The following is a 288,358-nucleotide window of genomic DNA, read 5'->3' on the forward strand; positions in this document are numbered from 1 at the left end:
GCATGCTTAGCGCGAGCTAATAAGGAGAGGAAAGTTAGTGTGAATGTCACGGAGCAGCAGGAGGCCATAGGCAATCGATCACAGGGGTTCAGAGATGCTCAAAGCTGCGCAGGCAGGGTGGCACAGAGGATGCGCTTTATATTCGGGGGGGAAGAAGCCAGTGAAGTGAATGAATAGCTGACTGGAGGCACAATGCAAGAACTCCACATGGTCAGCGACTAGCTGCCGCCTCCCCCCCAATCCGGCACCCAATACCCAGGAATGTGGACACGAGACGTCTTTACTTTTTGGAAGGCGGGCGCTAGTCGCCCGGCCGTATTTATTAAAGTATGAAATTAAAAAAGGTTTTAATTGCATAATCAACAATTTATACAAAAATTCAGCAGGACATTTAGGTACATAATTCTTAGCAACAAGTTTGAGAGCCTGACTTTAACAAAACTCTAATACATGTTGTTTCCTAACTTAGACTAAACATCCTCATCTAGAATTTTTGTACATTTCTGGCCATATGGCAGGGTCACTACCGGTGTCAGGTCCTACAAGCTGCGCCTCCCCTCTGGATGTGCGCATGCGCAGTGTTACCCCGGGAATTGCCCGGTCTACGCCCTGAACTCCATTTACCCACTAAAGGAGGGCCCTTACTCTGCGCCGGTGGCGTCATGAGTCCACGCGCGCGGGGTGGCTACCAGCCTAAGGAAAGCGTGAACTACTCCTACCCGCGCTCCTTTGCCTATTACCTTGCCCCTGGAGTTCTGGGAGTGGCCCGCAGGCCCCTCCCCCTGGGCGGGAACCTCCATAGGATGATGCCCGCCCCCTCAGACCTCAAATATGTGCTCACCGATAATGACCTTACCGCATGCCCCATACCTAATAAATACGACGACCTGTGGGAAAAAATTCTAAAGGACAGCTACACTGGCTAATAAATAACAGTATCAACGTATAGCTACAAAGGGAAAAAAGGCCTAAAGACACTTAGCATCAAATACAATTCACTTCACACATGACTTGCTCAAAGGGGAAAAATTCCTAGACAAAAGCATCAACAAAATATACCAACAGTTCCATCTCTATTACCCTGTGAGACCCGTGGACCGTACCTTCAAAACTTACCATTCAACCAGACATAATAACTGCTACAAAACTTTTTGTTCCAAGGGATGGTGGGTGGGAAAACAAAGAAGCCCCGAGCGCGGGGCACACCGTTTCGGCGAGGGAGCGTCCAGGGACAAGGGGGTCTCCTGGGCGCTCCCTATCTCTTTATTCCCGAGGGGCCAGGTGGCCCCTCCTATAGCCCGCCCCCCCTGACCCGGACCCACTTCCCAGGATCCGGGTCAGGGAGGCCGCCAGCCAATCGGCGGTGGGCCGCGCCCCCCAGGGCACGCCCCCACCGCCGAGTGGCGACAAAGGAGACAGTGGGGGCGACGGTCGCCGCGCCGCCATGCGTGCGGGGGGGCCGAGGGCCCCCCCTTTTCACATGGTCAGCGACTAGCTGCCGCCTCCCCCCCAATCCGGCACCCAATACCCAGGAATGTGGACACGAGACGTCTTTACTTTTTGGAAGGCGGGCGCTAGTCGCCCGGCCGTATTTATTAAAGTATGAAATTAAAAAAGGTTTTAATTGCATAATCAACAATTTATACAAAAATTCAGCAGGACATTTAGGTACATAATTCTTAGCAACAAGTTTGAGAGCCTGACTTTAACAAAACTCTAATACATGTTGTTTCCTAACTTAGACTAAACATCCTCATCTAGAATTTTTGTACATTTCTGGCCATATGGCAGGGTCACTACCGGTGTCAGGTCCTACAAGCTGCGCCTCCCCTCTGGATGTGCGCATGCGCAGTGTTACCCCGGGAATTGCCCGGTCTACGCCCTGAACTCCATTTACCCACTAAAGGAGGGCCCTTACTCTGCGCCGGTGGCGTCATGAGTCCACGCGCGCGGGGTGGCTACCAGCCTAAGGAAAGCGTGAACTACTCCTACCCGCGCTCCTTTGCCTATTACCTTGCCCCTGGAGTTCTGGGAGTGGCCCGCAGGCCCCTCCCCCTGGGCGGGAACCTCCATAGGATGATGCCCGCCCCCTCAGACCTCAAATATGTGCTCACCGATAATGACCTTACCGCCACAGGCCAGCATTGTTAACCGACGATCTGGCCTCCCCCCTCTAGCCCCTACCTAAGGAAACCCTCCTACGTGCAAAACCCTCTAACCAGGCCCAGATATTATCAGACCACAAGACATTCCCCTCCCCTGTTAAATGAACTCCGTCCTTCAAGTAATACTTGTCGCCCCAGATGCACCCATGAGGTATTGACTGCAACAAGGGGGCTCGAAACAACCTATCCAACCGTGTGTTGATCCTCTTTACCGAGTGATTCAACGCCCTGACCGAATGTCCACCCCGCCACTGTAGTCGAGGTATGAGTTGTGACCATACTAGTGTGCAACCGGGGCAGGTTCTGGCCAACCAACCCGCCGTTGAGATAATCTCCTCAATCAGAATGCGCCTACCCAGTGTTGCCAAATCATTCTCCCCGAGGTGAAGTATCACCACTGACGGTGGAGATTGCTGGCGTGCTAAGAGCCCTTGGAAGAATCCCCTAAACTCGTGCAGACACAACCCCCCTCTGCCAAAGAACGCGATGTCCAACCCTAGTTGTGCCGCCCTTTTCCTCCTGTCAACTGACATAAAGACACATTCTGCTCGCTTCACATATGAATGACCCACAATCCAAACACTATTCTTCATTGTTTCCTGGTCGCCGCTCCGTGCTGATGTATGTTGCCGGTGCCCGACGACAAATTCCTCCCCTGCGTAACAGGTCTGAGAAACTGTAAGAGAGCGGAAAGAAACCAAGCGTGAGTGACATGTAATCATAGCATGTCAATCCGAACATAACGTTTATAGCATTCTGAAGACCATCTCCCAATTGTCTTCACTCTTTCCACTGGGAGGCCCCCCGCCACCGCCTCAGTTGCTGCCCCAATCCTGAAGGAATGAGAGCCAAACTCTTTAGGGTCAAGACCTGCTTTCCTAATCCCCATCTCTAATACTTTCCTGAATTGATACCTGGTCAAGGGGCTCCCATCGGCGTGACAGAGCAATGCCCTGCCCGCTGAGCCTACCAACAGTCCGTGGAATAATTCCACGTGCCTCACCGGGCAGCAAGGGTTGGCGGGGGCCCGATGCAGGACTATGGTGTGCCCCCTAGCCTCCTGGTCGGTCTTTGACTTCTGGATAATCACCCACATGGTGTCCTCCCTTATCGTCACACTAGCCTTTTGCAAGCCGCCCAGAAGGTCTGACTTAGAACCTGCCACAAGTTCGCTAATTCTCAGCGCCCCATAGAATGCCAAGGAGAAAGCCGCCCTAAAAAGAAGCACCTCCCACTCCGAGTTACAAACAGTCTCCAGCGTGCCCAGTAAGGCTGTCAGCCGGGCCAATCCAATGGGCTTTCTCTTATCCTTCTGATGTCCCTGAATACGGCGCCATCCCCTTAAAGCCTTACGTATCATAAAGGTATTAGTTGGATCCCGGAAGCCCCTAGCTTGAGCGAAGAATGACACCGCTGCCCTATGTCTGTTCGCAGCTGCCACCGAGCGCCCCTCCTTATGCATCCATTCTAAATAGGCTGCAAAGCCATCCTCTTCCGCCCACAGCGCTTCCCATTGTTGCCCCAAAAAAGAACAATAAGACAGAAACGCCCCTTCGTAAGCCGTCTTGGTCCTGGGGGCTAGGCTAGCGACCACGAGGTCCTGTAATCTGGGGCACCAATCTGCCAAAGTACTGCTGCGAAGTGTGCTGGCGAGGGATCTGCTGTGGGAAGATGCTCCCTGAAAACCTGCATTTTGAAGCGAGAGAGGGAGTCAGCTGCATTGTTTAGAACACCAGGGACATGTTTGGCCCTAAAATTAGCATTCAGTTTAAGGCACCGCAGAACAATTTCTTTGATCAGACGAACTATGAAAGGACACCGCGCCCCCTGCTGGTTGATACATTCTACCACCGTCATGTTATCCGACCAAAACACCACTGATTGGTTACATAGGTGTTCGGGCCAGATCATCAGTGCCACCCATATTGGGAAGAGTTCAAGGAAGCCAATGTTACTGGTCAGACCCCATGTCTTCCATTCTTCCGGCCACTGCTGCGCGACCCACCTGTTCCCCAGGATGGCGCCAAAGCCCACACTACCGGCCGCATCAGTCCATAGGCCCAACTCCGCTGATGTTGTGAGCGGGCCGGGCCAGACCACCCTACCGTTAAAATCCTCCAGGAATGCCATCCAAATAAGCATATCCTGGCGAATTTCAGACGACAGGCGAGTGTGGTGGTGCTTTTCCCTCAGCCCCTTCATCGCGTGAGCGATGGAGCGAGAGAAAGGGCGAGCCATGGGGATGATTCTCAGTGCGAAATTCAATTGACCTACCACCTCCTGTAGTTGCTGCAGAGTGACCTTCTCCTTGCGGAGGCATAAATGCAGCGCTGTCTTGAATTTGTCAACTTTGTCCCTAGGTAATCTAAAACACCCCTCTAGTGAGTCAATCTCAATGCCGAGGAATTCTAAGCAGGTGGTCGGGCCAACAGTCTTCCCGGGCGCAAGCGGGACCCCAAAAGCCCGCATGAGCACGCAAAATTCCTGCAATGCCAGTGCACACTCCTGAGATCCCGCTGTACCTAGGAAGAGGAAATCATCTAAATAATGCATGACCCGCTGATGGCCCGTCACTTGTCTCATGGCCCATTCAAGAAAAGAGCTAAACATCTCAAAGTAAGCGCAAGATATAGAACAACCCATAGGCATGCATTTGTCCATGTAGAACATATCCCCAAAGGTGAAACCTAAAAGATGCTGATCCGCTGGGTGGACCGGGAGGAGGCGAAAGGCTGATTCTATGTCTGATTTCGCCATCAGCGCCCCGGGTCCCGTGCCCTGTAATAAGTTGACAGCCTGATCAAAAGAGGCGTATTTAACACTACAGATACCCTCGTCAATGGCATCATTCAGTGACGTCCCCTTAGGTGCTGATAGGTTATGTATCAATCTAAATTGCCCTTTCTCCTTTTTGGGGACAACTCCTAGTGGGGAACACACAAAATTGGGTACTGGCACTCCGGTAAAAGGGCCAGCTATCCTACCTAACGATAGTTCCTTGTCAATTTTGGCGGCCACCACAGCCGGATTGTGCTTGACTGACAATTGGTTCCTACAGTGGGCGCTGCCTGTGTATCCCGCTGCCGGGATCCTGAAGCCTTTAGAAAAACCTTCTTGGAGTAGGGTGGCCGATGTGTGGTCCGGGTATCTGTTCAACCATGGAATCATTGCCACCACTTCCACTGGAGTGGGGGGGCCTACCCTGTTCGTCTCATAGTGGCTTTCCCCTACCCCTCTGACCCGTGTTTCCTTGTTTGGACCTACAGGCCGTTTCTGGATGAGAGGGGTGTCCACAGGAGGAACATGCATGTCTAAACTTACACGCGGCCCTTGTGCAGGTGCGCCTATTAAAATCCCAGCACACCCCTTTCTTCTCTGTCCCACTGGTCCTAAACTTCCCAGGTACCTCATTCGTTTGGGGGGGCCGAAAGGGCTGTTGGGGTCTAGAAAACACCTTGACCGAACCGAACTGGGGAGGAGGTGCAGTGTCTGAGAACTGTTTGTGCCAAGCCATGGAATCTACCGTGTCCCATGGCAATGTTCGATTAAATTCCAATGCCTTCCTGAAATTGACATCATACCCTTTCCATGCCTCCCCGGAATATTGTTCACTCCACCCCACAATCCTGCTCGAGTAGCATGCCAATGCTGCCTGCAAATCTGGAGGACGCTCAGCTTTAATAGCAGTGAATACAGCCCATGCTTTCATCCAATTGTTGAGAGTTTCTTGAACCCTGAATCTGGCACACTGCGCCCTCCATTCGCTTGGGAGCATCCACTCTTTCAGTGTTTTCGCCTGTTCCATTTCCCTATTATCTAGCAACAAAGAATAAATATACACGTATTTGTCTGCCCAAATCATCTCTTTCACAGCTAATGACACATGCTGAGCCAAATTCTCGCTCCTGGAAGGTAAAACACCATCCCCCAAGAGTGGCAATGCCACTTCCTTACCAATTGCGGGCACCGTGGGCAGCTGCCCTTTAGCTCCGTCCAGCTGAGGAACACTTGGACCTGCAAGGGGAGAAGATATTGGCAATACAACACTGTCGGCGACCGCTGCCGATCTGATTTTTTCCACAAACCTCGCCGCCTCTGCTGCATGGTCTGCAGAATTTCGGGAAAGCTCCCCCTTTTTGGAGCCATGGCATCAAGGCCGTTATCTGGGCTAACAGTTCAGGTGGCGTTGGATCTAAGTTACCTCCCGGAACCACCGGTACCACTGGGGTTATGCCCTGTGGTACTGGCGCGGCTGGCAAGGCGGGTGCCGGGTGTGGCAAGCCTGTGCCCGGGATTGTGGGCACCGGTGAGGGAGCAGACCCAGCGTCAACTGGTTGACCTGCCGGCACCGGCACCACGGGGGCAATGGGTGTAGGCACAGGTACATGCGGGGGTGGGACGACCGCCGGCGGCGCGGCAGGTACCGGCTCTACTGGACCTGGGGTGGGGGGCGCATCCCTGGGTCTTTTGGACCTAGACTTCCCGGATGGGTTGACAAAATCCCCCCTTGGCACTGGTGCCACCCTCTTGCGGATAGGCCTACCCGATGGACCCGGGGCATCCCCATCCCCCTCATTCATCCGCGCTTCCAGCTCATCTACTTTCCTTAACTGCTGTTTAATGTCACTCATGTCCCGCATCATGGCCCGCATCATAGCCTCCATGCTGGACCCCCTTTTCCCACCCCGCGGACCTGGCATGATACAACCCCAAAAAACAGCAAGCCTACTCTCCTAATAACACAACAAGCCGACCTTGTGTACCTTTCTGATGGAGGGTCACCAGGGGGCTTTCAGCACCATGCAACGGCGACCGCAACACTAGCGGCTTGTCCGCTTATGTAAGGGGGTGAGTAAACCTAATGTAGACCCACCCGGCGGCCACCAGGAGCGATGAATGCCAGCCCCCCGTATCCCTCTTACCGACCAGTCCTGCGCACCAGGTTGGGTGTTGACCGTCCGTACGTCCTTACGCCAAGTCAAATGGGTGAATCTGCACGAAATAACGTCGTTAGGTGCCTGAAATGGAGAGATGTATTAACACCGTGCGATAACACAGGAGCAGGCTTATACAAGCCCAATTTACATACAACGGAGGCTTGAACCCCCCCGTTAACTTTCTGGTGATGTGCACCACTAAACTTTCGATGTAGACAATAACCCAAAACTCTCTCTTTAGACCAGTGAAAAGGGGGCCTAAATATTTATTGAATTAACTTCTTACCAACCATTGCCCCCCTCTGTTACTTAATGAAACAACAGGCATGAAAAACAGTCATAAAAGCCAACTCACTGTTCTTAACAATTAAATTAATTAAATTGTCTCAGATCACTTTTAAGGGGAAAAAACAGTTGTGCAATGTCCCAACTAGCACGAAAATACACCTTCCAGGCAATAATAATTACCTATCCTTAATTGTACACTTTCTGTAAAGGGGGTCTCCCTTCCAGGGGCTGCCCTGGTCGACCCTGCTTCACTTTCCTTACAGCGTATCACTTTTAAAAACAAGGCTGTGGCCCCACACGCGAGCAATAAATTACACAAAACCAGACTTTTCGCCCAAACTGCTGTTGTGTCCCCTGCCTCTGATTACGCGCTACAAATCGTTTGTTTACTCTGTTTTACCGCCTCTGATTAGGCGCCCGTTTTTGAAATGCCCCCGAAGGCGGGAAATCCCTCGTACCGCCTAACAAAGAGGTCTCAGCCCCTTCGTTACTCTGCTGGTGCTGCCCGGGTCCGCAGAGTGTGCGTGTCCTTCTCGACGAACAAACAAAAACCTTTCGTCTGGCTCACCGCTCACCGCTCCCCGATGCAGCGCCCAACCCCGCCGAAATACCTTACTTCGCGCCGGTCCTTGCCGCGTATTACCGGCTTGCTCTACTGTCGCCTGGATCCCATGCGGCGCAGCTCCCCAGCCGCTTCAGGTCACGGTGCCTCGGAAGCACTCCGCCCGCGCGCCTCCCCTTCTCCACTGCTGGGCTCCGCTCGGGCAGGCAGGCAGGCAGGTGCTCGCTAGTTCGTCCTCGACCTGAAAAATAAAAAGGGAAAATTACAAAAACAAAGAAGCCCCGAGCGCGGGGCACACCGTTTCGGCGAGGGAGCGTCCAGGGACAAGGGGGTCTCCTGGGCGCTCCCTATCTCTTTATTCCCGAGGGGCCAGGTGGCCCCTCCTATAGCCCGCCCCCCCTGACCCGGACCCACTTCCCAGGATCCGGGTCAGGGAGGCCGCCAGCCAATCGGCGGTGGGCCGCGCCCCCCAGGGCACGCCCCCACCGCCGAGTGGCGACAAAGGAGACAGTGGGGGCGACGGTCGCCGCGCCGCCATGCGTGCGGGGGGGCCGAGGGCCCCCCCTTTTCAGACGCTACATGGTTTGTTTACAAAGATTTTTACACAGGGCATACAGATTTGTCAGTCGTATCCGTAGTGTCTCAAACTTATGATGAAGCTGAGTGATAAGTGAAAACCATAGTATTTTTACCGTTTTAGTCATATCTTTTATGTTTAAAACTATGGGCTAAATATGGGTGCTACGCCCTATATCAACGAGGGGCTGCAATTTGCATATAAGAGAAAGACAGCAAGGTGCTGCACTTGTTTGTAGGAGTGGGCGGAATTTGCATAGTCGTGTTACACAAAGCTCCGCGAAACAGTAAAAAATCTCTGCGTCCACGCAAATGTTCAGCGAACACGCGGAATTGCTTGTTCTGCCCATTCGTGATGCTTTTTTCCTGTTCGCGGATGTTTGCCTGCTCAGGGAGAAATATCTCGCAAACACGCACTTTGAGAGCGTGAACAAGCAAAAAGTTCAGCAAAACCGCAGATCGCAGAATTTTGGCCAATTCTGCGTTACCCGTTTTCCGCATTATCCAAATTCCGCGAGCGGAACGAAATTTACGGCCCAGGCCTACTTGTTTGAGGTTGCAAATGTTTACTGTATTAGGCGAACCGAAAACAAAGCAATGTTATCAAATGTCTTTCATGATCCGCTCCCAGGCCGCACCTACACATGTTATGCCTGTCTCACAAAAAAGTGTCAATTAATTTAGAGGTTGTGTGATTTTATAGACCTTCCACAGAGATAGATGCGTATATGTATAGAAATCGAACTTCTGCATTATACAGAAGTTAGTGCTTTTTGCGAAGTCATTCATGATTAAAATGTTGCTGAATAATAGATGCCCATGGTCCAGACTTCCTCCTATCAAAAACATCTACTTCTTTGACCACAATAGTCATCATCAATTTTTTTTCCTTTAAACTGGGGACCACAAAACTATCTTTGAATACAATATGAAATGATAAATGAAGCATGAAGCAGGCCCTATGGCAGACCAGTCGGACCCTGTAAATTGCACAGCATTGCTGCTTTTCACGGTTTTCATACTGTTTTTTATTTTATTTTGGACAGTCAATTAGCGCACTTAATCGAAAATCAGTTTTTGAGGCTTGGTTGAGATGTAAATATAGATCAGGACACAGACTGCCCAATTATTATTGCAATGGAATATTCGATTGATTACCTATGAATATTTAAATCATTGGGGTAGAAGGCTGATGACATTACTATCTTAAAAAGGCATGATGAGAACTACCAACTCCACCCATTAAAAATATTAAATGTATTATAAATCAGTGGGCGTGGTAATAATCAATGGCTATTGCGAGACACCGCAACACTTAGCTAACAACATCTGCGTCATATAAGCTTTAAAAACAGTATTTAAACATAGAAGACTGTCATCTAAATTAAACTACGCTTCAACTCAAATGTGTAACCCTCTACTGTAAAAATGCAAGTAGCCAGTGGCGTGCTTCTCTCAAGTAAGGGGCCTGTACTTACACCAGGGCTTAAAAATGCTACTTCCAAACTGTAAGTTTGTATGCACTAATGGTGCCAAAATGCACAAAGCTCTGTGGGCAACTGATCGCATTGGACTGGGACAAGGGTAATATTTAAGGCTGATCACAATGGATTGCAGGTCGGATATAAGGATCAAATTCATCCTAAATGCTAAGTTACCTTTTCACTTAAAAACGTTTATGGAGGTAGAAAGTCTTCAGTGGGACCAAGCAGTTGACTGGATCTGAAGAAGAATTTGCCGACAATGGGAAGCCGCTGCGCAACGTGTCTCAGTCATCCAACGGCGGCTTGGCTTTTGTCCCAGGTGAAGCTGATGACAAAGTTGGTCGGCTTTGCTCAGTGGCTGCTTAGTGTCAAGTCTGATAAAGCTGCCAAAACAGGAGCTGCTTCACGTTGAGTCTGAGGTAGATGTTGATTGGGTGCTGCTCGAAGTTGAATTCGATGAGGCCATCGACGAAGGTTGTTGGCTCTGAGCCCAATGAAGCTTTTAATTAGGCAGGGAGGAGTATACTGTAACCACAGCCAAAGGCTTTGTGGACTTCAAGAGTAGGATTCAGTCTCACAGCGCCCTGTAGTGGGGCCCCAGTCGGAATGGTCGACTGGAAATCAGGAGACGCACTCTGGAAGGTTATTGTAGCACTGTAGCTCAAACATAAGGTCATCCACCTGAAACTTTTTTTATTAAACAAAATGTTATTGTAATTTTCAAGATTACAAACATCACAGTCCGGGGCTCAATATCATAGGAATATTCAAATCAGTATTTGCTGCACATCAGTTGTTATACAATTGCAGTTGACACATCAACGGATAACAATAGAATGTACATAATACAATTTCAGGAGCAGCCCGTTCCTGTTCTAATGGTGTCTCCCACAGCCCGCTCCCTCCCACCTCCATCTTCTGCCCCAGGTGTCCTGTGAAACATAATGTGCCACCTGTCCCCGGTTTTTATATTCAAAGCTCCACATAACCCATAGTGTGTAAGATTCAGGTAGCTCTAAGTCTGCACCTCTTCTAGTTCATCTGCAGATAGTGGGGAAACATCAGGGGTTTCCAATTCAAGCTTTTTGAGAGAATCACCTAAGTGGTCCCATTACCCGGGCCTTATCAATCTAACCACGTCCCCGCCTCACCTTTTGAAATAATATGGCACTTTCGTATCTTACCCATGGATGAGGTCATTCCGTTTATTGACCAATCTAGGGCTCCAAGTGGCCTTCCACTGCATGGTAATTTCCCACTTTGTAAGGATCAAGACCAAGTCCACAAATCTAGCAGTGATTTTATGTTTATTAGGGAGCGGGAACCCGACCAGCAAGCAGGCCATAGGAGTGCAAGGGATTATCCGTTGAGTAGTCTCTTTAATACATTCTACTACCTCTCTCTAAAAGTCAACCAAAGTGAAGCATATCCTCACCATGTGGAGCAGTTCAGCACCATGTACTCCCCATCTGGAACAGGAAGCATCAACCACCCGGAAAATTATAATAATTTTGCCAGTGGTGAGATATGCCTTATGCAAAAAGTAAAAATGTATGTAGCGTTTCAAGACATTGTATACGTGTTGGTGAGTATTGTGGCCTATTCAGCCACTGTGATTTGGAGTGTAATGTCCCCTTCCCATTTCTCACGCAACTCTCCTAATGGCGTAAGAATATTACCCCCCAAGGCCTCATATAGACACGTAACTGCTTTGAGGCAGCCAGTGTTGGTGCATAGAACTTAGCAATATTTATGAGGAGGAGGAGGGTCAGCAGTGCTGGCCCTCTAGTGGCCATGCAGCATCATAACTACTGCCCGGTGTAACAGGAGTTGACCCCTAGGCAATTTGAGGGTGCTTCATAATTTGTCAAATGCTAGCTGCTCCCTTTCTCTGTAGTGGTCACCTACGCAGGCCACCCCATATGTAGACCATTCCACCTGTCCCCTCAATGCCCCACCCTGAGTCACCTGTTCAACTACCATAGAGGGTGATCTGTTTAGTAAGGTATATGATCTGCAAGTTGATGGGACACTCTCAGAATTGCTGATTAAGTTTCAGAAGAACTTTGAAATAGAATGCAGAAGCTCAGAATCATATGTTGGCGTCAACCCTAGGGTTGATCCCAGAATAAATCCACTAGTTGAACTCCTGGAGCTGTGCCAGCAAATAGTAGGCCTAAATATCCAACACCGCTAGTCCACCCTCCACTGTCAGGCACTGCAGAACTTGGTCAATGCTGCTCTGAGTCTTCGTGTCCCAAGGATAAGTTGAATCATTAGTGAATCCAGGTCCTGGAATATCAGACAGGGAATAATGTTAGGTAGTGTGGAAAAGAAATACAGCAGCTAGGGGAGGTTCAGCATTTTTGCCACTGTGATTCTTCCTGCCATGGATAGCGGTAAGTATTTCCAGAAGTTCTAACCAGTTCGGAGCGCTTGAGGACTGTTAACTAGTAGATCATGAAGGTCATGTTGAATCCTACCACCAAGGAATTTCAGGTAATTCTCTTCCTGGGCAAGCCCATGGATATCTTACGGTTGAGCTGCGTCACCACAAAGCAGGAATAAATTAGATCTTTGCCAATTAATGCTCAGGCCTGATGACCTTCCAAAGTGTTCCAGGAGTGATATCACATCAGGTAGTTGCTCGACCACCTCGCGCAGGAACAAGTGCATATCGTCCACACATAAGGTGATGTAGTATTAAATGCTCCTTTGTTCTATCCCGCGGTACAATACACCAGAGCGTGCAATGCTAGCAAATGGTTTGACGGCAATGGCAAGCATTAACAAGGAAAGTGGCCATCCCTGTTAGTTCCCTGCCCTACAACATAGGAGTTGGAAATACATTTACTGGTTCGAACTTATGCAGTAGGTGCAAAATAATAGAGGATAGTCCACTGGATGAACCCAGGTACCAAATCCATTTGAGACATCACCTGATATAAAAAGTCCCAAAGTAGGCAATTAAAGGCTTTTTCGATGTAAATTGGCACAATCGCTGCCCTGTGTTTATTTAGGACCTCCGCATCATGGATCGAAAGGAGCTTGTGAATATTGATTGCTGTGTTAGGATCCTTGAAGGAACCCTGCTTGGTTAGCATGGATCAACTTCTGCATGAGTGTGAAGAGGTGAGTGGTCAATATCAGGCAAATAATTTTATAGTCCATGTTAAGCATGGAAAAGGGGTGGTGTGCCCTAACATCATGAAGAGTGTGGCCTGGTTTTAGTGATGGGACTACCAAAGCTTTACTAGTGGAGTTGACCCTCTTCCTGGGCTGCAGCATGGAGGGCAACCTACGTCAGAGCCAGTTCCTCAGCCTATGTTGCCTATAATTCCAGTGGTATGCCATCAGTCCCAGGAACTTTACCTCCTGCCATAGCCTTGATTGCAAACTGCACCTCCTGAAGCAAGATGGCACCTCCTGTGTCATTCACCTCATCCCTCAAAAGCATCAGTAGCACCCCTAGGTCCAAGAATTAATCAAGAATATGGTGGGAGTGCAATATCAGAGGGGGGAGGCATACAGTATTTTACAATACTCCTTAAAACTAATATGTATGGTGTCCTGAGGGTAGAGACACTCACCTACTTCCGATTCTATTTTTTTGATCAAGGAGCTCCTGGACGTGGGGTTGGTGAGCCATGGCAGTATGGTACCAGCTTTATCACACTCATCATGGGCCATAATCATGCATTCAGGATAGTCAAAGCAGTGGAGCTTGTTAGTTTGGATCACCAGAAGCTCTTCAGCATCTAAGAGCTGTTGCTTTAAACCTGTCTAGTTCCAGGTCTCTTAACTCTCTCTCATGGGTTTCAACTTCACCCATTACTGTGAGCTGTCCTCCCAATATCTCAGCTATATGTTACACTCTAATGACTGCTATAAAAGCATCCCACGTGATCAGGGATGAAGTGTTTGTAGTCCCATTGTCTACAAAGTAGTTCTGTAGGGCTTCACCAATAGTATGTTGGCACACCGGGTCCTCTAAAGTTTTAACCCGCAGGTGCCAGTCAGGTGTTCATGAACTCAACCTGTGGCAGTATAGGAAGAATAATAGGATTGTGGGCCGAGAGCATCCAACAGAGATATTCTACATGTTGGACCTCAAACCCCGAAGGAACACAGAAAAGCATTTGGATGCACATGTACTCACGCTGCAGTGCCCCATGACAAAGGGCGGTCTGGGGTTACTGACCCTCAGATTTGACTTCCTGGCCTTTCAGTTACAGAACCAGGTGCAGTGGCTGGAAGGAATGGGACTGGAGGGAACGGATCTGATGGATTCCAGAGCCTGCCCCACTTTATTGCTAGCCTAACTGCTTGATCCTGCAGTGGTAATCCCTCAACAATCCCTGTTGCAGACCACATCCTTGCAGTATTGGAAACGCTGCGTCGGAGGTTCCTTTGTATGTCCCGGTCCTGTCCCTGATTGGCTCACCATATGGCAACCTCAGAACAATATTTGTACCCCTGGAGACAGTAGGGAATTGTTATCAGCAGTCTGTTCTTGCTCCCTTTGAGGATCTGGTTGAGGGCTTTGGCCTTCTGCCTGCTCAGTTCTTGCAGTACAAGGCTGTTATACCTGCTTCTCAGCCAGTGTAAGTAAGTAAGTAATTTTTATTGTTTTAGGTTAATTAAAACCATTACAAAAGTACATTGATAGGTCATATCTTCGGATAAAAGATTATAAGAAAAATATATTATTTTTAAAACATGAGAACTTTGATAAAAACAGTTTGGTGCGGGTGTGTGGTCGTAGTGTGGTGTCTTGGCCAATTTTCAACTAGTCCGGTCTGGTGCCATCTTCCAGATTTTTTAGTTTCAGTTCCAGACATTTCAGGAATTTTACCAGCTTCCCATTTAATGGGGGAAGGCCTGGGTCGAAACAAGTGAGAACCGCTTGTCTCCGTGTGCGGATTTTTTGTTCATTGAATGCAGTTTTTAACAGGGCTACTCTTTCCTCTTTCAGCCTTGGGCAGGTGCATAGTAGGTGTTCGAAGTCTTCATTCTCTTCCCCGCACAGCCTGCATTTTGTCCCACAGTCCCTTCTCAGCCATGGTTGCAGATGTGGAATAGAGGGTAGAATTCCTAGCCTATGTTTTAAGAAGGCTTCTTTTGATTTCCTGCCGTACCCCAGACCAAAGTATGCTTGTAACCCACGCGATTTGTATGTGGACAAAGTCATCCATGCGTGTCCCCTTTGTGAAAAGGTCGCTTTATCTTCCAAGTGCGATTGTCTTTTTATGCTCTTGTTTACAACACGCTTGAATTGCACATGCGGTAATGGAGTTTCCCATAGTTCTTTTAGACCTGTGACAGTCAGGGATTCCTCTAGGAAAGTTTTCGCCGGCAGTTGAAAAGAGCTGCTTAGGTCTAGCCATAGCAGATGGTTCAGTGAATTTTATGGCGTGTTCTTTATTTTCTGCCAGCACTTTATGTATGAACCTCTTCTTGCAAGGTTTTGGGAGGTCAGTCCAAACTCTAACCGTATCTGGGCTTGTGAGGTGTAGGTTGGCAGGTTAAAGAGAAGTTGGTAGGCCTTTGCAATGGTTGTGTCCAGCAGTTTTGCGTCTATGCCTTTTAGAGCCTCACTGCCGTATGTAATAGATGACTCTAGCTTAACTTGTACCACACGGAGCAGTGGGAGAAGAGTGGGACCATTCAGATTAGACTTTAGCTGTTTAAGCGTGGTAGCTATCAGCATCCCTTTCCTCTTGATTGCCTCTAGTTGGTTTGAGTAGCGACCTCCTTTATCGAACAATATTCCGATGTATTTATATTCTGAACAATTTGCGACAACCTTTGTTCCAAGGAACCAAGTGTGCAGCTTTTTGTTCCCATTTATAGACAGAACTTTGGTCTTGTCAATGTTTATTTCTAACAGGTTCGCTTCGGCATATCCATGCAGTGCATTGATGAGATTTTGGAGACCTACTTTAGTGTGGCTGATAGGTCCACGTCGTCTGCGTAGGATATGCTGGGCAGCGCTTTGCCCCCCAGGCGTGGAGCGTGCGCGTTACAGGTTTCTAGGGCAGGTGGTAAATCGGCTGTAAATAGGTTGAAAAGGGTCGGTGCTAAGACGCACCCTTGCTTTAGGCCGGTGGTGGTCGGAATGCGCCTGGAAAGGTGTGTGCCGTTGCCGAGCTTTACCTGGACCCACGTGTTGGTGTGCAGTTTGATCAGAAGGTGCAATAGGGGGTCGGGGATCCCCCAGGACTCCAATTTTCTCCAGAGGTAGCCCCGGTTGACGTTATCAAATGCCGCCTTGAAGTCGACAAAGCAAAGGTGGAGAGCCTGTTTAGTCACCCTTGCTTTGTCAATAAGTTGCGAAATTGCCAGCAAGTTTGACGTTGTTCCCGTTTCTCTGCTGAAACCAGTTTGGCTCGGCGGAATTATATTGTGGTGTGTTGCCCATTCACACAGGTGGGTCAGTAGGAGCCCCGCAAAGTATTTAGCCTCAATATCCAGGAGTGCTATCAGCCGCTAATTTTTTGGCAGCGTTCTATCCCCCGCCTTGTAAATTGGTGAAATGATTGAGCCCCTCCATGAGGCAGGAAGAATCCTGAATCGGCTCACAGACGTGTAAAGAGGGGTCAGCGTTTCTGCCCAGTATTCTGGCTCAAGTTTGAACAGGGCCGGAGGAATCCCGTTTGGCCCTGCTGCACCATCCTTCCTTCCCTTCGAAATGAGTTTAAGCAGAACCGCGGAGATTCCAGGTTCGATTCTAACCAAGTTGTTATTGTTTTGGCCGTTGGCCCTCTGAGGCTTCCCGGGGCTTACTTATTGTGGCGACCTGCTGGTTAAAGTGCGAATCTAAGTAGGATTCCCAAGAAGATTTGGTAATGTGAGATGTTATTCCGCAGTTTTTTTGATTTATGATTTTGTTTATTGTAGACCAAAACTGGGCGCTTTTGTTACCCTTTGAGTCATAATGAAGTTTTGCCCAGAGGTCGTCTTCATTGGATCTTTTGACTGTCCATTTCAGTTTTTTTAGGTCCGTCCGATCCTTCTGAAGTTTTGCAAGAAGGACCCTGTCCCCCGGGCTTTTTCTCAGCATTCTTAACAGTCTGTTGATCTCTTTTTTGTGGGTTTTTAGGGCTGATTTCTGGGAGCTTGAGATCTTCCTTAGGGCACCAGAGCCGGCAGAAGAACTGTGCCGTACGATAGATGAGTATTGATTTGCAAAATCAGCCGTAAATTGTTCCCAACCTGCTACTGGATTGCCTGAGGGATAGTTTAAGCTGTTTAGTTGGTGTTTTGCAGCTTGTAATACCTCCGGCGTGTTAGCGACTGAGGTTTTGATCCGTTTAAAGTCTATGGTGTGGCTAGCATGTGGACCTGTTGGATTTAAAAGTATTAGGTCCGGGAGGGCGCAAAAAGAGACTTCCTGAGGGCGATGGTCACTGTCTCCCTTGTCCCCTAGGTTAAAGCCCATGATGTTGTGAAAAAGAGGAAGAGAGACCAACGTATAATCTATTGTCGAGGTTACGTTGCCTGAGTTGAACGTGGCCATGGGTGGAGAGTCTTCAGGAAATCTTCCATTTAGGACTCTCAAGCCCATATGTTCCAAGTCTTCCAACAGGTCATTTGCCAACTTAGCGGTTTAACCTTGGCTGCTCCAAGTTTGATTTGGGATGTTCCAATAATAAGACTGGGCCTGAATATCACTGTTCAAGGATGACCCTAGAATACATTGTTTGAAGTCACCAGAAACACTTAAGTAGGGTGAGGTTTGCGTTGTCAAGACATGATGTAGATGGTCCGTTAAACGCTTTGTCTCTTGTTTTTTCTTTTTTGGGTTAATGTAGGTGTTGATCAGCTGGACCTCTTTCTTGTTTCCCCCAAGGTTTAATACCATCTCAACAGTGTTTATGGATGGAGAATTGGAAGTGAGCACCTGTACATTGCCGACAGTTGAGATTTTAATGTAAGTTGCTAGGCCGCCTGCCAACCGACCGAACTTGCTTCTCTTTGTGGCTGGGGAATGATGGCAGGTATAGCCCTCTAAGTGAACCGGCTCCTCCAGCCATGTCTCCTGGAGGAGAATGATGTCGAACGATTTCACGTATTGTAAGAAGTCGGTCTCTACTGCTTTGTTGTTAAGGCCGTTTAAGTTTCACGAACATAACTCCAAACGTGGTATAGCCGGGCACAGGCCTGACTCCGTTAAGTGTCCTTGTCATTGGCGGTTATATGATGTATTGCATATTCTGAAAAGTCGGTCTTCTACCGTGCTGTGAGGATTTACCGTCAATGAGCTGTTTTTAAACCCTGACGCCTGGCTGGTTGTTGGAGATCTACCCAATGCGCCTTTCAGCACCAACCTTGTTTTCGAAGTTGTTGTAGGTACTCCCTCCTTAGGTCTCTCAAGCAGGGGCAGCGGGTATCCGATGTTGTGATAAAAGGCAGATTTAATCCCCCATTTTTTAAGGAGAATTTTCTCTTCTAGGATTTTGCTCGCAATTTCGGATGAAATCTATGTTGCTTTTGTCGCTTCTTTACCATGTGGTCTGTCAGTTTTTATAAATTCTATAGAGAGAAGGTCGGCTGAGGATATGTTATTTACTGCTGGTATTGTGCTGAGTAATCGTAAGAGGTTGCCTCTATTCAGAATATCAAAAGAGCCTTTTGAATCGTACTCTGGGGTGAAGCGAACAATGGTAGACGTCTTGCTTGGATCATTCACCTGAACGGTTGGCAGGTGGGGATGGATTTAGGTCCCTAAGTCGCTATTGTCAGGCTGGGGTGAGTTTCCTGGGCGAGTACCCCCAAAGGAAAAATTCTTAAAAACGGGAGCAGATGGAGCTGAAAGGGCACTCGCTGTGGTGGAGTATAGCTGATTTTGGGGGCACGGGAGTGCTGTTATCCTCCGTTCTTGAGCACGGGGTCCTTCCCGGTAGGTGCTGGTGGGTCCTTCTTGTGCCGAGTCCGAGCTGTGCTTAGACTGTACCCCCCTAATTTCAGATGTTGAAGGTGGTATGATGGGACTTTTATCTTTTTCTTTATCCGGGCAGCGGTTTTCCGGCATGCATTGGTTGACTTTGTCGGTGCCAGGCGGGGCTGACCCCTCCTCCTGTGAAAGAACCCCGATGGGAGCTGCTGCGTGTGGTCCGTTTACGGAGGATCTAGGCCCCGTAGAGGTAGGTTTTCCGCTGGTGTCTGGTCCTGGCGTCGAGCCGGGGGCTTGCTGCTCCTGCTTTCTCCCTGGCTTAAAAAGCGGATACACTTCTGGCATGCTTGTTGTAGTCAGTTTGTTGCGGCCTTTCCTCCTTTGCTGCCGCCGCCCTTTCGCGTTCAGGGGCAGAGTGTTATTCTTTAGGGGAGGAGTGGTAGTTGTTGTCGGGTGGCCCTCTGGTAACACCTGGTCACCTGGTGGCGGTGTCAGTGCCCCCTTATCGGCAGAACTGGCTGATGTAGGCACTATGTTTAATTGTCTGGGGAAGGCTGTTTCACTGGTATTAGTGTGCTGGGGCCTTGAATTTTGCCCTTTTGGCAACCCTTCTATAAGAGATGATACTATTTCGGGAAGGGCTGACAGTTTGTCGATAATAGGCCCACAGCTGCACACTAGCTTTGCCTCTTGCTGGGCTCTGATGATTAGCGAATTGAGTTGGCCAAGTTTCTCATCTATTCGCCCAACAAAAACAGCCAGAGTGTCAATTAGGGTCAGCTGCAAGTCCATTTTGTCGGATTGAAAATGAAGAGTGTCTACAGTTCGTTGGAAGGTGTTTAGCAAAATGTCCCACGTATTTGCCATATCTGAAGCTTGAGTCCTTGGTAGAGGGCTTTTTTGGGTTGTCCTTTTGTTGGGGGTTGACGACAGAGAGGAATTCGGTAAGGTGGTTAGATCCGTGAAAACGCCCTCACATTCGTGACCCCTTTTTGTTTGCTGTTTTTTTTGATTGGTTCCTCTGTGGGCAAAGATGAGTTCGCCAATGTTGACGGAATATATGAGGCAACTAGTTCGGCCCACTCCTGAGAGCCCAGGTAGGTTAGGTTGGCGGGGCCGTCGCTCCCAGGATTTGTTGTGATAGCCCTGTCCTCTTTTAGGTGGTCTTCAGAGATCTGATCTTTTCCAGTGCCTTCCTTTGGCATTAAATGAGGTTTTGAGCTGGCCGGATGGACCAGTTGGTCCAGAAGACTTTTGTCGGTGATCAGAGAATTGTTTGGATTGTGTGGGTTGTCGCTGCTTAAGGCTTCTTGCCGTTGGGAGTGGTCCTTACCGCTACAAATTGTAAGGTTGTGCGGGACATAGTTTGAGTTCTGACTGGTTCCTAGTGCAGGTGAGGTAGCTGGTAGCGGACGGGAGTTGATACACATAAGAGATGAAGATAACTGTGGGTCAGACGTGACCCCGCTATCGTCCAACCGTGGGCCTGGTGGGCTGCAGATGGCCGTGTCTGTGAGATTGCCTTTACCTGTGGGACATAGTTTCCCCTCCGCAGAAGAGCGCGATGCCGGTTGTCCGCCAGCTCTTGAAGAGCTGTTCCTAATACCACTTCCATGGCCCGGGGGTTGGTCGTTTTGCGCTTCACAGGGAGATAGTGGAAGTAATGAGTCCTGGAGACCCAGGATTTTCCCACTGGACGCGAGAAGATGGAGAAGAGTGGATCTTTCAGAAAGTAGAATTTTGATGTGATTTTTGGTTGCCGAAGGTTGGGGCGAGAATTCGCGTCCAGTAGAACTTGATCGCAAGCCGCATCGCTTTCTCCTAGGGAAAGATCACAGCTACCACTGACTCCAGTTGCGTTGTCCTTTATGTTAGCAGTTGCTACAGTTGCTACAGCATTCTGCTTGGCTTTGGCTTTTGCCTTGCTCTGTGGCTTGTTCTCAATGTGAACCCTTTTTTTGCCTGACCTCATGCTGAGATTAAGCAGTAGTTTAAGCCAGTGGGTTCCAAAGCACGCTTAGCTTTGCTGACTGTTGCTGACTGTTGCTCCGAGGGGCTTGTTCAGAGGTTGTACTCGCAGGGGCGAGGGACAAGAGAACGGTTTCCAGAATCGCTCAGAGCCGGTCGCTGCTCCTCACGAGGCTGCACGAAAGGTGACGCAGCTGCGTCTGCAACTTGCTGCGTCAGTGACTCGATTGTTCGCTGCTGCGGTTGACTGACAGGGCCACCTGTTTATTTAATGTCTGGTGGGTATGTTGGATTTGTGGGTGCTGTGACAGTTCAACCGTCACATAAAGCCTTGTTGAGCATGTGAGCGAGCACACAGACGGACAAACACACAAGGGGCAGTGATGCGGCAGTGATGCGGCAGAGACAGCGATGAGTCCTCGGGCACGTGCGCTGACAGTACTGTCCGGGAGTTTTGGTACAACTGCTGACTCTGATTGCTCTAGTTGGGCGTTAGGGGGACGAGGAAAGGGGTACAGCAGCTCACCTTTCCACTGTGCCTGCGTCGCCGCTCCTCCTCCTCCACCTCCACCACTGCAGGTCCAGGTCCAGGTGCTGCACCGCTCTGTGGGTTCTTAGAGCGTCGATCAGCCGCTGGTGAGGCAGTTTGGGAGGGTCGACAGGTCGGGTCAGCTAAGGCTTCCACTTCCGCTGGTTGCTGCTTGCTGACTGCTTACTGCCAAGGATCACACAGGTGGCGGCTTTACTTTTGCCACTAGCACAGGTTAAAGAGCCCCCTGTCACTTTTTGCCGAGTCCTGCAGCTACCAGGTTATCAGCGTCACCGTCACCGCTCTTGATACTCTCGCCACACTTTTGCCACCAGCACGGGTTAAGGTTCCCGGGTAGCACAGGTGGCGCTGTGGATGCACCCCCCAGGCGGCGCCGAGGATGGGCGCCAGTAATGCCGGGGAGCAGGTCCCGGCGCTTTTGCCTCACTTATTTATTTATTTATTTATTTCGCGATTTATAGAGCGCCTGGTGACCCGGAGGCATCCCCGCGCTGTAGCATTTGTGGAGACCAGAGGGGAGAGGGGACTTTATTTTGGGAACAGCAGTGTTTTCAATTTTTTCCGGAAAAGGAGATGGCTGGGTTCCTCACTTATGCCTCACTTATGCCGCCAGCACGGGTTAGAATTCACCTCCGGAGCTTTTTTGCCGAGTCCTGTAGTCCTGCAGTCACCAGTTATCGGCGTCGCGGTATTCTCCCCGGGAGGGACCAGGAGAGGCCAGTGCAGAGTGTTGTTGTAAAGCTGACCAAACACCTGAGGCCGTAACTCCAGTGGGGGCAGGGGGCGGGAGGAGGAGCCGATTCCCAGGCACTCCCTTCCGACCTCCGCTCGAGCCTTGAGCTCTGCAGCAACACCGGCGGTGGCAGTGGCAATGGTGCCCACAACGCGCACGCCGCCCGTGCAACTGGCCCGCTGTGCCCTGCTGCAGCTTGCGGCTCCCGGCTCGTAACTTGAGGAGACGCCGAACAGACCGCTGCAACCTCCCCTCCACTCGTGGCTGGTGTCCACGCTCTGTGGCTTGTGTGGTTCTCTTGCTCACTGCTGCTCTCTGCTGGATAGGATGAACAGTGTGACTGTGGTGAGAGAACGTTGGTGAGTGAAATGTTGGTGAGTGTGTGAGTCAGTTGGTGGATGGGCTGAGCAGCAGGAAGGCTGCTCCTGGAGGGGCTATCTATGCTGTAACATCTTATCTTGAAAAAACTTACATGTAAACTACTTGGACTAGCCATACTTTTTTTCACTACATTTTGACAGACATACGTGTGCATGTGGACTGGAAGAAGACATTTAAATGAACTGAACCTACATGAAACAAAAGCTGAGGAATCTACTGAGATAAGAAAATAAATGTAAGAATCCTTTGAACTTGAAGTCCTGAGAAAGACAGTATGCCTTCTAGCCCCACCAGTGTCCTAACCCACCGGACAGCTTAACAGTCAGGGCATGCTGAAACTATTTACATCCTTACATGTGCAAAAAGTTGTGATGCTGCGTGTTCTGAGCTACTGAAAAAGTCTTCTACAAGTGGATGAAGCACACATGCCAGATTCTGCCATGTTTTCCTTCATTTCTTGAGTGAACCTGTGGTTTCCTCCTGTGACCTTTGGACCGGCCTGCCACAACTGCGGCGTGAGGACTTGCCAGCTGTCTGTGTGTCCCTTATTATTACCAGTTTTCTTTGCCAACTGTCTTGGAATGCTGCAACTAATTACAAAGATAGCTGCAATTATTATGCTTCCACATGCATCTCCTGGATAGCAGTATGATGCTGATTTGTTACCAACGTACTGGCATTGTCAGTGGTTTGGGTGACATTGATCTTTGAACTTGAGAAATATGATGACTGACGATTTAATCTGGGCTCCCATCACTTCATTTGTTTTTTAACTATGTGAGCAAGTTACCGGCAGCAAGAGGGGGACACTTGGTGAGTTAATTATGTATGTATCTTTCTCCTATTTGTTACCTTCACAAGGTATTCCTCAGTTAAACCGCTGCGTTAGCTGTCCCAAGAGCGCGCGGGCCTACCTGTTCCATGGCACCTGTACCATAGGCTTGCGTGGTGTTGCAGCAGGGACTTCTGCGTCACCATGGTTGCTAGGTGGCGAGTCGATTTGTTGTGGGATGTCTTCGTGCACATTTCCACCATCAGCCACCAGGTGCTACTCACATCGACGTGCCGCTATTTTACATTGCAGTGTACCAACTACAAGGAGCAATTTCAGTCTCCACTGCCTGAGAAATGTCCCCACAGCGTGTCTGTGTGCATAGACTGGGTGCTCCCTGTTGCAGCGCTTTATACAAGCTACAAGTGTTATTACCAGTCCTCACTACAGCTTGACCCTGGATATGAGGTGGGATTTTTGATTTTTGTTTGCCTGGCGTTTAAATCCTATCAAACTGGAACGTTTTTCTGCAAGTTCCGGTGGTGAGTCCTGCTTTCACCATTCGATGTCAAACATGGGGAAAAGAAAGTATAATAAACATGATAATAGAGGCAACATGAACTGGTGAGCCATACGAAACTCTGGCGAGCAGCCTCCATCATCGTTACATATTCAGAAATTTTACTTGACTTATACTGTTAGCTCAGGAAGCAATAACTGCTATCACTCTATTTTGGACATGGAAGATCTTGACTCATGGTGACTAGTGTTTTAATGCATGAGGAATTGATTATTTAAAAATATCTATGTAAAAACGGGGTGCACGTGCTGTGAGTGTTTCCAGACTATTATTTCTGGTCAGTGCTACATAATTCTTGTGTTCAAATGCCTTAATTTTCCCTGTAGAGCTTGTGTTCCTCTTACTGTTGATTCATGATTCTCTAAAGTACAATGATTTATTGTTGGTTTCTCTAATGTTTTGCAGAGGTTTGAAGTGTGCTTTGGGTGCATGGTTTCTGTGGCTTGCTTGCTTTATGCAGTCATGGCTTTGAGGTGTTTCTTCATGATTACTTGTATCATCTTTTCTTTTAACAGTGAGATTATTGTTTGGATGGCGCAGTATTACCATATACTTTTTTTGTTTGTGTTCGTGTCTCCCACTTTTACGTGGTTGTGGGTTGGTGCTGAGATACCACCCATTGTAGTGCATATTTTGAAGACTAAGGGGCAGATTTATAATAACTGGCGCATCCCCAGGGATGCACCAGTTATTGTGCGCCGCAGCTCCGCCACCCATGGTGGGTCGCATTTACAATTCGGCGCACCGTGGGGCAAAAACGGCACAGATGCGTGACGCATCTGTGCTGTAAAGGCGGCGCATTGCTGGTATGGGGCATCTCTGACAGTGAAGCTTAAAATCATTTCACCTGATGTTTCGCTGTGTCCAAGGTAAGCGAAGAGTACAGTACCGCATGTGTTGTTGGTTCCTCTCAGCCCCTACTCCACAGCTACTTGAATGTCCATGCCAAGGCCTCTGTAGTGAATAAAAGTAGGTCTGATCCAAGTAGTTTCAATGTAGGTTTATTCAAGATAAGATGTTACATTGTAGAGCCCTACCAGGAGCAGTCTTCCTGCTGCTCAGCCCATTCACCAACTGACTCACACACTCACCAACATTCCACTCACCAACATTCTCTCACCACAGTCACACGGGCTGTATAATACATACGCATGTATAATACATCTCCTTTCTTTATATTAAATACTGAAGAACTCTAAAAAGAATAAAAATGAAGTCTGATGCAAGCAAAAGATGACATAGAAACAATAGCATGCAACAGAATGATATCAGAATCATTGCCGCACAAAATGAACATAGCAACTATCTGAAATGTCGGCATGAAGAAAATAGGTGGAAAATATCATGCACACGAAATGGAAAAGAGAGAGAGCAAAAGGAAGACAAGAGATAAAATAAGAATACACTCATGCACCATCTCTCTTTCTACCCAAGAAAAATCCAAGCACTACCACACCACAAACTACATACGAACCCAGATACCTAAAACATGCAGGCTGGCCAGGCAAACATGAGAAAAGTAAATTGGCTGCCAACCACAAGGTGTAGAAGGAAATGAACCAGCAACAACACTAAAATTCACCCAAGCCGAAGCATGGGTGGAGTGTGTGAAAAATCACTAGACATGGAACCTGTAAAAGTGTACACTCTACACCAAACGAATGGGAAGATAAACGGCAATAACTAGAAACAAAACACTCACTCATGAAAAAATAGCTTCAAATCAGCCCTTCACACTAACCCAAAGTTAGAGTGGTACATGTGGAAGAACGCTCCACACGGAACATGTAAAGGTGCACAACTACTCTCAAACAAGTAAAAAAACAGCACTCACTAGGAACAATACTCAGTCTTCAACAATCTGGCTTCGACACAGCCCTTCACCCAAATCCGATGTACATGTGGAAATGCGCTCCACAACGAACATGTGAAAATGCACAAAACAACACCCAATAAAATGTAAGAACAGCAATCTGAAAGAAAACACTTAGGGGCAGATTTATGTCAGACTTGCGCCACGTTTACGCTGCCGTTGCGTCACGCAACAGCGGCATAAACGTGGCGCATCCCTGCGACCCATTTACAATGTGACGCATCTAGGCAGATGCGTCACGTTGTAAAGCCCTGCGTCACCTGTGGGCGTTCCGGTGCAGAGTGGGCGTTCCTGGGCTGGTGCGCCTTGCAAAAGTGCCTGCGTGAAATCTACAAGATTTCACGCAGGCACTTTTAGGCCAATGCTGCATCAAAACCCTGCGCCTGCTTGAAGCAGGCGTACGGCTTGACGCAGCATTGGACAGATAGGGCCCCCCAGAGCATTGCTGGAGCTGCCAGAAACCGGTCCTGGGAAGCTTGATTCTGGTCCTGGGAAGACATGGCTTGGCAGTTCGGGCTCGACTGTTCCCATGAGGCAGAGGGTCAAGACTGATTTGCATATGGCCATGTCTGAACTGGGGTGGCTTGGTGAGCAAAATAACAATGGATTAAACCCAGATCTGTGACTGGGGGTGAATGTTTTGCCATTGTGCAACATTCCGTCCATCATCTTGTGTGTTTTGCTGTTCACCCTATGTGGGAAGGGTATGCCCACACATGGATCCCGTGCTCACTAAGCCACTGGAGTCAAGCTATCCTGGCTGAAGACGGCTGATAGCCAGAAACCGGTCCTAGGATGCTTGATTCCGGTCCAGGGAAGACATGGCTTGGCAGTTCGGACTGGACTGTTCCCATGAGGCACAGGTTAAGACTGATTTGCATATGGCCATGTCTGAACTGGGGTGGCTTGGTGAGCAAAATAATGATGGATTAAACCCAGAGCTGTGACTAGGGGTGAATGTTTTGCCATTGTGCAACATTCCACAGGAGGCACCTCAGGCACATGCTCTTCAGCTTATAATACTTGACAGGTTATCAGTGGTTGCAGTATTTTTAGTGATATGGAGTGCTGCATAGGGGTACACTTTTATTGTAATGGTAAGCTGTACTTGAAACGGTATGCAAAGTTAAGAATTGGTATGTCTGAGTGGTGTTACACTAAATGCTAATACAAATATGTTTTTAAAAAAAAGAGATGCACATGTAGTTCATGCATTCCCGATTAGAATGAGTAATCCCTAACCCCAGGGTGCAGGTGCCTCAAAGAGTCCACCAACCCCAATCCCTGCTGCCAATTCAAAGAAAGTATGTAAATCGGAGAACTGGGGATCGTCAAGAAGCACGTCAGCAATGCTATTAAAATCTTCACTCATTAGAATGTTCTGAGTCATACATGGGCTAGGATTCTGGACTACTCGGCAACGAATGGACCTTAATCTATGTAAGGCACATAGAACCCAAAGATGGTTAATGTTCAGCCCGCTAGGCGACCTGTCACTATCACGTACCACCCGTCAGAATATTTCAATTCACTTGTTTTTCGGATTGGCACCCCCGATTGGATCCACAGCAGAACCCCTCTGGCAAAGGCTAAATGTGAAGTGACATATAAACAGTTTTGGTAACTGAGTATTGGAGGGTAGAACCAAATTTCCCCTAGGTTCAATTCTGCACTCGAGGTGCACCACCAGTGGCACTAGGGTGGCCGGTTGCAGAGTGAAGGTGTTCCAATGCTAGTCAATGGATACTATGGGCATATCGACGGGAGTCTGCTCATGGGGAGGTAAAGGGTCCTTGGAGGACAGTCTTCAGGACTTATGGTAAGTAAAAAGGGGGCCACCAGTGGTTCGTTTCAATCAGGGGTCCCCTCTAGAAGGGACCCTGGAGTGCATAGAATAATAAGTCCGACACTGGAATCAGTGTAGATTTATTATTCTGAGATGTTTGATACTAAACATCCCAGGATTCAGTAAATCTATTATGGCACTAGGAAACTCGTAATTACCAGTTTCTAGAAAATTAAATCAGGATGGCTTTACTGGGCACTTATAATATCTAAGAAAGGCCTTGGATATTACAGGGACCTGTCTGATAATGCAGACAGGTTCTCAAATGAGGTATAGGGAACCCTGCCTTAACGGTTACTTGCATAGGCCGCAAGTGGTGCTGGGCAGGCATGGCACACAGGATGTGTGCCATGTTGACTCTTCACTTTTAGTTGCACCACAACACAAAGTCAACAATGGCAGTGGCATCCGAAAATCCTGGCAGACTTACTTTGAAGACGCTCCTTTACCTCCAGTGCTATATATTACCTGGTTCATTGAAGCCATCAGTTTAAGTGGCACTCCACGGATGCAGTGCATTAACATTCTGGCCTTACACATATTAGGCTAAGGTTTTTGCACATCGTTTACTTCAGACATCCTTACTGATAACATGGCTCTTGCCCAATCCATTACGGTCCACAGACCCCCCTGAAGCTGCACGGCAGTGTAACTGCAGATGCGGTACACACCAATTCTCGTCTACGGCGGCATCCTTCACTCAGGCATGTAAACACAATGTCGTGATGATGATCCCAGTTTTGCTCAAACGGGATTGAAACGTTGTCGACTATATGCACTTCGTAAACACTTTACCACTGCATATTATTTGTGTGCAACAGTGTCTCACAGTATTGCTGCTTGCACCAAATCAAATGGATATCATGGAAGCTAACGGCTCTGTCTGAGCTTTGCTGTTTGGATTTTTTGTCTTCTTTTATATGTACACCAAGTAGGATGCAGGCTTGTGTCCCACTTCACGCTTACCCATCGTAGACTGCTGATAGTAGGAGATTTTAATCTTTGGCCTAACAATGCAGAAAGGGCACTTTCCTACTCATAGTGATTGACTATCCAGAGCCCGTGTTGAACCACATAGTCATTACCTGCCATCAGTTCCCTTAAAGCCATAACATGATTTTAAAACTGTGCTTGCCCCATGTACTCAAATTTGCTAGTGAGCCTGTCTCAAACTTCTCATCAAAAGATATGGGCACAAAGGCATTGGAATAACTAAGGGTAAGGTGTACTATTACATTGCATAAAGTAGTCTACATTTTTGACCAGTATATTTCCAACCTGTGTGGTCCCAAACTATATACAAATTTCAAATCTGCATGTGTCACAATTAATATTCGTGAGGCAGGTCTCAAATAGCTACTCAATTCGATTGGACTCAATCACAGGGATAATGATCTGCAGGGGACATCAGACCAACATGTCTCTGATAGCTGTTGAAATGTAGATTTTTATTATTACTATTTTTTTTTAATTGGCTCATTTTCCTTAAAGTAAATGGGGCTGAACTCATATCAATTGGGCTTTTGAAAGGGACACTCCCAATATGCCCTTCCAAGTACTTAATCAATATGGAGTCCAAACCTATTTTAGAAGCCGTAAAAATATTACTAATTCCTAAAATGGGTTTAGTAAATAGCAAAAGACATTTCTGTGGTCGTACACAGCTATTTGAACTGTTTGCGACCATAAAAACTTTTATACAACTTGCTTCATATCTGCACAAGATCAGACAGTGTGGCTTTCCCACTACATGAACAAAAAGACTGTGTTAACTCTTCAAAGACATAATTTACAATGAGCATTTGTTGGGTTCCAATACAGTTTTATTACAACACACTTCTACAAACTCTAAGACGAATTCTAAATACCTCTAATCTTGTAAAGTTAACCAAAGGCAGAAAATGAATATATAATGTTACATAACTTAGTCCCATTTGGATACCAGGATTAAAAACCATTCCCCCTGGTTCCCCAGCTTCCAAAATTCCCACTGGGTTACTGATTTGGTGGTGGTTCTGATAGCGAGATGCAAAGAAGGATGACCTAGGGGTATGACACTGTTGGGGGCCGAGTCCAGATTTTAATGCACCGTTTATTATCAGTATATTTTGTTAAAGAGGTAAAGGTATGGTTAGACATAAAATAAAACTTTCTAAACCCTTCCCTATTCTATCTCTCCGCTATCCTTTCCAATCCAAATAACAGACTTACATTCCCAATGCTTAAAATATTCTTATATTTCCACAGACTATTTCACCACTAATTCTTTTTTGGTTCTGAGGTAGCTTGCTACTCACCTAAAAGCGCTTCAACACCTCATCGGGGTAGCACGCGCTATATAAACGCGAACCTTTTCCTGCCTCTATCCCTCCACTATCCTTTTCAATCCAAATAACAGTCTAGCATATTCACCGCTCAAATTAATTTCATGTTTCACTATACTAATTCACCACTAATCTTTTATGGGTTCCGGACATGTTTCACTATACTAATTCTCCACTAATCCTTTATGGGTCCCATCTTAGCATGCTACTGACCGAAAAAGTGCTTTGTAACCTCATTGGTGGTAGTAAGCGCTATCTAAAAGAAATTGCAATACAATACAATACAATATAACTGACCCCCCTATCTCTTGCGTATCGCTTCCCTCTCAGTGGCAGTGACATAGGTCTCCTGTAGCTTGTCGATATGTGCTCCCCTTCTCTTTAGGTATGTGTGTATCTTATATCATTTGGACTTGTTGTTCACAACACTAACGTTCCTGCTGATAAAATTATAGGTCAAGATGGATGTCATTGCAGCACCTGAATTCCCTGAGCAGAGGACCCGACTGCTCACACTGGATTGAGACCCAGAGCCACTGTGGTAGGAATCTGCTGGGGCTGGCAGAGACAACCAAATATATAAATCCCAGAAAACAAAAATCAATTCCCAATCCCAGGACCAGAAGAAAATGACTCTCCATCCAAACCAATGTTTAGTCACATGCACAACTTCAGAATTGGGGGTGTGCCTGCCATGATGCCTCCCAGTTTTACATCACGCAATCCAAAAGGCAGGCAAAGTAGGTAGGCCCACAATTGTCCCAGATGTGGGTCCCTTGTTGTCCATGCTACTGGAGTCAAACTAGCCTGGCTAATGAGGTGTGAAACCCCAAAACAGGTCCCAGGATGCTTGTTTCTGGTCCAGAGAGGACCTGGCCTGGGAGTTCAGGCTGGACTGTTCCCATAGAGAGCTGGGTCTAGACTGATTTTCATGTGGCTGGGTTTAAACTGGAATGGCATGGGGAGCAACAAACTGATGGATTTAGGCCCAAACTTTATACTGGGGTGAATGTTTTATATTGTTCAACATTATGTCCATCAATTGTTCTTTTTGCATTTATCACCTCAAGTGGGAGTGGTATGCCCAGATGTGGGACCCATGCTCTCCATGCCACTGGAGTCAAGCCAGCCTGGCTGATGAGGAGTGAAACCCCAGACCCGGCCCGGGATGTTTGTTTTGGGTCCGGTGAGCTCCTGGCCTTGCAGTTCAGGCTGGACAGTTCCCATTGGAAGTAGGGTCAAGACTGATTTGCATCTGGACCTTAACGTATATATTTTGGAAGGCAGGTTGTGCACAAGGCCATATCGAAAATCTACGGCGGTCAATTCTATTTTGCAGGCCACAAGCAGCCACTCTAAAGAATTGATTAACAGCATTCCTTACGGTGAGCTGCTAAGATTAAAAAGAAATTGCTCAAGTGAAACTGAGTTTCACTTGGCCGCAAAAGCTAGTATAAGAAACTTCAACCAAAGAGGATATAGTAATTTGGTCCTGACTCAAGCACTTAAAAGAGCCAATATGAAGGCAAGATCTGACTTGCTGAATGGGACTTTTAAAGATAAGTCTACGAAAGCAAATGGGAAGCTTAGGGTGATTACTACCTTTTCTGAGGAAAAACTGGTATACTTTGTTGTCTGACACAGTTATAGGGAGTGATTTACCCCTAAAACCCCTAGTAACTTTTAGAAAGGCAAGGTTCCTCAGGAATGATCTGATCCACAGCCACCAGACAATGTTGGCCGCAAAATCAGGCTTAACAACCTTGAATTTGTTTTTCCCTTGTGGAAAATGCAAGGCCTGTAACAAAAGCCAACGAGTATGAGGGGTGAGGAAACTGAAAAACAGCAAGAAATTCCTAACTTGCCGCTCCCCGTGGCACGTTTAAAGTTGGGGAATTAAGACCCCTTGAATCCTGCGGTCCCCTGGCGGCCAACTAGCCCACCAGATACCTCCACTAAGCGCCAGGGAGCTGCGTTGCAGAGAGGTGTAAAAAGGGGCGTGGCCTCAGAACACCTCTCTGCAGCACAGGCCCCTGGCACATACTGGAGGTTCCTGGTGGGCTAATTGGTCCCCAGGAACCCCCATTATTAAAGGGGAATTAGTTGCCCATCTGCAAACGCGCCAGGGGGGCGCGTTTGCAGAGTGATGCTGATAGGGGGCGTGGCTTATGCCTCGATTCCGTTTTTTTTTTATTTTATTTTTTTAAAGAATGGAGGCTGTGCAGCCCCCATTCTTTTTCTAATTTATTGGCCCTGGGGACCCCATCCCCCAGGGCCTGCCCCCAATTTATTTATTTTTTTTAATCGGGAAGGGGGTTGCGTAGCTCCCCTCCAGAGGCCATAATTTGCCCCAGGGCATGGCCCTTTTTAAAAAAAAATATATTTTTGAGGGTGCTGCCTTTCCCCCCTCCTATAGCCAGTTCTGGCCTGGGGACCCCATCCCCGGGCCGTTTCTTTTTTAAAAATTGTATTATTTTACTTTTTTTAGAGGGGGGCCGCGTGCCCCCCTTACGGGGCCACTACTCGCCCCGGGGACCCCATCCCCCGGGACGGGCCCTCTTCGCTGGAGACCGTGGGGGGGTTCCCAATTCCCCCACAGTCACGCCGGTTCTCCGCCTCCTGCGGGAGCCAGCATTGCTTTTCCTTATGGGGAGCAGTTAACGTGCTGCTCCCCATATGGAAAAGCAATTTGCTTTACTTCATTGAAGCAAGATTAGGTTTCCCTGCTCTCGCTGTAATGAAGCAAAGCAGTTTGCAATGGCAGGGTGGGAGCCGCGAGGCTCCCGCTCTGCCATTGCAAACAGCAGTGTCCTGGGGGTGGGCATCCAGGGACGCTGCAGGAGCTGGCCCTGGGGAGTGGCGGTTCCCAGGGTCATCGAGGGCTCCAGGAGGGGGGCCACACGGCCCTCCTTCCACATTTTTCAGAAGCCCCGGGGGATGGCGGTCCCCAGGGCTGGGGGCGCCTGAGAGCCCCTTAACCCATTTGTTTAAAGCCCCAGGGGGCTGCGGTCCCCGGGGCTGCTGGGGATCCCTTGAGCCCCCGCATGCATTTAATTTTTGCCCCAGGGGGTGGCAGTCCCTTTGGCTGGGGGGCCTTAGAGCCCCCCACCCATTTGTTTAAAGCCCCGGGAGGTGGCAGTCCCCGGGGCCGCAGGGGGGCCCCATATGCCCCCCCATACATTTAATTCTTGCCTTGGGGGTTCCCAGGGTTGGGGGGGCCCCTGAGCCCCCACATATATTAAATTAGAGCCCCGGGGGTGGCGGTCCCTGGGGCAGTGTGGGAGGGATTGAGACCCCCACACTTTTTTTCAATAATGCCCCCAGGATTTGGCCCCCCGGGGGCAAATTTACATATTTTCCGTGGGCGACCGCGTTTATTTGTTTTTTAATAACGCTAGGATTTGTGGATCCTACGCCAATCCCGCGATTTAAAAAACAAAAATGTTGGGGCCCTGAGCAGGCCTAGGTGGTTAAGGTGTGTCTACCCTGTCCCCTTTTTGCGTTTTGCGGCATTTTGCGTAGTTTTGCGGCGTTTGTTTTTGTTTTCTTGTACCTCGGTTCTACCAAGGCACAAGTTGGCTGCCAACACTTCCTGATTTTGACAGTTGTCAGCCAATGAGCATTCAGCTTGTGCACAGCAGGATTCTTGTAGGCTGCGCGTCGGGTTCGCGGATACTACTCCGAATCCTCCGTGCCCATAGATATATAAATGACTTTAACTGTAATTTTCTCAAAACTCAAAAACTACTGAACAGATTGACACCAGGTAAGCGAAAGTCACAAGTCGGAACTGAGGACTACCTCTCTGCTAAATTTGGTGTAATTCCGTTCGGGCTGTAGCCATCGCTAAAGGTCCTTTGGGAAATTGCATCAGTGATGTAATTTGAGATGTCATCAGTGATGTCACTGACCATGTCATGAATGATGTAATATGTGACATCAGCAGCAGTGCATTGTGGGCGCGTAGGTTATAGTTAGCACAACTAACTATAATGGAGGAATTTCTATGGTTTTGTATGAGTGAAATGTCCAGCTAACTATAACACTCCTTAAACCTATGGTTTTTTCAGTGAATTTCAAAGGTTTTTTAAATGCTAATTCCTAACTATAACGTGTCTGAAACTTATGGTCTTTTCAGTAAATTTCAAAAGGTTTTTAAATCCTAATTTCTAACTATAACGTCTCTGAAACCTGGGGATTTTTCAGTGAATTTCAAAGGTTTTTTAAATGCTAATTTTTAAGTGCAAGAGTATTTTTTGTACTAAATTTCTACCGTTTTTAACTGTTTATTTATAAATATTTTATTTATTAAACATTAAATATTTTTCTGAAAATTGCAAAAAAAGTATATTTAAAACTTAAATATTTTTAATTTTTTAATGTATTTTAATATATTTATATAATTTCCTTTTTTGATATTTTTTCAAAATTTTGGGGGGAGTTGCGCGCAGAAAGCGTAACTACCGCAGCGGGTCCGCGTATTCTAGCTGCCATTTTGGAAAATTCATGAAGGATCCACGTATCATGAGTGACGTTTTTTTTTCAGTTACGTCATATACGTACAATGTTACGTGGTGTGCACGACTGGTATGCGACTGGTCCATGACTCCTGCTCTCGCACATTCGTAACATATGGTTATAACGGTACGTGAAGCTTGCTCGGTGGCTGGGGCTGGGGCGCACTGGGTGCGTGACTCCCCTGAAATTGAATGTTCTAAAATGATATGTATGTGTCATTAATGTACATATTGGGCAAACGATTATCTAATGTATTCATACAAATAATATATTTCTACTTGTATTAAACTTATATTATAAATATATTTTTGTGAAGGTATGTTGGGTGAGCACCTTTGTGAGCACACGGTGCGCGGATCTCTTGTGACCTCAAAAAAAGATTTGATTGGTTGTAACTATTGAAGGACCCCACCCATTTAAATTATTCTGGTTGGAGCAGTTGATGAGAGACATCTCTTCTTCTTCCACAGCTGGTTTTGGAATTTTTTTGGTGTTTTTTAAAAATTGCATTGGAGAAACAGCATCTGGTTTGCAAGCTAGTCATCATTCTTCAGATGAAGATATCTTGGAGGAAGATCCACCCAAGCAGAGGCCTGAATCAGTGGTATGGAAATTTTTCACCTTTCCTGCCAGAGAAAAAAAGGTCAACACAAGAAAAGTCACATTCTTGCTGTGTGACTGGGTTCTGTCACAAGACAGTGACAAGAAAGATTCCTGTGGAACAGCGAGTATGTTTAAACATCTGCGGACCATTCAACTGTAGAATCTGGCACGAGAAGAAATGAGGCGTGCAGCAAAAAATCCACCACCAGGCATTGCTAGTCCCTCCGGAGCGTCCACCTCAGCACCACCAGTAGACATTCACCCAGAATTTGATTTTCTGCAGCAAAACCATCATCTGTTATGGTGAACAGTCAGTGGAAGCTATTTGTGCAGCTCAACGGAACCAGAAATGCATTGTTTTTTGTTTGTTTTTGGAATGATGTTGAATTCCAAAAGCTACCTGTTTACTTAGTTCCTTTTTTGCTCATTTTTTAAAAAACACCCAGAAAAGTACAAAATTGTTAAAAAACAAAAAAAAATAGAAAACAAAAAACAGAAGAAAAAAAGTTGAGAACTTCCTTATCTGGTTTAAAAAAAGAACAATAATTGCATGGTAATGTCAAAGTTTGGTTGAATGTATGCATAGAGCATGATTGACTGAAACAATGCATTAGTACTGTATGGTGTATTTATAGGGGCAGATCTATGTGGAAGTGCTGCAGCGTGACACTGCAAGCCCTTTAGCTGCACTGCACTGCGGCACTTCTGAAGCACAGGGATGTGACATATTTACATGAATATGTCGCAATTTGTGTTTCCTCTGCACAAGCACACAAACTGCAGCCATGCAGTGACGCAGGCACCCTTGCACCATGGTGCAAGGATATCTGTGTTGTGGAGAGATTGTTTTTGTGCAGGAAGGGAATACTTCCTGCACAAAAACAATCACTACAGGCATTTTCCTCCTTCAATATGTGCTGTGGAATGCAGCATGCATTGAAAGAGGAAAAAACGAGGAGAAATGAAAACATTTCTCCTTGTTGTGCCTCGCTACACCACCTCTAGGGTGGCGCTGCATTCACATGTATCTACAGATTTACACTTTCTCTTAAGTCTTGAGATGTGTTATTCCATGGGTATTGTGTGGGAACAAACACAGCAACACCCATGGAATGCCCCTTAAATGCAAAGTGCTGCGTTTGAATGGGTCGTGTTTTCAATTAGAGGAAAAGACATGCAGGGTAGCTTTTCCTCTACTTGTAAATATGGAGGAGTCCCAGCACCATCACTATGTTACAATAAGTGACATACTGGTGGCGCAGGGGGCTTGTAAATCTGCTCCATAAGTGCTTAGGTATTGGCAGAGTGATACAATAAGAACATAGTGCTGTATGGCTGATTGACAAACTGCATGAGACTGACAGGAGGTATCCTATGCTGCATGAGTACTACTTCAGTATTTATTGGAGTGTCCCTATAGAATGTATCTGCTTAGAGCATTGTAGGGATTGTGCACAGAATATTGTATGTGTACTTGTGTTGATGCCTAGGTCATTCTATAAGAACATCACTAGTAATTAGAATGATGACAGTGCTGCAAACAGAGTGCTCAGTTAATTTATAAGTGCTTAGGTACTGTTTCAATGCCTGAGTCATTCTGCAAGTGCATAGACAGTGACTGGGTTCCTAGAGTGCCAGTAGTTGACAGCAGGATAGGTTTATAAGCGCTTATGTTTCAGCAGAGTGATTAGATAAGGACATGCTTCTGTCAGGATGATTGTAGGAGTGGACACAGACTCACAGTGTAATTCCAGACAAGCATGACTATTACCTGGACTTTTACAGGACTGACTCAGTAGACTGCAAGGTGTTAAGAGACTGCATTCATTGTGCACATTTGACTGTAACACTGCTTGTCTCAATGCCTGAGTCATTCTGCAAGTGCATAGACAGTGAATAAGTTCCTAGTGTGCTAGTAGTTGACAGCAGGATATGTTTATAAGGACTTATGTTTCAGCAGAGGGATTAGATACAGACATACTTCTGTCAGGATGATTGTAGGAGTGGACACAGACTCACAGTGTGATTCCAGACAAGCATGACTATTACCTGGACGTTTGCAGGACTGACTTAGTAGTCTGCAAGGGGTTAAGGGACCGCATATATTGTGCACATTTGACTGTACCACTGCTTGCCTCAATGCCTGAGTCATTCTGCAAGTGCATAGACAGTGACTGGGTTCCTTGAGTGCTAGTAGTTGACAGCAGGATAGGTTTATAAGCGCTTATGTTTCAGCAGAGTGATTAGATAAGGACATGCTTCTGTCAGGATGATTGTGGGAGTGGACACAGACTCACAGTGTGATTCCAGACAAGCATGACTATTACCTGGACTTTTACAGGACTGACTCAGTAGACTGCAAGGTGTTAAGAGACTGCATTCATTGTGCACATTTGACTGTAACACTGCTTGTCTCAATGCCTGAGTCATTCTGCAAGTGCATAGACAGTGACTGGGTTCCTAGAGTGCTAGTAGTTGACAGCAGGATTCGTTTATAAGCACTTATAATTCATCAGAGTGATTAGATAAGGGCATGCTTCTGTCAGGATGATTGTAGGAGTGGACCAGGTCGGCAGAGCTGTTGTAGAGGCAGAGAACCAGATCAGCAGAGCTGTTCTATAGCCTAAGAACTAGGTCAGCAGAGCTGCTCTAGACCCAGAGAGCCAGGCCCGCAGACCTGTTGTAGAGCAGGAGAAACTAGGTCAGCAGAGCTGCTTTAGAGGGAGAGAAGCAGGTCAGCAGAGCTGCTTTAGAGCCAGAGTACCAGGTCAGCAGAACTGCTCTAGCTGGCACTGACTGACTGACACTGACTGACACTGATCGACTGACACTGACTGGCACTGATTGACTGACACTGACTGACTTATACTGACTGACTGACACTGACTGACTGACACTGACTGACTACTCCCTACTACTCTACTACTCACTCTATACTACTCTCTGCTACTCTCTCTCTACTACTCACTCTCTACTACTCACTCTCCACTACTCTCTACTACTCACTCTCTACTACTCTACTACTCTCTACTACACACTCCCTACTACTCACTCTCTATTTCTCTACTACTCTCTACTACTGACTCTATACTAACAATCTCTACTACTTTCTCTCTACTACTCACATTCTACTACTTACTCTCAATGACTCTCAACTACTACTCTCCACTACTCACTCTCTACTACTCACTCTACAACTCTCTACTACTCTCTCTTCTCTCTACCACTCACTCTCCACTAATCTACTACTCACTCTCATCTACTCTCTACTACTCTCTCTCTCTACTACTCACTCTCCACTACTCTCTCTACTACTCTCTACTACTCACTCTCTACTACTCTCTCTATACTACTCACTCTCTACTACTCACTCTCTACTACTCTCTCTCTATTACTCTCTACTACTCACTCTACTACTCTCTACCACTCACTCCCCACTACTCTACTACTCACTCTCTAATACTCTCTCTCTCTACTACTTACTCTCTACTACTCTCTCTCTACTAACTACTACTCTCTACTGCTCACTCTCTACTATGATCTCTTTACTACTCACTCTCTACTATTCACTCTACTACTAACTCTCTACTACTCACTCTCTACTACTCACTCTCTACTACTCACGCTTCACTACTCACTCTCTACTACTCTCCACTACTCACTCTCCACTACTCACTCTCTACTACTTGCTCTCTACTACTCTCTACTACTCACTATACCACTCACTGTCTACTACTCTACTACTCTCTACTCACTCTCTACTACTCTCTACTACTTATTCTCTACTACTCTCTACTACTCACTCTCTCTCTACTACTCACTCTATACTACTCTCTACTACTTACTCTCTACTACTCTCTACTACTCACTCTCTACTACTCTCTACTACTCACTCTCTACTACTCACTCTCTACTATTCACTCTACTACTCTCTACTACTCACTCTCTGCTACTCTCTCTACTACTCACTCTCTATTCTCTACTCTCTACTCTCTATCACTCCTTCTCCACTCTCTACCTCTCTCTACCTCTCTACCTCTCTCTACCTCTCTCTACCTCTCTATCTCTCTACCTCTTCCTCTCTACCTCTACACCTCTACCTCTACACCTCTAGCCTCTCTACCCCTCTCTACCTCTCTCTACACACGCACATATGCACATATATTTATGCATATCTATGCATTTATATATATGTATGTGTTTATATATCTACATATACATATATAAACATATATAATCTGCATATCTATATAAATACAAACATATATGCATGCATACATATACATATATGCATACATATGCATGTTATGTACATGAAAGTTTGAAAAACACTAATAAAAGCAAAGCTAAAGAGCAACCTAATTACAAACAGAATTCCTTTAACTTAAATGAGGGCGAGACCTATTGCATTTTCAATGCTTGTTTACTTCGGTTCCATCAAGAAGGCATTCAGATGTGTCACACATTTGCCATGAATTCTGAATGTTAGCACTCTAGTTGCTCATTAGATCACTGTAGTAAAGCTACTGCTCACCAGGAAGTCTGCTGCTGGTATTCAAAGTGCATTTTTAGTTTGCTTATTAGAATTTTTTAATGAAATAAAAGAGGATTTGAACCTGCTTCCAGCGCATTCAGCTGCCGCGCTTTTATCTTGCTGCATTTTTAAAGCGTCAATTGCATTTGTATTTTAATTCCCGCGGCGCCCTGACATTGCGCTTACCTTGTCGGCGCTCACCCTCTTGGCCTGAAATTTCCTTTCTACTACTCTTGTCGGCGTTCATAGGCCGGGGAAACTTGTGAGGCATACCTGCATCATAATTGCTCACTTCCTCGCACTCGGCGGGGATCAGTAAGATTTAGTCGGGTCCGACATCTTGGGTTGGGTAGTGAGGCGAGGTACTCCGCGGCCATCTTGCGTAAGGCAAGAGGCTAGTAGGCGGTCCTCCGCACTCTGGGGTGCTACTAAAGGAACTTCGAGGCAAGGTCAGTCAGAACCTGCTTCCAGCGCATTCAGCTGCGGCGCTTTTATCTTGCTGCATTTTTAAAGCGTCAATTGCATTTGTATATTAATTCCCGCGGCGCCCTGACATTGCGCTTACCTTGTCGGCGCTCACCCTCTTGGCCGGAAATTTCCTTTCTACTACTCTTGTCGGCGTTCATAGGCCGGGGAAACTTGTGAGGCATACCTGCATCATAATTGCTCACTTCCTCGCACTCGGCGGGGATCAGTAAGATTTAGTCGGGTCCGACATCTTGGGTTGGGTAGTGAGGCGAGGTACTCCGCGGCCATCTTGCGTAAGGCAAGAGGCTAGTAGGCGGTCCTCCGCTCAGCGTAATACTATTTAAGATGGACAGACAGACGCGCAGCGCTCGCGCGCAGCGGGTGCGTCGTAGGCGCGCCGGAGGTGCGCCAGAGGTAAGGCCGTTTGCGCCCGTTCGCGCAACGGACGCGCTTAGGGCCGCTACCTCTGGCCCCTCTGGCTCACTTCGTATAGCCTATTCCCGAGCTGAGCTTTTTAGACTTAGACCCAGCCAGAACCTGGCAAGGCAAACAGCCAGTGCCCATGTCTCAACTACTAGGCAAATCTCCTGTGGGTTGCTTAATGTCAGATCCCTTTGCAAGCACCACACGGAAATTGCCTTCCTCATTGACTCAGAAAATCTCGATGTCCTCTTCCTCACAGAAATGTGGACTCGGGAAGACTGCGAGGTTGAATTGGGCCTAGCCTGCCCTGCAGGCTATAAAATTAGTCACACTCCGCGCACACTTAACCGAGGAGGGTTATCGGGTTCATTTATAAAGACTCGTTGACCCTTTCCCAGTTGAAGATCCGAGAGGTGCCAGGCTTTGAACTAATGGGATTTTCGGTCAAAAAACAGGAGCTGATACTTTGTTCAGGCGTCCTATGTTATCGACCTCCAGGACCGGCCTCTTCAGTATCGCTACTTATTGACCTGATCTATGAGCTCTCCAGCTCCCACTCCAAGTTATTGATTCTTGGAGATTTTAATCTGTGGGCTGGCAGCCCTTTGGACAAGGCATTCTCCTCCCTTAGTCAAGCCTGTAAAGATATTAGTCTGGAACAGCTGGTGAATGCCACCACGCATCGGAAGGGTCATATCCTGGACCTAATATTTGCTGACCCACTATGGGTATCTATGGATGAGATTAAGCGCCAGTTTTGGACAGACCGCTTCCTGATTACGTTCTCTCTTTGTTTAGAGGACCACTCCTTGCGGGAAGCTGGACTGTCCCAAGCTAAGTTAGGGAGACCTTGGTCCCGAATACTTAACATCTCTCCACTTCCGAGTATTTTAGGGAAGGATTTTAAGCTTGGCAGTTCAGCTGAAGAGAGCTATACTCTCTTCAGCCAGTCCATCACGAGCTCGCTGGATAAGTTGGCACCCCTCCGGAAGTCCCGAGGGAGGGTGAATCGAACTAGCCCTTGGTATACGAGCGAACTACGCCAGCTTAAACTTGGCTGTAAACGCGCTGGAAGAGCGTGGAGGAAACAGTATTTAGACTCGGAGAAAGCTGTGTTCCGGTCCGCCTTACAAAAATATAAGGCACAGATCAAGATAGCTAAAGCGGCTTATTTTGAATCCTTTTTGAACCAGGCCCCAAACAAGGCACAGGCCCTCTTTAAGATTGTTAGAGACCTCGCTCACCCTGTGTGTGCGGCTAATACCGTACCTACATCGCAAGCTTTGAGTGAGTCGCTTGCTGATGCCTTCGAGGAGAAAATCTGCAAAATTTTGGAGGGTCTGCAGGATTCAGTTAATCCCACCACTGGTTCGGGAACTCCGGAGGCGATGGCCAGTCGACCCCTGCAGAGGGGTCCTGACCTGTGTTTGGAAGCTCCGGCCTCGCCTTCCAGTCGACCCCGACCAGAGGCCCACGCACTCAGCTCGGGAGCTCCGGCGATAGAGTCCAGTCGACCCCAGCTGAACAGCGTTCCCCTCCCCACTGGTTCGGGAACTCCGGAGGCGATGGCCAGTCGACCCCTGCAGAGGGGTCCTGACCTCTGTTTGGAAGCTCCGGCCTCGCCTTCCAGTCGACCCCGACCAGAGGCCTACGCACTCAGCTCGGGAGCTCCGGCGATAGAGTCCAGTCGACCCCAGCTGAACAGCTTTCCCCTCCCCTCCTTGGAGGAGTTTGGCAGCCTGGCTCTTACGATTTCATCCGGCTCGCCTCTCGATCCTCTCCCTCCAAAATTTTGGAGGGTGTTTCAGGAGGAACTCTTCCAGCCTCTGCACTCCATTTGCTGCCAGTCGTTTGGATCAGGGATTGTACCGGACTGTTGGAAGAAGGCAGTGGTCTCTCCGCTCCTAAAAAAATCTACGCTCGACCCTGCCTGTCTCTCCAACTATCGGCCAATTTCCCTGCTTCCTTTTCCAGTCAAAATCATGGAAAAACTGGTCACCCGCACTCTGTCCGGCTTCTTAGAAGGGAACACCTGGCTGAATGAAACGCAATTCGGTTTCCGCCCAGCTCATGGGACGGAATCCGCGTTAGTGACCGTGCTAGACAATCTCCGGACGCGAGTCGACAGTGGTCGGGCAGCCTTTCTGGTGCTGCTTGACATGTCGGCCGCGTTCGACACGGTCAGCCATCCTATCTTGATCATGAGGTTGGAAGAATGCGGGGTTAAAGACAAGGCCAGGGATTGGCTGATCTCCTATCTGGACAACCGTCAGCAACGGGTATCGCTCCCTCCCTTCAGCTCAGAGGAGCGGAGAGTAGGACAAGGAGTACCTCAGGGCTCAGCCATCAGCCCTATACTCTTTAATATCTACCTCCGCCCCCTGGTCCAGCTTATTAAATCATTTGGGATTTCCGCATTTAATTATGCGGATGACACCCAGCTGGTCTTTTCACTGGAGGGACAGGACGCAGTCCCTTTGGAAACTTTCCATCGATGCATGCAGGCTACAGCGGAATGGCTCCGGTTGAACTCGTTGCAGTTCAATGGGACTAAGACAGAGGTCCTGTATTGTTCTAATGATCGAGTTCCTCGGACTCTTCAAGACGACTTCTGGCCTTCGTCATTTTCAGAGACGGTGTCAGCCGCACAATCAGCGCGCAACTTGGGTGTTAGTTTTGGGCCCAACTTGCAGTTAGATCTGCACGTAAATAAGGTCACCTCGAAGTGCATGATGCTGATCCGCATGCTGCGCAAAGTCCTGCCCCTCCTCCCTGAGCAAGCCAGACCAGAAGTAGTACGGAGTACCATCTTAAGTCGACTTGACTATTGTAACGGACTACTTCTGGAGGCCCCGGTGACACTACTGGGTAAGCTACAAAGGGTGCAAAACATGGCTGCCAAACTCGCCCTTTCTCGCCCCTACCACAGTTCATCCACGGCAGCGCTACAGGAACTTCACTGGCTGCCGGTCCATTTACGCGTGCATTACAAAGCAGCTTGTATCGTGTTCAGGGCTATTCATGGCCTTGGCCCGGTCTCTTTGCGGAAGATGTTCGCTTGGTACATTCCACCTCGAGCCTTACGCTCCTCCTCATCCAGGTCACTCATAGTTCCGCGCTTCCAGAGAGTGAGGATGGGCGGCCGATCCTTTAGAGTAGTGGCGGCTAAACTCTGGAACTCCTTCCCGATATCTCTAAGGAGTCTTGAGGATCTCTCAACCTTTAGGAAGGCGCTAAAAACCTATCTCTTCCCCAGGATAGGCTAAGTTGCTGCATATTTGTTGGTTCATGGTTCAAAGCGCCAGGATGCCCTTGGGGTGACAGGTCTGCGCTCTACAAATATACCACAAATACAAATACAAATACAAATAAGTCAAAATGTCCCCTAATTTTTCTTTCTGCAGCACTAATCATAATTTCTATGGCAAAATGAAGCCCCTCATTTTGTTCCTTTGCAAATTAAATGTTTTAAGTGTTACCACTTTATTCCAATCAAGATGGCTTCAGGTGTTTCATACTTTCGTCATAAATAAGACTGTTAGTGCTCTAGTTGTTCTTTAGAACACTCTGGGACATTCTGGGTGACATTTGTGCTACATTTGGGCTCTTTTGTCTCTGGTGGCCATCTTGGGAGACTTATTTGTTATGAAGTTTCCTAATGTCCTTATTTACTAGTCTCCTCAGTCAGTAGAAAATACTTTCAGTGTTTTACTTTGGTTCCATCAAGAAGGCATTCAGATGTGTCACACATTTGCCATGAATTCTGAATGTTAGCACTCTAGTTGCTCATTAGTTCACTGTAGTAAAGCTACTGCTCACCAGGGAAGTCTGCTGCTGGTATTGAAAGTACCAGTTTCAGTCTCCATGTCAGATTTTTTTTTAAAGAAATAGAAAAGGATTTGAGAAGTCACTCAAAATGTGCCCTCATTTTTCTTTCTGCAGCACTAATCTTACTTTCTATGGCAAAATGAACACCCTCATTTTGTTCCTTTTTAAATTAAATGTTTTAAGAGTTACCACTTTATTCCAATCAAGATGGCTTCAGGTGTGCTATACTTGTGTCATAAGTAGGGCTGTTATCACTCTAGTTGTTCTTTAGAACACTCTGGGAAGCTGCAGTAGAAGACAAAGGAATAAACTGACAGTCTCTTCCCTTGTTGGATATACATTTTTTACTGAGAGTGTCAGACATAATTCTCACATGACTGAGAAAGATAATGTGAATTTACAGAAAATATGCTCTCAGTTTAGCTTATAGATCACCTTCCAAACCTCTGTGGAAAAAGCATGAGAAAATAGTTTTCTCTCAAACATGATTCATGATATCCCAGCAGAAGGCTTTTTCATACGGTAAAATCCCCTTAGAACACAACACAAATCTTAAAATGAGCATGGTGCCATCAACAAATGATTTATAATGTAATTCAGAGTCTTAAAACCTTCTATTAATTGCAATGCTTTTTAATGAGGTGCTAGTATGTATATTGGTCCCAAGTGCTGACAGCCAATCAGATCTCACGATGAGATGTGTTGTTAGGCTCCGCCCAGATCTATATGTATTTTTTTCCATTAATATCTATAAAACTACTGAACAGATTTACACCATTTAACTAACAGGCACAAGTGTGAACTAAGGACTACCTCTTTGTCAAATTTGGTATAATTCCGTTCAGCAGTTCGGGCTGTAGCTGTGATGAAAAGTTCCTATGTAAAATTGCATGGGGAAAACACGTTTTGGGACCCCCTTTTTTCTCGGCCCTTGCTTGACGAATCGTCCAGAGACTTCAAGGATAGGAGCGGACCGGAGTGGGCAATACGTTTTGAAAATTTTGCGAAGATTCTTTAACCAGCGCCAACGTTATTCCAAATAGAATGTTGCGGATTTCCTATGGAAAATAGGTCCTAACTATACCGAGAAAAAAAAATAATATATATATATATTGCACAACAGAATAGCCTCCTTAATGCACCAGATCCCGTGATCTTCTGCGAACTCAATGTCCCAGAGGAGAATAACCTTTCATCTGTACAGCAGACCTGTACCTGGGATCTCCTTACCACCTCCACACTTCACGATATCATCAGTAATATTAAATCGGGTTCCCCACTGGATCCACTTCCCCCTCAAATTCTAAAAATCCTGGACTTCTCCTCTTTTAATCTTATTTTGGATTTACTTAATTCTTCCCTCAGAGAATCCAAGGTACCCTCTACATGGAAACATGCAACGATTGTACCTATACTAAAAAAGGCAAATGCTGATCCCAATAATCCATCTAATTTCCGCCCCATCTCTCTCCTCCCTATTCTTTCAAAAATACTGGAAAAACACATTAATACACAACTCACCCGGTTTATTGAATCTAGAAATATTCTTCATCCATCACAATCAGGTTTTAGGTCCGGTTTCTCGACTGAATCTACTCTGTTGGGGGTCTCAGAAACCATCCGTTGCCGAGTGGATGGGGGGGAAACCGTGGCACTCCTTCTGCTCAACTTTAGTGCCGCATTTGACACGGTTTCCCACCCCATCCTTATTAATACCCTCAAATCATCTGGCATCACCAGCTCCGCCCTCAACTGGTTGGTCAGTTTATTCTCAGACCGTACTTTTCAAGTATTTTCCCCTTCCTCAGCCTCTCAAACTTATAAATCGGCATATGGTGTCCCCCAGGGCTCCATTTTGAGCCCTCTACTTTTTAACTTATATGTCAGATCCTTGGCCACGATTGCGGAAAAAGCTGGGCTAACTATTTACTCATATGCCGATGACACGCAGATCATCTATTCTCTCTTGACGGGATCTCACTCCACCCCCTCCTCCCTCTGCGTAGGGCTTAATATTATCGCCACGTGGATGCACGCAAATAAACTAAAGTTGAACGGGGGGAAAACTGAGCTCCTCCTGTTTGGCCAGAACACTACTCTGTGGGGGCCCCAACATTGGCCCACCCAAATGGGCACCCTCCCTGTTCCCTCTAAAACAGCTCGTAATCTTGGCGGATCACTGAAAGAATATCGACTGAAAGAATATCGACTACCCAAAATATCGTTGAGAAAATATCGACAGTCAAAATATCGAGTTTCTATCTACAAACAGGTAAGTACAAAAATATCGAGTACAAAATATCGTTTACAAAAATATCGTTGTAAAAAATATCAACTTTACTAAAAACAATGTTTAATTGCATTAATATAAAAAAATAATTACTAAAATATAATTAACAATACTTAAAATAACTTTTAATAATTAAATAATTAATGAAAGTAAAAAAATAATATTTTTTTAATCATATTTCTTAAAACATATATATATATATTAACAAAATTTAATTAAATAATAGCCAATATTGTATATGTACCCCAAAAACCCAAAACTGACCTTGAACCCTAAAAATACCCCTTTACCCAAAAACTAAAAACTGACCCTGAATCCTAAAAATACCCCTTTACCCAAAAATCCAAAACTGACCCTGAACCCTAAAAATACCCCTTTACCCAAAAACTAAAAACTGACCCTGAACCCTAAAAATACCCCTTTACCCAAAAACTAAAAACTGACCCTGAACCCTAATAATACCCCTTTACCCAAAAACTAAAAACTGACCCTGAACCCTAAAAATACCCCTTTACCCAAAAACTAAAAACTGACCCTGAACCCTAAAAATACCCCTTTACCCAAAAACTAAAAACTGACCCTGAACCCTAATAATACCCCTTTACCCAAAAACTAAAAACTGACCCTGAACCCTAAAAATACCCCTTTACCCAAAAACTAAAAACTGACCCTGAACCCTAAAAATACCCCTTTACACAAAAACTAAAAACTGACCCTGAACCCTAAAAATACCCCTTTACCCAAAAACCCCAAACTGACCCTGAACCCTAAAAATACCCCTTTAATTTAACATAATTAGCAATTAATCAATTAAATTAAATTAATTACCAATTACATTTTAATTAATTAACAAATATTTTTTAATTAACAATTAATTAAATATTACTACCAATTATTAAATTTACATATTTAATTAATTATAATTAAATTACTTCCCACCCTATTCCCCTATAAACCCACAACTCGCTACAGAAAATACATTATTTTAATTTACATAATTAGCAATTAATCAATTAAATTAAATTAATTACCAATTAAATTTTAAATAATTATCATATATTATTTAATTACCAATTAATTAATTATTACTACCAATTCATAAATTTACATATTTAATTAATTATAATTAAATTACTTCCCACCCTATTCCCCTATAAACCCACAACCCGCTACAGAATAAAATTACACAATAATTAAAAAAAATCATTAATTAAAAATTATTATAACATAAAATGACACTTTTCAAACATATTATAACTTAAAAACACTATAAATAATTAAATATTATTTAAAAAATGATATTTTTTACTATCTAGATTATATACTTGGATATTTTCACTGTCTATATTATTTACAGTCGATATTACTTCACTTACCTTAAAAACGATATTTTGGCTGTCGATATTCTGTCTAGTCGATATTTTGTCCAAACGATATTTAAAACTCGATATTCTGTCCAAACGATATTTTGGAGTCGATATTATGTCTGTGCACCAATCTTGGCATCATCTTTGATGACCAACTCTCCATGAGGCACCACGTGGTCAAAACTTCCTCTACTTGCATTACTATCATCAAATGGCTCCGAAAGATCATCTGGATGCTTCCCCTAGAGACACAGAAGACCGTAGTCCAGGCCTTAATCACCTCTAGACTGGACTACGGCAACATTCTTCTCCTGGGGGCAAGCAAAGAGGTGACCCAGAAACTACAGAGAGTGCAGAACATGGCGGCTCGGCTGCTCTGTAATCTTCCCAACAAATACCCCACTTCTAACTCCCTCCGTAACTTGCATTGGCTCCGTATTGAAAGCCATACGAAATTCAAGGCTATTTGCCTTATGCACAAAATCAATGCAGGCCGGGCCCCACCCTATCTTAGTACGTTGGTTCATCACTACTGCCCTGCCCGTACCCTTCGTTCTTCCAACCAGCATAGGTTTCAGGTTCCCAGATTAAAAAGAGCCAGAATGGGCGGCCGCTTGTTCTCCTATCTGGCCCCCTCCCTCTGGAACTCTCTTCCTCAGGCCCTGCGTACTGAATCTTGCTACCTCAAGTTCCGCCGAAAGGTAAAAACCTAGTTATTTAACCAATAGTCGGCCCCTCTATTTCTCAGTTTCTCTTCTCCTTAATCTAGTTTTTAGCGCCAGGAAACCTCCCGGTAGCTGCGCGCTTTATAAACTTAAATATAATAATAATAATAATAATAATAATAATAATAATAATAATAATAATAATAATAATAATAATAATAATAATAATAATACAAAGTGATCCTTCAGACCCTGTTTGCACTCGACTACTGGTGCTCAGCATAGGTGCCGGATCATGGCCCAAAACAACTATTTTACTCCAATAATGCGGCACTTCAGACTTGGGTGATTTCAGCTTGATTTATTTTAGCAACAACTCAAACCAACGCGTTTCAGCCTAACCTCGGCTTTGTTCACAGTAAGTGAGTAATCATTAGTTTTTACTTTTATATCCTGTCTGCCATTTTGGGGCAATATTGATTATACTCATGGATATAGTAATTACAATGTCTGTTGGATGTAATGCTGCGTTTTTGTCACCGCCAATGCATGTTTTTGTCTTGTTTACAGCTCTTTTCACCTCTTCTTTGTTCTTGGTATTTGATTGATTCTGTGATATTTTGATTTATTGCTTCCTATTTTAATTTTTCATGGGTTTCTTAAGGGTATAGTACCTTATCACTCTACCAAGAATCTTGTCATTGGATGTTGTTGCTGTTCTTTAATTACTCGAGATGCACATAAAGTTCTACGTCATTCTTCATGCCTCTTGGCACCTTGGTTTTTAATCTGATGATGAGGCGTGACTCCGCCTGTCTCAGCTTTTTCCGTCTATCGCCTCCTCTTTCATTTGGTTTTATCATGAGAATTCCATAATATGTCATGGCTTTCCAATTGCTGTTTTGACAGGATGGTACAAAAGGGGGTGGTGATGGACGGCGCATCTGAACCAATCAAACACTCACACCCAGTCAAAATATCTGGGTTTGATCCATCACCGTTCTTTATCCCACTCTGTCACCCCAGTTCAGACATGGCTATATGCAAATCAGTCTGACCCTGTGCCTCATGGGAACAGTCCAGCCCGAACTGCCAAGCCATGCATTCCCTGGACCGGAAATAAGCTTCAGAGGACCGGTTTCTGGCATTACAGCCGTCTTTAGCCCGGCTTGCTTGAATCCAGTGGCAAAGTGAGCAAGGGACTCACGTTTGAGCATACCCTGGCACACATATGGCGGCCAAAGCGGTACAAAAGGGGGTGGTGATGGACGGAGCATCTGAACCAATCAAACACTCACACCCAGTCAAAAGACCTGGGTTTGATCCATCACCGTTCTTTAGCCCACTCTGCCACCCCAGTTCAGACATGGCTATATGCAAATCAGTCTGACCCTGTGCCTCATGGGAACAGTCCAGCCCGAACTGCCAAGCCATGCCTTCTCTGGGCCGGAAACAAGCTTCCGAGGACCGGTTTCTGGCATTACAGCCGTCTTCAGCCCGGCTTGCTTGAAACCAGTGGCAAAGTGAGCAAGGGATTCACGTCTGAGCATGCCCTGCCACACTTATGGCGGCCAAAGCGGTACAAAAGGGGGTGGTGATGGATGGAACATCTGAACCAATCAAACACTCACACCCAGTCAAAAGATCTGGGTTTGATCCATCACCGTTCTTTAGCCCACTCTGCCACCTCAGTTCAGACATGGCTATATGCAAATCAATCTGACCCTGTGCCTCATGGGAACAGTCCAGCACGAACTGCCAAGCCATGCCTTCCCTGGACCAGAAACAAGCTTCCCAGGACCGGTTTCTGGCATTACAGCCGTCTTCAGCCCGGCTTGCTTGAATCCAGTGGCAAAGTGAGCAAGGGACTCACGTCTGAGCATACCCTGCCACACTTATGGCGGCCAAAGCGGTACAAAAGAGGTGGTGTAAACGGAGCATCTGAACCAATCAAACACTCACACTCAGTCAAAAGATCTGTGTTTGATCCATCACCGTTCTTTAGCCCACTCTGCCACCCCAGTTCAGACATGGCTATATGCAAATCAGTCTGACCCTGTGCCTCATGGGAACAGTCCAGCCCGTACTGCCAAGCCATGCCTTCCCTGGACCGAAAACAAGCTTCCGAGGACCGGTTTCTGGCATTACAGCCGTCTTCATCCCGGCTTACTTGAATCCAGTGGCAAAGTGAGCAAGGGACTCACGTCTGAGCATACCCTGCCACACTTATGGCGGCCAAAGCAGTACAAAAGGGGGTGGTGATGGACGGAGCATCTGAACCAATCAAACACTCACACCCAGTCAAAAGATCTGGGTTTGATCCATCATCGTTCTTTAGCCCACTCTGTCACCCCAGTTCACACATGGCTATATGCAATTCAGTCTGACCCTGTGCCTCATGGGAACATTCCAGCCCGAACTGCCAAGCCATGCCTTCCCTGGACCGGAAACAAGCTTCCCAGGACCGGTTTCTGGCTTTAAAGCCGTCTTCAGCCGGGCTTGCTTGACTCCAGTGGCAAAGTGAGCAAGGGACTCACGTCTGAGCATACCCTGCCACACTTATGGCGGCCAAAGCGGTACAAAAGGGGGTGGTGATGGATGGAACATCTGAACCATTCAAACACTCCCACCCAGTCAAAAGATCTGGGTTTGATCCATCACCGTTCTTTAGCCCACTCTGCCACCCCAGTTCAGACATGGCTATATGCAAATCAGTCTGACCCTGTGCCTTATGGGAACAGTCCAGCCCGAACTGCCAAGCCATGCCTTCCCTGGACCGGAAACAAGCTTCCGAGGACCGGTTTCTGGCATTACAGCCGTCTTTAGCCCGGCTTGCTTGAATCCAGTGGCAAAGTGAGCAAGGGACTCACGTTTGAGCATACCCTGGCACACATATGGCGGCCAAAGCGGTACAAAAGGGGGTGGTGATGGACGGAGCATCTGAACAAATCAAACACTCACACCCAGTCAAAAGACCTGGGTTTGATCCATCACCGTTCTTTAGCCCACTCTGCCACCCCAGTTCAGACATGGCTATATGCAAATCAGTCTGACCCTGTGCCTCATGGGAACAGTCCAGCCCGCACTGCCAAGCCATGCCTTCTCTGGGCCGGAAACAAGCTTCCGAGGACCGGTTTCTGGCATTACAGCCGTCTTCAGCCCGGCTTGCTTGAAACCAGTGGCAAAGTGAGCAAGGGATTCACGTCTGAGCATGCCCTGCCACACTTATGGCGGCCAAAGCGGTACAAAAGGGGGTGGTGATGGATGGAACATCTGAACCAATCAAACACTCACACCCAGTCAAAAGATCTGGGTTTGATCCATCACCGTTCTTTAGCCCACTCTGCCACCTCAGTTCAGACATGGCTATATGCAAATCAATCTGACCCTGTGCCTCATGGGAACAGTCCAGCCCGAACTGCCAAGCCATGCCTTCCCTGGACCGGAAACAAGCTTCCCAGGACCGGTTTCTGGCATTACAGCCGTCTTCAGCCCGGCTTGCTTGAATCCAGTGGCAAAGTGAGCAAGGGACTCACGTCTGAGCATACCCTGCCACACTTATGGCGGCCAAAGCGGTACAAAAGAGGTGGTGTAAACGGAGCATCTGAACCAATCAAACACTCACACTCAGTCAAAAGATCTGTGTTTGATCCATCACCGTTCTTTAGCCCACTCTGCCACCCCAGTTCAGACATGGCTATATGCAAATCAGTCTGACCCTGTGCCTCATGGGAACAGTCCAGCCCGTACTGCCAAGCCATGCCTTCCCTGGACCGAAAACAAGCTTCCGAGGACCGGTTTCTGGCATTACAGCCGTCTTCATCCCGGCTTACTTGAATCCAGTGGCAAAGTGAGCAAGGGACTCACGTCTGAGCATACCCTACCACACTTATGGCGGCCAAAGCAGTACAAAAGGGGGTGGTGATGGACGGAGCATCTGAACCAATCAAACACTCACACCCAGTCAAAAGATCTGGGTTTGATCCATCATCGTTCTTTAGCCCACTCTGCCACCCCAGTTCACACATGGCTATATGCAATTCAGTCTGACCCTGTGCCTCATGGGAACAGTCCAGCCCGAACTGCCAAGCCATGCCTTCCCTGGACCGGAAACAAGCTTCCCAGGACCGGTTTCTGGCTTTAAAGCCGTCTTCAGCCGCGCTTGCTTGACTCCAGTGGCAAAGTGAGCAAGGGACTCACGTCTGAGCATACCCTGCCACACTTATGGCGGCCAAAGCGGTACAAAAGGGGGTGGTGATGGATGGAACATCTGAACCATTCAAACACTCACACCCAGTCAAAAGATCTGGGTTTGATCCATCACCGTTCTTTAGCCCACTCTGCCACCCCAGTTCAGACATGGCTATATGCAAATCAGTCTGACCCTGTGCCTTATGGGAACAGTCCAGCCCGAACTGCCAAGCCATGCCTTCCCTGGACCGGAAACAAGCTTCCGAGGACCGGTTTCTGGCATTACAGCCGTCTTCAGCCCGGCTTGGTTGAATCCAGTCGCAAAGTGAGCAAGGGACTCACGTCTGAGCATACCCTGCCACACTTATGGCGGCCAAAGCGGTTCAAAAGGGTGTGGTGATGGACGGAGCATCTGAACCAATCAAACACTCACACCCAGTCAAAAGATCTGGGTTTGATCCATCACCGTACTTTAGCCCACTCTGCCACCCCAGTTCACACATGGCTATATGCAATTCAGTCTGACCCTGTGCCTCATGGGAACAGTCCAGCCCGAACTGCCAAGCCATGCCTTCCCTGGACCGGAAACAAGCTTCCCAGGACCAATTTCTGGCTTTACAGCCGTCTTCAGCCGGGCTTGCTTGACTCCAGTGGCAAAGTGAGCAAGGGACTCACGTATGAGCATACCCTGCCACACTTATCACGGCCAAAGCGGTACAAAAGGAGGTGGTGATGGACGGAGCATCTGAACCAATCAAACACTCACAGCCAGTCAAAAGATCTGGGTTTGATCCATCAACGTTCTTTAGCCCACTCTGCCACCCCAGTTCAGACATGGCCATATGCAAATCAGTCTGACCCTGTGCCTCATGGGAACAGTCCAGCCCGAACTGCCAAGCCATGCCTTCCCTGGACCGGAAACAAGCTTCCGAGGACCGGTTTCTGGCATTACAGCCGTCTTCAGCCCGGCTTGCTTGAATCCAGTGGCAAAGTGAGCAAGGGACTCACATCTGAGCTTACCCTGCCACACTTATGGTGGCCAAAGCGGTACAAAAGGGGGTGGTGATGGACGGAGCATCTGAACCAATCAAACACTCACACCCAGTCAAAAGATCTGGGTTTGATCCATCACCGTTCTTTAGCCCGCTCTGCCACCCCAGTTCAGACATGGCTATATGCAAATCAGTCTGACCCTGTGCCTCATGGGAACAGTCCAGCCCGAACTGCCAAGCCATGCCTTCCCTGGACCGGAAACAAGCTTCCGAGGACCGGTTTCAGGCATTACAGCCGTCTTCAGCCCGGCTTGCTTGAATCCAGTGGAAAAGTGAGCAAGGGACTCACGTCTGAGCATACCCTGCCACACTTATGGTGGCCAAAGCGGTAGAAAAGGGAGTGGTGATGGACGGAGCATCTGAACCAATCAAGCACTCACACCCAGTCAAAAGATCTGGGTTTGATCCATCACCGTTCTTTAGCCCAGTCTGCATCCCCAGTTCAGACATGGCTGTATGTAAATCAGTCTGACCCTGTTCCTCATGGAAACAGTCCAGCCCGAACTGCCAAGCCATGCCTTCCCTGGACCCGAAACAAGCTTCCGAGGACCGGTTTCTGGCATTACAGCCGTCTTTAGCCCGGCTTGCTTGAATCCAGTGGCAAAGTGAGCAAGGCACTCACGTCTGAGCATACCCTGCCACACTTATGGCAGCCAAAGGGGTACAAAAGGGGGTGGTGATAGACGGAGCATCTGAACCAATCAAACACTCACACCCATTCAAAAGATCTGGGTTTGATCCATCACCGTTCTTTAGCCCACTCTGCCACCCCAGTTCAGACATGGCTATATGCAAATCAGTCTGACCCTGGGCCTCATGGGAACAGTCCAGCCCGAACTGCCAAGCCATGCCTTCCCTGGACCGGAAATAAGCTTCTGAGGACCGGTTTCTGGCATTACAGCCATCTTCAGCCCGGCTTGCTTGAATCCAGTGGCAAAGTGAGCAAGGGACTCATGTCTGAGCATACCCTGCCACACTTATGGCGGACAAAGTGGTACAAAAGGGGGTGGTGATGGACGGAGCATCTGAACCAATCAAACACTCACACCCAGTCAAAAGATCTGGGTTTGATCCATCACCGTTCTTTAGCCCACTCTGCCACCCCAGTTCTGACATGGCTATATGCAAATCAGTCTGACCCTGTGCCTCATGGGAACAGTCCAGCCCGAACTGCCAAGCCATGTCTTCCCTGGACTGGAATCAAGCTTCCCAGGACCGGTTTCTGGCATTACAGCCGTCTTCAGCCGTACATGCTTGACTCCAGTGGCAAAGTGAGCAAGGGACTCACGTCTGAGCATACCCTGCCAACTTAGGGGAAACAAAGAAAAACCAAAGGTGGTGATGGACGGAGCGTTGACAATACAAACTCTCACCCCAGTCAACTGATCTGGGTTTAATCCATCACCGTTCTTTAGCTCACTCCGCCACCCCAGTTCAGACATAGCCATATGCAAATAAGTCCGACCCTGTGCCTCATGGGAAAAGTCCAGCCCGAACTGCCAAGCCATGTCTTCCCTGGACCGGAACCAAGCTACCCAAGACCGGTTTCTGGCATTACAGCCGTCTTCAGCCAGGCTTGCTTAACTCCAGTGGCAAAGTGAGCAAGAGACTCACGTCTGAGCATACCCTGCCAACTTAGAGCGAACAAAGAAAAACCAAAGGTGGTGATGGACGGAGCGTTGACAATAAAAACACTCACCCCCAGTCAACTCATCTGAGTTTAATCCATCACCGTTCTTTAGCTCACTCCGCCACCCCAGTTCAGACATGGCCATATGCAAATCAGTCTGACCCTGAGCCTCATGTGAACAGTCCAGCCCGAACTACCAAACCATGTCTTCCCTGGACCGGAATCAACCTTCCCAGTGCAACATTCCTTCCATCATCTTGTGTGTTTTGCTGTTCACCCTATGTGGGAAGGGTATGCCCAGACGTGGGTCCAGTGCTCACTAAGCCACTGGAGTCAAGCTATCCTGGCTAAAGACGGCTGAAAGCCTGAAACTGGTCCTAGGATGCTTGATTCCGGTCCAGGGAAGACAGGGCTTGGCAGTTCGGGCTGGACTGTTCCCATGAGGCACAGGTCAAGACTGATTTGCATATGGCCATGTCTGAACTGGGGTGGCTTGGTGAGCAAAATAACGATGGATTAAACCCAGATCTGTGACTGGGGGTGAATGATTTGCCATTGTGAAACATTCCGTCCATCATCTTTTGTATTTTGCTGTTCACCCTATGTGGGAAGGGTATGCCCAGATGTGGGTCCTGTGCTCACTAAGCCACTGGAGTCAAGCTATACTGGCTGTAGACGGCTGATAGAAACTGGTCCTAGGATGCTTGTTTCTGGTCCTGGGAAGACATGGCTTGGCAGTTCGGGCTGGACTGTTCCCATGAGGCACAGGGGCAAGACTTATTTGCATGTGGCCATGTCTGAACTAGGGTGGCTTGGTGAGCAAAATAACGATGGATTAAACCCAGATCTGTGGCTGGGGGTGAATGTTTTGCCATTGTGCAACATTCCGTCCATCATCTTGTGTGTTTTTGCTGTTCACCCTATGTGGGAAGGGTATGCCCAGACCTGGGTCCCGTGCTCACTAAGCCACTGGAGTCAAGCTATCCTGGCTGAAGATGGCTGATAGCCTGAAACTGGTCCTAGGATGCTTGATTCCGGTCCAGGGAAGACATGGCTTGGCAGTTCGGGCTGGACTGTTCCCATGAGGCACGGGGTCAAGACTTATTTGCATGTGGCCATGTCTTAACTAGGGTGGCTTGGTGAGCAAAATAACGATGGATTAAACCCAGATCTGTGGCTGGGGGTGAATGTTTTGCCATTGTGCAACATTCCGTCCATCATCTTGTGTGTTTTTGCTGTTCACCCTATGTGGGAAGGGTATGCCCAGACGTGGGTCCCGTGCTCACTAAGCCACTGGAGTCAAGCGATCCTGGCTAAAGACGGGTGATAGCCTGAAACTGGTCCTAGGATGCTTGATTCCGGTCAAGGGAAGACATGGCTTGGCAGTTCGGACTGGAATGTTCCCATGAGGCACAGGGTCAAGACTGATTTGCATATGGCCATGTCTGAACTGGGGTGGCTCGGTGAGCAAAATAACGATGGATTAAACCCAGATCTGTGACTGGGGGTGAATGTTTTGCCATTGTGCAACATTCCGTCCATCATCAGGTGTGTTTTTGCTGTTCACCCCATGTGGGAAGGGTATGCCCAGACGTGGGTCACGTCCTCACTAAGCCACTGGAGTCAAGCTATACTGGCTGAAGACGGCTGATAGCCAGAAACCGGTCCTAGGATGCTTGATTCCGGTCCAGGGAAGACATGGCTTGGCAGTTCGGGTTGGACTGTTCCCATGAGGCAAAGGGTCAAGACTGATTTGCATATGGCCATGTCTGAACTGGGGTGGCTTGGTGAGCAAAATAACGATGGATTAAACCCAGATCTGTGACTGGGGGGTGAATGTTTTGCCATTGTGGCCCAAAGTCCCTGGTGGGGTGGGCACCTGCTAGGGATATAGAAAGCTGCACAAGGTCCCTGGCGAGGTGAGCACCCAATAGGGATATTAAAAATGGCAAGTAGGCGGGGTAGGCTCTTGCCTTGAGAATGCAGAGGTATAGGAAACTCCACGGTGGAGCTCCTCGCTGCTGTCCCCACTACCGTCCTCCTGAGAGGCAGAAACACAGCACTTCCAAACACCAAGGTCTAGCGCTTTCTCAGAGGGAAAAATAAAGCGCTCCCAGGCGCTACAAGTCCCCAGCGGCGATTCCTCCTGGCGCCCAGCAGCAGCAGATGGCCCCCCCTCAAGTCAGGAACAAGAGAGAACCTTTTTCATGGGGTCACAGCCCCTTCTTATACACAGTTTTCCTTTGTCTCAAAGGTGCAGGTCAAGGTGAAAACCAGATGCAACTGGTTCTGGAGCACTTTGTTTTGCTCAGCCCCTCTCCCTATTCACAGGACAGGCCAGGGACATCAGACGCATATGCAGATCTCCCTATTCATCACCGGGCAGACTCATCCTGGCTCTTGAAGCCAACCACACCAGCCAGCCCCTGTCACTCACAAGCCAGTCAGGCAATTCACATCTCACAGCACACAGAATTGCCAACTTCTAAAAGTGGCACTTCTCCACTAGACACAATAAATCTGCGCACACCATTGCGCAGCTTTTATTCTCACGAGTTTGCACATACCAAACTCGCCCCTGCACTCCTCTCACCCCAGGAATTACCATGGACACACATATCCCCCATGCATTCCTATGGGAGGGCAGGCCACTCTCACCACACTCACTCAGATTGCGCACGCACTTTACACTGGGACACCGTGCTAAAGTGCGCAGAAGCCAAAAACCACTAGTTTCAGGTCACACTTAAAAGCAAAAAATGTATGGGTGAACCTGCCAAAAGGGCCAAGTCCAACACTGCCCATCCGAGGGACATGTCATTGTGTTGGGGAACCTGCCGTAATATGTAACAGCATTTTTACTGCAATATTTTAGTAATTGAATACATTAAGGATTAGATGTCGAGTCCCTGAACTGGTAGCTCAAACCTACCACCTGAAGTACATCAAGTGGGGAGGTAGTGGTGTGTACCCACCCCAGTGTGATTCATACCTTCTGAGGATTCGGACATGTATTGGAAAATGCACTAACTGAACCAAGCCTGTTTCAAAGCTTTCCAATGTTTACTGGTTGTTTATCTATAGTAGAAAACTTTTTTTCCATTGATGTACCCAAATTGTAGTTAATTCCAATTAATTAACTAAGTTAGTTCCCTCGTACACTTGATTCTCCAAGCAGTTAAGCTCCATCTTGCAAGTATAGTACTCTCTCTGATGTCTAATCTAAGCTACATCTTTGCTCGAGACAATGGGCTTAATTCAGAGGCGTGTGCTATGGGACTTTGCTTATGTTGCTCACACTACCCAACTTAAGTGTTTCTAGGGACAGAATCAAAGAGAGGAATACATAAGGGGTCAAAGGAATGTCACTTCCGTGATGTAAGTTGATATGCAGGTTCAATGGGATCACACTCGCTGTATGGGACCCCAAAAATACTTAGTCGGCCCAAGATCAAATGAATGAAACAAAACAAAAGCAGATATGCTAATAGCCTAGTCACTGTCATCTAGAAGAGACCAAATGATAGCTACTAAATGTTTGATGAAGGGTGTACAAATATCTCAGAATATGACTGCATGGCTATTCGAAGTATTATTTTGACATTTTTCCAAAAGCCTGCAGAGGCTCCCAATAAGGACGAAAGTGAATGCAAAAAATCGCCTGCGTTTACCGAGAGAAAACGAATAAATCAAATGTATGTTCTACCAAAATGGTTATACTAATACCTAGGTTCCCAGGTACCACAGTCAAGAACCAACCTAATAATACTTAAAAGAACATAATTCAGCAGAATACAAGCGAGTGGGAGCAAGTACTTGATATTTTCTCCAAAATTAGAGCGTGCCCTAGCCCACTACTACTAATTAATTCTGTTCATTTAATTTTGCGTAATTTCACTACCATTGCATTATGCCTGTTATGTAAAGCTCCCAAAATTATGCTGTGATGGCATTTCGCATAATCACGCACCGTTGGTGCCAGAAATATAGCGCCAGCACCCAGAAAACGAGCCGCTGCTATTTGCATAGATGGCATACAAAGTGCACTCTCCACCCCCCCCCCATGGCATGCATTAAAGAGAGGCCCCCCTTCAACAATTAAACTCGGGAGTCTTGCTTGATTTTCTGCAGTGTGTATGTTTATTAAAACAAGTTCACAGGTCAATTACTTCATTGACCCCCAGTTCTTTATTTATAGTCCAAATTATTTTTACATCACAGTATTAAGAAACTCACACTTATATACGTAAACACTCTTTTACCGCCCATTCTCCAATGGGCATTTGCTTTAAACTTCGGGTGGCGCCAGCAGGCCACAACCCAGATAGCCTGCTCTCTTTACGTTAACCCCCTTCCGGTCAACAGAGCCGCAGGTGAATAATGTGCCACCACTTGGGGCAACCAGCGGCTTCCGGGGTAGGGCTGGAGAAGCCAAGGCCACCAGCAGGTCAGCCCCAACTCTCCCGCCAGCCCGAAGTCCATGATGATTTAGAAAACCTGTTCAGAGGTAAAACTGTCACTGGACAAGAAGTTCCCGTGGTATTCTTGTCCGGAACCCCGCTATTGCCCTGCCTGAAGTCCTAATTTTAGGGATGAGTGGGTGGGTGCCTTCTTCACATGACGTCCAACTCCTGGCGGTCAGCGAACAAAAGAGGGGGTCCCTAAGATGGACGCAGGCTTTTAAGCCTCGCGCCCTTCAACTACTTCCAGGGCGTCATTAAGCCTTCATTCCATTGGTCCTCACCAATTCCACTTCCGGGTCGGCTGCCCCGGAAGTGACCCTCTGCTGGGTCGGCCCTTTGGTTGCCACTAACGACGCCACTCCCCGAAGGGGGGTGGCGCCTTGCAGTGGTTGTGTACTTGTGCTTTTTTTTAACGAGAAATGCATTCAATGTGGGATCTATGATGCATTTTGGGTTAAAATACAGCTCCAGATTCTGCTTTAGTATTTTGCCTAATTACACATAGTTTTTTCATCAAGATTTCACATAATTGCCAAAATGCAAGTTAAACAAACTTCACACACCACTATTACGAATCTTAAGTCCGGGTTACTTTTGTTCCAAAGGTACTTTCGAAGATCTGATTTAAGTGTACCTCATGACCTTTACTTGAAAAGACCACGTTTGCACTTACTTGTAGGTACAGTGTCACATAAGCGAGGATTATTAGGCAATATTAATGGCTGGCATCTGTTCCATTGCCTATTTGAAATGACATGACGTTAAGAGTTCTGAATAAGGTGATGTCTACTTGACAAACTACCATCATCACAACTATACTTATTAAACATTTTGCCGGCGGTCTCATCAGCGAAGAAATGGGCAGTGAAATTAAAGTGCACACTTGCTCCACGGGTTGTCCAACCGGAGGACATTTAAAGCACATTGGCCAAATAGTGTAGGGGGTTTTGTTTTGTCTGTGGCTGTGATACGGCTTTTCTGTTGGTAAAAAGAATATTTCACTAAACAGCTACACAGGTTTTATAACTGTTCACGTCCTTCTGAGAAAGACATACTCCTAAAGTTTTAAAGGGGCAGACAGGTTAGGAGCCTTTTGAGGAGCATTCAGTTAAACCGTGTCATCCCATGTTTTTTTTTTTATAACTAAGTTGCTCTCCTCTTTAATTTACCTTAAATGGTAACATACATTGTTTCATCATATAGACATCTCAGAACGGGGAAGTATATTTCAGAAACAAAAATCCAGCACAATTTTAATGTTTTAAATCTCTTTCATATCTCTTAGGGTCCATTTATTTCTTTGTTTATCTTGAACTTGATGTAATACTATAGGTTACTCTTTGGCTCCTTCAGAGCAAATCGTCAATGTACAATTAAAGAAAGGACCGTAAACTAGGGAGACAGGGATTCTATTGGCTGGATGCTACCTTAATTCATTGTTTGTTCAATGCACTGGCTTTAGAAAACAAGCATTTGCTATGCAATCAGTCTCACCTTTGGGACCTTATATGTATTTAGCTATGCAGCACATTAGCCCTGGGTGCTAAAACATCTACTGTTCTTTCACATGTAGGGAAAGTAAGCACCAAACTCCATGACATCCCAGGTATGGGAACACATGGAGAGAAATATTGCCTTTTAGCTGGAAATGGTATAGTCCAAAGCCCTGTTTTAATATAAAATCAGGGCCTTCAGTGGCCATAGCACTGAAAAACCAAGATTTGAAAAAAATATTATTGTATATAGGTGCTGTGGAAGACATTTTCTATGGACTGGAATCTAGAGAAACCTAAAGTGATTCTGGTATTTTACTGACCTTTGCTGGTCGTTTTCTATCAAGACAGTTACATAGAGGCAGTTGAACAAGCAGAAAGCAATTTTGGTATTTTACTGAGCTCTTCTAGTCGTTTTCCATCGAAAAAGGTAACTAGAGGCTATTGAAAAGAAAAAAGTCCCTGAGCAGAAGCATACAAGTCCTAGGGCTGATCTCCAGAGCACACAATGTACATACACATATAAGTATATCCTAAAGTATATACAAGAGGTCTTGAATGCTTGACCCAGAAAAGAAGTCTGAGTGGTTCAATAGTCAACGAACAAAGATATGCACAAATATTGGATGTACAAATTTGGGCATATCTAAAAAAATATCATTTGTGTACAGAAAATATACCCTAAAGGGGCATTGGAGCTACATAATATTTGGAAGCCTGCTCCCTAGGAATGTGCATTAGACTGGCACATGCGTGATTCTTGGTTGTAAATGTTCTCCTGTACTGGACTTCACTGCTTTATATTTGTGATGCTAAAAATAAAGCAGGTGCACATATATACATCTGTAGCTCACATTCAAATGACAAAAATGCACTTCCCACGTACCAGAGACATACATAATGTAATATAATATAAGAGTGAGGATCAGAGACAGAGGACTGGTGGGGACAGAAAGTAAGAGCATCCTCAAAGGTCAAATCAAATGATGATATACGGAGAATTGGTCATATAATGTGCAGTCTGAATATTTTTCTTAGCCTAACTATATTTTATGTTCCTTTTTTGAACAGTTTGGTTGGTAGTTATACTGAGGCACACATGGCTATTGGAAGCTTTTACAGGACTCATAAAGTGCCTTCAATGTGAATGGCGGGCAGTAGGAATTTGGGAGAATGGAAAGGTAGAGCATCCACACAGGTCACCATACCTGGGGTCATGCTTACCAAAGATTGTAAATAAATATGTACAGCAATCTAACATTTGTCAACAAATTACATATTTATTTTCTCTATTGTTCAAAACCAATCAGTCCTATCTAAATCAGAACTTTTGTGAAATGGACCATTTTTCTTTCATTGTAAGTGGCCAAGTAAAATGTTACAGCACTACCACACTGTGTATTATCAGAATCATATGTTGTCATCATAACTTTTAAAGTACAATTTGAGCTTTTGGGACTGGAAGTAATATGGGAAATCAGTGTACCTGGACCTTTTTCTGTGCTCGTTTTCTCCTTAAACTGATGGATCTAATTACTTTAGCTGATGTAGTATTTGTGCAGCCAGTAACATTCCATGTGATAATGGTTTTAACTCATAATCCTGAATTGTGTGAAAACACATTTCCTCTCAATTTGGAATTAAGAAGCTATTCATAACGAAGACCTGAGCGCCTAATATGACAGTGAGTGATGCAGAAACCAGCTCTGTTATTCTCTTTTCAAATGTTGTGTTTGGGCTTCTGTTTTGGTGTATCTCAACCGCATGCAGTAACTGGGTCAGTGTTTTAAACGAGAACCATAGATTAGGCGAAGCAACATTAAAAAGAGAGGTGGGACAAAGAATTAGCTCTGTATGTAATTCTTTTATGTAGTGAAACCTCCGTTTAGGCTCAATCAATACCCATCAAGGCCTTGAAGCTTAGGGTGCCGATCTAAAAAGAAAAAACAGCAAAATAGCATTTTTAAATGTACAAAACACTAATTGGGATTTGGTACATAATCGAATCGTAATTTGGGCTTGTGCATTGGTAATTGAAAGGGACGTGGAAATGACATCCCATCCAAATACCAGTTTCTTAAGTTATGTCATAATGTTTTGCAACCAAAATCCGTTTGCAAAAAATATTATTTTACCACAAAGTTAAAGGAGATGGTAACCATGTGCAAATTGGAAGGCGTCCGTAAAGAACGCTTCTCCTTTGTGAATCAGGACAAAATTTTTTTTTAGGAGAAGACAGTGGTCCAAGGGATGCCCTTAAGGCATACCCTTGCCTACTGCTGCAAATACATTCAGTTTATATAGATTGAGGCCTGGAGTAATCGTGTGTAATTTCACAACATTTCTATTACTCTTTTTACGTGAAGTCCCCTAGATAAGTGGTCCCTGGAACTACTGAATGCTCCTCAACAATGGTTGTAAAATGTTTCATTTTTTTAACACACCCCATTTTGCTTTAAGAAACTAGGTTGCATTAAAAAAAATGGCTTTATTGATTAGTCATTATAGAGATCATGATCTGCTGAACCCGGAAGACCACTATGCCTTTGACCTCTCTCAATGTATTGAGACTGCACTATTTTGTCTGATGCCCGATGGAGCTACCTGGTTTAGCTGTAAGGGAGATGCGCCGTGGATTCCCTCCTTGGTCGTCACCTACCCAGTCGATCTTTAGACAGACTTCCTTCCGTATCTCCTTGTTTTCTCTTCCATTATCGTCCCTTTCTCACCTCCCCTGCCCCCTCCACTACTTTTCTCTCTCCTTTCTCTCCTCTCCTAATTGCATTGCCTATTTTTTGATGTATTGTGTAATTGTTGATCTTTTTCTGTTACATTGTTGATTCTCATGTAAAGCGCTCTGATACCTTCGTGTCTAGCCAGCGTTATATAAAACTCTTTAATTAAAAAAAATAAAAATATGATCTACCTCTTGAAAATTAATGAGGTAGGTCAAATTGGGACCACTATGATTCTCTATTTTGTGAAGCAACCTATTAAAACACAGGCTAACACATTTTAATGCATTCAGTAGAGGTCAGTGCACAAATTATGACCACTTCCACCCAATGCATTTTAGTACATTCCAAAATTCGCCCCACAAATTATGAAATGTTATTTTTCGCAACTTACGATTTCCTATTTGACATGTTTGTACATCTAGCCCTAAGTGTGATATCATAGCAATTTTAGACAAGTTTCCGGATCAAGGTGGTTCAAAATGCTGACAGATCAGAAAAAACTCAGGAATTTTTAAAATATACATGGAACATTCCACAAACTCAAATCTTTATATCCATACATGAGTTAGAACAGCTCTGCACAGCCTGCGGTAGGTACTAAACAAAATATTGAATGGCTTGCAGTCTGGTGTAAAGAATTTTTGAAGACTGAAGCTTCAATGTTCAAGGTACAGACACCAAAGTTTTGAGTGATTCCAATACACAGATAGAAGAAATACATGCATTTTTACTTGCTTTTCAGATTGCTGATCTGTCAGTTCCCATACTTATTGTTTTCAACTTTGCATACGGGTTTACAATGTAGACTTGCTACATTGGTGCCTAAATGGATTCATATGTTCTAATTGCTAATTGTTGAAAGCAAAGATTTTGGGAAAGGCTGCTTTTGTATTGGGCAGGCTGTCTTTGGTCCATGTACAGCACACCATAGGCCATAAAAGGGAAGGAATTGATTCTGCAGGGAACTGTGCTGCTAACTAAGGTTGGTGGAGGTATTACTGGTGGCAATACAAGCAATATTGAAAGCAGAAAATCCTTGTTACATTTTCCCTTCAAATATTCTTAATGCCTCACCAAAAACTAAATCCCTATGGTTTTCATATCTTGGACAAGCATTTTTTTAATGAGCAAGCTAAATTACTTTATTTAGCGGAGCACTTGAAGGCAAAGCTTCTACTCATGCTGGCATAGGTTATTCTGTACCAGTGCTATAGCAACAATACTGGAGACCATTTTTATAGAAAACACACAGGTAGTAGTGTTCCCTGACAGGGAAATGTCCGCATATTCAATAGAAAGATAGTTTGTTATTTGTACAAAAATATGGCGGCATGGAAATCAACAGACAGAGCTAAACAAATTGTAAATTTGGATGCCTTAGTTAACCCTAAACACCTACTACCTAGAGGTGTAACTGACACACCTGTGCCAAAAATGCAATGAAGAAAACTAGGGTTTTGTTTCTCACAGCACACAATTAGTCATCATTTAGTCATTTGCACGTATATCTCATCTATGGGTATGAATAACCCCAATACTGTTTACTCAGAGACACTGTCAACAATATCAATCCGGAAATTGGAATCCAAAACAATTAGTCTTCTTGAGTCTCAATAATCTTTATTGTCAAATTTCAATTGATTCATATAAAACTCCCAGCACACGACTTGCCGACACGTGTTTTGTCTTGTTCAAAGACTTTCAATGCATACACGTCAAAGTCATCAATTTCGTAGTCCCGTACTGGAGACCATACTTACTAACAAATGCAAAGAAATGTGTACAGCAAGGCAATATTTGTCAACAAATTACGCATTCAACTGTTGCAAGACCTGCACCTACTCCCCTAATATTAAACAACAGACCAGGTTTGTATCGGGCCGTTTCCAGTAGTCAAACAATCAAAGAACATACTGATTCCTGCTCTCGATTCCTTTCGGTGTGGCCAAAAATGACTGCCCCTATTTGAGCAGCCATAAATAAAAGACTTCACACTTTTCATTTAAACAATGTTGTGTTCTTTTTTAAAAACATTTTTTTTATTGAAGTTGTATTCAGATTTATGCAGCACAAATCATAAAGTAAAAATATCGCAACAAAGTATAATTACATTCATTTTCAATTTAGCGTAATATCAAGCCAATTTACTCAAAATAACACCCCCAAATTTGATCGAATTTTCTAATACACCCAACTCTTTGAGCGTACAACAGTTCGCTTTTCCTAACCCTTTTCATTTTTTCCAACCATTCCTGCAACGTCGGGACATAGGTTGAAAGCCAATTCTGCAATAATAAAGATCTAGCAACGGCCATTATAATATAAATCAATTTTGCCAAGTAACTTGAAGATGTACATTCAGGATCATAACCGAACAATAACATTGTTGCATTGCATGGAACTGATAACATACAATAAGTTTTAAAAAAAACAATATTTTCTTCCCAAAAATGTTTACATTTAGGACAAAACGCCATAATATGAGACCAATTAGCTTGTTCGCAATTACAATGTCTAAAACAAATAGCAGACGCATTGTTATACATTTTAGCAATTATTACTGGTGTACGATATAATAGCCATTTGCTAAAATACAGCATCCGGCGCCAATTGGCACCACACAATACACAGAAATTAAACTGATTAATAGTTTTCCATATTTCCGATGACAATATTAAATTTTCCTGAGTGTACCATTTACAGATAGCTTTAGAAGTCAGCTCTACCTCCCGACTTTGTATCAGACACTGTTTCCATGCTCCAGGTTTCTTCTCCGAGTTATTAACAAAAAGATCTAATACAAGAGTAGAAGTATAATTCGAAATGGTGCCGGGATCTAATTGCACGAACATAGGATAAATTAAATGAGTATAGGAACCAATTAGCAAAAAATTGCCAAAAATTCGACCTGACATCTCATTGACAGTGAGCCAAGTCCCGCTGACCAAAAAATCAGCTAATGTTTTAAACCCTACCAGGCCCCAATTTTTTTCTATAACAATGGGATCGATTTTAATCCTTAAAAAGGAAAACACGTCAATTAAAGGAGTTAGTAAATGAAAGGGAGGAAGTGAATATCTCTTGAGCATCGCATCACGTCGTTTAAAAAAACAGTTTAGGGTCTTATACCGCACAAATTTGGGTGATTTTGGCACAGACAAAGGGGATGGAATTTGAATTTCTAAACATGTCAAATCAAAGAAAAAATTTATAAAACAACCAGTTGCTGCATTTATATTCTTAAATCTCTCTAAGTACTGCGCAAAATAAGCATAGTCTAATCTTTCAAATTTGGTAGGGAAAGACCGCCATATTCAGTTTCTGCAGTTAAAGTCCGTATGTCTAATCTGGGAGTTTTTTCGCCCAAATAAATTTGGAAAACATAGATTCTATTTTAGAAAAAAAAAGTACCAGGCAAATAGACTGCAATTGATGCGAACAAAAAGTTAAAAAGAGGAAGGATTGACATTTTAATTAAATTGATACGGCCAAGAATAGTTAAAGGCAGGGGGTCCCAATGAGCAAACATTGATTGAACTTTTTTTATTAACGGAACGAAGTTGAGTGTATATAAATCCAGAATATTGGTAGAGAACAGAATCCCCAAATATCTTTTTGGTTTTGAGTTAATACTACCTTGCAAATCTTTGTGTAAAACTGGGTCTGCACCCCCACAGACCAAAATTTCGGTCTTTTTTTTGTTAATTCGTTAACCTCCCAGAGATTCAAACTCTTCAAAAATTTGAAAAATATATGTCTGTGATTCCAAATCAGGTTTAATAAGTAACATAATATCATCTGCATAGAGTTTGATTTTGGCCATGGAGGTAACTGGTGATGTGATCTGAAAACAATTCCTGATAGCAATAGTTAACGGTTCGATAAAAAAAGCAAAAAGAATGGGTGATAAAGGGCAGCCTTGCCTAGTGCCGCTTTGTACTACGATTGAGCCTGCTGATGATTTAATAATAATTATATTTGCGCTAGCGCCCACGTACAAATTCTTTATCAGATTGATGATGCGTTGAGAAATGGCAAACTTAGAAAGAATAAGGTAAAGAGTGTCCCATATCACCAAATCAAAAGCTTTCTCTGCATCTAAAAGTAAAACCAAGGCCTGTATCCCACGTGCTTCAAAGTAATCTAATGCTTCAACTAAAAAGTGTGTATTAGTAAATAATTGTCTGCCTGTTATAAAACCGTTTTGATCGGGATGGATCAAATCCGCCGCATAATTATTAAGACGGAGTGAGAGCAGCTTAGTAGTTATTTTATAATCTGAGTTTAATAAAGTAATTGGCCTGTAAGAGTTCGGATCTTTGGATTCTTTCCCTTTTTTTAAGAAACTAATAACTGTACCTACATGGAAGGATTCCGGGACTTGCCCTCCTTCCAGCATTGAGTTCAATATTAACAAAAATAAATCACTGAAGGAACTAATTTTTTTTTTAAAGAATTCTGAAGGGAAGCCGTCGGGACCACAAGCCTTACCTAATGGAAGGTTTTTTACAACTTCATCCAATTCTGCTTTAGAAAAAGGTCTTTGCATATACCGCTGATCTTCGAGGGATAAACTTGGAATTTCATGTCGGTCTAAAAACTCTGATCATTTTTGATGATCGAAAATATGTTTTATAGAGTAAATACTATCATAATGTTTAAGCATAATAGTATTTATTTCAGCCTGGTCAAATATATCGATATAAGGAAGAGGGTCTTTTAAGGAATGAATCAGGTTTGAAGCCGCCTGCTCTTTTACTTGCCAGGCTAAAAATTTCCCTGAGAAGTTACTCTCTTCGTACACTTTTTGTGATTGTTTCCAAAAGACCATTTCACTTTGTTCATAGTAATGAGCGCTAAGCGCTTGTTTAGCTTCCACCAATTGATTTACAACTGCATAATTTGGTTGACGATGATGGCTTAATGTTAAATCCTGAATTTTTTGAAGCAAAGAGTTCCTTGTACTTTTCACAACGTACCACTCAGCCGCATCTTTACTAATAAGAATGCCCCGTATACAAGCCTTTAACAAATCCCAGATAACATGAAGAGGGGCCTTACCTATATTTCGGTTAATGTACTCCGCTATCTCCAACTTTAATGCCGATATCCAATTCATATCCTGTAAATAAATTTTATTAAACATCTATCTTTTCGAAACCTTAGTAATCTCCGCATAATCAAAATTGATGACCACCATGGCATGGTCTGAAAAGCCATTATGGTAAAATTTCTGAGAGCTAAATTTAAGCTGTCTAGAAGTTAGAAAAAAATCTAGGCGAGATGAAGATTTAAACCTTACTGACCAGCAGGTATACTCCAAAATCCGAGGGTTTTTCACACGCCATGGGTCACACAATCCAAGTAAAAATATATAATTTAGAATAGTCTTAAGAGATCTAGGCTTAGACTGTCTCTTAGGAGATGATGTGGAGTCTAAATTAGGGTTCATGAGTATATTGAAATCGCCACCTATAATGATATCTCCACCTACCAATAGCAGAGATTGAAACAGAGCATCATAAATCTGGGGATTGTCCTCTATAGGGGCATAGAAGCAAACAAAAGTGATTAAAGAATGATGGTTTTTAACTTTACATGAAACCCAGCACCAACGACCTGAAGAATCATTTTCAGTCTGGACTATCTCAATCTCTAAATTTTTATTCAAAAATAGAGCGACACCTCGTTGTGAACCCATAGCACACGAAAAGCCCCGGAAAAGGCCCACGTCTTAAACATCTTGAAATCCTCTTTTTTAGAAACAGCAATATGAGTCTCCTGTAACATAATCACTGTTGGATTTTCAGTTCTAATCCAGGACTCTATTGCACGCATTTTTCTAGCGTTATTCAGACCATTCACATTAAAGGATACCAATTTCAACCCCTTATTAAACGACATGGTGCATAATTAATTGCAGAAAGAAATACAAAAATCTTTATCTCAAAAAGACTTAATTTACGCATATAGATGCCATAGTATCTACCAGAGTACCAAAAATGTAAATTCTTATCACATACAGATCTACTGAAAACAACCTCAATTTTATCCATTTTTTTCCCCACCTCCCCTTCACCCATGGCCCTCCTTCTACTACTCTCCCCCACGCTTGCCACTGGGTCTTGCCCCCAACCATAGAGGTGTCTTGGAATAACACCCCGTATCCTGCCCAGCCCTCCCCCTCCCGCTCCCTCACCCCTCTACCAAATCCACCATATCTGTAGCCATTATATGACCGTCATCTGAAACAAAAAAACAACAGAGAAAATACAAGCAAGAAGTGTGCGAGGAAAACACAAAGTTAGCCTACAACATCTATCTAGGTGACATTTGGCTGAGCAAATCATTAGCTTCATCAATATCCGTTAACAAGTGGAATTTGCCTTTAATCAGCACCTTTAATTTCAACTGTTGTGCTATAGAGGCTTGTGCCCCTTTAGCTTAAACAGGTGCAAAATTTTCACAAACTCCTTTCTGCGCTTCGCAGCGGCAGCTGACATTTCGGAAAAGATCCGGCATTTTGTAGTAGCATTTGCTGCGAATTGACCCTGTTTTATGGCCCTTGACAGAATTGTCTCTTTAACCCGAAAGTCAGCGAAATTAACCAGAATAGTACGGGGAAAAGGGGAGTTCGGAAATGGCTGAGCGGGCACACGATGAGCTCGGGTGATTGTCAAATCACCTTTAAATTCCGGAATGACTTCGTGCGATATAAAAGAAGTGACCCATTGAACCATATCCGAACCCTCAATTTTCTCCGGGACCCCTACTATTCGCAGATTTGATCTACGATTGTAATTCTCCAACTCATCAAGCTTGGATTCCAAGGCCTTAGACGATTTATAAACATCTTTAACGTCCTTTTGAAGTTTGGGGATTTCATCCTCTAAACTTGAAATTCTGGCTTCAGCCTCCTGAAGACGAGGTGGGAAAGAAGTGACAATATCCTCAATTTTGTCCAGACGATTTTGAATCCCAGCAAGTTCTGCCTTCTGAGACTGTTTAACTTCACGAATCTCATCCAAAATTAGGTTAAGTATGTCTTTAACTGATAATTGCAATGTATCTAAACCCGTTGTCCGATTAGTCTCAGTATTCAAAGACAGGATGGGGCTCACCATATCTGCTTGTTCCTCCCCAACTTGCATTTCATAACTTGCGGCCTGATCCACCTGGCTATCAGCTCCATCATTTAAGTTAGTGACTACTATTGCAACAGGAGCCGTGCTGGGATCTTGGATGTGAACTAAACCAGGATTAGGCTGAACAGAACAGCTCAATGCGAACAAGTTATTTCTAGGCTCAAACAGTGGAAACTGTTTTAAAGGTTTATTAATAGACATCACCTTCAGCTGTGCGCCAGTATCCACTACAGGCACGGGATCTTGTTGAATAGAATCAACTTGAAGAGTCTCAAGTGGACGAGCGTTCCCCAAAGTATCAGGAGACTCTATAATTGCCTCAATCTCCCCCTCAGAGCGCACAAAAGAAATCTCCGCCCTGCCTTCCATCTGGCCTGTTAACTTTGCAAGTGCGGCCTCTTCTTTAACCTTAAGACGTCGGGCTCTCGCCTTAGCACGTGCGTTTGTTAGTTTGCCCATCAATGACTACAGTTATTAAGAAGTTTATAGAGATGGGGAGAGTCACACAATAGAAGCAACTGAAAATAAAAATACTAGTACCCACTCGTCGGCACACCTGTAACTCCCTTGGTTCGCCACACTCTTGCATTAAACAGAAAAACATGTATGACAATGAGACAGCAGGGCAGCAGGGCAATATGGGAGATGTAGTCCAATATGCAGTATTCAATCACTTCCAATGCGACTGCTGAAAAAAAGAAACGCTGTCAGAATAGCGTAAACAAAATCCAGGCGTACTGAGTACTCTGCTTTACTGCTTTACTGCTTTACAAGAAAACCCCGGTCTCTCGGGGGGTTGGAGAGTGCAGCGCCGTCATTATCGAAGTTAACGTCTTCTGGATTAAATGAAGAGACAATGCCTGCTAGTATCCACTCAGCATACCCAGCATACCACACCTTGCAGGATCCACATCGCACCGGGTACAGGTACAATAATGTCAGATAATGCCGAGGGAAACCCCCCCTGCGGCAGCCCAAATAGACTCCGGATCGCCCCTCACCAATGTCAGTCGAAGGTCGCCGGTACTGCTTCAGAGCATCCGGCAGTCACCTCGGACCCTTCACGGGAGAGTTAGCAGTGGTCCAGCGCCAGAACCGACATCAGGACGGCATCGGCTTCAGGTAAACGCCATCGGCACGACATCGGCCCTTCACAGTAGAGTTAGCAGCGGTCCAGCACCAGAACCGACATCAGGACGGCATCGGCTTCAGGTAAACGCCATCGGCACGGCATCTGCTTCAGATAGACGCCATCGTGCTCGTGCTCATGGTAGGGGGGAGGAGTGTGGAGGCAGGAGCGCTCAGGTGCTGCGTGGGGGCGTGGAGCTCCACCGTAGCGGCCCTCATCTGGCTTCAAACAATGTTGACTGATAAAGTGTTTATGGATTCTACATCTTCTTTGGGTGTAAGACCAATATATTTGTACCCTTTTTCTCCAAAATTGAGCAGCATGGTAGAGTGAGCCAACTGTACACTTAAGTAAACCTTAACCTCTAGGGTTTTGGATACAGGATTGTTATGGTATCACAACCATATAGTGCTGAGCGAACATTCAATGACTTGCCTAGAGGGGTATTAGGTAGTCGCACTCTGTACCAAAAGTTAGACTGAGTCCCAGAGTACATACCTGGCCTCTCTCTCCCTGGAAAGGAGGTGGTGTCAAATAGTAAGAAACATTATATAGCTGATTCTGTTCATCATCTGCAGCAAGGGAACCTACTCCTGTCATACTCCTCGAACTGCAATTACATGTGCACCACTTATAGATTCTACATCAATTCAAATGTTGTAGTGATTCATCATCTTCAGCAAGTGAAGCTAGTGATGTCACACTTCTGCAACTGCAATTTCATGTGTGCCACTGATATAATCAACATCAGTTCAAATGTTGCAGATCACAGAAATTGAATTGTCTTAAAACGACCCTGATCCAGGGCCTGAAAGTCCTCAAGAAGCATATAAACAAACCATCTCTCCAATTAGTTAATGCTCTAGAAGGAACCTTGCCTGTCGGTGTCTCCATGGCAGATATATCTACTCACAATGATCCTATATTTAGATCTCACTTGCAGTGATATCACTCATTTTGTCAATTAAATGTTGACTATATTTTATGCTTATGCAAGGCCACTCTCTTCCTGAAAGTCTGACACCGTCCCCTGTAGTCTAGCAGTTGTAGCCAAAATTTTATTCCCACAGAGCTAAAAAGGGATTTCCATGTTGTTAGGATCTGCGCATACCCTGTGCTTATTTGGGAAAAGGCTCCTTATCTTATCGCGGGCCCTAGACAAATGATTCAGATTCCTTATGTATTCAGGAATCTCTTTGGATGTCATCATCACTGCAAAACCTTTTGCAAGTTTGTTGGACATCAGTGCAGTCAACTGATGATTGACTACAGATTGTATCCTTCATTGTGCAATGAATATCTGTATCCTGACTAAGACATTTATTAGGATATGTTCTGCTTCCATCACTACATTCTTCGATCCAGCAACCTTAAGTAAGTATATAATTTTACAAAGCAGGTGCATTGCCTGTTTCCAGCTGTCAACGTCCTCTAAAAGTATTTAGAAAAGGTTTTCTTATTTTATCTGTGATGACAGATCTGACCAATCTGCATTTTATTATTTTCAAGAATCTGATAAGCTGAAAAAGAATTTGCTTGTTTATTAGATTTATTTATTCACCAAATTTATTCTAATCAAGTCATAAAACTGTGTTTAAAAAAAAGATCAATACATAAATAACATTTCAGGAACAACAATTGAAAACCAGAGTTTATTGAATGCATCTTTAATCTACTTATACTTACTTCCTTTATGTATCTATTTACCTTCAATGTACTTGGATCTATGTATGTATTACTTTCCTCCCAAACCCCCCCCCAAAAAATGCATATTCAATGTACTACCCTGTTGCTCAATCTAAACCTCTATCAATATCTTTAATGTACATTTACTTACTTCCTGCATGCATCTATAAACTTTCCATGTACTTATGGATCCATATATTTATTACTTTCTTCAAATTCAGCATATCCAATGCACTACACTATTTCTCACCCTATACCTCTCTCAATATATCTTCTACCTCAACTCTCTGACTCATCTCACATCTCTTTCTAGTACTCTTTCCAATGCACTAAACTGTTTCTCACCCTAGATATCAATATATCCTCTACATCCACTCTCTCATTCACCTCAAACCCCATACCACTACTATGACCCCCAAAATAGCTCTTTCTAGACTCTGCCCTACTCTACCCCTCCTTGCACCATCTGACACATTTTTACTCATCTCAAGCCTCCCACTACTGCTATGACGTCCCAATTTGTTTTCTCTAAATCCTCAACTCTTCTATCCCTCCACTATCCTTTTCAATTAAATTAACAGACTAACATGTCCACTTTCATATATCACTATACTTATTCCACACTAATCCTTCTTGGGTTCTAGGTAGCATGCTACTTGCCGAAAAAAGCACTTCAACACATCATTGGGGGTAGCAAGGACTATATAAATGCAACCCTTTTTTCCTATTCCATCCCTCCGCTACCCTTTTCAATCCAAATAACTGACTACCATATCATCCACCACTCAGACTACTTTCACATTTCACAATACTAATTCAATACTAGCGTGCTACTTGTCACAAAAAGCGCTTCAACACCCCATCAGGGGTAGCGAGAACTATATAAATGCAAACCTCTTTCCCTCCGCTATCTTTCTGAATCCAAATAATTGACAAACCTATCCACCACTCAAATTACTTTCATATTTCACTAAACTAATTCAACACTAATCCTTCTTGGATTCCGGAGTGGCGTGCTACTCGTAGAAAAAGCACTTTGACACCTCGTCAGTGGTGGTAAGCGCTATAAAAATGCAATTACAATACAATACAATATAGTTATTTGATTCATTTTTAGAGCAAGGTCATACTGGCATTATTCGCAGGATTTGGGGAATTTGTGTTATAAATGTTACATTAAAGTCCTAAAACTATCATCTGACTAACATATCATCCACCACTCAGATTACTTTCATATTTCACAATACTAATTCAATACTAATCCTTATGGGTTCTGGAGTAGCATGCTACTCACAAAGAAAGTACTTCAAGTACCGTTAGGGGTAATAAGCACCATCTTATTGCAAACCTTTTTTTCCCTCTTCTATCCCTCCACTATTCTTCTCAATCCAAATAACTGACTAATATCCACCACTCAAATTACTTTCATATCTCACTATACTAATTCAACACTAATCCTTCTTGGGTTCCGGAGTAGCATGCTACTTGCAGAAAAAGTGCGTTGACACCTTGTCGGGGTTAGTAAGGGCTATATACTCTGGGAAATCACACAGGGCCCCCTGTAAAAAGGATAATACCCTAACAGGGAACCAACTTATTTGGGAAACAAATTTGCACCGGGCATAGTGCACAATAATCAACTGTGCAGCAGTTGGACCATAGAACTTTGATCAAATTATGCAACCAATGCTGCTATGATACAAAAATATATCATTTTTATTTCTTTTCTTTTTACTTCCTATAAATTATTTCTGATATTGTAAAAAGACATACATACATATAATCAATGATCATTTCCATACAATACATATCCTACATCCTTCTCTATCCGTTTATAAACCACAATTTAATATTAAGTGTCTTTAGATTGTACACAAAAACAGTCACAGTTATTACAATATATCTAAATGATGTTCAATTGGATACACAATTTATGTCCATTTCAGATAGACTGATCACATTTGTTAATTATCAGACATTGTATCTATCCTGATTTTGAAAAGACACTGGTTACAGATCTTTGTTGCCACCTTTAGGGCTATATAAATGCAATTACTATACAACACAATACAGTTCATTGATTCATTTTAGAGCAAAGTCATGCTGGCATTATTCGCAGGATTTGGCAATGTTGTGTTATAAATGTTACATTAAAGTCTTAAAACTATAATTCGACTAACATATCATCCACCACTCATGCCACTTTTTTACTTTGCATATTTATGCAACAGTTATGGTAAAAAGTTACAGACAGTGGCATAATTTGTAATAAAAATGTCCAACAAACATACAGGAATAACAGACTGTGAGTGGCTGTTGCTTACAATGCTCTTGTTTAAAAGCTTTCCTGTGCCACAAACTGACACGAAAGAAGGATTCTGTGTTAAAATATAGCACACAGTTACGTAATTTCGTTTTGCATAATCGTGTGCAATTTAGTATAGTTTTGCTGTAATTTCACATAATCACATGAAAGCAAATACAAGTGTTTGAAGGGTTGCCATAGGTGCAGCACCATTCGAGAAGCTGTGCCCTAAAAGTAGCCCCAAGTCTCCCAGTAGGTTACATTTATGCCTCAGGGACTTTTCAGTCTTTTAAAGCATTCCTCACATGTACTTTTAGAGAGAGGTACTGGAGTGCAGGGCCTCTTTTGTTTGCACTAAAGCTGCAGTGGTATCAGTATAAATATAGAAAAAGGTTCACGTCAGCATGATATCAAACTTGAAACACTTTATTAATTATGCTTATATGAACAATGTTTCATAATACATATTAATCAATGCAATTTTAAAATGATACCATCAGAGGATATTATTATGATGGTTTGCAATTAGTTTAAATGCTATGTGATGACAGCCTGAAAAAGCCAGTTCACCTGACCTTTTATAGTTTTACTGTGTTTTATGGGTATGGATTGCTGGGGTGCCACCTGTTCTGCAGGTGACACCAAAGGTATTTTAAACAGCATATTTGTAGATATTTGTAAATGAATGCCTTGTATTTCGTAGTGTGTGTTTAATAAAGTACTTTTGTTTTTTTATGACAAAAAGCACCTACAAAACAATGACATATTAAGTATTGGGGTTGCATACCGGTTAGCAGGGTGTTCAATCCCACACCTCCTCCACTGAGTAGGTCTTGGACTGCTCTGCTCCGCCAACCTCAGAGTGTGTCAAGTGCTACATTGGGTATGTGGATCCCAGTAATGAGAAAGCTGCAAACTTATTATTTGTTAAAAACTCACATCCTGTGCCACTGATAACCTAATTTTGTATACAATGTATAGCTGAAACTATAAAAATAAAGAAAATATTTAAAAGAATTGCAACTGTTTATTGGTAAATATGTTTCAGAATCTACTTGCATACATTGTGCAATCTGTCCCTGATCTCCAAGTCCTCCCATCTTGCCTCTAGCTCAGCTGTTTTAGCACTTAAAGATGCCTGCATGAGTTTCTAAGGTGGCCCTTTATCCGCATATCTCAGTTTGATCAGAAATCATGTTGTTTTGTATATATGGTTGAAGAGCAGCTGAGTTCTCAACAAGCCAAAAAGACTAAGCTGGCTCCAAGAAGACAGCATGTAGCGTTTACAAAAGATATTTGCAACTTCTGCTTTCATGCAGTGCAGTCTTAAAAACACTTTTTAAATTACTTTGAATAGTGCAGATCTCACAATGAATGATATCAAATGCAGCAATTTACATTAATCTTGCTTCAGCCTCACTTGTTTCTATTAAGCATATTATTACATGAATATGAATAACTGAAACACCTGTTCACACTAATGTAAAACAAATGTATATGTCATATATCTGAAGACAATAGTAAATGCAAAATGCATTTATAAATTGGAAAAATGCACTTATATAAATTAATATATAAAATACAATTGGGGGGTATAAAAGTAGGAAATGCAAATCATCCCTGAAATGAAAGTGATGCAATTCGAATAAACGTATGTGTATATATGATTGGGTATCAAACAATTTTTTACTACTTTGCAGGGAATGACTGAAATCTCAAAGTTTGAGCAAAGAACAATGGGCGTAAGCTTACTAAGGGATGAGAGTAACATTATTAAACCTTCTGACAAAGGGGGTAATGTTTTGGTGATGTCGAGGGCAGATTACGTGAATGAGGCATTAACACACTTTAACTAAACAAGAAGGCATATTATGTGAATTTACATCATAGATATTTTGAGCAGTTGAAAGAATAGTATAAGGGCCAGTTAGTAATTTGGGATGAAATGCAGTTTTTAAAAGATGGCATACCTGTTTTGCCCACACTGTGCTTGCTTCCCAAAATTCACAAAAGTGCCACTCACCCCACTGGACAACCCATAGTCTCCTTAAAAATAGTTTGTTGGAAAACACCTCGATCTTTGTTATTCACGTCCTCCTCCCTTTCATTTGAAATTTAGCATCTTCTGTCAGGGATACTAAACATTTCATAATGAAGACACAACATTTGAATTTGGATCATGATGTGGTTCAATGTGGAGAGCTTGTACACAAGTATACAACACAATGATGGCCTAGAGGCATGTAAATATTTCTTAGGAGCCGTGGCATTAATTTCTTAGCAACAATACACACTATTACATATGAATAACATCTGTCTTTTTGAGAATATAATCACTTTTGACAATGTATTGGGCAAACAAGTCCAACGTATGGCTATGGGCACCTACTTGACCCCCAGCTGTGCCAATTTGGTTGTTGGCTGCTGGGAGAAGCAGGTGTTCTGGGTTTCCAAGATGGCAAAGTGCATAGACCAGATAGTTACCTGGCAATGATACATCAATGATGTTTTTTGTATTTGGAGTGGTCAGGAGAATGAATTGAATCAATTTGCTGCAGCCTTAAGATCAATAATTTTAAACCTTAAATTAACTGTGAACTATATTGGGGAGGTCATTGAATTTTTAGATCTCAGATTGACTGTGAAAGATGATATTCTTGAGGTTGAACTATTTAAAAAAGGCACCACGGGTAATGTAATCCTGAATGCATGCAGTAACCGCTCGCCAAATTTGAGGTGGAGTATTCCCTCTAGTGAATTCCTCAGAGCGAAACAAAATTGCAGTTTGGAAGCTAGCTACCGACAGACCTGAGGTCAGAGGATCAAGAGATTTACATCAACAGGGTACTCAGATAAAGTGTTAAACATGGTATGTGATAGAGCAGACAGGCTGAGCAGAGATGTGATTTTATTTAGAACCAAGTCTCAGAAAAAGGATAGCAGACATCTCTAAATTCTCCCAAATACCACACAGGTTTAGGAGGATATTACAGAAGAGGTAGGACATCTTGGCACAGGACCCCATTTTGAAGGCTAAAGTTGGCACACATCCTTCCATTACTTACCAGAGAAGCACATCCCTTAAGCATATGTTGGTACACAGTTTCCTCAGACCCAAACTGATGCATTCACTCTAACAAAGTAGAGGGTTGAAAATGTGTGGTCATTGTAAGGCATGAAAAAATAGCAGCAATTTACAAGAGACGGTGTTAGTGTGCACCCACAGGAAGTGGAGAATAACCAAAGACATCAAAAGCAAATGGATCATGTGGTTTAAGTGATAGTGTGCCCTTGAGTGAAGTGGTACATTGATTCCACTATTTTTCTCATAATAAAACACACAATGGAACACAGGCGAGCAATGACGTACACTGATACCAGTTACACTACAGCCAAGCAATTCATTGAGGCAAATTCTGGGGATTGGAACTAGGCCAAGTAGCATTGACTCAGTACCGAAACACCAGAGAAGAGGCGACAGATTGGTATACCTCAAGAGGTTAGAATCCTGATTACTTTTGGAAGCATTGAATACGGCTCCCATGGGGATGAACATTGATGAGGGGTTAGTTGGATATTTATGAGAACAACAATTTAGTGAGGGATGAGTTCCACCTGGCCTGTGTCGCAGAATGAACAGTGATTCCTGTTACTGTAACTTTTCTAAATTGTAGACCATTGATGTGTGTTGTTGGTGGGTCTGAAGCATCACTGTGTCCATTATTACTTCGAATAATTGCCTTTCAGTTGAATCACCATGCAAGTTTAAGCTGTTTGATGAGTGTGGTATATGATAGGTGACTATCGAACATATTATCTTGATCAAGACCATAGGCTAATCATGGCTTGGCCATTGGCTAATGGTAGCCTTTATTGGCTACTTTATACACTTTTATTTACTTTATTGGTATAAGCATTGTTTTTCATTGAAAGAATAATAACAATTTGTATAGTTTGGGACCATAAGCCATGAGTGGTAAACAACTGTTTATTACAACCATGAAATTTAGCATTGGTTACTGCAGCTTTATATGGGATAAGTGTGAGAATATGTTGATACCTTGCGAACAACTTTTTAAATCTAGCATAACTAGGACTATCATGTTTACACAAGGTGATGAATGTTGCCATTTTAATTGTGCTTTCAAATCATGTGGTCACTACAAGTGTGTTACTTGAACATGAAGTACCTTGAAAAAAACCCAGTTTGTTTAATTAAACATACCGGCCAGGAGAACAGTTACAGGCACAGGGTCTGAGGACCGTTTCATTTACAATCAGTCTGTAGGATTCTTTTATACAGTTCATTGCAGGTAATAAAGGTTTCTGGTGATCCATATATGGTGAGGAATGTATGTTGCCCCCATCTTCTTCGAGAATTTCATGAAGATTTGTCAACCGGCGCCAAAGTTATTCCAAATAGAATGTTGCAGATTTCCTATGGAAACTAGGTCCTAACTATAACTACCTACTGGCGACCGCATTCGGCAACGCTGCGGAGGCAGCGTACGAGTGGGGTGGGGCCACGATTCCTGTCTGCAAATGAGCCGCTTGGGGGGTAGTAACCAAGGCGTGAGAGTTGAAGAGGTTTGTGAAAAAAGAACTTTATTGACAATCGTGAACACCGCAAACACTACATCGCGCTTAGGTCCTAAATCAGGCAAGCGCATTGGAGCGCGAGTAAAAATCCAAAATTTTTACTGGAAGAAGTGTCCCGTGAGGAAAATCGGGACTCAGGCATTTTCTTAAGGGGGCAGCGCAGCATTTCGTGAGCCGAAGGAACACAACGTGTTACCTAGGAGCAGCAGTTATATGGGGAAGTCCGTTAAGCCTGAGGAGCAGGAAACAGACAACCTACCGCAAAATCAAACGAACACACCCAGCAAATAAACGTTGCACTAAAACAGTTAAAATTTCAACCTTGATTACCGAAATATGGCGGATAAATCAAGAAATCGCCAGATAAGGGCGAGTCAATTGTTTAATGACGAGAACACCCCCACAACAAGCACAAATGCAAAAAGAAATGCGGGTGGAGTTGAGAAGGACAATAGAACAGTTTTGACCATATTGAGAGAGTTACAGCAACAAAAAATCATGGAGATCAATCAATGGTGGGAGAAAACAACCTTGGAGAAATACATAGAGTACAAGAGGGTCCCAAGGGGCCTAAGAATACTCATTATGCCCACCCTTAATGATCTGGACCCAGACTTAATTAAATTATGGCAAACAGACACCAATGAATGTTCTTTCAAGTTAATGAGAACCCTTATCATACATGCCGAAAGGAAATTGGAGAAGATAATAAGTGTGATTGAAGCGCTAGAATTAGAATTTGCTGACATACCTGAAACTGAGGTAAATAAGGAATCCATTGAGAACATAGTGAAAAAGGTGGCGAAACACGAAATAGAGGTAGAAAAACGCAAAGCCAACAAATTCACGAGAGACAGGCTGGATTACGCAAACAGGCGGATTTATACATTCACTCGCAAGTGCGATACTCTAAGAAGCTATGTAGTAATGGACAAAACTGCGGGAACAGAGTATACAGAGGTCGTAGATAGCTCGGAGATTAGCTCCGATGATGAAGAGACAGCTAGTATGCCACTGGATTTTCACGGGGAGATGCAGCTGGCTCAGATGGTCATGCGAAAGAGAGGAAGAGGAAGGGGAAATATGTGGGGAAAAGTGCAATCAAAACATCCGACAAAACCCCCAACAAAAGTACAATCAGAAGGGGCGGAAGGAGGAACAAAACCAAAGAGAGGCAAAGGAAGACACAAATAGCAATTAAGAAATCAACAACATCTGATAATCTGGTAATCAACTTGTCGAGTAAAGAATTATCAGACATACAAATGAGACTATTAAATAAAGGACTGTCCTATTGCCCAAACAAGAACATTGATGTACACAACATAAGAATTGACCTATATAAATGTTGTCGAAAAGTCAAACTAAGAAAGTACTTCTCTGAGAAAAAGGCCAAGAAACCTGTGAGCATAATACGAAATGTAGAAGTATCTCCCACGGTACAGAAGGACTTACCAGCAATAATAACATTGACATCGATTAAAGTGGTCCCATCATTGAGCCAAAAAGAGAACATAAGCTCATTTCAAACGGACATTGAATTTTGCAATCAAACAGGCATATCCACGAACATGGGTGGAGAAAGCGGGTTGAAAATCAGTCAAGATTCTGTCCACAACTCCCGCCTGGGAACAAAGTAAATCTCTTCCATGAAGTAATGGTGGAGGAAATAACAAAAATTTCAGGCAAATCGTTCAACCATAAAAAGGATGCAGGTAATTAGAATAATCTGTTGCCCAAGGAATATCAAGCAATATCAGAATTAAAAAATGATCCCACCATAATAATTAAATCATCAGACAAGGGCGGGAACATTGTCGTGCAGAATGTGACTGATTATGTTGCTGAGGCAAACAGACAATTAGACAACTTAGACCACTATGAGCCACTAAAGAGGAACCCACTGGAAGAATGGAGGGAGGAATATCACTCTTTATGGTTGGCATGGAAGAACAAAGGCCTGATTGACTTCGAAGAATATTCCTACTTGAAAACGGACCATCCTATCACAGCCACAATTAACTTTTTACCAAAAGTACATAAAGCCCTCGTAAAACCACCGGGAAGACCAATTGTGAGTTCCATAGGATCATTACTAGAGACTTATTGACGTATTTCTAATGAACTATGTAACCGCATTACCTTAGTTCCTGAGGGATACAATGGATTTCCTAAATGAAACCTCAGGAGTCAAGTGGAAAGCAAACTATTTAATGGCCACAATAGAAGTCACTTCACTATGCACTTCGATACGCCATGAGGATGGAATCAAAGCTATCAAGAAAGCTCTGGAAATATGATCTGTCAGTTATTTGGAACACACTGCAATGTTGGTGGAGATGCTCGCCTATTGCTTAACACACAATGCGTTTTTGTTTCTGGGGAACCTGTACCTGCAGAAACAAGGAACCGCAATGGGGAAATCATTTGCGCCCACATATGCGAACCTCCTGATGGCCATGTGGGAGACTGCAGTGATGGAAGAAGAAAAGAAGAATACATCAAGAATTAAACTCTGGTGTCGCTTCATCGACGATCTGTTCATCATCTGGGACGGAAGTAAAGACGAACTTCAAATATTTATTGATTCATTGGAAGAAAATGAACTCAACCTCCACTTCACTTCATCTATCAAAGCTACAAACTTGATCTTTCTAGATGTTGAAGTGTTTGTGAAAAGAGAAACCCTGTGCACTAAAATTCCCAGAAAACCCACATCGTGCAACAGCATACTTCATGCCAACAGTGGTCATCCAGTAAAGTTAAAATTGAGCATTCCATATGGACAAATGCTAAGAGCTAGAAGAAATTGCTCAGAATTGGATGACCTGGAACAAGAAATTGAGGATATGAGTAAACGATTCCGGGAAAGAGGTTACCCGATGAATTCATTGCAACAGCACGAAATAGGATGTATCTGAAGAAGAGAGCAGACCTCCTTGTGCCAGGAAACAGCAAAAGGGAAGGTACCAGAGACAAACCAGGAGATAAGAACAATGTGACACGTCTGACCATCGACTACAACAACCAGAGTGATGAACTTAAAAAGGCACTGCGGAGAAACTGGAAGATCCTACTCCTTAATGAAACTCTTAAAGAGAATTTGACCTCCTATCCAAGTATCACATACAGGAAAACTTCTTCTTTACGTGATATCCTTACACAGAGCCATCTACAACTGAAGCAGCCAAAAAAGTTTTCATGGCTGACCACACCAGGATTCTGGAAATATGCCAAATGTAAGGCCTGCGAACATGGCACAAACATTACAGAATACAAACTACAAAATGGACGGATTGAGAAAATAAGGGACCAGATAACATGTGAATCTAAGTGTGTGGTCTACAGGCTCTTGTGCCCTTGCGGGAAATCTTACATAGGAAGCACAATCAATAAGTTAAAACTAAGGATCCTCCAACATCTATGAGCGATCAAAAATGAGGACCCGAGCTATCTTATGGTTACACACTTTGCCAAATACCATCAGTGCAACCACAATTTGCTAAAGTACTCAGGAATCAAACTCAAACCATCTGAGAGAGGGGGGGGATCATACAAAACATCTATGCAAACTCGAGTCGAGAATGATCCTGGCAATGGGCACAGAATATCCGTTTGGACACAATTCAGATGCCGAATTGTTTGTACATCTGTAAATCTTTGAACTGACCAAGAATCGACTAAGTATCTGAGAATCCAATTGAGATCGGACAATGTAAATAGATGTAAATAGTGCAACAATCTTAAGAAGAGAATTAGGCATAAGTAGAACTTTAACTGAACTAATACATTTCAGAGAACAATCTTTTGGGTGAAATAGACTGATGATGATGCTAGTATGATAAGATGCAATACAGACCAGCACTTTGAACCAGGAAACTACAATGTATATAAATGTATTTTACAAATTGAAGATGCAAATTCTATGTTAATACCATTCTATGAATGCACTATGCAGACTACATAACCTTAGCATAGATAAGTGCGATCACAATATGAGCTAGGAGGTCCTGGGTATAGCTAGATATCCGTAATAATGTATATAGTAAATGAGCTGCATGAATCACTGGCATCAAAGTGAATCAATAACAGAAAAAGAATCCATACTGTATTGGGCTATAAATAACTAGTACTTCACTGTAACATAACAGCCATCAATTGGAAAGATACTATCACCCATCTTGTAGAAATGTAAATAGTTTGTAAATAAGTAGGTGTAGCATATATATATGTTATATGACTCACAATGAGTACTTTACTGTGAGATCAGTATACATATGCATACACATATATAATGAATCACATACACCTAGAAAATGGCGATTACTAATGAGCCATGAGTTGTAAACAAGGTTGACAGTCTAGATGGATAATGGAAATGGAAAAGGGTAAACTGCACTGAGCACTTTAAAAATGGTCTAGACACCAGGGACTCTATGGTCCAGTGGAATGCTAGCAGTAGCCGAAACCCGTAGGCCATCCGATTTAATGCACGTTATTTTGCACATGGTGTGTGAATAAAGAAATTTTTGAAAAATCCTACCTGCTTGCTGTGCCGTGACTTCTGCTGGGAGGGTCGAAGCAAGGAGAATCCAAGAAATATATATATATGAAATAGTAAAATAATAATTTAAAGTGCTTAGAGGTAGGGTAGCTCTGAATAGAGTTGTTGTGTTGTTTGGGTGTTTTAAGTACCAACATGTAGGTACCAATGCAGAGTTTTAAATTCAATGTAGACCGTCTCCTTTGTAGATAATTTGCATGTTGTTACAGAAGTTATTGTGGTATATGGAATCCATAGCATAGTCTGTCAGGAAAGTAGAAACAGATCCTTTAAGCACACTGTGAGGAAGTACTCACCGATGCGGTCCCGTGGGCCGATAATCTTCATGAACGGACTCCCGCAACTCCCAATCCGGATCCATGTCGTCTTTTCCTCTCCCTACAGAGAGCTGGAAGGCAGGACCCGGAAGAGGACGGCGGCAACCCCGGAAGCGGTCTAAGGAGGCCAACGAAAACAGCGGACTGTGAGGACCGGGGCGGGCATCCAGACGAAGCAGGAGAGCGGGAGAAGACGTCGGGAGGAGTGGCGCAAGGAAAGAAACCATACGGAGGACACTGCGTGGAGAGGTCCAGGAGCGGAGAGACCCAGGATGAGGAATCGGACGAGCCCTGGAGTGAGGAGTGGTGGATCCCACCGGAGGACGCTGAAGAGCGGCCGCGGACTCAGGAGAGTTTGCGGCAGGAGCCGGTGAGTGTGGGGTTACCACGTGGATTGGGCAGTGGGGGAAAATAACCGGAGGGTGGAGGGAAGGTACCGGAGGGTGGCGGGGGGAGTAACAAGTCCTGTTGATTGATTACCCCACTACTGTCGCTGTAAACTTGAATTCGACTCGTGATAGTGTTGATTGACCTCATGTGCCTAGTTAACCCGAATCGATGTTCCATGTTTTATAAGTTAAAGGCATCTATTGAAGGCGCGGGCTCCCCACTGAACTCTTAATTTTCCTTGACTTTCCTCCCATGATTCCTTACCCTCACTACTTCCTCCTAGCCTAATCACTGACTTCACGCCCAAATCTGCCTAATACTAAACACAACCGTGGTGCGGTGATGGGTTAAAACTTCCTTCATAAAAGGTAAACTAGTGTTCTGATGGCTCCCTCTCTTTCCTCTTTTATGAGCCTCCGGGGAACACCCTTCGATTCCAAAGACGAAGAGCCAGGACCATCGCCCTCTGCACCCGTATATACCGAAGAGGACTCACCGGAAGAGGACTATTGTGACGCCCGGACATCTGTGTTACCTGACCCTACTCTTGTTCAAAATAAACCTTTGCCTGTTCGCAAACTCATCCAGCCTCCTTGCCTGTATATTAGACCCGCACTCCCACACACACCCTGAGAAAGTCTAGGGGATCATTGGTAGTCTATCCTGCTCCCTTATGATGTTTTCCAGTATTACATTTAATCTCTTCTAAATCTATAGAAAATTGGCGGTGATATCGTGCATTAGAGACAGACAGTGAGAGAAAGGAGGCAGGAGATGAAAAACAGATGTCAAAAACACTTTGGAGATAATATAGTGGGAGAAAGGAAGTAACTATGAGCAAACTTACTATGTAACTCCAAAAAATTGCACAGTATAGTATAAGTCTCACTTTATAATATAATCTTTTTGGTACGACTTCAAGAATTACATAGGAATTACATATAAAAATGAATAATGTCTGAAACAATTTTTAATTATTAAATAAAAATTTATTGTTGAGATTTTTCATACTCTATTAAAACTTCTAACATCAGATTATCTGGAATCTCCTCCACAATTTCTTTGCATGATTCCATTGCTTCAAGACAGTTTACTAGTTCTTGATCCCCAGACTCATCCATGAAATCAAAGTCTTCGTTAAGAATGTTGGTATGCATAATTTCAAAAGAAATTGTATTGCTCTCCTCTTTACCTTCCATTTTTTGGCTGTAAATTGCATAAAAAATAACTATATTAGTAGAGTTAGGGCACTGTTGGGTTTAAGTTCAGACAGGTACTTCTGAGTTTTTACCAGTGAAGTTATCTTTGGGCAGTGTTACAGTATGTTATCAGGCAGGGAGTAGAAATATAAAAAAGGGCATGTGAAGAAGCCTAAGTAAATTCATAATTATACTAGAGAAGCCTAAATCAATCCATAATTACAACAGAGAAGCCTATCTGAATCTATAACTATAACAGAGGGACAGTAAAAAACTATCAGAAAACGTTTTTCCAATTTAACTTAAAGTGCAGAACATAGTTCCCCTTACAAATTAACAAATTACCTTTCAGAAAGGAGTTGATGTTTTCAGAGGAAATCCTTTATAAATGTACCTCAGGAAGTAGTACTCAAAATGGCTGTGTTTCCCTCTCATTTTTCATATATATTCATGTTCATAACCAATGAAATGTCAGCACATAAAAATACAAAATGAAAGTAACATTTTCATTGGTTGCAAATTCTAACACTTTCATGTGTGTTTTAGTCATGTAATTTACCTCAGGATATTTAGACAGGGCTACAGCCCAAATGGCTCAATGGAATTCCACCAAATGTGGGAAAATGGTAGGGACTGCTATGTAGTAGGGCCTATTCTATATATGGTGAAAGTCTCTCTAGTGGTTTTTAAGTAAATTGACTTCCAAACATTTTTAAGGGCGCTTACCGGTGCGCGCCCAGGTACGCATACCGGCAGCGCCACGGGAGTCCTCCATCTTGTGTTTTGGTAGATTTGAGACACAAGATGGAGGACAAACAACGTTGGGAATGGGTAAAAGGGGGCACGGTAGACACAACCTGACCCCCTAGGTTTTCTGAGGGGGGCTTAGGAGGCCCATATAGGTCGCGGGGTGAGCGCCCAGTACGCGCACCGGGAAGCGCACCGGGGAGCGCACCGGAAAGCGTACCTGGGAGCGTACTTTGGTGAAAAACAGTGAAAAAAGTTAGAGTAAAGTAATCATTTTGAGTGATCAGAGGTAGGGTAGCCCTGAAAAGAGCTTTTGGGTTCTGTGGATGATTTAGGTACCTACAAATAGGTTCCAATGCACAGTCTTAAATTCAGAAGGAATATTCTATTCCCCTCATCTGAGAAGTGCACACCATCTCCTCTGTAGATGTCTTGCATGTTGTAACGCAAGTTATTGTTGTATATTGAATCCATTCCATAGTCTCTCATGTTAGCAGAAACAGATTTATTCACATGTTTCCGTGCTTTCTCAAATTGTGGACAACATTGGTTGGACCACTTCCATTTCTGTCTTTGGCATATATTGGAATATACCAAGGCAGTTTGTGGAAAAAGTGTCATCAATTGCCCAAAGGTGTCCTTTAAAACCATTTCCAGACCTGCCACAGTCAAAGTGCCTAGGTCATTTCCACCACAGTGCAAAATTATACGGTCAGGGTGTGGCAGATGGTGAAAGGTTTCCACCAATGGTATCAATTGATGACATCTCAATCCTCGTTGGCCAATCCACTTGATGTCTACATTTGGTAAAACAAGGTTGTGAAAATTTCTGGTAGCTGCATACCTTTGAGCCCAGTGGATGTAGCTATGTCCAATTATCCAGACAGAATACAAGGTGAGAGGAAGTTCTGGTGCAGTCAGATGAAGTGTAGGAATAAAATGGCAGTTGGAACAGTAGGAGTTTGCACAAAAAAACTGTGGAGTTTCAGTGTTGTTGAATCACAAGCATTGTTTGGTGGATTCAGATAGTTGAACACTGAAAGTTAGGGTGCATGTTTCTGTTCTGTAAAATAAGTAATTTGAATGGTTAAGAAAAAGTCATTAAAAGAAAGATTGCACCTGATAAGCAGGTGTATTGAGAGGTCAAACATCCTTGCTGAGTTCATTTGCAACATTGTAGAATAAACCTTTAACCCTGAGAGCTCAGTGAGGAGGGAGTTGCTATGTTAACAGGTAGAAATTGCTGAGGGGGGGAAGGGTGTTGGTTTGAAAATAGAGAGGGAAGAGTTTTGATTGGTTTCCATGAGGAATATGTGTGTAGAATTAGAGGTTTTCTGTGCCATTCATGGTTGCAGTGCCTGCAGTACATACCTTTTGCTCTGCTAAAGAAATATTGGTGTGTGTATCTGAAACTGTTCTCAATCTCCCAAAGCATTTGTAAAGGTGAGTTATGATTCATTCAATATAGATAGAGAGTTTAGATTAGGAAGCACATTGAGCTTCTTTGCTGTTGGTTTGTGTGATGCTTTTTGAAAATGCAATATTTGAACCTTTCACAATCATGTCACCTGTGTTACCTCAGATTAGGAAGCAGACTGAGCTTCTTTGCTATTGGTTTTGTGTCATTGTTTTGGTAATGCTTGGTAGGAATGTTTGCAAGAGAGAGGAAATGTATTTTGTAAAATAGTGAGTTTTCAGTAATGAAATAGAATGCTTATACATAGGACATGCGTTCTGTTTCTAAAATGTTATTCAAAAAACGATTTTGGGGCAAATCAATGGCATTTACATTTTTGAGAAGGAATAAATAGTGTGTGCATGATTACATAAAAATATTTGAACCTTTCACAATCATGTCACCTGTGTTACCTCAGATTAGGAAGCAGACTGAGCTTATTTGCTGTTGGTTTGTGTCATTTTTTTGGTAATGCTTGGTAGGAATGTTTGCAAGAGAGAGGAAATGTATTTTGTAAAATAGTGAGTTTTCAGTACTGAAATGGAATGCTTGTACATAGGACCTGCGCTCTGTTTCTAAAATGTTATTGAAAAAACGATTTTTAGGCAAATTAATGGCTATTACATCTTTGAGAAGGAATAAATAGTGTGTGCATGATTACATAAAAATATTTGAACCTTTCACAATCATGTCACCTGTGTTACCTCAGATTAGGAAGCAGACTGAGCTTCTTTGCTGTTGGTTTGTGTCATTTTTTTGGTAATGCTTGGTAGGAATGTTTGCAAGAGAGAGGAAATGTATTTTGTAAAATAGTGAGTTTTCAGTACTGAAATGGAATGCTTGTACATAGGACCTGCGTTCTGTTTCTAAAATGTTATTCAAAAAACTATTTTGGGGCAAATCAATGGCTTTTACATTGTTGAGAAGGAATAAATAGTGTGTGCATGATTACATAAAAATATTTGAACCTTTCACAATCATGTCACCTATGTTACCTCACATTAGGAAGCAGACTGAGCTTCTTTGCTGTTGGTTTGTGTCATTTTTTCGGTAATGCTTGGTAGGAATGTTTGCAATAGAGTGGAAATGTATTTTGTAAAATAGTGAGTTTTCAGTACTGAAATGGCATGCTTGTACATAGGACCTGCGCTCTGTTTCTAAAATGTTATTGAAAAAACGATTTTTAGGCAAATTAATGGCTATTACATCTTTGAGAAGGAATAAATAGTGTGTGCATGATTACATAAAAATATTTGAACCTTTCACAATCATGTCACCTGTGTTACCTCAGATTAGGAAGCAGACTGAGCTTCTTTGCTGTTGATTTGTGTCATTTTTTGAGTAATGCTTGGTAGGAATGTTTGCAAGAGAGAGGAAATGTATTTTGTAAAATAGTGAGTTTTCAGTAGTGAAATGGAATGCTTGTACATAGGACCTGCGCTCTGTTTCTAAAATGATATTGAAAAAACGAATTTGGGGCAAATCAATGGCTTTTACATTTTTGAGAAGGAATAAATAGTGTCTGCATGATTAAAGAAATACATTTGAATCTTTTACAATGATGTCACCTGTGTTACCTCATACTAGGAAGCACATTGAGCTTCTTTGCTGTTGGTTTGTGTAATTTTTTTTGATAATGCCTGGTATCAACATTTGCAAGATAGAGGATTTGTATTTTGTGAAATAGTGAGGTTTCAGTAGTGAAATTGAATGCTTGTACATAGGACCTGTGCTGTGTTTTTTAAATTTGATTTGAAAAACGATTTTGAGGAAAATCAATGGCTTTTAGATTTTTGAGAAGGAATAAATAGTGTCTGCATGATTAAATAAATATATTTGAACCTTTCACAATGATGTCACCTGTGTTATAAGGGATTAGGAAGTAGATTGTGCAGATGAGGTGAGGCATGTCCAGAGGTACAGAGGAGATGAGGCCTGTGTTCAAGACTGTAGTGGGAGAGAGGCCTTTCCTGGGGAGCATAGGTGGTGAGGCCTGTGTCTAAGAGTGTAGTGGACTAGACTTCATGAAGCCTATCCCCCACTGTAGTCTTAGACACAGGCCTCACCTCCTTTGTACCCCTGGACAAACATCTCTTCCACTACACTCTTCCATACAGGCCTCACCTCCTCTGCACCCCTGGACAATCCTCACCTCATCTGCAACCCTGAATAGACCTCAACTCATCTGCATCCTTAGACAGGCCTCAGCTTATTTACACCCCTGGACACGCGTCACCTCATCTGCACCCAGTTACCATCAATTATACCCAATACATTGAGGCCTGTGCAGAGGACACAGATGAGGTAAGGCTTGTCCAAGGGTCATAGGAGGTCAGCCCTCTCCACTGTACTCATGGACACTGAATGCTTGTACATAGGACCTGCGCTCTGTGTCTAAAATGTTATTTAAAAAACGATTTTGGGGCAAATCAATGGCTTTTAGATTTTTGAGAAGGAATAAATGGTGTCTGCATGATTAGATACATATATTTCAACCTTTCACAATGATCTCACCTGTGTTATGTCAGATTAGGAAGTAGATTGTGCAGATGAGGTGAGGCATGTCCAGAGGTACAGAGGAGGTGAGGCCTGTGTTCAAGACTGTAGTGGGAGAGAGGCTTTTCCTGGGGAGCATAGGTGGTGAGGCCTGTGTCTAAGAGTGCAGTGGACTAGACTTCATGAAGCCTATCCCCCACTGCACTCTTAGATACAGGCCTCACCTCCTTTGTACCCCTAGACAGATCTCTGTTCCACTACACTTTTCAATACAGACCTCACCTCCTCTGCACCCCTGGACAATCCTCACCTCATGTGTAATCCTGAGTAGACCGTTTGCTTATTGTCATTGCTTTGTTGTTTGGTAATAGTGGTCTATAATGTGTTATTTTTTTCTTTACCACAGATTGAAATCAAGATTTCAATAGTAAGGAAATATGCCCTCAAGGCAGAGGAGAAGAAAAGATGTGAAGCGGAAAAAATCAAAAACAGCAACGGAATTACAGTACTCCTCTACAACAAATACTTCAAAAAACAGGAAAAAAGCTCCTGGTAAGACAACTAAGTCTTTCTTACGGAACATATGTAGATAAAATAAAAATGTTGGACAGAATGTAGAAAAAGAGAAGGAGAGAGCAAATTTGAACAGGAAGGAGAGGCCCCCAAAAATGTTAGTATTGGAGCAGGAGAGAATAATATGTATAGGAATAGAATGCAAAACCATTTTAGGGACATTCGTAAACGAATCTTTTGCAATAGGGTGGTTTTAAATTTGTTAAAAAATATTTAAAAAGGTAAACAGAGATCTGCTTTTTATAAGAAAAAGAAAAGTGTAGAGAAGATTGTTGATCAGGCTTTTAAAGTTAAGAAAAAAATATTTATTTTAATAATCAATAGAATTAGGACACTTAACAAGACAATTGATGTTTTCAAATCAAACAGTAGATGGAAAAGAGTAATTAATCGGACTAATTTTTGTAAAGTTTTTCTGGAGAATGGATGCACAGTTCAAGTTGTGAGTCATTTTTCAATGAGGAGAGTTACTTCCAGGAGAATGATTTAGTGAAATCAAGTGAAAGGCCGAATTTTACTTGTGTGTGTTGTCGACGAACTCATTATAAGCATCAAACTAGATTAGTTAATTTATACGTAAAAAGTGAAAAGAATATTAATTATGAGTGGAAGGATTTTGCAACTTATTTGTGGGTGGATAATTCATTTGATTTGAGTTCTGATCAGCGTATTTGTAAATATTGTTATGATAAATTAAATCAAAACAGAATGCCTGCTAGAGCTGTTCATAATAATCTGGAGTTGGTAGACATTCCTCCTGAATTGATGGATTTAAATACATATTAGTCTATTTTGATTCAATGTGTCCATCCTTTTCAGGCAATTGTTCGCATGGAGCCTAAGATAGGGAATTTGCCTCCTTCAGATTTACCGAGAGGATTAAAGGGAAGAGTTGTTTATTTGCCTCTAGATTTCAAGAAAAATATTGATACAATTGGTGTAGAGAAAGTGGAAGAGGAACCTCTGGTTATTCTAGTTAATGGGGTTCTGACAAAGAGTAAGAAAATCTGGCAAGATTTAGTGGATGTTAGAAAAGTCAAAAAGGCAACGTTGTATTTGGTCAAAAACAATGAGTACTACAAACATGTATGTGTTGGAGTAGAGGAAACAGCTGCAGATGAAGACAGTGATTGTTCAGCTGGCCAAATTGAAAAAGTTGATGTGTCTAGAAGTGAAGAAATATATGAACATTATACTGTTCATCCTTTGCATTCCAAAAAAGTGATGGTGAATGCAATTGACTTGTTTCAAATGAAAGCAGCAAAAGGAAGTCCCATTAGTGTATGGGAAGAAAGTTTGGAAGCTCATTGTTTTCCACATTTATTTCCAACAGGTCGAGGTGGACGATATGACGATCGACCACTTCAAATTTCTGCATCTGAATATCGAACTTTAAGATTATATGCTGAAGATCCAAGGTTTCGTCAATGCATTCCATATTTGTTTCATCTACTGTATGAACGTGACTTGTATGGGCTTTCTTATGCAGTAAACCATATACTGAAAAGTGGAGCACATCTGCAAAATGTTTCGGCGAGGGACTTTATGGAGAAAGTCAATCTGCAAGATAATATTTTGGAATCTCATCTAATCAATCTCATGGCATGTCAGCGTGGTACAAATGAGTATTGGTACCGTCGTCATGGGGAATTGAAATGTATGCTAAGAAACTTAGGAACTCCTACATGGTTCCTCACTCTTAGCTGTGCTGAGTATGCATGGGACGACTTACTTCAATTTCTACGAGAGGCAAATGCAAATATACAAAATATAGAATTCAAAACTGCTGGAGAACTGTGTTCTTTAGATACAGTGAATGTATGCAGATATTTCAATCATAGATTTGAAGCTATGATGTCTTTTATTACCAACAAAAAAAATCCTCCCCTTGGAGAGGTTTTGGATTTCTTTTGGAGAAAGGAGTATCAAGCGAGAGGTGCTCCTCATATACATATGTTGTTGTGGATTAAAGATGCACCCAAATTTGGAACAGATTCGGATGAGACAGTGATGAGCTTCATTGAAGAGTATTCAACATGTGCTGTTCCGAAAACTACCGAAGAAAACAGTTTAAGGCAACAAGTTTTATGCTTTCAATCCCATCATTGTGGAAAGTATTGTCATCGAAAATTCTGAAAAAAGGACATGTTCTACACAAAATGTCGTTTCGGGTTTCCACGACCAGTGATTTCTAAAGGAAGAGTAAATAATTTGATGTCTTCTCTGCGACATACTGTGACGAGTAAATCACCAAAAAATACATACAATTTAAAAAGAAACGAAGAGTCCAAGTACATCAACGACTACAACCCAGTGATTTTGTCCATTTGGAATGCTAACATGGATATTCAGTTTGTTGCTGACAACTCTATTGCTGTGGCTAGATATGTGACGTCTTACATCACAAAAAAAGAAAAGACAGAACTGAAGGAAATGTGGGAGGACATTTCACATGAAAAGAGTCTAAGCAAGAAATTATACAGTTACAGTCTGAAGATGTTGTCACATCAAGAAATTGGAGCATATGAATGTTCTGATCGATTGTCATCAGCAAGTCTATATGCCAAATCTAGAACCATCATTTGGGTGAGTCTAGGTCTTGCTGCAACACGAAACCGAGTTTTGAAATCTGTACAAGAAATAGAGTATTTGGCGGAGAAAGAACCAGAAAGTACAGATATTTTGAAGACAAACATGTTGAATACATACTATCCAAATAGAAGTCCTTACCTTGAGAACGCTTGTCTCTATGAAGTTCTGCAAAGATATATTTATAAGAGGAACATCAGAGAAGATATCAATAATGGAATATATGCTGTCATTGGGTGTGAAGGATGTCTATTGAAGCAGAGAAAAGGCCATTTGATTAATCATCGAAAATTGAGTTGCGAAAATCCAGAGAAAAGGGAATTTTACTATTTAGCTCTTTTGCAACTCTTTAAGCCATGGCGTAAAGAAGAGCAACTACTTGGAGATTTTCTCTGTTACGAAGATTCTTTTAATGCAACCAAGGATACCATGGAATGTCCTGTTTTTCCAAATTATCTGCAAATGTTGAACGAAGATATAGAGCAAGAAGCCACAATTGCTGTAGAGATTGCTAGAGACAGTTCTCAAGACAGTCAGAGTTCTACTTCATTGAGTCAGGATCCACTAGGAGGACCAATTATCCAAAATGAAGCTGCCACAGCCATGGATGAGGTGGAACGAGCTATGGAACAAGCTCAAGATGATGTAGTTAACTTAGAAGATTTGGTACAACAACTAAACCTTGAGCAGAAGCAGATATATGACGAAGTCACAGAACAGATTGAACATGGATTCAGTCATGAGAAAAAAGAGTGCTCATGTACATCATTTAAGCCTGTCCAACTGTACGTGAGTGGAGAAGCAGGAACTGGAAAAGTTTTCTGATTAAAGCAATTGCAACTTATCTGCAGAAAAGGACTGAATCACCGCTATCTTGTGTTGTTACCGCTCCAACTGGGCTGGCAGCACATAATATTAAAGGGATTACTTTACATCGTTTACTGATGCTGCCAGTGGAGCATGATAACAAATTGCAATACCACAAGCTATCTGGAGATGCGTGTTCCGAAGTTTCGAGAGTCCTGAAGAAAATGAAACTTCTTATCATTGATGAAGTAAGCATGGTCTCAAATCTAATGCTTGCTTTTGTGCATTTGAGAATGCAATACATTCTTAGAACAGAGTATGATGTGTTATTTGGAGGGAAACACATTATTGTTTTTGGAGATCTACTGCAGTTGACTCCAGTGAAAGGACAACCAGTGTTTAAAATGGTCACGCATGAAGATACCAGGAAGTGCCTAGGAAGCATTGGAAACGTTAATATATGGTTAAATTTCAAATATGCAGAACTACTCCAAAATATGCGGCAGGCAAAGGATGAAGATTATAAAAATATTCTACAAGATGTAAGAATCGGAAAAGTAAGTCAGCATGGGAAAGAAGCTTTACATGGACGATTAATTTCAAATTTGTACCCAAATGAAAACATTCTTCCAGAGAATAAACCTGGGATATGTTTGATGCCAACTCTGAAAGAATGTTCCATGTTCAACAACAAAATGTTAAAGTTAGAAAATGAAGAGATAGTGAAACTTGATCCTATAGATAAAATAGAGCATATGGGAGCAACAATTATTTTGTCTGAAAATTTGAAATCAAAATTGGATTCATTAGAGAAGACGATATCTAAAACTGATGGTTTTGAAGAGACTCTGAATGTGTGTTTAAATTGTCGTATCATTTTGAGAAGGAATTTAAATGTTGAAAGAGGTCTGGTAAATGGAGCAATGGGTCAAGTTGTTGATTTTGTGAATTACAAAAATAGAGATGGAATTGAAATTTAAAAAATAAAATTTGATGGCATTGACGAAATAGAACAAATTTGTTGTTGTTCAGCTGGATTTTTGCTTGTGAAAGACTTATATGTTCGCAGAAAACAGTTTCCTGTTTGTTTGGCATGTGCGGTGACAATCCATAAATCTCAAGGTTTAAGTGTAGATAGTGCTTTGGTGAACATTGGAAGTTCTGTGTTTAAAGAGGGTATGGCATATGGGGCATTATCACGAGTCAGAACTTTATCAGGATTGTACTTGATTGAGTGTGATGAAACAAAAATTTGTGCAGATCTAGATTGTGTTAAAGAATACAATAGGTTAAGAAGAGAGTATGCTCCACATTTGCCTCAATATCCTCTGTTTGAAAAACGTGTGGTAGGCCAAAAAAGAAGAAATGAGAATAATTGCAGTGAGATAGTAGCAAAAAGACAAAAAGTAGATGAAACTGTAATTGTAAGCAGAAGGAAAAAGGATTCTGTTGAAGATGTTATTGGATTTCAGTTTGAAAACAGTGCTGGTGTCAACTGCTATGCTAATGTAGTGGTTAATGCTGTTTTGTTTTCTTCAAAATTTACAAGAACAGATTGTTGAAAATCGGGATCAAACATTCTGCTGTTTATTGAATTCTGTGTTTGAGAAATGTAGCAGTGATAGAGCAAAAATGGAAAGTGTTTCAGAAATTCGAAATCTTCTAGACATATGTTCTGGTCAAAATCAATTTTCACAGAATATTCAGCAGGAATGTCAGGAATTTTTAATGTATATGTTTGATGTATTGGAAGATGAAGGTGTAGATATAAAAAATCTTTTTAGCCTTTCTTATCAATGGCAGCATGACTGCGACAACTGTAGTTTATCAAGTAGTACTACAATAGACACTGAAAGATTTATATATTTGACTTTACCAGACTGTAAATCAGTGTCTTTTAATAATCTAGTTAAAGCAGCTGATCACAATATGGTGTGTACCCAATGTAAGTCTGCAATGCTGTCCACATTATTTATACAAAATTATGCTCAGTATGTCATTTTAATGTTCCAACGATGTAGACCTGATGGAAGTAAATTGACAACTTCTATTAAACATTTCGTTGGTTCTCAGTTATCAATATCAGGAAGAACTTTTGCCACTGTAGCTATTATTTATCATGACGGTCCTTCAACAACATCAGGGCATTACACATGCTATTTAAAATCTCAAAAAGGTTGGACTATGTGTAATGACACTCATTTGACTTTCAAACAACGTTTGCCTTTTGACTTAAAAAATTCATACCTAGTGTTTTTAGAACCAAAATTTAAGTAAAGGTAATTGCCCTATGAAGACGGGAGCAGTTAATAAAAGTTAGTTTGCTGTTTAAAATTATATTGTGAGTAAAAGTGATGAAGATAATATAAAAATTATAGTTCTCATAAAGGTACGGTAAGTGGATTGCATAGTAAGTGATATCAGTATTATAGGAAATGTTCAACATGAGAGAGCCAGAGCTGGAATTATGAATATTTAAATATTGTGAAAATGTTGTTTGAGCCTTTCTTTCAGAACGTCGGGAAAACAGTAATTTAAGAGTTTGTTTTAAGTATTTTGAAAATATACTGATACATCTGACACTATTTGGCCTTAAGGAAAGGTGAAGGAATGAGCAAAGAGTCATGACTGAACAGAAGGAGTATATGCAAACATTGACACATATTTCAGATGTTCTTGGAGCTTTTTTTCTAGAGAGTCGATGAAATGGATTTTTTAGAGAACAGCAGAGTACCTTCCAACGAAAAGGACCTTCATGATGTACTATTTGGCCTAAAGGAAAAGTAAGTGAATCAAAGATTAGTGTACATATGTGATTTGTAAGTTTATATGTTTTTTTTAAACACAATCTTTTTGATTGTGTCTTTTTTCCCCGCTGTAATATGATGAATAGTTTGAACTCACTGATTTTAGTGAAATTCAATATGTTCTGAGAACAGCAAAAATAAACTATCTAACATGCTGTATAAATTATTCTATAGTTTGTATTGTGTAATTTATATTGTATTCCCATTGTCTCACACTCACTTTCCTTTTTCCTCTCTGTTTCAGCTCTCTTTACTCACTCACACTGCCTTTCTCTCACTTTATCTCAAATCCATTTGTTTACTGCACTTCTTTCACAACCCCTCATTTCCATTTCAAGTGTCTGCATCCCCTCTCTCCCTTGCATCACTTTTCAGCTTTCAGTCTCTCTGTTTTACTTCCCTTTTCCGTCTTTTCCTCTTTTACTCTTTTAGTAATTCCTCTTTACTCACTCACCAGTATTGTTGCACTTTATCACTATAACTAACCCACTCTCCCTCTGCTTCACTTACTCCCAGTTATCTTCCATTCCTCATTCTTCTAAATGCATCCTTAATTAGACTCCTTTCCCTCTCAGTCATTATCTTTTTACTTACTCCTGTTTCCGGATTTAGTTTTGCTAACTTACATTCTTTTAGTATCTTTCTTACCTTCAGTTCATTTCTCTCTTCTTCTCTTCCTCTCTGTCAGTGAATCTATATGCCTTACTCTTAGTAATTTGCTCTCCTTCTATTTCTTTTTCCCTCTTTTTCTCCTTCTACCTTACTTTATTTCCCTTTCTGTGTCCTTCACTCTTACTTTATTTCTTAATACACTGTTATGATTTTTAACCTCTTCATTTGTATCTTTTATTTTAAAATATATATTTTACTACTTATAACGTATTTTTTCTTCTCTCTTTCACAGATACAAAGTGTAGTAAAAAATGTAATTAAAGTTACATTAATTTTATGGTAAGTGTGACTAAAAAAATGTAGTTTGTCACCACCCTTTGCTTTAACTTCACTACTATTTTCTCACCCTACCTCACTCCTGTTTCTTTACTCTGCTTCCCTCACTTATTTTTATCCTCCATGTTTACTCCCCTTTCCCTAACTCCCCTCCCACGTTCCCTTTCTTTGCTCCCTCACTCATTCCCTTTCCCTTAATCATTTACTTTACTCCTGTCACTCCTTCTCTCAGTCCGTCTGTTCTGACAGTTCCTCACTTCCGTTCCCTCCCTCTGTCTCTCTTATCGTCGCTGTCTCTGTCCCCTCATTCTGTCAATACTCTCTCGTCATGCTCACTCCCTACAACTCACCCACAGTCCCTCCCTTACCTTTCTTTGCTGCTTCACTCACTACCTTTCAGTCACTCCTTCCTTTACTCTCTCTCTCTCTTTTCTCTCTGTCACTCCCCATGTCTTACCTTTATTCACTTTTATCCACCCTCTTTAACCCCTCTTTACTTAAGTCACTGCTCTTTTCTAACCCTCCATCACCGTTGTTCCTTTACTCCGGTTCCGTCACTACCCCTTATTCCCCATCCTTTACTGTCCTTCCCTTTACTTTCAACACCCACTCACATTCTCCCGGTACCTCTGCTTTAGTTTTCTTCCTCTCTCTTTACTTCTTTCACTCCCTTATTCATTTTCCTTTTCTCACTTACACCCTATTACACCTTCTCTCTGTCTTACTATGTAATACACAGTCCCTCTGTGTTGCTCCCTCTAGCTCTCTTTCTCTTAACATCACTCTCTCTGTCTCCTTTCCTCATGCTCACTCCTTCATTATTATGTTTTCTATTTTTTTTGGTGCGCGCCCTGTGCGCGTACTCTAAGGAAAAAAGAATGACAGAGTTTTTAAAAAATGTAGCATTTTTTTTATAAATTGGAGGTAGTTCTAAAAAGAACTGTTTTTTTATTCTTTTTGTTGTTTTATATTTTTTTATTGTTTTTTGGAAAATGTTTTACTTTTTGGGGTTTTCTGAACAGTTTTATATTTTGTTGTATTTTTTATGGGGAGAAACAAATAACAGGGAATAGTAAACGGCTCAACTGGAGCAAAGAAAAATCAGGAAAAAATGAGGGTTTTTTAGGGCAATTGTGGTTGTCACCAGCCAGGACGATGAGCTTTACGCTCTGCTCACCATAGCTGATGGTCTTACCACAAAAAATACATGTCACTCTGAATTCACCAAACCGTGGTTGTATAATTGGCATCATCTCTCTTGTCTCTGGTCCCGATGGAGTGGGTTGCTTTCTTTTGGAGGTGCTGGGTGAAGATTGGGGAGGGTTACTGGCCAGTTCTCTGATCTCTGCAGCAGAATAGTTGTTGGGATGCTTGCGCTGCATATGCAGAATCATGGTGTAATTACCAAATGAATATTTTTTATTAGGGTTCCCCCTTGAAAGTTCCGAGCCACAGATTCGGCAAGTCACCTTTGGCGCATTCACTTTCTTCTTGCCCTCTGGGATGGAAAAAAACTCCCATACAATGTGCTCCTTTGGCCTATATGGGGTATTGTCTTCTGGCAGGAATGTCCTTCTTTCCTCCTCCTCCTCCTCCTCCTCTTCTTCTTCTTGACCACCAATGTGATGTTGTGGTGGTCCTCTTGGTGGTGGTGGTGGTGGTGGTGGTGCAGATGCTCCAGCTGCTGCTGCTACTGTAGCCATTTTAAAGTACAAAAGATTAGAGACAGATCTCCAAACAGGTCTTCCTCAGTCAAAGGACAAAGTCAGTATTAGGAAAAAAGGTGGGGGCTTTCATCATTTGGAAAACAAAACTGTTCTGGACGAATGAAAAGTGTTATTTTCAAGTCACATGATCCGGGATTTCATCATTTGGAAACCAAAACTGTTCTGCACCAATGAAAAGTGTTATTTTCAGATCACATGACCCGACGCGCTTACGCTACGCGCCCCGGGGCGCGCCCGGCGGCGCTTACGTTCGCGCTCGGGTGCTTCCGGTTGCGCTTACGCAGTGCGTCATATGACGCATCACACGGCTACGAGATACGTCACGATGTAGAAAAACATCTAATCACCTATATACATACACATGTACCTACTCATCAACCCATGCAGCCACTTATACACAAAGTGAAACACTAATACATGTATTTAAATATTTAAGCATTACTCACTAATATATGTATTCACTAAGATATTCAATAATATATACATATATAACACATATTTATTTTTCAGAAAGATACACATTCACTGGATGGTGTCATCAGTGATGTCATGAGTGATGTAATATGTGACGTCATCAGCAGTGCATTACACGCGCAAGTTATAGTGAGTCCAACTAACTATAACATGGAATTTCATTGGTTTTATATCAGTAAAATTTCCAGCTAACTATAACTGGTGTCAAACCTATGGTTTTTTCAGTGAATTTCATAGGTTTTGTAAATGCTACTTCCTAACTATAACGTGTGTAAAACCTATGGTTTTTTCAGTGAATTTCATAGGTTTTTAAAATGCTAATTCAGAAATATCTCATGTATACAACCTATACTTTTGTCAATAAAGTTCTGGCAATATTTTTTTCAGAAACAAGCCGTTTTCTTCACTGTTCAAGTTGCATAGAGACTCCTTGTAAAGCGATACAGAATTAGAAAGTCTGTACCTTGCCTTTTTTTCAACGCATTAAAATTTGCCTGTAAATAAAAATAGCCTTTCTAAACTTTCGTGCACGACCCGGTGTGCGCACTCTCGGCAACAGTTCTCAATAAAATGGATAGCACATTTGCAGGCTTTCGTGCGCGACCGACTGCGCGCAACCGCCTATATATTTCGTGAAAACTTTGCAATCTGAACTTATTGAATTTCTTCATAGACCCATCAAAGAACTTATAATACGTCAAAGACACTAAACCTAGGCTTCTTTTTTAATATTATGAAAATTTTCATTAAATGGAGCCGAATGTCTTTTTAAACTTTGGTGTGTGACCGAATGTACACACCTTGGTATTTTAAAAAAATATATAAAAGGTTTTATACTTTAACAATTGTATGCTTGAATCGAGCTCAGAAGATATATTAAATCCGGATATGTTTGGATTTACTCCTTTTAACGTTTTGAAACTTCGCTGAATTAGACCGCTACTTCCAAATGGCGTACGTGACCAGATACTATCACCGCGTACACTTCCTGAGACGCGCATGTGAAGTCATGTGACTTGAAAACAACACTTCCAATTGGTTCTTAGTAGTTTCTATTCTGCAATTTACACGGAGGACTCCACCCACTCCTCTCACTATCTTTTCTACTCTCAAAAGAGAACAACGTTCAACACCCTTCGGAAGACTTTGCTGAAATGGCTGCCGCCCCGCATTCATCTTCCGAATCTGAAGGAAATGAGCGACTACCTTTAAAAAGAAAAAAGGAATCTTTTATTTGGCAATTTTTCACTTATCCTGAAGAACAAAAGAAAGTGAATGCGTCAAAAGTTACCTGCACGATATGCAATTCGGTTCTCTCAAGAGGAAATCCAAGAAAAAAATATTCCTTTTCCATACATACCATGGTGCGGCATGTCAAACAAGTGCACCCTGTGGAATTTGCACAGGCATCGACAAGAGCCCTGACCACGCTATTACCATCAGAGGTGGCCAGCACATCTTCTGGTGGACGACCTGTATCACCATCGAGTGCTGTGATGGACTTGAGACCATATCTTGCAAAGGTGCACATGAAATGCAACGAGTGTGGAGAAATTCTTCTGTACGGAGAGCAGAGCCTCATTCTTACTAAACTAAAAATTGAGAGTCATAAATGCCCCGAGGAAAGATACATTTCTTCATTTCATTTTGATCCTGTGTCACACATGAAAATGTTGTTGCAAGTTTAAAAAATCAAAAACAACATAACACTTGTTTAAAAAAAAAAAAAAAAAAAGTTCTTTTCAGAACTAACTCATTCTACCAAAAAGAGCTCCAGGAGCATATTATAAAGGGGGTTTATCTCCGCTTTTTTGGCTTTCGTTCGTGCGCGACCGTGTGCGCGCACCCGCCTATATATTTCGTGAAAACTTTGCAATCTGAACTTATTAAATTTCTTCATAGACCCATCAAAGAACTTATACTACGTCAAATACACTAAACCTAGGTTTCTTTTTTATTATTATGAAAATTTACATTAAATGGAGCCGAATGTCTTTTTAAACTTTCGTGCATGACCGAATGTACACACCTTGCTATTTTAAAAAAAAATATAAAAGGTTTTATACTTTAACAATTGTATGCTTGAATCGAGCTCAGAAGATATATTAAATCCGGATGTGTTTGGATTTACTCCTTTACACGTTTTGAAACTTAGCTGAATTAGACCGCTACTTCCAAATGGCGTACGTGACCAGATACTGTCACCGCCTACACGTCCCGAGACGCGCATGTGAAGTCATGTGACTTGAAAACAACACTTCCAATTGGTTCTTAGTAGTTTCTATTCTGCAATTTACACGGAGGACTCCACCCACTCCTCTCACTATCTTTTCTACTCTCAAAAGAGAACGACCTTCGGAAGACTTTGCTGAAATGGCTGCCGCCCCGCATTCATCTTCCGAATCTGAAGGAAATGAGCGACTACCTTTAAAAAGAAAAAAGGAATCTTTTATTTGGCAATTTTTCACTTATCCTGAAGAACAAAAGAAAGTGAATGCGTCAAAAGTTACCTGCACGATATGCAATTCGGTTCTCTCAAGAGGAAATCCAAGAAAAAATATTCCTTTTCCATACATACCATGGTGCGGCATGTCAAACAAGTGCACCCTGTGGAATTTGCACAGGCATCGACAAGAGCCCTGGCCACGCTATTACCATCAGAGGTGGTCCCTGAGATTCTTAGATGTCACTGCCTTCCACAAATGGCATAAGTCCTGGATGTTCGGTGCCATACTTGAGGGTTTGACCTAAAGACACGTCCTGCGGTGCCCTGGCCCAAAATCAAACAACATAACACTTGTTTTAAAAAAAATAAAAAAATAAAAAGTTATTTTCAGAACTAACTCATTGTACCAAAAACAGCTCCAGGAGCATATTATAAAGGGGGTTTATCTCCCCTTTTTTGGCTTTCGTTCGTGCGCGACCGTGTGCGCGCACCCGCCTATATATATTTCGGGAAAACTTCGCGATTGCAACTTATTAAATTTCTTCATAGACCCATCAAAGAACTTATACTACGTCAAAGACAGTAAACCTAGGCTTCTTTTTTATTATTATGAAAATTTTCATTAAATGGAGCCGAATGTCTTTTTAAACTTTCGTGTGTGACCGAATGTACACACCTTGATATTTTAAAAAAATATATAAAAGGTTTTATACTTTAACAATTGTATGCTTGATTCCAGCTCAGAAGATATATTAAATCCGGATATATTTGGATTTACTCCTTTTCACGTTTTGAAATTTCGCTGAATTAGACCGCTACTTCCAAGTGGCATACGTGACCAGATACTATCACCGCGTACACGTCCTGAGACGCGCATGTGAAATCATGTGACTTCACAACAACACTTCCAATTGGTTCTTAGTAGTTTCTATTCTGCAATTTACACGAAGCACTCCACCCACATCTCTACCCTGTTATCTGCAATTGTGAACATCAAAAGGAGCTGCGCTACGCCCCTGTAAGAGGCCTCACTCCCACTTCTGCAACGGCTTGGCAGTCCTCCAGATGCACAGGAACAGCCCCTCCGATCCATTGAAGTTCTCTGTCGTGAGAGGCCTCACTCCCACTGCTGCAACGGCTTGGCAGTTCTCCAGATGCACAGGAACAGCCCCTCCGATCCATTGAAGTTCTGTTTCGGTCTCAATACCACTTACGAAATGAAAATAAGCACTGAAGAATATTTATGCTGTAGCAGGACGAGTACTACATGCTTGCAGAATGCATTCTATTACCTATAAAAAAGTGAAACACCCACGCTACAATCATATAGAATACTTCCTCTAAAGAAGCCTGTGAATAACTTTCGAACATCAGGTTAACCTTTTTTTAACTCTGTCATCATTGTTAAAGATAAGTATTTACAATACTATATTAAACAATGCCATGATTTTTCCTTTTTAATTTTAAAAATCTTGCAATCTTTCACAAACCCAATACTCATGGCTTCTTTTTCGTGACAAAAATCTTGCAATATTACATACCTACATAGAATAACAGACAAAACATAAAACTACAAAGGCCAAACAGTCTACTAAACGCGGATTTGTAACCTATGGGGCAGATTCATGTTAACTACTTCATACCCAGATATGCACCAGTTAATGTGCACCACAGTATGGTAGTGCTCCGTTACCCATGGTGTGCCACATTTGAAATGTGGCGCACCATGGTACAAAAACACCATACATGCGTAACACATCTGTGCTCAAAAACTAATACATTGCTAGAGTTGCATCGCAACTGTGATGCAGCTCCAGCAAGGCTCACCAATGCACTATATTCACAATGCTACGTCAATACCTACGCCTGCTTCAAGCACATGCAGAGTTTTGAAACAGTGAAATATCATACATTACAGTCAGCCACTTTCAAGACGCATTCCTTCAGAGGAACACTTACCGGTTATTAGAGGTAGATCGTCCGACTCTACCGGAGGAGACCCCTAATAAAAAAGACATATATAAAATGCGGACTAGCCACTGTATCGTGCTAGCAAACTTTAACTTAAAAATCGTTAGAAAAAACAAAAGGAATCGAGCAAAATTAGTAGGCCACTGATAGGATCTCTTTTTCACCTCGCTAAAATAGAAACATTAGGAACAACCCCTCATGAGAAATATGAAACTAGTGAGAGAAACCGAGCTCGACGCCATGATGGCTGCAAGATAGCTCGGCTCCGCCGCCCACCCTGCCCAAAATAACGACAAACCCTATACAAATATTATAAATAAATACAACACACCAGCAAAGTAACAGGGTAAAACGTTTTATTAAATAACTATTTACATGGCAGCCTGCTGCAACATGAAAACAACACTTCCAATTGGTTCTTACTAGTTTCTATTCTGGAATTTACACGCAGCACTCCACCCACTTCTCTCACTATCTTTTCTACTCTCAAGAGAGAACAACGTCCTACATTTTTCGGAAGACTTTGGTGAAATGGCTACCGTATCTCATTCATCTTCCGAATCTGAACAAAATGATCGACTACCTTTAAGAAGAAAAAAAGAATCTTTCATCTGGCAATTTTTCACTTATCCTGAAGATCAAAAGAAACTAAATGCAACAAAACAAACCTGCACGATATGTGACTCGTTTCTCTCAAGAGGAAATCCAACAAAAAAATATTCCTTTTCCATACATACCATGGTGCGGCATGTCAATCAAGAGCACCCTGTGCAATTTACAGAGGGATTGACAAAAGCCCTGGCCACGCTATTACCATTAGAGGTGGCCAGCACATTTTTTGATCGACGACCTGTATCTCCATCGAGTGCAGAGATGGACTTGAGATATTTAACTATATATGGTCTATAACCTATAGTTTTTTCAGTGAATTTGCTCCGCCGCCCACCCCGCCCAAAATAACGAGAAACCCTATGCAAATATTATAAAAATATACAACACACCAACAAAGTAACAGGGTAAAACGTTTAATTAAATAACTATTTACATGGCAGCCTGCTGCAACATCGATCCAAATGCATGGTTTTTTCAGTGAAATTCCTCCGCCGCCCACCCCTGCCAAAATAACGAGAAACCCTATGCAAATATTATAAAAATATACACAACACACCAACAAAGTAACAGGGTAAAACGTTTAATTAATTAACTATTTACATGGCAGCCTGCTGCAACATCGATCCAAATGCATGACACTGTTCCTGTCAAGGTAGCATAGCTGGCGGCCTAGGGGTGGAGGACCGTTGTGCAAATACCCCGGGGAAGACTCTGCATATGCTTGGTCCCTGACATTCTTCGATGTCACTGCCTTCCATAAATGTCATAAGTCCTGGATGTTGGGTGCCATAGTTGAGGGTTTCACCTAAAGACACGTCCTGCGGTGCCCTGGTCCAACCATCACATATACCTGCACCAGGAGACGGCGTGGGGTGCACTGGAAGGGAGAGGCGGCGCGAACGAGCCTCCCCCACCTCCCCAGGTGAAGGTTTCTCAGCTACACCCCTAAAGACACGTCCTGCGGTGCCCTGGTCCAACCATCACATATACCTGCGCCAGGAGACGGCGTGGGGTGCACTGGAAGGGAGAGGCGGGGCAAACGAGCCTCCCCCACCTCCCCAGGTGGAGGTTTCTCAGCTGCACCCCAGCACTTCACTCGACATAGGCGGCCGGCTCCCAGGATCCGGCGGAACTTTTAGCCTTTTGGTGACTCTTCCATTCTGGACCTTGTCCCACAATCCGTTTGACCTGAAGACACGTCCTGCGGTGCCCTGGTCCAACCATCATATATACCTGCACCAGGAGACGGCGTGGGGTGCACTGGAAGGGAGAGGCGGCGCGAACGAGCCTCCCCCACCTCCCCAGGTGGAGGTTTCTCAGCTACACCCCTAAAGACACGTCCTGCGGTGCCCTGGTCCAACCATCACATATACCTGCGCCAGGAGACGGCGTGGGGTGCACTGGAAGGGAGAGGCGGCGCGAACGAGCCTCCCCCACCTCCCCAGGTGGAGGTTTCTCAGCTGCACCCCAGCACTTCACTCGACATAGGCGGCCGGCTCCCAGGGTCCGGCGGAACTTTGAGCCTTTTGGTGACTCTTCCATTCTGGACCTTGTCCCACAATCCGTTTGACCTGAAGACACGTCCTGCGGTGCCCTGGTCCAACCATCACATATACCTGCACCAGGAGACGGCGTGGGGTGCACTGGAAGGGAGAGGCGGCGCGAACGAGCCTCCCCCACCTCCCCAGATGGAGGTTTCTCAGCTGCACCCCAGCGCTTCACTGGACAAGATGAGTTGCGCCCGCTCCTGCGGCACAGTGCCTCGCTCGGCCAGCTGAATTACGCCTGCTCTTGCTATTACAGCGTCTCACCGCCATCCGGCTGAATTGCACCCACTCTTCCGGTACAGCGACAGGCGGCTGCCACGGAGCTCAGGAAATGGCGGTCGGCTCCACAGACTTGGGCCTGGCCTGCAAGGATGGCTCTGGACAACCCTGGAACTCGGGCGCTTGACTGCTACGGCATGGGCCCCATTCCCAAAAGCGTCCCCTCAGCCTTGAAGATACTACAAGAGTCACCGGGGCCCCAGACTCCCGCAGACTTCCGGTGGGCAGCTTCTGCCATGATTGCTCGCAGAATGGCCACGACGTAGCCACGAGGTGCTCTCATGCTGACGCCAGCTTCAGTCTGAAACATCCAGAAACACTGTAGTATCGCGTTGTCGCGTAATGCGTCATATGACGCGCCGCGTTAGCGCATCCGGTGCGCGAAGCGCAGCTTCCCGGAAGCGATCCGGGGCGCGGCGCGAAGCGCGTAACGTCAGCATAACAGGTCATGTGACTTTTCATTGGTTCATTTCACTTTTGGTTTCCTAATGATGTAAGGCTAGGTCATGTGACCTAAAAGTAACACTTTTCATTGGTTTAGAACTAAACCACACCTCTTCAGGTGGTGGTTGAGCAAGAGGTGCCCCCCCCTCCCCACCTTCATGTTGCCTGATTCGGCCAGCTCAATCGATCGAGCATGAGACTCTGTTGTGATCTGAAGAACCGCTGCCTGCGGTGCCTCACAGAACCGCTTAATGAAGGCCCCCGAGGGGCGGTGTGATGGCGCGGACTGGGAGGGGCCGCTTATCTCCTACCCCGTCCCCAAGTCTCGCTTGGCCAGCTGAGTTCCGATCACTCTTGCGGCCTACGACATGGAGAGGCCGAGGCGTTGACTAGGCGGGACATCCGACCGCAACCACAGCGCCAACGATCGCTGCTGACGGAGGGGAGCCTTGCCGGTGAGAGCCACTGATCTAAAGAACCGCTGCCTGCGATGCCTCCCTGAACAGCTTAACGGAGGCCCCCGAGGGACGGTGTGGTAGCGCGGACTGGGATGGGGCGCTTGGCTCCTACGCCCTCCCCAAGTCTCGCTCGGCCAGCTGAGTTTCGCCCACTCTTGCGGCCTATGACATGGAGAGGCCGGGGCGTTATGGATCAGTATGAGCAAATTGATCTCAGTCTTGTTGCCCTGGTGTGGCCTGAGATCGCCCCCGACATAAGCGGCCGGCTCCCGGGGTCCGGCGGAACTTTTAGCCTTTTGGTGACTCTTGTCTTCTGGACCTTGTCCCACAATCCGTTTGACCTGAAGACACGTCCTGCGGTGCCCTCGCAATGCGGCCTGGTCCCTGAATGTGTGCAGGGGGACGGTATTGATTGGATCAAGATGGCGGCTTCACACAAAGCTGACTCAAGTGTTGCTGCTGATGCTATGCAGACAAAAACTGGTTTTCAGTTTGTACATTCTTCAGGCTTTTTCTTCATAAATGTAACAATATGAGACTCACTAGGAGAACGGCCGTTTATCTTTCCTTTCAAAATGCTGCCAACAATATTTTCTGAATGGAAGACACCATCTTGTAGCATAAAGGGCTGCGTCAAGAGTGGTATTGCCCAGAATGTCTTGTTTTCTAGTGCTCGTAATGACAAAGCCAGAACTGCCGAAAGGGATTCTGGTCCTGCCGCTACTTATTGGACACATTGAACTATACTCTGGTCCTGCCTGACCTCGACCAAAATGGCGCCAGTATGGGAGCGAATTGCAACTCCTTATGACGTTCTAGTTACTTAGCCTTGACGTTATGGGGGGATGTATGCGGTCTTTATGCACATTGCGGGCGGGGAAGGGTACTGACTAGGAATACGGACAACCCTATTGATGTCGATTTTTCATTATTGATTATTGTATTAATAAAGCTTCAAAATAATGTTACCCATGATACTCGCCCATGGTATGCGTATTGACGATTTTATTGTAACTGATCCTGTTATACTTTCAATTAAAAAATCAACCTTCACTGATCCTGCAACCGTTTGTCACGTTTAGTTTTTTCAATTAAATGGCTCGCTTGTTACATACTCCTATACCCCTGGCTTTTGAAAGACACCATCTTGTAGAATAAAAGGCTGCGTCAAGGATGGTATTGCCCAGAATGTCTTGTTTTCTAGTGCTCGTAATAACGAAGCCAGAACTGCCTTGGTATATTCCAATATATGCCAAAGACAGAAATGGAATTAGTCCAATCAACATTGTGCACAAATTGAGAAAGCAAGGAGACATGTTAATAAATCTGTTTCTGCTTTCCTCAGAGATTATAGCATGGGTTCTATTTACCACAACAACTTGCGTTACCACATGCAAGACATCTATAGGACAGATGGTGTTCATTTCACGGATGAGGGAAACAGAATCTTCCTCTGCAACATCAGACTCTGCATCGGTACTTACTTATAAATGCAGAAAAAACTCAATTAACACAAGGGCTCTTTTCAGAGCCACCTTATATCAAAGCACTCAAACTTCTGATTTATCTCCATTTTCACACTCTTGTAAATAGGTGTGCGCGCCCGGGTGCGTGCACCCCGCAACTTTAAAAAAAAAATATATATATATATTTTCGCGTTTAAGGGCCTTACTGCACACCCTGAGAGAACCTACGCAGCAAAACAATCTCTACCTTCTCCCCTTTCCATGTTCCAAAGCTTTGAAAAGACAATATATTTACTCGCAGTGACAAAATGGCGGTCAACACTTCCTGATTTCCTTCGAATCGAACGTTAACAGACGTCACGCAGCAAAAAAAAAATTCCACTCGCGCGCAGCCGTTTGAGTGCGCGCACCCGTGCGCGCTTATAGATATATAATTGACTTTAAGTTTAATTTTCTCAGCAACTACTGAAAAGATTTACACCATTCCAAAAAAAGCGTAATCTGCGAGCCGGACTCTACAGTTTTCCCAAATTTCTTATAAATCCATTCAGCCGATCCACCTGTAGCCGTGTCTAAACGTCCTATGGAAAATAACATGGAGAAAACACGTTTTGGGACCCCCCTTTTATCTCAGCCCCCACTTCACCAATCCCCCCCAAACTTTCCGGGAAGGAGCGCAGCGGACCGAGCCATCTTCTTTGAGAAATTCGCAAAGATTCATCCACCAGGGCCAAAGTTAATCCAAATAGAATGTTGAGGATTTCCTATGATAACTAGGTCCTAACTATTTTGTATTCAAATTTACATTTTAGTTGCTTGTCCCTCACAATATTCTCAATGTCACATAAAAGTCACCCATCACCCACTGCCATCTCTGGCTGTTTCCATGGTAACACCTCATTCTGCACCTGGCTGAAGGCACAGGTCAAAAGTTCATATCTCAACGTTCTACAGCAAACTAACAACAGTGTTTTCCCTCCAGAAACACCTGCCTATCCACAGCTCTGTTACATGTCATTTTTTTCACACCCAATACTACTTTTTCTTTTACATAACATTAACATGCAACGTAGTCTTCAATCTTCACGTTTTAGAATCAACCAATCATTTTTCGTTTTTCAACCACACCAAGCTTCATCCATTTTTTTATCCTGACTTTCAGCTTCTAACTGCCATTCCACTTCCAGAACCCATCGGAGTACGAGTGCATCTGCTTTGAAAATGAAGGTTTGGCTTTTAGGACACAGCTATATTCACTGGAGTGGAAAATATGCAGCAAGCAGACGAATTTCCAACCTTGATTTACCAAATGTGCAGATAACGTGGATTGGGCAAAGAGGATTAAGATGTCACCAATTAATACCATTGGTGAAAACTTTTATGTATCTCCCAGAACCAGACCTTATAATTGTGCACTGTGGTGGGAACGAGCTTGGCACATTGACTGAGGTAGGTCTGGAAATGCTTCTAAAAGACACCTTTCGACAATTGATGACACTTTTTCCTCGAACTGCCTTGGTATATTCCAATATATGCCAAAGACAGAAATGGAATTGGTCCAATCAACATTGTGCACAAATTGAGAAAGCAAGGAGACATGTTAATAAATCTGTTTCTGCTTTCCTCAGAGATTATAGCATGGGTTCTATTTACCACAACAACTTGCGTTACCACATGTAAGACATCTATAGGACAGATGGTGTTCATTTCACGGATGAGGGAAACAGAATCTTCCTCTGCAACATCAGACTCTGCATCGGTACTTACTTATAAATGCAGAAAAAACTCAATTAACACAAGGGCTATTTTCAGAGCCACCTTATATCAAAGCACTCAAACTTCTGATTTATCTCCATTTTCACACTCTTGTAAATAGGTGTGCGCGCCCGGGTGCGTGCACCCCGCAACTTTAAAAAAAAATATATATATATATTTTCGCGTTTAAGGTCCTTACTGCACACCCTGAGAGAACCTACGCAGCAAAACAATCTCTACCTTCTCCCCTTTCCATCTTCCAACGCTTTGAAATGACAATATATTTACTCGCAGTGACAAAATGGCGGTCAACACTTCCTGATTTCCTTCTAATCGAACGTTAACAGACGTCACGCAGCAAAAAAAAAATTCCGCTCGCGCGCAGCCGCTTGAGTGCGCGCACCCGTACGCGCTTATAGATATATAATTGACTTTAAGTTTAATTTTCTCAGCAACTACTGAACAGATTTACACCATTCCAAAAAAAGCGTAATCTGCGAGCCGGACTCTACAGTTTTCCCAAATTTCTTATAAATCCATTCAGCCGTTCCACCTGTAGCCGTGTCTAAACGTCCTATGGAAAATAACATGGAGAAAACACGTTTTGGGACCCCCCTTTTATCTCAGCCCCCACTTCACCAATCCCCCCCAAACTTTCAGGGAAGGAGCGCAGCGGACCGAGCCATCTTCTTTGAGAAATTCGCAAAGATTCATCCACCAGGGCCAAAGTTAATCCAAATAGAATGTTGAGGATTTCCTATGGAAACTAGGTCCTAACTATAACTACCTACTGGCGACTGCCAGTAGGTAATATATATATATATATATATATATATATATATATATATATATATATATATATATATATATATATATATATATATATAGTTCATCAGTGAGAGTTAGTTTATTAATTTCCTCTTCTACAGTTTTCAGTTTGTTTTTAATTTTCTTCAAAGTCTTCTCAATATGTTTTATCAGAATGATCATTAATCCTGTGGAGGAATCCAGTAAGTGTTCACTGATGAACAACGGAAACTCAAATCAGATATTTTAAAAAATTTGGAAAACATGAAGCACGAGTAAAATCACGCAAACAATTCATATTCCAGAGGGACAAAGCCGACTTTGAAGAGGGACGCATCTTCACTTTTGGGAAACAATATGAGCACAGAAAGAACTAAACACAATCAAACAAAAGAGGAGAAGAAACCTCAAGTTCCGAATCCATATCTAGCATTGACTCAAGTGAAACAGATGATAACACCGCAAAAACACCAGAACAAACAAAAAAATCCAAGTTTTTAATGGAAATGCGGCTAGTATTACAGTAGCAAAACAAAGGAAACCAGCCCAAGAGGGGCAGAGGCAGGGGATGCCCCAGAGGAGGATTAAGAAAACCAGACGAGGCCAGAGAGGCCAGGGAAGAAACAAAGGAAGATACTTTGTCGAAAGACAGTCTGAGACAACCCCGGCGATAAGAGAATCACACCAAGATTCACAATAATTAAACATTATCAATCTTTCAACAAGAACTTTCACGACAACAGAAAATTACACACTGAAAATAGGCTTAAATTTCTGTCCCACATCCCACCTGAACATTGCAGAAACACGCATTGATCAATATAAATACACCCGCAAGCTAAAGCTAGCAAAAATCTATGCTGAAAAACCTTCTCAAAATAAAGAGGCCAGCAAAAGATCAACGAACATGCTCAATGTGGAAGACATGGAAAGTCTAATTTCCCTAATGACAATGGGCACAACATCCTTATCCCAAGAGGAACAAGCATTAATGGAAATTGAGGAAACACTCCAAATGGAGGGAGCAAGTGAAAGTGGTTTGAAGCAAAAATCAAGATTCAATCAAATATTACCACCAGGAAACAAGATTTACATATTTCAGGAGCTAGTAGTTGTACAAGATTACACCAAAGAAAGTACATAACAACTTAACAAAAAAGGAAAGAGAAATCCTAAAGAATTTGGCAGAAGACAAAACTATAGAAATAAAGCCGGCCGATAAAGGCGGCAACATAGTCATTATATACAAAATTGACTATGTTGCGGAAGCCGAGAGCCAGTTAATGGATGAAAGCTGTTACCAACTCCTAAAAAAAGATCCAACACAGGAGCTACCAACCAAAATTACAAACCACCTAATGGACTGGCATCAACAAGGCCTGATAAATGAAGATGAGTACAAATATTTGGGCAACAAACATCCGACACTACCTACCTGTTACTGTCTTCCGAAGTTCCATAAAAGCCAAGAAAAACCACCAGGCAGGCCTATAGTCTCCGCTAACAACTCACTACTAGAAGGAATTTCAAACTACATAGATTAATTCCTAGCTCCATTTGTTAAAGACCTCACATCCTATCTGAAGGATACTACAGACCTTCTGAGGTAGCTGGAAAATGTTGTCTGGCAACCGTCCTACAAATTGATCACCATGGACGATATCTCATTGTATACAAACATCGAACATCAGATCAGCATCAATGCTTGTAAATACTATCTGGGGAAAAGAAACATTAAATATAGAGAACAAAACAAAATGCTAAACGAAATGATCTCACTATGCCTCAATAATAATATCTTCTTATTTAATAAGCGGATCTACAAACAAATTCGAGGATGTGCGATGGGATTTTCATTTTCCCCAAACTATGTGAACCTTACAATGGGATGGTTCGAACAAAATGAGGCATGGAATACAGAAAACTACGAGTGGAAACAAAAAACCATACTTTGGCTAAGGTTTATAGACGATTTACTAATTATCTGGAATGGGACACAAGCAGAATTTGAACGATACTTTGTAAAATTAAATAACACCTCATCGAACCTCGAATTCAACTTTGAAATCAGCGCAGAAAGAGTTGTGTTGAGTTGAGTTGAGTTGTGTCTAACCTTAGTTGGGACAGGTTGGACAATTTGAGACCCATTTCTTTTCTCCCTTATATGGCCAAGGTGGCAGAAAAGGTGGTCAATTCCCAAATTATGACCTTTCTGGATGAATCCAATCTCCTCCACCCTACGCAGTTTGGATTCCGTCCTCGCCACTCTACGGAGACTGCGCTGCTTCTGGCCACCGAGACCGTCAGGCAAGGAGTTGATGAGGGTCAAACTATGGCAGTCATCTTGCTTGACCTGAGTGCCGCCTTTGACACTGTAGCACATTCCATCTTGCTACAGTGTCTCAATAAGGGAGGAATCAATGGGAGGGAACTTAGATGGCTACAATCCTTTCTGACGGAAAGAGGCTTCCAGGTTAGACAGGGTGAACACTATTCCAGTCTGTTCTATCTTGATCAAGGGGTTCCCCAGGGCTCTGCCCTAAGCCCACCCTGTTCAACCTGTATGCATCTCCTGTAGCCACTATTGTGGAGAGACATTGTATCCAACTTGTATCTTATGCGGACGACACGCAGCTGGCCATCTCCCTATCACGGGCGCCCGACACTGCGGCCGCCAACTTTAGTGCCTGCATGCAGGAGCTGTCCTCCTGGATGTCTAACAACTGCCTGAAGTTGAATGGCTCCAAGACTGAGGTGCTCGTGGTGGGGAGGGGTCCATCTGTGTGGTCCTCAGCATGGTGGCCAGACTGCCTGGGCCCTACACCTATGCCTGTTCAACAGGCTAAAAACCTAGGGGTACTATTTGACTCCGAACTATCGTTTACGCCCCAGATCACTCGGGTAGTGGGAATGTGTTTTGGAATACTCAAAACCTTGTGTAAGGTCCTTGACATGCTCCCTGTTGGAGACAGACAGACCCTTGTGCATGACCTGGTAAAATCAAGATTCGATTATGGTAATCTCCTTTACCTGGGCAGTACGGTCAGTAGTCTTAACCGTCTCCAGGTATTGCAGAACGCAACAGCCCGGTTGGTGCTAAGGCTCCAGAGGCGAACTTCCTCCAAAGCGGCCTTAAAGACCCTTCACTGGCTGCCAATCTGTGAAAGGATCAAATACAAGGCCCTCTGCGTATGCCAGCGTATTCTGGGAGGCAGAGCACCCGCCCCTCTTAATGGTCTTATTACCCCCTACAGACCAGAGCGGATGCTTAGATCTTCTGACACTGGCTTGGTCACAGTCCCCAAAATCCGCAGATCCCGCATGGGGGGCAGATCGTTCCGATTTCTTGCAGCCAAGAATTGGAACCTATTGCCTATTGATCTACGCCTTGAACCTTCTGAGGCCAAATTTCGCAGAGCCCTCAAAACACATCTGTTTCGTCTAGCTCTGCCCTAGCTCCTCCTCTCTTGCACTCAAGCAATCTCAGCGCAGGGACACGCCGGTAAGCGTAGCTAAGCGCTTTACAAAATTCCAAAATAGAAAAATAGAAATTTTTAAACACAGAAATTTACATTGACAAAAACTCTTTAGAAACCACACTGCATAAAAAAAACTGCAACCAATGCAACCCCACATGGGCAGAGTTTCCACAATGAACAACTCAAGTGGAGCATCCCCTATGGGCAGTTTTTGCGATTAAAAAGAAATTGCTCAAATGAGCAAGAATTTCAAAAACACAGCAAGAAAGCCACAGAGAGATACCTCAAAAGAAAATATCCCACAAAAGTTGTGGAAAAATGTCTCAAGAAAGTAATAGACAAAGAAATTCTGCATAGTAAAAAGGTTAACAAAAATGAAGATAACACAATCAGATTAATTACTACATATAATGCAGAAAAGTAATTCGGAAACATTGGGGAATCCTGAAATCGGATCAAACCTTGGCAAAACAAATTGGAGACCATCCTCAAATCGCCCATTGAAGAGCCAAAAATATTGGCGACCAGTTAGTGCATAGCCACTTCAAAGACAAACCAAAAACCACCTGGCTGCAAAAAGAGGGATTTTGGCCATGCAGACAGTGCAAAGTCTGCAGAATTGCAACTGCAACAAAGGAAATTGAGATACGCAAAAGCAAGAAATGGAAGATACGCCAACATCTCACATGCAAAAGTACGCACGTAGTCTACATGGTCACATGCCCCTGTGAAAAAAGATATATTGGCAGCACCATATTTGAGGTGAAAAAAAGAATTCTGGAACATGCAAGAGCTAACACCCACAAAGATCGAACAAACGCCATTGCTAAACATATTAACAAATGTCATGACAACAACTGGGAAACGTTACGATATTGTGCCATCGAACAAATACCTGAATCGGAAAGAGGAGGCAATCGAACCAAACTCTCAGGCAAAAGGAATCAAAACATATCATCACTTTCAGGACCTTAGACCCGCGAGGCCTAAACAAGAATGAAGAATTATATGTCCACTTATAAAAAACAAAACATCACAGATGGAGGACTGAATCGCAAAAGCAAAAATACTTATACTCACTAGAGAGTTAAAATGCTCACCATCACAAGAAGGTAGACAAAAACTGTGTTTTGATCCAAACAAACCATAAAAAGCTGAGATACAACTGTGACGGTAAACGATACATCTCACTAGAGAGACTGCAAAATAAGTGACAATGATAAATGACACTATAATGAAATTATTACTATCCGTGATAATGCATAAAATCTCCTTTCAAGTTGTTTGATCACACATGGAGCACCTTTTAATTTTGTTTAGAAATTGTAAAAAATTTGAAAAACTACATTTACCAGAATGCACTGGCATGTATATGGTTTAATCATTGTGCACAAACATAAAAGAAGGCTCAATGTTAAGGATCAACATCCCGTGATCAAGCCTTTTGTTTAAGGAGAAACGCGTTGGGCTTTGGGGAGAAGCTTGGTAAAATAAAGCCGCTGTAACCTTTGTAAATATTATCCGAGTGAGTGCGTTTTCATTTCCAACCTCGAGTTGGACTCTGTGGAATAATTATCGACTAGCCCTGTCGATTGGTAAACACACCGCGCTAGACCAAGAGCGCCAGTGTCACCGTGGGCCAAACTTGTTTGAATATATATATATATATATATATATATATATATATATACACACACATATATATATATATATATATATATATATATATATATATTACCTACTGGCGGTCGCCAGTAGGTATATATAGTTAGGATTTTTTCCCTATGGGATTTTTGAAAATTCTATGTCTAATAACTTTGGCGTTTGTGGACGGAATTGGCTGAAATTTTCAGCAAAATGGAACATTTTGTTTCTGAGCAGCCCCTGGAAATTTGGGGGGAGTTGGTCCAGGGGGGGCCGAGAAAAAAGGGGGGTCCCAAAATGTGTTTTTAACATTGAGTTTTCCATAGGGCGGTTAGCCTCACTTTTAGCCCGAACGGCTGAATGGATTTGCACGAAACTTGGCAAAATTGTAGGGACTGGTAGCCCGATGTGCCTTTTGTAGGTCTCAATATATGTGCTGCAGTGGATTTTGAGAAATTAACGTTCAAAAAAAGATATATATCTGTAAGCGCGGACCAGGCAGCGCCCCGGTTCGCGTACTTGACGCGTAACGGAACTTCGCGTAGCGAAGCTGATTGGCTCTCCGGTGTCTGTCAACATTCTAAACAGTCCGGAGCGGCCGCCATCTTGTCTCTCGGTAGGATCGAGAGACAAGAGGAGGCCAAAACAAAGGGGGAAATAACTATAAGGGGGCATAGTAGATCCTCGCTGACCCCCTAGGTTTAATGTGGAGGTTTTAAAGGGGCCCCGCGAAGCAAAAAAAAAAATCTTTTTTTTTGTTTTTTTTCGTGGTTAGCGCCCGGTACGCGAACCGGGAAGCGTTCTGGGGAGCGTACCACAATGAAAAATGAATGATAGACTTTTCAAATGCTGTATGTTAATTGATTGTTGGTTTTGTTGATTATTTTTTATTTTTTTTTATTTTTTAAGCTTTTTTTATTGTGTTTCATAATTTATTAAACTTTCTAACATTTCATTGTCAGAAATTTCATAATAATCATGGAATATAGATTGTAGTCTCTGAGGTTGTAAAATGTCCTCATTTGCAAGGAGGTTATCTACTGCTTGTACACATTGCAGTAGTTCTTGGTCCCAAGTTTCATCCATAAATTCAATCTCATTTGGATCAATGATTTCTGTGTTGGACTCTGGAAGGACAATTTCAAATGAAATGTTTTGTTCACTTTCCATTTTCCCTGAAATTTGCATAAAAAAAATATATATTAGTAGAGGTAGGGCACTGTTGGGATTATTTTTAGATAGGCAGTTTTTAACAGAGAATTTATCTTTGGGCAGTGTATAGTATCAGAGTGGAAGTAGGAATATAAAAAAGTGTATCTAAATTTATAAGTACTACAGAGGGATAGTATATAACTAACAGAAAAAGTTTGCCATATTAACTTAAAGTGCAAAATATACTTCAGTTTTAAAAATAACAACTTACCTTTAAAAAGAATTTGAAGTTATTAATGAAAATCCTATTGAAATGTACACCAGGAAGTAGTAGTCAAAATGGCTGTGTTTCCTTCTCTTCCTTTATATATATTCGGGTACATAACCAATCAAATGTCAGGTAAAAAAAGTAGAAAATGAAAGTAACATTTTAATTGGTTGTCAATTCCAACATTTCAGATGTGTTTTGTGAAGTAATTTACCTCACGGTATTTAGAGAGGTCTACAGGCTAAATGGCTAAATGGAATTCCAATCAAATTTGTGAAAATGGTAGGGATTGGTATGTAGTATGAGCTAATCTATATTTGGTGAAATTGTCTCAAGTGGCTTTTCTGTGAAATATTTTCCCACCTTTTTTGATGGTGCGCTTCCCAGGGAGCGACCCGGTACGCGAACCGTTGAGCGCCCCGGTTCGCGTACCTTAAGCGTTCCGGGAGTCCACCATTTTGTGTTTCGGTCGAATTAAGATACAAGATGGAGGGCAAATAATGTTCAGAATGGGTAGAAGGGGGCACGGTAGACTTATCTTGACCCCCTAGGTTTTCTGAGGGTGGCTGAGGAGGTTTATATGTGCGAAAAAAAAACATTTTTTTAAAAAATTTCGCGAGGTTAGCTCCCGGTACGCGTACCGGGTAGCGCCCCAGGGAGTGTACTTTGTTGAAAATTAGTGAAAAAAGTTAGAGTAAAATAATAATTGTGAGTGATTAGATGTAGGGTAGCTCTGAGAAGAGCTTTTGGGTTTATGGTATATTTAGGTACTTATAAGTAGGTACCAATGCACATTCTTAAATTCAGAGTGAAAACTCTGTTGCCCTCATCTGAGAAGTGAACTCCATCTCCTCTGTAGATATCTTGCATGTAGTAACGCAAGTTATTGTTGTACAGGGAGCCCATTCCATGGTCTCTCATGTAAGCTGAAACAGATTTGTTTACATGCTTCCTCGACTTCTCAATTTGTGGACAAAATTGGTTTGACCACCTCCATTTCTGTCTTTGGCATATATTTGAATATACCAAGGCAGTCTGAGGAAAAAGTGCCATTAATTGCTCAAAGGTGTCCTTTAAAAGCATTTCCAGACCTACACCAGTCAAAGTGCCCAAGTCATTACCTCCACAGTGCACAATTAACAGGTCAGGTTTTGGCAAATGCATAAAGGTTTTCACCAATGGTATCAATTGGTGACATTTTAATCCTCTGTGGCCAAACCACTTAATTTCCACATCTTGTAAATTGAGGTTAGGTAAATTCCTGCTTTCAACGTACCTTTGAGCCCAGTGAATATAACTATGACCAACAATCCAGACAGAAAACATGGTGAGAGAAGGTTCTCCTGCAGTCAGATGAAGTGTGGCAATGAAATGGCAGTTGAAAAAATGAGAGTTTGAAATGAAAAAAACTGTGGAGTTTCTGTGTTCATGAAGTAGTAACAGTGATTGGTGGATTTTGATTGATGAAAACAGAAAGTTAGGGTGTACAGATGTGTTGTTTGAAAGATGTATTTTGAGTGGTCAATAAAAAATCATTAAATGAAAGAAAGCACTGGATATGCAGGTGCACTGAGAGTTCAGAGTTCAATTGCAACATTGTTGTGTGAACTTGCAAACACCAGAGTTTCTCCAAGAGGTGGTTGCTATGGAAAATAGGCAGAAAGGGCAGAGGGGGAAGGGTTTTCATTTGAAAAAAAGTGAGGGAAGAGTTTTGATTGGGTGACATGAGAAATATGTGTGAAGAATTACAGCATTTCTGTGCTTTTGATAGCTGCAGACTCTGGAGTGCATACCTTTTGCTCTGCTGAAGACAAATTGGTGTGTTTCTTAGACTGTTTTCAAACTGAAAGTATTTGCTAAGGTGAGAAAATATTTCTTTACTTTAGATAGAGAATAGTGTGCTTTAAGGAGAAAATTATGATTTATGTGGCGCAAATTGCTTGTAAATATGCTCTGACATGTGCATGGAAAATTTTGATTTTGAATGTTTGTGTTACATAGCCATGTTAAAAGTGACGCAACCATGCTGGAAAGCCAATCAAAAAATGATTTCATGTGTTTTAATGACATTTTAAGTCATTTTCTGATGTGCAGTGTTTAGAAATTATGATTTGAAAATCGTTTTTGAGGAAAAGGAATTGTTTTTAAATTCATGACAAGGATATAATGGTGTATGGTTCTTTATAAGGCAATTGACTGTCCCTGATGTTATTTTTCTCATTTTAGTGTAAGACCTTTCTCTGTGGCGCAAATTGCTTGTAAATATGCTCTCACATGTGCATGGAAAATTTAGATTTTGAATGTTTGTGTTAAATAGCCATGTTAAAAGTGACTAAACCATGCTGGGAAGGCAATCAAAAAACGCTTTCATGTGTTTTAATGACATTTTAAGTCATTTTCCCATGTGCAGTGTTTAGAAATTATGATTTTAAAATCGTTTTTGGGGAAAAGGAATTGTTTATAAAATCATGACAAGGACATAATGGTGTATGGTTCTTTATAAGGCAATTGACTGTTCCTGATGTTATTTTTCTCATTTTAGTGTAAGACCTTTCTCTGTGGCGCAAATTGCTTGTAAATATGCTGTTACATGTGCATGAAAATTTTAATTTTGAATGTTTGTGTTACATAGCCATGATAAAAGTGACCCAACCATGCAGGAAAGCCAATCAAAAAACGCTTTCATGTGTTTCAATGACATTTTAAGTCATTTTCTCATGTGCAGTGTTTTGAAATTATGATTTGAAAATCGTTTTTGGGAAAAGGGAATTGTTTTTAAATTCATGAGAAGGACATAATGGTGTATGGTTCTTTATAAGGCAATTGACTGTCCCTGATGTTATTTTTCCCATTTTAATGTAAGACCTTTCTTTGTGGCGCAAATTGCTTGTAAATATGCTCCCACCTGTGCATGGAAAATTTTGATTTTGAATGTTTGTGTTATATAGCTATGTTAAAAGTGACCCTACCATGCAGGAAAGCCAATCAAAAAACGCTTTTATGTGTCTTAAGGACAATTTAAGTAATTTTCCCATGTGTAGTGTTTTGAAGTTATGATTTGAAAATCGTTGTTGAGGTAAAGGAATGTTGTTAAAATTTATGTGCGCCATATGCCCCCAAATTTCTTTTTCAGGGTTGCAGCAGGGTGTTCTTGAGACACCCCTGCACCTTTGGAATAAATTCCTAATTTGTGATGAGCAAATTGTTAATCGCAAATTGCACCTTCATTTATATGAGCCTCCTAGCCCATGGAAATGAATGGGTAATTTGCAATTAGCTATTTTCTCAAAGCAAATTTGGAATGGTAAAGAATCGCTATTTATTCCTTAAAATTCGCTTTTTTGGAAATGCAAAATAGTTATATGATACATATGGCGGTTGATGTCTAACAAGATAAGAAGCTTACGGATACATTTATGATGACTGGTGCAATGAAGTAGAAATCACTTACTTCATTGGTAGGCCTTTACAATAAATTATCTCCTCTGTATTCTTCATCAAGCGTAACTTTAATCTGCAATCCTGAGTAGGCCTCACCTTAAACAAACCTCTGGATAGGCCACATCTTATTGTCATCCTGAATTAATCATTTAAAATGCTAGGGACAGATTTATGATAGGTGTATACCTCTTTTGTGCCACTTAGAAAACATTGTCCATGGGGAAATGACTTAAAATGTCCTTAAGACACATGAATGTGTTATTTTAAAACGTTTGCAATTTTTTTGGGTCACTTTCAACATGGCTATGTGTCTGAAACAGTCAAAATCTAAATTTGCAATGCACAGGTGGGAGCATATTTACAAGGAATGTGCTTCATGGGGAAAGGTCTTATAATGTAATATGGGAAAAATGACATTAGAGATACTGAAATGCCTTATAGAGAAGCATACACCATTATGTCCTTGTCATAAATTTGCAAACCATTACTTTTCCCCAAAAACGATTTTCAAATTATATTTTGAAAACACTGCACATGTGGAAATTACTTAAAATGTCAATAATTCAAAATTTGTGATTCCTTAAATGCAATGTATCAAAAAAAAAATATGTAAAAAATGATATTAAGGATTTGGAAACTACCACCAACTTCTAGTTTGTGGTAATTTGCGAATTCTTTTCAAAAAGCATTTTTTTCAAAAAAAAAAAAAGGTCCCATATGACGCCCATACATGCCATTAGGGCATGTAGGTGTGCCATGTGCTCCCAAATTTCTTTTTCAGGGGTGCAGCAGGGTGTTCTTGAGATACCCCTGCACGCTTGAAAAAAATCCTATTTTGTGATGAGCTAATTGCTAATCACAAATTGCAACATTAATTCCTATGAGCCTCCTAGCCTATGGAAATGAATGGGTAATTTGCAATTAGCAATTTGCTCATTGCAAATTAGGAATAGTAAAGAATTGCTATTTATTCCTTAAAATTTGCTATTTAGGAAATGCAAAATAGTTTGATGATACATATGGTGGTTCATCTGTAACAAGATAAGAAGCTTAGGGATACATTTATGATGACTGGCGCAATAAAGTGCACATTACTTACTTCATTGGTAGTCCTTTATATGTATTATCTCCTCTGTATTCTTCATCAAGCGTAACTTTAATCTGCAATCCTGAGTAGGCCTCACCTTAAACAAACCTCTGGATAGGACACACTTTATCGTCATCCTAAATCAATCATTTAAAATGTTAGGGACAGATTTATGATAGGTGTATGCCTTTTTTCTGCCACTGTGCGTCACTTTTATGATGCAGCGGTGGTGCATAATATTTGCTATGAGGTGACAACATTAAAAATTGATGCATTTAGGCAGATATGTCATAGTGTAAAAAAAAAACGTACCACATAAAACCCAATCAGCAGTAATGCAAAAGATGCACCATGTCGCAAGACAGGCCTCACTTGGGGCCATATGTATCAAGCTAATTAGCATTTGCAAAGATCAAAATTCTATGAATTTCGGCCTTTGCGAATGTTAATTAGACAAATGGTATGTATCAAACAACTTTGATGCAAAATAAGGAGTAGCAAAATTTGCTATTCCTTATTTTGCGATTGCACTGAAGCATTTGTAAATATTGTGACTACTTAAATGCAATGTATCAAACAAAAACTATGTAAAAAATGACATTAAGGATTTGGAAACTATTGTGGTAAATTAGTGGTAATTTGTGAATTATTTTCAAAAAGCTTTTTTTCAAAAAAAGAAAAGGTGCCATATGACGCCAACACATGCCCTTAAGGCATGTATGTGTGCCATATGCCCCTAAATTTGTTTTTCAGGGGTGCAGTAGGTGTTCTTGAGACACCCCTGCACCCTTGGAAAAATTCCTACTTTGTGATGAGCAAATTGCTAATCGCAAATTAAACCTTCATTCATATTAGCCTTGTAGGCCATGGAAATGAATGGGTAACTTGCAATTAGCAATTTGCTCATCGCAAATTAGGAATGGTAAAGAATCGCTATTTATTCCTTAAAATTCGCTATTTAGAAAATGTAAAATATTTTGATGATACATATGGCAGTTCATCTGTAACAAGATAAGAAGCTTAGGGATAGATTTATGATGAGTGGCGCATCACCAGGGATGTGACAGTCATCCTGCGCCACTGTTCCGCCACCCATGTTGTGCTGCATTTACAATGCGGCGCAGCATGGGGCAAAAACGGCACAGATGCGTGACGCATCTGTGCCGTAAAGGTGGCGCATTGCTGGAGTTGTATCGTAAGTGCGATGCAGCTCCAGCAAGGCTCAGGGGTGCCCCATCTCTACAATGCTGCGTCAAGACCTATGCCAGCTTCAAGCAGGCGCAGGGTTTTGAAGCAGCTTTCTCCTATCTGATTGTAAATGCGGCACACCATGGGTGGTAAAGCAGTGGTGCACATTAACTGGTGCATGCCTGGGGATGTGCCATTTAATATAAATCTGCACTTTAACATTTGAGTATGTGCAGGGGACACAGAGTCGTTGAGGCTTATCCAAGGTTAAGAACAGATGAGTCCTGTTCAGTGAAAAATTAGACATAGGCTTCACCTGCTCAGCATCGCTGGACATGGCTAAATAATAGCTGCAAAATGTTACTCTTGTTAAATAATTTTACTATTATAATCTGTGAGATTTGTCTCTTACTCTGCAACATCTCATTGTTGTTATCTTTCTTTAAAGATAAAGACAACCTCAACATGAGCGACAATCTGCAATCAGTTGATTTTGACCTCATCATTGAACTTGTAATTGAAACATCAGTGGATGTTGATCCATTGGATGATTTAAATCCTGAGGATGAAGAAGAGCGTGATGAGGATGCAGATTTGTCCGAATTATATGATATAGGATGGGAAGCTGACCTGCTTGAGCCTTTGGAATTATAAACATTTATTTTTAAAATTTATAATCAATAAAAAGTAAAAAGGTAAACCGTTTAATTTAAAAATAAAGACACCTTCAAAAACAGGTTATGTGTAGTGTCTTCAATAAAATATTAAAATATGCTCATAAAATTAGATCAGATTCACATATAAAATAGCATAGGTAACATAAATATAAATGTCATTTCTTTTCTGGTATTTCTGTATTGTAAAAATGGCAATGACTAAAAAATCTTCAAATTAAAATGTCAAGTAGTGTGTTATGTTTTTGATCACTATTACTGATTTACTGTTTGATAATAATGTTTATTAACATTTTTTATTATATTTTTCCTCAGATTCAACTGCAGATCATTTCAAGATTTCAATATGCCTACAGTACTAAGACAGATAAAGGCTGCAAAACGTCAAAGACAGCAGGAGAAAAAAAAAACGCAGCAGTCCTCTAACAAAAAGATTTCTCAAGCCACGAAGAAAGCACCGGGTAAGAGCTCTAAATATTTCATAAGAAATATTTGTAATAAAAAAAATATTACTACAGAAAATGTTTCAATCCATAACACGAGAAGTAAATCAAATGGAAAGAAAAGGACAAATGAAAATGTTACTGCTAGAGCAAGAGATAAATCTGTGCATGATAGTAGAAGGAAACAACAGTTTAGGGAGATTCGTAAACGAATGTTCCGTAACAGGATAATTGGCAATTTGTTAAAAAATATTAAGAAAGGTCAACAGAAACTAGTTTTTTATAAGAGAAAAAAAAAAGTTGAGAAAGTTATTGATCAGGCATTTGAAATTAAACGTAAGTTATTTATTTTGATAATCAATAGAATTAGGAAGCTAAACAAGGCAATTTTTGATTTCAAAAGAAATAGTAGATGGAAGAGAATAGTTAATCGTAGTAATTTTTGTGAAGTTTTTTCTGGAGAATGGATACATAGTTCAAGCTGTGAGGCATTTTTTAATGAAGAGAGTTATTTCCAGGATAATGATTTGGTGCATGCAGTTGACATCAGTGGTCGTGCTTATGAAGTGAAAGATGGTTGTCCAGTTGAAAAAGAAAAACTTGTGACAACAGAGGAAGAAGAGTTGTTAGGTAATGAGGTTTTAGGAAGACGTGCTAAGGGTCCTGTGTACACCTGGAAGTGTAGTAGTATTTGCAGTGTGCGACAGGATTCCATCAATTTGCTTTGTGATTTTGTACGGTCATTTAACAAAAAAAGTTTGAAGCAGAAAATGAGGTTGTTGCAAGAATTAGATCCTTGCAGAGTAAGAGAAGTGACAGGTTTGCATGGTCATTCACTGGCTTGTCTATCCAGGAGAGTATGCCAGAGTGTTTTTCATCATTTCAGGATGCTAGCAGTGCATCATAACAAAGTGAGGAAGTTAGTTAGACTGTTGTATTATGCTAAGAGTCCAGCAATTATGCTGAAACAATTATGCGCTGCTCTTTTGCATGGTTCTGAAATAGATGTGAAGAATATATGTGAAGAAATTGAGTTTTGTTACTTTGGAAGTAAAGAGGAGAATGTTGAAATTGAGCAAGAAGTAGAGGGTCATTTGGAAGATAGTGTACATGTTTCCAGTACAGATAATTTCCAGAGGGAAATTGCGACGTTTGACATGAAATCAAGTGAGAGGCCTAATTTCACTTGTGTGTGTTGTAGACGCACTTATTATAAGAATCAGACTAAGTTAGTGGATTTATATGCAAAAAGTGAAAGGGAAAATAATAGTGAATGGAAGGATTTTGCAACATACTTGATGGTAGAAAATTGTTTTGATTTGGGATTGGATCAACGTGTGTGTACTTATTGTTGTAACAAATTAAAACAAAACCAGATGCCTGCTAGAGCAGTTCATAATAATCTGGAATTGGTTGAGATTCCTTCTGAATTGAAGGACTTAAATACTTATGAATCTATTTTGATTCAAAGTATCCATCCCTTTCAGGCTATTGTAAGAATGGAGCCAAAGACAGGGAAATTGCCTCCATCAGATTTACAGAGAGGATTAAAGGGAAGAGTTGTTTATTTGCCTCTAGATTTCAAGAAAAACATTAACACAATTGGAGTAGAAAAAGTGGAAGAGGAACCTCTGGTTATCTTAGTTAATGGGGTTCCGACAAAGAATAGGAAAATATGGCAAGATTTAGTAGATGTTAGGAAAGTTAAAAAGGCAACATTGTATTTGAAAAAAAATAATAAATACTATAAGAATGTATATGTTGCAGAAGAGGAAGTAAGTGAGGAAGAGGATAGCGATTTGTGTGCTGGTCAAATTGAGAAAGTAGAACCCTCTACTAGTGAGGAAATATATGAACATTATAGTGTTCATCCTTTGCATTCGAAGGAAGTCATGGGGAATGCTATTGAGTTGTTTCAAATGAAACAAGCCAAAGGGAGTCCCATTAGTGTTTGGGAGGAAAGTTTGGAAGCTCGGTGTTTCCCACAGCTTTTTCCAACAGGTCAGGGAGGAAGATATGATGAGCGACCTCATCAAATTCCTGCTTCTGAATACCGGACTTTGCGATTGTATGCAGGAGATGCTAGGTTTCGACAATGCATTCCTTATTTGTTTCATCTCCTGTTTGAAAGCGATCTGTCTGGACTGTCATATGCAGTGAACCACATCTTGAAAAGTGGTATACACATGCAAAACATCTCGGCAAGTGATTTTATGGATAAAGTGAATGTCCAAGATAGTATTTTGGATTCTCACCTGATTAATCTCATGGCGTGTCAGCGTGGTACTAATGAGTACTGGTACCGTCGTCATGGTGATTTAAAATGTATGCTGAGGAACTTAGGTACTCCCACATGGTTCCTCACTCTGAGTTGTGCCGAGTATGGCTGGGAAGACTTACTTCAATTTCTACGAGAGGCAAATGCTAACGTAGAAAACATCGAATTCAAGACACCCGGAGAACTGTGCTCTTTGGATCCAGTCAATGTATGTAGGTACTTCAATCATAGATTTGAAGCTATGATGTCTTTCATCATGAATAAGAAGAATCCACCTCTTGGAGAGGTGTTGGATTTCTTCTGGAGAAAGGAGTACCAAGCAAGAGGTGCTCCTCATATACATATGTTGCTGTGGATCAAGGATGCACCTAAATTTGGAACGGATCCAGAAGACTCAGTGATGAGTTTCATCCAACAGTATTCTACGTGTGCTGTTCCAAACGCAAAGGAGAAGAAAAGCCTAAGAGAAAAAGTTCTGCGTTTCCAAAGCCATCGATGTGGAAAGTACTGCCGTCGTAAATTCCGAAACAAAGACAAGTTCTACACCAAATGTCGTTTCGGCTTTCCACGACCGGTGATTTCTAAAGGAAGAGTAAACAGTTTGATGTCTTCGCTGCGACATAATGTGATGAAGAAATCACCTAAAAACACTTACAATTTGAAGAGGAACGAAGAGTCCAAGAACATCAACGACTACAACCCGGTGATTTTGTCCATGTGGAATGCTAACATGGATATACAGTTTGTGGCTGATAACTGTATGGCTGTGGCTCGGTATGTGACGTCTTACATCACCAAAAAAGAGAAGACAGAATTGAAGGATATGTGGGAGGACATTTCCCATGAAAAGAGCCTCAGCAAGAAGTTGTACAGTTTCAGTCTGAAGATGTTGTCGCATCGAGAAATCGGAGCGTACGAATGTTCTGACCGGTTGTCTTCAGCAAGTCTCTATGCCAAGTCCAGGAGTATCGTTTGGGCGAGTCTTGGTCTTGCTGCAACTCGTAATCGAGTTCTCAAACCTGTGTGGGAAATTGAGTATTTGGCGGAAAAGGAGCCAAACAGTACCGACATTTTGAAGACAAACATGTTGGATACATATTATCCAAATCGAAGCAGTCACCTAGAGAATGTTTGTCTGTATGAGGTTCTGCAAAATTACATGTTCAAGAGGAACATCAAAGAAGATACTGAGAAAGGAGTGTATGCTGTAATAGGAAGTGAGGGATGTCTGGTCAAGCAAAGAAAATGCCACTTGATAAACCATCGAAAATTGAGTGGCGAATCTCCTGAAAAAAAGGAGTTTTTCTATTTAGCACTTTTGCAACTTTTCAAGCCTTGGCGTGCAGAAGAGGAACTGCTTGGAGATTTCCTCTGTTACGAAGACTCTTTCAATGCCACCAAGGAGACCATAGAATGTCCTGCTTTTCCCAAATATGTAGAAATGTTGAATGCGGAAATTGAGCAGGAAGCAACGATTGCAGCCGAGATTGCCAGAGACAGTTCTCAGGACAGTCAGAGTTCTGCTTCATTGAGTCAGGATCCACTAGGAGGACCTCTTATTGAAAATGAAGCTGCCACTGCTATGAATGAAGTGGAAAGAGCCATGGCACATGCTCAAGAGGATGCGGTTAACTTAGAAGAGTTGGAAAGGCAACTCAACGTTGAGCAGAGGAAAATATATGACGAAGTTACCATGCAAATTGATCATGGATTAAGTCATGATAAGAAAGAGTGCTCATGTACGTCGTTGAAGCCTGTCCGACTGTACGTGAGTGGAGAAGCGGGAACTGGAAAAAGTTTCCTCATTAAAGCAATTTCATGCTATTTGCAGGAAAGGACAGAGTCATCGCTGTCTTGTGTTGTCACTGCTCCAACTGGACTGGCAGCACATAATATTAAAGGGATTACTTTACATCGTTTACTGATGCTGCCAGTGGAGCATGACAACAAATTAGAATATCACAAGCTATCTGGAGATGCTTGTTTTGAAGTTTCAAGAATCTTGAGGAAAATGAAACTTCTTATCATTGACGAAGTAAGCATGGTTTCCAATGTCATGCTTGCCTTTGTGCATTTGAGGATGCAAGAAGTTCTCAAAACAGAGTATGATGTGTTATTTGGTGGCAAACACATCATTGTTTTCGGAGATCTTCTGCAGCTGACACCAGTGAAAGGGCAACCTGTGTTCAAAATGCTCACGCATGAAGATACCAGGAAGTGCCTAGGCAGCATTGGCAACGTCAATATATGGTTAAACTTCAATTATGCTGAACTGCATGAAAATATGCGTCAGGCAAAGGATGAAGTTTACAAGACTATTCTACAAGATGTTAGAATTGGAAAAGTGACCGAGCATGGGAAAGAAGCTTTACATGCACGATTACTGTCAAATTTGTATCCAGAACAAGATGTTGTGCCTGAGAATATTTTTCAGAAAATTACTGATAAGAAATCTGGAATATGTTTGATGCCAACTCTTGCAGAATGTGCCAAATTCAACAACAAAATGTTGAATTTAGAAAAGCAAGAGATTGTGAAACTGGAAGATATTGACAGAGTAGAGCATATGGGATCAACAATTATTTTGTCTGAGAATCTGAAAACAAAATTGGATTCATTAGAGAAGACTATATCTAAAACTGCAGGTTTTGAAAAGACTCTGAATGTGTGCTTGAACTGCCGTATAATTTTAAGAAGGAATTTACATGTTGAAAGAGGTCTGGTAAATGGGTCAATGGGTAATGTTGTTGATTTTGTAAAATACAGAAATAGAGATGGAATTGAATTTTTAAAAATTAAATTTGATGGCATTGAGGAAGTACAGCTAATTGGTCGTTGCTCTGCTAGATTTTTGCTTGTGAAAGACTTATATGTTCGCCGTAAGCAGTTTCCTGTTTGCTTGGCATATGCGGTGACAATCCATAAATCGCAAGGTTTAAGTGTAGACTGTGCATTGGTGAATATTGGCAGTTCTGTGTTCAAGGAGGGTATGGCATACGTGGCATTGTCACGAGTTAGAACTTTATCGGGATTGTACTTGATTGAGTGTGATGTCACAAACATTTGTGCGGATCTAGATTGTGTTAAGGAATACAATAGGTTAAGAAGAGAGTATGCGCCACATTTGCCTCAGTATCCTTTGTTTGAGAAACGTGTGGTAGGCCGGAAAAGAAGAAATGTGACCAATACTGGGGAGGTTGTAGCAAAAAGACGAAAAGTCGATGAACCTAAAATTACAAGCAGAAACAAAGAGGATTCTGTTGAAGATGTTGTTGGTTTTCAGTTTGAAAACAGTTCTGGTGTCAACTGCTATGCTAATGTAGTAATTAATGTTTTGTTTTCTCTAAAAAATGTAAAAGAAGAGATTGTGGTCAATTCTGATCAAAGATTTTGCAGTTTGTTAAATTCTGTGTTAGAGAAATGTACCACTGATAGAAGAAACATAGAAAGTGTGTCTGAAATTAGAAATCTGTTAGATATATGTTCAGGCAAAACACAATTCTCTCAAAATATTCAGCAAGATTGTCAGGAGTTTTTAATGTATATGCTTGATGTATTACATGCTGAAGGTGTAGATGTAGATCAGCTGTTTGGGCTTTCTTATCAATGGCAGCATGACTGCGAGAACTGTATGGTATCAAGTACTACTAGTGTAGACTCAGAAAGATTTATATATTTAACTTTGCCAGACAGTAAATCAGTCTCCTTTAATAAGCTAGTAAAAGCTGCTAATCACAACATGGAGTGTAGCCAATGTAAATCTGAAATGATGTCCACTTTATTTATACGAACATATGGCCAGTACGTCATTTTAATGTTCCAACGATGTAGGCCTGATGGAACAAAATTGACAACTTTAATAAAAAATGTTGTAGCTTCGCAGTTGTCAATATCAGGAAGGACTTTTGTAACTACAGCAATTATATATCATGACGGCCCTTCAATATCATCAGGACATTACACAGCTTATTTAAAGTCTAGAAATGGCTGGTCATTCTGCAATGATTCTGTTTTAATTTTCAAAAAAAAATTGCCGTATGACCTTAAAAACTCTTACCTGGTGTTTTTAAAACCAAAATTTTAGGGAAATAATCTCAGGATGTGCTCTGTGGAATTTCAAGAAGTTCTAATGGCTCCTACACAATTTGGCCTTGAGGATAAGTGTAGTTCAGAGACATAACTTCTAATCATAGGATTGGACATCATGGAGAAATAAGTGCACTTTGAATGAGTTCAGAAAAACTGTTTCTTTTCATAAGCTAATTGAAGCAGCCAATCAAAACATGGAGTAGAGGGAATGTAAGTCTGCAATGCTGTCTACTGTTTTACATTGCTTTGTGATTAAAAGTGATGTAGAGAATTAAATAATTGTACTACTCATAGAGGTAGTGTAAGTCTGCTTCATATTAAGCAGTATCAGTGTCATAGGAAATGTAGAACATGACTGAGCAAGAAGGGGAAGATATTACTATTCCAGGATTGTGAAAATGATCTTCAACATTTTAATTGTGAAAGTTGCGGAAATGCCAAATGATGGGATTGGCTTACAAGAAATCCAAGAGTTATAAATATCTCTGACTAGATTTGGCCTTGTGGAAAATAGTGGTACAGAGCAAGAAGTCATTTATTGCATGTAACGTGTTTTTAAAAACGATGGAGGTTTTCTTTCAGAAAGTGGCGGGCTGAAAGTAATAACAGCACAAAAGAGTGTAAGCTGTTCATAGGACATCCTTGGACGTCATGGAAAGTAAGTTAACTTTAAGGAGTTCTGAATTTTAATTTCTGATGTTGTATGGGTTTTTTAAACACAATCATTTTGATTGTGTTTTTTTTTCCCCGCTGTTACATGATGAATACCTTCAAGTCACTGTTTTTAGTGAATTTTGATACATTCTGAGAACAGCAAAAATAAACCATTTAACATGTATAATTAAATCTGTACTGTTTGCATTTATGATGTATATGTAGAACTGTGTAGGAGGCATGGAGAAGGTGAGTTTTCTGTAAGTGTTAAATTTATTGCATGCAGTGCTGCACTTCTACGTATTCTTTCATATGCTGGACTACATCTGCACAATGAGATACCTAAGCAAAGGAAACACAAGTGATGTGATTGTGAAATGAGCAAAATAAATTGCACATATTTCAATTACATCACCTGTGTTTCCTATCATTACGAATCACATTGTGCAGATCAAGTTTAGGTCTGTCCAGGGAAACATAGGAGGTTTCTACTTTGTTGAAGAGTGCAGTGGACATGACTCACTTCATTGGTAGACTTTCACAGATATTATCTCCTCTGTACACTTCAACAAGTGTAAATCTCATCTTGAACTCTGAGTAGGCCTCACCTCAAACAAATCTCTAGATAGGAGACATGTTATTGGCATCCTGAAGCGACACTTTTCTGAAACAAGAGCAATGCAAAAGATGCACCATGTTTTAAGATAGGCCTCACTTCATCTGCATCAAGATACTGTTAGTTTAAAATGTATATCTTTAGGATTGTGTAGAGGACCTGGAGAAGCAGAAGCTTCTGTCAGTGTCAAAGTTGTTGAAAAACTATTTGTCCTTCAATATTTTCCCTTGTCTTTTGTAATTTTTAAATACATGTTTTAATATTTTTCAAATGTTGGTTCTCTCTTTTCACAGATTGAAAGTATAAAAATAAAATGTGATTAATTTAACGGCAATTACAAGGTAAATAGTTGTACTCTTTTCGTTACATTTCTATCACATTCACCTACTATTAGATCCACTGCTTCACTTCTTTAATCCTCAGTTTCCTGCCTTTGCTACTTTCCTCATTACCTACTTACTCAACTCCTTCCACTCTTTTTCTCAGTCCCTCTGTTCTCATAGTTCCTCAGTCTTGTTCACTCACTCCATCTCTATTACTCTTAGTGTCTGTGAATTACTTTCCCAACTTTTTTTTTTGGACCGCTTCCCGGGAAGTTGCCCGGTTCGCAAACCAGCAGCGTTATGGGAGTCCACCATTTTGTGTTTCGGTCGAATCAAGATACAAGATGGAGGGCAAATAATGTTCAGAATGGGTAGAAGGGGGCACGGTAGATGTATCTTGACCCCCTTGGTTTTCTGAGGGTGGCTGAGGAGGACCATAGTTCTTCACTCTTGTTCACTCTCTCTGTTTCTATTAATGTCACTGTTTATGACTGATCAAAAAAATTTTTTTAAAAAAAGAACAGTAACTATAAGGGAAGGAAACAGACAGTTATGTCAAAAGAAAGACAGCTATAGGGAGTAAACTAAGGATACTGTTACCTACAATCCTCTGCTGTTGATGTTACTGACCATGTCATGAATGATGTAATATGTGACATCATAAGCAGTGGATTGTAGGTAACAGTATCTCTTGTTTACTCCCTAACGCTGTCTTTCTTTTCACATAACTGTCTGTTTGCTTACCTTATACTTACTGTTCTTTTTTTTTAAAATATTTTTTTTGGTTAGCTGCCGGTACGCGTACCGGGTAGCGCCCCGGGGAGCGAACTAAGAGAAATAGAGGTTGGCAGAGTGCCAAATATTCTACCAATTTTTTTATAATGGGGAGGTAGTTCTGAAAAGAACTTTTTTTTTTATGTTTTTGTTGTTTTATAATTTTTTTTGTATTTTTTGAACATTTTTTTACTTTTTTTGTATTTTCTGAACGTTTTTAAAAATTTTTTGGTTTTTTTTGGGGGGGGGAAACAAAAACGATCCATTATAAAGGGCTCAACAGGAGCAAAAAAAAAAAAAAGAATTTATTTTTTGGGACGTTTCGTACAAACATTAACATGATTTTGAATTGCTCGCAAAATCAAAGTGATGCTACTTTCTCTGTAGCAGATGAAATCGCCACATTCCACGCACACTTGCTTTACGTGCCCAAACAACATTTGGATGTTTGCAATCATCTCCCTCGCCTCTGGTCCCGACACCTCTGGAACCACCGATCTTCTTGCCATTGGGAGGGGATTTTGTTGTTCGTCACGTAGCTGGGCAGCACTATAATTATTTGGGTGCCACCTACTCATATGCCGATGCATAGTATGATTGCCATAACTGTATTTTTTATCAGTGCCCCTTGACAATCTATCACCGCATATACGGCAAAACACGTAGCGTGCATTCACTTTTTTTTGCCCCTCAGGAATTCTGTAGAATTGCCAGATGTAATTCTCCTTTCGATTGTACCTCCTGGGCTCCTCTGGCAAAAACCTTGGCTCTTCCTCCTCTTCCTCCTCTTCCTGTTCTTCCTCTTCTTGCAAAATTACTTCTGCAGGTGGTCCTCTCTTTCTTGGATTTGGTGGAGGTGGTGGGTTAGCACCAGCTGAAGCTACTAATGAAGCCATCTCAAAGTCTCAATAAAGGGTCTTTCTCTCACCAAGATGAAAGTCAGAGTGAGGAAAGAAGGAGGGTTTTTCATCATTTGGGAAAAACAAAAGTTCTAAACCAATGAAAAGTGTTCATTTTAGATCACATGACCTAGTATTACATCATTAGGAAACCAAAAGTGAAATGAACCAATGAAAAGTGTTATTACCGAGTCACATGACCTGCTGTGTTTACGGTACGCGGTCGGCGCCGCGCCGCGGATCGCTTCCGGTTCGCGTACCGCTGCACTTCCGGGTACGCGAACGTAGCACGTCTTATGACGTATTACGCGAGAACGCGAAATGTCATGCTGACGCGACGCGTCACGATGTTGTTTTGTAACGCGAGAGGTGCGCAAAAGGAACGTTTACCGGTTCGTTTACAGGTTATATTAGAGTCTGAAGAGGTTCATCGTATTATCACATGAATGATTTTATCAGTGATGTCATCAGTAATGTCATTTGAGATGTCATCAGTGATGTCATCAGTGATGTCATTTGAGATGTCATCAGTGATGTCATCAGTGATGTCATTTGAGATGTCATCAGTGATGTCATCAGTGATGTCACTGACCATGTCATGAATGATGTAATATGTGACATCATCAGCAGTGGATTGCGGGTGCGTGATATATAGTTAGTACAACTAACTATATATGGAATTTCAATGGTTTTGTGTGAGTAAAATAAGGTTTTTTAAATGCTATTCCCTAACTATATATGGTCTATAACCTATGGTTTTTTCAGTGAATTTTTAAGGTTTTGTAAATGCTAATTCCTAACTATATATGGTCTATAACCTATGGTTTTTTCAGTGAATATATATATATATATATATTACCTACTGGCGGTCGCCAGTAGGTATATATAGTTAGGATTTTTTCTCTATGGGATTTTTGAAAATTCTATGTCTAATAACTTTGGCGTTTGTGGACGGAATTGGCTGAAATTTTCAGGAAAATTGAACATTTTGTGTCTGAGCAGCCCCTAAAAATTTGGGGGGGGTTCGTCAAGGGGGGGCCGAGAAAAAAGGGGGGTCCCAAAACGCGTTTTTCCCATTCATTTTTCCATAGGGCGGTTGGCCTCACTTTTAGCCCGAATGGCTGAATGGATTTGCACGAAACTTGGCAAAATTGTAGGGACTGTTAGCCCGATGTGCCTTTGCTAGGTCTCAAGATATGTGCTCCAGTGGATTTTGAGAAATTAACGTTCAAAAAAATATATATATCTGTAACAGCGCTCCGGGTAGCGCTCCGGTTCGCGTACTTGACGCGTAACGGAACTTCGCGAAACGAAGCTGATTGGCTCTCCGGTGTCTGTCAACATTCTAAACACTCCGGAGCGGCCGCCATCTTGTCTCTCGGTAGGATCGAGAGACAAGAGGAGGCCAAAACAAAGGGGGAAATTACCATAAGGGGGCATAGTAGATCCTCCCTGACCCCCTAGGTTTGATGTGGAGGCTTTAAAAGGGCCCCGCGGGGCAAAAAAAGAAATAACATTTTTTTTGTTTTTCTCCGGTGTCTGTCAACATTCTAAACAGTCCGGAGCGGCCGCCATCTTGTCTCTCGGTAGGATCGAGAGACAAGAGGAGGCCAAAACAAAGGGGGACATGACCATAAGGGGGCATAGTAGATCCTCCCAGACCCCCTAGGTTTGATGTGGAGGCTTTAAAAAAACCTCGCGGGGCAAAAAAAGAAATACATTTTTTTTTGTTTTTCTCCGGTGTCTGTCAACATTCTAAACAGTGTGGAGCGGCCGCCATCTTGTCTCTCGGTAGGATTGAGAGACAAGAGGAGGCCAAAACAAAGGGGGAAATGACCATAAGGGGGCATAGTAGATCCTCCCTGACCCCCTAGGTTTGATGTGGAGGCTTTAAAAGGGCCCCGCGGGGCAAAAAAAGAAATACATTTTTTTTTGTTTTTTTTGCGTGGGGAGCGCCCGGTTTGCGAACCTGGAAAACGGCCCGGGGAGCGTACTATAAGGAAAAAAGAATGATAGACTTTTCAAATATTGTATGTTAATTGATTGTTTGTTTTGTTGATTTTTTTTAAATTTCTTTATTTTTTAAACAATTATTTATTATTGTGATTGTGTTTCAAAATTTAATAAAATGTCTATCATTTCACTGTCTGAAATGTCGTTATTTTCATTGAACATAGCTTGTAATGTTTGAGTGTGTAAAATGTCCTCATTTTCAATGAGGACATCTACTGATTGCACACATTGCAGTAGTTCTTGGTCCCAAGTTTCATCCATAAATTTAATATCATTTGGATCAATGATTTCTTCGTTGGTCTCTGCAAGGACATTTTCAAATGATACTTTCTGTTCGCCTTCCATTTTGCCTGAAATTTGCATAAAAAAATATATATTAGTAGAGATAGGGCACTGTTGGGATTAATTTTAGATAGGCAGTTTTTAACAGTGAATTTATCTTTGGGCAGTGTATAGTATCAGAGTGGAAGTAGGAATATAAAAAAGTGTATGTGATTTAACGTAAGTAAATTCATAATTATAAAAGACAAGCCTAACTCCATCCATAACTATAACAGAGAAGTCTATCTAAATGTATCACTACTACAGAGGGATAGTATATAACTATCAGAAAAAGTTTACCATATTAACTTAAAGTGCACAATATACTTCAGTTTTTAAAATAACAACTTACCTTTACAAAGAAGTTGAAGTTTTTAGTGAAAATCCTATTGAAATGTACACCAGGAAGTAGTAGTCAAAATGGCTGTGTTTCCTTCTCTTCCTTTATATTTAGGTACATAACCAATCAAATGTCAGGGAAAAAAAATGGAAAAGAAAGTAACATTTTCATTGGTTGTCAATTCCAACACTTCAGATGTGTTTTGTGAAGTAATTTACCTCAGGGTATTTAGAGAGGTCTACAGGCTAAATGGCTAAATGGAATTCCAACCAAATTTGTGAAAATGGTAGGGATTGGTATGTAGTATGAGCAAATCTATATTTGGTGAAAGTGTCTCCAGGGTTTCTTCTGTAAATTACTTTCCCACCTTTTTTAATGGAGCGCTTCCCAGCGTTACGGGAGTCCACCATTTTGTGTTTAGGTCGAATTAAGATACAAGATGGAGGGAAAATAATGTTCAGAATGGGTAGAAGGGGACACGGTAGACGTATTTTGACCCCCTAGGTTTTCTGAGGATGGCTGAGGAGGCCCATATGTGCGGAAAAAAAACATTTTTTTTTAAAATTTCGCGCGGTTAGCTTCCGGTTCGCGTACCGGGTAGCGCTCCGGGGAGCGTACTTTGTTGAAAATTTGTGAAAAAAGTTAGAGAAAAATAATAATTGTGAGTGATCAGATGTAGGGTAGCTCTGAGAAGAGCTTTTGGGTTTATGGTACATTTAGGTACTTATAAGTAGGTACCAATGCACAGTCTTAAATTCAAAATGAAAACTCTGTTGCCCTCATCTGAGAAGTGAACTCCATCTCCTCTGTAGATATCTTGCATGTAGTAACGCAAGTTATTGTTGTACATGGAGCCCATTCCATGGTCTCTCATGTAAGCTGAAACAGATTTGTTTACATGCTTCCTCGATTTCTCAATTTGTGGACAAAATTGGTTCGACCACCTCCATTTCTGTCTTTGGCATATATTTGAATATACCAAGGCAGTTTGAGGAAAAAGTGCCATCAATTGCTCAAAGGTGTCCTTTAAAAGCATTTCCAGACCTACCCCAGTCAAAGTGCCCAAGTCATTTCCTCCACAGTGCACAATTAACAGGTCAGGTTTAGGCAAATGCATAAAGGTTTTCACCAATGGTATCAATTGGTGACATTTTAATCCTCTGTGGCCAAACCACTTAATTTCCACATCTTGTAAATTGAGGTTAGGTAAATTTCTGTTCTCAGCATACCTCTGAGCCCAATAGATGTAACTATGTCCAACAATCCAGACAGAAAACATGGTGAGAGAAGGTTCTGCTGCAGTCAGATGAAGTGTGGCAATGAAATGGCAGTTGGAAAAATAAGAGTTTAAAATGAAAACAAATGTGGAATTTCTGTGTTAAGGAAGCAGTAGCAGTGATTGGTGGATTTTGATTGCTGAAAACAGAAAGTTAGGGTGCATGGATGAGTTCTTTGAAAGATGTAATTTGAATGGTCAAGAAAAAATCATTTTATGAAAGATTGCACTGGATATGCAGGTGCACTGAGAGTTCAGAGTTCAATTGAAACATTGTTGTGTGAACTTGCAAACATCAGAGGTCTTTCAGGAGGTGGTTGCTATGCAAAAAAGGCAGAAAGGGCAGAGGGGGGAAGGGTGTTGTTTTCAAAAAAGTGAGGGAAGAGTTTTGATTGGGTGACATGAGAGATATGTGTGAAGAATTACAGCATTTCTGTGCTTTTGATAGCTGCAGACTCTGAAGTGCATACCTTTTGCTCTGCTGAAGACACATTGGTGTGTTTCTGAGACTGTTTTGAAATTCATAAAGTATTTGCTAAGGTGAGACAAGATTCATTTAATTTAGATAGACAATAGTATGCTTTAGGGAGAAAATTATGAAGAAAGTTCTGTATTTAAAATGTTGCTTTGTGTCAAGTGTTTTACAAATAGATTTTGTTTCTTTGAGTTACATAGCCATGTTAAAAGTGACCCTTAAAAAAACGCGTTCATGTGTCTTAGGGCATTGTAAGTCATTTCCCGATGAATGTAGGTATATAATTGATTTATATGATGTGTTTAAAATCGTTTTTTGAAAAATATTAGGTTTCTTGATATGTACTGCTAGAGCTTCATAGGTTGTTTGGGGCATATTTATAAGGCATTTGAGTCTCTCTGATGTTATTTTTCCCATTTTAATTTAAGACCTTTCTCCGTGGAGCAAGGTCCTTGTAAATATGCCCCCATCTGTGCTTGGCAAATTTAGATTTTAATTCTTTGACTAACATAGCCATGTTAAAAGCGACCCAGAAATGGTGCAAGGGCCTTAAAAAAACGCTTTCATGTGTCTTAGGCCATTTTAAGTCATTTCCCCTTGAATGTAGGTATATAATTGATTTATATGATGTGTTTAAAATCGTTTTTTGAAAAATATTAGGTTTCTTGATATGTACTGCTAGAGCTTCATAGGTTGCTTGGGGCATATTTATAAGGCATTTGAGTCTCTCTGATGTTATTTTTCCCATTTTAATTTAAGACTTTTCCCCGTGGAGCAAGGTCCTTGTAAATATGCCCCCATCTGTGCTTGGCAAATTTAGATTTTAATTCTTTGACTAACATAGCCATGTTAAAAGTGACCCAGAAATGGTGCAAGGGCCTTAAAAAATCGCTTTCATGTGTCTTAGGCCATTTTAAGTCATTTCCCCTTGAATGAAGGTATATAATTGATTTAGATGATATGTTTAAAATCGTTTTTTGAATAATATTAGGTTTCTTGATATGTACTGCTAGAGCTTCATAGGTTGCTTGGGGTATATTTAAAAGGCATTTGAGTTTCTCTGATGTTATTTTTCTCATTTTAATTAAAGACCTTTCCCCGTGGTGCAAGGTCCTTGTAAATACGCCCCCATCTGTGCTTGGCAAATTTAGATTTTGATTATTTAACTTACATAGCCATGTATGCCTATTTTGCATCACTGTGTGTCACTTTTGTGACGCAGCGGCGGTGCAAAAGATATGCTATGTGGCGACATATTTAAAAATTGATGCATCTAGGCAGATGTGTCATGCTGTAAAGTCCCGTGCCACATGAAACCGATGCAGCAGTGATGCAAAACATGCACCATGTTGCAAGACAGGCCTAATTTCATCTCCAACAAGATAAGAAGCTGAATCTTCTGTAAATGTCACAATTGTTGTATACACTGCTCAACTTCTGTGTACTCTTTGATATGCTAGAGTCCATGTGCACTATGAGATACCTAAGCAAAGGAAACACAGGTGATGTGATTGTGAAATGAGGAAAATAACTCCACATTTTTCAATTACATCACCTGTGTTTCCTAAGTTTACGAATGACATTGTGCAGATGAGGTTTACGTCTGTCCACGGACACAGAAGAGGTCTGGCCTTTGTTCAAGAGTGAAGTGGACATGACTTACTTCATTGGTAGGTCTTCACATGTATTATCTCCTCTATACTCTTAAACAAGCGTAAATTTAATCTGCAACCCTGAGTAGGCCTCACCTTAAACAAACCTTTGGATAGGCCACACCTTATCGTCATCCTGAATCAATCATGTAACATGTTAGGGACAGATTTATGATAGGTGTGTGCCTCTTTTGCGCCGCTGTGCGTCACTTTTGTGACGCAGCGGCGGTGCAAAAGATTTGCTATGTGGCGACATATTTAAAAATTGATGCATCTAGGCAGATGTGTCATGCTGTAAAGTCCCGTGCCACATGAAACCGTGCAGCAGTGATGGAAAACATGCACCATGTTGCAAGACAGGCCTCATTTCATCTCCAACAAGATAAGAAGCTGAATCTTCTGTAAATGTCACAATTGTTGTATACACTGCTCAACTTCTGTGTACTCTTTCATATGCTAGAGTCCATCTGCACTATGAGATACCTAAGCAAAGGAAACACAGGTGATGTGATTGTGAAATGAGGAAAAGAAACTCCACATTTTTCAATTACATCACCTGTGTTTCCTAAGTTTACGAATGACATTGTGCAGATGAGGTTTAGGTCTGTCCACGGACACAGAAGAGGTCTGGCCTTTGTTCAAGAGTGAAGTGGACATGACTTACTTCATTGGTAGGTCTTCACATGTATTATCTCCTCTATACTCTTCAACAAGCGTAAATTTAATCTGCAACCCTGAGTAGGCCTCACCTTAAACAAACCTCTGGATAGGCCACACCTTATCGTCCTCCTGAATCAATCATTTAACATGTTAGGGACAGATTTATGATAGGTGTGTGCCTCTTTTGCACCGCTGTGCGTCACTTTTGTGACGCAGCGGCGGTGCAAAAGATTTGCTATGTGGCGACATATTTAAAAATTGATGCATCTAGGCAGATGTGTCATGCTGTAAAGTCCCGTGCCACATGAAACCGATGCAGCAGTGATGCAAAACATGCACCATGTTGCAAGATAGGCCTTATTTCATCTCCAACAAGATAAGAAGCTGAATCTTCTGTAAATGTCAAAATTGTTGTATACAGTGCTCAACTTCTGTGTACTCTTTGATATGCTAGAGTCCATATGCACTATGAGATACCTAAGCAAAGGAAACACAGGTGATGTGATTGTGAAATGAGGAAAAGAAACTCCACATTTTTCAATTACATCACCTGTGTTTCCTAAGTTTACGAATGACATTGTGCAGATGAGGTTTAGGTCTGTCCACGGACACAGAAGAGGTCTGGCCTTTGTTCAAGAGTGAAGTGGATATGACTTACTCCATTGGTAGGCCTTCACATGTATTATCTCCTCTGTACTCTTTAACAAGCGTAAATTTTATCTGCAACCCTGAGTAGGCCTCACCTCAAACAAACCTCTGGATAGGCCACACTTTATCGTAATCTTGAATCAATCATTTAACATGTTAGGGTCAGATTTATGATAGGTGTATGTTTCTTTTGCGTCACTGTGTGTCACTTTTGTGACGCAGCGACGGTGCAAAAGATTTGCTATGTGGCGACATATTTACAACTTGATGCATCTAGGCAGATGTGTCATGCTGTAAAGTCCTGTGCCACATGAAACCTGCGTCAGTTTTCATATAGGTGTTTTGTTGCAAGGTATGCATTAATTTGCATGAAAGCCCTGTAAAACTAACACAGTGAAATTTAGAAGATTTCACTGAGTCAGCTTTATAGCATTGCTGAATCAAATCCTTACGCCTGTTTGAAACAGGCATAAGAAGTGATGCACCATGCAATGTGAGGGTTCCTCCTGTGCATTGCAGTAGACATGTCACGTTTATGACGTGATTCCTGCAATGTGCTGCTTTTGCGGCACAGATGTGTGACGCATCTGTGCTGTTTTTGCTCAATGGTGCTCCACATTGTAAATTCGGCACACTATGGGTGGCAGAGCAGCGGTGCACATTAACTGGTGCATCCGTGGGGATGCGCCACTTAGCATAAATCTGCCCCTGTACATTTAAGTATGAGCAGGGGACACAGAGTCGGTGAGGCTTATCCAAGGTTAAGAAGAGATGAGTCCTGTTCACTGAAAACTTGGACATAGGCCTCACCTCCTCAGCATTGCTGGACATGGCTAAATAATAGCTGCAAAATGTTACTCTTGTTAAACAATTTTACTATTATAATCTCTGAGATTTGTCTCTTACTCTGCAACATCTCATTGTTGTTCTCTTTCTTTAAAGATAACGACAACATCAACCATGAGTGACAATCAGCAATCAGTTGATTTTGACCTTATCATTGAACTTGTAATTGAAACGTCAGTGGAAGTAGATCCCTTGGATGATTTAAATCCTGAGGATTATGAAGAACATGATGAGGATGCCGATTTGTCAGAATTGTATGACATAGGGTGGGAAGCTGACGTGCTTGAGCCTATGGAACTATAAACATTTATTTTTAAAATTTACAATAAATGAAAACTAAAAATGTAAACCGTTTCATTTAAAATTAAACATACTTTCAAAAACAGGTTATGTGTAGTGTCTTCAATAAAATATTAAAATATGCTCATAAAATTAGATCAGATTCACATATAAAACAGGACAGGTAAAATGAAGAAGAATTCCATTTCTTTTCTGCTATTTGTGTATTCTAAATTTGCCAAAGCACTAAAAAATATTCTATGTAAAAATGTCAAGTAGTGTGTTAAGTTTTTGATGACTGTTATTGATTTACTGTTTGGTAATAGTGGTTAATAACATTTTTTATTATATTTTACCACAGATTCAACTGCAGATCATTTCAAAATTTGAGAATGCCAACCAAAGATAGAATTAAAAAGGCTGCAAAACGTCAAAGACAGCAGGTCCATGAAATAATGCAGCAGTCCTCTACAAAAAAAACTTCTCAAGTCACCAAGAAAGTACCGGGTAAGACCACGAAAACATTCATAAGAAACATTTGTAGAAAAAAAAGTAGTAGTACAGAAAATGTTTTAGTCCAGAAAAAGAGAAGCAATTTAAACGGAAAGGAAAGGCCAATCAAAAATGTTACTGCTAGAGTAAGAGATAACTCTGTGCATGATAGTAGAAGGAAACAACAGTTTAGGGACATTCGTAGACGAATGTTCCGCAACAGGATAATTGGCAATTTGTTAAAAAATATTAAGAAAGGTCAACACAAAGTGGTTTTTTATAAGAGAAAAAAAAAAGTTTTTTTTTTTTTTTTTATTTATTTATTTTTGGTGTCCTCATATATGCCACCAGTTAATGACTGCTCTATAATAGGCGCTCTTCAAGCCACTGTCACAAACTGTCCCTTTCCAGCCCTCGTGTTTGTGGATAGCTGTAGAAGATTGCCCAGAGGAATGGTCGTTACCCGTCCAACTTCCTTTTGGGTTGGTACTTGCTGCTAAGGAAGGACAGGACCACTTACCTCTGGCATAATCATTGGACTATTTTTACTTTTCGATCCAGGCATTCATTGCTGACCACAACCTGACAGCTTTCTCACCCCCACATAAAATATCAAATTTACTCACCGCGACGATGTATTTGAGACACTCTGCAAATTTCGGGGGGGATACAGACTTCCATGCTTTGCATATCTCTCTTCTGGCAATGGTAATTACATAGAAAATAAACTGTGACAAGTTACTATTAAACACATAATCAGGTAATAGGCCGAAGAAAACCAATCTTGGTGTACATTGAATTGGGACCGACAGTACCTCTTCTAAGAATTTGCGCAATTGTTCCCAAAAATTAGCTATGTTAGGACATTCAAGAAACATATGAATGTCATTTGCGCTCATTAGGTTACACCTAGGGCAGAAATAACGCGCCCCTGCAATCTTAGAGAGTTTCGCTGGGGTCCAATATACCCTGTACAGTGTGTATAAGTGATTTCTTCTTAGATTAGAAGGTTTGATTATCTTTTGGGATAATGAAAAAGAATCAATCCATAATTTCTCTACATCCTCAGCTATCTGAACTGTGGAAGGGTCCCATATTCTCGCAATTTCTATCTTCAAATTGTCTTTGTTATTCAATAATGTATTATACCATTGTGCCGTTTCCCTTTTCATTACTCTAGACTGACTAAATAGTTCTAGAAACGGTTCCTCATCATTTATATCCCAATTTTGACTACCCCACCAGGCCGATAGTTGATAGAACTTAAACCTTGTTAAAGTCCCTCCAGTTATGCCCTCTAGAAATTCCCACTTTAAAGCTTTTGTTTCGTCGCATAAGTCCCCCCATTTCAGAAGGCCTGCTCTTTTTAAGGGGAGAGCCAATTGGTCCATTAAACATTCCGGGGTGCCTGGTGAGTCCCAAATTGGGGAGTATTGATGGTAGTATTGAATACTCAGCAACCTACATGTCTGCGACCAATAGTGTAGAGCCGCCTTTAGAACTTTCAGCCTAACTTTTTTGAAAAAATTTTTGTCACCAAATTTAAACAGAAAATAATCAGTACCAAACGGGAGATCTTGCAGCATTGCCTGGAATAGTAAACTATTTGATGTGAAATCCAATTTATTAGCTAGTATCCTAAAGTTTTTAAGCTGGAAAGCATAACAATAAAATAATAAATCTGGGAGAGCTAAACCACCTAATTTTAATCCTCTCCTTAACTTCTTCCATGCTATCCGTGGAGATTTTGTTGCCCATATAAACGAGCCTATTCTACCTTGCAGATTAAGAATATCTTTTCTGCTAAAGACTAAGGGGATAGAGTTAAACAAAAACGTAACCTTGGGGAGAATGATCATTTTGACAAGATTCACTCTGCCATAGATGTTTAAAGGCAGAGTGTTCCACCTGGACAGGAGTTTTTTAATCTCCTTTATCACTGTTTCCCAGCTAACCTTCGGGGTATCATCTATATTCTGGGTTAAATAAATACCTAAATATCTCATCTTACATTTAGCTTTGGGAATGGGAAGTAAGTTATTCCAACACATTACCTCCGTTTTCTCCTTGTTAATAGAATAACCTGAAATTGAGCCAAAACTCTCCGCCAGCTGAAATAGCCTGGGAATTGCTACAAGGGGATTTGAGGTGTACAACAGAAGATCGTCTGCATATAGTGCTGTCCTAATTAATAATTCCCCAATTTTAAATGAGGAAATAATAGAATCATGCCTTAAAGAACAAACAAAAGGTTCAATATATATATCAAACAGCAGTGGAGACAAGGGGCATCCTTGCCTTGTTCCTCTGCCAACACTGAACCATTCAGACAAACCTCCGTTGACCAGAATCTTGGCCCTAGGACCTCTGTATAGAGACACCACACTATTGATAAAAATTTCAGGAAAGCCAAATTTCTTCATCGTTGACCATAAATATTTCCAGTTTACTTGGTCAAAGGCTTTCGCAGCGTCTATTGCGACTATGGCCAATGGTTTTTTATTTTGAACTGCATAGTCAATAGCTCCAATTGCCTGAAATGTGAGTTCATTCAATTGTCTGCCTGGGATAAATCCGCGTTGGTCCGGATGTATAATGGATTTAATCACCTTAGCGAGCCTGTTTGCCAGGATACCTGAATAAACTTTTAAGTCTGAGTTCAGTAAGGATATGGGGCGGTATGATTCTATCCTTTGCGGGTCTTTGTTTGGCTTCGCAATTAATGAAATGGTTGCTTCCAGCCAAGAAGACGGAATTTGCTGGCCTTGAATGAAGATTTCGTTGAAAAGTTTGCGCATTGGAGCAATAAGTTCATCCAAATTATCCTTATAGATTTCTGTTGGAAGCCCATCTGGACCTGCAGCTTTCTTTCTTGCCATTTTCTCAACTTGAGATCTGATTTCCCCCTCTGTAATTTCTTTTCCTAAAAGAGATATTTCTTCATTACTCAAACAAGTTAAATTTTTCAGAATGTCCAGGTTTTCTATTTCCTCCGATGAAATATTCAATTTTTCACGATAAAGATCTTCATAGAAAGATCTGGCCTCCTCTTTAATATCTTCGTCCTCAGATAGAACAGCGCCAGTTCCTCGTTGTATTAAAGTTTTAATGTTATTTCTGGTCCTGTCAGATCTGGCTTTCCAGGCAAGTAATGATCCACATTTCTCCCCATATTCAAAATTGCGCAACTTGCTTACCTCCCACTTATCTCTTAATATTTTTTCAGAGTGTAATCTATGTTGAGTTCGTAAGTCATCTAATTCTTTTTCCACCCTCGATATTTCCGTTCGATCATTAGAGATGGCATAGAGAAGTTGCTGCTCTTTTATTTTAATTAAATTGAGGTTGTCTACTTCTTTACCTTTAATTAGCTTTCTATTCAAGGCCATTTGAGAACCGTATATACCTCTTTAAAAAGATTTAAGAGCGTCCCATATAATCCGGTTCGGAGCTGAGTCATTGTTAAATAGGAAGAACTCTCCTATACTTTTCTTAGTGCTAGTATTGAAATCTGTTTTTAGTAAAACGGTCCTGTCCAGAGTCCACCTAAATTCTGATAAGTTCCTTTTTTGCATGCTAATACACAACTTAACCACCGAGTGGTCTGATAATCCATTCGGAATATATGCAATAGAATGTATATCTGATAACATTGCTCTATCAAGCAAGAAATAATCTATCCTGGAGAATTGGTGGTTTTTTTTGCTATAGAACGAGTACTCTCTCTGGGAGCCATGTTTGATTCTCCAGACGTCACACAGCGCATACTCCTTAATGATATTATGTAGCATACAAATCGATTTTTTTGGGCTATTATATCTGGCCTTTGAAGTGCGGTCTAGCTCTGCATCCAATAGCAGGTTAAAATCTCCCCCTAACACTATAGGGATAGAAAATTGTAATAAGTAACTTGCTAGTTTATGGAGAAAACATGGGTTATCTTCATTCGGGCCGTAATAGACCCCACATAAGAGTTTAACAGTGCCCACTGATACCACTACCGCCAACCACCGCCCTGTCTGATCTGTAGCCCAATCATGGACAACTATTCCTTTATTGGCCCGAATAATGATTGCCACCCCTCTCGTTGTACCCGATTGTTTTGAGCAAAAAATTTCCTGAACCCACTTGTGTTTTGTAAAAATATCTCTACATTTATTTACTTCCAGGTGAGTCTCCTGTAAAAAAATTAATGATGCTCCAGAATTTTCTAAGAAGTGAGAAACGTTGAATTGTTTCTTATAACTCCCTAATCCGTTAACATTCCAGGAGAGGATTGTAGTTTGGCTAGCTTGCATCATATCCTAATTTTAAATTTTGACTGTGGCTAATAACAAAACGTAGTGCCTTATAAAAATGATAGTTATTAACAAAAGTAAAAGGCTTTTTTATGGTGCATGAGGACATTTTTTTTTTTTTTTTTACCCCTACCCCTGGAACACCCACCCACCCTCCCTTGGGGAACCCTTCCCTCCTAATTGGTGAAAATACGCCCTAAGAGGCCCTTTTCCCTGATTGCCCTACCCTAAAAAATAAAGAAAAACATGTACGGGTCTCATTCCCCTATCTCACCTATTGTTTTCGTGCAAGCTCTTAACTTAATTATGTGTAATGGAAACATTATATATATATATATATTTTTTTTATTTTTTTGATATATATATTTTTTTTTTTTTTTTTTTTTTTTATTATTTTTTTTTTCCCCCTTTCAACTTTCCCTTTACCTTTCTCTCTTTTTTTTTTTTTTTTTTCCCCTTTTCTCTTTCCCCCTTCTTTTTATTATTTTTGTTCTTTCTTTTTTTTTTTTTTTTTTTTCCCTTCCTCTCTTTCCCTGCACTTCATTACAGACATACTATGCCCTCCGCTAATGGTAGATTTTTGGGGAATAGAACCTATGAACTGTCTCTGATTAAACTATTCCTCTTGAGCCTTCATTCTATCAAGAATAGCATCTACTTCCTCTGGAAATTGACATGTGTACATTTTATTGTTCCACATAATTTTTAAGAGTGCTGGAAATTTCATCTGTACATTTGCCCCCATGGAACGTAATTCTGGCATTCTAGACCCTAACTCCCACTGCCTTTGAGCTGTTTTACCGCCAATGTCAGATCTAATGTGATATGGGTTAGCTTGAAAGTGTAGGGAAGTACGTGATAAGCATCTATTCAGGATCAGTTCCTTCACACTGTATGTTTGGAAGTATACCAAAATCTTCCTGGGAGCCTTCCTGTCTGGATGTAACCTAAATGGGTCTCTATGTACCCTCTGGATTTCTGCTTCTAGGTCAATATCCGGATGATCCTTGAGAATATCTGCACGTAGTAATCTGCAAACAAAACCTTTTATGTCCTCCACCTCGGCCCCTTCCGGAATTTTTAGAATCCTCAAATTGTTCCGGCGAGATTGGGTTTCCAATCTCTCTAAATCCATAGACAGAGATCTATTCTGGGCCTTCAAGACTGTTATATCTTTCGAATTGATGTTTGAGGTCTCTGAGAGTGTTGAAACCTTCCCTTCCAGCGTACTGGTTCTAATATTGATACCATCAATTTTTGCCTCTAGTAGATCAAATCTGTCATGCAGACGCTGTTGGTTTTTTTCGGAAGTCTCAAATCTACTTAGTAAATCTCCTCTTAAAGACTGCAGAAGAGATCCAAGACTCTCGCTGCCTCCACAAGCCCCTTCCTCCTCGGTGTGTAGAGGTTGGGGTTCGGGTTCGGCATCCTGCGTGATGGTTTCCGGCTGCTCCCTTTCATGACTCAGTTCTCGGTTAATGGTGCTTGGTAAACTAACTGAGGTTTGTGCAGTTACATCAATTACATCGATTGCCTTGGTTGTAGAGACTGCTTCAGCTGTTCCTTCTAACGTGTCAGCCGACTCCAAACCCCCGTATTTATTACTCAAGGGGAAAGAAGCTAAAAGCGAGGAGACTGCTACCTGAGGCGAATTATTTAAACTCTGCCCCTTTTCGCTCCCTCTTTCCGTTCCAGCGCTATCCGACTTGGAAGACAGTGCATGCTCCATTATCTTGAAGTAACTCTTAAGTGACGGGGTACCCCTAGGCAAATTAACTTTGGATTGTTTTAAGTCTTTGGTCTTTCCCTTCTTCGCTCCCCCTTTTCTGCTCTGTTTGCCCGGTGAAATTGGCTCTGGACCCTTACTACTCGCCTCGACCAAGTCCGCAGTGTTTAGGACCCCTTTTATCTTAAGCTCCCTTCGAGAGCGAAGCTGGTATCTGTTTTTGGTAGCCCTCTTTTGTTCGCTGATAACTACTCCCACCTTGGGAGGCTGTTCAGGTGGATTCACTGAAACGGGCCCTTTCGCTGTATCTCTCTCCCTGGAGGGGCTCACGTTTCCCAAAGCAGATATTACAGGAGGACCCCTATCTGCATCCATGCAAACTGTGGACTCCCAACAAGATACTGACACAGGGAGATATGAATAGAGCTCTCTGCTTACAGCCCCTGTTAACCGATACCATAGGGCTGCTCTCTTGCGGAGCCCGATACTATAAGATCTTACCCTGGGTTTTACACAGACTGCAGTCAGCTCTGCCGGGGGTCGTATAATACTGCCACTGCTCCCATTCTTGGTGCACTGAAGTCCTGCACCCAATGCCGGCAATGACGCTTCTCCAGAGACCCGGTGCAGCTGACCGGTAACCGGCTCCCTGGCGTACCGCCGCTCGTGAAACCAATCTTGCTGTTCTCTCATCTGCCAGGTGATCCGCGCCGGTCCTAGAGCCCTCTCCTTTCCGTCGCAGAACTCACTGCTCCCTGCTCCCTGCTCACGGTTTCAGCATTCTGCCTCTCTGCCTCTCCGTAGTCACTCTCGATCCGTTAGGCGCAAGGGGAAAAAAAAGGTAAGAGGGAGAGCTTAGCTGCCGTACACCCGAGAGGGAAGACGAGGTACGACTTCTCACTCACCTATACACTCCACATGATCCGCTGTAATTCCGCTGTAATCCGCCAAAAGTAGAGGGAAAGAGACCCGTAGAAAACTCGGGTTAGGGCTTCTGGATCAGAGCCTCGCAGCAGCCGCTAGCCTGCCGCCGCCATGTTCCCCCGCCTCAATGAGAAAAAAAAAAAAAAAAAAAAAGTTGAGAAAGTTATTGATCAGGCATTTGAAATAAAGCGAAAGTTATTTATTTTGATAATCAATAGAATTAGGAAGCTAAACAAGGCAATTTATGATTTCAAAAGAAATAGTAGATGGAAGAGAATAGTTAATCGTAGTAATTTTTGTGAAGTTTTTTCCGGAGAATGGATGCATAGTTCAAGTTGTGAGGCATTTTTCAATGAGGAGAGTTATTTCCAGGATAATGATTTGGTGCATGCAGTTGACACCAGCGGTCGAGCTTATGAGGTGAAAGATGGTTGTCCAGTTGAAAAAGAAAAACTTGTGACAACAGAGGCAGAAGAGATGTTAGGTAATGAGGTTTTAGGAAGACTTCGTAAGGGACCTGTGTACACCTGGAAGTGTAGTAGTATTTGCAGTGTGCGACAGGATTCCATCAATTTGCTTTGTGATTTTGTACGGACATTTAATAAGAAAAGTTTGAAGCAAAAAATGAAGTTGTTGCAAGAATTAGATCCTTGCAGAGTGAGAGAAGTGACAGGTTTGCATGGTCATTCACTGGCTTGTCTTTCCAGGAGAGTATGCCAGAGTGTTTTTCATCATTTCAGGATGCTAGCAGTGCATCATAATAAAGTGAGGAAATTAGTTAGAATGTTGTATTATGCTAAGAGTCCAGCAGTTATGCTTAAACAATTATGCGCTGCTCTTTTGCATGGTTCTGAAATAGATGTGAAGAATATGTGTGAAGAAATTGAGTTTTGTTACTTTGGAATTAAAGAGGAGATTGTTGAAATTGACCCAGAAGAAGAGGGTAATGTGGAAGATAGTGTACAGGTTTCCAGTACAGATAATTTTCAGAAGGAAATTGCCACGTTTCAGGTGAAATCAAGTGAGAGGCCTAATTTCACTTGTGTGTGTTGTCGACGCACTTATTATAAGAATCAGACTAAGTTAGTGGATTTATATGCAAAAAGTGAAAGGGAAAATAATAGTGAATGGAAGGATTTCGCTACATACTTGATGGTAGAAAATTGTTTTGATTTGGGATCGGATCAACGTGTGTGTACTTATTGTTGTAATAAATTAAATCAAAACCAGATGCCTGCTAGAGCGGTTCATAATAATCTGGAATTGGTTGAGATTCCTTCTGAATTGAAGGATTTAAATACTTATGAATCTATTTTGATTCAAAGTATCCATCCCTTTCAGGCTATTGTAAGAATGGAGCCAAAGACAGGGAAATTGCCTCCATCAGATTTACAGAGAGGATTAAAGGGAAGAGTTGTTTATTTGCCTCTAGATTTGAAGAAAAACATTAATAGAATTGGAGTAGAAAAAGTGGAAGAGGAACCTCTGGTTATCTTAGTTAATGGGGTTCCGACAAAGAATAAGAAAATATGGCAAGATTTAGTGGATGTTAGGAAAGTCAAAAAGGCAACATTGTATTTGAAAAAAAAGAATAAGTACTATAAGAATGTATATGTTGCAGAAGAGGAAGAAAGTGAGGAAGAGGATAGCGATTTGTGTGCTGGTCAAATTGAGAAAGTAGAACCCTCTAAAAGTGAAGAAATATATGAACATTATAGTGTTCATCCTTTGCATTCCAAGGAAGTCATGGGGAATGCTATTGAGTTGTTTCAAATGAAACAAGCCAAAGGGAGTCCCATTAGTGTTTGGGAGGAAAGTTTGGAAGCTCGGTGTTTCCCACAGCTATTTCCGACAGGTCAGGGAGGAAGATATGATGAGCGACCTCATCAAATTCCTGCTTCTGAATACCGGACTTTACGATTGTATGCAGGAGATGCTAGGTTTCGACAATGCATTCCCTATTTGTTTCATCTCCTGTTTGAAAGCGATCTGTCTGGACTGTCATATGCAGTGAACCACATCTTGAAAAGTGGTATACACATGCAAAACATCTCGGCAAGTGACTTTATGGATAAAGTCAATGTCCAAGACAGTATTTTGGATTGTCACCTGATTAATCTCATGGCGTGTCAGCGTGGTACTAATGAGTACTGGTACCGTCGTCATGGTGATTTAAAATGTATGCTGAGGAACTTAGGAACTCCCACATGGTTCCTCACTCTGAGCTGTGCCGAGTATGGCTGGGAAGACTTACTTGAATTTCTATGAGAGGCAAATGGAAACATTGAAAACATCGAATTCAAGACACCCGGAGAACTGTGCTCTTTGGTCCAGTCAGGTACTTCAATCCTAGATTTGAAGCTATGATGTCTTTCATCATGAACAAGAGAAATCCACCTCTTGGAGAGGTGTTGGATTTCTTCTGGAGAAAGGAGTACCAAGCAAGAGGTGCTCCTCATATACATATGCTGCTGTGGATCAAGGATGCACCTAAATTTGGAACGGATCCAGAAGACTTAGTGATGAGTTTCATACAACAGTATTCTAGGTGTGCTGTTCCAAACGCAAAGGAGAAGAAAAGCCTAAGAGAAAAAGTTCTACTTTTCCAAAGCCATCGTTGTGGAAAGTACTGTCGTCGTAAATTCAGAAACAAGGACAAGTTCTACACCAAATGTCGTTTTGGCTTTCCACGACCGGTGATTTCTAAAGGAAGAGTAAACAGTTTGATGTCTTCGCTGCAACATAATGTGATGAAGAAATCACCTAAAAACACATACAATTTGAAGAGGAACGAAGAGTCCAAGTACATCAATGACTACAACCCAGTGATTTTGTCCATGTGGAATGCTAACATGGATATACAGTTTGTGGCTGATAACTGTATGGCTGTGGCTCGGTATGTGACATCTTACATCACCAAAAAAGAAAAGACAGAATTGAAGGATATGTGGGAGGATATTTCCCATGAAAAGAGCCTCAGTAAGAAGTTGTACAGTTTCAGTCTGAAGATGTTGTCACATCGAGAAATCGGAGCTTACGAATGTTTTGACCGGTTGTCTTCAGCAAGTCTCTATGCGAAATCCAGGAGTATCGTTTGGGAGAGTCTTGGTCTTGCTGCAACGCGTAATCGAGTTCTGAAACCTGTGCGGGAAATTGAGTATTTGGCGGAAAAGGAGCCAAACAGTACCGATATTTTGAAGACCAACATGTTGGATACATATTATCCAAATCGAAGCAGTCACCTCGAGAATGTTTGTCTGTATGAGGTTCTACAAAATTACATATTCAAGAGGAACATCAAAGAAGATATTGAGAAAGGAGTGTATGCTGTAATTGGAAGTGAGGGATGTCTGGTCAAGCAAAGAAAATGCCACTTGGTAAACCATCGAAAATTGAGTGGCGAATCTCCTGAAAAAAAGGAGTTTTTCTATTTAGCACTTTTGCAACTTTTTAAGCCTTGGCGTGCAGAAGAGGAACTGCTTGGAGATTTCCTCTGTTACAAAGACTCTTTCACTGCCGCCAAGGAGACCATAGAATGTCCTGCTTTTCCCAAATATCTTGAAATGTTGAATGCGGAAATCAAGCAGGAAGCAACGATTGCAGCCGAGATTGCCAGAGACAGTTCTCAGGACAGTCAGAGTTCTGTTTCATTGAGTCAGGATCCACTAAGAGTACCTGTTATCGAAAATGAAGCTGCCACTGCCATGAATGAAGTGGAAAGAGCCATGGCACATGCTCAGGAGGATGCGGTTAACTTAGAAGACTTGGAAAGACAACTCAACGTTGAGCAGAGGAAAATATATGACGAAGTTACCAAGCAAATTGATCATGGATTAAGTCATGAGAAGAAAGAGTGCTCATGTACGTCGTTGAAGCCTGTCCGACTGTACGTGAGTGGAGAAGCGGGAACTGGAAAAAGTTTCCTCATTAAAGCAATTTCATGTTATTTGAAGGAAAGGACTGAGTCATCGCTGTCTTGTGTTGTCACCGCTCCAACTGGACTGGCAGCACATAACATTAAAGGTATTACTTTGCATCGTCTACTGATGCTGCCAGTGGAGCATGATAACAAATTACAATACCACAAGTTATCTGGAGATGCTTGTTGTGAAGTTTCAAGAGTCTTGAGGAAAATGAAACTTCTTATCATTGACGAAGTAAGCATGGTTTCCAATGTCATGCTTGCCTTTGTGCATTTGAGAATGCAAGAAGTTCTCAAAACAGAGTATGATGTGTTATTTGGTGGCAAACACATCATTGTTTTCGGAGATCTTCTGCAGCTGACACCAGTGAAAGGACAACCTGTGTTCAAAATGCTCATGCATGAAGATACCAGGAAGTGCCTAGGGAGCATTGGCAACGTCAATATATGGTTAAACTTCAATTATGCTGAACTGCATGAAAATATGCGTCAGGCGAAGGATGAAGATTACAAGAATATTCTACAAGATGTTAGAATTGGAAAAGTGACCGAGCATGGGAAGGAAGCTTTACATGCACGATTACTGTCAAATTTATATCCAGAACAAGACGTTGTGTCTGAGAATATTTTTCAGAAAATTACTGAGAAGAAATCTGGAATATGTTTGATGCCAACTCTTGCAGAATGTGCCATCTTCAACAACAAAATGTTGCATTTAGAAAACCAAGAGATTGTGAAACTGGAAGCTATTGACAGAGTAGAGCATATGGGATCAACAATTATTTTGTCTGAGAATTTGAAATCAAAATTGGATTCATTAGAGAAGACTATATCTAAAACTGCAGGTTTTGAAAAGTCTCTGAATGTGTGCTTAAATTGCCGTATAATTTTAAGAAGGAATTTACATGTTGAAAGAGGTCTGGTAAATGGATCAATGGGTAATGTTGTTGATTTTGTGAAATACAGAAATAGAGATGGAATTGAATTTTTAAAAATTAAATTTGATGGCATTGAGGAAGTACAGCTAATTGGTCGTTGCTCTGCTAGGTTTTTGCTTGTAAAAGACGTATATGTTCGCCGTAAACAGTTTCCTGTTTGCTTGGCATATGCGGTGACAATCCATAAATCGCAAGGTTTAAGTGTAGACAGTGCATTGCTGAATATTGGCAGTTCTGTGTTCAAGGAGGGTATGGCATATGTGGCATTGTCACGAGTTAGAACTTTATCGGGATTGTACTTGATTGAGTGTGATGTCACAAACATTTGTGCGGATCTAGATTGTGTTAAGGAATACAATAGGTTAAGAAGAGAGTATGCGCCACATTTGCCTCAATATCCTTTGTTTGAGAAACGTGTGGTAGGCCGGAAACGAAGAAATGTGACCAATACTAGGGAGGTTATAGCAAAAAGACGAAAAGTCGATGACCTGAAATTATAAGCAGAAACAAAAAGGATTCTGTTGAAGATGTTGTTGGTTTTCAATTTGAAAACAGTTCTGGTGTCAACTGCTATGCTAATGTAGTGGTTAATGTTTTGTTTTCTCTAGAAAATGTAAAAGAAGAGATTGTGGTCAATTCTGATAAAAGATTTTGCAGTTTGTTAAATTCTGTGTTAGAGAAATGTAGCACTGATAAAACAAAAATAGAAAGTGTGTCTGAAATTCGAAATCTGTTAGACAGATGTTCAGGTCAAACACAATTCTCTCAAAATATTCAGCAAGATTGTCAGGAGTTTTTAATCTATATGCTTGATGTATTGCATGCTGAAGGTGTAGATGTAGATCACCTGTTTGGGCTTTCTTATCAATGGCAGCATGACTGCGAGAACTGTAGGGTATCAAGTACTACTAGTGTAGACTCAGAAAGATTTATATATTTAACTTTGCCAGACAGTAAATCAGTGTCCTTTAATAAGCTAGTAAAAGCATCTGATCACAACATGGAGTGTAGCCAATGTAAATCTGAAATGATGTCAACAATATTTATACGAACATATGGCCAGTATGTCATTTTAATGTTCCAACGATGTAGGCCTGATGGAACAAAATTGACAACTTTAATTAAAAATGTTGTAGCTTCGCAGTTGTCAATATCAGGAAGGACTTTTGTAACTGCAGCAATTATATATCATGATGGTCCTTCAATAACATCAGGACATTACACAGCTTATTTAAAGTCTAGAAACGGCTGGTCATTCTGCAACGATTCTGTTTTAACTTTAAAAAAAAAATTGCCTTTTGACCTTAAAAATTCTTACCTGGTGTTTTTAAAACCAAAATTTTAGGGAAAGAATCTCGGGATGTGCTCTGAGGAATTTCAAGAGGTTCTAATGGCTCCTACACGATTTGGCCTTGAGGATAAGTGTAGTACAGAGACATAAGTTCTTACCATAACACTTGACGTCATGGAAAAATAACTGCACTTTGAATGAGTTCAGAAAAACTGTTTCTTTTTATAAGCTAATTCAAGCAGTCAATCAAAACATGGAGTAGAGGGAATGTAAGTCTGCAATGCTGTCTACTGTTTTATATTGCTTTGTGATTAAAAGTGATGTAGAAAATTAAATAATTGTAGTAGTCATTGAGGTAGTGTAAGTCTGCTTCATAGTAAGCAGTATCAGTGTCATAGGAAATGTAGAACATGAGTGAGCAAGAAGGGTAAGATATTACTAGTCCAGGATTGTGAAAGTGATCTTGAACGTTTTCTTTCTGAAAGTTGCGGAAATACAAAATGACGGGATTTGCTTACAAGAATTCCAAGAGTTATAAATGGCTCTTACATGATTTGGCCTTGTGGAAACATGTGGTAGAGAGCGAGAAGTCATTTATTGTATGTAACATATTTTTCAAAACGATGGAGGTTTTCTTTCAGAAAGTGGCGGGCTGAAAATAAAAACAGCACAACCGAGTGTAAGCTGTTTATAGGACATCCTTCGACGTCATGGAAAGTAAGTTACTTTTGAGGAGTTCTGATTTCTGATTGGTTATGTTATATGGGTTTTTTAAACACAATCATTTTGATTGTGTGTTTTTTTCCCCGCTGTTATATGATGAATACCTTCAAGTCACTGTTTTTAGTGAAATTTGATACATTCTGAGAACAGCAAAAATAAACCATTTAACATGTATAATTAATTCTGTACTGTTTGTATTTATGATGTACATTTAGAAATGTGTAGTAGACATGGAGAAGCTGAGGCTTCTGTAAGTGTCAAAGTTGTTGCATACAGTGCTCACATTCTACGTAGTCTTTCATATGATAGACTACATTTCTACAATGAGATACCTAAGCAAAGGAAACACAGGTGATGTGATTGTGGAATGAGCACAAAAAATTGCACGTTTTTCAATTATATTACCTGTGTTTCCTAACATTACACATCACATTGTGTAGATGAGGTTTAGGCCTGTTCCAGGAGACAGAGGAGGTCTGACATTTGTTCAAGAGTGCAGTGGACATGACTCACTTCGTTAATAGGCCTGCACATGTATTACCTCCTCTATACTCTTCAACAAGCCTAAATTTCATCTGCAACCCTGAGTAGGACTTACCTGAAACAATTATGTGGATAGGTTACACCTTATCAGCATCTAGAAACAATTATTTAAAATGTTAAGGGCAGTTTTATGAAGGCTGTGTGCCTCTTTTACGCCGCTGTTCCGTCACTTTTGTGTAAAAGATGCACCATGTTGCAAGATAGGCCTCAGTTCATTTCCAGCAAGATACTGTCAGTTTAAAATGTATATAATTAGGACTGTGTAGGGGGTATGGAGAAGCTGAGCCTTCAGTAAGTGTCAAAGTTGTTGCATGCAGTGCGTACTCTTTCATATGCTGGACTACATCTGCACAATGAGATACCTAACCAAAGGAAACACAAGTGATGTGATTGTGAAATGAGCAAAAGAAATTGCACGTTTTTCAAATACATTACCTGTGTTTCCTAACATTACGAATCACATTGTGCAGATGAAGTTTAGGCCTGTCCAGGGAAACAGAGGAAGTCTGAACTTTACTGGTTGGCCTGCACATGTATTATCTCCTCTGTACTCTTCAACAAGTCTAAATTTGATCTGCAACCCTGAGTAGGCCTCACCTGAAACAAACGTCTGGATAGGACACACCTTATTGCCATCATGAAACAATCATTTAAAATGTTAGGAACAGTTTTATGATAATTGTGCACCTCTTTTGCGCTGCCATTGCGTCACTTTTGTGAGACAACAGCAGTGCAAAAGATGCAACATGTTCCAAGATAGGCCTCACTTCATCTGCATCAAGATACTGTTAGTTTAAAATGTATATCTTTAGGACTGTGTAGGGGCCTGGAGAAGCAGAAGCTTCTGTAAGTGTCAAAGTTGTTGAAAAACTGTTTGTCCTTCAATCTTTTCCCTTGTCTTTTCTAATTTTTAAATACATGTTTTAATATTTTTCAAATGTTTGTTATCTCTTTCACAGATTGAAAGTATAAAAATAACAAGTGAGTAAGTTAACGACAATTATAAGGTAAATGTTTTGTACTCTTTTCGTTACATTTCTATGACATTCACCTACTATTAGTTCCACAGCTTCATTTCTTTAACCCTCAGTTTCCTGCCTTTGCTACTTCCCTCATTCCTTTCTCTATTACCTACTTACTCTACTCCTTCCACTCCTTTTCTCAGTCCCTCTCTTCTCATAGTTCCTCACTCTTGTTCACTCACTCCATCTCTATTACTCTTAGTATCTTTGACTGATCACTCTTTCACTACTTGTTCATTATGCTTTTTCTGTGTAGTTGAAGCACACTAAGGGGCATATTATGAACACAGCCAATAAAATTATTGCTGTTTTTATCGGCAGAAAACTGCTGCAAAAGTGGTTTTAGCTGCAGTTTTCTGCCGCAAAAGCGGCTTTAGCGACACATTTCTGCCGATAAAAGCTGCAAAAGTTTTATTGCCTATGTTGATAATATGGCCCTATGTTATTTACATTTCTTTGCTTTTTCAATTATTCTTTTTCTGTTACTTCTTCTTTTCTGCTTTCTGTTTTTTCTCTCTGTTATTCCACATGTTTTAATCTTATTTTGAACATTCACTCATATTCTCTAAGAAACTCTTCTTTGTTATTCTTCTACTCTCTTTTTATTCTTTCACTTCCTTATCTATTTTGTTTTTCACAATTATACCCTCTTCCATCTTTTCTTCGGTAAATAAATCTATTAAACAGTATCTCTGGTTTTCTCCCTATAGCTGTCTTTCTTTTAACATTACTCTCTGTTTACTTCCCTTATACTTACTTTTCATTTTGTTTTTTTTTTTTTTTTGGTTCGCTCCCGGTTCGCGTACCGGCGAGCGAACCGGGAAGCGAACCAAAAGAAATAGAGGTTGCCAGAGTGCTAAACATTCTAGCAATTTTTTTTATAAAGGGGAGGTAGTTCTGAAAAGAACTTTTTTTTTTATTTTTTGTTGTTTTATATTTTTTTTGTGTTTTTTTGGAGGGGGGGGGAACAAAAATGATTCAGTACAAAGGGCTCAACAGGAGCAACCAAAAAAAAGAAAATTTAGTTTCGGGGACGTTTTGAACATTGATGATGTTCATATGCTATATTTATTGGAGTAACACTCATCTGTCCACATCAAATTAATTTGCCACAATCTAAACATGTCATTTTAATTTTTCCAAAGTTCTTCTGAATATTTGGGACCGTTTCCCTTGCCTCTGATGCTGTCAGTGCCACTTCATTGGTGGATGTACTGGCAGGTCGGGGGTTGTCCACCAAATCTCTCATTTGGGCAGCACTATAATTAAGCGGGTGCCACCTCTCCATGTGTCGATGCATGGTATAATTACCATAACTATATTTTTTTTCCGGTCCCTCTGGAGAGTTGTTCGTGGCAGATCAGGCAGGTAGCGTATCTAGCATTTACTTTCTTTTCATGTGGAGGCAAAGAAAAAAATTGCCAAATAAAATTGACTTTAACATGGGACGTCCTTGGCATTTCTTTCAAAAAACCCCTTGTCCCTTGCTCCTGTTCCTCGTCTTCCTCTTCTTCCTCCTCTTGTTGGAAGATGACCTGGCCAGTTGGACCTCTCTTCTTTGGTCGTGGTGGAGGTGGTGGGGAGCCACCAGCTGCAGCTACTACAGATGCCATGAGTAAGCACGCAAAAACAGGTCTTTCTCTCATAAAAATGAAAGTCGGAGTGAAGAAAAAAAGTGGGACTTTCATCATTTGGGAAAAAAAAATGTTGTAAACCAATGAAAAGTGATTATTTTACGTCATATGATCAAACGTTCCATCATTAGGAAACTAAAAGTAAAATGAACCAATGAAAAGTTTTATGAACTAGTCACATGACCTGTTGTTACGCGCTCCGCGCCTCGGATCGTTTCTGGGGCTCTGCGTTTCGGGCCTTGGTTCGCGTTCCAGAGCGCTTCCGGGTGCGCTAACGAAGGGTGTCATAAGGCGCATTGCACAGTAACGCGATACGTTGTGATTACGCGACGCATCACGATGTGGCTTTCTAACGTGGTACTTGCACTAACGGGACGTTTACCGGTTCGTAAAATAGTTATGTAAATAGTTATTTAATAAAATGTTTTACCCTGTTACTTTGCTGGTGTGTTGTATATATTTGTAATATTTGCATAGAGTTTATCGTTATTTTGGGCGGGGTGGGTGGCGGAGCCGAGCTGTCTTGCAGCCATCATGGTGTGGAGCTCAGTTCATCTCACTAGTTTCGTATTTCTCATGAGGGGTTGTTCCTAATGTTTCTATTTTAGCGAGGTCAAAAAGAGATCCCATTAGTGGCCTACTGATTTTGCTCGATTCCTTTTGTTTTTTTACACGATTTTTCACTATCTGCAAAGACTAAACAGAGTATTGCGACTCTGTGCTTGTTTGTAAATAGAGAATGAATCAAAGAGAACCAATTCTAAAACAGTAAATGCTTGGATAACAATCAATCAAATGGAGAGAGAAGCAGGCACGACGGATTACAACGGGGGCAAAGGCCTGCGTTACCTACCCTTCACTATCTGCAAAGAGAGAATACTCCTAAAAGAAAAGAGGGGGGGGCAGCGTTCAAAGCACATCAGCGTGCATAAACACGAAAATGTTTTTACCTACCACGTACTTGACATTTTAAAGCTTTTGATATTTGCTAATAAAAAAACATTGAAATTCACTGAAAAAACCATAGGTTATAGACCATATATAGTTAGGAATTAGCATTTACAAAACTTTGAAAATTCACTGAAAAAACCATGGGTTATAGACCATATATAGTTAGGAATTAGCATTTACAAAACCTTATTTTACTCACACAAAACCATTGAAATTCCATATATAGTTAGTTGCACTAACTATATATCGCGCACACGCAATCCACTGCTGATGATGTCACATATTACATCATTCATGACATGGTCAGTGACATCACTGATGACATCACTGATGACATCTCAAATGACATCACTGATGACATCACTGATGACATCTCAAATGACATCACTGATGACATCACTGATGACATCTCAAATGACATCACTGATGACATCACTGATGACATCTCAAATGACATCACTGATAACATCTCAAATGACATCACTGATGACATCACTGATGACATCTCAAATGACATCACTGATGACATCACTGATGACATGTCATTTGACATCAATGGTCACATCACTGATGATATCATTCATGTGACAATACAATGCATCTCCTCACACTTTAATATAACCGCTGTTACACCCAGTGTTAAATACAGAATATAATGTTTAAAACCATTGACACACCAATACTAGTTACTACATACGCACTCACTGATTCCTACGTCTACACACACATTCACTCATTCACCCATACAATCATTCATACATAGAATCACTCATCTTTACAACACTATCATATGCACTCATACACCTATACAGACACTCACACTCTGCCACTCATCCATGGAGTTACTCACACACCTAGTCAGTCCTGTAAAGAATCAATCACACTTCCATTTTCTAATCTATACAGTTAAACATAGAGTACCTTACATTTTCAAACATATACTAACACATTCTTACTCTCTTATACAATCATTGATACAAGAACACATTGATCTGCACAGAGTCACACATCTCCCAACCAGCCACACACACACTCAGTCTCCCATACAAATACTTGGACAATCAATCAATAACCCATATAGTTATTCATATAGCTACTGATCAACACATGCAGCAGTTTACAGAACAACAGACATAATGATGCACACATTAAGACAGTTTAGTCACTAACCCATGCACTCAGTGAGACACATTTAATCACTCACTCATACAGTCAGTCACGCACCTACTAAATCTTTTATTTAGACACTTCTACATCTACTCATTTTTCAATATGTAAAACATATTTAAACTTTACAGAAACACACAGTCACTGGATGATGTCATCAGTGATGTCATCAGTGATGTCATTTGAGATGTCATCAGTGATGTCATCAGTGATGTCACTGACCATCTTTTCCAACGGCTGCGGGACGCCAACAGACATCCTGACCGTGGCGCCCGCAGGTTGATGCTACTGCTCGTCTGCAACTATATTCGTACCGAAAACATTGTCAAGGGACGCCAGCGGATATCCTGAACGCGGCTCCCCCGTTTTTATGTTATCATTTACCTTTTTATATATTCGTACCGAAGACTGACGGTGGCCTCTTCGTGTAACCTGACATAATTTTCCACTCTGCGCTACACTCGCATTGAAGCATGACGGATGTTTACGAGCGTATCGAATACATGTAGATAAGGATAAGCACTTGAGCTATTTTTCCATTTAAAAGACTAGGAACGGGTCTTCTTTGTGGTTCCATTATTGGTTGGAATCACGGCCACGTCTACAATCTTGAAAACAAGTTTCGTCGTGTGAGATGTGACTCCACCCAGGCGATAGGAAAACAAAGAGACTATATACTTAGCTGGTCTTGATACATATATAAGGAATACATAGTGAACACTCATCTCGTGTTCTCTTCGATAAGATTTTAATGTGGCTCCTGAGGAATGCGTTCTTGATAAAACGCCGAAACGCGCGTCGATGACTATATTTGTCTGCCACTGTTTTATTAATTTTTGTGTAATTGTATTATAAATACATTATTTGTACTTGATTAATTGTTTACATAATTATTTGTTTTTTATGTTTTTGAATTATAATGCTTTTATCATGAACATGTAAACCTAGAAATAAATGCGATCTTGTGTTTTTTAATTGGTTGTTGTGCTTCTCATATTTTTTCTCCCTGGTTATATTATCCAATTCCGTGTTTTTTCTCACATTGTCACTGACCATGTCATGAATGATGTAATATGTGACATCATCAGCAGTGGATTGCGTGTGCGCGATATATAGTTAGTGCAACTAACTATATATGGAATTTGAATGGTTTTGTGTGAGTAAAATAAGGTTTTGTAAATGCTAATTCCTAACTATATATGGTCTATAACCCATGGTTTTTTCAGTGAATATATATATATATATATATATATATATATATATATATATATATGTGTGTGTATATATATATATATATATATATATATATATATATATATATATATACATATATATATATATATATATATTACCTACTGGCGGTCGCCAGTAGGTATATATAGTTAGGATTTTTTCCCTATGGGATTTTTGAAAATTCTATGTCTAATAACTTTGGCGTTTGTGGACGGAATTGGCTGAAATTTTCTGGAAAATGGAACATTTTGTTTCTGAGGAGCCCCTGAAAATTTGGGGGGGGTTTGTCAAGGGGGGGCCGAGAAAAAAGGGGGGTCCCAAAACGTGTTTTTAACATTGAGTTTTCCATAGGGCGGTTAGCCTCACTTTTAGCCCGAATGGCTGAATGGATTTGCACGAAACTTGGCAAAATTGTAGGGACTGGTAGCCCGATGTGCCTTTTGTAGGTCTCATTATATGTGCTGCAGTGGATTTTGAGAAATTACCGTTCAAAAAAAGATATATATCTGTAAGCGCGGACCAGGCAGCGCCCCGGTTCGCGTACCTTACGCGTATCGGAACTTCGCGTAGCGAAGCTGATTGTCAACATTCTAAACAGTCCGGAGCGGCCGCCATCTTGTCTCTCGGTAGGATCGAGAGACAAGAGGAGGCCAAAAAAAAAAGGGGAAATAACTATAAAGGGGCATAGTAGATCCTCGCTGACCCCCTAGGTTTAATGTGGAGGTTTTAAAGGGGCCCCGCAGGGCAAAAAAAATAAATAATTTTTTTTTGTTTTTTTTCGTGGTTAGCGCCCGGTCCGCGAACCGGGAAGCGTTCTGGGGAGCGTACTACAATGAAAAATGAATGATAGTCTTTTCAAATGCTGTATGTTAATTGATTGTTGGATTTTTTAATTATTTTTTATTTCCTTTATCTTCCCAGGGAGTGACCAGGTACGCGAACCGTTGAGCGCCTCGGTTCGCGGACCTTAAGCGTTCCGGGAGTCCACCATTTTGTGTTTCGGTCGAATTAAGATACAAGATGGAGGGCAATTAATGTTCGGAATGGGTAGAAGGGGGCACGGTAGAGTTATCTTGACCCCCTAGGTTTTCTGAGGGTGGCTGAGGAGGTTTATATGTGCGAAAAAAAAACATTTTTTTACAAAAATTTCGCGAGGTTAGCTCCCGGTACGCGTACCGGGTAGCGCCCCAGGGAGCGTACTTTGTTGAAAATTAGTGAAAAAAGTTAGAGTAAAATAATAATTGTGAGTGATTAGATGTAGGGTAGCTCTGAGAAGAGCTTTTGGGTTTATGGTACATTTAGGTACTTATAAGTAGGTACCAATGCACATTCTTAAATTCAGAGTGAAAACTCTGTTGCCCTCATCTGAGAAGTGAACTCCATCTCCTCTGTAGATATCTTGCATGTAGTAACGCAAGTTATTGTTGTACAGGGAGCCCATTCCATGGTCTCTCATGTAAGCTGAAACAGATTTGTTTACATGCTTCCTCGACTTCTCAATTTGTGGACAAAATTGGTTTGACCACCTCCATTTCTGTCTTTGGCATATATTTGAATATACCAAGGCAGTCTGAGGAAAAAGTGCCATTAATTGCTCAAAGGTGTCCTTTAAAAGCATTTCCAGACCTACACCAGTCAAAGTGCCCAAGTCATTACCTCCACAGTGCACAATTAACAGGTCAGGTTTTGGCAAATGCATAAAGGTTTTCACCAATGGTATCAATTGGTGACATTTTAATCCTCTGTGGCCAAACCACTTAATTTCCACATCTTGTAAATTGAGGTTAGGTAAATTCCTGCTTTCAACGTACCTTTGAGCCCAGTGAATATAACTATGACCAACAATCCAGACAGAAAACATGGTGAGAGAAGGTTCTCCTGCAGTCAGATGAAGTGTGGCAATGAAATGGCAGTTGAAAAAATGAGAGTGTAAAATGAAAAAAAAACTGTGGAGTTTCTGTGTTCATGAAGCAGTAACAGTGATTGGTGGATTTTGATTGATGAAAACAGAAAGTTAGGGTGCAGAGATGTGTTCTTTGAAAGATGTATTTTGAGTGGTCAATAAAAAATCATTAAATGAAAGAATGCACTGGATATGCAGGTGCACTGAGAGTTCAGAGTTCAATTGCAACATTGTTGTGTGAACTTGCAAACACCAGAGTTTTTCCAAGAGGTGGTTGCTATGGAAAATAGGCAGAAAGGGCAGAGGGGGAAGGGTTTTCATTTGAAAAAAAGTGAGGGAAGAGTTTTGATTGGGTGACATGAGAAATATGTGTGAAGAATTACAGCATTTCTGTGCTTTTGATAGCTGCAGACTCTGGAGTGCATACCTTTTGCTCTGCTGAAGACAAATTGGTGTGTTTCTTAGACTGTTTTCAAAATCAAAGTATTTGCTAAGGTGAGAAAATATTTCTTTACTTTAGATAGAGAATAGTGTGCTTTAAGGAGAAAATTATGATTTATGTGGCGCAAATTGCTTGCAAATATGCTCTCACATGTGTATGGAAAATTTTGATTTTGAATGTTTGTGTTACATAGCCATGTTAAAAGTGACCCAACCATGCTGGAAAGCCAATCAAAAAATGATTTCATGTGTTTTAATGACATTTTAAGTCATTTTCCCATGTGCAGTGTTTAGAAATTATGATTTGAAAATCGTTTTTGGGGAAAAGGAATTGTTTTTAAATTCATGACAAGGACATAATGGTGTATGGTTCTTTATAAGGCAATTGACTGTCCCTGATGTTATTTTTCTCATTTTAGTGTAAGACTTTTCTCTGTGGCGCAAATTGCTTGTAAATATGCTCTCACATGTGCATGGAAAATTTAGATTTTGAATGTTTGTGTTACATAGCCATGTTAAAAGTGACCCAACCATGCTGGAAAGGCAATCAAAAAACGCTTTCATGTGTTTTAATGGCATTTTAAGTCATTTTCTCATGTGCAGTGTTTTGAAATTATGATTTGAAAATCGTTTTTGGGGAAAAGGAATTGTTTTTAAATTCATGACAAGGACATAATGGTGTATGGTTCTTTATAAGGCAATTGACTGTCCCTGATGTTATTTTTCCCATTTAAATATAAGAACTTTCTCTGTGGCGCAAATTGCTTGTAAATATGCTCCCACCTGTGCATGGAAAATTTTGATTTTGAATGTTTGTGTTACATAGCCATGTTAAAAGTGACCCTACCATGCAGGAAAGCCAATCAAAAAACGCTTTTATGTGTCTTAAGGACAATTTAAGTAATTTTCCCATGTGTAGTGTTTTGAAGTTATGATTTGAAAATCGTTGTTGAGGTAAAGGAATGTTGTTAAAATTTATGTGCGCCATATGCCCCCAAATTTCTTTTTTAGGGTTGCAGCCGGGTGTTCTTGAGACACCCCTGCACCTTTGGAATAAATTCCTAATTTGTGATGAGCAAATTGTTAATCGCAAATTGCACCTTCATTTATATGAGCCTCCTAGCCCATGGAAATGAATGGGTAAAATAGCAATTAGCAATTTGCTCATTGCAAATTAGGAATGGTAAAGAATTGCTATTTATTCCTTAAAATTCGCTATTTAGGAAATGCAAAGTAGTTTGATGATACATATGGCGGTTGATCTCTAACAAGATAAGAAGCTTATGGATTCATTTATGGTGACTGGCGCAATGAAGTAGACATCACTTACTTCATTGGTAGAGCTTTACATATATTATCTCCTCTGTATTCTTCATCAAGCGTAAATTTAATCTGCAATCCTGAGTAGGCCTCACTTTAAACAAACCTCTGGATAGGCTACATCTTATTGTTATCCTGTATTAATCATTTAAAATGCTAGGGACAGATTTATGATAGGTGTATACCTCTTTTGTGCCACTTAGAAAACATTGTCCATGGGGAAATGACTTAAAATGTCCTTAAGACACATGAATGTGTTATTTTAAAACGTTTGCAATTTTTTTGGGTCACTTTCAACATGGCTATGTGACTGAAACAGTCAAAATCTAAATTCGCAATGCACAGGTGGGAGCATATTTACAAGGAATGTGCTTCATGGGGAAAGGTCTTATAATGTAATATGGGAAAAATGACATCAGAGACACTGAAATGCCTTATAGAGAAGCATACACCATTATGTCCTTGTCATAAATTTGCAAACCATTACTTTTCCCCAAAAACGATTTTCAAATTATATTTTGAAAACACTGCACATGTGGAAATGACTTAAAATGTCAATAATTCAAAATTTGCGATTCCTTAAATGCAATGTATCAAAAAAAAATATGTAAAAAATGATATTAAGGATTTGGAAACTACCACCAACTTCTAGTTTGTGGTAATTTGCGAATTCTTTTCAAAAAGCATTTTTTTCAACAAAAAAAAAGGTCCCATATGACGCCCATACATGCCATTAGGGCATGTAGGTTTGCCATATGCTCCCAAATTTCTTTTTCAGGGGTGCAGCAGGGTGTTCTTGAGATACCCCTGCACGCTTGAAAAAAATCCTATTTTGTGATGAGCTAATTGCTAATCACAAATTGCAACCTTCATTCCTATGAGCCTCCTAGCCCATGGAAATGAATGGGTAATTTGCAATTAGCAATTTGCTCATTGCAAATTAGGAATAGTAAAGAATTGCTATTTATTCCTTAAAATTTGCTATTTAGGAAATGCAAAATAGTTTGATGGTACATATGGTGGTTCATCTGTAACAAGATAAGAAGCTTAGGGATACATTTATGATGACTGGCGCAATAAAGTGCACATTACTTACTTCATTGGTAGTCCTTTATATGTATTATCTCCTCTGTATTCTTCATCAAGCGTAACTTTAATCTGCAATCCTGAGTAGGCCTCACCTTAAACAAACCTCTGGATACGACACACTTTATTGTCATCCTGGATTAATCATTTAAAATGCTAGGGACAGATTTATGATAGGTGTATGCCTTTTTTGTGCCACTGTGCGTCACTTTTATGATGCAGCGGTGGTGCAAAAGATTTGCTATGAGGTGACAACATTAAAAATTGATGCATTTAGGCAGATATGTCATGGTGTAAAAAAAAACGTACCACATAAAACCCAAGCAGCAGTGATGCAAAAGATGCACCATGTCGCAAGACAGGCCTCACTTGGGGCCATATGTATCAAGCTAATTAGCATTTGCAAAGATCAAAATTCTATGAATTTCGGCCTTTGCGAATGTTAATTAGACAAATGGTATGTATCAAACAACTTTGATGCAAAATAAGGAGTAGCAAAATTTGCTATTTCTTATTTTGCGATTGCACTGAAGCATTTGCAAATTTTGTGACTACTTAAATGCAATGTATCAAACAAAAACTATGTAAAAAATGACATTAAGGATTTGGAAACTATTGTGGTAAATTAGTGGTAATTTGTGAATTCTTTTCAAAAAGCTTTTTTTCAAAAAAACAAAAGGTGCCATATGACGCCAACACATGCCCTTAGGGCATGTATGTGTGCCATATGCCCCCAAATTTGTTTTTCAGGGGTGCAGCAGGTGTTCTTGAGACACCCCTGCACCCTTGGAAAAATTCCTACTTTGTGATGAGCAAATTGCTAATCGCAAATTAAACCTTCATTCATATTAGCCTCCTAGGCCATGGAAATGAATGGGTAACTTGCAATTAGCAATTTGCTCATCGCAAATTAGGAATGGTAAAGAATCGCTATTTATTCCTTAAAATTCGCTATTTAGAAAATGTAAAATATTTTGATGATACATATGGCAGTTCATCTGTAACAAGATAAGAAGCTTAGGGATAGATTTATGATGACTGGCGCATCACCAGGGATGTGACAGTCATCCTGCGCCACTGTTCCGCCACCCATGTTGTGCTGCATTTACAATGCGGCGCAGCATGGGGCAAAAACGGCACAGATGCGTGACGCATCTGTGCCGTAAAGGTGGTGCATTGCTGGAGTTGTATCGCAAGTGCGATGCAGCTCCAGCAAGGCTCAGGGGTGCCCCATCTCCACAATGCTGCGTCAAGACCTATGCCAGCTTCAAGCAGGCGCAGGGTTTTGACGCAGCTTTCTCCTATCTGATTGTAAATGCGGCACACCATGGGTGGTAAAGCAGTGGTGCACATTAACTGGTGCATGCCTGGGGATGTGCCATTTAATATAAATCTGCCCTTTAACATTTAAGTATGTGCAGGGGACACAGAGTCGTTGAGGCTTATCCAAGGTTAAGAAGAGATGAGTCCTGTTCAGTGAAAAATTAGACATAGGCTTCACCTGCTCAGCATTGCTGGACATGGCTAAATAATAGCTGCAAAATGTTAATCTTGTTAAACAATTTTACTATTATAATCTCTGAGATTTGTTTCTTACTCTGCAACATCTCATTGTTGTTATCTTTCTTTAAAGATAAAGACAACCTCAACATGAGCGACAATCTGCAATCAGTTGATTTTGACCTCATCATTGAACTTGTAATTGAAACATCAGTGGATGTTGATCCTTTGGATGATTTAAATCCTGAGGATGAAGAAGAGCGTGATGAGGATGCAGATTTGTCCGAATTATATGATATAGGATGGGAAGCTGACCTGCTTGAGCCTTTGGAATTATAAACATTTATTTTTAAAATTTATAATCAATAAAAAGTAAAAAGGTAAACCGTTTAATTTAAAAATAAAGACACCTTCAAAAACAGGTTATGTGTAGTGTCTTCAATAAAATATTAAAATATGCTCATAAAATTAGATCAGATTCACATATAAAATAGCATAGGTAACATAAATATAAATGTCATTTCTTTTCTGGTATTTCTGTATTGTAAAATTGCCAATGACTAAAAAATCTTCAAATTAAAATGTCAAGTAGTGTGTTATGTTTTTGATCACTATTACTGATTTACTGTTTGATAATAATGTTTATTAACATTTTTTATTATATTTTTCCTCAGATTCAACTGCAGATCATTTCAAGATTTTAATATGCCTACAATACAAAGACAGATAAAGGCTGCAAAACGTCAAAGACAGCAGGAGAAAAAAAAAACGCAGCAGTCCTCTAACAAAAAGATTTCTCAAGCCACGAAGAAAGCACCGGGTAAGAGCTCTAAATATTTCATAAGAAATATTTGTAATAAAAAAAATATTACTACAGAAAATGTTTCAGTCCATAACACGAGAAGGAAATCAAATGGAAAGAAAAGGACAATGAAAAATGTTACTGCTAGAGCAAGAGATAAATCTGTGCATGATAGTAGAAGGAAACAACAGTTTAGGGAGATTCATAAACGAATGTTCCGCAACAGGATAATTGGCAATTTGTTAAAAAATATTAAGAAAGGTCAACAGAAACTAGTTTTTTATAAGAGAAAAAAAAAAGTTGAGAAAGTTATTGATCAGGCATTTGAAATTAAACGTAAGTTATTTATTTTGATAATCAATAGAATTAGGAAGCTAAACAAGGCAATTTTTGATTTCAAAAGAAATAGTAGATGGAAGAGAATAGTTAATCGTAGTAATTTTTGTGAAGTTTTTTCTGGAGAATGGATGCATAGTTCAAGCTGTGACGCATTTTTTAATGAAGAGAGTTATTTCCAGGATAATGATTTGGTGCATGCAGTTGACACCAGTGGTCGTGCTTATGAAGTGAAAGATGGTTGTCCAGTTGAAAAAGAAAAACTTGTGACAACAGAGGCAGAAGAGTTGTTAGGTAATGAGGTTTTAGGAAGACGTGCTAAGGGTCCTGTGTACACCTGGAAGTGTAGTAGTATTTGCAGTGTGCGACAGGATTCCATCAATTTGCTTTGTGATTTTGTACGGTCATTTAACAAAAAAAGTTTGAAGCAGAAAATGAGGTTCTTGCAAGAATTAGATCCTTGCAGAGTAAGAGAAGTGACAGGTTTGCATGGTCATTCACTGGCTTGTCTTTCCAGGAGAGTATGCCAGAGTGTTTTTCATCATTTCAGGATGCTAGCAGTGCATCATAACAAAGTGAGGAAATTAGTTAGAATGTTGTATTATGCTAAGAGTCCAGCAATTATGCTGAAACAATTATGCGCTGCTCTTTTGCATGGTTCTGAAATAGATGTGAAGAATATATGTGAAGAAATTGAGTTTTGTTACTTTGGAAGTAAAGAGGAGAATGTTGAAATTGAGCAAGAAGTAGAGGGTCATTTGGAAGATAGTGTACATGTTTCCAGTACAGATAATTTCCAGAGGGAAATTGCGACGTTTGACGTGAAATCAAGTGAGAGGCCTAATTTCACTTGTGTGTGTTGTAGACGCACTTATTATAAGAATCAGACTAAGTTAGTGGATTTATATGCAAAAAGTGAAAGGGAAAATAATAGTGAATGGAAGGATTTTGCAACATACTTGATGGTAGAAAATTGTTTTGATTTGGGATTGGATCAACGTGTGTGTACTTATTGTTGTAACAAATTAAAACAAAACCAGATGCCTGCTAGAGCAGTTCATAATAATCTGGAATTGGTTGAGATTCCTTCTGAATTGAAGGACTTCAATACTTATGAATCTATTTTGATTCAAAGTATCCATCCCTTTCAGGCTATTGTAAGAATGGAGCCAAAGACAGGGAAATTGCCTCCATCAGATTTACAGAGAGGATTAAAGGGAAGAGTTGTTTATTTGCCTCTAGATTTGAAGAAAAACATTAACACAATTGGAGTAGAAAAAGTGGACGAGGAACCTCTGGTTATCTTAGTTAATGGGGTTCCGACAAAGAATAAGAAAATATGGCAAGATTTAGTAGATGTTAGGAAAGTTAAAAAGGCAACATTGTATTTGAAAAAAAATAATAAATACTATAAGAATGTATATGTTGCAGAAGAGGAAGTAAGTGAGGAAGAGGATAGCGATTTGTGTGCTGGTCAAATTGAGAAAGTAGAACCCTCTACTAGCGAAGAAATATATGAACATTATAGTGTTCATCCTTTGCATTCCAAGGAAGTCGTGGGGAATGCTATTGAGTTGTTTCAAATGAAACAAGCCAAAGGGAGTCCCATTAGTGTTTGGGAGGAAAGTTTGGAAGCTCGGTGTTTCCCACAGCTTTTTCCAACAGGTCAAGGAGGAAGATATGATGAGCGACCTCATCAAATTCCTGCTTCTGAATACCGGACTTTGCGATTGTATGCAGGAGATGCTAGGTTTCGACAATGCATTCCTTATTTGTTTCATCTCCTGTTTGAAAGCGATCTGTCTGGACTGTCATATGCAGTGAACCACATCTTGAAAAGTGGTATACACATGCAAAACATCTCGGCAAGTGATTTTATGGATAAAGTGAATGTCCAAGATAGTATTTTGGATTCTCACCTGATTAATCTCATGGCGTGTCAGCGTGGTACTAATGAGTACTGGTACCGTCGTCATGGTGATTTAAAATGTATGCTGAGGAACTTAGGTACTCCCACATGGTTCCTCACTCTGAGTTGTGCCGAGTATGGCTGGGAAGACTTACTTCAATTTCTACGAGAGGCAAATGCTAACGTAGATAACATCGAATTCAAGACACCCGGAGAACTGTGCTCTTTGGATCCAGTCAATGTATGTAGGTACTTCAATCATAGATTTGAAGCTATGATGTCTTTCATCATGAATAAGAAGAATCCACCTCTTGGAGAGGTGTTGGATTTCTTCTGGAGAAAGGAGTACCAAGCAAGAGGTGCTCCTCATATACATATGTTGCTGTGGATCAAGGATGCACCTAAATTTGGAACGGATCCAGAAGACTCAGTGATGAGTTTCATCCAACAGTATTCTACGTGTGCTGTTCCAAACGCAAAGGAGAAGAAAAGCCTAAGAGAAAAAGTTCTGCGTTTCCAAAGCCATCGATGTGGAAAGTACTGCCGTCGTAAATTCCGAAACAAAGACAAGTTCTACACCAAATGTCGTTTCGGCTTTCCACGACCGGTGATTTCTAAAGGAAGAGTAAACAGTTTGATGTCTTCGCTGCGACATAATGTGATGAAGAAATCACCTAAAAACACATACAATTTGAAGAGGAACGAAGAGTCCAAGTACATCAACGATTACAACCCGGTGATTTTGTCCATGTGGAATGCTAACATGGATATACAGTTTGTGGCTGATAACTGTATGGCTGTGGCTCGGTATGTGACATCTTACATCACCAAAAAAGAGAAGACAGAATTGAAGGATATGTGGGAGGATATTTCCCATGAAAAGAGCCTCAGCAAGAAGTTGTACAGTTTCAGTCTGAAGATGTTGTCGCATCGAGAAATCGGAGCGTACGAATGTTCTGACCGGTTGTCTTCAGCAAGTCTCTATGCCAAGTCCAGGAGTATCGTTTGGGCGAGTCTTGGTCTTGCTGCAACGCGTAATCGAGTTCTCAAACCTGTGCGGGAAATTGAGTATTTGGCGGAAAAGGAGCCAAACAGTACCGACATTTTGAAGACAAACATGTTAGATACATATTATCCAAATCGAAGCAGTCACCTCGAGAATGTTTGTCTGTATGAGGTTCTGCAAAATTACATATTCAAGAGGAACATCAAAGAAGATACTGAGAAAGGAGTGTATGCTGTAATAGGAAGTGAGGGATGTCTGGTCAAGCAAAGAAAATGCCACTTGATAAACCATCGAAAATTGAGTGGCGAATCTCCTGAAAAAAAGGAGTTTTTCTATTTAGCACTTTTGCAACTTTTCAAGCCTTGGCGTGCAGAAGAGGAACTGCTTGGAGATTTCCTCTGTTACGAAGACTCTTTCAATGCCGCCAAGGAGACCATAGAATGTCCTGCTTTTCCCAAATATGTAGAAATGTTGAATGCGGAAATTGAGCAGGAAGCAACGATTGCAGCCGAGATTGCCAGAGACAGTTCTCAGGACAGTCAGAGTTCTGCTTCATTGAGTCAGGATCCACTAGGAGGACCTCTTATTGAAAATGAAGCTGCCACTGCTATGAATGAAGTGGAAAGAGCCATGGCACATGCTCAAGAGGATGCGGTTAACTTAGAAGAGTTGGAAAGGCAACTCAACGTTGAGCAGAGGAAAATATATGACGAAGTTACCATGCAAATTGATCATGGATTAAGTCATGATAAGAAAGAGTGCTCATGTACGTCGTTGAAGCCTGTCCGACTGTACGTGAGTGGAGAAGCGGGAACTGGAAAAAGTTTCCTCATTAAAGCAATTTCATGCTATTTGCAGGAAAGGACAGAGTCATCGCTGTCTTGTGTTGTCACTGCTCCAACTGGACTGGCAGCACATAATATTAAAGGGATTACTTTACATCGTTTACTGATGCTGCCAGTGGAGCATGACAACAAATTAGAATATCACAAGCTATCTGGAGATGCTTGTTTTGAAGTTTCAAGAATCTTGAGGAAAATGAAACTTCTTATCATTGACGAAGTAAGCATGGTTTCCAATGTCATGCTTGCCTTTGTGCATTTGAGGATGCAAGAAGTTCTCAAAACAGAGTATGATGTGTTATTTGGTGGCAAACACATCATTGTTTTCGGAGATCTTCTGCAGCTGACACCAGTGAAAGGGCAACCTGTGTTCAAAATGCTCACGCATGAAGATACCAGGAAGTGCCTAGGCAGCATTGGCAACGTCAATATATGGTTAAACTTCAATTATGCTGAACTGCATGAAAATATGCGTCAGGCGAAGGATGAAGTTTACAAGACTATTCTACAAGATGTTAGAATTGGAAAAGTGACTGAGCATGGGAAAGAAGTTTTAAATGCACGATTACTGTCAAATTTATATCCAGAACAAGATGTTGTGCCTGAGAATATTTTTCAGAAAATTACTGAAAAGAAATCTGGAATATGTTTGATGCCAACTCTTGCAGAATGTGCCAAATTTAACAACAAAATGTTGCATTTAGAAAAGCAAGAGATTGTGAAACTGGAAGCTATTGATAGAGTAGAGCATATGGGATCAACAATTATTTTGTCTGAGAATCTGAAAACTAAATTGGATTCATTAGAGAAGAGTATATCTAAAACTGCAGGTTTTGAAAAGACTCTGAATGTGTGCTTGAACTGCCGTATAATTTTAAGAAGGAATTTACATGTTGAAAGAGGTCTGGTAAATGGATCAATGGGTAATGTTGTTGATTTTGTGAAATACAGAAATAGAGATGGAATTGAATTTTTAAAAATTAAATTTGATGGCATTGAGGAAGTACAGCTAATTGCTCGTTGTTCTGCTAGATTTTTGCTTGTAAAAGACTTATATGTTCGCCGTAAGCAGTTCCCTGTTTGCTTGGCATATGCGGTGACAATCCATAAATCGCAAGGTTTAAGTGTAGACAGTGCATTGGTGAATATTGGCAGTTCTGTGTTCAAGGAGGGTATGGCATATGTGGCATTGTCACGAGTTAGAACTTTATCGGGATTGTACTTGATTGAGTGTGATGTCACAAACATTTGTGCAGATCTAGATTGTGTTAAGGAATACAATAGGTTAAGAAGAGAGTATGCGCCACATTTGCCTCAGTTTCCTTTGTTTGAGAAACGTCTGGTAGGCCGGAAACGAAGAAATGAGAACAATACTGGGGAGGTTGTAGCAAAAAGACAAAAAGTGAATGAACCTAAAATTACAAGCAGAAACAAAAAGGATTCTGTTGAAGATGTTGTTGGTTTTCAGTTTGAAAACAGTTCTGGTGTCAACTGCTATGCTAATGTAGTAATTAATGTTTTGTTTTCTCTAAAAAATGTAAAAGAAGAGATTGTGGTCAATTCTGATCAAAGATTTTGCAGTTTGTTAAATTCTGTGTTAGAGAAATGTACCACTGATAGAAGAAACATAGAAAGTGTGTCTGAAATTCGAAATCTGTTAGATAGATGTTCAGGCCAAACACAATTCTCTCAAAATATTCAGCAAGATTGTCAGGAGTTTTTAATGTATATGCTTGATGTATTACATGCTGAAGGTGTAGATGTAGATCAGCTGTTTGGGCTTTCTTATCAATGGCAGCATGACTGCGAGAACTGTATGGTATCAAGTACTACTAGTGTAGACTCAGAAAGATTTATATATTTAACTTTGCCAGACAGTAAATCAGTCTCCTTTAATAAGCTAGTAAAAGCTGCTAATCACAACATGGAGTGTAGCCAATGTAAATCTGAAATGATGTCCACATTATTTATACGAACATATGGCCAGTACGTCATTTTAATGTTCCAACGATGTAGGACTGATGGAACAAAATTGACAACTTTAATAAAAAAATGTGTAGCTTCGCAGTTGTCAATATCAGGAAGGACTTTTGTAACTACAGCAATTATATATCATGACGGCCCTTCAATAACATCAGGACATTACACAGCTTATTTAAAGTCTAGAAATGGCTGGTCATTCTGCAATGATTCTGTTTTAGTTTTCAAAAAAAAATTGCCGTATGACCTTAAAAACTCTTACCTGGTGTTTTTAAAACCAAAATTTTAGGGAAATAATCTCGGGATGTGCTCTGTGGAATTTCAAGAAGTTCTAATGGCTCCTACACAATTTGGCCTTGAGGATAAGTGTAGTTCAGAGACATAACTTCTAATCATAGGACTGGACATCATGGAGATATATGTGCACTTTGAATGAGTTCAGAAAAACTGTTTCTTTTTATAAGCTAATTGAAGCAGCCAATCAAAACATGGAGTAGAGGGAATGTAAGTCTGCAATGCTGTCTACTGTTTTACATTGCTTTGTGATTAAAAGTGATGTAGAGAATTAAATAATTGTAGTAGTCATAGAGGTAGTGTAAGTCTGCTTCATATTAAGCAGTATCAGTGTCATAGGAAATGTAGAACATGACTGAGCAAGAAGGGGAAGATATTACTATTCCAGGATTGTGAAAATGATCTTCAACATTTTAATTGTGAAAGTTGCGGAAATGCCAAATGATGGGATTGGCTTACAAGAAATCCAAGAGTTATAAATAGCTCTGACTAGATTTGGCCTTGTGGAAAATAGTGGTAGAGAGCAAGAAGTCATTTATTGCATGTAACGTGTTTTTAAAAACGATGGAGGTTTTCTTTCAGAAAGTGGCGGGCTGAAAGTAATAACAGCACAAAAGAGTGTAAGCTGTTCATAGGACATCCTTGGACGTCATGGAAAGTAAGTTAACTTTAAGGAGTTCTGAATTTTGATTTCTGATGTTGTTTGGGTTTTTTAAACACAATCATTTTGATTGTGTTTTTTTTTCCCCGCTGTTACATGATGAATACCTTCAAGTCACTGTTTTTAGTGAATTTTGATACATTCTGAGAACAGCAAAAATAAACCATTTAACATGTATAATTAATTCTGTACTGTTTGCATTTATGATGTATATGTAGAACTGTGTAGGAGGCATGGAGAAGGTGAGTTTTCTGTAAGTGTTAAATTTATTGCATGCAGTGCTGCACTTCTACGTATTCTTTCATATGCTGGACTACATCTGCACAATGAGATACCTAAGCAAAGGAAACACAAGTGATGTGATTGTGAAATGAGCAAAATAAATTGCACATATTTCAATTACATCACCTGTGTTTCCTATCATTATGAATCACATTGTGCAGATCAAGTTTAGGTCTGTCCAGGGAAACATAGGAGGTTTCTACTTTGTTGAAGAGTGCAGTGGACATGACTCACTTCATTGGTAGACTTTCACAGATATTATCTCCTCTGTGCACTTCAACAAGTGTAAATCTCATCTTGAACTCTGAGTAGGCCTCACCTCAAACAAATCTCTGGATAGGAGACATGTTATTGGCATCCTGAAGCGACACTTTTCTGAAACAAGAGCAATGCAAAAGATGCACCATGTTTTAAGATAGGCCTCACTTTATCTGCATCAAGATACTGTTAGTTTAAAATGTATATCCTTAGGATTGTGTAGGGGACCTGGAGAAGCAGAAGCTTCTGTCAGTGTCAAAGTTGTTGAAAAACTATTTGTCCTTCAATCTTTTCCCTTGTCTTTTGTAATTTTTAAATACATGTTTTAATATTTTTCAAATGTTGGTTCTCTCTTTCACAGATTGAAAATATAAAAATAAAAAGTGATTAATTTAACGGCAATTATAAGGTAAATAGTTGTACTTTTTTCCTTACATTTCTATCACATTCACCTACTATTAGATCCACTGCTTCACTTCTTTAACCCTCAGTTTCCTGCCTTTGCTACTTTCCTCATTCCTTTCTCTATTACCTACTTACTCAACTCCTTCCACTCTTTTTCTCAGTCCCTCTGTTCTCATAGTTCCTCAGTCTTGTTCACTCACTCCATCTCTATTACTCTTAGTGTCTGTGAATTACTTTCCCACCTTTTTTTTTGGACCGCTTCCCGGGAAGTGGCCCGGTTCGCAAACCAGCAGCGTTATGGGAGTCCACCATTTTGTGTTTCGGTCGAATCAAGATACAAGATGGAGGGCAAATAATGTTCAGAATGGGTAGAAGGGGGCACGGTAGATGTATCTTGACCCCCTTGGTTTTCTGAGGGTGGCTGAGGAGGACCATAGTTCTTCACTCTTGTTCACTCTCTCTGTTTCTATTAATGTCACTGTTTATGACTGATCAAAAATTTTTTTTAAAAAAAAGAACAGTAACTATAAGGGAAGGAAACAGACAGTTATGTTAAAAGAAAGACAGCTATAGGGAGTAAACTAAGGATACTGTTACCTACAATCCACTGCTGTTGATGTTACTGACCATGTCATGAATGATGTAATATGTGACATCATCAGCAGTGGATTGTAGGTAACAGTATCTCTTGTTTACTCCCTAGCGCTGTCTTTCTTTTCACATGACTGTCTGTTTGCTTACCTTATACTTACTGTTCTTTTTTTAAAAAAATATTTTTTTTGGTTAGCTTCCGGTACGCGTACCGGGTAGCGCTCCGGGGAGCGAACTAAGAGAAATAGAGGTTGGCAGAGTTCTAAATATTCTACCAATTTTTTTATAATGGGGAGATAGTTCTGAAAAGAACTTTTTTTTTAATGTTTTTGTTGTTTTATATTTTTTTTATTATTTTTTGAACATTTTTTTACTTTTTTTGTATTTTCTGAACGTTTTTAAAAATTTTTTGGTTTTTTTGGGGGGGGGGAAACAAAAACGATCCATTGTAAAGGGCTCAACAGGAGCAACAAAAAAAAAAAGAATTTATTTTTTGGGGCGTTTCGTACAAACATTAACATGATTTTGAATTGCTCGCAAAATCAAAGTGATGCTACTTTCCCTGTAGCAGATGAAATCGCCACATTCCACGCACACTTGCTTTACGTGCCCAAACAACATTTGGATGTTTGCGATCATCTCCCTCGCCTCTGGTCCCGACACCTCTGGAACAACCGATCTTCTTGCCATTGGGAGGGGATTTTGTTGCTCATCACGTAGCTGGGCAGCACTATAATTATTTGGGTGCCACCTACTCATATGCCGATGCATAGTGTGATTGCCGTAACTGTATTTTTTATCAGTTCCCCTTGACAATCTATCACCGCATATACGGCAAAACACATAGCGTGCATTCACTTTTTTTTGCCCCTCAGGAATTCTATAGAATTGCCAAATGTAATTCTCCTTTCGATTGTACCTCCTGGGCTCCTCTGGCAAAAACCTTGGCTCTTCCTCCTCTTCCTCCTCTTCCTGTTCTTCCTCTTCTTGCAAAATTACTTCTGCAGGTGGTCCTCTCTTTCTTGGATTTGGTGGAGGTGGTGGGTTAGCACCAGCTGAAGCTACTAATGAAGCCATGTCAAAGTGTAAATAAAGGGTCTTTCTCTCACCAAGATGAAAGTCAGAGTGAGGAAAGAAGGAGGGGTTTTCATCATTTGGGAAAAGCAAAAGTTCTAAACCAATGAAAAGTGTTCATTTTAGATCACATGACCTAGTATTACATCATTAGGAAACCAAAAGTCAAATGAACCAATGAAAAGTGTTATTACCGAGTCACATGACCTGCTGTGTTTACGTTACGCGGTCGGCGCCGCGCCGCGGATCGCTTCCGGTTCGCGTACCGCTACGCTTCCGGGTACGCGAACGTAGCACGTAATATGATGTATTACGCGAGAACGCGAAACGTCATGCTGACGCGAAGCGTCACGATGTTGTTTTCTAACGCGAGAGGTGCGCAAAAGGAACGTTTACCGGATCGCGGACCGGGTCGCGCCTCCGGATTGAGCTAACGGGAAGCTAACCGGTTCGCGTACCGGGAGCGTAACAAAAAAAATAATTAAAAAAAAATTGTATTAAAAATATGTAAAAAATATTTTTCTATTTAAAGAATAATACATTGTAAAGGTTTTGATATTAGCTATTAAAAAACCAATGAAATTCACTGAAAAAACCATAGGTTATAGACCATATATAGTTAGGAATTAGCATTTACAAAACCTTGAAAATTCACTGAAAAAACCATAGGTTATAGACCATATATAGTTAGGAATTAGCATTTAAAAAACCTTATTTTACTCACACAAAACCATTGAAATTCCATATATAGTTAGTTGCACTAACTATATATCGCGCACCCGCAATCCACTGCTGATCATGTCACATATTACATCATTCATGACATGGTCAGTGACATCACTGATGACATCTCAAATGACATCACTGATGACATCACTGATGACATCTCAAATGACATCACTGATGACATCACTGATGACATCTCAAATGACATCACTGATGACTACATCCAGTGACTGTATAATTCTGTAAAGTTAAAATATGTCTTACATATTGAAGAATGAGTGGATGTATAAGTGTCTTGATGAAGGATTTAGTAGGGGCATGGCTGACTGTATGAGTGACTGATTAAATGTGTCTCACTGAGTGCATGGGTTAGTGACTAAACTGTCTTAATTTGTGCATCATTATGTCTGTTGTTCTGTAAACTGCTGCATGTGTTGATCATTAGCTATATGATTAACTGTATGGGTTATTGATTGGTTGCCCAAGCATTTGTATGGGAGACTGAGTGTGTGTCTGGGTGGCTGGGAGGTGTATGACTCTCTGCATAGATGTGTGAGCAGTTGATTGACTAGATGTATGGGTTCAAAAGTGCATGTGGAAACAGCTGTATGGGCGGTTGACTGTGTGCATGAGTGTATTGGTGAGTGAATGGATATCTCAGTGCTACATGTCAAAGTAAGTACATATGTAAAACACAGTACATGTGAGAGTTGACATATATAAATAACTGTACATAAGAGCCAGTGAATGTGTGAGTGGCTGTATGGATCATTGTGAACTTGTATCCAGGATTGTATAAGTGAGTAAATATGTTTTAGTATATGTTTGAATAAGTAAGGTGTGTATAACTGTATAGTTGAGGAAATGGAGGTGTGATTGATTCTTTGCATGACTGACTAAGTGTCTGAGTAACTCCATGGATGAGTGACAGTCTATGAGTGTCTGTTTACACTGAGTGTATCTAAGGTTATATTAGAGTCTGAAGAGGTTCATCGTATTATCACATGAATGATGTCATCAGTGATGTGATCAGTAATGTCAAATGAGATGTCATCAGTGATGTCATTTGAGATGTCATCAGTGATGTCATCAGTGATGTCATTTGAGATGTCATCAGTGATGTCATCAGTGATGTCATTTGAGATGTCATCAGTGATGTCATCAGTGATGTCACTGACCATGTCATGAATGATGTAATATGTGACATGATCAGCAGTGGATTGCGGGTGCGCGATATATAGTTAGTGCAACTAACTATATATGGAATTTCAATGGTTTTGTGTGAGTAAAATAAGGTTTTTTAAATGCTAATTCCTAACTATATATGGTCTATAACCTATGGTTTTTTCAGTGAATATATATATATATATATGAAATTACCTACTGACGGTCGCCAGGAGGTAGTTATAGTTAGGACCTAATATGCAAAGGAAATACGCAATATTCTATTCCCAATAACTTTGGCGCCAATGATTAATCTTTGTGAAATTTTCCATACCTTTGGCCAGCTCCGGTCCGCTCCTATCCTGAAAGATTCGGGGTGATTGATCAAGTGGGGGCTGAGAAAAAAGGACCTTTAGCCACAGCTACAGCTTGAACGGCTCAACTGAATTATGCCAAATGTGGCCAAGAGGTAGTCCTCAATTACGACTTGTGCCTTTTGCTTATATGGTGTCATTCTGTTCAGTAGTTCATGAGAAAATTACAGTTAGAGTCATTTACATATCTATGGGTGCGGTGGATCCGCGGAGTGTGCGAGGATTGTTATTGTACCATAAGCGCACCGTCCCGATCACGCGCTGAATGCTGATTGGTTGTCAAGTGTTTGTAAACATTCAAAACCTGGAATTGTTGGCAGCCATTTTGTGCCTCAATAGAGGCCAGAATGAGTAAGTCAGTGGAATATGTGCGCAAAACGCAGAAAGGGGGCATGGTAGAAATAATTTTACACTCTAGACCTGCTTAGTGGGCCCCAGAAGGGCCCCCAGGGCCCACATTTTTTTTTAAAAACCCGGCAAGTGCGTGTAGAGTGCGCGGACTGTGCTGTAAAATAAATAAAATAAAAAGCTGTTTTTAAAAAATAATTAATCACCGGGGGGTTAAATACCAGGGCAAAATGATTACATTTTATGTGGGGCCCAAAGGCACCCCCCAGCCTCAGGGATCGTGACTCCCTGGGGCTAAAAAGAAAAAAATGGTGGGGGAGGGGTCGAAGGTCCTCAAAGGCGCTGGGACCAACACCCACGGAACTTTATGTATTGTGGGAGGAGGACCGCGAGGCCCACCTCTTGAGGCACTCGAGGTCCCCGTTACCCCCAGGGGCTACAAAAAGAAATGGTTGGGGGTGGCTGTAAGGTCTCCAAAGCCCCGGGGACCTCCACTCCTCGGGGCTTTGTGTATTGTGGGAGGGCCGGTTCCTACAGTGTCCTGGGGTGTCCATCCCGCCCTCCCATAGCAAGGGAATCTGTTCTCTTGTTCAAAATGATTGAAAGATTGCTTTTCCACATGAGGAGCTGCATGTTAGTAGCTCGCCATGTGGAAAAGTAATGCTGGCTCCCAAGCGTGTAGAAGTTGTGCAGCAAAGGTGCTGGAGTCGTGCACCCTACAGATTATGAGTCATGCATCCAGCGCGTGCACACCAGGGGGCCGCACTGAGTGCTGCGCTGGGTGAGCGACTTTTATTTTTCCATAAAAATAGCCCTTATCTGTAATTTCTAATATTCCCGGGGACCTTATCCCGTGTCTTATAAAAAATGTTGGGTATCGTGGGGGGAGCCGCAATGTCTCCACGCTCCCGCCGGCTCCCCGCATTACTTTTAAGATGGGAAAAGTGACGTGAAAGTGGTGCAAGGGTGTTGCAAATCTGGTTTGGATTTCGAAATAGAGAGCAGGGTGCATCTATAGGGTAAGTGCAGGTTAGTGTAGGGGTAACAATTACTATTCTAACTCCAGAAGGGTGAATCTGTAGAGTATGTGTTGGATAGTGTATGAGTAACAATTACTATTGCAAATCCAGGGGGTTGCATCTGTGGGGTATTTGCTGGATACTGTATGAGTACCAATTACTATGAAAAAGAAAGGAGTTAAAAGAGAAGGAGACACGCACTTTAATGGAGAACCTGGAAGAAGAGAAAGTGACGAGAGATGATTTCCGATGTGTTTAGTCTTGAGAGCCTGGTTACTCATTAAATGGGGTCTGGCAGATAAGTGCGTATTTATCCTGCAAGAAGCCTTTCAGGGTCTTGCGAAAGGAAGTCATCTTTAGTAATTGCCTCTTGCTGCGTGTACTTGCAACGTCATCTGATTTTCTCGTATGTTAAAAACAGAAACTTTCCACACCTCTTTTTTATTGGTTGTGAAGCATTGTAAGAAGACATATTGCCGACCAATCCGTTTCCTTGCGCAGATCTTGAAAAACATTTGATTGGCTGTTGTGTGGTTAACTCTACCTTCCTGATCCTAATGTTGATTGGCTTGTTTTTTCTATGTGACATTGCGATACCCTCGCCATGTATGTAGCCCATTTTGTGACACATTTTATTTTAAAATGCATTTCAAACCCTCCTTGATAATATACCCCAGTTGTGGTAGGGTGTTTTAAATTTAAATTGTATATTGTGCTTACGAGTTTGTTGACTGTGAAGGTATTTAAAAATAATATTCTATTTTCTATTCTTTCATAATTGTGCTGACTTTTCTCCTTTAGCGTGGAGTACTTTGTCCTTTCATTTAATATATAATTCTTCAAGCCATCCTTGAAAGAAAAATGCACAAGTTTTCAAAATATTTTATTTGAGTCTTTTATATTCATCACATGGGTGAAATGCAAAATCTTTTTTTCAATTATTGGTATCAGGTGTTGGACCACATTTATTTTATTTTATCATAAGCACTCATTCCTTATGTTTACATTATATAAGTGTTGCCCCATAATTTATATTTAAATGTTTGGGCTTTTTTTACTTTCAGATTAAGTAGAATAGAAGTGCTACGACAAACACTCCCTCACTACTTCATCTTTCTTTTTTTATGTACATTTCATTTCAATATTACATTTAACAATCATTTTTAAAAATGGAAAGAAGTATTAACATTTGAAGCCTCAATGATATTATTTTTTTCAAAAAAAGTGCTTCCGAAGATAATCCTCCTGTTCTTTATGAGTAAAAACTGGCGATAGCACTACTCAATATAAATTATTTTAGCCCATTTTCACTCTAGAAGATAAAGAGTATTCTCTTTTATTCCAAAGTATTTCGTTTTTTTGTTGATACTTTATTCATACTATATTTTTCAATCATTAAGAAATACTTGCATCCTAAAAAAAATTCTTTATTATGTTTTGAAATCCTCTGTTGAAAGTCATCCAAATCCAGTTGGAGGATCATAAAGTTATATATAAATTAAAATTTACATTAACAATATGATCCCTATGTGGAAATGAAAGATACATTCAAGATGATGGTTTTGCTCCGAATTATTACTTTGCACGTAGTAATTCGTTAATTAACTTATATTTCTTGTAATGGTTGTTTCGTTACATTGTTATTATATTACATTTAAACTTAATCATTCCACCTTCTATAATCATTTACATTTTTGTGCTTTCTTTTTTAAAAATATCAAACATATACCTATTCAGATAATTTACCTCTCTTCGATATTCTTTCCTTCCTCCGTCGAAATTCATCTAACTCCTCTAGAAGGAAGATAATGTTTAATGTATTTTTAAATATACATTAACAATATGTTCCCTCTGAGGAAATGAAAGATATTCTCAAGATGCTTCCGCAGCCCCGAATCATTAACTTGCTCGTAGTTTCTTCTCCCGTATTAATTCTCTGAAACAAAACTAATTTTCCCACGGGTGTGGTGTATGTACTTTTTGGTTACTTAACACTCTATGGGATGAATTTATTGCTCCTCCCACTTTTAAGTCATGTTTTTCAGTTGACAAGTGTTCTCTTTCCATACTTTTTAACTTTTGTATAATTGCTAAAATGCTTTATTTAAATTTGTTTTTCTTATTAAAGCATTTTTATAGGTTACTTTTTTATTACAAGTATTTTCTGACTTATCATTCTAGTAACTTCCCATTTTTTGTAAAACTTTTTTTATTATTCTTCATTAGTCTAACCCCCTATTTTCCGTGTATCCCATGGCGGAGATACTCTGTATTAAAGTATTCTAATTTATATCCGACTATTAATTAATTTATTTCCATTACTTTGAGTTTCAATACATTTGTTTATCCAATATTTTTAATCTTTCTTCATACACGGCAAGGGTTACTGGTATTTGTCTAGAATCACACTATGAATCAGAGTCCATTTGGCAAAATTGAGAGAGAATGATTTCCAGTTTCATAAGTACTTACACTCTTGCAGTAAGCCAGGCTTTAGGGTATGCATTGCTTCAGACTACTATGCATTATGCATGTAGTGGTGTAACCAGCTTCACACTTGTGCTTTAGGCCTATAATTCCCCAGTCACTATCTATATACTCCAGCAAAGACAGTGTGACTGCTGTTGCAATTTCAAAATGATTTATTCAGTACCATGTAGTAATTCATTCACTAAAGTAAAAATCAACCAATTAAGAATTCACCCAGTGTCTTTACTTATATTAATGTAATCATTCAGTCAGTAAGCATGTACTCATGCAGTGAGCTAGGCTTTAGGGAAGGGAGTGATTCATAGTGCTATGTATTATGCATGTAGCGGTGTAATAACCTTCACATTTGTGCTTCAGGACTACGATTTCCCCCTCTCTATACATACCAGGGGACTTCAACTAGTAGCTCGGGAGCTACTGGTAGCTCACCAGCACTCTGAAAGTAGCTCTCAGAGGTGAAGCCAAACCAAGCCAATCTCAGAGATTCTGTGTATATTTAGGAATGTAGTATTGCTTATTTCACTAACCTTAAGAGCTACAGACAGCCAAACGAATGGAAGGGCCTGTTGATAACACTCAAACACACACTGTGGACGCGTATCAATTAATCAATTAGGGATGTATAGAGTGCAGTACTCACCTGGGAGTGTTTGCAGGCGCTGGGGGAGTATGCGGCGGGGGAGGGGGGAATTGTGCAGCTGTGGTGATTTGAAAAGCCAGGTCTTATGGGTCTCCCTGAATGCTTTCATTGTGGGGGTTCTTCTGATGCTGAGGGGGAGTTCATTTCAGGTCTTGGCCATGATGTAGAAGAAGGGTGTGCCTCCTGTCTGGTTCTGTGGATACAGAGAATTTCGGCCAAGGCCTGGTCAGCGGAGTGGAGGTTTCTTTTGGGGGTGTAGAAGGAGATTGAGGTATTGGAGTCCAGTGTTGTGGAGGGCTTTATAGGTTTGTGTGAGCAGCTTGAAGGTCACTCTTTTTTTGACGGGGAGCAAGTGAAGTGTTCGTTAATTCTGGGTAATGTGGTCTTGTTGTGGGATGATGAGGATGAATCTGGCTGCGGTGTTCTGGACAGTCAGAAGTTTATGGAGTAGAAATTTTTGATTCCGGCATAGAGGGCGTTTCCGTCATCTAGCCTGCTGGTGATGAGTGCTTGGGTGATGGTCTTCCTTTATTCGGGGGGTGGGTCTATTTGAAGGCCTTGCTGAGTATGTGGAAGGTGTTGAAGCATGTGGAAGCTGCAGCGTTGGCCTATGGGTCTGTCACATGAAACATGTTTATCCACTTTAAATGTAAGTTGGGGAGACTTACAGTTGTGGTAATAATATATGTGGGGCACCGTATGTAATGATTTTAAATGTACTTAATTAGAAGCATTTAATATTGATAAACGGTTTTCCTAGCATTCTGATGATAACTTCACCTGGAATTTTTTGGTGGTTAGTAGTGATAATTGTGCTTTGAATGGTCATAATGTAATGTTAATACATACCCCAGCACAACCCCTACATTTCACAAACACCACTACACTACCCTAAACCCTAAAACACTACTCCCAGCATGAACTTCTATAGTACATAAACACCACTGCACTTCTTTAAACCCTAAAACACTAACCCCTACAGTAGACGAACACCTCTGCACTATTCTAAACCTTAAAACACTACCCTCAGCACGATCCCCTACACTACACAAACTAGTGTACTACCCTAAACGCTAAATCTACCACCAACACGACCCTCTACTCTAAGCAAAGACCAATGCACTACCTTAAACCCTAAATCTTTCCCCAGCACAACCTGTTCAGTACACAAACACCACTACACAACCCTAAAACACTACCCCTAACACTTATACAAACAGCTCTTAATTTACTCATATAGATAGTAACTCATAGTTAGTGTTATAAAATCACTATTACAAGTATACAGTTATGCATACAGTTACTTATGCAATCACTTAGTCATATGTATACTTCTTTATATACAACAAATGTCACACACACTGCCTTTTATTTTTGTACTTTATTGTACACGCAGCATTGAGAGATATATTTGCTCATTACCACACCCATAAAGATATTAACTCACCCAAACATTGTTATAACATGTAGTCTTAACGTCATATACCACATCTTTGTGCAGTCAGACACCCTCCAGCGACCCACACACACGTTCACTCTCCCATACAAATACTCAGTTAACTAATCAGTAAGTAATATAGATTTTCACGTAGCTAGTAACCAAGTGGTGCAGCAGTTTACAGAACAACTGAAAAGTAATACAGATATTCACACAGTTTAGTCACTATCCAATATATTTAATGAAACACTATAAATTATTCAAGTAAACAATCAATCACACTGCTACTAAATCCTTTGTCCAGATTTTTTTTATATCCAGTCATTCCTCAATGCAGATTGCTATATATATATATATAATACATATTTAAATAACAAACCAAACCACATTCACTGGATGCTGTCATCAGCGATGTCATAAGTGATGTCATATTACATGTCATCAGTGATGTTATCAGTAATGTCACTAACCATGTCATGAATGATGTAATATATATACGTAAAAAGTTGAGTATGAAGGGGCCGTATTTAGAAGGAAAGTAAAAGTCATGCAGGGTAACTTTTTGTCTCCTTGTAAATATGGAGGAGCCACCTGCGCAACCAGTACGTCACAAAAAGTGACGTACTGGTGGCGCACAGAGCTTGTAAATATGCTGTAGACATTTTTTCATTTCTCCTTATTTTTTTCTTACAATATACGCTACAATGCATAGCATTCATTGTAGGAGAAAAATGCCTTCACTGATTGTTTTTGTGCAGGAAGGTGTGTCTTCCTGCACAAAAGCAAACTCCACACGACACAGATATTGTTGCACCATGGAGCAAGGGTGCGTGTATCACCACCTGCCTGCAGTTTAAAGAGCAGTGCAGAGGGAAGGACAGACTTCCAAAATATTTATGTACATATGTTGCATCTCTGTCCTTCGGAAGTAGCTGAGCACGCTGTAGCTAAAGAGATTACAGTGTCATGCTACAGCCCTTCCTTATAGTTCTGCAGTTATATATTCACGATATATATGACAAATGCATTCTACTGAATTATCCAGTATGCATACATTTATGTAAACTTTCATACACTAGCATTTACATTTAGCTCTTTCTTTAACCAGAGTAGTTAGTTCAGAAAATAACTTTTTTTTCTTTTTTGTACTTTAATGTATTTTTTTGATTTTTAGAATGATTTTTTGTTTTTGTGTGGGTTTTTTAGAAAGAAAAAAACGTCAAGTGGAGGAGCAAAACTATGAACTTTGAGGGAATAAAAAAAACTAACATTGATGGTTATCAATTGCTCTGCAAACTAGGTCTACTGATTGCTCCCAATAACAAATTAAAAGATTGCACTTCACGCAGTTCATTCTAACTTTAACGAATTGGGGACGTATGTCTGGTCGTGATGTTGACGGTAATGCTGCAGAGGTACTTGATATTGCCAATGGTGGAGGTACATTTTGGCGCAATCTTCTACATTCTTTGTGAGCATAGTTCACAGGATGTAGGGATTAGTGGTGCTTGCACATACTAGCAGTGCCACAGGAGTATTTCTTGTTTGGATCTCCTCTGGACAGTACTGCCTGGCAAATCTTGCATATTACTTTGGTGGCATTTCTTTTGCCCCTCCGGAAAAGTAACACATTTCCATACGATGGATGTGTATCTTTTGGGAGAGTGAGGTTCTGGTACAAATTGTTGAGTAACAAAATTATCAGAATCAGATGATTCTTGCAGTGGTGTAGCCATTTTTAAATCCCAAAAAGAAGTGCAGGTTTTCAATGAACAAAAAGTGATGTGCTTTTCAGGATAGGTCTTCTTGTAAGGAAGGTCTAAGAAGAGTAATTGAAATGGGTGGGGTTCTTCTACAGTTAGAAAAGTAAGTGTTATAAACCAATGAAATCTCTTTCCCCATAATATTTATGTTAAATACATATATATATGTATATATCATTTTTATATCAAACAATTTCGCCGAAGTGGCGCGCTCACAGCGTTGAACACGTACATGACGTCATGCGGAAACGCACGCATGTGTTGTGGCGTGATACGTATATGTTGCCTATGCGCTTGAAGTCACGTACAGGTCGCATAGCAATCGCGCATGAAAATGTGTACCCATCACACACCCGACGCGCATCCTACAGAACAATTGTAAAATGGCGGCTACGTTCTGCACAGCAATCGAGAGAGCTGCGCTTTAGATGCGGACTGCTCAAAAAATTGTTAAAAAAGAAAACTGAAAATATTATTAAAATATTTTTTAAAATATAAAATATATATATATATATTCACTGAAACAACCATAGGTTTTACACACATTATAGTTAGGAAATAGCATTTACCAAACCTATGAAATTCACTGAAAAAACCATAGGTTTGACACCACATATAGTTAGCTGGAAATTTTACTCGCATAAAACCAATGAAATTCCCACGTTATAGTTAGTTGTACTCACTATAACTTGCGCGTGCAATGCACTGCTGATGACGTCACATATTACATCACTCATGACATGGTCAGTGACATCAGTCATGACATCACTGATGTCACTATCCAGTGAATGTGTGTCTTTTTAAAAAATAAATATGTGTTATATATGTATATGTAAAAGTTGAAGAATAAATGTTTAAATAAGTGATTACTTGGATGTTTTGTTTTTTTAAATTGATTGGTTAACTGGTCTATTAAGTGTATCTTAGTGAATACATATATTAGAGAGTAATGTTTAAATATTTAAATATATGTATTAGTGTTTCACTTTGTGTATAAGTGGTTGCATGGGTTGGTGAGTAGCTACATGTGTATGTATATGGGTTATTAGATGTTTTTGTTAGTATCAGTATGAGTGTTTGTATGGTTTGGTGGGGGTATTACTTAACACATAGATGCATGAATGACTGACTCTCTCTTTGTATGTGTTTTGAAGACAGCATATGTGCAGGACTGTATGGGTGGAAGAGTGTGTATATGTGTGTGTTAGTGAGTGAATGACTGTCTCACTAGTGTCTTCATCAGTAACTACATATGTTTTAATCTAATATACGTGAATATTGATGTATATAAGTGAGTATATGTGAGAGAAAGAGATTGTAAGAGTTCCTGTTTAGATAAGTATGTGTTTCTATAAGTGATTGTTTAAGAAAGTAAGTATGTGTAAGTTTCCATAGAAGTAAGGTGGTTGTGTGTGTATAGCTGTATATGCAAATAAATGGATGTTCAATAGTTTATTTGCATGTGTGAATATGTGTGAGAGTATCTTTTGGATGACTGTCGGTGTGTAACAGGATGTATAGGTGTATCACTACATATCATGAGTGAGTATATGTACGAGTGACTATATAGAACTGTTGATCAATGAGTGGATGTGTATATAGATGGTGGAATTATTGAATTGGTTGTTGTAACTGGTATGGGTATCTCCATTTTTTTGAAAATTTTAGTTTCTATTTTTGAATATGTTGTTTCAAGGGTTACACTACAGTGAAAAGAGGTCTGTCACTCTGTCACAAGGATGGTGTCATCAGTGATGTCATGACTGATGTCACTGACCATGTCATGAGTGATGTAATATGTGACATCATCAGCAGTGCATTGCACGCGCAAGTTATAGTGAGTCCAACTAACTATAACATGGGAATTTCATTGGTTTTATGCGAGTAAAATTTCCAGCTAACTATAACTGGTGTCAAACCTATGGTTTTTTCAGTGAATTTCATAGGTTTTGTAAATGCTATTTCCTAACTATAACGTGTGTAAAACCTATGGTTTTTTCAGTGAATTTCATAGGTTTTTTAAATGCTACTTCCTAACTATAACGTGTTTAAAAGCTATGTTTTTTTCAGTGAATATATATATATATATATATATATTCACTGAAAAAACCATAGGTTATAGACCATATATAGTTAGGAATTAGCATTTACAAAACCTTGAAAATTCACTGAAAAAACCATAGGTTATAGACCATATATAGTTAGGAATTAGCATTTAAAAAACCTTATTTTACTCACACAAAACCATTGAAATTCCATATATAGTTAGTTGCACTAACTATATATCGCGCACCCGCAATCCACTGCTGATCATGTCACATATTACATCATTCATGACATGGTCAGTGACATCACTGATGACATCACTGATGACATCTCAAATGACATCACTGATGACATCACTGATGACATCTCAAATGACATCACTGATGACATCTCAAATGACATCACTGATGACATCACTGATGACATCTCATTTGACATTACTGATCACATCACTGATGACATCATTCATGTGATAATACGATGAACCTCTTCAGACTCTAATATAACCTTAGATACACTCAGTGTAAACAGACACTCATAGACTGTCACTCATCCATGGAGTTACTCAGACACTTAGTCAGTCATGCAAAGAATCAATCACACCTCCATTTCCTCAACTATACAGTTATACACACCTTACTTATTCAAACATATACTAAAACATATTTACTCACTTATACAATCCTGTATACAAGTTCACAATGATCCATACAGCCACTCACACATTCACTGGCTCTTATGCACAGTTATTTATATATGTCAACTTTCACATGTACTGTGTTTTACATATGTACTTACTTTGACATGTAGCACTGAGATATCCATTCACTCACCAATACACTCATGCACACAGTCAACCGCCCATACAGCTGTTTCCACATGCACTTTTGAACCCATACATCTAGTCAATCAACTGCTCACACATCTATGCAGAGAGTCATACACCTCCCAGCCACCCACACACACACTCAGTCTCCCATACAAATGCTTTGGCAACCAATCAATAACCCATACAGTTAATCATATAGCTAATGATCAACACATGCAGCAGTTTACAGAACAACAGACATAATGATGCACAAATTAAGACAGTTTAGTCACTAACCCATGCACTCAGTGAGACACATTTAATCAGTCACTCATACAGTCAGCCATGCCCCTACTAAATCCTTCATCAAGACACTTATACATCCACTCATTCTTCAATATGTAAGACATATTTTAACTTTACAGAATTATACAGTCACTGGATGTAGTCATCAGTGATGTCATTTGAGATGTCATCAGTGATGTCATTTGAGATGTCATCAGTGATGTCATCAGTGATGTCACTGACCATGTCATGAATGATGTAATATGTGACATGATCAGCAGTGGATTGCGGGTGCGCGATATATAGTTAGTGCAACTAACTATATATGGAATTTCAATGGTTTTGTGTGAGTAAAATAAGGTTTTTTAAATGCTAATTCCTAACTATATATGGTCTATAACCTATGGTTTTTTCAGTGAATTTTCAAGGTTTTGTAAATGCTAATTCCTAACTATATATGGTCTATAACCTATGGTTTTTTCAGTGAATTTCATTGGTTTTTTAAAAGCTAATATCTACAGAAGTAAAATGTATTCTTCTTTAAATCCAAAAATATATTTTATATGTTTCTTAATAAATTTTTTAAAATATTTTTTTTGTTTCGCTCCCGGTCCGCTAACCGGGAAGCTTCCCGTTAGCTCAATTCGATTCCGCGATCCGGTCCGCGAACCGGTAACAAATCAACATAGTGACGGTATCGCGTTGCCGCGTAATGCGTCTTATGACGTACTGCGTTAGCGCACCCGGAAGTGCCCCGGGGCGCGGACCGAGGCGCGAAACGCAACTCCCCGGAAGCGATCCGCGGCGCGAAAGCGCGACGTATCGCGTTGCCGCGAAATGCGTCTTGTGACGTACTGCGTTAGCGCACCCGGAAGTGTCCCCGGGCGCGGACCGAGGCGCGAAGCGCAGCGAACCGGAAGCTAACCGGGGAGCGTTCCGCAGCGCGTAACATGAAAGTTAGAGTCATGTGACTTGTTAATAAAGCTTTTCATTGGTTCATTTCACTTTTAGTTTCATAATTATGGAAGGCTAGGTCAGGTGACCTAAAAATAACACTTTTCATTGGTTGAGAAGTATTGTTTTTTCCAAATGATGAAAACCCCTCCTTCTTTCCTCACTCTGACTTTCATCATTGTGAGAGGAAGACCTTTATTAATACTTGAGAAATGACTTCAGTACTTGCTTCAGCTGGTGCACCCCCACCACCACCTCCACCTCCTCATGGGAAGAGAGGACCACCTCCCCAGGTGATCACCAACACAGAGGAGGAAGAGGAAGAATTAGAGGAAGAGGAGAGAGAAGAACCACAGTTCTTGGAAGAGGTGCCCCGGGTTTCCCATAGGAAAGCCAGTTTCATCTGGCAGTTTTATTCAATCCCTCCAGGGCAAAAGAAAGTGAATGCGAGGTATGTCACCTGCCTCATCTGCAAAGAGAAATTATCAAGAGGGACTGATAAAAAGTATAGCTATGGGAACTATACCATGCATCGGCACATGACCAGGAAGCATCCACTTAATTACAGCCGGGCGGAAATACGGGATATGGAACAAAACCCAACAGCAACTCCTGTGGCCAGGTCAACATCGTCAATATCATTGACACCAGCAGAGGCACGGGAAACTGTGCCAAACATCCAAGAGAATTTTGGGCACATGAAACATACTTGTATGCACTGTGGTGCGTTGATATCATGTGGTAACATGAGTATTAATGCCATCAACCTGGCTTATGACAATCATAATTGCCCTAACCGCCCCCAGTAATTTTTTTTTGCTCCTGTTGAGCCCTTTTCAACGCCTGTTTTTTGTTGTTCCCCCCCCCCAAAAAAACCCAAAAAAATATAAAATCGTTCAAAAAATACAAAAAAAACAAAAAATGTTCAAAAAATACAAAAAAAATATAAAACAACAAAAATATTAAAAAAAAAGTTATTTTCAGAACTACCTTCCCTTTCCAAAAAAATTGCTAGAATGTTTAGCACTCTGGCAAGCTCTATTTCTTTTGGTTCGCTTCCGGTTTAGCTTCCCGGTACGCGTACCGGGAGCTAACCAAAAAAAAAACTTTTAAAAAAAAAAGAGTAAGTATAAGGAAAGTAAACAGAGAGTGATGTTTCAAGAAAGACAGCTATAGGGAGTAAAGAAGAGATACTATTTAATAGATCTATTTACCAAAGAACAGACAGAAGATGGTATAATTGTGAAAAACAAAATAGATAACGAAGTGAAAGAAAAACAAGCATTGGCATAGCCAATAGGTATCGACTTTTGGACCTTCTAAGTCTTTAGTTATGCAGCATAATATCCTTGGTGCAGCAACATCAACTGTTGCATGGCTAAACACGTATAAGGTCCCAAAGGCGAGACCTATTGTCTATGCCAATGCTTGTTTCTTAAGTAGAATTGCAATACGTATGGCTCTTCCATGTAAAAAAATCTTATCTTGTGCTCTAAAGATTGCTAAAGTCTCGACAGAGAACAGGCTAGATTGTAAGTAGGGTAAATTGCGCTTGGTGATCTGTTTGAGGGAGCGTCTGCTTTGCCTGGTGTCTTTGGAGAGCAATTTTGATTGTTATACTGGACAATATAGCCCTAATGTAAATAACATAGGGGCATATTATCAACATAGGCAATAAAAGTTTTGCAGCTTTTATAGGCAGAAATGTGTCGCTAAAGCTGCTTTTGCGGCAGAAAACTGCCGCTAAAGCCGCTTTTGCACCAGTTTTCTGCCAATAAAAAGAGCAATAATTTTATTGGCTGCATTCATAATATGCCCCTTAGTGTGCTTCAACTACACAGAGAAAGCATTATGAACAAATAGTGATACAGTGATCAGTCAAAGACACTAAGAGTAATAGAGACGGAGTGAGTGAACAAGAGTGAGGAACTATGAGAAGAGAGGGACTGAGAAAAAAAGTGGAAGGAGTTGAGTAAGTAGGTAATAGAGAAAGGAATGAGGGAAGTAGCAAAGGCAGGAAACTGAGGATTAAAGAAATGAAGCAGTGGAACTAATAGTAGTTCAATGTGATAGAAATGTAACGAAAAGAGTACAAAATACTTACCTTATAATTGTCGTTAAATTCCTCACTTTTTATTTTTATACTTTCAATCTGTGAAAGAGAGAACAAACATTTGAAAAATATAAAAACATGTATTGAAAAATTACAAAAGACAAGGGCAAAGATTGAAGGACAAACAGTTTTTCAATAACTTTGACACTTACAGAAGCTACACAGTCCTAAAGATATACATTTTAAACTAACACTATCTTGATGCAGATGAAGTGAGGCCTATCTTAAAACATGGTGCATCTTTTGCATTGCTGTTGTCTCAGAAAAGTGTCGCAAGACACTAAAATTTAAAATAATTGCTTCAGGATGCCAATAAGATGTCTACTATCCAGATTTTTGTTTCAGGTGAGGCCTACTCAGGGTTGCAGATGAAATTTCGAGTTGTTGAAGAGAATAGAAGACATAATACATGTGAAGGTCTACCAATGAAGTGAGTCATGTCCACTGCAATCTTCAACAAAGTCCAAACCTCCTATGTTTCCCTGGACAGACCTAAACTTGATCTGCACAATGTGATTCGTAATGATAGGAAACACAGGTGATGTAATTGAAATACATGCAATTTATTTTGCTCATTTCACAATCACATCACTTCTGTTTCCTTTGCTTAGGTATCTCATTGTGCAGATGTAGTCTAGCATATCAAAGAATACGCAGAAGTGCAGCACTGCATGCAACAACTTTGACACTTACAGAAGCCTCACCTTCTCCATGCCTTCTACACAGTTCTACATATACATCATAAATGGAAACATTACAGAATTAATTATACATGTTAAATGGTTTATTTTTGCTGTTCTCAGAATGTATCAAAATTCACTAAAAACAGTGACTTGAAGGTATTCATCATGTAACAGCGGGGAAAAAAAAACACAATCAAAATGATTGTGTTTAAAAAACCCATAGAAGATCAGAAATCAAAAATCAGAACTCCTTAAAGTTAACTTACTTTCCATGACGTCCAAGGATGTCCTATGAATAGCTTATACTCTTTTGTGCTGTTATTACTTTCAGCCCACCAGTTTCTGAAAGAAAATCTCCATCGTTTTTAAAAACATGTTACATACAATAAATGACTTCTTGCTCTCTACCACAAGATTCCACAAGGCCAAATTTTGTCAGAGCCATGTATAACTCTTGGATTTCTTGTTAGCCAATCCCATCATTTGGCATTCCCGCAACTTTCAGAATTAAAATGTTGAAGATCATTTTCACAATCCTGGAATAGTAATATCTTCCCCTTCTTGCTCAGTCATGTTCTACATTTCGTATGACACTGATACTGCTTAATATGAAGCAGACTTACACTACCTCTATGAGTACTACAATTATTTAATTCTCTACATCACTTTTAATCACAAAGTAATGTAAAACAGTAGACAGCATTGCAGACTTACATTCCCTCTACTCCATGTTTTGATTGGCTGCTTTAATTAGCTTATGAAAAGAAACAGTTTTTCTGAACTCATTTAAACTGCACATACATGTCCATGATGTCCAATCCTATGATTAGAAGTTATGTCTCTGAACTACACTTATCCTCAAGGCCAAATTGTGTAGGAGCCATTAGAACTTCTTGAAATTCCACAGATCATATCCCGAGATTATTTTCCTAAAATTTTGGTTTTAAAAACACCAGGTAAGAGTTTTTAAGGTCATACGGCAATTTTTTTTTGAAAATTACAACAGAATCATTACAGAATGACCAGCCATTTCTAGACTTTAAATAAGCTGTGTAATGTCCTGATGATATTGAAGGGCCGTCATGATATATAATTGCTGTAGTTACAAAAGTCCTTCCTGATATTGACAACTGCGAAGCTACAAAATTTTTTATTAAAGTTGTCAATTTTGTTCCATCAGGCCTACATCGTTGGAACATTAAAATGATGTACTGGCCATATGTTCGTATAAATAATGTGGACATCATTTCAGATTTACATTGGCTACACTCCATGTTGTGATTAGCAGCTTTTACTAGCTTATTAAAGGAGACTGATTTACTGTCTGGCAAAGTTAAATATACAAATCTTTCTGAGTCTACACTAGTAGTACTTGATACCATACAGTTCTCGCAGTCATGCTGCCATTGATAAGAAAGCCCAAACAGCTGATCTACATCTACACCTTCAGCATGTAATACATGAAGCATATACATTAAAAACTCCTGACAATCTTGCTGAATATTTTGAGAGAATTGTGTTTGGCCTGAACATCTATCTAACAGATTTCTAATTTCAGACACACTTTCTATGTTTCTTCTATCAGTGGTACATTTCTCTAACACAGAATTTAACAAACTGCAAAATCTTTGATCAGAATTGACCACAATCTCTTCTTTTACATTTTTTAGAGAAAACAAAACATTAATTACTACATTAGCATAGCAGTTGACACCAGAACTGTTTTCAAACTGAAAACCAACAACATCTTCAACAGAATCCTCTTTGTTTCTGCTTGTAATTTTAGGTTCATTCACTTTTTGTCTTTTTGCTACAACCTGCCCAGTATTGTTCTCATTTCTTCGTTTCCGGCCTACCAGACGTTTCTCAAACAAAGGAAACTGAGGCAAATGTGGCGCATACTCTCTTCTTAACCTATTGTATTCCTTAACACAATCTAGATCTGCACAAATGTTTCTGACATCACAGTCAATCAAGTACAATCCCGATAAAGTTCTAACTCGTGACAATGCCACATATGCCATACCCTCCTTGAACACAGAACTGCCAATATTCACCAATGCAGTGTCTACACTTAAACCTTGCGATTTATGAATTGTCACCGCATATGCCAAGCAAACAGGGAACTGCTTACGGCGAACATATAAGTCTTTTACAAGCAAAAATCTAGCAGAACAACGAGCAATTAGCTGTACTTCCTCAATGCCATCAAATTTAATTTTTAAAAATTCAATTCCATCTCTATTTCTGTATTTCACAAAATCAACAACATTACCCATTGATCCATTTACCAGACCTCTTTCAACATGTAAATTCCTTCTTAAAATTATACGGCAGTTCAAGCACACATTCAGAGTCTTTTCAAAACCTGCAGTTTTAGATATACTCTTCTCTAATGAATCCAATTTTGTTTTCAGATTCTCAGACAAAATAATTGTTGATCCCATATGCTCTACTCTATCAATAGCTTCCACTTTCACAATCTCTTGCTTTTCTAAATGCAACATTTTGTTGTTAAATTTGGCACATTCTGCAAGAGTTGGCATCAAACATATTCCAGATTTCTTATCAGTAATTTTCTGAAAAATATTCTCAGGCACAACATCTGGATATAAATTTGACAGTAATCGTGCATGTAAAGCTTCTTTCCCATGCTCGGTCACTTTTCCAATTCTAACATCTTGTAGAATAGTCTTGTAAACTTCATCCTTTGCCTGACGCATATTTTCATGCAGTTCAGCATAATTGAAGTTTAACCATATATTGACGTTGCCAATGCTGCCTAGGCACTTCCTGGTATCTTCATGCGTGAGCATTTTGAACACAGGTTGCCCTTTCACTGGTGTCAGCTGCAGAAGATCTCCAAAAACAATGATGTGTTTGCCACCAAATAACACATCATACTCTGTTTTGAGAACTTCTTGCATCCTCAAATGCACAAAGGCAAGCATGACATTGGAAACCATGCTTACTTCGTCAATGATAAGAAGTTTCATTTTCCTCAAGATTCTTGAAACTTCAAAACAAGCATCTCCAGATAGCTTGTGATATTCTAATTTGTTGTCATGCTCCACTGGCAGCATCAGTAAACGATGTAAAGTAATCCCTTTAATATTATGTGCTGCCAGTCCAGTTGGAGCAGTGACAACACAAGACAGTGATGACTCTGTCCTTTCCTGCAAATAGCATGAAATTGCTTTAATGAGGAAACTTTTTCCAGTTCCCGCTTCTCCACTCACGTACAGTCGGACAGGCTTCAACGACGTACATGAGCACTCTTTCTTATCATGACTTAATCCATGATCAATTTGCATGGTAACTTCGTCATATATTTTCCTCTGCTCAACGTTGAGTTGCCTTTCCAACTCTTCTAAGTTAACCGCATCCTCTTGAGCATGTGCCATGGCTCTTTCCACCTCATTCATAGCAGTGGCAGCTTCATTTTCAATAAGAGGTCCTCCTAGTGGATCCTGACTCAATGAAGCAGAACTCTGACTGTCCTGAGAACTGTCTCTGGCAATCTCGGCTGTAATCGTTGCTTCCTGCTCAATTTCCGCATTCAACATTTCTACATATTTGGGAAAAGCAGGACATTCTATGGTCTCCTTGGCGGCATTGAAAGAGTCTTCGTAACAGAGGAAATCTCCAAGCAGTTCCTCTTCTGCACGCCAAGGCTTGAAAAGTTGCAAAAGTGCTAAATAGAAAAACTCCTTTTTTTCAGGAGATTCGCCACTCAATTTTCGATGGTTTATCAAGTGGCATTTTCTTTGCTTGACCAGACATCCCTCACTTCCTATTACAGCATACACTCCTTTCTCAGTATCTTCTTTGATGTTCCTCTTGAACATGTAATTTTGCAGAACCTCATACAGACAAACATTCTCTAGGTGACTGCTTCGATTTGGATAATATGTATCCAACATGTTTGTCTTCAAAATGTCGGTACTGTTTGGCTCCTTTTCCGCCAAATACTCAATTTCCCGCACAGGTTTGAGAACTCGATTACGCGTTGCAGCAAGACCAAGACTCGCCCAAACGATACTCCTGGACTTGGCATAGAGACTTGCTGAAGACAACCGGTCAGAACATTCGTACGCTCCGATTTCTCGATGCGACAACATCTTCAGACTGAAACTGTACAACTTCTTGCTGAGGCTCTTTTCATGGGAAATGTCCTCCCACATATCCTTCAATTCTGTCTTCTCTTTTTTGGTGATGTACGACGTCACATACCGTGCCACAGCCATACAGTTATCAGCCACAAACTGTATATCCATGTTAGCATTCCACATGGACAAAATCACCGAGTTGTAGTCGTTGATATACTTGGACTCTTCGTTCCTCTTCAAATTGTAAGTGTTTTTAGGTGATTTCTTCATCACATTATGTCGCAGCGAAGACATCAAACTGTTTACTCTTCCTTTAGAAATCACCGGTCGTGGGAAGCCGAAACGACATTTGGTGTAGAACTTGTCTTTGTTTCGGAATTTACGACGGCAGTACTTTCCACATCGATGGCTTTGGAAACGCAGAACTTTTTCTCTTAGGCTTTTCTTCTCCTTTGCGTTTGGAACAGCACACGTAGAATACTGTTGGATGAAACTCATCACTGAGTCTTCTGGATCCGTTCCAAATTTAGGTGCATCCTTGATCCACAGCAACATATGTATATGAGGAGCACCTCTTGCTTGGTACTCCTTTCTCCAGAAGAAATCCAACACCTCTCCAAGAGGTGGATTCTTCTTATTCATGATGAAAGACATCATAGCTTCAAATCTATGATTGAAGTACCTACATACATTGACTGGATCCAAAGAGCACAGTTCTCCGGGTGTCTTGAATTCGATGTTTTCTACGTTAGCATTTGCCTCTCGTAGAAATTGAAGTAAGTCTTCCCAGCCATACTCGGCACAACTCAGAGTGAGGAACCATGTGGGAGTACCTAAGTTCCTCAGCATACATTTTAAATCACCATGACGACGGTACCAGTACTCATTAGTACCACGCTGACACGCCATGAGATTAATCAGGTGAGATTCCAAAATACTATCTTGGACATTCACTTTATCCATAAAATCACTTGCCGAGATGTTTTGCATGTGTATACCACTTTTCAAGATGTGGTTCACTGCATATGACAGTCCAGACAGATCGCTTTCAAACAGGAGATGAAACAAATAAGGAATGCATTGTCGAAACCTAGCATCTCCTGCATACAATCGCAAAGTCCGGTATTCAGAAGCAGGAATTTGATGAGGTCGCTCATCATATCTTCCTCCCTGACCTGTTGGAAAAAGCTGTGGGAAACACCGAGCTTCCAAACTTTCCTCCCAAACACTAATGGGACTCCCTTTGGCTTGTTTCATTTGAAACAACTCAATAGCATTCCCCATGACTTCCTTTGAATGCAAAGGATGAACACTATAATGTTCATATATTTCCTCACTAGTAGAGGGTTCTACTTTCTCAATTTGACCAGCACACAAATCGCTATCCTCTTCCTCACTTACTTCCTCTTCTGCAACATATACATTCTTATAGTATTTATTATTTTTTTTCAAATACAATGTTGCCTTTTTAACTTTCCTAACATCTACTAAATCTTGCCATATTTTCTTATTCTTTGTCGGAACCCCATTAACTAAGATAACCAGAGGTTCCTCTTCCACTTTTTCTACTCCAATTGTGTTAATGTTTTTCTTGAAATCTAGAGGCAAATAAACAACTCTTCCCTTTAATCCTCTCTGTAAATCTGATGGAGGCAATTTCCCTGTCTTTGGCTCCATTCTTACAATAGCCTGAAAGGGATGGATACTTTGAATCAAAATAGATTCATAAATATTTAAGTCCTTCAATTCAGAAGGAATCTCAACCAATTCCAGATTATTATGAACTGCTCTAGCAGGCATCTGGTTTTGTTTTAATTTGTTACAACAATAAGTACACACACGTTGATCCAATCCCAAATTAAAACAATTTTCTACCATCAAGTATGTTGCAAAATCCTTCCATTCACTATTATTTTCCCTTTCACTTTTTGCATATAAATCCACTAACTTAGTCTGATTCTTATAATAAGTGCGTCTACAACACACACAATTGAAATTAGGCCTCTCACTTGATTTCATGTCAAACGTCGCAATTTCCCTCTGGAAATTATCTGTACTGGAAACATGTACAGTATCTTCCAAATGACCCTCTATTTCTTGCTCAATTTCAACATTCTCCTCTTTACTTCCAAAGTAACAAAACTCAATTTCTTCACATATATTCCTCACATCTATTTCAGAACCATGCAAAAGAGCAGCGCATAATTGTTTCAGCATAATTGCTGGACTCTTAGCATAATACAACATTCTAACTAACTTCCTCACTTTGTTATGATGCACTGCTAGCATCCTGAAATGATGAAAAACACTCTGGCATACTCTCCTGGAAAGACAAGCCAGTGAATGACCATGCAAACCTGTCACTTCTCTCACTCTGCAAGGATCTAATTCTTGCAACAACCTTATTTTCTGCTTTAAACTTTTCTTGTTAAATGTCCGTACAAAATCACAAAGCAAATTGATGGAATCCTGTCGCACACTGCAAATACTACTACACTTCCAGGTGTACACAGGACCCTTAGCACGTCTTCCTAAAACCTCATTACCTAACAACTCTTCTGCCTCTGTTGTCACAAGTTTTTCTTTTTCAACTGGACAACCATCTTTCACTTCATAAGCACGGCCACTGATGTCAACTGCATGCACCAAATCATTATCCTGGAAATAACTCTCTTCATTAAAAAATGCCTCACAGCTTGAACTATGTATCCATTCTCCAGAAAAAACTTCACAAAAATTACTACGATTAACTATTCTCTTCCATCTACTATTTCTTTTGAAATCAAAAATTTCCTTGTTTAGCTTCCTAATTCTATTGATTATCAAAATAAATAACTTACGTTTAATTTCAAAAGCCTGATCAATAACTTTCTCAACTTTTTTTTTTCTCCTATAAAAAACTAATTTCTGTTGACCTTTCTTAATATTTTTTAACAAATTGCCAATTATCCTGTTGCGGAACATTCGTTTACGAATCTCCCTAAACTGTTGTTTCCTTCTACTATCATGCACAGATTTATCTCTTGCTCTAGCAGTAACATTTTCATTTGTCCTTTTCTTTCCATTTGATTTACTTGTCATATTATGGATTGAAACATTTTCTGTACTAATATTTTTTTTATTAGAAATATTTCTTCATGGCTTGAGAAATCTTTTTGTTAGAGGACTGCTGCGTTTTTTTTTTCTCCTGCTGTCTTTGACGTTTTGCAGCCTTTATCTCTCTTATTTTTGTAGGCATCTTGAAATGATCTGCAGTTGAATCTGAGGAAAAATATAATAAAAAATGTTATTAAACATTATTATCAAACAGTAAATCAGTAATAGTGATCAAAAACAAAACACACTACTTGACATTTTATTTTGAAGATTTTTTAGTCATTGCCATTTTTACAATACAGAAATACCAGAAAAGAAATGACATTTATATTTATGTTACCTATGCTATTTTATATGTGAATCTGATCTAATTTTATGAGCATATTTTAATATTTTATTGAAAACACTACACATAACCTGTTTTTGAAGGTGTTTTTATTTTTAAATTAAACGGTTTACCTTTTTACTTTTTATTGATTATAAATTTTAAAAATAAATGTTTATAATTCCAAAGGCTGAAGCAAGTCAGCTTCCCATCCGATATCATATAATTCAGACAAATCTGCATCCTCATCACGCTCTTCTTCATCCTCAGGATTTAAATCATCCAATGGATCAACATCCACTGATGTTTCAATTACAAGTTCAATGATGAGGTCAAAATCAACTGATTGCAGATTGTCGCTCATGTTGAGGTTGTCTTTATCTTTAAAGAAAGATAACAACAATGAGATGTTGCAGAGTAAGAGACAAATCTCACAGATTATAATAGTAAAATTATTTAACAAGAGTAACATTTTGCAGCTATTATTTAACCATGTCCAGCGATGCTGAGCAGGTGAAGCCTATGTCTAATTTTTCACTGAACAGGACTCATCTGTTCTTAACCTTGGATAAGCCTCAACGACTCTGTGTCCCCTGCACATACTCAAATGTTAAAGTGCAGATTTATATTAAATGGCACATCCCCAGGCATGCACCAGTTAATGTGCACCACTGCTTTACCACCCATGGTGTGCCGCATTTACAATCAGATAGGAGAAAGCTGCTTCAAAACCCTGCGCCTGCTTGAAGCTGGCATAGGTCTTGACGCAGCATTGTATAGATGGGGCACCCCTGAGCCTTGCTGGAGCTGCATCGCACTTACGATACAACTCCAGCAATGCGCCACCTTTACAGCACAGATACGTCACGCATCTGTGCCATTTTTGCCCCATGCTGCGCCGCATTGTAAATGCAGCACACCATGGGTGGCGGAACAGCGGCGCAAAATGACTGGCACATCCACTGCTGCATCGGTTTCATGTGGCACGTTTTTTTTACACCATGACACATCTGCCTAAATGCATCAATTTGTAATTTTCTCGCCTCATAGCAAATCTTTTGCACCGCCACTGCGTCACAAAAGTGACGCACAGTGGCGCAAAAGATGCATACACCTATCATAAATCTGTCCCTAGCATTTTAAATGATTAATTCAGGATGACGATAAGGTGTGGCCTATGCAGAGGTTTGTTTAAGGTGAGGCCTACTCAGGGTTGCAGATCAAAGTTACGCTTGATGAAGAATACAGAGGAGATAATACATGTAAAGGCCTACCAATGAAGTAAGTAATGTCCACTTTATTGCACCAGTCATCATAAATGTATCCCTAAGCTTCTTATCTTGTTACAGATGAACCACCATATGTACATGACATTTTAAGTAATTTCCACATGTGCAGTGTTTTCAAAATATAATTTGAAAATCGTTTTTGGGGAAAAGTAATGGTTTGCAAAATTATGACAAGGACATAATGGTGTATGCTTCTCTATAAAGCATTTCAGTATCTCTAATGTCATTTTTCCCATATTACATTATAAGACCTTTCCCCATGAAGCACATTCCTTGTAAATATGCTCCCACCTGTGCATTGCAAATTTAGATTTTGACTGTTTCAGACACATAGCCATGTTGAAAGTGACCCAAAAAATTTGCAAACGTAAAAAAAAAAAAAACATTCGTGTGTCTGTTTGGAGAATGTTTTCTAAGTGGCACAAAGAGGTATACACCTATCATAAATCTATCCCTATGACAATAATATGTGGCCTATCCAGAGGTTTGTTTAAGGTGAGGCCTACTCAGGATTGCAGATTAAAGTTACGCTTGATGAACAAAACAGAGGAGAAAATGTTATTGTAAATGCCTACCAATGAAGTAAGTGATTTCTACTTCATTGCACTAGTCATCATAAATGTATCCGTAACCTTACTTAAATTGTCCTTAAGACACATAAAAGCGTTTTTTGATTGGCTTTCCTGCATGGTAGGGTCACTTTTAACATGGCTATGTAACATAAACATTCAAAATCAAAATTTTCCATGTACAGGTGGGAGCATATTTACAAGCAATTTGCGCCACAAAGAAAGGTCTGACATTAAAATGGCAAAAATAACATCAGGGACAGTCAATTGCCTTATAAAAAACCATACACCATTATGTCCTTCTCATGCATTTAAAAACAATTCCTTTTTCCCAAAAACGATTTTCAAATCATAATTTCAAAAAACTGCACATGAGAAAATGACTTAAAATGTCATTGAAACACATTAAAGCGTTTTTTGATTGGTTTTCCTGCATGGTTGATTCATTTTTATCATGGCTATGTAACACAAACATTGATAATTAAAATTTTCATGCACATGTAAGAGCATATTTACAAGCAATTTGCGCCACAGAGAAAGGTCTTACACTAAAATGAGAAAAATAACATCAGGAACAGTCAATTGCCTTATAAAGAACCATACACCATTATGTCCTTGTCATGATTTTATAAACAATTCCTTTTCCCCAAAAACGATTTTAAAATCATAATTTCTAAACACTGCACATCAGAAAATGACTTAAAATGTCATTAAAACACATGAAAGCGTTTTTTGATTGCCTTCCCAGCATGGTTTGGTCACTTTTAACATAGCTATTTAACACAAACATTCAAAATCTAAATTTTCCATGCACATGTGAGAGCATATTTACAAGCAATTTGCGCCACATAAATCATAATTTTCTCCTTAAAGCACACTATTCTCTATCTAAAGTAAAGAAATATTTTCTCACCTTAGCAAATACTTTGAGTTTGAAAACAGTCTCAGAAACACACCAATTTGTCTTCAGCAGAGCAAAAGGTATGCACTCCAGAGTCTGCAGCTATCAAAAGCACAGAAATGGTGTAATTCTTCACACATATTTCTCATGTCACCCAATCAAAACTCTTCCCTCACTTTTTTTCAAATGAAAACCCTTCCCCCTCTGCCCTTTCTGCCTATTTTCCATAGCAACCACCTCTTGGAGAAACTCTGGTGTTTGCAAATTCACACAACAATGTTGCAATTGAACTCTGAACTCTCAGTGCACCTGCATATCCAGTGCTTTCTTTCATTTAATGATTTTTTATTGACCACTCAAAATATATCTTTCAAAGAACACATCTCTACACCCTAACTTTCTGTTTTCATCAATCAAAATCCACCAATCACTGTTACTACTTCATGAACACAGAAACTCCACAGTTTTTTTCATTTCAAACTCACATTTTTTCAACTGCCATTTCATTGCCACACTTCATCTGACTGCAGGAGAACCTTCTCTCACCATGTTTTCTGTCTGGATTGTTGGTCATAGTTATATTCACTGGGCTCAAAGGTACGTTGAAAGCAGGAATTTACCTAACCTCAATTTACAAGATGTGGAAATTAAGTGGTTTGGCCACAGAGGATTAAAATGTCACCAATTGATACCATTGGTGAAAACCTTTATGCATTTGCCAAAACCTGACCTGTTAATTGTGCACTGTGGAGGTAATGACTTGGGCACTTTGACTGGTGTAGGTCTGGAAATGCTTTTAAAGGACACCTTTGAGCAATTAATGGCACTTTTTCCTCAGACTGCCTTGGTATATTCAAATATATGCCAAAGACAGAAATGGAGGTGGTCAAACCAATTTTGTCCACAAATTGAGAAGTCGAGGAAGCATGTAAACAAATCTGTTTCAGCTTACATGAGAGACCATGGAATGGGCTCCCTGTACAACAATAACTTGCGTTACTACATGCAAGATATCTACAGAGGAGATGGAGTTCACTTCTCAGATGAGGGCAACAGAGTTTTCACTCTGAATTTAAAAATGTGCATTGGTACCTACTTATAAGTACCTAAATGTACCATAAACCCAAAAGCTCTTCTCAGAGCTACCCTACATCTAATCACTCACAATTATTATTTTACTCTAACTATTTTCACTAATTTTCAACAAAATACGCTCCCTGGGGCGCTACCCGGTACGCGTACCGGGAGCTAACCTCGCGAATTTTTTTTAAAAAAATGTTTTTTTTCCGCACATATAAGCCTCCTCAGCCACCCTCTGAAAACCTAGGGGGTCAAGATAACTCTACCGTGCCCCCTTCTACCCATTCTGAACATTATTTGCCCTCCATCTTGTATCTTAATTCGACCGAAACACAAAATGGTGGACTCCCGGAACGCTTAAGGTACGCGAACCGGGGCGCTCAACGGTTCGCGTACCGGGTCGCTCCCTGGGAAGCGCACCATCAAAAAAGGTGGGAAAGTAGTTCACAGAAAAGCCACTGGAGACAATTTCACCAAATATAGATTAGCTCATACTACATACCAATCCCTACCATTTTCACAAAATTGATTGGAATTCCATTTAGCCATTTAGCCTGTAGACCTCTCTAAATACCCTGAGGTAAATTACTTCACAAAACACATCTGAAATGTTGGAATTGACAACCAATTAAAATGTTACTTTCATTTTCTACTTTTTTTACCTCACATTTGATTGGTTATGTACCCGAATATATATAAAGGAAGAGAAGGAAGCACAGCCATTTTGACTACTACTTCTTGGTGTACATTTTAATAGGATTTTCATTAATAACTTCAACTTCTTTTTAAAGGTAAGTTGTTATTTTTAAAACTGAAGTATATTGAGCACTTTAAGTTAATATGGCAAACTTTTTCTGTTAGTTATATACTATCCCTCTGTAGTACTTATAAATTTAGATACACTTTTTTATATTCCTACTTCCACTCTGATACTATACACTGCCCAAAGATAAATTCTCTGTTAAAAACTGCCTATCTAAAATTAATCCCAACAGTGCCCTACCTCTACTAATATATATTTTTTTTATGCAAATTTCAGGAAAAATGGAAAGTGAACAAAACATTTCATTTGAAATTGTCCTTCCAGAGTCCAACACAGAAATCATTGATCCAAATGAGATTGAATTTATGGATGAATCTTGGGACCAAGAACTACTGCAATGTGTACAAGCAGTAGATAACCTCCTTGCAAATGAGGACATTTTACAACCTCAGAGACTACAATCTATATTCCATGATTATTATGAAATTTCTGACAATGAAATGTTAGAAAGTTTAATAAATTATGAAACACAATAAAAAAAGCTTAAAAAAAATAAAAATAAAAAATAATCAACAAAACCAACAATCAATTAACATACAGCATTTGAAAAGTCTATCATTCATTTTTCATTGTGATACGCTCCCCAGAACGCTTCCCGGTTCGCGTACCGGGCGCTAACCACGAAAAAAAATAAAAAATTTTTTTTTTTTTTTTGCTTAGCGGGGCCCCTTTAAAGCCTCCACATCAAACCTAGGGGGTCAGGGAGGAGCTAGTATGCCCCCTTATGGTTATTTCCCCCTTTGTTTTGGCCTCCTCTTGTCTCTCAATCCTACCGAGAGACAAGATGGCGGCCGCTCCGGACTGTTTAGAATGTTGACAGACACCGGAGAGCCAATCAGCTTAGCTACGCGAAGTTCCGGTACGCTTAAGGTCCGCGGACCGGAGCGCTGCCCAGAGCGCGCTTACAGATATATATCTTTTTTTAAACGTTAATTTCTCAAAATCCACTGGAGCACATATATTGAGACCTACAAAAGGCACATCGGGCTACCAGTCCCTACAATTTTGCCAAGTTTCGTGCAAATCCATTCAGCCGTTCGGGCTAAAAGTGAGGCTAACCGCCCTATGGAAAACTCAATGTTAAAAACACGTTTTGGGACCCCCCTTTTTTCTCAGGCCCCCCTGGACGAACCCCCCCAAAATTTTCAGGGGCTGCTCAGAAACAAAATGTTCCATTTTCCTGAAAATTTCAGCCAATTCCGTCCACAAACGCCAAAGTTATTAGACATAGAATTTTCAAAAAACCCATAGAGAAAAAATCCTAACTATATATACCTACTGGCGACCGCCAGTAGGTAATATATATATAACATTTATATGGCAAAATGAAACCCCTCATTTTGTTCCTTTTCAAATTAAATGTTTTAAGTGTTACAACTTTATTCCAATCAAGATGACTTCAGGTGTGCCATACTTTTGTCATAAGTAAGACTGTTAGCGTTCTAGTTGTTCTTTAGAACACTCTGGGACATTCTGTCATTGGGCTATAGTTGGGCTACATCTGGCTGATATTTGGGCTACATTTGGGCTCTTTTGTCCTGGTGGCCATCTTGGGAGACTGCATATCAGAATGTTTTTAATGAAATATAAGAGGATTTGAGAAGTCACTCAAAATGTGCCCTAATTTTTCTTTCTTCAGCACTAATCATAATTTCTATGGCAAAATGAACCCCCTCATTTTGTTCCTATGCAAATTAAATGTTTTAAGTGGTAACACTTTATTCCAATCAAGATGACTTCAGGTGTGCCATACTTTTGTCATAAGTAAGACTGTTAGCGCTCTAGTTGTTCTTTAGAACACTCTGGGACATTCTGTCATTGGGCTATAGTTGGGCTACATCTGGCTGATATTTGGGCTTCATTTGTTTTTTTTGTCTCTGGTGGCCATCTTTGGGCTACATTGGGCTACATTGGGCTACATTGGGCTACATTTGGGCTCTAACATATATATAGCCCAATGTAGCCCAATATATATTTTTTCAAAGTTAATTTTCTCAGCAACTACTGAACAGATTTACACCATTCAAGGAAAAGCGTAATCTGCGAGCCGGACTCTACCTTTCTACCAAATTTCTTATAAATCCATTCAGCCGTTCGAGCTGTAGCCGTGTCTAAACGTCCTATGGAAAATAACATGGGGAAAACACGTTTTGGGACCCCCCTTTTATCTCAGCCCCCACTTGACGAATCCCCCCCAAACTTTCAGGGAAAGAGCAGAGCGGAGCAGGCCATCTTCTTTGAGAAATTCGCAAAGATTCATCCACCGGCGCCAAAGTTATTCTCAATAGAATGTTGCGGATTTCCTATAGAAACTAGGTCCTAACTATACCTACCTACTGGCGACCGCCAGTAGGTAATTAAATTTAAATATATATATATATATATATATATATATATATATATATATATATATATATTAAAAATGTGTGATGTAATGTTAAAAAAGATATCTAAAAATGAATATATTTAACATAATTTGTAAATCAGTATCAAAGAAATAAATATAACAATAGATTTAAAATTTGTTTTTGAATAAATCTTTCAAAGTCACTGAAAAACCCCTTATGTTTCAGGCACGTTATACTTTGGAATTATCATTTAAAAAACCTTCGAAATTCACTGAACAAAACATAGGTTTCAAGGAGGTTATAGTTAGGAATTATCATTTTAAAAAACCTTAGAAATTCACTGAAAAAAACATAGGTTTTAGAAGTGTTACAGTTAGCCCGACATTTCACTCATACAAAGGCATTGAAAGTCCTCCATTATAGTTGTACTAACTGTAACTCTCGAGCCCCCATCCACTGGTGATGATGTAACATATTACATCATTCATGACATGGTCAGTGACATCACTGATGACACCACTGATGACATCTCACATGACATCACTGATGACATCATCCACGTGACAATCAGATACACCTCATCATACACTACTATATTCTTCCATCAGTCACTATAAAATACATAGTACCATATTTTAATCCAATGACACAGCAATACAAGTATCCAAAAATCCACTCAGTGATTTCTAGTTCTACACACACACATCTAATAAATTACCAACAGATTCACTCATACATGTTGTCAATGATCAATAGAACACACTCAAATACATTTATAAACTTCTATTGACATTACACATCAGCACACATACTATTCAGTTATGCAGTCATCCTACTCACTTTTGCAAACAATGTATCCTATTTACATTTACTCAGCTACACACTTATTCATATAGAACTTCATTTATTCATATAGATAATAACTCATACTTAGTATGTTATGAAATCACTAGTTACCTGAGTTAACTATAACTTGTACCCCCGCAATGCACTGCTTATGACCGCGCATTTTACATCTCTCATGACATGGTCAGTAACATCACTGATTACTTCTCAAATGACATCACTAATGACATCATCCACAGCATCTCTACCACTTCCACACTACCATTCACAAACCCATTCACAGTACCATACCAGTACTTACACACCCATTCACTGATTCACGGATCTACACACACACATCCACTCGCTCACCCATACAGTCACTCATACACCCATTCACTGATAAAGCCATTGACATATCTACTCACACACCCATACAAATACCCACACACGGAGTGAGTTACTCATATAACTTCTCACACACCTAGACACTCACCCATACAGTCAATCACGCAGACACTCACAGAACAGTTACAAGCACACCCACTAACTCATATAAATAGTAAAACGTAGTTACTCACCTGTGCAGTCAATGACAGAAGGATGCACTAATCCATATAGCTGCTCTCACATTCACTCACTCATGCATACAGTCACTCATATACCCAGTCTCTCACCTACACTGCCTTTCACATACCAGGTACTCACCCATATTTAAACAAGAACTGGTCCCGGGGACAATAAGGAAAGTATATGTGGAGGCCCGGGGGGCCCCCGCAGCACAAGGGACAGCCATCTCACCGGGACATTATTAATATTATGTGGGGGCACATGGACCCCTGCAGCCCGGGGGACTGCCACCTCCCGAGGCTTGTTTAAGTTATGTGTGGGTGCTCCTGCCCCTACGCTGCCCCAGGGACCGCCACCTCCCTGGGGCATTCAGTAATAATGAGCAGGGGGGCCTCTTGGCCCCCCAATCCCTGGGGACTGCCACATCCCCGGGGATTAAATAAAGTAAAAGAAAATGTGGGAGGCTCCTGCCCCTCCCACACTGCCCCGGGTACAACCACCTCCCCAGGGCAAACTTTAATTATGGGTGGGGGCGGGGGATGCAGCCCCCCGGGCTGCGGGGACCACCACCTCCCCGGGGCTTAAATCATGATGGGTGGGGGACGTGTGGCCGCCCTCCTATAGCCCTCCTGGAATGGAGCTCCCTTCTCCAAAAGCAATTCAGAAAAGCAGAGTTTGCAATGACAGGGGGGACATTGCGTACCCGGTCCTGGGACCACCACCCCCAGGACCGGGTACACAATGTACCCCCTGTCATTGCAAACTCTGCTTTTATGAATTGCTTTTGGAGAAGGGAGCTCCATTCCAGGTCTTGTCCAAAAGCAATGCCAGCTCCCGCCAGAGGCAGGAAGCCAGCTGTGAATGCGGGGGCATTAGGGCTCCCCTGTGGTCCCTAATGCGAGGGCCCTCCTCCCAAATATTTAAAATAAAAGAAATAAAAATATGTGGCCATGCTCCTTTCAGAAAGTTTAAAATAAAACAAATACAGTTATGTGGCCATACCCCAGGGGATGGGGTCCCAGGGGCTGAAATCAGCCAAGAGAGAGGGGCCTTGCGGCCCCTTCCTGTTTTTTGCTGCCCAATTTTTTTTAATGGGTCAGGCTATGGGGGATGGAGTCCCCTAGGGCCCTAAAAATATTAAGAGAAGGTGGGTCACACAGCCCACCTTCGAACAAACCCCCTAGTCCCCTAGAATCTTAAATGTCTTTAGGGGCCAACTAGCTCACCAGGTGCCTCTAGTAAGCTCCACACAGTGTGATTGCTGAGAGGTGGTCCAAGGTCATGCCCCTTTTTACACCACTCTGCAAACGCACCTGTTGGTGCACTGCTGGTGGGGCAATAAGGTTCTCTTGTGCCCTGAGGACCTCAGGACTAAAGTAAACTTCTTCCCCTGAGCAGGAGTGTTTGCGGAGTGGTGTAAAAAGGGGGCACAGCCTCCACCTGTGTGGGGCTTGCTACAGGTAACAGGAGGGCTAGGTGGTCCCAAGGGACCCTCAGGAGGCAAGAGGAGTTCATCCCCCAACCAAGAGCACACCAGTAGGCGTGTTTGCAAAGTGCTGCAGAAAGGGGGCGTGGCCTGTGTCCACCTCTCAAAAATCCTAATATGTGTGACTTTCTGAAGGACCCCCAGCAGTGAAGGGGACTTCAGTCCCCATCCAAGAGTGCTCCAGGAGTTCGTTTGCAGGCTGGTGCATGGCCTGCTTTGAAGAATTACCAATGCTGCTGTTTGGGATTTATTGGAGGGAATAGGAGGGCTAGATGGCCCACAAGGTTGTCCTTGGAGGCCAAATACCCCTCCTGTTACCTCCAGTAGGTCCCACAAAGTGGTAAAACGTCTTTGGAGGCCACACCCCCTTTCTCTACCGCTCTGAAAACGTACCTCCTGGCAAACTACGGGCTGGGGGATAAAGTCCACTTTGCTCCTGAGGGACTTTAGAGGCCAAGAAACCTTCCTGGTACCTCCTATAAGTCCTATGCAGCAGAATTCCTGAGCGCCGGTCGGAGGCCCAGCCCCCATTCTCCATCTCTCTGCAAACACTACTACTGGTTAAAGAAGCATTTGCAGTGTAATAGGTTTCACATTTGGTAGAGTTAGCGATATACACATTTTACTGATATTTCTTGAAGTGGGGTGGATATAGGTTGTGTGTATTGGAATTATGTGGTATGATGTGCAGTGAAATTATGTGGATGGACTTTGACTTTGATGTGGATAGAAGGTATGTTGTATTTAGTGTATAGGAATTATGTAGAGTGGGATTATGTGTTATGGAGAATAATTATGTTGTATGGTAGTCTGTGTTGTGGAGTGGTAACCTCAGGTTTAGTCTACCTCATTTCCATAGAAGCTAAACTATGAACTCAATTAAAAAAAAAGAAGGAACCACTGAGGAGCACTGCTGAACCTAGTCAGTGGTATGAGCAGGGCCACTGGAATTATGCGACTGTTTGGCTGCACAGACTTTCGTACAATTGTACATTTTCTGCATTTGCTACATAATCCATCATCTGCTGCATAATCTACAGATTTGAACAAAAAAACCTTGTTTCTAGCTCAAACTGCTCAAACTGCTCAAACGCTGCCAGAATGTACTGACAAGTCTTACAGCATGGTGGAAGGCCCTTTGTAATCCTAGAATCGTCACCTGTTACATATTACTAAATGTGGGTATTGAATTGGAACTATTGACGTGCAAACCACTCTTGTTTCTTTCTGTGCCTCTCTTGCCTCTTTCTGGATTTTTGTTGCTTCTTTCTGTACCTTTCTTTTTTTCTGCACTTTTTTTGCCTCTTTCTACTCATCTCATACAATTTCTGCACCTCTCTTACCTCTTTTTGCAACTCTGTTGCCTCTTTCTGCACCTCACTTGCTTCTTCCTGTACCCCCACTTGCCTCTTTCTGCACTCTTCTTTCCTATTTCTGCGTATCTCTTGCCTCTTTCTACACTTCTCTTGCCTCTTTCTGAACAGCTGTTGCTTCTTTCTGCACTTCTCTTGCCTCCCTCTGCACCCCTTTGCCTCCTTCTGGACCTCTGTTGCCTCTTTCTGCACTTCTCTTGCTTCTTTCTGCACCTCTTTTGCTTCTTCCTGCACCCCTCTTGCCTCTTTCTGTACCCCTCTTTCTTCTTTCAACACCTTTCTTGCCTCAGTCCACCCTTTCTGCATCCCTTTTTCCTGTTTCTGTAACTCTCTTTCTTCTTTCTACAGTTCTCTTGCCTTAGTCTACCCACCTGCTTCCTCTTTCTGTACCTCACATGCCTCTTTCTGCAACTCTGTTGCTTCTTTCTACACTTCTCTTGCTTCTTTCTGCACTCTTCTTGCCTCTTTCTGCACCATTCTTCAGTTTTTCTGTACATCTAGCTAGAATCTCTTGATGCAACATAGGAGAGTGTCAGTCTCAATCCAGTCTGATTCACACAACTTGGAAGAAACCCAGAAGTACGTAGAACAAGAGGTTCCACATCTTAGCTGATATGGAAAAGATGCCACTTGCCCCAGTCAAAAACAAGCATTGCAGGGGTTGCCCAGCCTTAAACGGCCAAGCTGCGGGGGTAGAGTCGGTGCTATGAACCCAGTGACCATGCCCCTGATCATTTGCCGCAAGTTGCGGCCTTGGTGCACCCTGGGACAAGCAGTCCCACAAGGGTGGTGTGCAGGTTAAAGAGAGAGCAACCCCAAACAAGGATAGAGCAGTGACCATGCCTCCTCCCGAGCAGCTGCAGCAAGTTGTAACCTTGGTGCGCCCTAGGACAAGGAGTCCCACCAGAGTAGTGTACAGGGCGAAGAGTGAGCAGCCCCCAGCCTCTACCCAGGCATCCTGTGTGGGTAGAGGCAGCCCTATAAGTGCAGTGACCACGCCTCACCACGAGCAGCTGCAGCAAGTTGCAACCTTTGTAAACTCTGGGACAAGGAGCCCCGCCAGGGTGGTATACAGGGTGCAGAGAGAGCACCATCCAGCAAGGTTATTGTCACAATGACTTAGGTTACACTGTGGCAGGTCTACAATAGGGGCTGACCAGAGGTTCTCTTGAATTCACTCAAGAGAGGGAAATATGGCTATTGTATAAACTACATAACTGTAACCTCTAATTTATGTGATTCAAATATAGAGAAATCTAACCCTAGCCCCACATAAAGAAGTTCTAAGCAAAAGTATGGAAGTAGTGATGTGTGCACTCTTCTAAGGCTTAATTATATTTGAAGCAAGTTTGTAAGATTACGCATTTCTCATGCTTGGGATCATCCGAACTCCATAAATTCTATGTCTGCATGCCTGGTAAAACAATCATATTGGGCCACTATTGCACACGGTACCTAAAGGAAGGTTTCACAGGTATGTCTGATTGTGGGTTTCTCATCTTTTAAAACTATTCCTGTTCTTGAAAAATCTCTAGATAAAACTGAACACGAGTCAGCTAGGATTTTGTTCATAAAACTTAGGTTAGGCATTTTACCTCTGTCTACTTTTATATGTAATGTACCTTGTTTACACCTTCAATTTCTGCTGTTCTGCCCACCGTCTCGGAAATCTAGATTGATGTGGCTTAACCCATTTTAAGGAACAAGGATCATAAAAACTATCGGAATTTCCAATTTATCCTCAAATCAGGTAATTCAGAAACTTTAGTTTTTGCAGCATCTCTTTTCATTTTCTTCCTGAAAAATGATGTCAAATTATTGATCAATTTTTGTCATCTATGTTTGCGGTATTTGTAAATTGAAAACGTTTTGATACTCCAATGATGATATAAACAAAGTGGGTTTTGAATCTGTCTGTTTTACATGAACTTTTCTTAACAGCTGTGATAATCATACTTATTGTACTGTATGCATTAAAATATTTATTTAGGATGTGTATAGTGCTTTATTGCTATATACCGAGGTAAGTTTATTTTTGACTGATTGCTTGAGTTACTGTGGTAGCCAGCAAAGTGAATAATGCCATATAGAAGAACTCCTGATGATTTCATCATCAGCCGCAATAATATTTCTCACCTTGAATTCTGATTACTCTTAAAGTTGTGTTAATGATGGCACCATCAAATAGATTATTAAAAGCATTCGTTCATGTGCTTAATTTGTTTAAGAAAAAGTGTGGAGTGCGAAAGATGTTCTTGCAAGGCATTTGTTGGAACTGCTAAATGCCAGGGTTGCTGACTAATAAGGCATCCTAATCTTGATTCTAACTTATGCCTATTTCTTCCTCCATCCTAAATTTCCTGGGGCAGATTTACAAACCCCCTGTGCCACCAGTACGTCACTTTTCGTGACGTACTGGTGGCGCAGGGGGCTCCTCCCTATTTACAAGGACAGGAAAAGCCACCCTGCGTGACTATTCCTCTCCTTGTAAATACGGCCCCTTCACATGCAGCACTTTGCGTTGAAGGGGTGATCCATGGGTGTGGCTGTGGATGTTCCCAGACAACACACATGGAACAAGACACATCCCTAGCCTTACAAGAAATAATAAATCTGGAGATGCGTCTGAATGCTTCGCCAACCTAGAGGTGGCGTAGCGAGGCGCAACGAGGAGAAATGTTTTAATTTCTCCTTGTTTTTTCCTCTTTCAATGCGTGCTGCATTCTACAGCACACATTGAAAGAGGAAAATGCCTGTAGTGATTGTTTTTGTGCAGGAAAGTGCCCCTTACTGCACAAAAACAATCTCCCCACGACTAAGGCATCCTTGCACCATGGTGCAAGGGTGCCTGCGCCAGTGCATGGCTGCAGTTAGTGCGCCAGCGCAGGGGGAAGCACAAAGGTGTGACATATTCTTGTAAATATGTTGAATCCCTGTGCTTCGGAGGTGCCGCAGCGTGGCGCAGCCAAAGGGTTTGCGGTGCCATGCTGCGGCACTTCCTTGTAGACCTGCCCCCCTGTCTCTTTACCTCACTCTTGAAGGTTCTTCTTCATCCCTGATTTCTCCGCTTGTCATTGTTTTCCTCTTTTCCCTTTTTTCATCTATAATTTCTGCCTATCTGCTCTGCGTTAAAGTCTGATGATCAAAAATGGGCCAGAACCCACCACCAGCAACCACCAGTACATGTTTAAAACTGCCTAGTTTCTTTCCTTTAATGAAATATAAAAGATATATCCCTAACTTCAATAATAGTGACATAGAACTAAAACGAAAACCAGTACTGTATGCCATGTTATGAAGTGCATGGGCAACTAAATGTAGCAGTCTCTAAACTTCACCCTTTCAATAAATAAAATAATCTATTCTCCCAACAGCAGCGCATGTGCACTCTTCATGAAGGAGAATGGACTAGTAAATTAACCAAACGAGGCATTATTCAAAATATGTATGTTTTCGTGAGTGTGCTTTGATGTCTTTAATAGGTTCTTTTTAAATTTATGTTTAGAATGTAATTGAAATGTTTGCAAAACAAGTTTTATTGCCTCGTCTAACATTTGCTGCACCATCTGCGTTGCTTGTACCCCATGTCCCTCAATCACCTCATGTAAGACGACCTGCTCTGCGATATTTGATTTTTGCAGTCTTTGCTGATAAAAAGGATTTAAATGAAACTAACTAATGAGGGGCCTTTGTATTAAATTAAGCCTGACACAGTATTGATTATGTGTTGCTGACTTGACCCCGTCTGTGGCTTTTAAGCTAGCCCTGTACTCTTCCTCCTCACAGCCCTTCTGCTGAGTTTTGTAATGTAAGACTCTGTAATTTCCAGAGCTCTGAAAGTTATACCGGGACGTGATGCAGAAGCCTCATTCTTTCTCTTAAGTGCCAATAAAAAGCACACGCACTCCATATCACTTTTTAGAAAAAAGGAGCACAAACAAAATTGATTTTAAATAAAATTCCAATTCTGTCTGACCAGCCATTTTTCAGAAAGGTTACAAATGATGATGTAGCTTTATTTTTCCATTACCTTTTTATAACCATTTCTGGAACAGTGCTGGCAGTATTTTCTACAGCTTTTGAAGACCAGTATAACCTTTTATTTCTACAAGTAAGTTGGGCCTTTATTATTTCGTGACTGCAACATGGGCACCAATTTGATGTGATGTAAATAGTCTTTTACTTTAGGATTTTCAATCTCTTGTTTCATTATTGTTGATATTTCTTGTATATATAGCTGTTATGCGAATCAATTGGGGTTTTCTGTGTATATTCTAAAAGCAATAGTCGTGCACAGCTAAGGCAGCAGTTCTTAGTTGCATCTTGTGAAGGAAGGGAATGCTGGGGATAGTCACTATGTCTGCACTATGGAAGGTTTGAAAGGTATATATTTGTCAACATTTCGCCTTTTGCATTGCAGGCGTGCCAACAGCATGTGGAAACACATGTTATGTGTTGGGTTTTAAGTCATTTAGGTGTTTCCTTTCAGCCCCTCCCTTCTTTCCCTGCATATGGACAAAAAGGAGCGTCTGAGTTGTGGAGGGCCTGCTTCAGTCATGCCGTCTGTGTTAAAACAGCACTTTTCAATGGACCCATAATAAGAAAAGCATTTTAAATCTGGCTGCCGTGTGTTGTAGCCCTTGATGCCAAAAATAGAATGTCTATGACTGAGGGCCTGCTTACGAGTTTGGTGGACAGGATTACTCTGTCACAAATGTGATGGATATCCCGTCTGCCAAATTACAATTCCAGTATTTCCTATGGAACTTTTAATACAGAGGACTGAATATGCATCACGTCTGTGACACAGTATCCGATCTCCAAGATCAGGCTCTTAGTCTTTGACTATGAATATATATATTTATGTAACTCACTGTTAGAACTTGGGATCTATAGTTGGCAGAGGTAGGTACCGCTGTCCAAATAGGGACCCTTGCTTCTAGTCAGGGTAAGGAGGAAACACTCTTAGATAACCCCTGCTCATCCCCTTGGTAGCTTGGCACGAGGAGTCAAGGCTTATCAAAGGCAATGTGTAAAGTATTTGTACCAAAACTCACAGTAATACAGTGGAAACACCACAAACTGACTCCACAACAGTTTAGAAAAATAAAGGTATTTAATCTAAACTACACAAGACCAAAACAACAAACTTCCAACATACACAGTTCAAGAATATGGTTGCAAAAGAGTTCTTAAGGTTGCGATTAAATAATCCACAGTTGCGTGAAAAGTTCACAGTTGCGTCACGTTTTGCCAACAGTACCTTTTAAAAGCGACAAAGTTCCAAAGCAGAAGCTGGTGCGGTGGAAAACAAGCGATGCGTTGCTCCTGAGACCCTGGGGAGACGATGCGACAACCCCACTGCAGCAGCGGGAGTGTTGCGATGAATTCGGTCTGTATGGGGAGGAAGGCAGAATTGTATGGATTCCGGTGTGTAGGTTCCGTAGGAATTTTTCTCTCGCAAAGGCACGATGCGATGATCTTTGGAGTTGCGCCAATCTCCGAGGCGATGATGCGCGGACCAGAGGTGATCTCTCTCTCGCAGCTTCTCGATACGATGGCTTCTGCGACGACACTCACAGCGACGTGATGAGGTCCGCAAGCAAGTGGTGCGGCGATCTCACCCAGTGACGACAGGCTCTGCAATGACACTCTCAGCGATGGTAATCTTCTCGCACCGGTCTGGTGCGTCCCGCAAACGAAGGATGCGGCGGCACTGCGATGATCTCTACCTTCGTAGCGGCCGGAATTTCTTCGCACTGTTGGGGATGTGCTCCGCAAGCGAGCGATGCAACAAAACTTGCAGAAAGTCTTTAAAAGCTTGGTTTCCAGCTTCCCAACACAGGTACAACTTCAAGATGCACCACACATGGGCACTCCAGGAAAGACAGAACTCTCTCAATAGAGTTCCAGGAAGCTGAAGGGGAAGTCCTTTTGTTCCTGGGACTTCATAACAGGGACCCAGCTCTCTCTCAGGCCCTTGGAGATTCCTTAAAGCAAGGGGACACAGCACCAAGCAAAGTCCTTCCCCTCTCCATGGAAACAAAGCAACTGCAGGTCAGTCCAGCACATTTCTCCTTGGCCGAGGTTTCTTCTTCCAGGATGATCAATTTTCTGTTGTCAGGGGTCCTGTAATTATACCCCTAAAAGTCTTTGTTCTCTTTGTGCAAGTGGGCCCTGAGCCCGGTCTGAACCAGTTCTGGGTGTTCCTTGAGCATGTGGTTTTCCTGGCTTCTCCTTTCCTTTCAGAGTGAGGGGCAGGGTCGTCAGCTGTCCAGCAGGAGGTGGAGCCAGCAATGTGGAAGGCAGGCACAGTCCAATTCAGGCCCAGGTGCTATCTCCCCCACCATTCAAGTTGCAAATGCAGTCATTCAGCCAAGGGCATATAGTGCTGCAGTCCCAGTATTGGAATTTAATTTACAGGCCATGGGCACATATAGTGTCTCTTGACTAGGAACTGAAAAGTAAATTAAATATGCCAATTAGTGATTAACCAATGTTATCATGTTTTAATGAGTTAGCACATGTACTTTAGCGCTGGTTAGCAGTGGTAAAGTGTGCAGCAGAAGGCAAAAGATTTGGTGGAAGACAACCCTAAGGCTGACAGGTATAAAAAGTAATGATTGCCTGATATGTTAATTATGGTAGCTCTACTGACATACCCCCCTCCCAATATCTTTAACTCATCAGAATACTGTGAAAATGTTAAGGGAGATTCTGAGATTTTGTGACGGATATTCATTATTTTGGTCTCAAAGTACGAGTCTATCTGATTACTGCATGCCTCAGACTGGGGAAATCTCGTTGTGATGATGCTTGTTGTAAGAGTTTGTCTATCACTCTAAAGAGTTATTTTGCAAACTTTAGTCACTTCCTGATTAAATGTGGCGTTTTTTTTGCAATTGTAATGTTTTCTTTGGAGAGTTTTGCATATTCTTGATATTTAACTTGCTTTCTCCTAATAATTTCTTTGCCATTTTCGCTCATATCATGTGGGACCCTTCAAGTTTTTTTACTTATGCAGGAGTCTAGTGTTGCGGAGCATGCAGAGGGTGTTGTAGCAGGAGGAGGAGGTGGCGTTGAACTGCTTCGACATGGAGAGGGGGAGTCGAGGATGATTCCTAGGTTGCGTGCGTGGTCGGTGGGTGTCGGTGCTGTTCCCAGTGTGGTCGGCCACCAGGAGTCGTCCCAGGCTGAGGGGGTGGATTCTAGGATGAGGACCTCCGTCTTGTCCTAGTTGAGCTTCAATCGGCTGCTCCTCATCTATTCGGCGATGGCCTTCATTTCCTCGTGGAGGTTGGTTTTGGCGGTGTGCGGGTCATTGGTGAAGGAGAGGATGAGCTGGGTGTCATCGACGTAGGAGATGATGTTGAGGTCGTGCTGGCGGGCGACGTGGGCGATAGGGCCATGTAGACTTTGAACAGCGTTGGGCTGAGGGATGAGCCCTGGGATTTGCCACAGATGATGTCGGTGGTTTCGGAGCAGAAGGGGGGAGGCGGACGCTCTGAGTTCTGCCTGAGAGGAAGGATGTGGTCCAGTGCAGGGCCTTCTCTTGGATTCCGGCTTCTTCGAGGCGTGTCTTTAGTGTGCGGTGGCAGACCGTGTCAACGGCAGCTGACAGGCCCAGGAGGATGAGGGATGATGTTTTACTGATGTCTAGTTGGATCCTGATGTCGTCTGTGGCGGCAATGAAGGCTGTCTCGGTGCTGCGGTGTTTCCGGAATCCGAACTGGGATGGGTCTAGAATGTTGTTGATCTCGAGGTAGCGGGTCAGTTGTGTGTTGACGATTATCTCGATGACCTTCGCCAGGAACGGGAGCAGGCAGATGTACCGGAAATTCTTGAGGTCCTTCGGGTCCGCCTTGGGCTTCTTGAGAAGGGCGTTGATCTCGGTGTGCTTCCAGCTTTCCGGGAATGTGGCTGTCTCGAAGGAGATATTGAATACCTTCCGTAGTTGGGGTACGATGATTGCGCCTGCTCTGATAAATATGTGTGTGGGCACGGGTCTGACGGAGATCCTGAGACGATGGAGTTCATGATCTTGTATGTTTCATTGTCATTGATGTTGGTCCAGGAGATCAGGCCATTGAGGCGGGTGGTGTTCGTAGGGGGGTGTGGAGTCTGGCGTTGTCGGGGTGGTCTTGGTGTTGAAACTATTGTGGATGTCTGCGATTTTTCGGTGGAAGCAGGTGGCCAGCGAGTCACACAGTTCTTGCGAGGGCGGGATGTCGTTGCCGTTGGCGCTGGGGTTGGAGAGTTCTTTCACGATGCTGAAGAGCTCTTTGCTGTCGTGTGCGTTGTTGTCCAACAAATATGAAAAAATGTATGAATTTGGGGACACATATATGACCACTTCATTTTGGAAGTTCCTAATTGCGATTTTTTGCTACCCAAAATCTCAGACACAATTAGCGATTCCTAATAGGGTTGCATTTGACCTACCTCATCAATATTCATGAGGTAGGTCGCAATTTGTAACCCATTGTGAATCACTAAATAACTGGTATTGTGGCCTGCTAGGGACACTAGACCACCATGTCTGTGTTTACTTTTAAATAAAGCACTTCTTTTTAATGTGGCAAGTTTTCCTTAAAGGAAAATGGGATAGTGTTAAAAAAAAAATGTAACATTGCAGTTTAAATTTTAAAGTGTAGGCAGTGATCCGTGGGGCCACTGCCTGACCTTAAAACATTTTTTCACAACTATTCACAAAGGGGAAGGGGTCCCATGGGGACCTCTTCCTGTTTGCGACTGGCTTACCACCTACTTGAAGTAGGCGGTAAACTGTGAATGTTTTACGATCGCATTCGGGTCGCAAAACATTCATAAAACCCCTACAACTCGCTATTAAGAAGGGACACCTTTGACATAGCTCCTCCTAATATGACCTTGCGAACCCTATCTTGCGAGGCGGTAATGGGTTACCAACTCGCAAGATACGGTTAGTACGTATCAAACGGCTTTTTATTGTTCACAAATGGCCTAATTCTCCATCTGCAACCTCAAAAACCTTTGAACATGTGGCCCATAGTCACAAAAATGATCACCACAAAGGGAGTTAGGGAAGAAGAGGCACAATGAATAGGTTTTCCCAATTATGAACAATACACATAAGAGTATTGTATGCTTTACAAAGTATTTGCTTGTGTATCACAATGTCCCGTGTTCTTTTTTTCCAAGGATGTAATGCCCTCACCCACCTAATCGGCGTCATTCTTCATCATCGTGTCCATCCTGGCAATATTCAACAAGGTCTGGGTGTGAGCTACTGCCCACAGAACTGGGTTGCTCCACAGGATTTTCTGGGCTTTTCATAGGAAAGGGCTCTATGATTAGTGACTGGGGTCCTCTTAAGGAAAAGGACCCAATAGCAGAGAGGAGTTAAAAGAGAGGAAGGTAGTTGGATGAACATGCGTTACTCATTGATTGGGGTGAAAACCTGCTAAAACAGCAATCACAATCATTGTTAGGGTGAGACACAAACAAACCCCAATTTAACCTGCGTTTAACCATCTGGCAGCTTGGCACAGAACAGTCAGGCTTAACTTAGAGGCAATGTGTAATGTATTTATGCAGCACTTCAAACAGCTATAAAGTAAGTCAATCAATTAACTCTGATTTGTAAAGTGTAGCTAATAAACCGCGAGGGTATCCTGGTGTTGGACCTGATACTCTTGAGGTGGTGTTTCCCAAAGCTTTTTAAGTTTTCTTCCAGGGATTTGCCGATTCACTTGTTGTGGCCCTAGAACTCTGGACACTTTCCCACTGTAAAGCAGAGTAAATGTGTGTGCACCCCCCTACACATGTTTTTAAACATGTCTCAACTAAGGCCGCCATTGCAGCTCTGTCAGTGTGCATTTGCACTTATGCTTTGCTTGGCCTTTTGAAATCATTGATCAATGCTAAAGGTGTCTTTCACTAATACTAGAGCATCCCTAGGATGAGCCTGTGGGGAGGAGCAAGGAATAGGTGAAAGCCATGGCAGGTACACATGTGCGTTCCTTGCCCAGGTGGTGAAGAACACCCATGCGTGTTTTCACTACCTAAGAAGTTTGCTCTCCCCACGGGTCAACATGGGGGAATAGCTGAGATTACTTTAAGCTGCAGTGGTGTCTTACAGTGAAGCAGCCTCATGGTATTTAATTTCATTGGATTTACAATTACATATCCGTTCTTGTGGTAAGGATGGATTTGTCATTAATAGCTTAGAAATGCCCCTTCTAGAAAGTGCAAAACCAACAGTTGGTGGATAGAATGCAGAACAATATCATACATTTACCCCAGTACAGAGATCTGGGCCTAAATCCATCGTTTTTTTGCTCACCACACCACCCCAGTTCAGACATGGCCATATGCAAATCAGCCTTGACCCTGTACCTCATGGGAACAGTCCAGCCCGAACTGTCAAGCCATATCTTCCCTTGACCGGAATCAAGCATCCTCAATCAACCAATCAACCAATAAATCATTTAATTTGTAAAGTGCACTACTTACCTGTAAGGGTTTCAAGGTGCTGGGGGCGGGGGGGGAGGGTGCTGCTGCTACTGGTCGAAGAGCCAGGTCTTGAGTTGTCTCCTGAAAGTCAGCAGGTCTTCGGTTTGTCGTTGGTAGAGGGGGAGGGTGTTCTCGGTCTTGGCGGCATGGTGGGAGAAGGACCTGCCTCCGGAAGTGGTTCTGCGGATGCGTGGCACCGTGGCCAGGGCATGGTCAGCAGAGCAGAGTTTCCTGTTGGGTACGTTGAAGGAGAGTCGACTGTTGAGATAGGCTGGTCCGGTCTTGTGGAGTGCTTTGTGTGCGTGGATCAGGAGTTTGAAGGATATTCTCCTGTCGACGGGGAGCCAGTGCAGGTTCCTCAGGTGGGGGGTTATGTGGTCGCGGCGCGGGACGTCGAGGATCAGGCGTGCAGGGGCATTCTGGATTCTCTGCAGTCTGTTGATGTGCTCAGACGAGGCTCCAGCGTAGAGGGCATTACCGTAGTCGAGTCTGCTGCTTACTAGGGCCTGGGTGACCGTTTTCCTCGTGTTTGTCGGGATCCATCTGTAGATCTTGCGGAGCATGTGGAGGGTTTTGAAGCAGGTGGAGGAGGCTGCATTGATTTGTTTGGTCATGGTGAGTTTTGAGTCGTGGATGACTCCCAGATTGCGTGCGTGGTTGGTGGGGGCCGGGGGGTTCCCAGTGATGCGGGACACCATGAGTCGTCCCATGCTGAGGGGTTTGACCCGAGGATGAGAATCTCTGTCTTGTCTGTGCTCAGCTTAAGTCGGCTTTCCTTTATCCAGTAGGCGACAGCCTTTATTCCCTGGTGGATGTTGGATTTGGCGGTGAGAGGGTCCTTGGTGAGGGAGAGGATCAGCTGCGTGTTGTCGGCGTAGGAGATTATGTTGAGGTCGTGCTGTCGGGCGATGCGTGCTAGTGGTGCCATGTAGACGTTGAACAGCGTCGGGCTGAGGGAAGATCCTTGTGGGATGCTGCAGATGATCTCGTAGGCCTCGGACCGGAACGGTAGGAGGCGGACTCTCTGAGTTCTGCTGGAGAGGAAGGAGGTGGTCTAGTCCAAGGCCTTCTCCCGGATGCCTGTGTCTTGGAGTTGTGTGCGTAGTGTGCGGTGTCAGACGGTGTTGAAGACGGCGGAGAGATCCAGGAGGATGAGGGCCACTGTCTCTCCGTTGTCTAGAAGGATCCTGATGTCGTCTGGCAGCAATGAGGGCGGTCTCGGTGCTGTGGTTGCTGCGGAATCCTGATTGCGAGGGGTCCAGGATGTTGTTGTCTTCGAGGTGACGGGTGAGCTGGGTGTTAACTATCTTCTCGATGACCTTTGCTGGGAACGGAAGCAGGGAAATGGGTCAGAAGTTCTTGAGGCCGCTCGGTTCTGCCTTGGGTTTCTTCAGTAGGGCGTTGATCTCTGCGTGCTTCCAGTTCTCAGGGAAGGTGGCGGTCTCGAAGGAGAGGTTGATGGTTTTGTGCAGGTGGGGTTCGATGGAATTGCTGGCTTTGTTGAAGATGTGGTGTGGGAGAGGGACGGACGTGGATCCGGAGTAGAATATACCCATGGTCTTGATTGTGTCCTCGATGCTCATGTTGGCCCAGGTTGTCAGGGTGTCCTGGACGGTGGGGTGAGGTAGTTCCGGTGCGGCGAGGTCTGAAGGGGTCGTCCGAGGTTTGAGACTGTCATGGATGTCGGTGATTTTCCAGTGAAAGAAGGTGGCGAGGAAATCGCATAGGGCTTGCGATGGTGGGATGTCATTGGTGCTGGAGCTGGGGTTGGAGAGTTCCTTCATGATGGTGAAGAGCTCCTTGCTGTTGTGTGCGTTGTTGTCAAGGTGGTCTGTGAACGAAGTCCTTTTGGCGGTCCTGATGAAGTGGTGGTGGTTGCGGATGGCGTCTTTGTGGGCAGCGCGGCTGTCCGGCATCTTGTCGCTGTGCCATATGTTCTCCAATTTCCGGCAGGTGCGCTTTGAGTCGAGGAGTTCTGGGGTGAACCAGCTGACTGTTTTGCTGGTGTCTCTGTTGGTGGGTTTTTTCAGCATGGCTACGGTGTTAGTGCAGTCGTTCATCCAGCGTTCAAGGATGCGTGCACCATCATCGGGGTTGGTGGGGTTGGTTGGAGGGTTGAGTGCGAGGCTTGTCTGTAGTTGTTCTTCAGTGACTTCGCCCCAGCAGCAGCGAGGGGGTCTGTAGGGTGTGGTGGTGTGCGAAGGGTTTTTGGAAGGAGAAGTGGATGAGTTCGGAGGTGTGGCAGAAGGTGACGTGGGGGCTTGAGGAGAAGATGGCATCTAGCGTGTGACCGCCGATGTGGGTCGGCGTCATGACGAGCTGTTTCAGTCCGAGGTTGGCGAGGTTGTCGATCAGGGTGGAGGAGTTGTTGTCGTTGTTGTTCTCCAGATGATAGTTCAGGTCTCCAAGGAGGATGTAGTCGGTGGAGGTCAGCACGTGCGTGCTGTTGAGGTCGGCGATGGAGTCCCAGAATTGAGGCCGGGGTCCTGGCAGTCTGTAGACGAGGGTGCCTCTTAGGGTGGTCTTGGGGTCCATGTGGATCTGGAAGTGCATGTGTTCGGCGGTGCTGAGTGTTTCGGTTGGTGTTTGCTGAGACCCTGATGGTGTTTTTGTGGACGATGGCGATTCCTCCTCCGGCCCAGTTGGTGCGGTCTCTGCCGGTGATCTTGTACTCGTCTGGGATGGCTATGGCAATGTCTGGGGAGGAGGCTTCGTTCATTCAGGTCTCGGTCAGAAAGGCGACGTCCGGTGATGCGGTGTCGAGTAGGTCCCATAGTTCGACGGCGTGTTTGTGTGCGGAGTGGGTGTTGATCAGGATGCATCTAAGATGGTTGTGTTCCGTCGTGTCGGGCGTCTTGGCGCTTACGAGGCAGGAGAAGCTGCAGTTCAGGCAGGAGAAGGGACTGTGGGTGCACTTCGGGGCGGCCTTGCAGCAGGTGAGGGTCCTTCCTGGGTTGAGAGCGACGAGGGTGTTGGCGTCGTAGCGACGGCGGTCCTTGTGGCTGCTGCGAGGGGGCAGGTGTTCTGGTGCTGGGTGCGGTCCAGGAACAGATGGGCACAGTACTCCAGCGGTGTGCCCGCTGCGCGCATCCGCTGCGCGCATCCGCTGCATAGCCGCGCAGCGGCCGCCATATATGGGGAGGTGGGGAGGGACGTGCAGCTGGGAGGCGGGAGGCGAGGGTCGGGTGGAGCGAATGGGCATGGAGGGGGCGGGCCGCAGGGGAAGCAGCGGCATGGACGGGGAAAAGGAGGCAGGTGCGGGGCAGGGACTCGGGAAGGGGGCACAGAAGTCAGTACAAGGGGTACAAAATCAAAGGGGCACAGAAGTCACAGAAGGTACAGAAGTCAGTCGGTACAAAGTAAAAGGGGGCACAGAGGTTGGCAAGGGGTACAGAATTCAAAAGGGGGCACAGAAGCAAAGCAGCGAGTGGGGGGGCACAGAAGAGGAGCCGGCAGACAGATACAGGCATACACAACAAGCGGCAACAAACCTAAGGCCACCACTGGCCACCAGGGATGAGGCGCAGGTGGATGCCTGCGGGTGGTGGAGGGCCTCGATTTCACCGGCGGCAGTAGAGACAGCGGGAGTGCAGGCGGAGCTGCAGTGGGGGGGAGCGACCTACCAGGGAAGGTCAAGGGTCGCTCTCCTCACCGCGCAGCTCCCGCCATATATGGGGAGGTGGGGAGGGAGGAGCAGCTGGGAGGCAGGAGGTGAGGGTCGGGTGGAGGGAATGGGCATGGAGGGAGCGGGCCACAGGGGAAGCAGCGGTGGGAACGGGAGAAAGGAGACAGGTGCGGGGCACGGACTCGGGAAGGGGGCACAGAAGTCAGTACAAGGGGTACAAAATCAAAGGGGCACAGAAGTCATAAAAGGCAGGGAAGTCAGTCGGCACAAAACAAAAGGGGGCACTGAGGTTGGCGAGGGGCACAGAATTCAAAAGGGGCCACAGAAGCAAAGCGGCGAGCGGGGGAGCAGGGGGTACAGAAGAGGAACAGGCAGACAGATACAGTCACATACAACAAGCGGCAACGAACCTAAGGCCACCACTGGCCACCAGGGATGAGGCGCAGGTGGATAACTGCGGGTGGTGGAGGGCCTCGATTTCACCGGAGGCAGTAGAGACAGCAGGGGTGCAGGCGGAGCTTCAGCGGGGGGCCGCAACGTACCAGGGAAGGTCAAGGGTTTCTGGCTATCAGCCGTCCCCAGCCAGGATAGCTTGACTCCAGTGGCATTGAGAGCACAGGACTCACATCTGAGCATACCCGTCCCACTTGGGGTGACAATTGCAAAAACAACAGTTGATGGACAGAATGCAGAACAATGTCATACATTCACCCCAGGACAGAGATCAGGGCCTAAATCCATCGTTTTTTTGCTCACCACACCACCCCAGTTTAGACATGGCCATATGCAAATCAGCCTTGACCCTTTGCCTCAGGGGAACAGTCCAGCCTAAACTGCCAAGCCATGTCTTCCCTGGACTGGAATCAAGCATCCTAGGACTGGTTTCTGGCTATCAGCCGTCTTCAGCCAGGATAGCTTGACTCCAGTGACGTGGAGAGCACGGGACTCACATTTGAGCATACCCGTCCCACTCGGGGTGACAAATGCAAAAACAACAGTTGATGGACAGAATGCAGAACAATGTCATACATTCACCCCAGTACAGAGATCTGGGCCTAAATCCATCGTTTTTTTGCTCAACACGCCAGTTCAGACATGGCCATATGCAAATCAGCCTTGACCCTGTGTGTGTCATGGGAACAGGCCAGATATCATTTGCACCACCTTACGATGCCGAGTGCATGTGTGTGGCTGTGCTTCATACAGACTTGCTGATATCTTTTGCACCATTTTACAATGCTGTTAGAGTGTGGTAGAGTGTGCTGCATGAGAGCAGCCTTCTAATAGTTGCACCGTGCAGCAGTGTTTTTTTACTTGTTTGTTTACTTACCTAACAAATACTCCGTTTTGACATTGGTTTTACCTGTGTGGCATTGACCCATGTTGTTACTGAAAAGTGTTATAAATTCCTGTGTGTACACATTTCTGATATTGGTGTGACCTGGGGTGCAACCTAAGAATGTGTGGATTTGAAATGTGTTATTTGCTGGGGTGGGAGACATTCGTATAACATATTGCACCGCATAAGGGTGCAAGGGGTAAAATAGGATTTTTCCCCTGTGTGCATATTACTGATGGCAGGCTATCTATACTTTCACAAGGGTAAAGTGGTACCTAAGCCACAAATAAGCCAAAAAATAAAGCACTCACAACCGGAGAAGAACGCAACAGTGATATGTGGTAAGATCCAACCTCTTTTATCAGGATAGCCATCAACTTCTCATTGTGATCAGTATTATAATTTGGTCAACCAGCTAAAGAAGTGGTATGTCTCTTGATCATAGAGAACACCATTCCTATGGTAATGGGATGTATCTTGCCCGCATTCACTTTGTAAAACACAATGAACAACTCAGGAGTTGACCACCAGAAGAATAAAGTGCAGTGCAGAACACAAAAATATGTGGTGAGTTAAAATAGGGTGATGTGGCACAAAATAGAGAACATTTTATTAAGGTGTAGACACATCCCCTAATTATAAACAGAACAGTGCAAAAGGCAGTTTAAACAAATAGCTGCCAAAAAAGGGCCAACATGTTTCAGCCTTTCAGGCAGGTAATCCCTAGGCTTTCTTCAGGGCCTCTTCTCTACAATATTGCTACTGCATACGGACGTGATGATCCTACCAAGTGAAAATATAGTGCTAATCAAAACGTGAAACAAAATGCTTGCTGTTAGTCATAAATGAAATAACGCAAGAAAGGTTGGAATGAATACAACCTGTAGTATACTAATCCTCAGGATCAAGGAATGCAGATGGCATCTACAACAAATTAAATAAAATTAGGTTAAGTAAATAGATCATGAGCGTTCTCCTCCTTGTTAGGTTCAAAAGGTGGAATATATGTAAATGTTACAAACTTTAAAGTGCTCACCCAGCTTGACCGGGGACTGGACCTCACCTCACTATGACCGTGCTCAGGATTATAGAGGCCCCGCTCTGTAAAAGCTAAGGAGGAAAAGGAAACTATAGAATAGAGAAATACAGAGCTGCATATCAAACAGTCCCTCCATTAACTGAATACGCTATGCCCCTCTTCACTACCTCTTCCTCTGCAGAGGGCAGTAAATAAAAGAAAGCCACTGGTACATCATCAAACACCCAGTGTATCTCAGCAACGCACTCAATACTCAGATTTGTAGATAAAATCATAATCTTAGATGAACCAGACCTTCATGTAGTGTATGACAGTGAGGGTCTGTATATCTATGCATCTTAAGTGTCTCATTATAACTTTACCACACTATACAAGCGGTCTCTCACACTAGCTTCATGTAGGCCTACAAACGTGGAAAATTACTTCAATTATACCCTTGCCAAGACAGACTAAGCTTCTTATTTTATATTAATCAAAACACCCAATAGTCAAATTATAGCCGCACTAGGGTGCTCGCTGTTACTGAAAAGCTGCTAATGCTATTATGTTGCCCCACAGCCTACCTGTCCGTCGTTGTCTCAAAACTGACCTGAGTCTTGGGGGAGGCAATGAGAGGAACAGGAGGCTCGTATAAACAAAGCGCATTGTGGACTACGCGAAAATGTAGGTATCACAGCCAAGGTTATCAAAAATGATTTAACAACATCTTCTTGTTTGCAGCATAGAATCAAACTAACAACTCACTATTCGCTGCCGCAATTGCGCCGGTGTACGCGAACTACAAAATTACGTCATCAATATGACGTCTGTTGTTTTGTGTGAAAAAAATAGCGTTTGCAATGTGTAGTAAGTGAAATGGGTGAATAGAACCGTATGAGCCATTATTACTCCATTAGCATGACAAGCATCTACGCTTAAGAGTGTATGAATGCATGTCCCAAATACTCAATCAAGATGCACCATGCCTGAGCTTGAGAAAGCTAAGCTTAGGCTCAGGCAAGAGCAATTGGCCCTTGATAAAGAGTCTCTAGAAGTCCAGAGAGCTAGAAAAAAGTTGGGACTAGAGTCCCTTGATTTGAGGAACATTCCTTTGATAATAGGAATCTAAGAAAGATTGTCTCTCCCTACCATGTTGTGGATGATATCCATAAATGGACAACTGCTTTAGTGAGGGCCTATAAGGTACAAAGGTTCCCTCAGGAGCAGTGGGCAGCTATCTTTTGGCTCTTCTTTGCTGACAAAGGTAGAGATAAAGCGCCAGATGTAGGTAGCCCAATACCGGTCGGTAACGGCCGAAAATACCGAATTTCAGCTGTTACCGACCGGTATTGGGCAATGGAGATGTAGGACATCAAAAAAGCCCGAATCGGTAATTTACCGATTCGGTATTTACCGATTCGCAATTTACCGAATCGGAATTTACCGATTCGGTAAATAAGAAATGGCAAAACATGACAATCGAGATGTAGGTAACTTCTAAAATACAGAATTTCATGAAATTCGGTATTTAAGAGTCGGTATTTACCATGGATTGAAATCAGGTGGTATCCAGGTGCACGCTATTAAAAAGGCCCCACAATGCAACAGTGTGATTATAATGGCGGCAATCTACGTGATAGCAAGGCGGCTACGGCTACAGGCAGCAGGAGAGAGGGTCTGGAGACGGGAGGAGCAAGTCTACAGACAGCGGATAACGCTCTTCCAACTCACTGAGGCAGAGATCTTGCAAAGGTACAGGCTACACTCCCAAACATCCTGGACTTGATTAGGGACCTGCACCCACTCCTTGAGCACCCAACACCAAGGGTGCACGCCATCCCACCCCATGTGCAGGTGCTCTGTAGCCTACACCTGCTTACATCTGGGAGTTTCCAGGGGGTGATTGCTGCGGTAAGTGTGGTATCCCAGAGCTACCTATCCCGTTTCTTCCGGAAGTTCCTAGAGGCCATGATGCAGAGAATGCATCATTACATCAGCTTCCCTGACACACATGCAGAACTGCTAAAGTCCAAGACTGACTTCTATCAACTGGCACAGTTCCCACACGTTATCAGCTGCATTGATGGCACCCACATCCCAATCTGCCCACCTGCTGCCACTGAGTACATTTACAGAACCAGGAAGTCAATGTGCAGGTAATCTGTGATGCCAACAACATCATCATAGACATTGTGGCCAAGTTCCCGGGAAGCACCCACGACTCCTACATCTTTCAGAACAGTGGGATCTACACACGCCTGACAGCGGGGTAATTTGGAGAAGGATACCTGCTAGGTAAAACACTGTGGCACACCCTGATAGATATTCCAGATGTATGTGTTGTTGCGCACATGATCAATGGCTCTATCATTTTCAAACAGGTGACAGCGCATATGCCGTCTGCTCGTTCATCCTGACACCCTACCTGAACCCATCCACGCCAAGCCAGAAACGATACAACGTGGCACACATATCCAGTAAGAATATTGTGGCGCGCACCTTTGGGCTGTTAAAAAGCAGGTTCTGCTGCCCACAAAAGCAGAGGCGCATGGCAGTACTCACCACTCATCTGCTGTAAGATCATTGCAACATGCGCAATGTTGCACAACCTTGCTACAAAGAAGGGCACAGAGGTGGAATTGTGCGATTATCAGGACCATGATAATGAACATGCACTGCCTGACCCCAACAAAGCAGGAGTAGCGCCAGCAACAGATGGCAGACAGAGTCGGGCAGAGATCAAGCGCAACTATTTTTGAGTAAGTAAAGAGACACAGACAGGTGGAGTCTGTACCCAACGTAGTTTAATTAAAAGCACACATGTGCAAAACAAATGGTATCCATTAATAACGGGAGTCCTGGCTTACTTCCCCATTAAAGGTCATGGAGTATGGGCAGCATTAATCATTTTCGGCCATGCCTACCGGTGCCAGATGAAATTGGCTGGCTGTCCTCACTAGGTGTGTGGGCAGATGTAGCACCATGGAGCCTGCTGCTCCTCCGTGTCTCAGCAACAGGGGGGCTTGTCATGCTGCTCCTACTGGTGCTTTCCTCGCTCTTAGGTACATCCAGAGCAGCAGTATGTGCTGACTGAGCATTAAGCAGCACCTCTACAGCACTTGTCACCCTTGACACCTCATTGCTGCTGTGTGCTAGTCCTTCTTGCATGTTGAGGCATCGCCTGCAAAGAAGGGAAGTTGCTGTGGCCAGGCGGTTAACAGCCTTAGTGTGTCGCTGTGCTTCCTGCCTGTTCTTCCTCTTTGTTGTTCTGTTCTGATCCAGTTTTGTGCACAAGAGAAGCACGGATTGAGACATGTCCCGCATCCCTGCAGCCATCTCCCTCATACCTGATGCCATCTCTTTGTTCTCATCCACCAATGCACTGATGCCTTCCCTATGTTTTCCATGTTTGCATTCAGGTGCCTCATCTGGCATTGCACTGACTGGATGGCTTTCCATTGCTTATGTTGTATCTTCACCACGCTGCCTCCAGCCCACTGAAGACACTGGGACCCTCCACATGTTGTCCAGCAGTGCTGTCTCGGGGCCTGCAGCATCTGGTACCTGTAGGGGCACCCTCTGCGCTGGACTGCTGTATGGCAGTGCTTCCTTCCCCAGCCAAGGTTGGTGTCTCATCCCCCTCCATGTCACCAGCTGATGTCTCCATTTGGACTAGTGGGGCAACTACATGCCTCTTGCTCTTTTGAGCTGCAGGTGTTGTTTCAGGCAGTGACGCAGGCAGTTCATGTGAGGTTAGTCGCAGAGGGGATCCAGAACGCTCTGGGGAGGCCTGAAGCTGTGGAGACAATTCAAGGTCTTGGGAGGCTGGCTGTGTTGTTGGTGCACCAGTATCCTCTGTGTCATCCCTGTACTTGTGCCTGCCTCCTGGGTGTCGTCCCTCTTTGGTGCACTGCCTTCCTTCTCCCTGGTACGGCTGCGAGATGTCTCACCTGTGGACATAAAAGCGTACATTAGCTCTGTGCTCCTGCAGCACTTCTTATACAATTAAATTATTATCACTGAAACACTGTAGCTATTGCCTCAGCTTGCTTATCACTGATGTGTGTTGCATTACTTGTTGCTTGGTGTGCTGTATGACATGGTAGATGTTTCAATGACTACATCTCCCATAATGCATTGCTGGTGTATGTTGCTATCTCTAGTGGAGTGGGGTTAACACTGCCACATAGGGGAAAGGGAAGGTGATGGGGTGGGGATGATTGTTGTGCATGCTTTTTACCTTTTCTGGTGGCAGCTCTGGCTGAGCTGTCTGCATCTCCCAGTCCACAGGCGCTCTCTGGTTCTATGGTGGACTCCACCAGCTCCTCCAACTCAGTCAGGGCAGGTGCACGGTTCCTCCTCCTCCAGTACGGTTTGCCTCTTTGTGGAGCTCTGCAATTTTTTTATTAGTTAAGCTGCTGAGGTTGAAACACCTCTTTCTCAGATCATCTATCTCCCGTGGAGTCACTCCTACAGCATTCACCTTAGACTGTATTTCCAGCCAAATCTTTCTTTTGGCAGATTCTGCCACCGTCAGGGACTGCTTCCCAAACAATTTTTGGTGTTCTTTCACCACCTCCTCCAGGAGGACCTGCAGCTCCATGGTGCTGAATTATATTTTTCTCTTCCTCTCTGGAACTTCCTTTTCACTGGTGTTTGCCATTTTTCTCTTTCAAATGCAAAAAGGTTTTCCTGTGGCTCAGGGACTCAGCTCTGCTATCACAGCCTCTCCAGAAGCTTCTAATTGCTTCCACCTGCCTGGGTGTAGCCACTTCCCGGTTGGGAGGGGGGGGTGGTTGCACCTGATTGGCTGACTCCTTAGTTTTTCTTTTTTTCAATAGCCAATACGGTATTTACCGAATCGGTATTTACCAAATCGGTAATTTCCATTCATTCCTATGGGCCTCCAGGCCCATAGGAATGAATGGGAATTACCGATACTCCCTTAGACAGACTCCTAGAAAGCACAACATGTTCTTAGATAAACCAAGCCTCCAGCAGCCCGGGAATTCCCTCTGCTTCTGTATTGCTTTGTCCTAGAACTCCCGTAGTCCTGAAAGAACTGCGAGTTCTTAGTGACGTCTTCTGTCCAACCTTGCATCAAACCCGGCACCTTCCAGGTAAAAATATACCAGCATCTGCCCTAGCAAGACACACGGTGGTTTGGAGCAGATCGACTATCTACTTGCCCGATGCCCTGCTGTAGCAAGTGCCGATGGAAGCCGACCCTCCCGCTGACGCACTGAGAGAGACGCCGTCTTTTCTCGTGCCGATAAATCCAGCTCCAGTGTTTCCTTGTCACCCTTGCGGGTTGCTGGGAGATCGAGTCCTGAGAGAGAGATACAAGACCTCCTTCATTTTATAACCAAGGTACGGAGCTGATTAGACCCTTAGAGAATTCTTGATTTAGATTCTTGGCAGAAACTATCTTAACTCAAACTACATCTCACTTACTCCTTCCCATGTACTAGGCTTAGGTTAGGTACACTGGGGTAGGCGTATCTTAGAAGCACCAGTTGAGTACGTTTAGTCATTATTTTATCTTTGTATGTATTTTATCCATTTTAAACACCGTATGGCTTAGAAACCATACCATGCTTTTACAGTATTATTTTATAGTACTCCTTTTACTGTACGTACTTTACTTTATGACAAGTATTGCAATTGTAGCAATTCACCTCTCTTACATGAGAAAGAAGACTGTTCAATAAATAACCTCTTTTATTGAAAACGCCTGTCTCTCTGTTTCTCTGCACTTCTGGTAAAACTAAGCATGCACGATGGACTGAGTAAAATAGCTATCTATTGTTTCCGCGACTATGGAGGTATACTCCTTATTCTTGAGGGAGCAAAGTTGTCATGTTTATGTGGTTGTCAGAAACTAATCCCTTCTTGTGAATTCACGAAAGTTTCTAGTGACCTCTGAGCTAGCTGGCATTCATAATTAAGTCAAACATATTCAATAGAGACCTAGTCGACCTAAATCCTACGTCTAAACCATTGTTTATGTTATTCCAATGCGCAGAGCCTATTGGGAATATAGGAACTACACTACAAAGTCAGGTGGTATCACAAAGGCCGCCTCATACCAATACCTGTGGTGGGGGTTCCCTTTAAAAGGGTTGGTATTTACATAATTTGTCTCAGGAACCCTCCTACTGCATCTGGATTTAGTTACATACTAGTGGTGGTGGACCATGCTATTTTGTATCCAGAAGCAATACCCGTTAGAACCACCACGGCTTCTGTGGTGGCCAGGGCCCTCCTGGGAATTTTTTCCTGGGTGGGTTTGCCTATGGAGGTCTTAACTGGCAGAGATACCAACTTGATGTCAAGTTATATTACTGCTATGTGAAGGAGTCTGGAGTGAACTACAAGTTCACCACACACTATCACCCGCAATGCAATGGGTTAGTTGAGAGATTCAACAAACCCCTCAAGGGTATGATCATGGGCCTCCCAGAAAAGCTTAGGCAAAAATGGAATCTCCTGTTGCCCTGCCTTCTCTTTGCCTACAGAGAGGCCCCACAGAAGAGGGTTAACTACATCCCTTTTGAACTTTTGTTTGGGCATCCAGTTAGTGGACCCCTGTGTTTAGGGATGGAGGGATGGGAGTTACCTCTCAAACCACCTAAGCAAGACATTGTCGATTATGTCCTTGGTCTCCGCTCCAGGATGGCTAAGTACACGAAGAAAGCCAGCAAAAACCTTGAGTCTAGTCAAGAATTGCAAAAAGCTTGGCATGACCAAAAGGCTGTACTGACTGTTTATCAGCCAGGGCAGAAAGTATGGGTGTTGGTGCCCGTGACCCGAGCAGCCACCCAAGATAAGTGGAGTGGACCCCATGCTATCCTTGAGAAGAAGGGAGAGGTCACCTACTTGGTGGACTTTGGAACTCCCAGGAGCACCCACAGGTTGGTCCATGTGAACAGGATCTAACCCTATATGGACAGGGTAGACATGGGCTTGCTCATGGCTACTGATGGGGGACAGGAAGAAGTGAGTGACCCACTCCCTGACCTCCTATCACAGAACCCTGATGATGGCTCAGTTGATGGTGTAGCTTTGGTGGGCAGCCTCACTGAGCAACAGCAGACTTATTGCTGGAAGGTCCTCAATCAATATAGACATATGTTTTCTCTGACTCCTAGTCAGACCACCTGGTGTACCCATGAGTGGACACAGGTAGAGCCTACCTGTTAAAAATAAGATTTACAGGCATTCTGACCATGTCAGAGAGTGCATCAGGACTAAGGTCCAAAAGATGCTGGAATTGGGAGTAATTGAACGCTCAGATAGCACTTGGGCTAGTCCTGTTGTCCTGGTGGCCAAACCTCATACCCATGGTGGTAAGAGAGAACAATGGTTTTGTGTGGACTACAGGGGGCTCAATGCAGTCACTAGGACTGATGCCCACCCTATTACTAGGGCAGATGAACTCATTGACACTTGGGCCTCATCCATGTTCTTGAGCACATTTGATCTCACTGCTGGATATTGGCAATCAGACTAGCTGAGGATGCCAAACCCAAAACAGCATTATCAAGCCCTAGTGGGCATTATTAAATGTATTGTGAAGCCCTTTGGTTTGAATAATGCCCCTGCCACATTCCAAAGGCTGGTGAAGAAAATCCTGTCAGGCCTGGACGCCTATAGTGCAGCATTTCTTGATGATTTCGCTGTCTTTAGCTACACCTGGGAGAATCACCTGGTCCACCTGAAGATTGTTTTGGAGGCTCTGCAGAAAGCAAGTCTCACTATCAAGGCCACTAAGTGCCTGGTAGGGCAGATTAAGGTTGTGTACTTGGGCCCACTTGTGGGTGGAGGCCAGGTTCAACCAATGCAGAGCAAAATCCAGAACATCATGAACTGGATTGCTCCAACTACCAAGACTCAGGCCAGAGCTTTCTTGGGCGAGACTGGGTACTACAGAAGATTTGTACAAGTATATGGGTCTATAGTGACTCCCTTGAATGATCTTACATCAAAAAGAGTTCCCAAGAAAGTTCAGTGGACAGTTAGCTGTCAGAAGGCATTTGATGACCTCAAGCAGGCCATGTACACTGCTCCCATTCTGAAAAGTCCTGACTATTACAAACAATGTATTGTCCTAAGAGATGCATCTAAGTTGGGGGTAGGTGGTGTGTTGTCACAATGTAATGCAGAGGGTCAGGATCAACCAGTAGCTTTCATAAGCAGAAGGTTCACCCCCCAGAGAGAAATGTTGCTCAGCCATTGAGAGGGAAGCCTTTGCTGTAGTTTGGGCTCTGAAGAAGCTGAGGCCATACTTGTTTGACACTCACCTTATTGTTCAGACAGACCATAAGCCCCTCTTATGGCTAAAACAAATGAAGAGTGAAAACCCCAAACTTTTGAGGTGGTCTGTTTGCCTGCAGGGGATGGACTCTACAGTGGAACATAAACCTGGGAGTAACCATGCCCGGGCAGATGAACTCTTCAGATAGTTCCACTTAGAACATAAAGCCTCAACTGGGCAAGGTTAGTCTCATTTCCTTACATTTTGTGGGTTGTGTAGGAAAGTGGGATCTGCATTGTATGGTTACCCCTACTTTTTGCTTGATGTTACACTGTTTTTGACTAGTCTGGCTGGGATCATGCTAATCAGGACCCCAGCCTATCTGTTTTTACCCTAAAATGTAATGCATGTGCTTAGGTACACTCAAGATTGGATACTGGGGTACCCTTTTCAGACCCTAGTATATGGTACACATGTACCCAGGACATAGGTACCCCGGAGGTCTCCCATGGGCTGGAGCATGTATTATGCCACCCATGAGAGGCCATACAAAATGGAACTACAGGCCTGCCATTGTAGCCTGTGTAATATTGTGCATGCATCACTTACGTTAGATATATGTTGATTATATCTATAGGTCACTACACTTCAAACTTATAAGTCCCCCCTAGAGTAGGCTTTGACAAACCTCAAGGCAGGGTGCTGGGTTTTATGTGAGAGGATGCCCCTGAATGAGCAGAGCCCCTCTGCAGCCTTCAGAGGCCATTCTCCCGGGTTGTCGGTGACGCAGCCAGACATATAGGTAGAGGTGCATTAAATGCTCCCATAAAATGCTTTCTCAAAAACAGCTGCAATAAAACATGTCGTGTTTGGTATCAAACACCTTGGAATCATACCTCCACACCGGTAACCAGTGTGGGAGGTTTGATTCCACCCTTCTGAAGCTAGGTTTGTGGGGTCACTGGTCATTCTGATACCAGCTTTCTCGACCCGGGCAGCAAAAAATAGTTATTGCTGACCAGAGATACATTTTGCCAGCCTGCTGCTGAGCCAAGCTCGAGCAGGGAGGACAATAGGCATCCTGTCACAGGGAAGTGGGACCACCTCCCGGACAGGATTTAGTGTATTGAGGCTGGGTGGGTGCACTTCCGAAGTGCCTGAAAGTCTGCATCTGGGTCACACGTGGTGTCCCTGTGCATAGCCCAGTTCAAACCAGTCCTGGGAGCAGTTGGCTCCTGCTCTGGCACAAAACTGGACAAAGGACATGAGAATATCTTCCCCACTGTCCTGACCCACCCTTGGGAGGGTCCCCTGAATCTGTACAACCCTCTCCCATGGGTACAAAATGGCTTACCTGGCTGTAGGACCCTATATGTGACTTGGAAATGATTCTGATCCAGAAACCACTGAACTGAAATTCGACTGTCTGGACACTCTTGACTTCGCTGGACTTTGACTGGGCTCAACTTGGTCTCCCTCTCCATCCAAAGCATTGTCTGTGCCCGTGCACCACACATTTATATCAAAAACAACGGTTCCAGTGGTGTAATCAAAATGATATGAATTTATTCTATGGCTCAATGGCAAAGAAGATTAGTACTGAGGATTGACAAGGATGGCAAAAAGAAATGTACGTACATTTGTGTATATTTCTTTCGTTTTTTACTTCATAGTATGAATTTTGTTGAAATATGTCATACAGTACATTACATACATACACAAAAACATAGACAGTACATAGAAGTGCAGTGTGTCCCAAGTGTATCACTAAAACCAAACAAAAAATATACAAAACATGAATTCTCTTAAGGCACAGTGGTTTCTAAATGAATATATGAAAAGGAAAAAGACCAAGGAAGATAATATGATTGTTAAAAGTGCTTCTACACAATCGTAGACACTTTATTTGAGGTTCTATTCCTTGTGGTTTCGACCCTTAAAGATGTGGGTCTCATCAGGACAGGACAATGAGGGACATCTGAAATTTAAAAGTACGAAGGGGCTATAAGTTTACTGTATGACAACTAATTTTCTATAATACAAATTTATATGTGGGAAAAAGGGACCAAGGTACCTGAATTTTATCCTGTGTGCACCCATGCACGGTGAAAAAATGGAAAGGATATACTCACTAACAAGTGACCCAGCCGGGCACTGTTGTAGATGTCGAGAAAGTGGAAAAGGGGCGAGAAAGCAATTAGTGAGGCAGGCCTTGAGGAGTACGAATCAATCAATACGTGGCAAAAAGCACCAAGTTTGAATTAGGTACTTACCACTTGTAGTGGTCAAAGAATTTCAATAAGCAATGTGTGAACGAGGGCACTAGTAATGTAGTCTCAAGGTGACTGCTGTTGCACCTAATAGAAAAGTACCTAATTACATTATATATAGAAAAAATGACATATGTTTTAATTAGCATTATTTCGGACATTGGAACATGTTTGTAAGTTATTACCTGCGGTTAAATTGTAATTGGCGCGGATAGTCCAATATGTAACCGGTTCAAGAATTCAATGATTGCCGTATTATTCAAAACGAAGAAAATGCCTGTTTAAACATAAATCACGAACGCGTCAGGAATAATTTAAAAAGTAGACTTCCCACATATTGCTACGTTAGGGGACTAAATCGTTAACATGTTGAGCGTACCTCGCTGCTGTGGAGCCCGATCGCGTCTCACAGCTCTCTCCTTCCGTGTTCGGCTGCCCCTCCTACGCCCGGGATATCAATTCGTGTCAGACCTGTCCGTGAGAGTTTGGGTCACTAAATCGATTGCTTGAATGTGATAGATGTTTTGACCCTATTTCCCGCAATGTTGTGAGACTATTACAAAGGAATTAAAAATTGATCACCCATTCAAATGTGCAGTTCAATATGGAGCAATTTGTAGAGATTAATCAGCAGTGCTGTGGTCGTATTATCCAGGGACCTTACTTCACAAAGTCGAGCATGTCTCTCATGTTCTTCTACGCTTAGCACACCTTAACACTTAATTATAACTTGGTAGGTGAATCTAATCCATATTGTAAACAGCTTGATATATCGTTCTTCATAGATGCAATGTGAAAATTATATATTCATATTATACAATCTACAAGAGTCCACAATAATTGAAAAAACTTTCTTCTGCACATTGGTAGTTTTGACACTTAGAGCAACTAATTTACAGTTCAGCTGTATAATAGTTATGGAGAGCCTGCATAAACTTTCAATGTTACATGTAGTTCTTCAGGCATTGATATTCATCTCTTCTATGTCTTCACATAGATACCTTGTTGGCAATTCAGATAATGTACATCTTAACACAATAGAAAAAGTGTATTATTCAATGTGATTTACAGGCTGTCTGTATATGTAAAATGCACTAGCTCTTCATATTAGACACATACCCTCTCCATTCATCCGCGGAGTTCAGACCATGGTTGATAGAGTCAATTCTATCTATCCAGTGACACTCTCTGTGTTGTAGGATCTGTGAAATATCACCCCCTCTTTCAGGCATTGTTATATTGTCTATGACTTGCCATCTGATCTGGTCAGCATTATGATTCAAATCCTTGTAGTGTGTTACGAGTGGTGCTGTCAGGATTAGTTTCCTAATCCGACTACGATGTTGGCCTATCCTCGCTTTTATTGGCTGTTGTGTCTGTCCAATATATGGTAGACCACAAGGGCACCAAATGCAATGTATGTGTGATATCACCATGTTGGAACACAGTTGTTTTAAAAGTAAACGGGCAGGCTACACAATTTCCACATGGATGGTGACCCACCACCGGTGGTAGACCCCAAGCAGACTCCAGTGTACCAGTGCTATCTCTTGTCTTCACATCCGAAGAATGTACAAGGTGGTCTTTCAAATTTTTTGCTCTTTTGAACGCGAAAAGGGGCACTTCAATTGAGGGATCAATATTTTGTATAATATACCAGTGTTTTCTTATAAAACTACGTATTTTGTTTGTATGAGTTCCAAAGGTAGTTACACAAACGATCTTCTGCATGTCTTTTTTGGGGCGTGTTATCAAAAGTTCCTCTCGTGGACAATGCCACGCACGTTTTAGTGATCTTTTTATCAGTTTGTTGGGATACCCTCTGTTCAGTAACTTCAATTTCAAGACATTTGCTTCTTTCATATAGTCCTCCCTCCGGGCACAGTTGCGACGGATGCGCAAAAACTGCCCGAAGGGAAGTCCGTCTCTTAAGGCTCTCGGATGGTGGCTTTGATAAGAAAGCAATGTGTTCCTTTCAGTTTCCTTCCTATGTAATGATGTGATCAATTTGTCTCCATCACTCATGATATTAAGATCAAGAAAGGCAATCGTGTCCTTACGAATTGTAGATGTAAATGTGAGATGTTGTTGTATACTGTTCAGATAGGTCATGAAGGCATCAAAGTCTTCAGTGGTACCACTCCAGACTAGAAAAATATCATCAATATACCTATACCAACATTTAATGTTGGTACGGTATGGATTTAGATCATTGATGGCAAAAGATCTTTCTACCTGACCCATATAGATATTCGCCAGGTTGGGAGCAAAAATTGCTCCCATGCTGGTCCCACAGCATTGTTGATAGTATACCCCTTTATGTACAAAATAATTTCTCTGGAGGGCAATACGTAATAGAGAAATTATAAATGAGGTGGGCACATTCATGGGTCTTGCTCTGGTGTTGAGAAGGTTAGTAATGGTATTGATACTGTCTTCTTGTGGGATATTGGTGTACAATGATGAAATGTCTAGAGTCGCTAGCCAGTCTGTATTTTCATTGAATAAGATAGTGTCAACCAAATTGATCATGTGCATGGTGTCTCGCACATAACTTGGTAGATTAGGGACATAATCTCGGATGAAAAAATCAACGTATTTCCCGACGGGCTCTAAAATTGAGCCACAGCCCGACAGGATAGGTCTACCCGGAGGGTCTGTAATGCTTTTATGGATTTTAGGTAATGTGTACAAAACCGGTGTCCTTGGATTTGCGGAGTGTAAAAAGGAGAATTCATATTTGCTCAAGAAGCCTAAGTCAAGACCTTGCGTGGTGATGTTAAGTATTTCATCTCTGATGTCGTTTAGAGGATTATGTGTCAGTTTTTTGTAATGTTTAGGTTCAGAGATCTGTTGGTTTATAACTGTTTCATAATCTGGCCTATTCTGAACAACAATTCCCCCCCCTTTATCTGCCGGCTTCAGTATTATGGATGAATCTTGTTTCAAACCATTTAATGCCTCACGCTCAAGAAGTGTAATATTATAGGGAATTAATTGTTTGGTGGTTCTCATAGTGTCTACATTTCCTAAAATTATCTTCTCAAATGCAATGAGTTCGGGAGGCATCAAACTGTTATTGGGATAAAAGGTAGAGGGGGGTCGTAATCCTGTCACTGATTCTTTTGCTGAATACTCCTTGTCTTTAAAGAATATTCTCAGGCGGATCTTTCTAAAGAACTGAAACAGTTTGGATTTTAAATTGAAGAAGTTGGTATTCTCTGTAACCACAAAGGATAACCCTTTGCTTAACAGGGATATCTCTGAACAAGACAGTATATGGTCAGACAAATTAAAGATAGGAATAGTTTCCATATTGTCTTGTGGAATTGGCATCCGTTCTAATAAGGTTGTGGACCCCACTGATAATGTTTGTTGCGGGTCTGCCGCTCTCCGGCATATTGATGCCATACTCTTCTCTTCGATCTTCCTCCTCTCCCTAAAAAAGGCTGCATAGAGGACCTCTGGTGCATAAAGGACATCTGAAGTATCTCCCTTGGGGTGTAGGATTCCCTCCCCTGCAGTCTCAGGCTCTGCATTGCAATGACTGGTCTGCTGATCCTAAGCTCCTGTGGACTCCAAAAACTCCAGCAACACAGGAGATAGATTTGCTATGTTCCTTGAGGTTGAGCTGCCCTCTCACAAGGTTTGAGACCAGTATCCCTTCTGGGGACTGCATGACCCGAACTACTGTGCACCGTGTACTTTTGATCTGCATATGCTTGTTGGCATTCCGCAACTACGTGCATTAGGCTTTTGATAGCTCCAACCTCAGCGCACATTTCTTACAAAGGACTTTGGCCTCCTCACACTCTGTGCCCTGCAAGCTGTTGTTTTGTGAAACTGCTAGCGGTCCCCTCGTGACTCCTGTGCCATCGGCCTGTGAGTCCATTTGGGGACAACACTGATTTTCCTGGGCTCCTCTGGATTCTCCAGGCCTGCTCCGACTCCCCTTGCTGGGCCAGACCCTGACCTTCCTCGACCTTCTTCATGGGTTGCAGCTGTCAAGGCTTGTTGGTGCTCCTGCCAGACACCGACCTCTCAGCACTCGCCATCCTTCATGGGACAGCTCATATCCGGCTCCTGGTTGTCCTCGACATTTCCTGGTCCCCCTGGCTGCCAAGTCAAGGTCTCCATCTTCACACCTGAATTACCCGACATCACTGGGCATTTGTCTACCAAGCCCTTTCTCACTCTTGAGTGACTAAGACTCTGTCCCCTCTGCTTTCAGGTTCTTTCCTTCAAGAATCCACCTGTGAGTTCCACCGGACACTTTTCTTCTTTCCAGCAGTGGTATTTCTTTGAATGATGGTGGTTACCGAAGGGGTTTCTTCGTAATCCACTGGGAAGAGTCCTTAAACACTAATTCTGCAACGGCAATCCTCCCACCTAATTATACGTAGCATGCAGTTGTGTTCTCACACTGCGCATGTCTCCATGGGGTCCCTGCTTACTCACCTTGGGTGGTTCCTTGTGGTCCCAGCAATTCTACAACCTCTGGACACTGACTTGACTTGAGTCGTGGTTCTTATACCAGTATTTTAGTATATGGTTTGGCTCCCCCTGGAGCCCACTGTGTATTAGTGCTTCTTATGTTTGTTTCTGTGCTATAGTATTGTGTGCTTTGTGTTTATCTGCATGTAGCAGACATTGTGAGGTATTTAGGGTGTGTTATTATTAGGTTTAAATTCCCTTTCTTATTGTGCATTTATACATATTTTATGAGCTAGCATTATATGGCTAAATAGACACCGTTTTGTGTTAGCACTATGAAACCCACTGAGTTATCCTTGTAGCATGCAAGCTTCATTGGCTTGTATGCCTCCATCTTGTAATGTGCGACTACTAGAAGTCTGTTTACGCCGCATCCACACTAGGCTTCATTTGTTTTTTGCTTGCTTCAGCAGAACTGTAAAACTGTATACCATTATTATTCCTTTTCTGCTCCCCAAGGTTGAAGTCTGATTTGCTAATGAATAGATGTTCTTTTTGTACATTCCTTTCTGCATGTGTAGTTCTGCTCCCACATTAGGAGACGTAGAAGCCCAGTACACTGGCCTTGGAGCACTGATAACGCACCCATCTGGCAGGTGTTTGCTCATCTCTCTATACCTTCTTTGTTCATGCCCGGCTCAGGCCGGTACTTTTCCACAGTAGGCGTGGCTGAGGTCCCCAGAAGGCTTTATCATGTATTAGCATGCCTTGGGAAGGTAGTCTCACTCAGCAACCATCTTAGTGTGAAGGCCTGACCTGGGAATCCTCTGCAGAGCATATATTCATTAAAGTAAGTTTGTATCTCTACTGACTGATCAACTCTTTATTTGGGAAGGCAAAGCAGGTGGTTGTGAAAATAACCCACAGGGCCCTTAGAGGGCCGCATCCTTCAGTTGGCGCCCAAACAGGTACCCCACGAAAGAGCCCCCTCACCCGTAACTGGGTCACAGGGGCCAGGGTGGTGTCTGTTCAGTCAGGCGGATCAGGGCTCCTCACATGCAATTCCGAGCTTTGTTCTTGCAGCTGCCCCACGTCCTGATTGGACGGATCCTTGGCTAGTGGCCCTTGGCCGGGGTCCTTAAGGCAAAACCCTTGAATTAAAAATTTGGTGCGAGAGTCGCCAGTGGAGAATAACTTGCTTGACCTGCGTGCACCATGTGAGTGATTTGATTCTTTGAAAAAGGCACCTTGTTTGCACGACACAAGCCTATGGGGTGTGCCTGGTACAATCTGCAAACTATTTTGTTTTGGACTTGGTGGGTCTACAGACCTTACAGGACACAGAGTGTTTGCGAGCAGTACCGGGCCAAAGGGTAATTGGCTTTCTACTGAAAAGGTCAGTGACTGTTAGCAGGTAATCTGCTAGACCAATTGGTAATTTGGATCTGGATTTGAAAAGGTCTAGGGCTGTGGCCTGTCATTTTGTATAGGTACAGTCTCTGGACTGTTTTTTGTGCAGTTTGCGGACTGCCTTGTTTGGATGACACAAGTCAACAGGCTGTGTTTTTTGGTTTAGTCTTTGGAGTATTTTGGTTTGAATTTGGCGGATTTGTGGACCCTTGAAAAGTCACAGATTGTTCATGAACAACCTGCCAGGCCAACTGGTAATTTGGCACATGTTTTTAAAGGTCTGGGATGAAGCCTGTCTTATGGAACTTAGTGCATTCTTCGGGCTGCCGTGTGTGGTTTGCGGGCCGTTCTGTTTTGGTTTTGGACCTTTGTGGTCTTGTTTATTTTTCCATCCTTGTTTGTTGGTGTCATATTTGTCTGTAGAGGACAGCGTATGTGTCTTATATTAAGATGCCTTGTTTCAGTAAGTTTGAGTGTTTCAGATGTCGATGTTGTTCCACTGATGCTCGATTGGAAGAGAGCCAGTGCGCACCTCCGGAGGGTTCCACACATTTTGACGTATATGTGAAGCACAGTATTGGCCCTATTATGTTTCGTGCTTTGTGGCATAAATATACGAGGGACAATGCTGAACTGCAATGGCCACTTGCTGGCTCGTTTGATGAGCAAAAATTATATTTTTGCAGGACAAATTGTTTGCTAGAAAAAGTATGCAATCTAGTTTGATTCTTTATGAGACTGGCAGAAAGAAGCGAGGCAGCTGCGCATGAGAGCGGAGAAAGAGGCCAGGAAAAGACATACACAGATAATAGCACAGAAAGCTGTGGCCTATGAATAGGAAAAGGTAGAGAAAGGTATAGAATGTGAAGACAGGAAGTTTCACTTGCAGACTGATAGATGTTATGTTACGAGGGAAGAAGTTGAAGATTTTGTTGCAGAGCTATTGGATTCTCATCCCCGCCTCCTTTTGCCCCTGAACAGATATACTCGACAATCCCGACATCCCAGCATTCGGCTCCTAGTGCCACCCTCCCTGATGCCTCTACATCTAGTTCTTTTTTTTTTTGTTTAATTGAGAATTTTATGGTACAAAATTAGCCATATAAAATTTGCTTTCATACATTATTCCATATATCAACATTAAAGGAAGAAACAATAGGTAGTCACTTAAATAATCTCTTATAATATCACATTCAGGGCGATGATATAAACCACTGTACAAAGGGATACATTGTATGTACATATGCTAACAATGGGTTAGCGCTCATTTCCCATGGTATGTCGCCTCCCCCACGACCCGCTTCTGTTTTATATTCGTATGTCTCTCCAGGTTTTTACTGGTGCCCAGATGTTTAGCCCCATCTCACGTGCTTTCCTACCCTTGTGTTCATATAGGGCGGACTCTATGTTATGTATTTCAAGAAGTCTAGTCAACCACATCTGGAAGGAGGGGGAAAAAATATTCTTCCAGCCTGCTGATATAAGAATACGCAACACTGCCACAGAGATAAAAACAAAGGCTTTAATCTCTTTCTTTAGCCCCAGCTTACTCTCACTTTCCAGAATCATTAGGGTAGGGGAGAGACTGAACTTAAGCCTAGCAGCCCCTCCCAGAATGTCTCGATCTCACCCTTGATTATACTTAGTTTCTCATATTGGAGGAACGTATGTAATAGATCAGCAGGTCCTTTTGAACATCTAGGGCATCTATTGTCATCCTTTTTACCCCATTAAAATAGTTTTGTAGTTGTAAAGTAAAGATTAAAGAACGTCTTAAAATGTTGCGCTTTTAAATTCGAGGAGCGTAATATCCTCTTATCTAGTTGTAAAGCTTTATCTAGATCCACATCTGGATCATCCAGTTTTGGGGGCCAAGAAGTCTAATTTTTTTTCCAAATCATCTTGAATCCCAGTCATTAGTATCCTGTAAATAATTTTGATCCTGCTGCCTCCTTTTAACAAGTAGTCCAAAAGGCGATTTCTATTTCCAGAGGAGATCCGGGGTCTCTTAGCTTTAAGCGTTGGGGAGATCTGGACAAATTTGAAACCTTGGTTACTCGAGATACCGAATCTCTGTTGAATAACCCCAAAGCTCAGCATAACATTCCCCTCCATAACATCGCCCACTTTCGAATTCCCTGCTGCTCCCAGCATTTCCACATACCACCGATACTTAGATTTGGGAAGATTCCCGATTTCCACAATGGGGTGTGACAGTTGATCTTCGGGATTGCCTTTTGTATCAGTTTCCAGATCCCCCACACACTGCCCATAATCTTATATCGCATTTTCTTAAAATATCTTCAGTCTGTTTTCTTTAAAAGAACACCAACAGCCTCCCTGCCTAATAATAGCTCATATATAGAGGGGAGATTTTGATTGCCTTATGGCAGATACGACTTATTTATGGCTGGATCAAATAAAATTGCCATCTGGGTTAGCAGGCATGTCCATTGATAAAACCAGACATTAGGTATGCCTAAACCTCCCAATTCCTGTGGAAGGGACATGAATTTTAGTGAACGTCTGATCTTACCATATTGCCGTAAATAGTTCATGAATATTGCTTCAATTGATTTTATCAGTCCATCATCTACTAACAGCGGAATAGCGTGGAACAGATACAGGATTTTGGGGAGCATCGTCATTTTCAACACGTTAGACCTCCCTATTAGTGATAGATGTAGCGTATCCATTATTTTAATATCTAGCTCGATTGATTTTAACAATGGGGTGAAATTATCCTTAATGATTAGATCGTTTGCGACATTAACTGTTACTCCCAGATATATTGCAGATTCCACATATCTCTAGTCTGCTTTGACAATATTGTCCGGACAGATTACCTGGGTTTTACCCTCGTTCAAACGATACCCTGAATGTCTACCAAATTCTTTTGTAATTTCAACTAATGTGCGCATAGCTGTATCTGGTTCCAAGGAAGTTACTGCCAATTTATCGGCATACGCCAATATTTTTGTCTCAAATCCATATGTTACGACAGGCTTAATTTCCACGTTATATTGGGAAAAGAGAACTAGCACTGGGCAGAGGTGCTGCTTATATCTATGTGCTGCAGTTGTATCACAATTATATATTCAACTAATCATAAAACACACATGTTTATTATCAAAAAGATCTGTTGTTTATTTTATGATTATATTTTACTTTCATCAAAAAGATTTTTTCACATGATTAACAATTGATAATCATAACAATATATAAAAACTTGGTATATACAAAAGCACAATCAAGTATCAATGCATAAAAACTGGTCTCCTTCTATTCAATAATGAATTTGTCCTATATGAGAATATGACCACTAGAAAAAACAGGGTCTGGTCACCTGCTTGTTAAATACAAAATAGAAGTGAAACATTTACCACATTAATGCAAAAGAAGAGAAGAGAAGAGAAGCAGTATTAATAGAAATTATGAAAGAAAAAGGGGCTAAAACACTGGTTTCTGGCAACAGTCATCACCAACGCGTTTCGGTGTTGAACCTTCCTCAGGGTGATTGTACCAGTGGCATACTACAATAGGGAAAAGGAAAACACATTAAACATGTGTGTGTGACACAAATGCAAAAGCACTTAATTATGTATAACAAATGCAAAAACTATGTGATGACACCCCCACTTCCCCACAAGGAAAAAAAACTCTGCAGACAAGTAGGCACATGCTGTATGGCCAACACAGAGCAACCTCACATCTACATACAACACATTCATACACTCTGACAGACATGCTTATTATGCAGTAATCTATTCCAATCTAAATGCATAATGAATTGTCCAGGTATTTATTGGCCAATAGTCTCTAATTCTACACTGTACCTTTGATGTGATGAGCTGACATATGTCTCAACAACAAATCAAAACTTGCGAGATAGCTACTCTATACGATATGTTTGCTTATAACTAAGACCTAATCCCAAACATATGTATAGTCTGTATGTGGGCTTACCCGCACAGCTGCTCGGAATAAGGTGATGTACTGATCTTGTGTACTAATCAAAACTAGTTGTCCGTCCAAAACATTTTTATTCCTCACTGTAACAGAAGAGGGATAAACTTGGCTAAAAGGTTCTGTTGTCGGAAGAAAATCAATATTCAAATCCCACGGAGAAGACAAACTTACCTAATGATGTCTAAAATTCCAATGTAACGATATTCCTGAGAGTAAATTCAGCTGCTGACTCTTTTCTTGCTATTGTGCATGTTATTGCTGCAAATCAAATCCTATTTCAAACAAGAAAAAAAAGAAGTTTAAATGTGACATCCATTAGCCTTTAAGCCAGAAAAGCTATGAATGAAAGCTAAAACCTGCTCTTACCTTTTATCTTTCTCATCTATGGATTTATGATTTAAGGGCATAACAATCGATTTATAGATGGAAGTGACGATGCTTCCAAAGCAGTGGTGTCGCTGTCTAGTAAATATCTGATGGTGACACTAAAAACACGGTCTTTCCATATTGCGACCTGTGTGCCCGGACAAAAAAAGAAACACTTGAAACTAAATAGTAATAAGCTACCAACACGTTATAATTTCTAACATAATGCCTGAAATAATTTAATTGAAGCTTCATTTAAGACGCTGTAAATATGTAAAGCTACTAAAAACATGCAAAATTGCAGTCTTAACGAATGAGCTTTTTTAGAAAATGGAACTGGTTCATAAATAACTGCAATGGCTGTATTGTTAATCAGCATGGAATACTTAAGAATAAACAGCGATTGCCCTAACATTTCACAAATTATGTGAAAGATCGCGGTGATGTGGGTATAAATTGACCATATCACCTATCAACATGATTTGAATTTTAGGAAACTGCAAATTTATGCAGACCGTAGCTTATATAATTGGGCTTTAATCTAGATTATAGTTGGTGCAGAAAACAAAATGTACAATATGAGCCTAACTGCAAGAGACCGGAGCCCACAAAGGTCAAGACAATAACGCTCAGACATTACAAAAGATAATGTTTAACAGAATTGTTTATACAGACATGCAAATGCTTAAGACAAGGATGTGTGCACATGGCCCGCGTTACTCAAAGGGACAAATGGGTCTATATACAGTGCGAACAGAATGGGTGAACAGGGGTGTCCCTGATGTGTCCCCCTCGTTATATAGATTTTCCCCGAGCTTTCACCCATTAGCTGAATCCTGGCCACTGGCTCACAATACATGGCCTTGAGGGCATTCAGTATTTTAGGTCCAAACCCTCTTCGGTCAAATACTTCCCACAAATACTTCCACCTTACGCAGTCAAAAGCTTTTTGCCGCATCGAGGAGGATCATGGTCATCTGTCGAAAAGTCAGCCCATAACGCCCCGGATGCCCAGGCTGATGGCGCAGGGCGACTCTTCGTTTCCTTCTTGAATAGTTACCAAATAAAGAGACGGGCACTGGAAGTAGGAAAACAAGAACAGGGTTTATTACTCATGAGGAGAGCCTGTCCTTTGGGACACTCGCATAGTGTCTTCGGGAGGTGCTCTAACAAGTTCTCTGAGGTTTCGCCTTTTATACACAGGTTCGTGACACACAGGCATCCTATATTACAATCAATACATTGTATAGTATGAAGGTATTTCAACACGTGGCTACAGTACGGGCCCTTATCCTCCATGCAAGAGGAGGGGCTGTCACGCAGCTGAGTGTTCTGCTGATTTCCATTGGAATGTGTGTGTCTGGTCAAGTCTCAGGGGGTGGGGTGGCCATGATCAATAGTAGCTTCTTCCAAGAGAGACGAGTGCATAAAGTAGTGGGCAATAAACTGTATCCTCAGGCTAAGGGATGACCAGTGGTCCGTGCAAACATTCAGGCTCAGAGGAAGAGGTCATCAAAGGAGAGATATTCATGAAAGGGAGGGTCAGTGTGGACAGTCGAATGCTGTGGAAGGGTTGATCACAAGAGGGGTATTCAAGGGCGGGAAGGAGGTGTTGGTCAGGCGCGGGGTGCGATTCTTTAGGGACAGAGTCATGCGGGAGGGGAGGGCTCATGACTTGGTCATGAGAGAGCGGGGGCAGTCAGGGTACACGGGGGGTGCTCGCAGGGTCAGGGAAGGGCGCTGATGAGCGATCGTGAACAGGGAGACCATGGTACCTAAAATGGCTGTCGCGTACGTGTGTGCATGGGTCTATGCTAGGGAGACAACATAGTCAGAGTTTTAGCGATATTCGTTCTGTTTACATCAAGGGGCACTGAGAACACAAATGAACGCCGCTTATGTACATACATATTGCTATTTTTAACAGTCCCCACTTTTTACATAAGCACGTTCAATTTCTACACAGTCGATGTGATAGGCAGAATACAATGCGTGTCAATCTACGTCTGTTGGGCTCCATTATACAAGCCTAGAAATCGGCATAATATTTAGTCGGTGTAGAATCAAGGAAAAATGTTCCGATACATACAAATCAAGTTCACATTTTTCTCTCTAGTGGCATCACGTACAGAAAGAACGTTCAGATACCTTCCGGCTTGTCAGTATTATAGGGAATTTTCGGAAAACCTAACCACATGAGTGACCGATGAAACATTTCTTAAAAGGCAATACAAAATGGTTGAGGGAGGTATTCAATTCGATACAAGTAATTTAGTCAAGGGGCGAATAGAAAGTTCTGGAAAGGGGGGAGGGTCTTTGTCGCAATGTCTTTTAACAGAGTCCGTCTTCTTTTGTTGGCGCTGCTGAGCACCGGCGGTGGAGCTATAAGTCCAGCTCGGAATCGTCCTTACATGTTGCAGGGTGCGATCAGTCCTTTGCTGTTAGATCACAGTCCTGTTTCCTAACTCATTTTTCTTAGGGGTGCCTTATGCTGGGCACCTGCGTGTCTTTCTTGTCTTTCGTGGCAAAATCCCAGTCCATAGTCAAAGTGTATATGAAAGAGGTTGTTGAATAATCGAGGGAAGAGAGGGCGGAGTGGGGCCAGATCTTTGAACACACCAAGGGACCAAGGGAGCAAAGGATGATGAGCAGGCAAGCCCAACAATCGGACTAAAAAGGGAACGGGGACTTCAGGCACAAGAGGGTCAGCGAGTCGAGGGCTTCAAGGCAGCCCTTCATTCCTCCATCTGCTGAGTTTGAAAGTTATGCCTCGTCCCACGTCACGTTGCTCTGCGGCTCCACCTTTGGTCGTCACACGTGCTCCATGATCTGTGGCCAGGCTGTGCGTCACGTCCAGCTCCTCTCCTCCGGTGATTGTATCTTTGAATGGGTGAAAAAACAAGTTTTTAGAAAACTGGTCGAGAGAACAGATATACATCTCAATTCTTTCCCCATTCCTGAGTAGGTGGGGGATAAGTTCATCGGTCACAGTCAGAGGTCGTCACTTAGGGAGTCTGGAGAAGGGCATTGCATATTGGATTTATAGGCTGGCTTGGTATTCATTCGCGACATAAGATAAGAGAAATTTGGCTTTTGTACACAATGTATTACATTACAAAAAAAATCGAGTCCTTATGTAGAGACTCGTTCTTCCCTTTAACCTAAGTATCGACAATACTACATCTTCCTTCGGGGTCGGCTAATTCTTGCAAGCAGGGGTATTATCATCATGAAGAAGGGGGAGTGGTGGATGTAAAACGTGGCTTTCCTGGGGGATGACCGTTAATCGAGGTCCTCAAATTACATTTCGTGGGTAGCTGCATGGGTCTGGGTTGATCGGGGTCGCGTGGGTGCTTTGGACAGGGAGCTGGGGTCGATTGGGAGAAGTGGGGTACTCTGGACGCCCGCACTTAGGTGCGAGGGGGTGGGGCAATCGTGGCATTGGGTATCGCATTTCTAAAACAGAAGACCATTGACGTTAGTGTTCCCTTTATAACAGGCCAGATTAGGGGACATCCGTCGTCTCACCTGTCCTTTCCTTTATTACCAACTTGGGTTCTATCGTTTGCAGAAAGGAGAGGTAGTAATATGGCAAGTCACAATCGTTTTGGGTTTGGTCAATTTTGTTGAACACCTTTGCGTTCGAGGAAATCCAATTATGTTTTGCGCCAGAGGGGCACAACGTCACTATACAAGAAGAGGAAAACAGGGGGGGGGGTTTGGAGAGAGAGAGAGAGAGAGAGAGAGAGAGAGAGAGAGAGAGAGAGAGAGAGAGAGAGAGAGAGAGAGTGAGAGAGAGAGAGAGAGTCGCACTTCTAAACGAACCATTTGGTGCACGTATGTCGCGGAGAGAGAGAGAGACGTGTACAATAATGGTTCATTCAGTGCGCACACAACATAGAACAGCAGGGGTTAAATAATGCGTAAACACACGCGGAGAGACGACGTAGATCCATACATCATGTACACGCAAACTCGGACGGGGAAGACAGTACAAATATTACATACAAAGATCCAAGACAAAACGTAAAACAGTTATTGGCCACAATTATCTTTTTCTGCATGCTGCGCCTACTTATTGTCCTGAGCTCTTTTTACCTGTTTCTTATCCTTTATCCGTTGGCTGCCTTTTACTGATGATTTTCATTGTACACACTTACGTCTTTGGCAACTGGCCATAAACTAACCTGGTCGGGCTAATGCTCACGGAGGTTTATTCGAGTCATTTTAGCAAGTGCGTTTCCAGGCTGAGACAACCGTTGGTGTCAATTGGAGAGTAATGGGGCAGCTTTCAGTTATATGTCTATGAGGATGCGAAAAAAGGAGGTAGTAGGTTTTCAAATGTTGGTAATATCCCTAGTCCTCTCGGCGGAGGATACTTGTGTAACCCTTACCTCGAAATACCCTAGACCTTTTCCTACTTAGTTAAACGTAAGAATGCTTGAACAAGTGTGTACATTATTCCTTTTTTCTTTATTCGGGGTTTGCCGCGGTTAGATACTATAATTAGACCCTTTTTCCTGTCTCGTCGTCCGCTGGATCACCATCTTCGTACATTAGTCGGCATTCCGAGATGACCTGCAGAGAGGAGGGAAAAGAAGGGAGGGGAGAGCAGGAGGCTATATTGATAGACACACTAGCGCGCATAAACCCAGAAAGGCTTTTACTTACTGCGTACTCGGTCTATTTCCACAGGATGCAGTTACTGCCAACTGGGGCGTTTAAGCCCAGGTGGACCCTTAGCGTGACTTTTCTTATACAGGTAGCATATAAAGTATAGGCGAAATACCAGGATCTTTAGCTGTTGCCTATGGCTGTATAAAAAGGAAGAAATACACAACTAAAATTTGACCCTTCCTATTTGCAATATTTCTACGTACTATACTTTTCAATTTTTTATCTAATCGAGCTTAGTCATTCCGTCTTCATTCTAGTTATATCGGAAAAAATAGGGATCATTCATTCAAAACTTTATCAAACTACACGGACAACTATAGTTGCTTTCTCAAAACTCTTTAATAAGAATGTCGGTGCATAAATACAGGACTACTCTCCTGTGGACCAGCCACGGAGCAGGCTGAAACTGTAGATGTGAGGATACTTTATTAGCAAAAAGCTTTAATGGAGTCGGTGGTCGTTTATTTCTTACATAAAGTGCGAAAAGCGCAATGAAATCATATTGAATCTTTTAGCGCGAGCGAATATCATAAACATCAAAATTTCGAACTTTCAATAATCATGATGCGCCAAACTCAACAACAATTCATTGTCCGAATGTTCAATCGGTACCCATCTTACACAAATTCATGGTCCTTCGTTGTCCGAACACCTAATCGGTACCCATCTCATGTCAATTCATTGTTCGAGCTGACAGTATACATCCTATATCAATCCATTGTTTCGAACTCACAATCAGTACACATCCTATATCAATCTAAAAGTTTAAAAACTTCATACATATTCTATGACACCAAGGCTGAGCAATCGGGGTACAATAAAGAGTTGAGGGTTTCATGTGCTTCGGCGCCATCTTGGGTGTAGTCAGGCAGAACCAGGCATAGTCTAAATGTCTGCAAACTCGTGGTTGGGCCCAGAGCTTCCTTTGGTAGTCCAAAGTTCCGTTAAAGGGCAAAAGAAAGGATCGGTGGTTTGAACCATCAGTCAAAAAGGGGAGGGAGGCAACAACGTTCCTACCGGGTCATACTGTGCTTTCACCGGAACTGATCCGAACTGTGGTCGGCAAGATTCTAGTCATTCAAACTGAGGTTGGCGCCAGTATGGAAGCGCCGACATCCTGCGGCTACATTTCCATCGTTCCGTGGGCAATCATGGCAGTTATTCCCCATCGGGGGTATTCGCGGGAGTCGGGGACTCCCGCGGCTCCTCTAGAATCTTCAAGGTTGTGGAGAACTATGATGGTGGAGTCAACAAGTGACCAGGCCATACCTGCATGCTGGGCCCACTCTTGCCGGGTCGGCCGCCATCTTGGGAGTTCGGCAGCCGCCAGCAATCGCGGGGTCAAACGAGCGGATGGGCTCCAACCTGCTGGATGAGGCGTTGCGGCATCGCCATAGTGAACGAACCCTTTTCCGGGCGCCTGGAGCGTTGAGGGTGCAATTGGGAAGCCTCCACCTGAGGAGGCGGGAGAGGCCTGTTCGCACCGTCTCTCCCTCCCAGTGCACCCACTAGCGCCTCACTTGACATTTGTTATGGCCGGCGGCGATGAGGACGAGGGGGGGGGTCGGAGGCATGTGCAAGACATCCCCCCCAGTGTTGTCAAAGCCATCTTTCAAGAAAGAAGTGGTGCCTGGCGTGTGGTCGCTGCTATTACGGAGCAGAAAAGAAAGAAGTGGCGCCTGGCGTGTTGTCGCTGCTATTACGAAGGAGAAAAGGAAAAAATGTCCCGTCCGTCTTTGGGCCGGGCTTCCGGTGGATGTCGGCCGGACGCCCTTTGCTCTGGCCCCATGAACGGGTTCCTTGGCTTATCGGCCGCTGCCGGATCTCGTCGGCCCCAGCCCGTTGGTGGCCGGGCCGGGGGAGCATGTGGCGGGACTACCTGCAACTCTCAAGGGCCGCTGTGGCCGGACTGGGGGAGAGAGGGGAGGGTCGAGGAGACATTCCCCCCCTACAACTCTCCAGTGTGATCAAGGCGATCCCCTGGCTGGGTCCCGCTGGCCCCTGTCTCTCCTCCGGCTCCACCCTATGTTACGATTTCCTGGCCGACTGTTGGCAGCAGGACCCGCCTTATATGGGTTGCCTTTGGCTGGGCATGGCTGCAACCCTGCCCCGCTTTGGAAGTTTCCAGAGTGGGGGCGGATGTTCTGCTGACTTGCATTTTCTACAGTTTACCGTTCTTATTTCTAACATTTTATTGTTTCTAGAGCATTTAATAGGTTTTAATATTACGTATTGTTATCGTTTCTTGTTCGTTATTTTTAAATAAAAAGTTCATGTTCATCAGTGGCCTACTGATTTCGTTTTCCTATTCCTTTTTTTTTTCAGGTTGTTTCATGCTAAAGCTTCTGTTAACAGGTTACAGTGATCACTTAGTTATTAGTGTATGTGTCCCTTTTCACTAGGGGTGTTCTCTGGTCGGGCCAGATGACGTTCCTCTAGTAAATGGTCCGGGTGAAACTGGCGTATCAGCCAGTGGGGAGTAGATAGGTATGACAGATTACAACGGGGACAAAAGTCCGCATTACCTACCCTTCACTACTTGCAAAGACTAGAGTATGGCGACTTCCGTGCTCGTTTGCAAAAATAGAGAATACCTCCAAAAAGAACTTATTCCCAAACAGTCAATGTTCGGGCAAACAATCAATCAATGAGGAACGAAATAGGTACGACGTGTTAAAGGTTTGCGTTGCCTACCCTTCACTCTCTGCAAAAGGGAGAGAGAATGTTGCTATTCTTCCCCGTTTGCAGGCAGAGAAGATTCCTAAGAGAACCAACTTCGAACAATTCAATGCTCGATTCAATCAATCAATCAATGGGGAGGAAAAAGAATAGGCACGACGTGTTAAAGTTTTGCGTTGCCTACCCTTCACTATCTGCAAAGACTAAACAGAGTATGGTGATTCTGTGTTTGTTTGCAAATAGAGAATCTCCCAGAAGCAATCAATAGGAAATACTAGTATTATCAAACAATCAATCAATCAATGTTCGCAATTTGTCATGTGTCACGACCTTACCCGGACCGGACCATGTGGATAGTTCTTCGCCTTCCTTTTTCCAGCGCCCACTCGTTCTCTTTCTCCATGTTTTTTACTTCCGGTATTTCTGTGGGCTTCCAGTCAGGACAACAGGTCACTTGAGAGAGAGAGAGAGGTCCGTTCGGAATCGGTGAAGTTCATTCAATCGGCAGCCGGACGAGGGCCCTCTCAAGGCAGGTATACTCCAATCATTTAGATGTTCACCCCATCATCTAGACCTCTCTTACCGGACCTGATGTCGCTGATGGGCCACGCGTTTTGGGCGCCAATTGTCGAAAAGTCAGCCCATAACGCCCCGGATGCCCAGGCTGCTGGCGCAGGGCGACTCTTCGTTTCCTTCTTGAATAGTTACCAAATAAAGAGACGGGCACTGGAAGTAGGAAAACAAGAACAGGGTTTATTACTCATGAGGAGAGCCTGTCCTTTGGGACACTCGCATAGTGTCTTCGGGAGGTGCTCTAACAAGTTCTCTGAGGTTTCGCCTTTTATACACAGGTTCGTGACACACAGGCATCCTATATTACAATCAATACATTGTATAATATGAAGGTATTTCAACACGTGGCTACAGTACGGGCCCTTATCCTCCATGCAAGAGGAGGGGCTGTCACGCAGCTGAGTGTTCTGCTGATTTCCATTGGAATGTGTGTGTCTGGTCGAGTCTCAGGGGGTGGGGTGGCCATGATCAATAGTAGCTTCTTCCAAGAGAGACGAGTGCATAAAGTAGTGGGCAATAAACTGTATCCTCAGGCTAAGGGATGACCAGTGGTCCGTGCAAACGTTCAGGCTCAGAGGAAGAGGTCATCAAAGGAGAGATATTCATGAAAGGGAGGGTCAGTGTGGACAGTCGAATGCTGTGGAAGGGTTGATCACAAGAGGGGTATTCAAGGGCGGGAAGGAGGTGTTGGTCAGGCGCGGGGTGCGATTCTTTAGGGACAGAGTCATGCGGGAGGGGAGGGCTCATGACTTGGTCATGAGAGAGCGGGGGCAGTCAGGGTACATGGGGGGGTGCTCGCAGGGTCAGGGAAGGGCGCTGATGAGCGATCGTGAACAGGGGGACCATGGTACCTAAAATGGCTGTCGCGTACGTGTGTGCATGGGTCTATGCTAGGGAGACAACATAGTCAGAGTTTTAGCGATATTCGTTCTGTTTACATCAAGGGGCACTGAGAACACAAATGAACGCCGCTTATGTACATACATATTGCTATTTTTAACACATCCCTCCCCTGTGACAGCATGGAAATCAAACAGGGTTATAGCCCGTCTTATATGATCAGTTGTTCCGTGACCTGGAATGAATCCATGCTGCCAGGGGGAGACCAGACCCCCAATGACCCTCCCCAATCTGCTAGCCAGAATCTTAGCATAGATTTTTGTGTCCGCGCTTATGAGGGATATTGGCCTGTACGATCCAGGATTTTCTTTTGGCTTCCCTTTCTTATAAAATACAACAATGTTTGTTTCCTTCCAAGTCTCAGGAATTTTGCCGGTGCAGACTATCCTGCCAAATAAATCTAGGAGTATTGGGGCTACCTCACGCGAAATACACTTATACACCTCTAATGGAATAGTATCTGGCCCTGCGGCCTTGCATGTTGCTAATTCTTGCAGTGCCACAAGTACTTCGCTGATTGACAGATCTTTATCCAATGTATCTATTTCTAGCTCATCCAGTTTAGTGCCTTTATCCCCAAACTCCCCGTGTGGTGTATCTACATCCAACTCTTCCTGATATATTATTTGATAGAAGTTTTTAAACACATTCAGGATATCCTTTGACTCTACATAGTCCTGACCATTCTCCTGAATGCTAGATATTACATTCTTGGTGGTTCCCTGTTTGATCCATAGTGCCAATGCCTTACCTGCCTGTTCTCCCGTTTCATACATTTTACATCTATGGGCTTGGTATTCGGAGGCATCTTTTTTGGCCAATTGTTTATGAATCTTTGCTTTAATAGAGCTAATTCTCTGTTGGCTTTCCTTTCCTTCTCTTCCTTGCAATATATCTTTCCATTGTTGCTCTTCAGCTGGTATGAGTTGGTCTGTCAGCCTATCATTATCTGCTAGTGTCTTTTTTCTGTGCTGGGAAGCATAACTGATTGTCTCGCCCCGCAGGGCTGTTTAAACACATCCCAAACACTGTTTCTAGATGCGCTAAAGCGATTTGCATCGAAGAATTCTATGGTCGATTTCCTCTAATGGTCCACATATGCGCTATCTGCTAGAAGCTTTCTATTGAAGGTCCAGCCCCTCTATTTTCTCATGGGCATAGACAAATCATAGCTCAATAATAAAGGGCTGTGGTCCGGTATGATTTTTGGTAACTTCCTTATGTTAAGCTTTCTCACTTCTGTAGACAAAATTAGAAAGTAAGCTAGTTTTGTGTATTTCTGATATGGACACGAGAAGTAGGTAAACCCAGGATTACCAGGCTCTTTGTTTCCCCATACATCTATTAATCCATGTGACTGAATCAAGGAGCTCAGAGCCTGATATACCCTTGGCTTCCGGCCTACATACGGAGACTTGTTAGTAAAATCTGCAGATATGTTTAAGTCTCCGCACACTAAAATAGGAGTAGGCCAACTGGTTAATTCATTCTCTAATAAATCAAATACCTCGGGGTCGTGTTGGTTAGAGCCATAGATCCCACAGATTGTATTACCAATATAGCTCAGGTAGCGCCCATCTCCCTGATGCATCAGCCTTAAAGCGCTTTGTGCCCCCAAGTGTAGATTTGCCTAGGATAGCTACCCCTCTTGCTGTAGAAATCTGAGAGGAACAGGCCAATATATCAAAACCTCTCAGACTCAATAGCTATTTTCTCCCCCAAGGCAGGTGCGTCTCCTGTAAGCATATAACATCTATATGCTCTGATTTCACGAATTCGGCCAGTCTACACCTTTTTTTCCAATCGTTTAAACCCCTGATATTACCCGAACATATATTACGTTTTGCCATTCTTCCCTATGCAGTTCTCCTTCCCCCTTTGTGCCAGACGTTGAATAGTATACCCATATAAAGCATACACCATCTCCCAAAATAGAACAATAGTACCAGATATTCTCCTTTTTCGGTTTTCCCCCCCTTCCTTACCCCCCACTACCCCTCCTTCCTCCCCCTAACATCCCTGCCTCCCACTCATGCCCCTGCCCATCCTCCCTCCCACCTTCGCCTCCCTCCCTTGTGAATCGCTCAGACCTTAGCCTGTAATTGCGATGCATGCAACAATAGCGGACAGGACATCCTCAACATTTTAATATTTAGCACCCTTGACCCCTTACCTCTACCCATATTGAAAGAAACGTGTCAGCAGAGCGATCTTCTCTAAACCCACCACCCAGATACCGAAGAATACATCATGCCCTCGCATAATTTTCCTAGTTTTCCAGGAAACTAAATACTCTTGCGCTTTTACTTCAGACGTAAAGTACCGGGTCTGTCCTTCATTTATCACTTTAAGTTTTGTTGGATTGATGAGATATACTTGAATATTCTTATCTTGAAACAGTTTAATTAATTGTCTCAGTCTCCAGCGTCTCTCCACCGTTACATGGCGTAATCCGGTTGGACACAAAACGTGACTCCACCACTGGACATTCTGTCTTCCGGTCGGGCTTTCTCAGCTATTGCCTGCCGTAAAATGAAATTCCCCAGAAATACAAGGATTGCCCTTGGCTTATCTCCTTCTCTTGGACCTGGACGTATTTTAAAGGGGGTTGGGTGCGCCCTCTGAATTTCAGCCGACCAATTCCAGTCCGGGAGCCCAGGAAAGGCAGATTTAAACAAATTGATCATGTAGGCCCTTACATCTGACCCCTCCACTCCCTCCGGTACCCCCAGCACCCTGAGATTATTTCTTCTCAGACTATTTTCCATATCTTCCAGTTTCCACTGGATATCGTTAACCTGGGCGCTTTGGGTCTCTACTTTGGTAGTGGGCGCGGCAGCCTCAAATTCCATTGCAACAATCCTTTCCTCAAGATTTGAGACTCTGTGTCCTATATTTGCACAGGCCTTGGACAGCTTCCTTACCACTCCCTGCATCTTTATCATTGCCGCTTGGGATTTGCGGCTATCAAGACGAGTTTCCTCCCTATGAGCGAGAATCGCCTGTGGATTACTTCCAGTAGCGGGGGATGGGTTGTGGTATTTGCGATGTTAGGACTACCCTGGAGTGGCATGGCACATGAATGATCCCAGCTTAAATCCTTTATAGGTTGTTCATGGGTTTTTAGCTGAGTATTAGGCCTTTTGGCCGTTAAAGGGGGATCATGATCGAAGTCGCTATCTGAGTCTAGATTGCTATCCCCCAGAGATGAGTTCCGTTCTTCTTCAGACCATTCCGCCCCTTCTGAGACAGAAAATAAGCAGTCACTGGGATCTTTGTCCTTTTCATACTCCATCCTTTCCTTTTCTTTCTCTTTTCCATCCAACCGGGCCTTAGAAGGTCATGGCATTCCAATCTCTCCCCCTCCTAAGATATGGCATTGATCTGCTTCCACTGCTGCCTGATCAGCCCCAGTCTCTATTTGTGGGAGGGATATGTCATTACTTGATACCACAGCCTCAGCCATTCCCAATTTACTAGCACACGACTCTCTATCTGCCGCATCATCTCCAAGAATATTGTCCCCCTTATACCTGTGGAGCTAACTGTAGGGACCGCTGGGTACGTTATACCAGGGATAATGTCTGCATGGATTTCTGCATCTACTTGATTGTTTATATTCTTTGGCAGGGGGACTCGAGCCTCTTCAGAGCACACCTCCCGTACCTGCGCTCCTACCATGGCCCTCTGTGAACGTGGCGCTGGGGCGGCTACACCTCCCTCACCTGCAGCTTTTGCGTGTTGTTCCTTGCCGCTGCGTAAGAATATCTCCACGATCGATGGAGCCGCCTGCCGATTCTTTGCCGCAATGCCTTTCCCTCTACTTGGCGGTTCCTGGGGTGGCGTCCGCTGATTCCACGGCGTTTCCCCCCTGCTTCGCTTCAGCACGCTCTGCTCTGATCCTGCTGAACTTGTGGCTGTGTCTCATCTTTTGCGGGCTACCGCGGCCACTGCTGCTGCCTTCGCCGTTGCTCCTGTCGCCACTTTCGGAGCCTTGCCTCCTCCGCTCTGCCTGCTCCTTCTGCTCCACCTGCTCCGCCAGCACCAGTGAGCCAGTACCCCGCCAAGCGCTCGACTCAGCCAGAACACAGGCTCTGCAGAACTCACCGACCTCGCCCAAATCAATCGGTGAGCAATCAGCACAAACATGTAGCTTTGTAGGTTAGTCTGCCATCAGAAAAGAAAATGATACTCTGCTGCTAGAATACCGGTGAGGTATCCTTCGAGACCGGACCCGTACCGCTAGCACTGCATTCGACCACTACGCGGTCGCCATCTTGTGCCTCTACATCTAGTTCTACTGCCTCCGCCCAACCCCTCTTGCTTCTCTTTCCTAGATGCCAGTAACCAGAGCAGGTGCTGCTAGCCCCCCTACCCTGTCTGTTGATTCTGCTTCAGTTAGCACGGCTCTTTCCACAGCTACAGTGCTGTCCCCTGACATGATGATTCCTGTCTCTGCTTCCACTCTTCCCCCCGGGTGTGACACCTCAAACGCTACTAAATGTTGAGTGTTGTTGCGTTCTGCAGTGGGCGATGAGGAAAAGACGATGGTGGTGAGTCAGGCAGCCCAGTGGGCTCGCAATGCGATTTATCATGTGGAAGATGTGTGGAGTGTGATGAAAGACTGTGAACCATTTTTACAGCAGCTTGCTCTTTAAGCACGTCAGCTGCATTATTAGGATTGTGGGAGCAGTGCTTTCAGGGTGTTGCACCACAGATTATATATTTGCCAATATGATGACATTAGTGAAGTACCAAGGCAGATTGAGCCAAAAGATCCCGACCATAGGGGCAGAGCACCCTATGAGGGAAGTCCATCCCATTTATCAACCAGAAGTACCAGAACTACATGACTCAACAATTACCGTAATTCGCCCACGAGTTGATACCCGGTTCCAGGAACAGTGGATATATACTCCCTGGAAGAGGAGTGAGGTCCTGTCTTTAAAGAGCCAGCTACCGTACCCTTGGAAAAACCCCACTGCCTATTACAAAGAATTGACAAAGGCAGTCTCTTCCACTGTGATAACAATAGTTGATATAGAATTGTTTTTTAGCTTGTTAATACCAGTTGATATATGGAAGCACCCAAGATCATGCACTGGAATTAGGAGGTCCCTGGGATGATATTAAGGCATGGGATAGTGAGTGTAAGCCTTGTAACAAGCCGAAAGCGGAGCTGTTAGCCTTACCAGGTTGTATTATAACTTACATGCACTCCCTTATTACCCCAAAGAAAGGGGATTGGGATAAGTTGACTGCTTGTCATCAGAGGAAGGATGAAAGTGAGCCTGATTTATTTACTTGATTTGAGGGGGTGTTCTTGGATTTTAGTGGTCAGGACTATTAGCAGAAAGGTGGTGTTTGCTTGTTTGCTTCTTCGTTAATAGATTTGTTACTAATTTGCTTGCCGGGACTGCAGCTAGGCTGCAGGCTTCAGAGAGCACTTGGACTATGTCCTCCCCATCAGTGATTTTGAGTATGGCACAGTATTATGAGCCTAGAGAGAATGAGTATTAGGAAAAGGTGAAGAAAAAGGTGAAGGATTTGAAGAATAGGGTATTGTTGCAGCAAGTTGCGAGGGGCAGAGGAAGGGGTTCAGGATCCACTCAGTGGTTACCTCGGACTAACAGTGGGGGTGCCTCAAGTATCCCCCTCGGAAGTAACCAATGTACATATTGTAGAGAGGAGGAACACTGGCGGAATGAGTGTCTGGTGTTGTTGCAAAAAGGAGAGGCTCCGAGAGGTCCAGGGTTTAGAGGATGTGGGAGAGGGGCAGGGAGATGAGAGGGGATGCAGTAGGAGGATGCATCGTTAAATAGACAGTTTGGGAATTATTTTGATGACTCCAGGAGCCAACAGTATTATCATGAAGACTATGACATGGATGAGGTGACTGGGTAGTCCCACAGCTAGGACAGCCAGGGATAGGGCACGGAACCAGTTCCAGTGCCTATAGATCAAAGCAACCCTACGTCACCGCTGATTTGTAGGGCACCACAGAGAAATTTCTTGTTGAATAGCTCTGTTTCCCCATTCACTTGTCACAGCTCTTTCTGGCCAAAATAATGTTTTGGTTGGTTTCTCAGGTGTGCCGGTTGTTAGCCCCATTTCCAAACCTCTTGAATTGACTAATGGTCCCATTACGTTTGAGTCCCCATTTTTATTAACGTCCAATTGTGGGGAAAATATTGGATTTGTTAAAATGACTACATGCGACGATCTTCTGTTCTCCTGATGGTGTGTATATGACTATTGATCCGCAGGTGGCCTGTGCCAAACAATGTTTTGCCAAGGATGCTCCACTTCCCGAAGAATTTGAGACAGTACCGTGCACATTTTGGGCCACATGGGACACGGATGTGGGGTTGATTCAGAACCCGCCGGTGTCCATTCAGCTCAAGGATAATGCCAAATTGCTGTGTATCCCTCAGTATAAGATTTCACAGGCAGGAGAAAGAGCTCACCAACAAATAATACAGGATTTGATTAAAACGAGGGTGGTTGAAGAGACAATGATAAATGTATGTAATAGCCCTATTCGTCCTATCCTTAAAAAGATGCCCTTAGATTCTCCTAATGGTCACTCAGATATCTACCGTTTTGTTATTGACCTGCTGGAAGTCAATAAGATTGTACTTCCGCAATACCCAGTGGTCCCGGACATTACTACTATTTTGACAATGATCCCCCCATCTGCAAAATTATTTTCGGTAATAGATTTGAAAATGCCTTTTTGAAGCATACCAATCCACACAGATAGCCAATATTTGTTCGGTTTTGCAATTGCTGGTCGAAGTTTTAGATTCTGTCGTGCTCTTCAAGGCTATACAGAAAGCCCTAGTATATACAGCCAAGCATTAAAAACACGATTGGACTCTCTGGAATTCCCACTGGTAATGTGTTGTTACAATATGTTGACAAACTTCTTGTGGCCTCTGATACTGAAGATGGCTGCAGGGGAGCCACAGTTAAATTACTCTTGCATTTGGCACACCCTGGCCACAAGGTGTCACTTTCGAAATTTGAATATTGTGGCGATTTAGGTCACTACTGTTGAAGGAGGGATGCAGACTAACCCCAGAATGCATTGCCACTATCACTAATATGCCTGTTCCCAAGACCCAACGTGAGGTATGCACATTTATTGGGATAACATCTTTTTGTCGGTATTGGATCCCTAACTTTTCCCTACTAACAAAACCCCTTCTTTACCTGACCACAAAAGATATGCATGAACCCCTGCCTTGGACACCTGCATGCCTGCAAGCTTTCAAACAGCTAAAGGTTGCGCTTTGCTCTGCTCCTGTGCTTGGTACTCCTGACTATCAGAAGCCTTTTGGGCTTTACGTGCATGAGGCGGACGGTTGCACACTTTCCGTTCTAACACAAAGTTTCGGTGGTAAACTGAGACCCTGCGCCTATTTCTCTGCCTTGCTTGTTAAACGTTCCCAGAGTACTCCCGAGCTGTCTGAGAGCTGCTGAGGCTGGAACAGTTTATTTCAGACAATATGCAGGGCTCGTTCTTGATACTGACCTCACAGTAATGGTACCTCATGCTGTGGATACACTTCTGAACAAGACAAAGACACAGCACCTTACAAGTGCACGTCTTACGGGTTGTGAGTCGACTTTATTCGCTTCACAAATTACCATTAAATGATGTGCTACTCTGAACCCAGCCACATTACTACCCTTCCCTTCGGAAGGAAAAGGCAATGATGTCCATGATTGCTTGTTTCGGACTGAAGAAGAGACAAAGTGACAGGTAGACTTGACTGATGTTTTCTTATCTGACCCCTAAGGGGAACTATATGTCGATGGCTCTTGCTTCAAATTGCCGGATGGCACTACTACTGCAGACTAAGCAATGACCACATTAAATACTGTAGTTGAGACGTCACACATTCCATACCAGTCGACCCAGGCAGCAGAGTTGGTCGCACTTCTAAGGGCTTGTGAACTGAGTGAAGGACTGACTGTCAATAATTACATCGACAGCCAATATGCGTTCGGGTGGCACAAAATTTTGGAGGCCTCTGGGCAGAGAAAGGGTTCCTGAAATCACACGGCCAAGAGGATGCATCATGGTCCACTGATACTTAGACTTTTATTAGCCTTGACCCTTCCTGCTAAATTGGCTATGATAAAATGTAGCGCCGATAAGTCTGTCACGGATGATGTTGGGAGAGACAACGTGTTTGCAGACTGAACAGCCAAGGAGACAGCTAGATCAAAAATGAATGAGATGTTTGTGGAAGGTCTGCTAGATGGGGTCCAGATAATGGGATGTTCAAGAATACTGTGGAAAGTGTAAAGAAAATACAGAGTGAGGCTACTGTAGATGAAGTAGACATATGGGAGGAGAGGATAGGACATCTGGATGAGGATGGATGTTGGCCAGATTTGTCAGGAAAGCAGATATAGATGTTACACAATGCTGCTTTTGTTCTCCCTTTGGTCACTATGGCTCACGGTCTGTTGCACATTAGTACAAGGGTTATTTGTAAATTGTTAGACCCAGTATGGCAGAATAAGAATATCTCTAAAGTGGCAACACACTTGGTGATACATTGTATTGTCTGTTTGAAACACAATTGCGGAAAAGGCACCCCTACACCTGCTGGTAATTTTGCACCAGCTTCTTTCCCTTTCAAGGTCATCCAGATGGATTTAATCGAAATGGAACGAGTCAAAAATCTAAAATACGTATTAGTAGCAGTCTGTGCATTTAGTACGTGGGTGGAGGCCTACCCAATTAAAGAGAACACAGCTATAGCGACAGCAAAGGAACTTTTAAAGGAGTACTCCCCGTGCTACGGATTGCCATGTGTGCTATTTAGTGGCAAAGGGAGCCAGTTCAATGCTAAAGTCATTGAGCTGGTGTGTAAAGGCATTCAAATTGTACACAATTCCATGCAGCATACCATCCACAATCAGCCGGTTTGGTTCTCAAGCTAAAAATAGCAAAGATTCATGAAAGTACAGGATTGCAATAGCCAGACGCATTACCCCTAGCACTCATGTCAGCAAGGGTGACTGCACATTCTAGGACTGGATTGTCGCCCTATGAAGTGGTCTTCTGGCACCCTGCTAATGTTTCGGGCAGCCCAAGACCTAGAAGATTTTCAGAGCTAAAATATCCTCTCTTGATTGACTATTTGTATGCCTTGTCTAAAGATCTCCGTTCTGTTAACCAATAGATATCTGCCGCCCTACAACCATTACCAGAGGGTCCCGGACATCAGATCCAGCCGGGAGACTACGTTCTCATCCGCCAGTTTCAGCGCAAGTCCTGCTTGGAGCTGCGGTGGAGGGACCCTACCCAGGTGCTTTTGGCCACAAGGACAGCTGTAAAGGTGGATGGCCGGAAGCACTGGGTGCACGCCTCTCATGTGAAGAGGGTGCTTCTGCCGCTCCAAAATGATTCCTGGGTGAATGACGAGATCGCCGTTCAGGAAGGAGAGCTGGTTCCCTGCTTTGTTCCCTTTGCTCATTCCGAGTTGAGAGGGGCACACACCGACAAAGAGAGTGAGAAGGTTTTGCTCGAGGCGGTTCCCCCTAAGGTAAGGGCCACCCCGGATACTCCAGCTCCTGCAGTGCAAATACCTGAGTCCCGATCCCCAACAGAGTGCGAGTTCTTAACTTTGTTTGTTGACGTTGAAGTGCCTCGGCACACTAGGTACAATCTGCCGCCCCGACGGAAAGACAGTGCATCAGCAGGCCAACACAGGAGTTAGGGAAAGGTTTGAGTTTACGGTACTGGTGATGTGCTTCTGGTATCTGCTTTAGCTTAGAGTAAAGAATACTGTTGCACTGTCTGGAACACTGGACAGGATCGTCAAGCGTATTTGCCCCGGAGGGAGGTTACCCTATCCTGAAAGAAGGATTGTCTACAGCACGGGCCGCGATTGTGTTGCTGAGTTGCAAGTGTGCAGCTCCATCCTGGAAGAGACAACGTTGATGAACAATAGAAGCCTGCCTGTGAGGGTTTGACGGACACAGGAAAGAAGAATACCCATCTGGCTGGTTGTGCAGCGGATCTGATTTTCCCTAAATACTTTCTAGCTATGTACCCGTTTGGTCATGAAACAATGAGAGAGGAGCACCCTTTAATGGTTTCTCGGATACAGTGAAATGGACCTGGATGGTCTAAGTGGTCCACTGGAAGTGGGGTGTTGGGGGTGGTATTCATTTTGGTGCTGATTATGGGAGATACAATGTTGATGAACGATAGAAGCCTGCCTGAGAGGCTTTTGACGGACACAGGAAAGAAGAATACCCATCTGGCTGGTTGTGCAGCGGATCTGATTTTCCCTAAATACTTTCTAGCTATGTACCTATTTGGTCATGAAACAATGAGAGAGGAGCACCTGATCCAGCGCCCCTAAAGAAAAGCTGTCTCATCAACACTACCCAACACCACAATACTTAACACTAATCATAAATCACTCACAGAGGCCCATGAACAAAGAGACAGTTTTTGGGCGACTGAATCATGTGACCTAATTAAACAGAACTATTCACAAACTTTTTACAGTTTATACTTTTATATACAACTGCAGTTTATCATTTTTCACCATGGTTTTAATCATTTATCATTTAAATTAAGTCACTTAGGTAAATGGATCAACTAATGGTAACTAGACCATGAATAAACAAGACCAGCTTGTCGTTTCAAAATCTAATTTTATTTTAACTTTATTATTCATGAAAGAGCATTTTATTTATTAGCAATAAAAAGCAGCATTTATAAGGAAATGATTTATTAGACTGCCATTTTCAAAGCAAATCTGTAAGCATGAATTAAAGCAAAATAACAGTTTCCATTCCCTCAAACTATTTTCCTGACTATTCTTGCTCCACCTGAAAAGGAAAAATCAAATTAAGACTGCTGTCCTTACGTGAGTCAAAAGTCCGACAGCATGTCACATCTATCAGGAATCAGAAAGCGAGCAGCGCCCTCCTGCCCATGAGGTCATGTTTTATACCTTTCTAACTAGCTAAACTGTCTACATTTTATATTTCTCCAAGCAAATCCAGACTTTCCATTGGCTGTCTTATGTCAGTCCACATTAAGTCATCTCCGTTTCATCACCAAGTTCAGGCTTTTCTTTAGCCATATTGTCCTCAGCTTTCGTGTCATTTGGCTTCCTCAAAAGAAAAACATTTCTCTCGAGTTACAGTTCACAACTTCCTTGCCTTGGCAATCTTGCCGGTTTCCTGTCCTTGAGCCATTCTCCAAGAGCACGTTTAGCACAACTTATTAAGCTCCTTTTTCTGACAAAAATGTCAATGTGGCAAAAGTTTCCACTTCTGAATATGTGCAAGGCTCCTCTCCGGACAGGATTCGTAACGCCATTTCTTAGCATGCCTTAGGCCTCACTCGGAAACTATTATTCAAACAAACACAAGACATCAATTAATTAGAGAATTGAGACCCATTCTGTTACCCACCCCCTTTGCTAATTAAAAACCCGTTAATTTATGTTACCTAGCTGAGCACACAAAGCCGCATTTATATCTACCTTCTTCTTTTAGACCGCAAGGATTCTCCACGAGCTTTTGTCACAGAAAAGACATAACATAAGCACACAAAATAAGCACATGCCATTAATTAAACAGCCGCATTTAATTCTAACAAAGACAATTGACAAGGTTAGTTTATTAGTTTCTTCGCAATTGCAACATAGAGCACATAGGTTAATCCCATGTGTTTCTGAATGAATGCATTTTAAAACTAAGTTGATTAATACTTTCAACACATCCTTGTTATTACTGTTACATTTTTTATGGAAGTTTAACTTTGCGAGTTTGAAATTTATTTTATTCATCACCTCGCTCCATCAACTCCCTCATCTGGTGATTTCAAAATCACCAAACAACACTCAAAATTTTTAGGAACTTTTCAACCCCTGAACATGTTTTGGACTTTCGTGATATTAGTATTTCTAAACTTTCGTTTCAGCTGTTTGTCTGCAATTCTCATATTGTGATCTACGAAACTCTTCTAATTCTATTTCTTTTTCTTTTTCTTTTCTGAGTTTGTAAATTCTTTTCTTTTCCCTTAGATATTTCTTTCTCTTGTGTAACATGCAACTAATTTTTAACAAAAATATCACTATGACTATGACTATAAGAGGACACAGTATTTTACCTAATATTGAACTACCAATCTCTAAAAACCAGTTTCTGATTGCTGCAAATCTTTTACTCAAGCGTTCTGAAAAATCTTCATCTTCTAAAGGTACAACTTCAGAATGTAATTCTGTAATATTCTTAATATACATCTCAATGTTTTGACTCTTGTCAGGTATGTATGTACAGCAATGCTGGACGTGTAAAATTCCACAAACTCCTCCTTCTTTAGCTAGCAGAATGTCTAATACAATACGATTCTGCATTACCATTGATCTCATAGCAATAAGTTCTGTATTTACTAATTGAAATCCACTGGCAGTATCAGTTGACAATCTATCAACAATTGTAGACATTTTTCTGATTTTAACTGCATTCAGGGTTATACCCACCAAAGGTATTACTGCACCAAGTATGTCTCCCAATATTTCTGAAAAACTTTCCCTCCTAAATCTACTCGTGTGATTACTGATTTCAAATGAACCCTTTACATTTCTGTTCACATGAAAAATCTTTGGAAAAACTAAACCTATATAACAAGTGCAATACCAGTGATCAGGAAGACTGTAATAAGCTTTGTTTCCACACAATATATATTCCAGGAAAAATTGGGTCTTTACCTCCTTTAAATCCCCAACCCCCTAAGATTTGATAAGTATCTTCACTTTGCCTTGCACCTACAAAGTAATTATCAAACAGAGTATTATCTCTTCTAATACAAAGCTTTCCACTAACAGGTTTATCTATATGAATTGCAACATTCTCAGTTCTACCATTGAGCTTTTCATCCTCAATCTGCCAAAACTTAGATTTGGTTTGTTTAAGCATCTCATTTCGCTTATAAATTGCCCTTCTTTCTTCTACCAAGTTTAAGAAAGATTTTTCTTCTGTTCTCAAGTTACATGTTAAATTGTTTCTAAAAGCATACTCATAAGTAAGTTCAATAGTTACTATGAAAAATTCCCTCATCTGTTTAGCATGTTTATGTTTATTCAAGCTTTTATCTACTTTTAAATTTGCAAAAATGTCATCAAAATTCGAGTAATAGTATTCTAGACGACCTGTCTGATAAAACAAACTAGCTATTACACTACAAGTGATGCCATAAGTAAGAGGAAGCATATTATAGGTCACCCCTTCAGAGACAGAAGCGGGTAATTTCACACAAATGTAACAATCTTTCACGTCCATTACCTTAACATATTCAGACAAAAGTCTTGAAAAGGTATTACTAGAAAAATCTCCAACATATCTATCTTGGTGAATCTCTGGTTTATGCTCAATGATTTTATTAGTCTTGCCTACTATATCATGGTTATCTTGTTTAACCACAACTTTACTAGTCATGTTAGTTTTATACACCTCCTTGTCAATTCCAAAAGGAAAAATGACAGCTAAAATCAACCAAACCAAATTATTAGGATTACACATATAGAAGACATTTTACAACATCTCCTGACAATAGAGCATCTCGAATTATTATTATTAGAAGGCATCTTCACTTTGAAACAAGAGCCTTTCAAAACAAAAACACAACATTTAAAAATTTGAAGATTACAATATACACCCTCTTTTTTACTTTTTTTTTTTTAAAGGAAAACCTTATTTTCGAACAGCTTTTCTTCGACCTTATGTCTTACATTTTGACATGTTTTTTTTTCCAGCTAACACAATTTCTTCGACCTTGTGTCACCTAACACAATTTCTTCAACCTTGTGTCAGAACAAAATCAATCATTATCACTTGTATCATCTAAATCTTCTTGGCTACTGCAATTCACTTCCACTACTGGTGGGATAAAAATATAAGTCCACTCAGGTGACTTTTGATTAGGCTTTACTACTCTCTTTGCTCTATTACTTATTACTTCTATTTTCTTTCCTGCTTGATTTTTCTTATCTGAGTCTTCTCCCTTCTGACTTGAGACCTCATTAACTTGCTCTTTTGATCTGTTCACTAATTTGAATTTTAGACTTTCATTTTTATCCGGCCAATTATCTCCTTTTCTTAATAATTTCTTCTTTGCTTCAGTCAGATTACACTCTGCTCTCCAAGCTCTTTTCCTTGAACTTTTCACTTTGGATTCATCGTCACTTTCGTCTGATTCACTTTCTGAAATGACAACTCTAGATTCAGGTACTTCTTTACTCGGCAGTTTCACTCTGTTAGGAACATCATCCTTACAGCTGGTACTCGGAATTTAGTCTTTTTCTTCTTCTTCAATTACTTTCAACTTCCCAGACTCAGAATTTTTGTTCCTTCTTCCAGAGCTTCCAATCTGCTTTTCAATACTCTCCTGATCTTGAATCACCACTTTTTCAGCTTCTTTTTCTGCCTCTTGATTTAGCAGATCTTCATCATTTTCGGAGTCTTGTATCGCAATGTCTTCAATTTCTTCATTCAATGGCTCATTCGCATTTAAATTTTCCAGATGTCGACCTTCCTGTCGATCTTCAGAATCTGGATTTCTTTCAGGTTCTTCTTCAGAATCTGAATCAGCTGTAGTGTCACCTTCGTCAGGATTTACAAGAGCTGGCACGCATATGGTGTGACTAGCATGAATCCATCTCTTTAGTCCTCTACACTTTAATGCATTTGTTGTGACAAGTATCACCTGTCTTGCCTTCTGCCACCTAGGTACTAGGCAATTTCTTCTTCGATGAACGTGTGTTCTCACCCAGTCTCCTGATAACAAATCATGAGCTTGTTCCTTCTCTTTTGTTATCACTTCAGTTCCCGCCTGATGGAACACAGAAGTCACCACGTCAGATAGATTCTTGCAGTACTCCAATATGACGCTATCATTAATGCTCAATAGTTTACCAACTGGAACAAATGCTTGTCTCATAACTCTGCCCATAATAATTTCATGGGGGCTCAAACCTGTTTTTCTAACTGGAGTACTTCTCAATGACATCAAAACAAGTGGAAGTGCATCAGTCCACTTCATTCCTGTAGCTAAACACATTTTTGCTATTCTATTTTTGATTGTGCCATTCACTTGTTCAACAACACCTGATGCTTCTGGTCTGTAAGCACAGTGTAACGTTTGCTTCATGTCTAGTGCTTCACAAATCAATTTTAGCAATCTGTTTTCAAAATGTGTGCCACGATCAGTCTCGACCGTCACCGGAAATCCATACCTTGGTATGATTTCTCACAAAAGCAATTTTGCCACAGTAACTGAATCATTGTAACGTGTTGGGAATGCTTCCACCCATCTTGAAAACAGACAGATTATCACTAAAACATATCTTAACTTGTTATGAGGTGGCATGTCAATGAAATCAAGCTGTAATCTGGTAAAAGGACCACCCTCCCGTCCTATGGTTCCCATGCCCACAACTGTTTTTCTGTTTGGATAAATCTGCTTGCAGATCAAGCATCTTCAACAAAAAGATTCTGCAATTAGTCTGAACTTTGGGTTGTACCATGTCTGCCTAAACAATCTGATCATTGAATCTCTTCCAATATGTCCTGGACCATGATACATTCTAGCCATGTCAGCGATCATGCTATCTGGCATAACTGGTCTGTCATCTTTGTAAACCCAAATCTCATCCTCTTCGCTCTGTCTGCAACCTGCTTTTAACCATGTGTCTTTTTCCTCATCACTTGCCTCATCTTGTAAATCTTTTATTCCTTGCCATGTCTCAACTACAGATGTTAGCATAAGTGAGTTCAAAACATGTTCATTGTTTTTTTCCTGATTAATGGACATAATATTCTTTGCACAAACTTTTGCAATTTCATCAGCATATGCATTTCCTTTTGTCATATAGTCATCACCTTTTTTGTGTGCTGTGCATTTTACAACAGCAATTTTCTCTGGTAGCTGAATACCATCAATCAGCCTTTTGATCAATTTTGCATTCCTGATAGGAGTTCCTGCAGAAGTTAAATAACCTCTTTGAGACCAAAGCTGGCCATAGTCATGGACTATGCAATACCCATACTGACTTTCAGCCACTATGGTAACTTTTAACTCTTTTCCTTTTTCACATGCACGAATCAAAGCAATCAATTCTGCTACCTGAGCTGAACGAATTCCTTTGAGACCGGAGGCTTCAATTACATGCTGCACTCAGAACACCTTCATCTGTTCTTAAGCATGAACCATCAACAAATAGAACATAATCTGATTCAGCTAATGGGACATCATTTATGTCCTGTCTGGGTTTGGTGCAATATTCTAATACATCCAAGCATTCATGATCAATATCATTTTCATTTCTGATTTCTGTTACAGTACCATCAGGCAATAATGTGGAAGGATTTAAATTCACACATCTTGCAATTGATAGGTTATCTGATCCAAGAATAACTTTTTCATATGTTGTTAACCTGTTACTTGTCGAATGCTGTGTTTTGCTTCTAGTGAGGAGACTTTCAACTGAATGGGGTACATATACTTTTACAGGGAATCCCAATATTATCCCTTCACTCTGTTCTAAGCTCACACTTGTTGCAGCCACCGCTTTTAAGCAGCCTGGTAATGCTTTTGCAACAGGATCAAGAACAGCTGAGAAATATGCTATTGGTTTTCTCAATCTTCCGTGTCTTTGAATCAGGACTGATAAAGCACATCCTTCTCTTTCACTGCAATACAGCTCAAATTCCTTTTCATAATCTGGCATTCGCAATGCCGGAGCTTCACACAAACTTTTCTTTAACTGTTCCAACGCTTCTAACTCATTTTCTGTTAGGGTAATCGGGTCTTTTATGTCTGCTTTTGTTAGTCTCTGCAGTGGTTTTGCAATTACTGAAAATCCACTAATCCATTGGCGACAATAACCCACCATTCCTAGAAACATTCTGACCTGTCTCTGTGTTTTTGGAGGTTGCATTGCCTGAATCATTTTTATTCTCTCAGTTGACACTTGCCTGATTCCTTTTGCAATTCTGTGACCAAGGTATTTTACTTCTTGTTTGCAAAACTGTAATTTTGCAGGAGACACTTTATGTCCCTCATCTGCCAAATGATTTAAAAGAATAATGGTATCTGTCACACAGTTATCTTGTGTTTTTGCAGCCACAAGGAGATCATCAATATACTGCACTAACGTTGATTTTCCAGGTAAATCTAGATTTTCCAAGGATTTCTTTAATAACTGATTAAAAATAGATGGATTCTCTGTGTACCCTTGAGGGATACAACACCATGCTAGGATACAGTCTTGGAACCTAAACGCAGAGATTTGTTGGCTTTCTGGATGCAATGGAACAGTAAAGAATGTATTACAAAGATCTATAACAGTGTACCATTCTGCATCATGCGGAATCTGATAAAGAATTACCGCTGGGTTTGGCACAACAGGGTAACATGGAACAACTATTTTGTTAACCTTTCTCAGGTCTTGAACAATCCTGAAAGTTCCATTTGGCTTTTTGATTCCCATAATCGGTGAATTACATGGACTGCTCTCAATTTCTTTTAGAACACCTTGTTTTATGAATTTATGAATTACAGGAATGACACCCTCAATAACTTCTGCTTTCATTTTATACTGAGGAATGTTTGGATAATCTACTCCTTGTTTTACTGATATTTTTACTGGGTCTACATTTTTCATCAAACCCATTTTGTTTCCAGTGAAATCCCAAATTTTAGCATTGACTGTCTCTTTTAATTCTTCAGGTAGATTATTTTTATCAAATACAGGAAATAATTTACTTTCTTCTGCTTCAACCATTAACATTGTTAACTTATAAAGCCCATCTTCTTCTTGAGTTTGGAGCTCAATACCATCTGGCGAGCAATATATTTTACTGTTCATCTTACAAAGGATGTCCCTTCCTAACAAATTTACAGGACTACTGTCACAAACTACAAATCTATGCATGTCCTTAAATTTACCAATATCAACTTAAACTGGTTCTGTTAAATCTGTTTTAATTTGTTGATTAGCTACACTAACTACTTGGATCTTGTCACCAGAGAGAGGCAGGTTTTCTATTTCCACTGATCTAACACTAGAACGGGTAGCACCAGTGTTCACTAGAAAAGTGATTTCTACATCATTCACTTTACCATTTACAAATGGACCAGCCTGATCTACCTCAAGAGTGGCTCCAAGCACACACTCTTCCTCCTCTCTCAGGCACCATCATAAGTAATCCTCAGAATCACTCCCTCCATTTTCTTTTAACCAATACTGTTGAGAAACATTTGACACATTCGCTCGTGGCGATCTGTTTACCTGTTCACCTCCGCAGAATCCTGTTTCTGTATTGTTTCTCTGCACATTTACACAGTTTGTAAGTGGCGGTTGTGGTATCTGACTTTGCTGATTCACTACCTGTCGCTGTAGCTGTTGCTGCAGATTTATCTCATTCTGCATCTGCGGATTTAATGATGCATTTTAAAAATTTCTGGGAGGATTATTACATTCGCGCTTCCAGTGTCCAATTTCGCCGCAATTAAAACATAGAAGTTTTTGCTTTAATTCTTCAATATTTCCCATCAATCTTGGCTTATTATATTTACCTTTAAATTTCCCTTGATTCTGATTAACATTTTTGTTTTCTAAAGTTGCTATTTGCTGTTCAGCCACTTTCACCTGTGCCCACATAGCTTTTTCTTTTAGCTTCTTTTGTTTAGCATCTAATTCATTACTAAAGTATTTTGCTTTTCTAAAAATGTCATCTACTGAGAGTGATTGCCATCCAACTATTCCAGATCTTATCATTTCACCAATTTCAGGTATTAAACCATAAACAAATCTGTATATGAAATGGCTCATATCCTTTTCACTCAATTTTTCATAACCACTGTATTGTTTAAATACCAGCAGTCATCTCTCATAAAATGAGTGTACTGATTCTTTTGGTTCTTGATTTGTTCTATCTATTTTAACCCAATCTACTTCTTTCGGGGGAATCTTGTTTTTCTACCACACAATTACCTTTTCGTACAGATTCATACATCTGATGAAGGAATACCTGTTACTTTATCTCGAGCAGGTTCTTCTTTAGGCCAATCTATAGAAATTTTACATTCTGTCCATAGATCCGATGGGACAACTATGTCAAAGAATCCATCAAGATCAAGCCACAGAACTTTTGAAACTTTCACAAATCTGTCTACTCGTCGATACCATTCCACAGGTTTTTCTCTCAGCCGAGGAAAATCATTTGTAAACAGTAAAATGTCCTGTCTTGTCCAAGGAACATGCACATACCCTCCTCCTGATATTTCTCTCATTGGAAACTCATTTGCTACTTCTCCTCTTTCTCTTTTGTCTTCCTCTCTTTTCTTTGTCCATTTTACTCTCCACTTACTTAAATCACCTAATCTTTTTAGAAACACAATTAAATATTTTATAGGAATAATCCTTCCTGTGGTATTCATGTTTTCAATGTCTTTTTCAGGGAAATCCACTCTATAATGTTTCTGCAAATGTTTCTGACTACTTAAATCTACATCTACTTCAGCAGCCATTTCCTCTAATTGATCATATTTAGTTTTTGTTTTCCACTGTATGCTTTTACAAATAAATAATAATTCATCATCCTGATGTAGCTTCAAATTGTCAGTCCCAATTGTACCAATAATCAATTCCTCCAAATCCGTCTTTAACTTAGCAACATCAAGTAATTTAAATTTTGAGCTTTGTGGAGTGTTCATTAAATCTATTTTATTTATGCTCTTTTCCGGACATCCACAATCAGAATCTGCACCAGATGGAGTTTTATTTGACAAACTTTGATTAAAAGTTAAGTCAGGCATCATTGTTTTCTCTCGGTGAATTTCAGATAAATCTGAATAAAAATTTTCAGCCACTTTCTGTATTTCTGCATTTAATGGAACAGTCAAGGCTGAATGATACCTCGCTCCATCAACCCTTTAATGGTTTCTCCGATACAGTGAAATGGACCTGGAGGGTCTAATTGGTCCACTGGAAGTGGGGTGTTGGTGGTGGTATTCATTTTGGTGCCAAAGATTACAATATTTGGAATAGTCTGGTATCTGGATAGGGACTACCCCAGTGCTAACAGAGCATTCATTTATTACATTGGCCCCGCATAAAGAAAGACATAGGCAAACTAACACTCAGAATGTGTTTATTCAGATGCTTCATCAGTTGCATAGCAAAATAAATGTCACAGAGTACTGGGTATGTGCCTATTCCCTTCAGTAATGCATAAACATGATTTATTAATTTCTATTCACTTATCTTACTTAGGTAGCTGTGAGGATTGGTTTCAACTATGTCCATGGTCTATATGCACAACTATGCAGACACAATGAAAATGACACAGACCGACTATGAAGCAATTCTAAATTATATTGTGGTGCATCAGGGATATACCCCTGGGGAAGATGTAAAGGAGGGTATGCTATACCCCGATGCTTACATTAATGTTTTTACATTCCACCAAAATTTGACCTGGTCAAGAAATGAAGTATTAGACCTTTAAGGATTTAACATCACTGAATACTTTAAATGTTTCTAAGAATGTAATATCACTGAGGATACGGCTTCGCCTGTCCCTGTGATAAATACAATGGCTAGTTTCTCTGTTCAGGGGTCAGGGAATGTTTCGGTGGGATGAAGTCATTGTAATAATACCAACCAGCTGAATACGACTAGTAGCCCACCCTTACTGACACCTCAGAATGTGCACTTTATCTGTGGGTAACAAGCTTATATGTGGCTCGCTGAGGGATGGTCTGGCCATTTCTATCTCTCCTTCCTTCCGCCTTCTGTTTACTTTGCACCATCCACATACCACAAAGATCATAGGTTACATCGAAGCGATGTCCTCATGCACCGAGTCAAAAGTGTGGTGGTCAATGTAGATGATATTAATCAAACAGATACTTTCCTGCAGCAATTGACTGACATAGTAAAAGGTATTGTCCCATTCTGGGGTCCCATGTGTAATAGCCGCAACATACGCCATCTAGCTAAAGTAGTTGAAGGAGTCATTAATACTACTGCCGGTATACTCACCAATATAACAGTCGAGCTCCAAGCTATGAGACTCATTTCACTTCAAAATCGGATGGTTTTAGATGTCCTACTGGTTGATAGGGGTGGAGCATGAAGGGTCATCGGCAGTAGAGGCTATGTGTACATACCTGATAGTGATCCGACCATACATAAGTTACACGGATTGGCCGCAGAGATACACCACAACAAGGGTTCATAGTCCATCACAGGGTGGCTCTGGGACCTATTGACTTCATGGGGTTGGAAAATATTTCCTGTACTGATAGCCATTGCAGGTGCTATATTCACCTGTTTTTTATGCATCAATTGCCTTCCAGCTTGCTGCACGTACTGGGCAACAAAACTCTCCTCCAACATAGTGATGCCCACACAGGAAAATAAATATTCCCCTTATGATGGTACAAGAAATTCAGTCAATTATGTTAATAGATGAGGGAATATTTGATTATTAAATTACTAGGATTTTCGTACATTTCTTATATATGCTTTGAATATATTCTGCTATATGGACGATTATGCAATAGTCCCCCCCGTAGATTTTTAAAGACCCTACCGGATAGCAATAATGCTTTTTTAGCCACATATGATAAAAGGAGGGTCTGTTATGTTTTAAATTCCCTTTCTTATTGAGCATTTATACATATTATATAAGTTAGCATTATGTGGCTAAATAGACACCATTTTGTATTAGAGCTATGAAACCCACTGAGTTATCCTTGCAGCATGCAAGCTGCGTTGGCTTGTGTGCCTCCATCTTGTAATGTGCAATTACTAGAAGTCTGTTTAGGCTGCATCCACACTAGGCCTCATTTATTTTTCGCTTGCTTCAGCAGAACTGTAAAAATGAATACTGTTATTATTCTTGCTCTGCTCTCCAAGGTTGAAGTATGATTTGCTAATGAATATATGTTCTTTTCGTACATTCCTTTCTGCATGTGGAGTTCTGCTCCCATGTTAGGAGAAGTTGAAGCCCAGCACACTTGCTTTGGAACACGGACAACACACCCGTCTGGGAGGGGGAGGGGCAGGGTGGGGGGTAGTAATGTATAGATTACGGAGCTTCCCAGGTAAGGAAACATTTAAATAAATAAAACGAATTTCATTGAGTGCACTGTATCCCCAAATGCAATGCAGTGCGCGCAACGACATTTGTTTCATTTATTTAAATGTTTACTTACCTGTAAAACTCCGTAATCCATACATTACTACCCCCCACCCTGCCCATCCCCTTTCCCACGTCACCGCCCTGCAGGTACTCCCACTGCCGGCCATGGCTGCCTCTCAGCAACCATCTTAGGGTGTAGGGCTGGCCTATTGCTCCTCTGCAGAGCATATATTCAATAAAGTAAGTTTGTATTCTCTACTGACTGACCAACTCTTAATTTGGGAAGGCATAGCAGGTGGTTGTGAAAATAACCTGCGGGCCCTTAGAGGGCCACGTCCTTTGTTATAATAATAAATACATAATTTTATAACTACTGTGTGACTCTCCTTTCATTTAACCAATACATTAAGGTTGCATTCTAGTAAAACAGTCAGTCAGTCAGTCAAAAAGCTTTTATTATCGGTTAATAACCATAAAAAGACATATTTAGACATGTTCAGGTAAAATGAGAGTATTTACAATGCTAAAAATCCTCAAGGGATACTAAGTCATACAAATGTTAAAAGGATTAAAATAGAGCAGACATCAATGGCTCAATATGCAATACAATGAGACTCACAGTGGGGCAGCCCAAACAGTTTGTTAATGTAAGGCCTCCCAACAACAGTCAACATACAATCCCAGGGGCAGTAGTCAATGGGTTTACATTTTTTAATATTGCACACCTAGAATACCACATAGACAGAAGAAATCCTGCTGTTGCGAACACTGTCAAAGGTATGGTATCAACTTTGAGAATTCTAAAAACCTCCCCTTAAGCCCCTGGACTTACAGAGTTGGATAATCCACTTGGCACTCGCCCTTGAGTACGAGGGGCAGAAGAGCAGAATGTGCTGATCCGTCTCTCTGCAGCCCGTACACCCTGGGCAAGAGCTCGCTTGTGATGAGGCTTTTGACCACAGATAAGTGTGGCCCCTAAGGGGCAATGTGCCGTGCCTAAACTGGATGTATAGTTTCCTAGCCAGGGGAGGCTGGATGTCATCCAGAAATTTCTCGAACTTGGGAAGGGCCTTTACATCTACAAAGTTGTTAGTCAGCCTGCCCATAGAAGAGTTTGATAGATTAAGAGCAGTACGGTGCTGTTTTAGTGCCAAACTCAGGGATTTTTTGGAGAGCAGGGGACAAGCCACCTCAGGGGACGACCACAAGTCCCCCATGCCGAGATCCTGGGAGGGGGGTTTAATGTGCTTTAGCCAAGGGATCTTCCCCACGCCCCCTCTGGACAGAAGATCCCCCAGGTCCTCGCTGTAGCTCAGAAGCTCCAGAGTGGACCAGAGTCGTCTCCAATATAGTACCGGACGGTTTGAGACAATTTCCTGGATAGGCGCTAGACCTAAATCCAGCCTTAGGGGAGTTAGAGGGGTACTCCGGGGAAGTCTCAGAAAGCGCCTAAGGAAACTATTCTCAGTGAGAGATAGCGGGGCAGCG

This window comes from Lissotriton helveticus, chromosome 3_1, assembly GCF_964261635.1.
Source record: "Lissotriton helveticus chromosome 3_1, aLisHel1.1, whole genome shotgun sequence".
Classification (NCBI taxonomy): domain Eukaryota; kingdom Metazoa; phylum Chordata; class Amphibia; order Caudata; family Salamandridae; genus Lissotriton; species Lissotriton helveticus.